This window comes from Mirounga angustirostris, unplaced genomic scaffold, assembly GCF_029215605.1.
Source record: "Mirounga angustirostris isolate CCGP_5_RB_7025 unplaced genomic scaffold, mMirAng1.0.hap1 SCAF_12, whole genome shotgun sequence".
NCBI classification, from domain to species: domain Eukaryota; kingdom Metazoa; phylum Chordata; class Mammalia; order Carnivora; family Phocidae; genus Mirounga; species Mirounga angustirostris.
In genome coordinates, this window is record NW_026991720.1 from 71,178,434 (window position 1) to 71,466,791 (window position 288,358).

The window sequence follows — 288,358 nt, forward strand, 5'->3', positions numbered from 1 at the left end:
TAATTCTGCTGCATTTAGTATTATGGTTAATAAAATTTAAGATTCTTTCAGTTAAATGATTTCTGCATCATTCTAGTAGGCATGGCTTTGTGAAGACACACATTTGGACACAAGTAACACTAAACATAATAGGGCAATTATAGACTAATCATGAAAATATTAATATAGCTTTTAAAAAATACTATATGTAAAGCTGATAGAAAGTTACATAGAAAACTTCCTCAAAGGGGCGCCTGGGTGGCTCAGTTGTTTAAGCGTCTGCCTTCGGCTCAGGTCATGATCCTGGAGTCCCGGGATCGAGTCCCACATCGGGCTCCCTGCTCAGCGGGGAGTCTGCTTCTCCCTCTGACTCTCCCCTTCTCATGCTCTCTATCACTATCTCTCTCAATAGATAAATAAAAATCTTTAAAAAAAAAAAAGAAAACTTCCTCAAGGGAGGGAGAGAAAAATCCCAATAGTATCTAAGATTAGGACAACTTTCTAAATCTCAAAATATATAATTTGAGATAATGAGATAATCTGCACTGCCATTGGCTGAATTTTTGTGTCCGTCTCCCCCCACCAAATTCTTCTGTTGAAATTCAATCCTCAGTCTGTTGGTATCTGGAAGTGGGGCCTTTGGGAGGTGATAAGGTCATGGGGCAGATGTCTCATGAATGGGATTAATGTCCTTATAAAAGAGACCTCAGAGAGCTCCCTTGTCCCTTCTGCCATGTGAAGACAGAGCAAGAAGATTGTAGTCCATGAACCAGGAAGCAGGCCCTTCCCAGATACCAAATCTATTGGCACCTTTATTTTTGACTTCCCAGCCTCCAGAACTGTGAGAAGTAAATTTCTGTTTATAAGCCATCTAGTCTATGGTATTTGGTTTACAGCAGCCTGCATGGACAAAGATACACACCAAGCACTATGTCTCAGTTAAAAATGAAGGTTCCAAAAAAAAAAAAAAAAAAAAAAAAAAAAGGTTCAAATACAGTGTGGTTAAAATGGTGAAGTCATTTTTATTTCAGTACTTGACAAAATACCCCATAAAATTCAAAACTTCTACCGTTATACAAAAATAGGTCTCTACAAGTGATAGTATCTGTCTTCATCACCAGTAGCAAATATATTAGGGCAGAAACATGTAATTCAGTAGCCTTATAAGAAAAGTACAGGACACCTCAAGCTACACATTCAGCAGTATCATAATGCGCAAAAGTTTAATCTTTTCACCCATCCGATAAATACACAAGGTTTATAATTTAATCATTTAAATTAGCATTCCACAAATATACATGTAATTAAATGATTATTGTGCATGAATACATACACAATGCTATTATGTACAAATTCCGGTTTGTTTTCATGTGCTGGCAAGGGATTTGTATACAATCATAAGCTGTGTTCATATTGGTCCCGCTGAATATCCACAATACAAAAGCACAAAAGAACTGATTTACAAAAGGGAATCTGTTTAAAATCACTTTGATTCATAATGTTCCAAAGGATTATCTTCTCATGCCAGCATGAAACTGGGTTGAACCTAAGAGAGAAAGAAGACATGTGAATGATTTTAAATTAAATTGCTACCTATGCCAGACCAATTACTACAGGCGCACCTTGAAGATACTGCAGCTTGGGTTCCAGATCACTGCAATCAAGTGAGTATTGCAATACGGAGTTAAATAAATTTTTCTGTTTTCACAGGCAAATAAAAATAATGTTTACACTATAGTCTATTAAGTGTGCAATATAGCATTATGTCTAAAAATACCTTAATGTACATACCTTAAACTTTATTATTAAAAAGTGCTAATCATCATCTGAGCTTATCTTTTTGCTGTTGGAGGGTCTTGTCTCAATGTTGAAGGCTGCTGACTGATCATGGTGGTGGTGGTTGCTGAAGGTTGAGGTGGTTGTGGCGATTATTTCAAATAAAACAAAAATGAAATTTGCTGCATCGACAAATGAAATTTGCTGCATCGATTGGCTCTTCCTTTTATGAACAATTTCTCTGTAGCATGTGATGCTGTTTGACAGCATTTTACTCAGTGTAGAACTTTTTTTTTTAGTGTAGAACTTTCAAAACTGGACTCAATCCTCTCAAACTCTGCTGCTTTACAACTAAGTTTATGGAGTATTATAAATCCTTTGTTATCAACAATCTTCACAGTATCTTCACTAGGAACAGATTCCATCTCAAGAGACCACTTGTTTTGCTCATCCATAACGAACCCCTCAACCATTAAAAAGTTTCTTCGTAAGATTGCAGCAATTCAGTCACACCCTCAGGCTCCACTTCTAGTTCTGCTACTTCCACCGTATCTGCAGTTACTTCCTCCACTAAGTCTTCAACACCTCAAAGACATGCATGAGGGTTGAGATCAAGGTCTTCCAAACTCCTGTTCATGTTGATATTTTGATCTCTTCCCATGAATCGTAAATGTTCTTACTGGCATCTAGAACGGTGAATCCTTCCAGAAGGTTTTTGGGTTACTCTGCCCAGATCTGTCCGGGGAATCACTATCTATGATAGCTAGAACCTTACAAAATATATTTCGTAAGTACTAAGACTTGAAAATCAAAATTACTCCTTGATCCATGGGCTGCAGAATGGATGTTGTATTAGCAGGCATGTAAACATTAATCCCATTGTACATCAGAGCTCTTGGGTAAGCAGGTGTATTGTCAATGAGCAGTAATATTTTGAAAGGAATCTCTTTTTCCTGAACAGTGGATCTCAACAACGGGTTTAAAATATTTAGTACACCATGTTATAAACAGATGCGGTGTTCTATCTTGATGGAACACAGGCAGAACAGATTGAGCATAATTCCTAAAGGCCCCAGGATTTTTGAACTGGTAAATGAGCACTGGCTTCAACTTAAAGTCACCAGCTGCATCAGCCCCTAGCAGGAGAGTCAGCCTGTCCTTTGAAGCTAGACACTGACTCTTCGTCTCCAGCTATGAAAGCCCTAGACGGCATCTTCTTCCAAAAGAAGGCTGTTCTGTCCACATTAAACATCTGTTATTCAGTGTAGCCACCTTCAGGAATGATCTGAGCCAGATCTTCTGGGTAACTTGGAACTTCTACATTAGCACTTGTTGCTTCACCTCGCATTTTTATGCTATGGAGACTTCTTTCCTTAAAACGCATCAACCAACCTCTGCTAGCTTCAAACTTTCTTCTGCAGCTCCCTCACCACTTTCAGGCTTTACAGAATCGAGGAGAGTTAGGGCCTTGCTCTGGATTAGGCTTTGGCGAAAGGGAATGTTGTGGCTGGTTTGATCTATCCAGACCACTAAAACTTTCTCCTTATCAGCAATAAGGGTGTTTTGCTTTCTTGTGTGTTCACTGGTGTAGCAATTTTTAAAATTATTTATTTATTTATTTTTAAAGGTTTTATTTACTTATTCATTTGACAGAGAGAGAGCACAAGCAGGGGGAGCAGCAAAGGGAGGGGGAGGAGCAGGGAGCCCGATGCGGGACTCAATCCCAGGACCCTGGGATCATGACCTGACCCAAAGGCAGATGCTTAACCGACTTAGCCACCCAGGCGCCCCGGTGTAGCACTTTTAATCTCCTTCAAGAACTTATCTTTTTTATTTATAGTTTGGCTCTTTGGTGCAAGAGACCTACCTTTTGGCCTATCTTGGCTTTTGACTTGCCTTCCTCACTAAGCTTAATCATTTCTAGCTCTTGATTTTAAGTGAGATGTGTGACTTTTCCTTTCAGTCAACTGAATACTTAGAGGGCATTGTAGGGCTACTGACTGGCCTAATTTCAATGTTGCTGTGTCTCAAGGAATAGGGAGGCTCTAGGAGAGGAAAGGAGACATAGGAGTGGCTGGTTGATGGAGCAGTCAGAACACATTATTCATGTTCATGGTACCTCCAAAACAATTACAACAGTAACATCAAAAATCACTGATCACAGGTCTAATGAAAAAGTCTGAAACACTATGAGAGCTACCAAATGTGACAGACATGAAAGTGAGCAAATATTGGATAAATGGAACCAAGATACTTGCTCAAACACAGGGATGCTGCAAACCTTCAATTTGTAAAAAATGCTTATCTGCAAACTGCAATAAAGCAAAGCACAATAAAATGAGGTATGCCTGGGGCGCCTGGGTGGCTCAGTTGGTTGGGCGACTGCCTTCGGCTCGGGTCATGATCCTGGAGTCCTGGGATCGAGTCCCGCATCGGGCTCCCTGCTCGGCGGGGAGTCTGCTTCTCCCTCTGACCCTTGCCCCTCTCATGCTCTCTCTCTCTCATTCTCTCTCTCAAATAAATAAATAAAATCTTTAAAAAAAAAAAAAATGAGGTATGCCTGAAGTGATTTCAAATTAGATTGCTACCTACACCAGACTAACTAGTTCACAAAGGGCAGAAGATTACTATTACCCTCCAATAAAAAATGCCTTTTTTTTTTTTTTAATGAGCCTGGGTAGCTTAGTCAGTCAGGTATCCAACTCTTGATCTCAGCTCAGGTCTCAATCTCAGGGTCTTGAGTTCGAGCCCCGCGTTGGGCTCTGTGCTAGGCCACAGAGCCTATTTAAAAAAAAAAAACAAAAACCTTTTATTTTTCTAAAAAAAGTCTTATTCATACTTGAACTGATTTTTACTTCTTAGATTTACTTATCTGAAAGAGTGCACACATGTGCATCAGTTGAGGGAGGGGCAGAGGGAGTGAATCTTCAAGCAAATGCCCTGCTGAGTGCAGAGCCCAGTGGGGGGCTCGATCTTATGACCCATGAGATCATGACCTGAGCTGAAACCAAGAGTTGGATGCCCAACTGACCGAGTGACCCAGGCGCCCCTGAACGATTTTTAAAAGAGACGTTAAATATATATTTAAAAGTCACTGTGGCTGGATCTGTGGCAAAGTCAGACTAATGTTAAGTTCTCTTAAAAGTGCCCAGCAGGTTGAATGTCCTATACCCTATACCTCCTGCCTCTTGAAAAATCTTTTGGTCTTTAAAATCTGAGTCTTCACTGAACTCTACTTCTGAAATAATACATTATATGTTAATTGAATTTAAATTAAATAAATAAAAATAAAATCAAATCTGAGTCTTGCGAAATCTAGACGCTCAAAACAAAATACAAACCAAGCCATACCAAAGTCCAGCTATGATAATAATAGTTTCCTATGACTACAAGTTGCTTGGGCTAGGTGATTTCTTGTATGAGGCAACAAACTACTAAAAATAACCTGCTACTGGCCCTATCTAGTTTGTGGGGATGGTAGGAAAAAAAAGGTCTTTCACAAAAGTAAAAACAAAATATTGATTTAAAATTAAAGCACATTAAATTAAAATGATTCAAACCCCTGAATCAGGAGTGAATTGAAGGGAGAAGGGGAAAAGAGATTTTCCCACAATGAAGAGGGACTCCATATATCTATTAAGTATGAATTTTTGTGTGTTTCTGAAAAGAGGGAAAAAAGGTCATTCTTATAAAGTCGTCTTTGAATGGAACAGATTTCGTGGATCATGCATAAAAGCCCTGAGTCCTAGTAGGGATAATGGCTGCATTAAATGCTTAAGATATTTGCTTCCTTCTCTCATGTCCCCACCCCTAATTTGCATGCCTCACCACGTATTATAGTTGACCCTTGGACAACACCACGTATTATAGTTGACCCTTGGACAATGCGGAGGTCAGGGACACGGACCCCTTACACAGTCAAAGATCCATGTATAAGTTGGACTCTCCCAAAACTTAACTATTAATAGCCTACTCCTGGCTAAGTAACATACAAGCAATTAACATATTTCTACATTATAATGTTATATTTTACAATAAAGTAAGCTAGAGAAAAGAGAATGTTAAGAAAATCCTAACAGGAAATACACTTCTAGTACTGCATTGTACTTAGTGAAAACTACCTGTACAGAGTGGCCCTGGTGCAGCTGAAGCCTGTATTCGGGAGGCAGCTATACTGGGGAACATGCTCGCCAGCAGACTCCGTAAGCCTCACGGCACGAGACTCTGTACACAGGTGCCTGCTGTGCACTGCATCTAATCAATCTGAGGAGGGGATCTTTTTTTGTGGGAGTGAAATCTGGGTGCTAAGTCGTATCTTGAGTTAAAGTCCCAAGTCTAACCTGGTGACTCAGGAACTAAATTCTGAGATTTGATTTATCTAATGAGGAAGGTCAGGGAATTTCGGAGAGAGAACAGAGAGCTCTGGGTCCATCCAGCACTAACGGGCTGCCCATAGTAATGCACGGTGAAGCCGGGAGTACCTGACTGTACGGTTCCAAGCCGTCTCTGCAGTGCCTCTAGCCGAGTGATATAATCTGTCAGGGCTCTGTCAGGGTCATAATTCTGAAGCTGAGAACATGCTAAGGAACCAGGATTTAAATCAGCTGGAGGGCCTGGGTACCTATGAGATTAAAAATATGAACATGAATCCAAGTCATCCACAAAGCAAGTAACGTAACAACCTGCCTCCACCCTGCCCTCAAAAGGTCAATCTTTAACTTGAGCCATGAACATAGTAACTGATAACTGGCAAGAACAGTCAGAAGTCACATTTGAACATTTCTTTACGTGTGTCTGCTATTGGTCCATAGGTAGCAAAGTATGAGGCTTTGCAGACAAGTAGTTCTTGGTTTGACTATGAACTTCAGTTTTCTTATGTGCAAGGCTGAATGTGGATTAGAGATTCTGAATGTATATAACCCAGGATCAGAAAAGGTTCCCAGTAAATAATAATTACTTATTATAATTATAGTAAGTTATTAATTCTTATGTAACATATAATATATATCTAATATAAACATTATCAATGCCATCCCTATAATATTTTCCAGTGATCTTGCTAAGATTCAGATAATATTTTTACACTGTTAGGGTTAAAAACTAAAACTAGAGAGTAGAAATTGTAACTTTGCAATATTTCTGGTATATGGCCATGCTAAAAATAGACGTACGTAATCTGTTAGCTCTTGTCTGTTGATAATACCTGATGTGTTCTTCCAGCTTCATAACCATGTTTCTTAAATCATTCTTTTCTTCACTCAGTGGCTGATATGTCCTGTCAGGTCAGCATTTTGCCTCAGTAGTCTTTCAGTCAGTTAAGTCTCAGTAAGTACTCAGGAACGCTAAGCTAGGCTTACTCTGTATCCCCCAAATGTTTGAGTTTGTGATGTATATGGGAAAAAACTTCTAATAAACTCAAAGCAGCTACTAAGTCATCATAAAAGCGTCTAGTACAGTGCTTGTTGTAGAAGTCCTCGATAAACACTGTATATGTACAAATGCATCTTGTCATGTAGACTTTAGAGTATTCTTTCATAATCCCCAGAGACTGTCAATTTTAGTTAATACTTTTCCCAATGTCCGACCACAGCATATACTAAAATAACACATGGTCAGTTCGGTTTCCTTTCTTTTTTTTTTTTTTTTAAGAAATTATCATTTTTTAATTATGTTCAGTTAGCCACTGTATAGTAGATCATTAGTTTTTGATGTAGTGTTCATTGATTCATTAGTTGCATATAACACCCAGTGCTCGGTTTCCTATACCCTTGGAAACCAGGTATATATCCAGAAACTATTTTTGATTTTCAGCCTTAGATTATATATATCATATGCAACTAAACATACACCTAGTTATTTTGATGCAAAGGAGTCAAAGCCCTAACACTGTCCTCCTTTGTCTGTTAAGTATTAGTATATGTAACTACTCTAGGCATGTTTATCAAATCCTTACCTATTCTGAAAAGGTACAGGAGACCTAGGATAGTCCAGCTCTGATCTTGAGCGATATGTAGTGTGTCTCGGTTCTCCATATAGCTCCAGCCCACCAGAAGAATGATAAAATGGGTCAGTCTTTTCAGTGCCTAAAGTAATCCAAAATGTACCACATCATTAAAAAAAAAAAAAAAAAAAAAATCAAGCCCTTGAAAAATTTCTACAGAACAGAGATGGGCTAAAAAGACTACAATACTGTACTATACAATACTATCTCCTATTTATAGTCATCTTCAATTATTCTTCCTAAAGAAGAGAAAAAAACAGTAGAACTGTTATTTTCTTTTCCTTTGATTGTAATTATTTCTAATAATCTGGAACTATACCTCAAAGAAAATAAACTACTTACTTGGAATATTTTCTTTTTAAAAGACCTCTTCTTAGTTATAATTAGAGGTGAGGTGAGGGGTGTCTGAGTGTGTATGGTTTGGGGAAAAAGATGATGTGGATAAAAAATATTACATCACACCATCCTACCGACTTTTACTAGAAAAAAACTTGAAATCAAGATTTGCTAACTTATAACACAAAACTTATTATGGTGCAAATTTCAGCTCTTTCTGTGTAAGGATGCATATTTCAAGGCACTTTGCTTAGCGTACCAAACATATTTCCTCCTCCTCTGCTTAGCTACTGGTAGAATACGTAAAGGTGGTTTAATACCAATACATAGCTGCATTAATATAGTTATGCTGTGTGCCTGAAACTCTGTATACTCCCCAGTTTCTGAGCTCATCCATATGCCTAAAATATTGAAGTTCTAGTTTGTTTCCACTTTTAGGTGTAGAGAGAAGGAATTTTAACTGTTACCATTATATACAACCTATTTGTAAGCTCACAAACCTGAATACTGCTAAATTGTGAAAACCTGAAACCATAACTTCCGTATGACTAATAGCAATTCTATCTGGAATCAGAGCCTTAAATGCAGTTGTATGGGGAGTGGGGTCTAGAGCCAGACTGCCAGGGTTCAATGCTGGCTCTGCCACTTCCCACTGGGTAATCTGAGACAAACAACAAATGCTTTCCATGCCTCAGTTTTTCTTCTATAAAGTGAGAATAACAGTAGCCATACTTACATCATAGGATTGGGAGAATACATGAGAATACATGAGAATAATAAAAATTAGCTCTCATTACTCTTTAAAACAGCAAGGTCCCCAGCTCTGTTGGTTATAGGGTTCTCTGGTCTTTGGACAACAGTTTCCAGAACACTATTTGGAAGGCATTACAAATACAGTAATATTAAGAGAATCATAAACACACGAAATCCTATTTTGACTTCACCTGGATTCAGTCCAAAGCCATCCCTGTTAATATTGATAGAACCAGAACTTGTGACTCGTTGCCACCGTCGAACCAAAAATTTCATTCTAAAAAAGATGCCAAGAAAAAGTTTCACAGCACATCTATAATGGAAAGAGTATAATTATACATTTCCCACAAAAATAAAGTCATACATTTGAATATGAACACAGAACAAATTTCAACACAGTCACATGACTGCCTAATCTAAAATTATGCAAATGTCCCCTGGTTTGTGGCAAAATAAACTGGAACAGAACTAACTGGCTTCCCAAGAGGCCCAGAAATCTTAGGACCAGGTTCTGACTTTAGAGGTTTAGGACTCAAAGAGATGAAGAGCAAAAGCAAAAAAGAGAAAAGTGGATGGGCAAAGAAAGGGCAAGAAATAATGAAAGGAGAGAAGAATGGGGCGCCTGGGTGGCTCAGTGGGTTGAGCGTCTGCCTTCAGCTCAGGTCGTGATCCCAGGGTCCTGGGATCGAGTCCCGCATCGCTTCTCTCTCTCCCTGCCCCCTGCTCGTGCTCTCTCTCTCAAATAAATAAATAAAATCTTATAAAAAGAGAGAGAGAGAAAAGAATGGAGACTACAAAGCAAATGAGATGGAACGAGAAAAGACTCTTACCCTGGCAGTGAGACCGAGCTGGGAAAGCTGGAAGAGGAGTGAGGCCATGGGATCGGGGGTGAAAACCAATAAGGCTTTAAAAGGAAGTGGGGAGGCAGTGCAGCAGACCAGCTGTAGCCAGGTGCTGCCTGCCCTACCCTGGCCCAAGGAACTTTCTAAACACCAGTTTTGATTTCTTAATTCCAATCAGTTGCAAAGCTCAGTTTTAGGATGGTGAAAATACAACGAACATATAAGAGGACAAGAAAAAGAGGCAGTTAGAATGAAGTCTTTCAGTGGTGACTAGCTTTCAAGGAGCCTTCCCAAATTCTTCCAATAAAATTAATAATTACCTCCTGTGACCTGTCATTTAGTGTTTTCTAAGTTATGAGCATACTGGTCTTCCCCACTAGGAAGTGAGCTGCCTTTAGGGATTTAGGCAAGGTTTATATTTTTTTCATCATCAGTGCATCTCCCAGCATTTAACCCCGTACAGAGTGTACAAGGTGGTAAAAGGAATGGACGATGAGGAAGGAGAAACTGGGACAACCTGCCAACAATGTGGAATGATAGAGGCAAGGAGGGTCTCAGACTATTAATAAGAGAAAATGTGAGCTTCCTTTGCAGAGCCCACATGGATGAGATGTGGGAGCCCTGGCTGATTGTCCTACCTCTATCACTACTGGCTTTGCAACCTTTCCGGGCCTCAGTTTCCTCATCTGTGAGATGGTATTCTGAACTAGGTGATTTCAGACAGCTTCTAGTTAAAAACTTCTGTTGTATTTTTCAAAGGAAGATAGGTCAAAGAAAAAGGACAAAACCCTTTGAAGACTGTATGAGATGTGACCTGATAGGAAGCTTTAAAAACTAAAAATTCTTTTGAGACTGTCTGGTTCCTACATGAATAAAAGGGAGGGGAAGCATGGAGAAGCCTAGGGGTCTGGGTATGTATCACTCAAATGAGAGGACTGCAGGAGGCCAGGCCCTCAAGGGCGTTTGAGTCCGGGCTCCATTTCAGCCACAAACAGAATGAGTACCAGAGTTCCTAGCTTGGAACTACTACAGGCAGAGTGACAAAAGCACTAGCTCAGTCCAATGCCCTAAAGGCTAATCTGGGGTTCGGACGCAGAGTTAGGCCAGAGCTTTGTGGAGCAGAACCCCAAGAGTGGGTTATTTTAGCAATGAAGAAAATGAAATGTGTAGCCTAGTAAGTAAATTTTCAAAAACATTTTTTTCCCTTTTGTGATCCCTTTTATTTCTACATCTGAGGTAGTTCATGGACTTACTCAGAGTTAAAAAATAAAATAAAACAAAAAAACAATCCAGATTGGATGTGCCAGCTCTGAGTTACCAGCTGCCTGCATCTGGGGAGCCGTTTCCATAGGGTCTCCATGGTACAATGTAAAGTATCCCTGGCTAAAAGGATGAAAGAAAGAAGCCCGCATGTTTTAGTGATGGCAAGTGTCTCATACTGTATGAATACAGAGCACAATAGGCAGAGAAAAGAGAAGATTACAAATCTAAATCCTTTTAGAGTCTATCAAAATGCACTTTCTTTCCAACACTTTACCTTGAAATTGCCATGGACACTCTGACCGCTGACCGAAACCTGGTGAAGCCCTTTGGACGGTTGGTGATCACCTCGAGGTCAGTGAAGGCTGGCTGCCCCCCCATCCGGGCAAGCAGAGCCAGGGTGGCATCTTCACATTCCTGGAACCCACCCAGTAACAGCAGCAGGTATTTCTTCTGATAAATGAGAGCTTTCCGAAAACTTTCTGCCCTCAGGTATTTACCATAAATTCTCTATGTTAAAGAAAGGGAAGAACATAAAGACATTATTAAGAAGCCATTCAAATTGTTCTCTAGGGGAAGATAACCTAGATTTTATTTTAAAAAAAGTTGTAGTAGCAGAATGGCAGATATCCTACTACTGTTTTCTACTTGATCAGCAAAGTTGAAGGTAAAGATAACCTTAAATTTTACACTTCTCCCTCATTTTGGTCAGTGCAATGTGAATACAAACCTTATACTTAGGTTTTTGGTTTATTTCGGATTTTAGTCCCTAGTCATCATATTTACTGCAAATATTTTTGTAATTCCATTATCATCTCGGTTTTTCTTCTAACTGCATAGAGCTACTTTTATTATTAGTGTCACTAATCCATTTAACTTTTTTTTATTTAATGTTTCCAATGTTAATGTTCTCTGTCCCTTTAAGAGTCATAAATTTATGTTCACTCCATAGTTAAAAAATATTCCAAACATTTTTCTGTCTTTTTGTTTTGGATTTTATGTTAACGGATTAAAAGCTTTATTGCAATATTCATTAGAGTCAGTAGAGAGGCTGTTCAGAGGGCTTGCCATCTTACAGAGCGTGGTGATGCTCTGATATTGAAAGTAGTAGAGCTTTTGTTGGCAGTGGAAAAGAGAACTTTCTGTTATCTATTAGGGATGAGATGGGGGAAGTGGGACCATGAGCTCACGGTGCTGCCAAGAGGGCATGCCTTGCCACCAAGGTTTTGTGACCAGCTAGAGACCTGCATTCATGACACACACTCAACAGTGCGACCAGAGAGCCTAAGTGCCACCTACACTTCTTTACTCTGTTCAGTTAAGGTTAGTGAGAGATGAAACAAGGCAAAAGCAGAGGACCAGCTTTGGTACATGTTTCGATGGAAGACGTCTCCTACCTTTATAGCAGCATGCTCAGAATCAGGGCTCAGATTCTGAAGTAAAGCTTCATTTCTTAGTTCAGCTTTCAGTTTGTACACTTCAGCTTCTGCTCTTTTTAAGGATTTCTGAAGAGTCAATTTTTCTCTGTTCCAGACTTCTTTTTCAGAAGCAATGATGTCTTCAATGTTGGCACCACCACTGAATGAAAACCTAGAAGACTGCAGAGACCAGAGACTACTTACATGATTTTTAGGCATAAGTCTCTGAAAAATCTAAATTAAACACATTAAAGGTATCCCCTATGGGAACCTCAGCTTTCCAATCTCAGACTGGGAGAGTTCAAAGCCAATCTCAACTGACAGTAAAGAATATACACTAAATATATGGTCCTTTGCTTAGTAGATTAATTTTAAAACTAAAAATCCCTGTGAGAGCCTAGCCCAAAGGAAAGTGTTTAGATTTTGCAAAGCTATGAAAGAAAACAGTTTAGAGACTTAATAAATGGACCATCTGGGTTCAAATGTAGAGCCTATGCCTGAATCAGCACACTGGGGAAGTGGGGGAAAAACCACCCGGCATGTCCACAGAGAAGTGGATTGCTACAGAAGTTCTGTGGATGTGTTATCATGTATTTGACTGCACAATTGTCTTACGAGTCTTTCCTATCTTTATATTATATTCCTATCTTTATATTACAGAAGCTAGCAATTTATTTTGTAGTTTTTAACTGGAAAAAATTAAATAACTGCTAGAGTGGTTTATTAGACTGAAATATAAAATTTAATGGCATCTTTCACTTGAGTCACAAACACAGTAACTGATAAGAACAGTCAGAATTCACATTTGAACATTTCTTTACATGGATCCACTGATGGTCCATAGGTAGCAAAGTATCTGGCTTTGGTTAAGATAAGCAGTTCTTGGTTTGACTATAGACTTCAGTTTTCTCATGTGCAAGGCTGAATGTGGATTACAGACTCTGAAAGTATAGAACCCAGGATCTGGCCCAGAGAAGGCTCCCAATTATCACTGTCCTCTCGCTAACATTTTCCAATGATCATACTAAGAACCAGATATTTAATATTTTTACGTTAGGGTTAAGAATTGAAACCAGAGAGCAGAAGTTGTAATTCTGCAGTATTTCGAGTGTGGCCATGCTCAAATTAGACGTACATAATCTCTGCCAGCTCCTGTCTGTCGGTACCACCTGATCTGTTCTTCCAGCTTCATAACCGTATTTCTCAGATCATTCTTTTCTTCTGTCAGTTGGCTGATATGTCCTGTCAGCTCAGCATTTTGTCTCAGCAGTCTTTCAGTCAATGAGCCACTAGAAGTACCTGGGGACACTAAACTAGGCTAGAAAGATACAATGGAATTAAGGTCATGGAAGCATAAACAAACGTTTATGAACAATGCACATAAACATGTGAATGGGCACGGAGAACAAGAGATTTCATGAAGAAGTAGTGCTTGAGTTGAGTCTTAAATAACTAAGAAGAATTTCACAGGTAGGAAAGAAGACAGGGACGGGCATGTTAAGTAGAAGGAATAGCGTGTGTAAGGCACAGGGTTTTCTTTGAGAGTATGTTGCTTTTAGGGAGCTACAAGTGGCTTGGTAAGGCTAGAGTAAAGGCTGCCTTCACTTTATAGATAATAGACCTAAATGTAGGCAGTGGAGAACCATAAATGGCCTTGAGGCAAGAGTGCCACAAATAAAATTTATGTGTTAGAAAAATTCCTAGGTAGCAGCATGCAAAGTACAGTAAATTAGGGAAGATATATCCCGGTGTCAGGTGGACACATCAGGAAGTCATTACAATAGTTCAGGTGAGAAATAATAGAAGCCTGAATAAAGGCAATGACTAAGGGCACATGGGATAGATATTTTGGAGGTAAAAGCACAGGACTTAGTCACTGCTACGATACACGAGTGAAGTAAAGTGGTCTATGGTGACTTTCAACTTTCCAAACTGGGCGGTATCAGGACTAGAAATGTGGGTTGGGGACAGAAGAAGAAAAGAACGATGATGCTCAGTTTGGAACGTGCCTGTGAGGCTCCTAAGGGATCACTATGGGGTGCACTTCCTCAAGGAAAGAGTTCCTGTAATTAATGGAAAATACAAACCTGGACCACAGGATAGAGGTATACACTAGAACCACAGGCCACAAGAAGGTAAAGTCCATAAGGGTGAGATTTAAAAAAAAATTTTTTAATTAACATATAATGTATTATTTGTTTCAGAGGTACAGGTCTGTGATTCATCAGTCTTACACAATTCACAGCGCTCACCATAGCACATACCCTCCCCAATGTCCATCACCCAGCCACCCCATTCCTCCCACCACCCCTCCACTCCAGCAACCCTCAGTTTGTTTCCTGAGATTAAGAGTCTCTTATGGTTTGTCTCCCTCTCCAGTTTCGTCTTGTTTCATTTTTCCCTCCCTTCCCCTATGATCCTGTCTTGTTTCTCAAATTCCTCAGATCAGTAAGATTATATGATAATTGTCTCTCTCTGATTGACTTATTTTGTTTAGCATAATACCCTCTAGTTCCATCCACATCATTGCAAATGGCAAGATTTCATTTTTTTGATGGCTGCATAATATTCCATTGTGTGTGTGTGTTCTTTATCCATTCATCTGTTGATGGACATCTAAGCTCTTTCCATTGTTTGGCTATTGTGGACACTGCTGCTATAAACATTGGGGTGCATGTGCCCCTTTGGATCACTACATTTGTATCTTTGGGGTAAATACAAGGGTGAGATTTTTTTTTTTTTAAAGATTTTATTTATTTATTTGAGAGAGAGAGAATGAGAGAGAGAGCACATGAGAGGGGGGAGGGTCAGAGGGAGAAGCAGACTCCCCGCTGAGCAGGGAGCCCGATGCGGGACTCAATCCCGGGACTCCAGGATCATGACCTGAGCCGAAGGTAGTCGCTTAACCAACTGAGCCACTCAGGCACCCAAGGGTGAGATTTTTAACAGATTTGTTCATTGCAGCTCAGAATCCAGGATAGTACCTGGCACGTAACAAGTGCCTGCTATAAGTATTTGTTCAATAGGTAAGTCTACTGAGAACTCAGGCTGTGGGAATGAATGAGCTTTCACAGAGAAAAAAATGGACGAGGACAGGAGGAAGAGGAATTCATGAAGGTGACTGATGAAAGAAATGGAAGAAATAAGAGAATATTGTCACAAAAGGTTAAAAAAGAGAGGGTTTTTAAGATGGGAGAGGTCCAAAGCATCAAATGCTATAAAGAAGTCAAGGAAGACAGGGAATGCAAAGATTCATCAGATTGGTCAACTGTGAAGACACTGGTGGCATTCTGTGGGTGGTTTTGAGAGTGGTGAGAGTAGAAGCCAGGCTATTCTTGCAAGAAACTTGGTTATCACAATATAATAAAGTGTCACTATAATTACTCAATAATGATAATGAAAGTTAATTTCCCCTCAAATTTTTACTATCTTCTATTAGGGAAAGACAAATATTATTATTATTTAAAATAAATGAAAAGATAAAATTAAAACTCTTTAGAAAATACGGTGCCAGTTTCAAATGAGTCCTTTAGCTCCATTAGATCTTTAAAGTTCTTAAAGTCTTACCTCTTCCCCTGGCTGGCCAGTTAATTTCTGTAGTTGTAAAATAATTCCATCAATATTTTCCTGAACCCAAATGAAATCTTCGTCATCTGCTGTTTCAAACTGCAGTCTTCGAGAAAAAGACAAAAAGTCAAAACATACCTTTCTCAATTAGTGGTACTGACTAGCACAAACTTTACAGATGGACACTCTGCTTCACCTACCTTCTCCCTTACATTAAAGGGTTCTCTTTCCAGGGCTCAAGGGAAGGTTTTCAGGTGTATGAGTTTTGTTAAAGAATACCATCTCCTAATGCGAACATGCATTAACTTTGAAATTTCAATTCCCCACCCTTGGCTAACCATTAGCGAGGGGCCGGTTCTGACCAGCTTGTGTAAGAATGCCATTTCCAAAGTCAGAGGGAAAAATCTAACCTATTGGACGCTTTCCGGGCCAGATGCTGTAGTTTTAAAGCCACATGTTGAAGCTTTTGTCTGATGATTTCTAATGCACGATCACAGCCAGCTCCTCCCTCATTCATTTCAATCGGTTTAAGATAGCTTGATTCCTTTGTCTCTCCTTCTAGTTTCTGTTGAAGAACCCAATTTCTAGTTCGATCACTGGTTAAACTCCATGTGGATGGCTAGCAATTTTCGGCAGAAAAAGAAAAAGCAGTAATTATAAATGAACAGCAAATCACATTTTTTCTCAAGGGAACACAATTACAGTTTATACTCCAAATAAACTTCTATGAATTTCCTTTTTAAATCATTTGTTCGTATCTATTTTTATTTTTTTAGAAGATTTTATTTGAGGGCGCCTGGGTGGCTCAGTTGGTTAAGCGACTGCCTTCGGCTCAGGTCATGATCCTGGAGTCCCGGGATCGAGTCCCGCATCGGGCTCCCTGCTCGGCAGGGAGTCTGCTTCTCCCTCTGCCCTCTTCCCTCTCATGCTCTCTCTCTCTATCTCATTCTCTCTCTCTCAAGTAAATAAATAAAATCTTTAAAAAAAAAAAAAAAGACCATTTTATTTGAGAGAGAGAGAGACTGAGAGAATGAGTGGGAGGAGGGGCAGAGGGAGAAGCAGGCTCCCTGCCGAGCAAGGAGCCTGACACGGGACTCCATCCCAGGACCCTGGGATCACAACCTGAGCTGAAGGCAGACGCTTAACCAACTGAGCCACCCAGGCACCCTGTTTTTAACTATTTAAATAATTTAGTCCACTATCAAAATTGTATGTTCAAAGGGCTGTAGTGTTCTTTTAAAAAATATTTTAAAACAGTGTTAATTTACCTCATTAAGATTCTGATAGAGAATTCTTCTACTTTCTCGTTTTTCTTCTCGTTGTAGTTCTTGCTTCTGGAATTCCTGCATAATTCCCTGCAGTCGCTTTCCTTCAAGGTCTAACTTATAAACCTGCTGCCTTTTCTCTTCCAGCTGGCGCTGAAGATCTTCCACTTTGGACTGGAGCTCATGCATTTTTTTCTGTCCCTCAGTGTTGGCCTCTTGTTCTGTCTGCAACGTCTTCTTGTGAACCTGCCTATCCTTTTCCATTTGCTGTCTTGTTTGCAAAGAATCCAGTTTATATTTCTCGGTCTCATTTAACAATTCTACTATGCGACTGTGTTTCTCCTCTAGCTGTTTCTGTAGCTCTTTAAGGAGGTCCTCAGAGGGTAGGGAGGGCCGAGGCTGCCCACTATCATCATTGCTCTGCAAGTGAGCATGCAATTCCCGCTCCCTATCCAGGGTACTACTCATTTCCCGTATTCGAACTTTCTCAGATTCAAGAAGTACCTGAAGCTCTAAGTTTCGACCTCGTTCTTCTGATAACTGGGCATCATGTAGCACTCTTTGCGATTCTATTTTCTCCTGTGATTCATTTAGTAGTTGTTTCTGTTGTTCCAACAGTAGATTTAGCTGGATATTCCTTTGTTTCTGACCCTCAAGTGAAAATTTCAAATCCTTGTAGAAGAAAGTTGAATTTAAGAATTTGTTAATATTAAGAATTCTTTGTAAGTATACTATAATTCTACTTTATTAATACTAAGTTGGTAGTATTTGATAATAGAATTGATTATCCAGTTTATTAACTTAAACTTTCAGTGGTTAAAGCATAATTATTTGGATAGCCAGATGATTTTCATCAAAGACTATGAACAAAAGATAGATAAGCTAAATGATACTTTCTCTCCAAACATTAATCATGCCTACTCAAGGAATATGAAGCAGGGTATATTCCTTCTAGAAATAATGACTTTTAAAAATACAAATATTCCAATATAATGTGACAGGAGCTCCTGAAAAGCCTCATGTTGTTCAATGTCACATATTGAAAATAATAGGGCTTATGGGGAAAAGCAGGGTTAGGGACAAACTACTCAAAACTTACACAAATTTGTAATGATAAAAAATAGTAATCAGTACCCGAGGGGATATCATGTCCTTGCCAGGCAGAGAGCTCACTATGCCTGAAGGCTACCAAGATGGACATTCAAAAAAAAAAAAAAAACCCAACAAAACAAAACAAAATTTAATAGGGCAGAAATGCCAGCTACTTAGTTTTTTAGCATACAGCTAGGGAGCACCATGTGTGGATGGAACAAGAGCTCTGAGCCAGTGGGGCTACCACTAATGTGGGCACTGTGGGTGCAGAGTACAACCCGCCCTGAGCTGTGAGCTGTGCCTCTTTGGAACACAGCCCAGAATGAAGGGACTCATTTTCAGTTTTTAAAAAATGTAACAGTGAGGGCTCCTGCTGCCAGAGAGGTGTCACTGTTCCCCTTCCCTGGGAGAAAACAAGAACCAAGACTACTTTGAGTTAAACTGAAATGGATGCCCTATTTATCAAATTGTATATGCACGAACTCAAATTCCCCAAACACACACCGTAGCAGAACAGTCTGTATGCACCCCTGGATGTAGCCAAACAAAACTGCATCACACCATTAGCATTTCCTAGATAGATAATGTTTAGATAACATAATAGTATTCCATATACAGTGAACAACTTACTGTACCTCATAAAGAGTCTAAGCCTGACATTTCAGAAAGAGGAAAGTCTTGAGACTCTCCCTCTTCTGTTGTTCTGGATATTCCACAGACACGTAAAGACAAAGGTAACAATACCTCAAGTTCTTCTTTATCCCGCTCTTCACTGCGTCCTAGTTTGGCTTTCTCCTTCTCCAAAGCCCACTGGAGCTCTCTGGATTTTTTCTGTTCACTTGCTAATGTGTCATTAAGCAAATGTACTTCATCGGTTTTATCTTTAACTTCCAACCTAAATCAGAGACAATCGAACTTTCATAAAATTACTTTAACCGAGTTTATACTGAGAGAAAGAGAGAGCTTCCACTGAGAAGTGGAGGTATATTATAAACTAGTTAATAGGAAAATATAAGCCATGTAAAGATTAAAGATTTCTGACTGTGGTTTATTTCAAATTAACCGTTTCTAGCAATGCCACTATTAACTATTATTTAGCACTGTAAACTATTTTTACAAAATAACATTAATAAAAATTTTCCTTTGTCTTTTACTGAACATGGGAATAACCACTGTTCAAAATAAAGAATGACTGTCTTTGTAATGTGTCCTTGGCAAGCAGAATATCTCACTATTTATACCAACAATTTATCCTTTTCACAAGCATTGTATTTTAAAACATTTTGTACACTTTAGGTAGATGAACCACAAATTCTATTGAGATCATAAATATCACTTCAAATTACTTGGTGGTAAAATATTAGTCAAAGTTATATATCTTATACAACAATAAGTCTCCAATAGAACTGAACCCACAGTAGAGAATATGCCAATACCTAATCATGAATTTATCATTTGGAAAAATTTGGAGTTTTTCCTTTCCACTGTAATTTTTCCTATAAATAACAAAGTTTCAAGTTATTTACACATTATATATAATGTCATGCTGTTATAAGATCTGCACAATGTCTGTGACAAAATTCCTTCACTTCCTTCACCCAAATAGGTTTATAATAAGGAAGCCTGACATACCTGAAGGTCTCTAATTCCTTTAGGTGCTTATGTTGTGCCTTGAGTGTTGTTTCTAGTTCCAATTTAGTTTGTGCAAGTTCACTCTTCAGTTCAGCAACCACCATTTTCTCAGAACTCAGTTGTTCCTGCAGTTCTGCTGCTCTGTCCTTCACACTGCTGAGCTCCACTTGCATCTCCAGCATCTGAGACTGCTTCTGCTGTATATTATACTCCAAGAGTTCTAAATGGAAAATTATTAATACTTAAATTATGATCTTGCAACTCATATTTGGTTTATAAATATTTTATTGATGAGAACTGATTTTTAATTTAGGAGATTACTACAAAGCAAATGTGAAGAGATCACAGTCCCAAAGTTGGCAATTTATATAAATACGTATCATGAATACTTTCCTCATAGTGCTAATGGTCAAGATTTCAGAACCATAAATACATAAGGATGATAACAGTTTAACAGAATATTTAATCAATGCAAGACATGAACTAAAAGAAACTTCAGGTGTTCACAAATACTATATATAGAAGTGTGTATTTGCTCAAGCAGAATTTCAAGAGCTCCCGCTAAAAAATGCCAAAGGTTTTTGACAGCCACACAAAGCACTTGCAGGACTCTGGCATGTAACCATGACTACAGTGCTGAGCACGGCTTGCTGGTTTTGTTTAGCATTCCTTCGCAGACAGTCCCTAGGAACTTTACTGTCCTAGAAGCTTCGATTGTGGTTTGTTCTTTAAGCACAAACCAAACCCCTGCTATAGGTCTGTTACAATGAAAACAAGTGAAAATATTTAAATCCCTAAGTATAATAAATGAAAAAAGTGTTATGAAATATGCATCAGGAGCCTGCTTTTGCAAAAAATATAAACTTGTATACATATGGCATATTAATAAAGGTCTGCAGATAATAACAGCTGTTATTTTAGGATGCAGGAGATTCCAAGGGAGTAATTTTTACTCTATTCTTTTGTTTCTCCATTCTACCTTGAATGTGTTTTCAACTTAAAAAATTTTATCAAAGTTCATCACTTTATATTACAATTCACTGATGTTAAGAAAAAGGAATAACTTTGGCTTTAGAAGACAATCATGTCAGTTTAAGCTTTTTTTTTTTTTTTTAAGATTTATTTATTTTAGAGAGAGCACAAGCATGAGGGGCAGAGGGAGGAGGGAGAATCCCAAGCAGATTGTGCTGAGCGTGGACTCTATCTCAGGACCCTGAGATCATGACCTGAGACGAAACCAAGAGTTGGATGCACAACCCACTGCGCCACCGAGGCGCCCAAGTTAGTTTAAGCTTTTAAAACTATTTCTTAGAAGAAGCTAAGGATCGAAAAATATAAATATGTATCTATGTATTTTCAATGGGGTTCTATTTAACAATAACAAAGTAAAATAATACTAATCAATTCTCTAAAAATAATCTTCAATTAATCTTACATCTAAATATAAGATATACTTGTGATCTAATTACACCTCTTTTCTCTGAGATATTTTAAAATATTTAAATTTTTTAGTTGTTCAATGACAAATGTGAGACTATGGTGTAACTTTCCCAAAATTTGTAAAAGCATAGGTGTTTCTACCATTATATCAAACAAAACTGAAGACCAGAATGTCTCTTCACTAGATGTGATGAAAATTAGATTGTACTTTAATCCCTACTGATTTCCATCCGGAACTCACAGACAGCCCTACCAAAAAGTGGGGAAAATACAAGAATAAGCATACCACAAAGGCAAAAATCCAGCTAGCCAATAATCATATGACAAAGAATGAAACCACTTCAGTAATTAGAGAAATTACATTAAAATTACACAATTAAAACCACAATAACAATCTACTGCGTGTCCACCAGATTGGCAACAAAGGTCTGACAATGTCAACTATCGACAAGTAAGTGAAGCAACAGGACTCTCATACTCTGCTAGTAAGCATACGAATTGATAGGACCGCTCTGGATTACAAAATAAATGTGAAATGATGTATTCTATGACTCAGCAATTCCACCCCTGGGGGTATATATACCCAGAAAACTCATGCATGTATGCAGCAGCAACAGAGTATAACATAGTATAACAATGTGCAGAACAGCAGTGGTTGTAATAGCTAAAAAATAGAAATAACCCAAAACATTCAACCACAGAATGGATATATAAATTGTGGGAATTCTTTTTTTTTTTAAAGATTTTATTTATTTATTTGAGAGAGAGAGAATGAGAGGGAGGAGGGTCAGAGGGAGAAGCAGACTCCCCGCCGAGCAGGGAGCCCGATGCGGGACTCGATCCTGGGACTCCAGGATCATGACCTGAGCCGAAGGCAGTCGCTCAACCAACTGAGCCACCCAGGCGCCCCTAAATTGTGGGAATTCTATACAGTAACAAAAGCAAATGAACTGGAGATAAATGCAGTAACTTAAAAAAATATTATGGAGAGGTAGAAGAAGCAAGATACAAATATATACAGAATAACAAAGTTCAAAAGCAGGTAAACTTCAAACTTACATGGGTTTAGGAATACACAAATAGGTAGTCAGACTAAAGAATAATCAGGATAATGGTTACCTCTAGGTCGCCACAGTGTAGTGTGTTTGGGAGGAGCTTCTGAGGTACTTGACATGTGTAAAGTTTCCATAAATATTCACTTAAAGATTTGTTATACTGTGTATTTTTGCATTTTGCACTTTTCTCTATGTATATTATAGTTTACAATAAGAAAAGGATTAAAAAAGAAATAGTTACTTTCATTGTAGATTTCTTTTTCTTTTAGGTGGTTATCCTCACAAAGAACTTCAAAACAAAAAAAGATAATGAACTTAATGGGCTTGTTTTAAACAGCCTGATCAAAGCAATACTGTTCATTTTAAATTAAATATATCTGTTTAAAAACCAACTGGACAATCCTTTAATTCCCAGAGTCATTAATGTAGATTATTTCCATTATAGGAGAATGAGAAGAAAACGTGACTAAAAGAAAATGTGTTTTAAATGAATAATAATACAAAAAAGGGAAATAGAGTGAAATATTTCAACCTATTTGCTGCCACCATGTGAGCCTGACGTACAGCATACCTTGGCCTGGTTGATCATTTTCTTGTTCTCTTTTCAGAGCCATTTTCCTACCATTCATTTGAGCATGCAGTGCTTGAATTTCAGATAACAAACTCCTTCTGTCTGCTTTCTGGAGGCATTCCATAGCTGCTTGATATTCAATACTCTGTAATAATGCAAAGCAAAAAATCAAGTGAAGAGAGTTGTAAAGACAGTAATATTAACAATCAGGAAGTCTGAAAAAAAAATGGAACATACATGCTGAAATTTTGTAAAGATCTTAATTTTCTCTTCCTGTTCATTAGGATTTACTTTTTAATTATTAATCTTCATATTTACTTTGAAAATTTTCACACATACAACAAAATAAGACTATAATAAACACTCATGTACAGAGCTTAAGAAATAGCACCTATCAGCTCTATACAACTCCCTTAACACCTCCTCTGCACCACCTGCTTGAGAAATACTTAACACTCAACTTCTAAGTTTGGTGTTATTTTCATGTGCTCTGTATATTATGTCATATACACACATGTATCCTAAGCAAATACAGTACTGTTTTGCATGTTTTAAAACTTTATATAAATGGCATCATACGGTGTATTCACCTTAGTGTAATTTGCCTTTTTCATTTAGTTAATTTTTTTTTAAAGATTTTATTTATTTATTCATAAGAGACAGAGAGAGAGAGGCAGAGGGAGAAGCAGGCTCCCTGCTAAGCAGGGAGCCCGAAGCGGGACTTGATCCCAGGACCCTGGGATCATGACATGAGCCGAAGGCAGACGCCCAACCATCTGAGCTACTCAGCCGCCCTCATTTAATGAATTTAAGTGAATTTCATGTTGGTGAACCATCTGGGTTGACACATACAGCTCTATTTCACAATCATTTTCAATGTTATATAGTATTTCATAGTATGAAGTATACAGTACATTTATCTTTTCATATATTTATCGGATACTTTTTTTGTGCACCTATTTTTATCATTTGTTCATTTTTCCAGTGGTTGTTTTATTCTCACTGGATATTTGGTCAGTAGCTCCTTTCCTTATGCTGTCTTTGTGTGGTTTAAGAATCAGCAATGATGAGGCCTGGGTGGCTCAGTCGGTTAAGTGTCTGACTCTTGATTTCGGTTCAGGTCATGATCGCAGGGTTGTGAGATTGAGCCACTTGTCAGGCTCCGAGCTCAGCATAGAGTCTGCTTGAGATTCTCTCCCTTCCTCTCCCTCTGCTCACACGTGCTTTCTCTCTCTCTCTCAAATAAATAAATATTAAAAAAAAAAGAATCAGGGCAATATTGGCCTTATAGAATGGGTTGGGAAGTGTTCCCTTCTCTTAATTTTAAAAGAGTTTGTGAAGGACTGGTATTAATTTTTTAAACATCTGGTAGAATTCACCAGTGAAGTTATCTGATAATAGGCTTTTCTTTGTTTTATTTTCCCTTCGTTAAAATAACGAGTCACAAGTTATTTTTAATGGTATGCTACCTTTGCATTCCTGGATAAGTGTAAGGTGACTGTGTCTCCAAAAAATATACATGGATTTGGTTTAATATTTTGTTTAGGAATTCTGCATCTATGTTCATGAATAAAACAGGCCCATAAGTTTTCTTTCTTGCATTATCTTTGTCTGACTTTGATAACAGGGTTATATTAGCTTCTTAAAAAAAGCACAAGGCATTCCCCCAGTCATCCAACAATGGGAAGCATATGTTTAAGACTGCAATTAGTGATTCCTTGAATGTATGCTAGACGTCACCTGTAAAACCATTTGAACTTAGTGTAATTCTTGTGGGTAAATTTTTTTAAACTGTTTTTTATTTCATATTTTGACATAATTTCACCTATAGAAAAGCTCCAAAATTTGTGCAAGGAATCCCCATTATTTCATTCATCCAAATTCTCTAAATGTTAACCACATTTGCTTTACCACTCTCTTATCTCCGTGTGTATCTACACACATATACATCATTATTTTTCTTTTCCAAAATGTGTGAAGATAAGTGGCAGACAGATGCTCCTTTACCCCTAAAAACTGTAGTGTATATTTCCTAAAAACAAGAACATTCCCTTACAAACCACAGTACAATTATCAAAAGTAGAAATTAATCTACTACGATACTATTATTTTATGTACAAAACTTATTAGTTCCCATTTGCCCTTCAGCCAGTATTCTCTGATGATCACATCTTACATAACTATAGTACATTATCAAAACTAGGTTTAGATATTGGTACGATTCTATTTAAATCACAAGGCTTACTGAAATTTCATTAGTTTTGACACACATTCATTCATTTTCCTGGTGTATAGTACTACGAAATTTTATCACATGTGTAGGTCTGAGTCACCATGACCATAGTCAGGATACAGAACTGTTTCATCAACACAAAGAAACTCCTTTGTGGGCGCCTGGGTGGCTCAGTTGGTTAAGCAACTGCCTTCGGCTCAGGTCATGATCCTGGAGTCCCTGGATCGAGTCCCGCATCGGGCTCCCTGCTTGGCAGAGAGCCTGCTTCTGCCTCTGACCCGCCCCCCTCTCATGTGCTCTCTCTCTCATTCTGTCTCAAATAAATAAATAAAATCTTTAAAAAAAAAAAAAAAAGAAACTCCTTTGTAGTCACATCCTTTCCCCAGCCATAACCCCTGATAACCACTGATCTGTTCACTATCACTATAATTTTGTCATTTCAAATGTTATATAACATATAAGAAGTTTAGGGTATCAACAGTCCGTTCCTTTCTAACTGCTAAGTAGTATTTCATTGTATGGATGTACTTTAATTTGTTCATCCATTTACTTGTCAAAAGACATTGGGTTGTTTCCAGTTTTGGAGTATTACAAATAAAACTGCTATGTATATTCTTGTACAGATTTTTACGGAGACCTAAGTTTTCATTTCTGATAAATACCTATGAGAGTGTGACTACTAGGTCATACGGTAAGTGTATATTTAACTTTATAAGAAAATGCCAGTTCATTTTCCAGAGTGACTCTCCCATTTTACATTCATATCAGCAACGTATGAGATGCAATTTCTCTGCATCCTCACCAGCACTTGGTATTTCCCTAATTTTTATTTTGGCCATTCTGATAGATACATAGTGGCCTCAATTTGTTTTGGTCTAATATATGCTTGTGAGTAGATTTTAGTTACGCACAAAAGTGAGGTAGTGTACTTCATATCAGGAAGTACATGGTATCTAGTTTGTTCTATTACTGGTGATATTAATTCTGACCACTGGTATCTGTAAGGTTTTCCACTATATAGTTATTGCTTGAGTTATTACTATAATGCTTAATAAAGGGTGATCTAGCTTCATCATTTCTTCTATCTACTCTCTGGCATTCTATTGCAAGAAAGAATTTTTATGCATTTATTTATATTAGTATGAATTCATGAGTTCTTATTTTACTCTTTGGTTTATAATCTGTCACTACCATTATTTAGTATGATGTTCCAATTGTCCTAAATGTGGACGCTGGGAACTCCTTCAAGTTGGCTTCTGTGATCTTTTGACATCTCCCTTTCATTCTCTGAGAAAGTCTTTGTCAGCAAAACAAGATATTCCAGGTTCATCTTGTATGTCCCTCTGCTCCAGCCCAGGAATCAATCATTTCTCTAAGGAGTCCTAGCTCCCTTTAATGGAGAATGTAGTTAAAAATGAAGATCTGGGCACTAAGTGTTGTTAGTAGTCTTTTAACTATGAATTTGATTTTTCTTTTCTTTTTTTTTTTTTTTACTAGTTATAGGACTTTTCAGGTTTTCTATTTCTTCCTGAATGAATTTGTAGAAGTGATTATTTTTCTAGAAATCTGTCCATTTCACCCAAGTTTTTGAATTTATATAAAATTATTCATAATATTCTATTATTTTATATCTGTTATCTTCAGTTATGATCCCATTTTCATTCCTAACTTTTATAAAAATGTGCTTTACCTTTTTCCTTAACCGATTCTCCAGAAAAGTTTATTATCCTTTCAAAGAAGAAACTCTTATGTTTTTATCTTCTCTGTTGTATCAACATACCACATTTCACTAACTTCATTTTTCTTTATTACAGTTGAACTTCATTAATTGTGGATTGCGTATCTACGAATCTGCCTATTCACTAAAATTTATCTGTAACCCCAAATCAACACTTGAGGTGCTCTGACAGTCATTTGTAAACATGCCAAGAGGGGCAAAATACTTAAGCTGCCACCTGAGTGTAGCAGCTGAAGTGGAACTAGGTGCCGTTCTGCTGTTTTCTTTCATCTCTTATACTACAAACGGTCTCCTTTTTGCCATCTATTCAGTGCTGTTTTTTTGAACTTTTATGCTCTTTATTGGTGACTTTGCTGTTTAGAATGGTCCCTAAGCACAGAGATGAAGAACTACCTAGTGTTACTCATCACAAGAAGGCTGTATTTTATGCAGAGACCATATGTGATAAATTTCATTTAGGTGTGAGTTACATAGTACTCTTGGCCATGAGTTCAACGTTAATGAATCAGAAATACCTAGTAAAAAAGGTATCTTTAAACAAACACATACAAAACAGAATTATGTATTGATTGGTTGACAAATGTCATAACCAGGGGTTCACAGGAACCTACCCGTGTATTTTCCCTAGTAGCAGTGGCTCAGCATCCACAGCAACTTCACAGAATCTAACTATGGCAGACAACAAGAACTGACCATAGCTTACTTCTACTTTCTTTGGGCTTACTCTGTTTCTCTTTTCTAACTTCCTAAGTTGGATGAATAGCTCCTTAATTTGCAGTCCTGCTTATTTTCTAACATAAGATAAAACATTTAAGGTAATAATTTTCTTCTAATATTCTTAGTGGCTCCTGTTAAAATTTTAACTTTCAGACCTTCTCCAAAAGTAATCAATAACTCACTTGCTTATTACTATTAAAAAGCATTCTTTGTTTCAAAGTTTTATTTTGATACCTGTTCTTGTATTCTCTGTTCCAAACAGTTTAATAATCCAACTGCATCTCTAGTACCTAGAGCTGTCAGCTCAGTCTGAAATGCAGCTAGTAAAACACTGCGCTCCTTTAAGAAAACTTGCTGAAGAGCAAGCAGGAGTTCACCTCGCCAGTCTGGGGGGCTCTCATGAGACTGGGAACCATCATAAACCTAGCAGAGTATAAAAAAACAAAAGTTAGTTTTCAAATAAGCATGTTTTAAAAAACTCTAAAAATGGTATTTATCTACCAACCAAAATGAATAGTAGAACCCAAAAGTAAAGTATGGATTTGCTTTCAAGTGTGTGGCTTGTTGCATTTAAATGATACATAGTAATTCATGTGTAATTACATCATAAAAGACAACTGAATCTGTAAAGTGCCTTACTATTAATAAAAATTATATAAAACTATTAAGATGCACAATATTGAGTACCTCGGCATCTCTTTGCACTTGCATTTTCGTAATTAAATCCTTAAGAGATGAGATTGTACTGAGATAAGCTCTTCTTTCTTCTAGCCAAGATTCTGACACTTGCTGAACAGAATGGTCCTCTCCATCACTATAGGGAGACTCAGTGAGGGAAAGCACCTGCATGCCTTCATTATGGACAGCTCTCAGTAATCCCTAGAAATGAAAACCCAAAGGCCAGAATTCTGACAACTTCTTCAAAGACAGACATACAAAGAAACAAATTTTAAGTAAGGTAGCTATATCTAGCTAGATTGACGTAGAAGAGCCACTGCAAGAAGAAAACACCAGGCTACCATTACTGGTTGCCTTCTTATGGAGGGGTAAGCCAATCCAGAAGACAGTCTATGACTCTGTGTAGTTCTCACCTATAAGTTCCTTCTATTTATCTAATGGGCTCTTCTTGGATTAATGATTAACCACAAATTTGGCCAAAAAAATAAGAGATAAATTCTAGTTCTTGAGATTGCTTTAATAATTTTAGCACTCAAAAATCCCAGGAATAAAAACTATTTTTAAAAATCTTTAGACAAAAAATTATTAAATATATTGTACTTTATTATCTGCAAAATACAGGAATAACACTAAACAGATCCCCAAGATTCCTTCTTGCTATGTAAGATTCTCCTCAGAGAATGTTATGTTTTCTCTCTGAGGAGAATCTTACTACGTAAGTTCTAATAAACTGCTGTGTTCAATATAGAAACCACACTGGCTAAGTTTCACTAAAAGATATTTTGTCTTTCAGTACCTTTATTTTCTTTGGAAATGAATCTGTTGAACCTTCCCCTTCATCTCCTCGGTCTTCTGATGCTGTGTCAAACCCCTGACTTTGTGTAAGATAAATTCCTTGACCCCAGTCTGATCCAGAATCTAAAATAAAGAAAACCACCACTGACTACTACAAAGAAACAAATACTTTTTAAGTAAGTACTACAAAAAGGTCAGAAATTTATATAACTTACCACTGGAACATATTTCTCTAGTTTGGTAAGCATCAGAATGTGTTAATTCAGGAACTGAGGATCCCTATTTAGAGAAAATAAAAGAATACATAACATTTTTTGCCTTAATAAAAATAAAAATAGGGCCCAATGAATAGTTTTGTTCTTTTATAATGCTGTCAAAAAACAAATGAGAAACTCAATTAAATATGCCACACGTTTTACAATAAATGGAACTATCCATGGTTTAAAAGTCTTCAATTTTTTTCCTAATGGATATTACCATAAAAAGACATTCATGAGTTAAGGAATAATATAGTGTTCCAAATCTGCAGAGGAACTTTGTGGAAAGTCATTATCTGACTACACAATGGAAAGATTTAAAACTGCAATTTTATCATAAGGAAGAGACTACCCAAATTTCTTTTTCTGTTAAAAACAAAGAATTTGGGGGAAAAAACACAACATTGAAAAAACACATATTATGAAAACCAAGTACCTCTTTAGATCTCAGACACTGTATCACTGCCTTCAAGGTACCACATTCCTCCGTCAGTAACTGTACAGCAACATAATGCTCCCTCTTTAAAGTTTCAGTTTCTGAAATATGTCTGGATTCCATATCCAAAATTTCAGCAGCATGTAGTTCTTGCATCTGCTCAACTTTTTCAGTAAACTGACTGATTATTTCAGTGACTTCTTCTGAGGAACACTCACTCTGTAAATCAATTTGGATTCCTGCATTTCTAACAAAAACTTGTGGAGTCTGACTGCTGCTATTGACCTTGAGAGTCCCCTCTGTCTGGGATGCCAGACTTTTACCCACTTTAGTGGGACGTGGCTCTAATATGCACACTTTTCTGTTTTCTTGTACCTCAGTCTTATCTTCTTTTTCTAAGAAGGAGGATAATTTCTCTTTTGCTTCCGTGAGCTGATTCCTAACTTGGCTTAAATCTTTCTGGAGAGATGCCATATTTGTTTCTTTTACCTAGAACATAATGAAGAGAACAGAACATTCAATTAAAATATTAAATATAGAATTTAGGGCAAAGAGGAGAGAATATGCATGCTAATATGTTCCTTTTCCTCAGAATAATAGGAAATATATTTCAGAAACACTCATAGATTCCATATATATTTGTATATATGTATAGTCATAGATTACCATAGAAGTGAAATTATTTTATCAGCCTCTTTTGGTATTCATGGGATATAGAGTTCTCTTTAACATCTGTCTTTCTCCTTGTTCATTAACAGACTAGAGACTAAAAGCATCTTTCTATAAAAGATTCAAGGAAAACTAAGCAAGAACATGCTAGTAAAGAAATTTATATTAACTTTTCATCAAAGCCACAAATTTTTTTTTTCCAGCTTTTTGGTTTGTTTTTATAGAAGAGAATATACTTTGAAATGAAATTAAGATATGTATAAATAAGTGAAATAGGAGGAATGTTACTTATTTTACCAAAAGCTCTTCTTGAAGCTTTTCTGCTTTCTCTTTATAATTGGCAAGTTCTTCTTTGATAGCTGATGATTCAGCTCTAAGAGCCTCAAGTTGACAAAAAAATCCACTTTCTTCACTGGTATGAACAGGCTTAGTACTTGTCTGAACGGCAGTGGAAAACATTTAAAAACACATTATTTTCAAAAAATACAGCCAAGTTCAAAGCACTTATACATTCTTATGAAGCTTTTTCTGGAATGACTGCTTATCAGATAAAAGGGTGTAGAAATGATTCATGTTCTTTCAACAAATAGGAAAACTTTTTTAGGAACTATCATTTTATGTTCTTGAGACAGTAAAAAAAAAAGATTTTCTGGGAATGAAAGATATATCATGTTAGTATATATCCTAAATATTTATAAATTTATAAATATTATAAATTATGAGTGAAAAGACTGTTATTTATATCACTTTCCTCAAAAAATGCCAAGTCTTACTAAGATATTTCTTACAAGTTTTAAATACATTGAAAGTCATGTTAATATTTTAATATGACTACAGGAATTTATACTTCTGGGTAGCTAGGAGAAAAAAGCCTATTAAATGGAAAGAATCATACTTTGTAAAGCAAATTATATATTTATAGAATCTTGATAATGTTAGTTAATTGCCTAGTATTCAGGTAAGACTGTACATTAATACTCAAAATTATAAATATATAAAGGGAGAATTTGAAAATTAAAGTCCTTCTATCTCTACCCTATGCTAAGAAATAAATGCCATTTCAGATCTTTACATAAGTAGACTTATGAGGGTAAAATACAAATTATTTCTAAGAAAGGAAAGAATCTGTTATCAGGTATAAAATCTGCAAAAGCTAATGACTTATCACTGATATGTTACTTCAGTAGAATACTAATATATTTTGATATTTTCTATTACTTAAAAGGAATGCTTAAATAACACGCATGTTAGATAGAACAGGAAAAAAACCCATACAAGTTCCAAAGGACATTTGTTTGCTAAACTTAACATCTCTAACTTCCTTCTGATTGCTCTACTTAATGAGTATGCTAGTGAAATAAATAACACAATTCAGGGTGCCTCGGTGGCTCTGTTGGTTAAGCTACTGCTTTTGGCTCAGGTCATGGTCCCGGAGTCCTGGGATCGAGTCCCACATCGGGCTCCCGGCTCAGCGGGGAGCCTGCTTCTCCCTCTGACCCTCTCCCCTCTCATGCAGTTTCTCTCCCTCTCTAATAAATAAATAAATAAATAAATAAATAAATAAATAAAATCTTAAAAAATAAATAACACGATTCAAAGACCACATTATTTTAGTGATAATAATATGACTGTACAGAAAAGTAGTATTTTTATAAAAACCCTCTATATATGAATTGCTAGATATAAAGAACACCATGTTTAATTTAGTAAATTAGTAATCAGCTTAAGGAACAAAGAAAAAGAGAATTCCTACGGCATTTAAGTGAAAAAAAAAACAAAAAACAAAAAAAAAACAACCTAACCTTGAGAACTTCAAAATCTCCTTCAGGGCTTCTTTTCCTTTCTTTACCTCCCTCGTTTTTCTCCTCCTCCAGTAACTTCTGTAGTTCTAGTAGCTTCTTTTCTTTTTCCAAAGCATTTTTCTCCACAATTTCTACCTGCTTTTTTTCTAAAATCAAACTAGTCTGCATTTCAACCACCTGGCTCTCTAATTCTGATATTCTCAAGGTTAATGCTAATACATCTGGTTCCATCTCATTGTCTGTTACTGGATTTAAGTTCTGTACATTTGTTCTTTCAAGTTCTGATGAAACTGCTTGTTCATCTTGACAGAATTTTGCATATTCCTTAACTGCTTCAAGTTGGACTTGACTCACAAGAGCAGCAGCAACTTTTTCTTCAAGTATATTCTGTAGATTTACAATCTTCCGTTTAAGCATTTCTGTTTCAGACTGGCCTTGCTCTTGCATGTCCTTTATTTGTTTGTAACACTGGGTGAGTTCCAAGTCCTTTGCACTCACAGTGCCCTCAAGTTGTAGCACCTTTGTTTCCAAACTGCTTATTGAACTTCTGCTGTTTTCTTCAAAAGATGTGAGGTAAGTTTGATTTTCTAGGGGTTTAAGGGCATTCTCAGTAAGGTGAACTTTCAGTTCAGGTTTGGTTTTGCTCAGGTCATCTCTGTCCGTATTAACACTTTTCTCTGGTGCACTTTGGATTTTTTCCATATTTTCACGTTCTCTCTTTAAGCTGCATAATTCTTGTGTTAGCTGGTTCATTTTTAAATTGGTTTCTTCAAGGACATTTTTTGTAAAAGCCATTTCTTCGTTAGTGGTTTCTACTTGCTGTTCCAAAGCCAGTTTTTCAGCTATTACCATATCCAACTGATGTTTTAAACTATCTGCTTCTTCTGGGAAAGAGACAGCATCCACTGATGTCTTCTGTTCAATATTTGCCAATTCCTGTTGAAGTTTTTCAATCACTTCATTGAGCTGTTCAATTTCTTCTTCCCTATTTTTCTTCACACGTTCTTGATCACTCATCAAACATTCTATTTGGGTTTCAAGATCCCTTATCAGTTCATTTTTTTCTTCAATAACCTGTTAATGAAAACAAGTAACAGACATAATAAATATGTATTTACATTTTGGGAATTTTATTTTTTATTTTAAGGGCAGAATCTCAAAAGGGTTGATCTCACACACACAAATAATATACTTCTCAGACATGTTAGATTAATTTTAATATAGACCAATAGTCCCCATCATATCAAATAAGGACCTTACTTCTAACTTTGTTCAGAAAGTTTTGGTGATGGGTATTAAAGAGGGCATGTACTGAATGGAGCACTGGGTGTTATACACAAACAATGAATCATGGAACACTACATCAGAAACTAATGATGGTAATGTATGTTGATTAACATAATAAAAAAAAAAAGTTCTGTTAAATCTAAAGTGATGTACACATTAGCAGCTGATTTCCCATAAGTAAAATAGTCAATATCAATACATTCCTATTGAAGAGGATTAAGTATTAAAATAAAAATGGTCCACAACAGTGTTATTATCTTATTCAATTCATATCAAATAGAAGAATTTTTAATAGATTTGGTTAGAATGATATGGTGAAATCTGAGTCACAAGAGATTCTCTGGAAAACATCAAAAATCTTCGACAATATTAGGAGGGAATAAAAAATATATATAGCTTGGTAAGCCAATGTGTCTTCTTTTTTTTTAAGATTTTTAAAATTTATTTGAGAGGGAGAGACAGAGAGAGAGTGTGCCCAAGCACACAAGAGCAGGGGGAGGGAGAAGCAGCAGGGCTCGATCCCAGGACACTGGGATCATGACCTGAGCCGAAAGCAGATGTTTAACTGACTGAGACACCCAGGTGCCACAAGCCAATGTGTCTTTTTTTTTTTTTTTCAAAGATTTTATTTATTTCAGAGAGAGAGAGACACAGTGAGAGCAGGAACACAAGCAGGGGGAGTTGGAGAGGGAGAAGCAGGCTTCCCGCTGAGCAGGGAGCCCAATGCGGGGCTGGATCCCAGGACCCTGGGATCATGACCTGAGCTGAAGGCAGACGCCCAATGACCGAGCCACCCAGGCGCCCCAAGCCAATGTGTCTTAATAAATTAAAATTAATGGGTAAAAGAGAATTAAGGTTTATTCAGTTTTTATACTCAAAGAGAAGCTGAAAAATAACCATTTGCCCTTTAAAATTCTAGCTTATTTCATGTAATAATTTTAAACTGGTGTACCTTATTATCTGTTGTAATTTCAAGTTGATGTTGAAGTTTTGTAATTTGCTCATTTAATCGGTCAATTTCTATTTCTTTTTCCTGCATTATTTGAGCAAATTTTCCAAACAACCCATGTTGGTCCTGAGTAGAGATAGCATCAGATTCCTTTATGGCAAATCCCAGTTTCTCCATTTCATCCTAGGGACAAAAATAACCATCCAGTTGGATAGATCATTACATGTAATTTTCTGAATATTCTTTCAATTAAGTGTTATAAAAGATAAAGTGCCCAAAATGTACAAATAAACAAAATCAGCTATCATACAGTAATTATAAGTCAATAATTCTTAAAATATTTTGATAAAAGTTCTCAAAAATTTTTCATTCATGATGAATTCAAATGTTTATGTTGGGTTAAAAATAAGTTCCTTGCAAACCCATTTGCAGCTAATGTTCCTCTGTTAAGTATTATTCAGCAGCTAGACTCAGCAAATGCTTGATACTAAGACAAAAATTATGAATTATTTATAGGCAAAGTTTTTCTTAATTAATTACCTTAAATAATTTGTTTTCTTGTTCAAGTTCTTGGAGGCGGGTAGTAGATTCCTTTTTCTGTATTTCTAATTGCATATGTAGTTGCTGAACTTCTTCATTCTTATTTTCCAGTTCCTCTCTAAACTGCTCTAACTGTTCTTCTAAGTTTGTAATCTTTGATACCAAAATTATCAAAAGGAAAGAGAAAAAAAATACCTGTTTATACAAATGTTTGTCAAGAGAGAATGCAAAGTACTAAATTAGCCGTATAAAACATATATACTTAAGACATATGAGCCATGAGAATAAAGGGGTTTCTCTAAGCCAGGTATAACTGTGTGGCTCCTAGGTATTTTCAAACTGATCACCCTTAAATCATTCTACTCAAAGCAAAGAGAAGACCTTCAGAGAAGGGATTCAAGGGGCCATTTCTTACCTAAAATATTCTCTGACAGAGCAGAAAAAAGTCAAGGGAGGAAGGGAAAGAGTCCACATTTTAAATCTTATTTCATGTTAAATTTAGTTGCTATCAAAAGGTTCAAGAAAGCTGCAAAATTAAGTCAGTTGTTTTGGCTACCAAGTGAGACTAACTCAAATTAGTCCGTACTAATACTTAACCTAATGAAAGGTTTGGCTGTATGTGCCTCGTTTAAGTAGAAGAAAGGAGAGATAGACACTAAGACTGTGAGATCCTTAGGTCTGAAATACAGAAACTTAAACAGCAAGTTATTAATACCATTTTAGGATAAAATTAGAGAGCACCTATGTGTAGGACAATAGAAATGTAGCTCTTTTCTGAGCACAGATTGCTGTTAATGATAAAGCAATTACTCTGTAATAGTTATATAGAGACTGAAATTAATGCCGAGTTTCAAGAGCTAGTTATCATTATACTTTAAAAGTTGGGCTTGATTAAGGAATAGTCATTTAGCTCAATGCTGAATGGATTTCCAAATGTGTATTTATCTGATGATCAAAACTGCTGCATTAAAAGCAACCTAAAATGCAGGAGCAACATTATTCAGTAGCAGCTGGCTCAGAGGGCAGCCTATAAATCATTTATTACCTTAGAACTTGAAAGGAACCATATGCTGCTTACACCCAGACATGTAATCAGAATTGTATCTTAGCACTAGCAAGGCAAAGCCCCTTAACAGAAATAGTACTGATACTAGTAATAGTAGCCATCATTTATAGACAATTTATTGCTAGGTATTGCATAAGGTGCTTTATATGTATTATTTTTTTAAAACTCTGTATGTAACAACTTATGAGATCTTTACTTGGATTATCCCCATTTTGGAGATGAGGGAGTCACTGAGAACAAAGTACCTTGTCCTGAGGTCACAAGGCTAGTATGTATGTGGTAAGGAGTTTATCTTTGGACCTTTACTTTTTTTTTTTGGTAAGATTTTATTTATTTGAGAGAGAGTGAGCAAGCAAGTGACGGGGAAGGGCAGAGGGAGCGGGAGAGAAAGAATCTCCAACAGTATCCCTGCTGAGTGAGGAGACCGACAACGTGGGGCTTGATCCCGTGACCCTGAGATTGTGACCTGAGCCTAAATCAAGAGCCGGATGCTTAACCGACTGAGCCACCCAAGCACCCCTGGAGCCTCACATTTTTAACTATCATTTATCCTGCTTATAATAAGTAATGTCCAAAACTTACACTTAAATTATTTTCTGTTCACTGGTATTAAATTTAGTAGACACACCTTAGATACACTTAGTAGTTGTTCATATATAATTATCAGGTTGGTTTGCTGAAAACTGCGGTGATTTTATCTTCTTCAAAGTTATCTAATACAGTAGTATTTATACCTATCCCTATCTTTCACAGCTACTTTTGATGAAAAGTATTACTTCAGTATATATGTAGACATTTAGGTTCAAAATTGATGCTCTACCTCAAATGCTATTTGTTTTTTTGGGTACATCTTAATCCTCTTCACCCTCCCCCCACAACCCACCTCCTCTCTGGCAACCACCAGTTTGTTCCGTTTTTTCGTTTATTTGTTTTTACTTTCTTGATACAGGAGTTTATGGTCAAATATTCAATGTGACCTAAAGCCTTGCTATTCAAAGTGCTGTCCCTAGAGCAGCAGAACTGGCATCATCTGGGAACATGTTAGATGCCCAGACTCCGAAGCCCCACGCCAGATCTACTGAATGTGAATCTTCTTTTTAACAAGATCCCCAGGGGATTCATGTGCACATTAAAGTCTGAGAAGCACTGGCCCAAAGCACTAACATTTCTAAGAAGCTGAATTTGAGTCATCACAACAGAGACTTCAATTCCCAAAGATGACACTGTAGGATTCTTCCCTCCTATTCAGCCAGACTCCAATTTCAGTCCCAGGCTGTCCTATTACTGAGTCTACAACAACCAAAACCACAAGAATATTCTTAAAGTTTTAAAATAGAACAGTGGCTCTTTGTTTTAATCTTGTTTAATTTAGCTACCATATGTTATCTAGACTGGATTATATTAATTTGCAACTATTTGTGTTTTCTTTTATCTTTTTTATCTCTTTCAAATGTGTATATGTCTTCTTGGTTAGACATTAGATTCTTTGAAATCTGCTGCTGGTTTTACAACTGGATAGTGGTAGTCAACATGTGTTAAGATCTCAATAAATGCTGAGTGACAGTCTTTAATACTTCTCACCAACAAGGCAAAATATTCCCTAATTCTTTGGCAGTACAGCATTACAGGACTCCAGAATCAGAGAAATCTAGGAGGAATGCTTGCTCAACCACTTACTGTGTGACCATGAACAAGTTATTTAACCTCTCTTAAGACTCAGTTTACTCATCTGTAAAATGGAGGTAACACTAGAGCCTATCCTTAGGGAAACTTTAAGGATTAATGAAATTAGGTTTTTAAAATACCACTTTCTAGCACAGACCTCCACAAAGGTAACTACTACCATTTATTACTGCCATCTATAAGCTAGATTTCATTAGCTCTATAGAGAGTTAAAACCTATTGAAGGCATCTTTTTCTTTTTTTTTTTTAAGATTTTATTTATTTATTTGACAGAGACAGAGATAGCGATAGCAGGAACACAAGCAGGGGGAGTGGGAGAGGGAGAAGCAGGCTTCCCGCTGAGCAGGGAGCCTGATGCGGGGCTCGATCCCAGGACCCCGGGATCATGACCTGAGCCGAAGGCAGGCGTTTAACGACTGAGCCACCCAGGCGCCCCAAGGCATCTTTTTCTTAAAGAAATTCTTCCTTCTATTTCTCTCCACATTAGTCCCCTTCTCTTATCACCCTAAAACTCCTATCTTTAAAGTTTCTTCTCTTTCTATTCATTCTGCATTTCTCAGCCTACAATAAACTTAAAAAAAGTTTTGCACAGGTTAAGGCTATCAGAGTATTAGAAAGTATCTCAAAATATAATGACACACATAGACATCTTATGTTTATACTCCATCAGATATCTGAAAACATTTGCCTAGTGCAGGAGAGAATGCATAAGAAGTTATTTTCATTAAAAAAAAAAAGTTATTTTCATTAAAAGATAGGTTTTAATTCTATGTTCCTCTCTTTCAGTCTTCAGTTACAGATGAGTGGGTTCTGACAGAGTACTTGTCACTGTTATTAAAAACTAGGTAGACTAGGATGAGTTATCATTTTAACCCTTTACTCACTCAACATGTCTGGCTCTATCTTATCTATAAACACTGGTAGTTGGCTGACAGAAGCTGGCTGACCAGTCTCTTTGTAGTTCTGAACAACTATGATTCTGAGTTAAAGATAGACAGCCACTGGATATTTACTTTAAAAAATTAAGGTGTCAGTAATGTTACATTAAATTCAGAAAATAATTAAAATATAAAGTTAATAAAATTAATCAACTATCCATAATCAACTATCATTGTTTTGGGGTCCAGTTTTGAAAGTTTATCTTTCTAGAGAGCAATTTCTCTATTAGTGTAAGGTACTTTAAATGTTAATTCTTTTCAAAACACATAAAAGTGGTTACAGGTAAACAAGTGTTCCCTGCCTGTTGCGGAAAAACCAAAAAAGCAAAATAATCAAGAACCTTTTAGATAAACATTAGTCAGTATAATATGATAGCGAGAAAATAAACCTTCTCATGGAGATGATCATTTCTATTTGTCATTTATATAGATGGCTTTTTTCTGAGCCACAAGTTTTCTGAGCTGGATTTTAGTTGATGTCTAAATCATTCTTATATTTTCCAAAGCACTTATTAACATTTACTTACTCTAAGTTCAATAAATATTTGTTAAAATATATTAAATATCCTGAGAAAATTACATGGAAATAAAAATGTAATTTAAAAAACCTTAAGTATTTTAAATGATTTGATACAGCTAGATAATGCAGAGTACAGTATGTCTTAGAAAAATAGTAGACCAAGATTTAAATTAAGTTTAATTTAAATTAAAACTGGAAATTATTACTGTATTAAAAGTGGATTTTCTTTTTTTTGAGGAGGGAACACAAAAACACAGGAAAACTTTATATAATTACCTCATTGTTAATCTTTTGTTTTAAGAACATGTTTCGTATATTGTAAAATAGCACTATAACCTCCCAGGGCAACATAACTTTAAAAAAAAAACCACCCCAAAAAACAAAACAAAAAAACAAACCCTACAGCAAAGTAGCAATACTTCAAAGCCCATGGTAAAGTAAGAAAAAGAGAGATTGCCTTTTGTCCTAACACAACTCTCTCTCCACTCTCCTCTTCACTCAATTCATATTTACCTTCTTTTTGTCTTTAAAACTTCTTCCTATGTCAAGGCCTTTACATTTGTCTCCTCTACCTGGAACACTCTTCCTCATACCAGCATATTTTTTCAAATCTTTATCGTCTTCAAGGTCAACTTAAGCAATGAGCTAAGAAAATCACCTAAACTTTGGTTTAGACTATAAACTCCATTCTATACAAATGATATTCTCAAGGTGACTTACTTAAAATTATTTAAAATATTTCAAACCACATTTTGTCATTAGAAATAAACCCCTTACCTCTTTTTCCTTTCGGTCTATGGCATCTCGCTCAGCCTGCAACTGTACTTCTAGGGACAATTCTGCTTTAGCTTCTATAGCTCCACACTGTTTTTGGTCCTCTACCTTTAAATATATAAGAATTTTTTAAAAAATTCAGACATTAATTCCTGATAATTCATTTTAATTAGAGAAGTAGCACTTTCATTTCTTTCATTTCTCCAGTTAGCAGCTGATAATCTACATTAGTGAATAATCAAAGTTACACTCAGTTTTGAATGCATTTTTATACAAATTCAAACAGGAATGTTTGACATTCTTAAAATTCATTCCTCAGATAAAACGGAGGCTATCCCCTGAATGGCTCCCTTCCTAACCTTCTTTATCCTGCTCTTCTTTGATTCATTCTTGCTTTCTGCAGTATAATGGGAATAGACTTCACTTCTTCTTAGTCTGGGATAAAGCATCAGCCTCACCTGGTATCCACAGCTTTTTCACACTTGGCTATTATTTTACAATCACAACCTTACTGACTGTTAAAAGGATCATTAATTCTTCTGGTTTATCTAATCTTCCTTTCTCAAGACTAAGGTATGCAAGTAACAGCTGGAGATAAGAATAAACAGATACAGTTATGATGTCACTGAAGACATAAAGGTGTATTTATATTTTGTAATATCAACAAAAAGTCAACAGCAATTTTTTATGTAAAGGAACAGATGTTCATGTAACTAAGAGTAATTTGCATTAAAACACTTGATAAAATTAACCTAAAGAAAATGCCACACCTTTTGAAAAGTGTCTGCACTAATGAGTAAGGCTTGCTCCAGTTCCCTTACTCTGAACTCCAATTTCTCAATTTCTTCGTTCCGTTCTTGGATATCCCTCTGAAGCTGCTCTTTAGACAGCAAAAGCTCACTGCACTTGTCTGTTTTTTCTTTCAGATGATTTGTTAACTGTTCAACCTGGAAATATAATAAGCAAAAACTGTAACTTAAAAAAAATTTCAACAAGCTAATAATAACCTAGCTCTCCTCATTTCAAAAAGTATTTTCAGATGCTAATTTTATTTTTGACAAGGATAGCAATGATCGTCTCCAACTATAGTGACATTTTCTGAGTTCACAAAACAAAGCAGTACAACAAAACAGAAAATAATACTACTTTCATCAATCCTTTATAAAAAGTTATTTCTCTTAAAATGAAGACTTTCCCCAGCTAGGAGGAGAAAAAAAATTACATTTTTGAATCATGTTGAAGTATAAGCTCTAATGGTACAACCACACTAAAACCTAATAAAAATGACACGTTTGCAGAATATTGACTTACACTCTTATGTGAGATAAGATAACCTTAAAAAATCTTTCATGGATTCTGTTTTTCTTACCAAAAATGGTTATAATTGATACATATAATAATGCAATGGTTCTAAACATCACAGAGATGGGAGAGCTTTAATACAGTCACTTAGAAAGCTTTTTCAGCCTATACGTTTCAGCAGCGCAGAAGAGAAAGGAGAATGTGAAGTGATGAGAGGGATCTGTGCACCCTGAAAGTTTCCCTAAGTAATTCTGACATGTGGGGTCTGTTCAAGAGAATGGCTCTGTGATGGAAGAATTCAGGAAGCATTAATAAGATAGCTTATGAAAATCATTCTCATCAAGTGAGGAGAGAAAAAAGAAGTGTGATGGTAAGAAAAAAAGGAATCCTAGCTTATTTCAGTGAGATATTTTAAGGAAATGATCCAAAATGGTACTTATTCTGCAAAACATTAAAACAAATGCAAACTTACCTATAATTACATGTTCAAGGATGTCAGTAACAAAGCCACTGAGGAGAAACTTTGATAGTAATGGGTGGACTAAGATTTGGAAGTACAGTAAAGGAAGAATCGTGGATCACTACATCAAAAACTAATGATGTATTGTATGGTGACTAACATAATAAAATAAAATTAAACAAAAAATAAATAAATAAATAAAAGGAAGACAACAAAGCAGCAAAATAGTAATGTTACAGTTAGATTGTTTTGATCCTGAGAAAATCAGAATCTGGGGAATCAGATTTGGCAAGGTAAGGACAGAACAAATAGATCACATTGTTCCAGGAGAAAATCATCCTTGTTAGTTTCTTAAAGTTTCATGAACGAGGCAGGTCAGTTTTCAAATACAAGAAACCAAATAATAGGAAATGACAAGAAGTTCTAAAGCTTAAATATTCTTTTGAGTTTCAACAAACACATCTATTTTTCAAAAGCTGAAAATATGTTAGGAATAAGACCAGTAACTACAAACTCTGTGGGGATTGATAACTTTTCTACTGCTCTAGTAGATAAGGCTATTCTATATCACATTACTTCAATGAGAATGTAAATAACATTTTACTATGAGTTTATAGACATTTTATGCTTCTTTGGAATTCTTTGAAGAGAAATGAAATCTTGTAAATTGTATAGAAATAAAATAAGTTTTTAAAAAAAATTTAACTATTATTATTTCTGAAAACAATTTTATGTCTTCACTATGTAGTAGGCCAATACTCCTATGAAGTGGGTTCTATTACAATTTCTATTTTAGAAGTGAGTAATCAAATTTTAGAAGTTTTAAAAAAGTGACTTAGCCATTGTCATACACCTGGGTAAATCATACAGCCATGATTCAAACTAGGATGGCCTAATGGCAAGCTCGATCTCTTTATAACCATACAAGCCATCATTAGCAATTTATATAATAAGTCTTCCCTCATTCATGTAGCATTCATTTTAGAGTTCTAGGTTTCTAGATGAGGAAATGGACAATTGGGATGAAAAAGTAGAAGCAGGGAGAGTGGTAATGAGGCTACCAAAATTATCCAGCCAAACAGTGACAGCTAGGATTTAAGGAGATGAATAAAAACGGAAAGAACAGTAAGATGGAAGATGTAGTGCAGCCTGACTCACCAATGGGCTGGAAGTAGGGGTTGGGAAAAAGAGTGGAATCAAGGATGAAGGCTATGTCCTCACAATGAAGAAGGTGAAGATGGTACAATATTTACTGAAATGAAGAAGGAACATGTTTTATTCTTGTCCTTCTCTGGTGGGGGCTAGTTACGAATCAAGAGCTCTCTTTTGAACATGTTAATTTTGAGACACATAAATGGAGATATAGTGAGCATCTGAATATTCAAATCCAGAGTTCAAAAGAGATGTCAGAGCTGGAGGTATAAATGCACAGTCCTTTACATGTAACTACCTGGGAAGAGAATATGGACAGGAAAGAAGAAGGGGGCCCAAGACTAAGTCTTAGGGTACTCCATCATTTATTTGGGTTGAGAAACAAAGATTAGAGAAAGAGACCAATGAAGTAGGTATGTCACAGAAGCTAAAGTGTTTAAGGAAGAGGGCTAAAATGAAAGCCTCTGAATGGCTGTGTATGATGAAGACAGAGAGATGATTATTGGACATAGCCATGAGGCTGATAACCTTCACAAGAATCATTTCAATGAAACAGAGGATATAAAATCCCACTGAGACAGAGGGGTTGAAACTTCATTGCAGGGGATTGAGAAAAGAATGCAAGATGGGGAAGTAAAGAGTGAATACAGACAATTCTTTTGATCTAGGGAATGGGAATAGAAAAATAAGCAGAGAAGTTTATTTAATTGGGTAATACTAGAAGATAAATTTCAATGCAAACAATTTTTAGAGTTTCAAGAACCTTTCACACTGAAGTAATATTTGATTTTCTGGTTTTGAAAATTTATATATGACAGAAAGAATGCCCTTTAAGTTCTTCACAATACATATCTTATTTTACACACAATATACAAATTATTGTAAGGCAGACAACATCACTAAAGTTCTTACCTCTCTAGTTTGATGTTCATTGATAGGCTGGAATCGAGGTACAACCTTAAGTTGCTGTTCTAGTTTCTGTATTTCCTGTTGGAATACATCTCTCTCATGTTCTCTATCAATGGCTTGCTCCTGAAGTATAAATAACAGTGATAGTAACAGATGAAACAATACATATTAAAGCTATTATTTCTGCTACTTCCCTTTAGTTATACATATAGCTTTATTTGAAGACAAACAACTGATGACCACAGAATACCCCAAACCAAAAGGTTTAAAAAGATAACACCTTTTGTATGGTATCTAGCCCATTTGGGCTCTTTGACTAAAATTTACGCATTTAAATATTATTTGAAGCACAACATTTTAAAAAATTCAAGTAATGTTAAATATAGACTGAAATAAAAATATTATCCCAAAAATGAGTTTACTTTTTTGGAACAAAGAGGAATTCCATTGTTAATTTAGTCAATAAAAAAAAATAAGCAAAACAGATTATTTAGTAAATCAATTTCTTTCATCCTAATCTAGGTTTCGTATCTAAAATTATAAAATGTGTCAGAATCTGATTCCCTGATCTATGAGTATATCAGAATATCAGGCCTTAAATGAAACCCCAAAGAAGAAAATCCATGTGAAATTAGAGACTTAATGTCATTTTGGAAGAGAGTAACGACAGCATAACAACTGTCCCAGTCCCCTGTTTCCCAAAGCACACTGTTACTGTGTATATCTTTTGTGGGTGAAATAGTGTTGGCCAGTTAGCTATTAGGATCCTCACCCTGCTTTGGCAGTTGGTTGAAGAAAAGACTTGGACAAGCTTCTTAACTCTGAATTTGGAAAGGCTAACTGGTAGGGTTTATTTGTAATCTGCTTATATCGCCTTTAAAAAGCTGTGATAGGTGAACAATAAAAATTATTAGAGTTTTTATTTGGAATAGTACTTTTCAGTTAATTGTAGAAAACACATACAGATGAAAATGCTAGAATTCAAGAGTCTCTTCATAATTTAAAAGTCACAACCTAGAGTAGCAGCAAGTAAGCATTCCACTGAGAAAATCAATATTCAAGTTGAGAATACTTACATCTAAAAATTTTCTCATTTTTTCTAATTGCTTTTCCAGTGCTTGGTTTTGCTGTCGTAAATCCATAAGCTCAGCATTTTTTTCTTGTTCCAGCTCTATAAACCTACTGACTTGTTCCTCAACATCTATTTCTAGAGCTTTCACTTGTTTTTGAAGGTCATCACGCACTTTTTCAGCTTGGCACTGTACTTCTAGTTTTTCCTTCATTAGTTTTTCTGTCTCCTGTAGTAATTCTGTTTACAAATATAAAAATATTCTAAGTTACATCATAATTAATAATAGCGAAATCACCTATAACTATGCTCAAATTTTACCTTCATGAAATAAGAGATCTGAGTTTTATTTCAAACTCACGTAAAAAAGGAAAATGTTCCTGTGAAAATATCAAAATATCATATTCCTATATAAGTAAGCAAGCTAGTATCAAAAACTTACACTGTATTAACAAAAAGAATCATCTTGTCACTAAAAACAATACTTTGTGAAAATGCCATAGCAAATGACCAAAAAAAAAAAAAAAAATCCACTTTCATTATAAGGAAAAGAACAAAGTCTAATTAAATTTAAGCACAGAAATAACTCACCTCAGGCAAAAATCAAACCAATAAAATCACTTTTATATGCATACACAATACACACGAAGATCAAATACTGTAAATTTTTAACCAAGGCAAGTAAGAGTCACAGAAAAAAAAATATAACTACAATCAGAATTTCCTGTTAGTCTTTCTCCTTATTAGATCCATATTCCTGAGTTAGTCTTGCATGCTCATACATATATGTATCAAGAAAAAACTGACAAGTATGAGAGGCAGTATGGTGTAGTGCTTAAGAGCAGAGACTGTGGACTCAAATCCTAGCTCTGCCGCATATTTCCTATGTGAAACTCAATACGATGTCCTCCAATTTCCATATACGTAAACTGGGGATAGTAACAGTAGTGAGCTCTAACAGTTATTGTGGATCAAATGAGTTAATATACATAAAGAATAGTGCCTAGAGTATGGTAAGCACTATGTAAGTGTTAGCTATTATTAATATTAATAATACAATTATTAAGTATAAATAGCAAAGTAAAACAATCCTCTAATGAAAAAATAAAGGAACACAGCCTGAGAGTCTTTACACTAACCAGTCTGCCAACACTGTGCTCAGGACTAGGAATCTAGAGAAAATAGCTTTTCCTTTTAAAACAATAGTGATTTAGATGTTAATATAAAAGTAAATGAACCAGAGTCTCCTTACTAAATTTCATTGATCCTATTGTTACCATCATCTTATATTTCCTGGTTTAGAAAGAGCATTTTGAAAAGTTATAGGCTACAGGAGTTTAATGTATTTGTTTCTGTAAAAATTGAAATGGTCTTAAGCTCTGTGGAAAAACAGATATAAGATGATGATCACTATGAATCTCAGTTGTTAATTTCAAATATAAATATGTATTTTGTTGTAAGTAAAGTTTTTTGTTAAAGAGAAAAACCGTAAGTATGAAACACAACAGCAAAATTAGAGGTACGTTAGTTGGAAAAGTAGAGGTATGTGATTGAAAATTCAAGGGTCACCCAATATTTGGAGTTGTAAGTTTACCACCCAAAGACTGGCCATGCAACTGTATAAACACACCTGCTCCAGGTGCTGCATCGACTGCAGCATCTACTAGTCCTATAAGAATAGAAAGAAAACACACACATACAGAACAAAGATATAATTTACATGTCTATTTCCTAAAATAGGATAATACGTACACAAAAGAATTAGAAGTAAAACTTGACACCATTGATAACATTTTGATGTCCCAGTATTTCTTGAATATTTTACATGTATGATATATATATGCTTTGCACATTAAAAAGTCCAACTCTAAACCCGTTTTAAACAAATTTGAGCATCAGAAACAACCGTACCATATTACAAAAATGTATGCTATATTTCTAAATTGGTAAAATTCAACCACTGAAACTACACATTTATAAAAGTGAGAGGATATGATCAAAAGGATTTAAAGTTCCACTGTTATAATGACAGGCACTTTTTACTGCCAAAAAAACTAAGATATCACACCTAATTTCTCATTTAAGAAAAGATTAAAGGTTATTTATAAATTGTATATTCTTTGAACTCCTACACAGATTAAACCAGATGTCAGCCTGCTTCTAACAGTCACTGACCTTTTCAAATCTATTCTCTTGCAGGCCGAAATCCACCCCCCTACCTGCTTGCTGGGAGTGCTGGATCAGTGCTTAGTTATTTATTCCAAGTATACATTTTTGCTGCCTTTCTGCTATTAAAAGTACTTAATCTTACATGGTTTAAAAAATATCCTGCCTCATTATATGTAGCTTTCTTTTAAGGGAGAAGTTCAAGAATAAAGGATTATCTTTTCCAGTTAAAATCTGCCAAAGTAAAAAAAGAAAAAAAACAAAACACCCCTGACTCTACATGGTTGGCTAATGAACATTTACCAGAGAGGCAGATTTTCTTGTAATTTTTCAATCCCCATATAAAATACACAAACAAAGGCAATGAAAGAGGAAAAGAGCCACCTTGAACTTTTAAGGAATGTTTCATATACAAAGTCCAAAAATACATACGCTGTTCAACTGGGCCTGCCTCTGCTTTCATAGCTTCTTTCTGTCTGGACAGTAATTCTCTTTCTTCTTGGATCTGCTGTTGCTCTGCTTCCAACTCTTGTAATCTACTACCTGCACATAACAATTCCTGCTCAAGACGATCTATTATATCAGTTTTTTCCTGAATTTGCCTTTCAAAAAGAGTTTTTTCATCTGCATAGCCATCAATGACACCTATAAGATAAAATTAACAGGGAATGGGATTATAACTTATTTCAAATCTTACCATTTGGTGTTATATAAATAATAAAAGGTGTACTGTTAGCAAAACTTCATTCCAACATTTTAAATGTTTTGAATGAATCTGCTGCTGCTGATGGTAGGTACGTTCAAAGCAATCTTTTTCTTGTTAACCTTTGTGCCTAAATCTGAAGTTCCTTTGAACTTTCCATTATTTTGCTATACTAATGTATTGCATCATGTAGGTGTAACTCACTTTATTACACAGATATAAATAGGTTTCTGGAAAGCTTAATATAAATCAGATGCTTCTGAACCAAATCACATTTTAAATATACTAGAGAAAGCTGATATTTTAAGTGATTCTAGAAGGCCAACACCCACAACAGTATGGCAGAATATAAACAGCATGAGGCTTTCGAGGCATAAAGCATGGCATCACCATTTAATGGTGGCCTTGAACAATTTATTAACATCTTTTTTTTTTTTTAAAGATTTATTTATTTATTTTGAGAGAGCGAGAATGAGAGAGAGAGAGAGAGTACGTGAGTGGGGGAGGGTCAGAGGGAGAAGCAGACTCCCCACCGAGCAGGGAGCCCAATGCGGGACTCGATCCCGGGACTCCGGGATCATGACCTGAGCCGAAGGCAGTCGCTTAACCAACTGAGCCACCCAGGCGCCCTTTATTAACATCTCTTAGTGTCAGTCTTTTCATCACTAAATTACAAGACTTGCTTTAGGAAGGTGGGATTATGGTAACAAATCACTATCATTTATTTCTTTTTCTTTTTTAAGATTTCATTTATTTATTTGACAGACACAGTGAAAGAGGGAACACAAGCAGGGGGAGTGGGAGAGGGAGAAGCAGGCTTCCCGCGGAGCAGGGAGCCCAATGCAGGGCTCGATCCCAGAACCTTGGGATCATGACCTGAGCCAAAGGCAGACGCTTAATGACTGAGCCACCCAGGTGCCCACTATCATTTATTTCTATATTTTCCAAAACTTTCAATGCGCTCTGTAATTCTATTAAATTCTTTCTTTCTTTTTTTTTTTTTTACAGATTTTACTTACTTGACAGAGAGAGAGAGAGAGCACAAGTAGGTAGAGCAGCAGAGGGAGAGGGAGAAGCAGACTCCCCGCTAAGCAGAGAGGCCATGTGGGGCTGGATCCCAGAACTCTGGGATCATGACCTGAGCTGAAGGCAGACGCTTAATTAACCGACTGAGCCACCCAGGCGCTCCTCTATTAAATTCTTTCTAATAATTAAAAATATATACAGTTCTTAAAATTGCCTGGAGAAATTCTGAAGATCCACTACAACTACGTTTCAGTGGTCACTCTAAATTAGAGTAGATTGGTAATGTCCAAATCTGGCTTGCATCAAAAATCTCTATTTTTAAACTTGAAATTTTTCCACCCTCAGCTGCCAATGGCAAGTTGCTTACCCTCAGCCTTACTGAGCTCCACAGCCAGCTGTTCTCTGGCCCTGGACTCCTCATGAAGGCGCTCTCGCAGCTCTTCTTGGCACTTAAGGGACTCGGTTACTTCTTGTTTCTGTCGAAATGACTCCCGCATCAACTCTGTCTGTGTAACTTTTGCATGTTCAAGCTAAACAAGGAGGGAAAGCATACATGAAATAAGACAACTGAAGTGTGGGAAGGCCAATGTCATTCCCCACTAAAGCTTAAAAAAAAAAAAAAGATTTTTAAATAAAAATAAAGGCATACTGTTGAACTGTAGCCAGTTAATATTTCTAGTGCATGCTAACATTAATAGGTGGAAAAAGTCATTATACAAGTAGATTAGCTACATACAACTTTACATAAGAGATGTATTCTAATTTTATTAAACAAAAAAAAATGCTTCTTTTGGAAATAAACCACTTCCAACAGTAGCTCTGTATTCTGTCACATAAAGAGAGGTATAAAGTTAATGACACATAGGCTCTGAAAATTCTGAAGAATTTTCTGTAATTGTAGTCTATGAAAAACTTAGTATCTTTTATATTTAACATTTATTATTGATTGTGGACCCCTGCTATACACTATGGGGAACTAATATATGCTTAATGTAGTGGCATCAATTAACAAAATCATAGTGGCACAACCAAATGAAATTATTATAACCCATTTTTAACTAAAAGCTTTATATTTCTGTCCATCTATGAAACATCTACAGGACTCTCTATGAATATTCAATTTATTTTCAAAACCTTAGAATACAGAGGCATTACCCATAATTACTCATAAATACAGCCTCCTTAATATGCTGTTATTGGCATGACTATATTCTTACACAATTTTTAAAGATGACGGTCAAGGACAGACTCAGGCCAAAGCTCTAAGAAAACAGTGATCACTGTTACCAGCTCCAAGAAATTACAGAAAAGCACTGTTCCTGCCTTAGTTTTCTGAGCTTCTGACGGCCAGCATCTCCTTATCTGTTTTTTATTTTTATTTTAAAAGAGAGCATGTGAGCGAGCATGGGGGTGTGGGGAGGCAGAGGGAAAGGGAGAGAAAATCTTAACCAGGCTCTACACCCAGCGCATAGCCTGACGTGGGGCCCCTGAGATCATGACCTGAGCCGAAATCAAGTCGAATGCTTAACCAACTGAGCCACCCAGGCACCCCTGTTTTTTATAGTAAAAAAACATAACCGTAAAGAACTAATTTATATATAGCTACTCTTCTGAATTTACAGTCACAGCCTATATTTTTAAAACATATCAACTGCTTCCACATATGTAGGTATGTCACTTTTTTCTGTATATTATAAAATGGTTGGTAAATACATGAAATCTCTAAGAGTTCAAAGCTCTCACTAAAAAAAACAGGAGTTGTTTTTTTTTTCTTTTTCGAATTTACTGTACAAACACAACAAGGCATTTAGCATTTACAACAAAATAAATACTTGATTTAGTTAAGAAAATTAAGTTTTTGCTTCTAATGTACTACTTCTTGACAAGATCTAAAGCAACCTTAAAGTGCATTTAAATATGTACCATAAAACCAGAAGAAATAACTTCAGTTTTACAAAACAAAACTAAAAAGTTAGAAGAATCAAATTAGTAAAGCTAGCAAACAAATTTCATTTATTATAGCAAATGGCGCTCATACTTTACTGGAATAAAGAGATTCCCTTCAAATGTTCATCTAAATACTCTATACTTTAAAAAGCCTCTTCTAACCCGCTTTGATTTATTCCTAATACGTATAATACCTAATACCTAACAATATGAAATATATAAAAATTTCATATTCAGTATTTCTAAGTAAGTTAAGAAAATTATTACATTAAAAGTAAGTATAAAACATCAATAAACTGTCACTTTAATATAAAAGTTTCAGAGGAGGTAACAAAACTATTCTGAAAACCATCTGGCCTGTTAAATATTAGCTAGTGTATTACAATTAAAGCCATGAAAGTCATAAAAAGTGCTGAATAACTTGTAGTTATACTGAATAACTTGTAGTGAATCATTCAAAACATACTTACATGTTAAATAAACCTGAAATACTAACTATGCTAAATACCCTTAATTTCTGTAAAATACATTTCACATAAAAAGTAGAAAAGAGTATTTCCTCACTGGATCAGTAAGCATATTAAAAATAAGTTCCTTATGAGTTAACAAGAAAATTAAAATTAGAATCCATATTTTCTTTTTCCCTGTCTGGAACTATAGCCAATATACCATATGATTGTAAACATTTCCTAATTGGCTCAATGGACTTAGCTGTTTTAAGTACCACAATGCTCATTCCCTCAAATATAATCATTCCATTTTTACTCAGGATTGGAATCATAAACATATAAAAGCAAGATTGTTAAGGACAAGCAGGATCTTTTTAAACAGCTTGCCTGGCATGGAAAACTGTAATACTATCTCACTCTGCCTTCTGGAATCAAAAACATAGCCAAGTTGGGGCTCTTAGACCAAATTTAGCTCTTCAATATATCAGGATAAATAAGTAGTAACACATGAAACAATAACAAAACAAGATTCTATTCCATTTACCCTTACTAAGGACATCTAAAGTTCATTTCTCATTTATACAGGTTTTTTAACTACATGTCTAAAAAAGTGAAAGTATAAACTAAAAGTATAAGAAACCAAATTTTTTATACTTACTGAATAAGGAGGGGTAGGCAGTGAAATTTTAGAAATAAGCTTTAATATGTGCCCATTTCTTTTATGAATAAAATGAAAAATAGAAGTATTAATAATAACAGAGTTATTTTCATCCAAATGTTCACATAGAGGAAAAGGATGTGGTAAAGGCACACGAGATTCAACCTCATAAATGTCTTCATCTTGTTCTTCCAACCATGAGCCGCTGAGTTTGACAGTTGCCAAATAGGTACGGTAAGAATCCATGCTAGTAGATTCAGCTGCCAACTTCCCTCACTTGCTTTAACAGTTTTCCACTACATTAAAAGTTCTTATCTTAGTTTATCAAGATAGACCACAGCAGTATGCAAATTTCTTTTTAGTACTATCAAATAAGCATCAATTCATACAAATGAACAACAAAAGAAAAAACACACAGATCTATAAAAAAACTACATTTCTACCAGTCTTCATCAGAAACAAAACAAAAAACAAAGACAACAAAAATAAAAGCAGAAAAACTCCTTTTTAACTAGAATAATTAATTCTTTAAAGAATGGAAGAATGAAAATATAAATATCTAAGTAGCCGAGCCATAAAACTGCTTTCGGTATCAAATATATCTATGGAAATAAGTAAGCCTTCCAAACAGAACCTGGCAGGGAAGGTCAAGTTTGAAATCTCCATAGCAGCAGTCTTGAGAAATGTAGTTGCAACATTATTTCCCTTGTTCTTGCTGCTTCACTCAATTCAAAAGTAAAAGCTCTTCTGAACTGAGCTATTCAAATAGCCTCTCACCCTGAGCCAAAGGATTCTAGTCACTGTCCCTGGAGGAAAAGGTCAGAACAGAGGGTGTGGTTTCATGTCTTTACCTATAGGTACTGACAGGTGGAATGTGAATTAATACGCCCACAAAAAAGCCTGCCTAACAGGATCCAAGTTCCACGTCAGAGCTTTGAAAAGGGTATTTAGACAAGTTTATAATGTTTCTAAGATAAGCTAGTATTTTTCCATCCTACTAGAAAATTATTTTAATTTGAAAATGTGAAATCAAGTAGGTTTGAGTCCACATTACCAAAGAGTTCTTAAAGTGTATCAAATAATCATAATTATTTCTGGAAGACTTAGTATTTCCTTTTGATATTTCCTTAAATAATACTCATTCTTTTGAACAGTCACTAGAAGTAAATACAGATAGTTCAGTTATAACCTATTTCCCACAATGAATTGTTTTCAGAGTGAATGTTAAGGGGAAAAAAAAACGCTCTTTAAAAAGCTGCATTATATATAATATGTTTGGTAATTATATATCATTACTTAAGGTATCCTAGGAACTCTGACTAAAACTAAAAAGTGCAAGTTGCATATAATAATCTTCTGGTAGCTCCAGAAATGTTGGCAACAGTGAATAAACTAGACACTCAGAATTTTAAAAGATGAACAACTTACTTTTTAACAGCAAAAGATCCTCAAATAAATGAAAGAGCTTTCATTGTGGTGCCTTTTTTTGGTCCAGTAACTAAATATCCTAAACCCATAAAACTAAAACCTTTTATCTACTATGGAAAAACCCATACTAAGGCAAGCAGGTGATATCAACAAAAATCTGTTTTATAGCCACTTTCACTACACAAAATTGTTTAAAGGAGTCAACACTCAAAGCCTTCATAATAGGCTAATAATTAGGGAAGAGAAAATGCGATTTTCTACATAAAGCCCAGAATCTACAGGTAGATGCTTGGGGTGGAGGTGGGGGGGGGGGGGGACAGCTGCCTATTATAATTCTGGATTAGGCAATGACAAATTTCTGTTTATTGTGTTTATTTTATGTGAGCCCACCAGTTAGTCTATTAATAAGTCTGAATATCTGTACAAAATGGAGGCCTAACCCTATACTGGGTCAGCTAAATATGATTTTTCTGGATCTTTAGCAGATACAAAATCATCCATATCCTAGCTGCTCAGCTTTATGAACTGACAGGATCCATACTAACCATATCATATAGTTCTCAAAATACTCTTTCCTGGCTCCCTGTGGGAGTTACAGTTTATTTTGATAATCTAGTATCCAATTTCTCTTATTTGAAGCAAAAACAAAATTCTGAGAGTAAGAAGTATCTCTTTATAAAGAGAAACATTCAGGTCAAGGTAAGAATTAACTACAAAGAAAAGAAAAACCTAGGGAGGAGAAAAAGACTCAAAAAAGTAGTAGATTAAGATGATTTAGAATGAGGCAAACAGTCCTTATAAAGGACAACAGTATATTAACTGATGGCATATTATATTGATTCATGTTAAAAAAGGTGACCCTAAGTTAAAATAATCCAAATTATATTTTTCCCCCATTTTTGAAAGCATGTAAAACTTGTTTCCATCCATGTAAAACCAAAATCTATAGGAGTAGAGTATATCCACTTACAACTAGGAACATAAGTCAAGGTTAAGAAACTAACCACAAAGAAAAGAGAGTAAAATTAGGGAGAGTAAAAAGGACTCAAAATAGCAGTAAAGATGATTTAAGATAGGGGCAAAGATCTCCCCTGTAAGAGTATAGTAACTGATGGTATATTAATTGATGTTCAGACAGATTACATTAGAATAATTCAAATTGCATTCTATTTTTTTTTAATTTTAGAAAGCAGATAAAACTTTTTACAATCAAAAGCAGTTAAAGCAAAATGACTTCAATATTTAGGAGGATACCCTTTTAATTATCCAGACTAGCTCATTATTCCCAGGTTCCAGATAATAAAGATTTTAGTGCATATTTGAAGGCTATTAATTGGGGTATAAAGCTATGTTTCCCAAACTAAATAGGTTTACTTTAATCATACAATGTCAAGATATTTAATCTTTTCCACCCATAAACATTTCTCTCAAACTGACAAGTCCTGACCAATGCTTATTATATATAATAAGCACACTGGAGGAAATACCTAATGGCAAAATACATTTCAACACTTGGATTACAGTTATGCTTAAAACTTAACAATGACAAAATCTTAAACTACTGTTTCATCCTAAGGAAAAGTCTCCCTTTATGAGAAAATATAGAACATGCAGCTTAGGTTCCATTATTCTCAAAAATGATAATAAACTCATAAGAGTTGTCTATAATAATCATCATTCTGTGGGAGTAAGTTCCTCATTAATTTTTTCCAAGGCCTAAAGGTATCTCTTGATAGTACCTGTGAATTCTGGAAAACTAGTTGCTGAAAGACTACTCTCACGGAACAGAATGAATTCTTTTTCTACCTGATTCAAGAATCAAGAATCTGAAACCATACTCTCAAAGAGAGCTTTTCTGCAGAATCACAAAGAGACTACTGAATACAGACTATGTTAAAGAGATTGCCTTTCTAAGGGCTTGCAGGTAGTCTCTAAGCTCTTTTCCTCATATCATAATGAAAGCTCTCTCAACCAACAGGAAACTGCAGTAGGCTGAATATAAGCCTGATTTTTATGGTAGCCTGTCTGGGCAAATGATAAATACAATTCATCATAATAAGTGTATCATTACATGGATGTGGACATACTCTAGGGCAAATCACTTGTCAAATCAAATACATAAAGTAAAATGCTTCTTCAATAGATATTATGAAATCAGTCTATAAGAAGATACCCTGATACTTAGCAAAGAAAATGCCCACTAGTTCTTTTATTGAAGCATGATGTATCTATAGAACCTAAAGCAAACCAAACCTTAAAACTAAGTACAAGGCTTAATCATACATCTTCTACTAAAATCACACAACATATAAATCGACGTCATTAAAGAAAGAAAGAAACTTGAATATTTGACAATATTTACTTAGACTATGGAGACTTCAATGAAACTCCTCCTTCATCTCCAACATAAACCCACAATAACCTGCAATAATCTCTTTCTCCAATCTTAAACGAGGGAAGGTCTTTCTGATCCAAATGGCACACCTTCCACCTGTGTTCTGGATTCCATCTTAACCTACTCCAAGGACCTGGCCTCCAGAAAGCTCATCCATTCTGACCTACAATATTCAACTTCTCCACTGCTACTCAATGTACACTAGTCCAACCTTTAAAAAAACACCCTCCCCTTCTCAAGCTAGCGTTGTTTTCTTCATGGCTAGTAGGCATAAAATTTGCTGTCTCTATTTCTCCAACTCTCTGAATTTTGAATTTTCCTTTCCAATTTTATGACACTATTCTCATCAAGGTCACTCACATTGAAATAGTCAATGGACACTAAATCCTCAGCAGCTATGATTTTCCATAGTAACTGACAACTTTTAGAAAAATCACTCCTTATCTGGCTTTTATGACACTATTCTCTTGATTTTCCTCTTCTCATTCTCCACGTCTTCTGTAGACATACCTACCTTTATTCTTCTAAATGTCAGCATTCTACCAGCACAAAAAATAGCTCTGTACACACTCTAAAGACGATGGTTTCAAATGTCTTAAAGGGATAACAATTTCCAATCTAGTTCTACCAAAACTCGAGACTCTAGTGAATATCTTTCCTTGATAATGCCTCTATGCATTCTGAATTCAGATTACATAAAACTGAACTCATCACTCACTTCTTTTGCATCCCGTATCTCAGTAAATGAAATACACCAGCAACTCAGTCAATTGAGGATTTACGCTTGGTTTCCTTCCCTCTTCCTCATCCCCTGTATCTGATCAGTCATACCAATTTCTATCAAATTCAGCTTCCTGAAAGGTTTAAAATCACTTCCCCCCTGCCTTAACTTGATCTCTATCACTTTTTACCAGGAATATTCTAAGTGTCTCTTGTTTCCCTGCATTCAGTATCTCTCCTCACCATCTTCCTGCCCATCCATCTATCATACTACTGCCTGAGGGACGTAAAACACAAATTTGGTATTATTTTCTCATCAAAAATATTGCAAAGACTCTCCAAACTTTATAGCATAATACAGTTAAAACTCCTTAACTTAGCCTACATGGGACTTTGACATGTGACCACTGGCTATTCCTGTACTCTCACCTTCTATCAGTTTCCCACCTTCCATCCTATATGTTTATAACACAAAACTATCCACTGTCCTCATACACACCATGCTGGTTTACAGTAATACGCTATGCCTCTTGCCACGAATTTTCTTCTGGACCTACCTACCTAGTCTCTACTCGTCTTTTAAGTCTTTACCTCCTTTCCTCTCATTTTCTCTTGAATTACAGTTTCATCTCCATTCCTCCATCAAACTGCTCTTGTAAGGTTACCAGTGACACCCCAGATTTCAAAATCTATTCCTTAGTCTGTGGATAACATGAGCAGTCAGCAGTAATTGACAAGGTGATTCACTCACTTTCAAAGGACAGTAAAAGCAGCTTAATTAAGAGCACAGACTTTGAAGCCAAAGTACCTGCGTTTGAATTCTAATCCTACCACCTGACTTGTATATCTGGGCAAGTAACTCCTCTAACTGGTTTCTGTGCTTCTGCCCTAGACTCCTCCACCCCCTCAGTTTATTTTTTATTTATTTTTTAAAGATTTTATTTATTTATTTGACAGAGTGAGTGAGAAAGAGAGAGACAGAGCGAGCACGAGCAGGGGAAGAGGCGGAGGGAGGGAGAAGCAGACTCCCCGCTGAGCAGGGAGCCCGACATGGGGCTTGATCCTGGGACTCTGGGATCATGACGTGAGCCAAAGGCAGACGCTTAACCGAATGAGCCACCCAGGCGCCCCGCTGCCCTTCCCCCCATTTATTTTGAAAAGGTGGTCAAAACGATCTTTTGAAAAATGTAAGTTAGGTCAGTTACTCAAAAATCTCTAATGATCCTAAGCTTGAAACAATCTGTATGTCCTCTAAATAAACTGTGCTACATCCATATGATAAAATACTCCTCAGCTATAAAAAGGAACAAACTTTTAATACATGCAAAAAAAAAAAAGATAAATCTTACATGTACTTTAGGACAATGAAGCCAGACCCCGAAGAATACATAATGTGTCATTTCATTTACAACAGTCTGGTAGAGGCAGAATTATAAGGATGGGGGATGGAAAGCAACCAGTGGTTGCCAAAGGCAGGAGGGCTGACAACAAAAGACAGCAGCAGGGTATCTTGGGGGATGGAACAATCCTGTGTCATGTTTGTGGTGGTATATATACACCACCCATCTGTCACAACCAAAAGAACTACCCATACAAAGAGTGAAATTTACCATCTGCGAGTTTTTAGAAAAGGGGGAAACTCAAGATGGAATAAAAACTGTAACAAATGATTGTAACTATATTAAAAGTGAATAACAAAACCACATTAAAGAGGGTGAGGGAGAAGAGTTAACCTACCATACTTTGAAAAACAGTATTTTTGACTGTATAACGCTAAAGACAGAAAGTACTGTACATAAATACTGTACTCTAATAAATTTGTTCTTCACAGGGATATAGGCTAGCAACTTGAAGTTATTTTATGCGTTTTTAGGGCTAAACAAATAAGTAAAAATATGCAGATAATGAGAGCCTGGTTTCTCACTGATGGAGAACAAAGTTACAAAGGAAAGGGGGGAAGGGTAGAATGAATGTTGTGGTACTGGATCAGAATTAGATGTAACGCATGAACTCATGTTTTTACTATCTATACATAGAGATACACAAATAAATGTATGTATTTATAGATATCCCGTATATTTTTAAACTGTCTACTAAGAGGACCTACAAGTCATGACACTTCAGTAACAAAGAGCTCATACAGCATCCAGATCTTGGTTTCTAAATATCATTATCTAATAAGAGGACCCTAATTTCCTTGGAGCAGTGGTAGATTTTAGAGCTGGGGCAGGAATAACGTAAGATGGGTCTGGAGCCTCTGATAGTGCAAATGCTCAAAAAAGTAAGCACTTCAAAAAGGCGCAAGAGCCAACCTGAAAGAGTTCACAATGCCAAAGCTGAAACAAAACCAATTACTGTAGTATTGGAATATAATCCGTTGAAAAACATAAATAGCTATGAGTCTGTACAGATCCTGATTACAAATGAGAGTGAAGAAATAGCTCTTTCAGAGTAATTATAATAGATGAAGGAATGAGGAAAATAGAAAATCACCATCAGAATACCATGGTAATAATTGTACAGGCAAGATCTACCAATGAATGATAAAACTAGTGGGTGAAAGTTTAAGGAGAAACAAGATATTTGCATAATCTCAAAGTACCTCCTTCAAGAAATTTATTAATTATAATGGGAAAAAAAGTAATAGTACAGTGGAGAAATCCAGCAGATACCACAAGAAATCAAGATTAACATTGCCAGTAATAAGACATATGGACATCATGTGCCCTCTGATATGATACACTGAGAAGGGCACATCACTTTTGTGGTATTCTTGTCAAAAACACATAAGCTTCCTGTAATCATGAAAAAATATCAGACAAATCCAAATGGTGGGGCACTCTATAAAATAACTAGCCACTCCTTTTCAAGTGTCAAGGTCATAAAAGACAAAGACTCAGGTACTAAATGAAGAGGAGAAGAGAGCTGACAAAAACATGACAACTAAAGGCAACATGGGACCCTAGAACAGGAAAAGGACCTTAGTGGGAAAAAATGGTGAAATCCAAAGGGTCTGTACTTCAGTTTATAGTATTGTAACAGTTTTACTTTCCAAGTTTTGATAATTATAATACGATTATGCAAGCTGTTAACATTAGGGGAAGTTGAGTGAAACTCTGGACTATTTTACAACTTTTCTCTAAAATTATTTCAAAATAAAAAGTTAAAAAGTTGTACACAATGGCTCCATTTCTCATTAGGAATTAAATCCCAAGTTCTATGTGATCTGGTTTCCAGGTAGCACTTTGACCTCATCTCCCACTTTCCTCACTCTCCTTGCTCCAGCCACACTGGCCTCTTTCTCAGCCACACAAAGAACAAGCACTCAACCACCTCAGGGCCTTCACACTTGTTAGTCCTTTGTCTAAAACATTCTTCCCCTACTTACTTATATGACTGTCTCTCCTAATCTTCCTCAAGAAATATGCTTGAATATTACTTCATCAGAGGGGTCTTCCTTGATTTTCCTATAAACATGTCCCCTTCCCCCATTATGCTCTATCTCCATTTCATTTTTCTTCCCAGCAGATAATCACCACCTGACATACTGTATGTTTACATATTGTTGGTCTCTACAAGAGCAAGGATTTTGTCTATTTTGTTCAATGCTGTACTTCTGGTATGTAAAATAGCAATTATTATATAGTAGGTGCTCAATAAATATGATGAATGAATGATTCATCTCAAGCATCAAGTCTTCCAATAAGCTTTACTTGGGCCCACCTGACTCCAAAGTATGAGATGCTACTCTCTTTCCTAGTCTCAGGGTATGCTGTGCAGAGCTACTTAGCTGAACTTCTCTGTCACTGCAAGCACAAATAGACTATAGCAGTGTCTCTCAGTTCTGTTCTAGTTTTTGTAACAAGTGAAAAAAAAATCAAGGTAAAAGAGAACTATACCATTATGAAGAACCAAATAATGACACATTAAAATAAAAATGGAATATAAGTTATTTCACAGAGGTGATTACACATTGTTTTGTATCAATCTAATGAACTGTTAAAGATATTTATCATGTTCAAGATAATTTTAGTTATTAATGAGAATATTCTGAAGCAGTCAATGGCTTTAAACATCTATCCATGGAAGAGTAGTAGGTGAACTAAATTTGGATTAAAAGAAAGTTTTACAGACTCCTATTCTCGTTACTTTAAAAATACAATTCACCTAAGATATACCTGATTTTTATACCAAAAGGCAACAACCACTTTAACCTTTTATCCAAGATATTGGTAGAACACTTCAAAATTCAGCTAGAATAATGTGAACATGTACTAATAATCTCTAGATGAGTGGTTCTCAAACTTCAGTGTGTACCAGAATCACCTAAGGAACCCGTTTAAACCCAGGTTGCTGGGCTCCATCATTCAGTAGGTCTGGGGTGGGGAGTGAGAATTTAAATTTACAAGTCCTCAGTGATGCTGATGCTGCTGGTTTAGAGACTGCAGTATGAAAACTGTTTAGTGCTCTAGGCAAAGTTTTTGTGACCTGTTCTTTGATACTTAAAATACAGTAAAAGCTAAATAACATATTGCTATATTAGTATTTAACAAATTGAGAATAATTTGGAAAATGCCATGGTCAGGCTCCTGTTGTACCTCAAAACCTGGTCACACAAGCAGATGTGATGAGGTGTGATCTTGGCCTGGGGAAAATGAGTGTTTCAGGTGGATTCCACACACTTATCTGTTGGCAGTATTAATGGATTTTGGGGGAAGTTTCTCTATAGTAGCCTACAGGAATAAGTCAAACCATGGATCACTTCTGATTTATTTACCATTTTCCATGGTGCTTGTCAGAAGACAAATATTATACAGTTGACCCTTGAACAATGCAGGGGTTGGGGTGCTGACCCCATGCACAGTCAAAAATCCACAGAACTGGGCGCCTGGGTGGCTCAGTAGTTAAGCGTCTGCCTTCGGCTCAGGTCATGATCCCAGGGTCCTGGGATCGAGCCCCACATCGAGCTCCCTGCTCGGCAGGAAGCCTGCTTCTCCCTCTCCCACTCTCCCTGCTTGTGTTCCTGCTCTTGCTATCTCTCTCTCTGTCAAATAAATCAATAAAATCTTTAAAAAAAAAAAAAATCCACAGAACTTTTGACTCTCCCAAAACTTAACTACTAATAGCCTACTGTTGACCAGAAGCCTGATGCCATAACAGTCGATTAACACATATTTTATATGTTATATGGATTACGTATTATATACTGTATTCTTACAATAAAGTAAGCTAAAACAAGAAAATGGCATTAAGAAAATCATAAAGAGAAAATGCATTTACAGTACTGTACTGTATATATTGAAAAACATCTGCATATAAATGGAGCGGCATACTTTAGTTGTACTGTTCAAAGGTCAACTACACTGCATTAACTAGACTGTAACTTAACGATGGTATCAAGTAGCAGCAAACAGTATTAACAGCGTTCAAGATCCAGATCAAAGTATTTAATAGTGGCTAAGAAAGGAAAAATACTACTAGTTTTTTCATGGTAGGAAAGAGTACAAATCACAGAAATTAAATACTAATGTAGCTGAAATAAGCAAAAAAAAAAAAAAAAGGCAGGATTATGTTGAGACTCCATACAGAATTATTTACACTACTTTCATAGAATAAAAGGGATAACTAGGATGCATATGCATTCAAACTTTAAAAGTGCTGAAAAGCAACAGCTGAAAATGCCTGAATTGGCCCAGCTCACTCAGTAGAGTAGCATACTGTTAAAGTGGCTTATGTGTAAGCATTCTAAAAGAAAGCCAATCCAGGGCTTATGTTAATTAGAAAAGTAAAAACTTGAAAAAATAGCAAATCTTATAGAAAAATATGTGTTTTCTTATAATAGCTATGGAATTTCATATTATGACATAGCATTCATAGTTGCAATGTTTGAGCTTAAGCTGTCTACCTGAGGCTGAAGAAAAATATGGTAAACATTAAAGTTCTTTGATCCAAGAGTATAATGTCTTAAATTAATAACGCAAATGAAGCTGGTTTTTATTGCTGCCTTTCCTACCAGCACTTAGGATGTTGGCAATGAAAAATAACTCACTGTGGTTTTAGCAAAAGATGAGACTACTATTATTATTTGTGTAGTTATCCTTTCTATTGTGTATTAGTAAATACACAAAGATGTGAGTTTTCAAAAATACTGTACTTCTTTTAGTTCTTTACAACGCTCAAGGAAATCTTTAAGTAACTGAAGCAAAAGCCTTTCAATCATTTTGCACCTGCTGTAAAAGAAAGCTTCAGAGAAATAAGAATTGCCCAAAGACAGCACTTTATCTATGAAAACATTTCTGAAACATATTTAACTGAATATGAATACCTTAGTTTGGCTAGTCAATCAAGGTACAATTCAGAAAATTAACAGTAGGTATATTGTGATATATTCTGCTGGCCAGATAGTGAATTATTGCAATGTGTGGTAATGTGCTCTTAAAGATACAGTCCCCACTCTAGCACAGAAGAGAATTTAAACTGTCTCCCTACAAGGAAGAATGAACCTGGGGAAAACTCGTTGTCTGAAGACTATCCAGAAGACAAATATTTCACTGGACATATATGCTGTTTTGATAATGCCGTCTATGTTAAATGCCAATAGCAAGTTGCCAAGAGGAAAAAAAAATGGATTGATAATGAAAAATTAACTTAATAGTAGGTGGTTAACAAGTGATTTCAAGGGTCACTAACCAAGAGAGGACTCAATCACTAACTTAACCTAAAAGTAATTGAATTTGGCATTAAAACACAAAATATATAACAGTATTTGTCAAATATGGTAAATCCAATAGTCACTGCTATTGCAAAAAGATTCCATAACAGAATAATTTCTTAGAGGAAAAAAAGTAGCATCAATGAAAGCCAGACATTAGAAATAACAAGACATCAAAGACACTCTTTCAACTTCTCAACTTCTGTCTGAAATACAGATGGATTTAGGATACTGTGAATAAAGGTATCAATGAAAATGTTAATAATATTGGCCCTGTAACTGATGACAATGGAGTACTCACTTGATTAACATACAGCTATGATTCTACAGTTGTTTTAAACATTTTTAAAATAAATAAGTGAATTTGCTTCATTTTAAAGCAACAATTATTTAAATTCTACATACAGTAACTTAAGAGACATTTACCATACTAGTGTAAAAATGTTAGAGACAGAGAAAATTGCATTTTAGGTTATAAATGATTATACCCCTTTAAAATTTCTATAAAAACAGTACTTCGATGTAGAAAGTATCCCTCATCTAACCCTACCAAGAGAGAGTAAAGTGAGGTAATCTATTAACATTCATGAAAAGGATGTTTTCTGTGAAGGACTGTAGGTTTGATTTGTTATCATATTACAATAGCAGTGTGTTAGGACATACTAGAGCATATGGTTTAAGATATTCCTTGTATTATTCCTTCAAATAAATAACATATATTATAACGGAATATTTCAGTCAATGATAAAGTTAAAATCTCTTTTGATATAAAAAAAAAGTAATGTGTAAGAGTCTAGGAAATTTTAAAATTAAAACACTGAATTTTAGAACCTGAAGAGTCCGTCAAGACATTAACACTTACCACCTGAAAAGAAACCTGTTGATATCAGTATTGGTTGTTACAAATCCAACCATTTATAAAGAGGAACATGACTAAATTTCTGTGAGACAATAGAGAGAAAACACTTAGTTGTTCACTGGCTTAAAAGAAAACCTACAAATGTAGTACAGATTAGCAACATAAGGAGGTTACCTGACTGCTGGTTTCACTTATAGCTTCTAAGAGTTTCTCAACTGCTGCTTGTAGTCGAGAGCTGATACTCAGCATAAGTTCTTCATTTTCAGGGTCTATTTCAGTTCCAGCAAAACCACTCCTCACAAGCCGTTCTGAGAGATCTGTCCCTTCTTCAGTTACTTTTGACCACATACTACTGTCTTTTCTTGGCATATCACTTCCAGAATAAGAGGGTATAGATTCATCTGTAACTGGAATAACAGTATTTTATTTTTTTTATTTTTTTTATTTTTTTTTAAAGATTTTATTTATTCATTTGAGAGAGAATGAGATAGAGAGAGAGCATGAGAGGGGGGAGGGTCAGAGGGAGAAGCAGACTCCCTGCCGAGCAGGGAGCCCGATGCGGGACTCAATCCTGGGACTCCAGGATCATGACCTGAGCCGAAGGCAGTCGCCCAACCAACTGAGCCACCCAGGCGCCCTGGAATAACAGTATTTTAAAGGCATAAATCTATTATAATAATAGTTACAGTAAAAAAAAGTTACAAAATAAAATCAGTTAAAAGCTGAAATCATTGAACTACAGGTCTTTTGTTAAGGCCTTTTAATAACAACACTGCAATATAACAAATAGGGAAATACAGAATGTAATATTATTTGATAACCAAGCAGGCAGAATGAGAAGGATAATGCTGTGCTAAGAGGGCTTTGCAGAAATTAATACTTGGGTTATTCAGTAATTTTTCTTTGACAAAAACCTTTTTTTTTTTTTTTTTTAAGATTTACTTATTTATTTTAGAGAGAGAGCAAGAGCACACGCACATGCACACAAAGGAGGAAGGGGCAAGGGGAGAGAGGGAGAAAATCTCAAGCAGACTCCCTGCTGAGTGCGGAGCCCTATGCAGGGCTCAATCTCATGACCCGAGCCGAAATCAAGAGTCGGACGCCGAACCAACTGAGAAACCCAGGCACCCCTCTTTGATAAAAACTTTTAAAACAACTTCCAACAGATATTTACTAAGTGCCCACCGTGCAGGATTTACTAAGTAATAGAGACACATAAGTGGTGGGATCTGGTTCCTATGCTCAAGTACTGTATAATGAGAAAATAAATACATCAATGATATGAAAAGAAAAACACTGTGCAATGGGATATTCCAGGTATATGGAAGGATAGAAGAAGTGCTAGATTTTGTCTAGAACAGATCCTCTGATTTTTTTTAAAAGAGTTATTTATTTGGGAGAGAGAGAGAGAGGGCAAGCAAGCAAGCAGGGGGAAGGACAGGTGGGGGAGGGAATCCTTAGACAGGCTCCCTGCTGAGCATGGAGCCCAACGCGGGGCTTGATCCCAGGACCTCAAGATTATGACCTGAGCTGAAACCAAGAGTTGGGAGTCGAATGCTTAACTGACTGAGCCCCCCAGGCGCTCCACAGATCCTCTGATTTCTGAGCACTATACTGGGTAGCATCACAAGCTCAGGCCAGACAGTAAAAGGGACTAAGACCATTTTGCAGCCTGAAATTTTGTAAGAGGTATATTACAAAGAGGTTAATAGACTGATGAGCAGTACTAATTTAACTATGAATGTATGTATCCACACTATTCTGATTTTTTATTTAAAAAAAAACTGAGTTTACATGAGCAGAGAATAAGCTTTGGAAGTGTTTTCTCTAAACTGAAATAAAAGCATAGCTTATTTATTGCTGTCATGGAATACGGTATTCATCTGTGGCAGCATACTACAACCCAACAATGAAATATCCTGAAGAGGAATGACCTATGCTTTTATTACATGTAGTGCTTATTTCTTATCAGTAACTTATCAGAAAGTGAACAAATTAACAGCAAACTTTAATTTCCAAAGAACTCAGAATATTCATTTTGAGGGGCGCCCGGGTGGCTCAGTCATTAAGCATCTGCCTTCGGCTCAGGTCATGATCCCAGGGTCCTGGGATTGAGCCCCACGTCCGGCTCCCTGCTCCGCAGGAAGCCTGCTTCTCCCTCTCCCACTCCCGCTGCTTGTGTTCCCTCTCTCGCTGTGACTCTCTCTGTCAAATAAATAAAATCTTTAAAACAAAAAAAAAGGATATTCATTTTGATCTAGTCATCCAGGAGAAGAGGAGCTATTTATTAAAATGTCTAGCTAAGCTAAAGTAGCTGGTGCCATGTATTTCTCTCAATCTCATGTATTAACAATATCAGGTAAAGATCTGAATGCAGCACATTCAATATTCACTGAGTACCTCCTCTGTACAAGTCACGGCTAGAGAATCCAAAACTGCATTCCAGTTGCAGTAAGTTACTGCAACTGGAATGCAGTTTTTATTACTGCAGCTGTTATTAGTGTAACAGCTAATACAATTTTCACTTTGTATTTTTATTCTCAACACTTAAAAACAGACAGCAACCAGACTAATATTTACTTATATTATTCCATGTATTCAAAACTGAATGTCTTGGTAATAGGGATTAATACTTCGTAAGTATTCATGAGTTCAAAAGGATCTTGGAATTCAAAATGAATTCATATCAAGTATAATACAATGTATATATTACAAAGTTACTAAACAAAATGAATGTAGTCTAGAAAATAAATATTTTTGAAGAAGCTATGGAAGAAATACTAACTTTATAATTGGTGTTTAAACTAAAAATATATGTTATATAGCATCTTTAAAATTAAATGCATTCTAGTGACCTTTTCTTTCTAATAAATACAGACAATTTGACAAACCTGAGGAAAGAGAATAGTTTGATACAATGCGGAGCCAAGGCTTTACGGGGTGAAAGTATGTGGAGAAGTTAGGATGGGGTGGGAGGAGAGCTAAAAGAAGGTAGCTGGAGCTAAAAGAAAGTAGCTGGAAAGGAGGCTGTGAATGGTTTTAACTTTTATAGGAACCTTGGGGTTTTGCTATAAATAATGGGTAGTAAATGATTTTTTGAACAGGAAGATATAAAATCTAGGAATCAGGAAATAAACTGCAGCAATGCAGAAAAAGGGCTGAAGAAGAGACAGGTTAGAAGACTATTTCAATCCAGGCACCTGGGTGGCTCAATCGGTTAAGTGTCTGCCTTCGGCTCAGGTCATGATCCCAGGGTACTGGGATCGAGCCCCGTGTCAGGCTCCCTGCTCAGCAGGGAGTCTGCTTCTCCCTCTCCATCTGTGAGCTCTCTCTCAAATAAATAAATAAATCTTAAAAAAAAAAAAAAAAGAAGAGTATTTCAATAGCCTAGGTGAGAAGTGTTGAAAGGTGGCGGGCTGGGGACAGGTCGGAGAAGACTAAATATATAAGACAAGGGAGAAAGAAAGTAGTAAAAGATGACTCTGGGGTTTAAGCATAAATCATTCTTAGGTGACAGAAGAGTGATTAAGAGAAATACTTTAAAAATCAGGAGAAAGTGTATAGAGCAGGCATGAAAAATGAAGTTGGAAGTGTTAATGGACTAGGTAGAGAAGATGAGTCAACTCTTAGAAATTTCGGTCTGCAGTGCCTTAGAAGTCATTTGTATTAAGGTGAGAGTCGAAATCCTGAAAGTGGATACATTTATTTTATGAGCAGTAAACAATTGCTTTCCTGTTTCAGGAGAGAAGGAGGACAAACATAGTTGGCGCCTCCATAATATAAACTAACAAAAGAACCTGTGTGGAAAAAAAAGTCACAGAAAGACAGAAGATGTTCCAGGAGACAAGAGAACATTTCATAAAAGGCAGAGATGTCAGTAATGTTATTTGTTTAGACACTCAAACAGGACAAGGACTGAGAAGATGCTATCGGATTTGACAACTGGGAAGTCACTGTTGTCCAGAGAGAACAGCTGTGGTACTGTAGGAAGAGAAACCAAAGCTGGTAAAAGTAGGAGTTGGTCTAATCTCTCATTGAGTTGGTCAAGGTTTACCTTGAGTGAGGAGCAAAGTTAAGAAAAATGAACACACTTCCCCCGCCCCCCCATATTATGAAGATATCAACATGCTTTGGGGAAAAAAGAAATCAATGCTGAGGGAAAAGAATTAAAGATACTGTATATTGCGTGAGAACAAATCTCAAGCACAAACTACGAAAGATACATAAAACAAAATGGCTTATAAAAAGCCACTGAAATTTTTTCAAATGTTAATGAAAAAATATATATTAAAGTATCTAGAAAAGGTGAAGATGTCAACTAGCTTAATGTATCTTATTGGTAACATTTTGAAGATACAAACAAAAATAATGTGAATACGTTCCAATGAAGAAATAGAACTTCTATTGTTGCTTATTCCAATGAAATAAAAGAATGAAAAAGACATCAAGGTTACACTGTATTTATAATAACTAGTCTTTGGGGAAAAAACCAGACAAAAACATAAATTGGCAGGGCAATTTCATAAAATGCCAACAGAAATCTCGGAATTGTCAGTTTGGTGAAGAGACTCATGATTTCACATTGGTGAAGCACTCAGATATGTGTCTTAAACACAGCAGATGATGGTTATTCAAAAGTCCTTTAGTCATTTACTTTATGGATTTATACCATGTTCATTCCTTATCTTCCCAGATTAAGCAGGGTAGGTGATTCGACAGAGCATTCCCTAGCCCAATGGCCTTCTGATCTCTAAAGCTCCAAATGGAAACCACTGACTACTTTGCTTCTTATACCTGACAGATGAGTAAAGTGAACTGAAGCCCTGGGAGACTGATCTGCCCAGAGTTGCAGAGAGCTAGAGTAAGAATCAAGAGCCTGGTTAGATTACTAACCCAGCATTCTTTCTATCACATCACACTACTCCAAAAGGACACTGCAGCAGATGAGATTCAGTGCTTGGTCATTGGGGAAAATGAGGAGGGACTAAATGAGATAGAGTGGTCAAGGAGGACCTCTCTGAGGAAGCAGCATTAAAGAGTATTCTAGGAAATAACTACTGTTGGCTATAGACATTTGGCCTTTATCCTAGAAACAATAGGAATATTTAAGATATGCAGTCATTGAGGAGATTGGAAGGTTGGGCTGATGGTCCTAAAGGCAGTTTCCCAGGAGGTATTCACATACTTTAGTTTCCCCTGAAAGTGGAAGGCTTCCCAAGGGGGTCAGTCTAGCAAGAAGCACACTATTGTCAATGGTTAAGTTCGATGTCACCTTCCTTTAGGATTTAAAAAATGTATTAACTTTATTGATTTTCCTATTACAAAAGTAACAGAGGTAAGCATTCTACCACTGAGCCATCACAGTGCAGGCCTCAAAGAACTTTTCTTTCAACATATCCTAGGAGATCTCATTGTTATGAACTACTTTATCTTAGATTTTATTTATTTATTTGAGAGAGAGAGAGAATGAGAGAGAACACATGAGAGGGGGGAGGGTCAGAGGGAGAAGCAGATTCCCCGCCGAGCAGGGAGCCCGATGTGGGACTCGATCCAGGGACTCCAGGATCATGACCTGAGCCGAAGGCAGCCGCCCAACCAACTGAGCCACCCAGGCGCCCTGAACTACTTTAATATTCACTCAAGTTCAACATAATTTCACACTGGCTCAAAATCTCCCTTTAGTTTCATAAACGAGGTTATTCTTATGAGGAGGCACACATTAGCAAATCAATTATTTACTTTAGAGAGTTAACAAATCCACACATGCATAAAATCTAAACAAGTTTGGACTTGAAAGCTGAAAATAGATCACAAGTACTACTACCGACAATAAAAAGTCATATATAAAAACTGAAAAGCAAATGTTTCATAATCAGAATAAGACTGAACTTTTTCTGTCATATTAAATAAGACATAAAAGAAATATTTCAAAAGTTCCTTTAGTTTTTACAATAAGGCTCCATGAAAAAATATGAAGGAACATCAGAAAAAATTCTTATAAATGGAGCAGTGTCAATTTTTTTTAAGCCAATATATTCTTCAAAGTTTATCAGAAAATTCAGTTTTAAATGATAAATTCTATTAATTCAGTATTTCCTCCAAGATACAAAATGTGTATCTAGGTGTCCCCAAATGGTATTAGTGGTCATCCTAATTAGTTTGATAAACACTTCTACAATAAGACCAAGAAAGTATTACTTAATTCTTTTCTATACATCAAGATCTGTATGTAGAAATAAAATAGCCCTTGATTGAGAGCTTAACAGAGAGTGAAGTTAATTTGACAAAATACTTCTATAAAGTTTGAAAAGATGAATTTGAAAGTTTAAAAATTCAGTTATTTTTTCAGCTCTTATTTTATTAAAAGGGTTTTTTTTTCTCCAAAAACTTTTTAAGATTTATTTACTCATTTTAGAGGGAGAGAGAGAGAGAGCACAAGTGGGAGGGGCAGAGGGAGAGGGAGAGAGAAACTCAAAGCAGACTCCATGCTAAGGGTGGAGCTTAATGCAAGGCTCGATCTCATGACCCTAAGATCACAACCTGAGCCAAAACCAAGAGTTGGATGCTCAACCGACTGCACCACCCAGGCACCCCAAGAGGTTTTTAAAATTATCTTTGTACTTAACTGAGGGAGTTTTACTTACAATTCCAAATCAAGCTTTTCTCTGCACTTGGAAACAGACTACTGGCCAACTTGCAATTAGGTAAACCTTCTGTAAGTGGGATAATTTCTTCTCATTTCTCCACTTGAAACTTAAACAGAATGCTCTCAAACACTGCAAATATTGGCATTTTTAGAAGGTTGGCCTCTAACTGGAGAGAAATGCTTGGGTGTGGAATGGTAGTAAAGCAGGGACTTGATCTGTTGATCCAAGAGTCCAGACCCTATCTTTCTCCATCTGACAAACTTTCTCACCTTTTGATTGCCTGATTTCCTCATCAACAAGGAATTAAAAAACAAGAGGGTAGACGTCAGCAGCGTGAAAGCAAGAAATTCAAAGAAGAGCCCAGCCCACACAGCTGGAAGAAGAGAGAATTAGGAAGAGAGCTACGTCATGTCAGGATCTAACCTGTGGATCCACACATATTCTGTCATACTTCAAACCACTTTTCCGAAAGGAAGAAAGGAGCTAGCAGAGGATAGTCTAAAGATCAAGTCTTGGGTTTCTTATCAAGACTTTCTTCTAACCACCTCAACAGATATGTGAAACTGATGCTTGATTCTTAAAAGCTCTTTATTTCTAATCTTTAGGGTGATTTCAGGATGTTGCCAATACCTCATGGATACTGGTAAGTGTCCTGAGAAGTGATGTGGAATTTTTCTTTTATGGTGGAGAAATTAAACAGTCTCTGGTTTATATAGCAAAGTAGTTAAAACCCTGAGTATGTACAACAACAACTCCAAGATACCCACTTGCAACTGCTAAACAATAATGGTGTTTTGAGAATACTGGCTCCAAAGTATTTGTGTCTCAAGATTTTCTTGTTGGAAAAAACTTCAATATTGTCTCTTCTGTATTTTCAACACATAGCAAAACTGCCTTGAACTAAGAAAGATTTATTGACGATAATGATGATAGTCTCAAACTAGTACCTCCTGTGTGTTCCTCATGGATATTTGACTTTATAGGTGCCTCTGCTTCTGATCTCCAAATCAAGCTGGCAGATGACTGGACCTTACTAGATCTGTCTAGAATACCAAGAACATGGCGACCAATTGTTTCTTCAACAGCTGCTGTTGTCTTCACAACTTCTAAGAGAATCTTCAGAAGTCTGTTATTAGCTTTCTGGAGTGCAAACCTGTATAGATAAAGAAACATTTATTAAAATGCTTAATCTTTCTGAAGCAAACACTTAGCTTATGTCCCACAAAAAATCTGACTTGAAAAATATTATACGACCCTCTCTACTGAAATAATATGCAATCGCACTTAAAATGAAGTGCTTTTGTTTTTTATTTAAGAATTACATTATAAAATTTGTTTTCTTCTAAAAAGATTTTGGTCCATCAATAAACTATAACATTTTTTTACAAATGTGCAATACTTTACTGACCTTAAATAAATCCTATAAGTTTTAGGTTAGTAAAGTTTCTAACTTGGAAGAAAATCACATTTAATCTTTTTATGTGTCAAACAATATAACTTAAAAATTCCACCAGAAAAATGCATATTTCTACAACTTCCTGGTGATAATCTAGATAATTAAATTACAAAAACAGGCAGAGACCTATTTTTAAAAAGGTCTGTTGTGCAATATCACTATCTGCCAGCACCAGAGGGAATATCATAGGACATTCTTTATTATATCTGCTCCAGAGACAGAAATTGCTCAAGTTACATAAACCACATTCATTTCAGCCAGAAGGAACTTATTTTCAACCAAATGGAATTAATAGTGCATCTGTCTTTTTAAAAAGATGTCATTTTCATTTGCAAAAAAAAAAAACTAGAAAACAGTGCTAACCACCCACCTAAATATCTCAGCAAAAATAATCACTGTTAACATTTTAAGATCTATTTTTCTAGGCTTCCCCTCCACCTCATAAATATATACATTTTAAAAAACAAAAATGGAATTATCCAGAGCAAAGTTTTTGTAAGTTTTTTTTGTTTTTTGCTTAACACAAACATCTTTTCATGTCAAGAAATATACTCCCATAAATGCTGATTCAGAAGATTATCTGATTAATCTTCTGAATAACTATACAATTCTGTTGTCCTAATAGCTTAATTCAATAAGAGTACTATAGTGGCAAACTTTATATTTAATATAAAATAAGAGACTTTTATGGTAAAGGTCCTCCGCCTTAAGACACAGTTTGCTCTCTCAACTTCACACTGTGGGAGATCACCAACAATCAGGTTAAAGGATATCTGTTTTCACAGGCACATGACATAACTATTTTAAGACAAGGTAATAAACGGACAAGTTTTCCTTCAGTATTTGTCCAGTGAAAGAGAGAGTTCTATTTTTGTACCTAGATCAAGTTCTCTGCTTACATGAGACCAGGACATTAAAAATAAAACTCTAAGTAATTTAGTTAGTAGTAAGTCAGTTAAGGGTTTTATTTAATTTTTTCTTAGGTTTTGTTCAAGCCCCAAACACCTCAGGATTAGGATAATTTGAAAATATTTCTAGGGGCACCTGGGTGGCTCAGTCGTTAAGCGTCTGCCTTCGGCTCAGGTCATGATCCCAGGGTCCTGAGATCGAGCCCTGCATCAGGCTCCCTGCCTCGCAAGAAGCCTACTTCTCCCTCTCCCACTCCCCCTGCTTGTGTTCCCTCTCTCACCGTGTCTCTCTGTCAAATAAAAAAAATAAAATCTTTTAAAAAAATATTTATAAATAAGAGAAATGATTAAAATTAATACGATGGTAAAGAGAAATAAATATGAATACTCATTTATTAGCACTCACTGCAAAAATTCCTAAAAATTAAACACTACATAGTTTTAAAAATATACCAATTAGAGATAAATAATATAAAATAAACAAAATGTTTATTTTATATTGCCATGGTAACTCTAATTTTCATACACTGTCTTTCTTGTTTGAGTTCCATACTGACTGTGTTCCATACTGATGATCCAATGGGGAAGCCAAAATCTTAGGGGCCAAATTCCTCCATGCAAGCTGAGGAAGGAGGTTAGGAGGACACAGAGGGTTGACAGTCACAGAAATTGGAAAAGGAGGAAATTAAGTTAGTAGATATTAATTTAATTTAAAATTAAAGAAATTATTTTCATTTGAACAAAACAAATTTTAAAATATTCTGCTTACAGTCCTTAATATGGGGGTGAATTCTCATTTAATATTTTACATTTTTATATTAACATCTACAAAATCAAGTCAGGGGAAGTTTTGTTAACATCGGATCATTAATTTATTCCTCTATAAAAGTGGGATATGGATTAAAAGTTCTCATCTTATATGCAGTAAATGAATGAAAGAAGCTAACTAGACTATCACACTTCATTTTTTTTCTCATCACAAGCAAGGGGAATGCATGTCCATATACTGAAGAAATACACTCACAAGTGCAATTATGTTTTTTAGGATAAAAAATGACATATGAGCAGAATAAAATTAAGGTTCAATAATCAAATAATGCCTTATCATTTACTGAGATAAGTACATGATCAATATCCAAACAAAAATTACCTTACATAAAAAAGATTTTTATAAATTTGTCTATTTATCAAAAATTGACAGTTCCTTACATACACAGTAAAAAGGACAAATAAATGTACAAGATCAAAATAAGGACAAATAAAGTTTACCACATTGAAACAACTATTTAATTCCCTTTGTACCAAAAAAAAAAAAAAAAAAAAAAAAACACCACCAAACACATTCTGTATACCTTTCATTGGTCAGAATATCAGGAGGCACATCTTCAGGTTTTCTGTCTGACTCCTTTTCTTTAAAGGTCTGTTCTTCAATTTCCTCTTGGTTTTTATCTCCATTCTGCTTAAGTTTGTATAAAGGCAGAGAGGACAAAACAGAAAGAAAACCTGTCATCTTGGAAACAGCATGTCATTCTTCTATACTGTTATGAGGTGAAACAGAAATCTCTGCAGGCAAAAGAGATAATCTTTGAAATAGCATTTAACTACATTTTATCAAGGGATTAGCATTATCAAAAAAGATAAGGCAACCTAACGCAGAGATGAAAAGAACTTTAATGGGTTCTAGCTAATGCAGGCTCTAGTATGACATCAAGTTAGCTGGGCTGCTCCCTGGTGAAAGAGCTGGTGCTGCTATAGCAATGTCCTATGCAAATTACCTTACATAGAAGGACTCCACCTACCTTGCATGTAAACAATCACAAACACATTAAGCTCAACGCCTATAAAAAATACATTGGACACCAACAACAAAGACAAACAGAGCCTACTGCATTGTTGATCCACTGCTCCTAGGTGGGCCAAAGTCCATACTACCTGTGTCTGCGTACTGTTGTTGCGCAGCTCACAACACAGCTTCTCTCTTCCAGCTAGAGACAGCTGCTTTAGTGCTTCCAGCTCCTCTAAAAGCACCCTCTCTCTCTCTGAAACCAGGTTCTCATTATCTATTGAGGATCTCTAAATAAGAAAAAAGGTCATGAGAGAATATTGTTTGCGACAGAAGAAAAAAAAAAGCAGAGATAATTAGCGTATTTCTTTGAACCCCCTGGAACCAAGAGGCCCTTTCTACCTAGGAGTTACATCCCATGATTAGGGGTTAAAAGCATATATAAAGTTCAATGCAAAATATGAAACTTAAAAAAGCTAATTCCGGAATTGGTGAAGCTCAATTAATATTATTTTTATACGACAATTTTGCATTGAAAATTCAGAGGTTTGAATTCACAAAATGCAATGAAGAAAAGCAACATCAATTTTTCCAAATGATATGTTTTATGTTCAACTCTCAATTTTCCTATTATTCTATATTTGAAAGAACATATTTCAAGATTTCTTTTTTTAATCCAAGTTTTCAAAATAAATGGAATAAATTTGTTTTTATAGGAACGTCTATATAAATATCTCTTGCTTTTCTGTAATGATTTTGTGAGTCTATATACAGCAATTGATAAGAATCCAGCTCCCAAATACCAAGGAGTAAGGAAAGGGATAAGAATGTTACATAAATCTGCATTTCTCAAATCAAGAAGAGATGTTTCCCCGGAGGAAGTTCCAGAAACATACTACTTCAGATTCCCATTCATGATTAAAAAGATAGATTATAGATAGATAAAGGTAAACCTTGGAGATGCTAATTGGTGGACTCACAAAACTAGAAATGAATATGGGAAAAATGACTGTCAACTGCATCTCAGCACAAAGAATTTCCAAAACTGTCAAAGTGCTTTTGTTGTGTATGGTCAACGGAATGATTCAAAACATACAAACAACCTTGTAGCCACTTTTCCAATGGCGAAAGGGCAGATAAATAAAATGGCACAGAGGCAAGGCACTCCAAGGGTGGGTCAGGTGTTCCTAACGAGATCTAAGGCTGCTGTGCTGATGGGAGTCCGTTCCTGATGTTAAAGGTTTGTATTTATTCAGATGTTGGCAATAATACTGACTTTTAAAAAAAGGCTACATAAAGAATACTATTATTTTAATTGGGGAGAAAAGGGACTCTAAGTCCCATACCTGGGCTAACTGTCTATTCAGTCTCTTAATCTCTTCTTGTAGCTGTTCCTGGTCTTCTCGCTGTCTCTCCATCTGGCGCATGTGTGCCTGCCGTAACAGTTCTGTTGCCTGCTGATGTTCTTGGTATTGTCGTACAAGTTCCTGCCTCATATCTTCCAACTGTTCTTCATTTAACATTAGTTGTCTAGAAGCATCCATACTTGACACCAAAATCTCATCATGGATCTACAATAGTTAAAAAAAAAAAAAAAAAGACAGCAATCATAAAACATTTCGCGGAAATTTTTCAGTGTCAACATCATTAGGAACTAATATGAAAGCAATTCTAACCCCACAAAGCACCTGATTTTTTATCCCCATTACTAAACTAATAAAGTAAAAAAAAAGAAATTTGTCTTAATTGTAATTCCAAGTCTGGCGTGAAGTTAGTTTATTATCATGACACAGGTTATTTTCTAAAAGCAAAATAGTTGTTTAGCAGTTAGTTTAGAGGCAATCTGATTCTAAGAGAGAAGAAGAAGAAAGACTAAAAATCCTCAGGATGCCTTCTGCTCTTAATGAAGCTATAACTCCATTATTCCTCTTGACATTTTATGACGGGGAGATAATATAAATGGAATATTTATAATTTAAAATTAAAATTAAATTTATAAAACGTGAAAATTTTTACCTATTTAATTTATATTATGCAGTGGTCATCACAGTACTACAGAGAACTGCTTGATAAGAAACAATTTTCACTAATTTTTATTTGGAAATAAAAGCTTTTTTTTTTTTTTTTTTTAAAGATTTTATTTATTTGCGAGAGAGAGAATGAGAGACAGAGAGCATGAGAGGGAGGAGGGTCAGAGGGAGAAGCAGACTCCCCGCTGAGCAGGGAGCCCGATGCGGGACTCGATCCCGGGACTCCAGGATCATGACCTGAGCCGAAGGCAGTCGCTTAACCAACTGAGCCACCCAGGCGCCCTGGAAATAAAAGCTTTATATTCCACTTTCTCAAATTCATAAGAAATCAACTCCTTAATGAAGTTCAGAAGTACTTCAATTCCCAAAGAGCTACTACTTAAACGAACAGTTGCTGGTAAACTAAAGAGGTTTTCACAAATACCTTAGTTTTGCACTTCATGAAGAAGTTGACAATTTTATTTGAATATGCCTCTAAACAAGACATAACCCATCCTGAACATTAATAAAAAATTTGAATTTAGATAATTTTTAAATGTAGGATTTATTACTTTCTGTTAAACACAGTTGTGCTATAGACACAGAACAGATCCTCCATTAATGGATAAGTAAAGAAGAAAAGAATTAGTATATACAGAGTACAATACTTCAAATTATCTTCTTAAACAGGTAGCTATTTCCTTGTGATGTTATTATCATATTAAATGAAGCAAATATTTTATTCATACATACTGCTAAACTACAGGATAATTAATCTTAAATTGACTGAAACAAAATTAATGCAAGTATAACTTACAATGAGATTTTACCATGCACAGTATGTACAAGATTAACAATACTATGAACCAGACTTGTTTTATTTAATAATAATATTAAATCATTTATTCATATATAAGTAATAAAACACAATCATAATGCTAATCCCTAAGTCAAGACTAGATACCTTCCTTCCCCATTAGGGAATATTAATTACTGGTAATATTTTTATAGTGAAGGAAGTCACAATTTCTTATACAAAGAAGCACACTTACAGGGTCTCTGACTATAAATGTTTTATCTCTGGAGAACATTTCTTCTGAAATAGTCAGTTCATGGTCCTTCGATTCTAGTTTATCATCAAGATTATCATTGTTTGAATACAGAACTTCCTTTCCATTTTCTCTTAACTCTTTACTGAGTGGTTTAAATTCTTCTTTAAATTTCATGTCCATTGCTTCAAAAGTTTGACCCTGTGATAGTTTCCTTTTATTTAAATGTTCTTGCTGACAGAAAGCATGTGCTTGTTTTGATGATGTAGTATCCTCTTTTTCCCTAGATATTCTAGATAGTTCAGTTTGTTGAGCAAATGCTATACTCATTGATACAATGACCTAAAAAAATAAACGAAAAGGATTAGATTTATAAATACTGGCAGGAATTTATTTATTTAAAAAAATTTTTTTTAATTTAAATTCAATTAATTAACATATAATGTATTACTGGTTTCAGAGGTACGGGCCTGTGATTCATCAGTATTATATAATATCCAGTGCTCATTAAATCACATGCCCTCTTTAATGTCCATCACCCAGTTACCCCATCCCCTTACCCCCTTACTCTCCAGCAACTCTTAGTTTGTTTCCTATGATTAAGAGTCTCTTATGGTTTGTCTCCCTCTCTGGTTTTGTCTTGTTTTATTTTTTCCTCTCTTCCCCTATGATCCTCTGTTTTGTTTCTTAAACTCCACATGTGAGTGAAACCATATGTAATTGTCTTTCTCTGATTGACTTATTTCGCTTAGCATAATACCATCTAGTTCCATCCACATCATACCAGCAGGAATTTAAAAAGCAAGTTACTAGTCAAAATGGTTTTATTTATTTATTTATTTTTAAGATTTTATTTATTTGAGAAAGAGAGAGAGCACGAGAGAGCAGGGGGTGGGGGGTGGAGGAGTAGAGGGAGAGGGAGAAGCAGACGCCCCACTGAGCAGGGAACCTGACGTGGAGCTTGATCCCAGAACCCTGGGATCATGACCTGAGCTGAAGGCAGACTCTTAACCAACGGAGCCACCCAAACGCCCCTCAAAATGGTTTTAAACTAAAAGAAATCCTACAAAAAGTGACAGAGATAATCTCTATTTTACATGCCTTTAATATTCACTAGTGCTCAAGATCTCAAGACTAGCTTTTACTTTAATTTCCTGTCTTGAACCTGATCTGCTTGTCTCTCAATACTAAGAATGCAATACAGACAAAAAGATTAAAAATATGAAAGAGAAGCAAAGAGATATGAAGGATAGAGTGAGAATGTTCAACCAACATCTAATCACTGTTCTAGGAGGATATATTAGAGAATAACGGAAAGGAACTATTTCATGGGTAATAGGTGAGAATACATTAGGTAGCACTCCTAAGAGTCAAGAAGACCAATGAATCTTGGAAGGACAAATATAGAGAACACCAAAAACAAAAAGTTCTTAAAAGTTCTATTATTGCATAATAAAAAGGTGTATCACCTATGAGGGAACAACAATTAAAATGACAAGGACTTCCTTAGCAGAAACAAGAGGAAGTCAGAAAACAATGAAAGGTTATCTTTAAAGTTCTGACATAAAAATAACCGTCAACCCAGATTTGAATGGTCAATAAAACCATCTTTCAGGAATAAAAGCAAAATAAAAACATGAAATAAAAACAGAGTTTACTCCTAGTAGATTGTAAGTAAAAGAATTTCTAAAGGATGTCCCTCAAAAGGCAGAAAATGATCCTAGAAGGAAGGCATTAGATGCAAAAAGGATTAGAGCATTAAAATTTCTTTTTGTAAATATGAAGATAAATCTAAACACTGATGACGGGTATAAAGCAATAATTCTATCTAAATTGTGGAATAAAAAGATGTAAGACAGACACTTGTAATTCTAGTTAGCATAAGTGAAACCCACTACAGCCTCTCTTTCCCACAACTGAAAACTGAACAAAATACAAAAGGAACTACCAGAGAACTCTGAAAAGTTAACAAAAACAAGCAAACTGCAGAGGGTGTTAAAACTTGAAAAAATTTGTATGAAGAAGGTAAAACAGAACTTATGGCCTGTCCCTAACTGGCTTTTCTATTTTAGTTTAAAAGAAATGCTAAAGGGAGTTTTTCAAGCTGAAGGGAAATAATACCAGAGGAAAACCTGAAGTCTGAATAACAGCAGAATACTCATTCTTTTCAAGTATGCATGGAGCATTCAACCAGAACATACTTAGGGCAATAAATTCAAATAAACTGAAATCATACAAAGTATGTCTGACCACAAAGAAATTAAAAATTATACATTAATTAACAGAAGAGATCTGAAAACCCCTAAAATGTGTAAATTTAACAACACATTTCTAAGTAACTCACAAATCAAAGAGGATGTCACAAAAGAAATCAAATATTCAGACTGAATGAAAATGTGTAGAATGCAGTTTAAAAATTTTTTTTAAAGATTTTATTTATTTACTTGTCAGAAAGAGAGAGAGAGCTCAAACGGGGGGAGTGGCAGGCAGAGGGAGAAGCAGGCTCCCTGCAGAGCAAGGAGCCCGATGTGGGACTCAATCCCAGGACCCTGGAATCATGACCTGAGCTGAAGGCAGACACTTAACTGAGCCACCCAGGCATCCCTAGAATGCAGCTTAAAGGTGTGCTTAAAGGGAAACTTAGAGTAGTAAATGTATGTATCAGGAAAGAGGAAAGGTCTTTTAGGAAATCAGAAAAAGAAAGCAAATTAAACCCAAAGCAAGCAGAAACAAGTAAAAAAATAAAGAAAGCAATCAATGAAAGTAAAACAAAAGGAATTTTTTAAAAACCCAAAAGCTGGACACTTGAAAATATCAATACAAGTGATGAACTTCTAGCCAGAATGAGAGAGAAAAAAGTGAGAAAGTAGAGATAACTTACAAATCCCACAGACATTAAGTGATAAAGCAATAGTATAAACAACTTCACCAACATAAATTCAACAGTTTATATGAAATGGACCAATTCCTTGAGTGACACAAACTAACAAAACTCACTCTAAAAGAAATAGATTCCATGAATAAAACAAAATCTATTAAAGAAATTGGATTCATAGTTTAACAAAGCCTTCTGTCAAGGAAACCTCCAGGCCCTGTTGGTTTCACTAGCAAATTCTACAAAATATTTAAGAATAAAATAATACCGCAGTGCCTGGGTGGCTCAGTTGGTTGAGTGTCTGACTCTTGATTTTGGCTCAGGTCATGATCTCAGGGTCATGAGATTAAGCCCTGCATCAGGCTCCGTGCTCAATGCAGAGTCTGCTTGTCCCTCTCCCTCTGCCCCTCTCCCCCAAAATAAAATAAAATAAAATAAAACCAATTCTACATAAATTCTTCCAGAAAATAGAAGAGGGAATATATTTCAACACTGTACAAGGCCAGCATTATCCTGATATCATAACCAAACATATTACAAGAAAACAAAACTATGGATGATGTTCCTCATGAAAACAGACATAAATATCCTTGACAAAATATTAGCAAACAGAATCCAGCAATATAAAAAGAAGGAGACTGTCTCCAAATGAACATGAACAAACTTGGGGGTGATGGAAATGTTTTATATCTCCATTGTGCGTTGGTTTCATAACTAAAAATCTGTTAAAACTCACCAAATTTTGCACTTACAACTGGTGAATTTCATTATATGTAAAATTATACCTCAGTAAAGATGATAATAACAATAAAAATCTGACCATATGTTAGGTCATAAAGGAAGCTTTTGAAATTCTGAAAAATTTGTATCATGAAGATCACTTTCTTTAGACTAGAAATGAGTAACAATTAAAAGAAACAAATAATTAAAATTAAATTAAAAGGTCTGGAAACTAAAAAACTCAACTAAAGACTCAACTACCTTGTTATTCTCTCCTTCCCATTTCACTATCCTATCTAACAAATCCCACCTGTGATTACAGGTGACTCTGTGGACACTCTGCCTGTGTAAACTGAGCTTAGCTGAAAAGAAAAAAAAAAATCCAACCAAGCTGAATGGTCTTATTTTAAATTTGTAACTATTACCCTTGCATGAGCCCTTCAGGATACCGGGCAAATCTCAATTTCCCTGGTCTTTTCCATTTTTTATTCCTTCTCCTAGACAGCCCTTTCTCCTTAAAGCTTCAATGTCTTCTCTTCCTTTCTCATTCTCAGGTACTGACCTTTCTTCTTAGTTTAGTGAGAAAATAGAAGCAACCAAAAGAGAACTCCCAAGGTCCAAATATCACATCTGAAAACATCCTGAATCATGAACCAAATATTCTCTGCCTTCCTTCTTGTTATTATGGATTAAACTGCCATGCCATCTAACGGCAACCCTCCTGGTTGCATCTCCTCTCCGCTCCTCAAGGACACTGCTCCAACAACTGTTTCTCTCTCTCCTGAATTAGCTATTTTTTTTTCCTTCTCTCCTTAATCATCTCTATTAACAAAGAAATATGATATTTTTCTTCTTAAACAGAAACAAAACAGCAACAACAAAAACCTACTGCTTGACTCCATTATTCCTGAGCTACCACTCTATTTCTCTGCTCCCCTTTCAAGTAAAACTAATTCATCTCTTCATTCTTCCCCTGCACTCTCTCAAATCCAATCAGTTTGTCTGCATCACCCTCATCAAATGTGTTCTTGTGAAAGTCACCCATGATTTCACATTGTAAAATCCAATAATAAATTTGCAGTTCTAATCATTCTTGATGGATCAGAAACCTCTGACACAGTTTAATACATTGTGTTCTTGATACACTTTTATTACTTGGCTACTGTGATGCAGTCTTTTGTTCTTCCCATATTTAACTTACTGCTTTTTCTCCATCTTCTTTGTTCTTCCTCATTTCTCTGATCTCTAAACACTGGCATTATCCAGGCTTAGCCCCCAGACCTCTGCTCTATCTACAGTCACTACATTAGTGTTTTTCAAATTTTTTCACTGCAACCACGGCAAACACATACACACACAACAATAAAAAAATATTTTATATTGTGACCCAAAGTGTACAGAGGTATCCATGTGTTTATTATTATTGTTGTTGTTATTAAATTTTAAGTAGCTCCACACCCAACATGGGGCTTGAACTCCCAACCCAGAGATTAAGAGTCACCCGCTTTCCCAACTGAGCCAGCCAGGCACCCCTATATGTGTGTATATTCATATAACTGAACTTCCCATTACGTTATTATGTTAAAATCCTGGACCTAAACCAATAAATTGATTTTACAACTTAAAGATGAGTTACAACTCAGTTTGAAAAACACTGCCCTACAGGCCACCATATTTTCATGTCTAGTCTTATCCTATTTCCTGAACTCTCTATATATCTAACCACTTCCTCAATATTTATTTTTAAACATTTATGAAGTGTTTGCATTTAATGGGTCTGGATCCTTATGTTGAAGGTCTACCTCTCCTCTCCAAAAACTACTCGTTTGCAGTCTTTTCTGACACTAATAGCAACCCATTCTTCCATTTGCTTATGTCAAATAACCTAGAGTAATATCTTCTCCTGAAGGGCAAGCCCTTGCCCTTTTTCCTTTTTATTTATTTATCTTTTAAAGATTTTATTTATTTATTTGAGAGAGAGAGAATGAGAGACAGAGAGCATGAGAGGGAAGAGGGTCAGAGGGAGAAGCAGACTCCCTGCCGAGCAGAGAGCCCGATGCGGGACTCGATCCCGGGACTCCAGGATCATGACCTGAGCCGAAGGCAGTCGCTTAACCAACTGAGCCACCCAGGCGCCCTTTTCCTTTTTATTTCTTCCTCCTGTATCCAGTTACATCTGCTGAGAAGGTAAATCTGTGCCAGGATTTCACAATATTTCACCAAATGGGTCCCCTGACTGTGGGGGTGGCAGGACTGAATCAAATCGTCTTCTAACTCAGCAGAGCTGGAAGCTGGGCAAGCAGTCTTCACACTCCTACCAATTCTTCCTGGCCACCTCTTTGAAACATTCATTAGACTGACTTTCTCTCTCGCATTCCACTTTCTCAAAAGGTACTCAACCAGGTACCTTCATGATTTACTCTCTCACTTCCTTCAGGGTTCTTCTTTTACCACTTTAAGAGGTCTTCTGTGAGAACCTTATACAAGTAACAGCATGGAATTTCCTAACAGTTCTATTACCCAGGTTTGTTTTCTTTTTACAGTTCTATTACCCAGGTTTGTTTTCTTTTTACAGTACTTAACACCATCTATACGGGGTCTATCTGCACAACCTAGAATATAAAGTGTATGGGAGCAAACACTTCATCTCTTTTTACCTCTGCTATACCCTAATACTTAGAATACTGTCTGGCAATGAAACGTAAATAAATGTCTATTTTCAGTAGTAAGCACACAAATCACAGGTTGAATCTAATATGATCTATATTGGGAATCAGTACTCCTAACTGGGCTTCTTCTATACACCCTGTGCTTTTGAAACAAGGGTTCTCAATCTTTTTCCAACATCCTATCTGAGAGTGAGTATAGGGTAGAGCTTAATCCTATCAGTACTGGTAGTTAATGTCAACAATCTACATTATTCTAAGGATCAAGCTGGGCCACCAAACGTTGTCTCTTGGACCACAGTACCTTGGATGTCTTTGGAACAGTTTTCAATGACCGACACACTTTGGTGCTCTGCTATCTGCTTAGATGACTGATGCCTTACAAAACATATTTATGGGGCGCCTGGGTGGCTCAGATGGTTAAGCATCTGCCTTCAGCTCAGGTCATGATCTCTGGGTCCTGGGATTGAGCCCCCCATTGGGATCCTGGCTCAGTGGGGAGTCTGCTTCTCCCTCTCCCTTTCCTCCTGCTCATCCTTTCTCTCTCTCTGTCTCGAATAAATAAAATCTTAAAAAAAAAAAATATTTATAACATCACCATTATCACAGTAATGACTACTTTAAAAATTTCATTTATGAGTCTTTATTATCTGCTAGGTGGTTTATGTTAGATTAGTTCACTGAATCCTTATAAAAATCACTTATTCCTATCTTTTCCCTCTTTTCACACAGAGAAAATTGACTCAGAAGTTAAGTAACTTTCCTAAGATCATAAATCTAGTAAGCCAGAAGAACACAAATTTAAAGCATGGTATATCCTACACCAAACCGCATGCTCTTAATTGCTATGATGCCCTGCTATCACATTTCACTTGAGAAATTTTTGTAAGAGCTAAGTGCAAGAGAAAATCTGCATTTCTCTAAAGAACCAGATAATGAGAGCTATATAAGCAATGGTGCCTCACTTTTTACTTCGTTCTCTAGGAACCAAACATTCAATATAAATACAGAAGTGATTAAGTTCTACGGCTCGTATATTTCCTTGGGTCTTGACTTCCTCTCCTAATTTATGTTTAACCTAATTCCTTATGTATATCCTGTATACCTTATCAATTCTCCTCCTTTAAAGTGCACATATCCACTGGGATTGTTACACTGGAACAGTTGAAATATTATAAAAAAGCAGAGAAAATCAGAATTCAACTGTTCCAATATAAGAACCCAATCAGGTATATGCATTTTTTTTTTTAAAGATTTTATTTACTTATTTGAGAGAGAGAGAGAGAAACAGCATGAGAGGGGATAGGGTCAGAGGGAGAAGCAGGCTCCCCGCCGAGCCAGGAGCCCGATGCGGGACTCGATCCCGGGACTCTGGGATCATGACCTGAACCGAAGGCAGTCACTTAACCGACTGAGCCACCCAGGCACCCCAGGTATATGCATTTTTTAAAGATTATTTATTTATTTGAGAGAGAGAAAGAGAGTGTTTAAAAAAATATCTCTAGGCATAGCAGCTAAGAGTATCTATAGTTAACATCACAGTGACTTCTCTGGGAAGAGATAGACAAAGAGAATATATAAAAGACTAACCACCTTCTATCTCATTTCCTACCATATTCCCCACCTTTAAGGGAGGCCAAACTCCATTACAAGGTACTACTCACAAGGTAACAAATTTATAAAGACTTGTTATGGCATTCTGAAAAGTTTCTTCTTTTTTTTTTTTTTTAAAGATTTTATTTGTTTGAGAGAGTGCGAGAAAGAGAGAGAGCGCACAAGTGCTCACAAGCATGGGAGGGGCAGAGGGAGAGAGAGAAGCAGACTCCCCACTGAGCAGGGAACCCAATGTGGGACTTCTCCCCAGGACCCTGGGATCATGACCTAAGCTGAAGGCAGACACTTAACCGACTGAGCCACCCAGGCATCCCTGAAAAGTTTCCAATTACTCTTCCATATCAAGAAAAATGTTTATCGTAAAGAAAAGTTCACAGAACATTCCGCTTAAAGGCAACTGGGATTGATACCAGTAACTGACAATTTAAAGATAAGCTATGTAATAAAACTTTTATTTATTTATTTTTTTAAAGATTTTATTTATTTATTTGACAGAGAGAGAGACAGCGAGGGAGGGAACACAAGCAGGGGGCGTGGGAGAGGGAGAAGCAGGCTCCCCATGGAGCAGAGAGCCCGATGCGGGGCTCGATCCCAGGACCCTGGGATCATGACCTGAGCCGAAGGCAGACGCTTAACGACTGAGCCACCCAGGCGCCCCTATGTAATAAAACTTTTAAAAAAGAAAGTGCAGGGGTGCCTGGGTGGCTCAGTCAGTGGAGCATTTGACTCTTGATCTTGGGGTCAGGAGTTCAAGCCCCATGTTGGATACAGAAACTACTAAAACAGTTAAAAAAAAAAAAGTGCACTATCAATAAAATCTATGTTTTTTGAAGGCTTGAAGGGAATATAAACCATAATAACCTAACAAACTATAAACTTACCTTAGCTACTTCTTCTTCTAATCGTTCTTGGTATTGTTTTTCCAGCAACTTAACCATATTTGTTTCCTGTTTCACTCCAAAGTCACCAGAAAACTAAATTAAAAAGCAAAATATAACATACTTGTTTATACTAATTATACACCACTTATTTTTAAACTTCTACCCTCAAATATCCTCAAAAGATCAATGTTTCTTAGAAAACTTCTGAGAAGTTTTAACAAGTTTTGGTTCTGCTCTTAATTAAAAACAATAATTCTCGTGAATAATTCTAGTGTATAATTCTACTAAATAATGTACTTACTACACTGAACTTAATGATGCTAAGTGAGAAATATATTTACATATTTTAATTACTAATATAGTTCTATGGTGTGATAAAGACACTTCTTAAATATAATTAAGTATCTAATTTTAAGAATGTTAACAGTGGCTATCTTTGCTTATGAAATTATAAGCAAATTTTATCTTCCTCTTAATATCTTTTAATACTATCCAATTTTCTACAAATACAAATTACCTTTATAACTAGAAAAAACCATAAAGTTTTAAAAAATGTAAACATATTCTCAGCATCTAAGCATTTCATTGTTTACCAATTATCTGAATATTCCATATAGGATGAGTGTAGAAGAATCAAGATACATGGCCAACATCTCTCCTCTGTATCCAAAACAAGAGAAAGCAATGATCTTTGTTTTCTATAGGAGTTAAGAAATTAAAAATCTACTGAATTAAGATCAGGGTTTTGTAGTTGTAAGTTTCAGAAAAGTGTCCATGAACTGGGAGTATATACAATGTTGAGGACCCGCAGAATGTGGCTTAGCCAGCGGGCCCATACTGTAAAAGATGAGGGGCTTTTATATATCAGATGGCCTGTGCTGAAGGAGGCCTTGTCTATTGTCCCAGCCATAGCATCTTGAATTTTGAGGATTCCTAAATACTATTCTAGAGGTGGTCTGGCTCAACTTCCTATGGTGGCAAGAAAAGTTGTTGGCAAGGGCACTGAAACTAATTTGTTACACAGCTAATGTTATACAAAACAAGACACATTTTAAAATTAGAACATACTTAGGGGGAAAAAAAACCTCTCAATTTTAACTGTGTTAGTCCTATGCTATGAAAATACATTAAATTTCTTTATATGTTCTTCTGGGTCTTTTATATAAGGTATTATCCTCTTATTATGCTTATCTCTCAGCAGCTATTAATTGAATACTATAGACATAAAAATGACAGTAAGAAAAATAAAATCAGTGCACACAACAGTTTAAAGATATAATACCTCTATTGTACCATCAATGTTCTGGTTTAGACAACTTCCAGGATATATTGTTTTCCGGACATCAGATTCAGTAATTACCATTGAATCAATGGAGAAACTAAACATAAATAAAAGAGAGTGAAGGAATTAGAGTTGTGAGTTTTACTGTTAATCCAAATTTACAGCATGCATAAAATGTGTATTAGGGCAGGGGCAACAAAGATGACAGATCAAGAGTTACAGGTATTGTGACTTAAATCGTATTTTTGACTAAATTTTTCCATTTAAAACTAAACTAACACAATTGAATGAGAGAATATTTCAACAGATCACCATTGAATTTTATGCCATTTTATAAAGTGTATTACAAATATATGATGTAGAGCTATTTACAGGTACAGACATTTTTAAAATATCTATGGTATTACTGAGTAGAAGTCTGTAAAATCTCATTTTTATTAAAAAATTATTTATATACAGACACAGAAAAAACTCTGGATGAATGTATGTCAAAAGTAACAATGATTACCTCTAGCGGAACTGGGGAGCAGAGGCAAGAAAAGGAAGATTCTTAATTTATACAGTCACTTCCAGATTTTGTTTTTAATCTATTCATTTGTCTTTTGGTATTCGTGTCTTTATTCTGTATTGTTTTACAAGTATTATTTTTTGAAAAAAAGTTTTCTTAGAATGCTTAACTTGGGTCATAAAAACATGGTAAGATTAATATTTAGCAACCATGGGAAAAAGAATAAAGGGGCAAATTATAATTTTTTCTGGCTAATACAATTTTTCACTTCTATTTTCATGTGCACCCATGCTGCCTTTATTCCACCCCCTCTTGCCCAGCTCCTCCTTTCTCTCTTCTATCCTCTTCTTTCATTCTGTCCCAAATTGGCCAGATACAAGTTATCATCAACCCATTTAATAACTTGCATAATTAACCCCCTACTGACAGACATTTGGTTGTTTCCAAATGTTCACTATTACAAATAATGCTATAATATAAATCCTCATAAATATTTCTTGCACACATTTGTGGATTTTCTCTATGATGATAAATCTTATAAATGTTAGGCTTAATATTTAAAATTTTAACATAATGCCATATTCCAAAAAGTTACATTAATTTTACTCCCATGTATGTTTCTTCTCCTGTGAACTGCCTATTTGTGTTCTAGGTTCATGTTAAAATGATTGTAAAAACTTATCTCCCTTTTGTTTCTTCTCTGCCCTTTCCTGGTTCTTCTGTCTCACAATTTTGTCTGTTTCCTCACTGCTTCTTGCATACACTCTTCTGATCCTTGGTTCCATGTTTTGATTCTTTTTTTCATAGCTTAGAAAGCCTTCCTAATTATTTATCCAGCTGTTAAGACCCAAATCTAATAAAAAATGGTACTTAGTCCACAATGACTCCATTCTATAGCTTTACAGAATTTGGAACTGTTTATCCCAAATTCAAAAAATAATCTGGCTAAAACCAAACTCACTGCTCCCCTCTTATAATTAAGGTCCTACTCCCCACTGGCCTTACTTCTCTATTTATATTAACATACCATTATTCTCCATATTCTCTAGCTCAAACAACACAGGGTCATCTTTGTTTTTCCCCTTCACTTTGTTCTCAACATTCCTTCTATCCCAATATCTGATATTCATCCCTTCATTTCCATTTCCCCTGGAACCACTCCAATAGGCAATTACTACAAAAATGTGCAGTTAAAGATGCCACACAGACATGGGTTTAAATTCCAGCACTTCGGTTCTATCACTATGTTATGTTCCTTAACCTACTACTTCTTAAAAATTATTTTGTAGTAAGTACTATTTCAATGATTAGAAGTCCCTTGAGGGAAAAGGCCACTTTATATAGATCTAAAGCTTCCTCCATGACATCTAGCCAAGGCTTATTTCTGTCACTATTTCATTTATTCCTCACAATCTTGATAGTACTTTTATTGTTCCTAATATTACTTAGATATGTTAAAATAATCTGCCCAAGATCATATAGCCAGTAAAAGGTTAAATCAGGTGTCAAATGCAGATCTGACTCTTAAGCCAACAGTCATTCCAAGAGGCTCTAAGAGACCTTTAAAAGGCTTTTAGTATACCAGCTCCAAATATATGTTAAATGAATGACTCAATTATTTTTTAAACTAGCTCAAATCTATCTTAGAAGAACAGAAAACTCTTTATTCACATATTCTTTATTCAAAAAGTATCATAATTGTATCCAAAAATGTGATGGCGTTTACAAGAAATAACTTTGATTCATCACTATTAGTAGGAGTGAACATGGGTCAGTAAACCTCTTTTTTGGGGGGGGGTAGAAAACTAATGGTCTTAGTGGAAAGGTACTGTCAACACACTTCCACTGACATTACAGAAACTCTGAGAGAGGGTGGTAAGGTGACAAAAGCTCAAATGCAATAATTGCCAAATAAGTCTCCATTTCCAGAAAACTCCCTTTTCTTCATGCTTTAGAGAGAAAGCTGATTATTAGAGACTTCCTGCTATCTACTTATTTTCTTTCATATCAGAAAACCCAAAGTAGTAGTTTCTAAATGTCAGTCCATAAACTATCTGCAACAGAATTATCTTGTTACAAATACAAATGTCCAGGGTCCATCCCAAAGCTACTGAGTCTGACTCTCCAAATGTATAATCCAGTAATCTAATTTTAAGTATTCAGAAACCTCTGGTGTTTCTGATGCATGGCCAAGTTTAAGAGCCACTAATCTCAAATAAGATGAAAGCTTTGTAAGTCTGTGCCAAGGCTGGGTGAATAATTCCAAAGCCTACATACAGACTCCGAATAAAAGAAGGGGAAACAAACTAATACCAAAGAAGTGTGGACATTTAGTATTTTGTCTCAAAGGAAAAAAATCTTTTTTTGGCTTGAGGTTCCATTAATAAGTGCCTATGAAGATATCAATCCTAGAACAGCAGAGCCAGCCAAAGTTAGATTAAATCTCTGAACATTTTATAGAGGTAGTTTAAATATTAAAGCATACTTCCTAAGTTATGAGCTGTTCTCTTATTCATTTAACAAACATTTATTGAGCACCTACCATGCAGAAGGAATTATTACAAGGTGTGGGATACATCAATGACTCAGATGGACAAAAATCCCCACCATTACCAAGCTTTAAGTCTTTCATAAAAGGCAGACAATAAAGCAAACAAAACAAAGTCCCCTACAAATATATATAGACTTTTTTTTTATTTTATACATATACAGCTTTACATATGTAAAACAGACACTATTAAGTAATACAGAAAAAAAATGAAGCAGGAAATTAGTGTACAGAGTTCTAAAGAACAATTTTAATTTAAATTGGGTGATCAGTATAGGCCTCATGAGAACATGATATCTGCATAAAGACCCAAAGCATGCTGGGCATGTAAATATCTGGAGAAAGAGCATTCTAGGTAGAAGAAACGATAATGAAAAGTCTCTGAAGCAGGAGGATTCTGATGGTCTGAAGATCTCAAGGAGAATGTGTGGTGTGAGAATAATGACAGGCAAGTCAGTGGGAGATAAAGTCCAAGTGATAACAAGGAACCATCATGAAGGACTGAGTAAGGCATTGTTAGGACAGAAGAGCACTGGACTAACATGATCAGTCTTAAATTTTAAAAGCAAATTTAAAAATTTTAAAAGCAAAGTTGTGGAAATGAGTTGAGAACAGACTTTAGGAAAGAGGGTAGAAACAGGGAGATCAGTTGTAGTAACCCAGGTGAGAGATGATGGGCAGGGGGCTAGTGAGAAGTGGTCCAGTTTAGATGTATTTTGGAGGCAGAGATAACAGGATTTCTTGATAGACTGGAAGTGAAGTAGGAGAGAAAGAAGAGTCACCTCAGATGGAGATGGCTGCAGAAGGAGCAAATTTCCAGGGAAAGATCCGGAGTTCTATTTTGGACACAGTGAATCTGAGTATTAGACAACTAGGTGGAGAAAGTCCAGCCATGACTGAAATGATCATATCTTATATTTCTTGGGTATGCCCCACATCAAGTAGTAAAGACCAGGCATGTGATAAGTAACAAATACATGCACACTCTCTGATTTAATCCAACAGATTAACAACAACCAGAATCTTTATAAAATAAAGGTGTAAGTAAAATCTCTATAATAGAATGTCTTTGGTTTATAACAGCATTTACTTCAGACATTTCAAAGAATTATCTTCTGTTCTTATTTCTTGATAATGCGGCATGCCGTCTCTTTCAAGCAACTTTGCTTAAGTTACATTTTCTACTGAAAAACAATCATGCTATGATTGTTACTAAGCTATAAATACTGCTGAATGAAACTGTAAATGGATGGGTACCTTGGCTGAACTGTGGATACAGTGACAGCTTGAAGCCTTTCCTGCAAACAGTGGATCTCTGCCCCATAGTTTTCTTCAGTTTCTTTCAATTGTTGCTGCAAAGAGGATATGAGGTTTTCTAATTCTTGAACTTGTCCTTCAAGTTGTTTAATTTTTTCAGAATCTTGCAGAGATAACTTGCTTTCATGACAGACATCTAAGTTATAGGAAGAGAAGAAAATACACATTTCAAGGCAAATTTCTTACTGAGGGGCGCCTGGATGGCTCAGTCGTTAAGTGTCTGCCTTCAGCTCGGGTAGTGATCCCAGGGTCCTGGGACTGAGCCCTGCATCAAGCTCCCTGCTCTGCAGGGAGCCTGCTTCTCCCTCTCCCACTCCCCCTGCTTGTGTTCCCTCTTTCACTGTCTCTTTCTGTCAAATAAATAAATAAAATCTAAAAAAAAAAAAAAAACCCAAAAAACAAACAAAATAAAACCCCATAAATTTCTTACTGAAATAGCACAATCACTTTTTTTGTGTGTGCAGAGATTATTCATCCTTCTTTGAAAAAATAATGCTTTTTTAGTAGTAATAAGTTTCAATTGAGACTCATTTTGACTGATGAAAACAAAAAAAATGAACAGTGCAATTCAAGATCATTTCTTCTTTCTTTTTTTTTTTTTAAAGATTTTATTTATTTATTTGACAGCGAGAGACACAGCAAGAGAGGGAACACAAGCAGGGGGAGTGGGAGAGGGAAAAGCAGGCTCCCCGCAGAGCAAGGAGCCCGATGCGGGGCTTGATCCCAGGACCCTGGGAACATGACCTGAGCCGAAGGCAGATGCTTAACAACTGAGCCACCCAGGCGCCTCTCAAGATCATTTCTTCTATCTTCACGTCTGTAGTGCCCCTAAATGTACCAATAGCATGTCTTTAAACGGAAAACAATTGCGACTCACAGAACAAGTGAAAAGGAGTCAGAGAGGAGTAGTCCAAACCTTCCACACGAGAACGAGCAAACTGAGATGAGAGGAATTATAGTGAAATGCCCAAGACCACTAGGTTGTTTCAAATTTTAAAGTAAAAAATCAAAAGACCAAATATTTGATATAAAAACACTACACCATGGTAGATAATCAAAATTTACCAATGTCTTGCAAATTGGTCATCTGAGAGGCTGATAACTCTGTTTCCTCTTTTGGTAGGTTTCCTTCTGCAAACTCAAGTTTCACATTATCTGTCTGCTGTCCCTGAACCTATTGAAAATAACAGAAAAGGAGTGACATAAATATATGATCCAGCATTTTGAAAACTGTATTAAAGCAGCTTTACACTGTAAATGTTTTCATTCAAAATCACTCAGAATTCTAACACACTGATACAAATATTTTCCCTTCCAACTTATTTTTTGCTTTCTTCTGACAGTGATTCACATTCCCTTCACAGCACTGCAATTATATTAGTAAGTATATTGTTCAGTCATACCCAGAAAGTTCATTTTAATAGAAAAACAGAAACTGCACAGAATTTTGGTATAAAGCTCATATAATATTTATAATGTGACTTGGGCTTTGGAATTTCAACTCATACCCAGTAAATTTTATGTTTATCAATACTTGATAAAGTATTCCACCTGAGTGGTGCCTGAGTGGCTCAGTCGTTAAGCATCTGCCTTCGGCTCAGGTCATGATCCCAGGGTCCTGGGATTGAGCCCCCGCATCAGGCTCCCTGCTGGGCTGGGAGCCTGCTTCTCCCTCTCCCACTCCCCCTGCTTGTGTTCCCTCTCTAGCTGTCTCTTTCTCTCTCTCTGTCCAATAATAAATAAAATATTTATTTATTTATTTATTTATTTATTTATTTATTTAAAGATTTTATTTATTTATTTGAGACAGAGAGAATGAGAGAGAGCACATGGGAGGGGGGAGGGCCAGAGGGAGAAGCAGACTCCCTGACGAGCAGGGAGCCCGATGCGGGACTCGATCCCGGGACTCCAGGATCATGACCTGAGCCGAAGGCAGTCGCTTAACCAACTGAGCCACCCAGGCGCCCCTAAATAAAATATTAAAAAAAAAATCAAGCTTCCTTTAAAAAACAAAAAATTGATAATATAACTTTATGAATCTCTGGCTATAACCTATGTACCTCCAGGAAACTGACAATTGGTATGCTGTTCTTTACACAAAAGTAAGGAAAATAATGAAAACAGATAAATCTCAAGTTGTTTCCTTACTATTAAAATTAGGCAGCAATTTGCCAGATGCATATGTGTATTAATTTAGTTATTCATCAGATACTTAATAATCATCTACTACACGACTAGCACTGTGACAAGGGAAACTAAGACAAAAATCAGTTAAAAAAAATACGGTATCTGCCCTCACAGAATTTATCAACTAGCGGGGGAAATAAAATTAAACAATTAGAGGGGCACCTGGGTGGCTCAGTCGGTTAAGTGTCGGACTCTTATTTTCAGCTCAGGTCATGATCTCAGGATCATGAAATCCAGCACCACGTCAGGCTACGCACTGGATGTGGAGCCTGTTTGGGACTCTCTCTCCCCCTCTGTACCCCTCACCCCCTGCATCATCCCTCTCTCCGTCTCTTAAAAAAAACAAGAAGCACTAAACTATAATTTACTTTAAGGGCAATAACAGAAAGACTGATGTGTGTAATTACAGAGTAAGTCAAACTTGACTTGGGCCTCGATCGTTTTGGGCAATGATTAGGAAAAGCTGTAAGGAAGAAAGAGTAAGCATTTGTGAAAGAACAGCCATCCTATAACTACTGAAAACAATGATCTTGTTGAGAGGGGTTTAATTTGGATAAGGATGGGGGAAGATAACTAGAAATAAGAAAGATCTAGACTACAAAGCACTTTAAAAAGCAAGAGGAGAGTCTGGACTTGCTATACTAGATGAACAAAAGATACCACAAAAAGCAGGTGAGCAACAGGATAAAAGCTATTTCTGATGAAGGCTATTTCAGTTGGTTATTACTTTTATCAAGTCCTCTACCCCATGCCTAACTGCCTGAGTACGTTTCAACAGAGGACCTTGCCTCTTACTTCCCAAAGAAAATAAAGCCCATCAGGTAAATTCTTCACTTTCCAGCCTAACCTTTCTATTCCTTCACTTAATTCATTCAGCAAACATTTATTAAGCCTTTACCATGTGCATAACCAAGCACCACGCTAAGAAGAGGAAATAAAAATAAAGAGAAGACTCTCTCATTCTGAAAGGCTTAAAAGCTAGGAAAAGAGTAAATAAATAATTATAATAACAAGAAAAGTAATAAATGCAAATTTGTATAAGGAGCTATGGGAACAGGGAAAAAAGACGGGGGTCATGGAATATTTAAAATAACAGAAAAAGATAAGTGTAATAAGCATAGGCTTGTACAGATGCTAAGAAAATGGAGGAAGAAATGGCAAAGTCTAGAAAGATAGGTAAAGAGGACACAAAGGAAGTAACATTTGAACCAACTAGATCAAGTAGGAACACACCAAGCAGACTGGAGGTAGATGCACACTGTTCAGCAGAAAAAACAACATGCAATAGGGGTGTGAAAGATCAGGGTGCATTGGGACACTCTAAGTATTTCAGTAGGGCTAAAATGAGGAGGAGGATTGGAAGATGAGGCTAAGAGGTTAGGCAGTGATGTACGGTAGTGCCAAGTGTGATCCCAACCAACCTCGGGGATACCTCTGTGGTTGTAGCTACCTTACTGGGTTAAAAGGTGAATTCACTTTTTCACTTTTTTTTTTTCTGGGGAGAGCTAAAGAAGTTAGTGCAGGTGTTTGTGTTCCAGATTAAGCTTCCCACATTCTGGCACTGGGGAAGGGAGGTGTGTGTCTCATCAAAGCAAATTGTTCCCCACTCACCATCCTAAAAGGAAAGAGGCAAAATGACAAATCACTCACTCACTCACTCACAAATCCGTCACTGTGGATTACTTACTGTAAGCCCTCCTACACTATTTAATAGCTTCAACTGTGTACTGACATAGGAAAAGCAACATTTTTAAAAGAAAGAAAACAAGGAAGTAAGAAAACAGAAAGGAAATCTGACAAGAATTCACTGCTGTTAATGAACTTGAATTTAAGTAAAAACTTGGGGAGAAAAAAAAAAAGGAAATCCCCGCTGACTTTTGCCAAAGAAAGCATAGTGAAGTGTAAGTCAAGAGCTTGCTTACAATGGGTAGAAGAGAGAGAAGAGATGGGAAGTTCCGGCTTCAGTTTATTCTTTCTTTGAAAGAAGATGACAATGAAGGAGAAACAGACCACAAAGGAAGATACAGGATTGAAGACTGGTTATGTTCTAAATAGGAGAGATGTGAGGAATGTGTTAGGGGAAAGGACAGAAACAGAAAAAACAGAGACAAAGGAGCTGAAATCACAGGAGAGAGGGAAGGGACAGGTTATCAATCTTAGAGGAGGTAGAAGGGGATACTAACAAAAGCACAGGAAATAAAATAACCTTGGTTATTAAAAGGAGTAACATCTTCTCAGACAAAAGGAAAATAAATTAGGGTATTCACAGATTTAAAGAAATACATAAGGTCTAGAGGCAGCAGGCTGAGATAATTTATAACTGATAGCTCTGATACTTGCAGAGAAATAAGAGATAAGGCCAACTGCAAAGACAAAAAGGGGAGTAGAAGTAGAATATATGACTTGAGGAGAAGTTGTGAAGTTGGGAAATACTGAAGGGACTATGAGAGGATAAATGACCAGAATTGTCAAGTGATCCACAGGGTCCAGCTAATGTCAGACCATGGTTACGTGGTGTCACTAAACCACATCCACATCTAATTTTCTTAGCAGCCCTCAGTAACCCAAGTATGAGTAGAGAAAAAGGTTCCCTGGAAGCAGGATGAGGGCAGCAGAAAAACAAAAAATCCAAACTGCTAAGATTCCTGGTAAGGAAATGGTATGATGATTCTGAATAGGGTTCAACACTTTGGCTATGAAGGGAAATAGAAAAGTAATTATTGTAGGGAAATGTAGAGTTAAAGAAGGATTCTTTAACCCTCCCTCCTACAAAGTCATCTGTAAGATACTGGGGTAGGCTCATAAGTTTTAGAAAAGGCAAGATAAAGTTTGCTTACTTGCACAGGAAGAGAAAGAGAAAAGGAACGAGGGAAAGGGGGAAGGAAAAATAGGGGAAGACAGAAGGTAAGAAAGAGGGAGGGGAAGAGAAAGAAAAAGACAAGAATTTCAGCTACAGCATCCCTCATCACTGATAGAACTTTCACTCCCTATTAGTTAAATCTTTTAAATCCACCCAATTTAATATAATGACATCAAAAGTATTGCAAATAAATAGACATAGAGATCCTTCTGGATTTTTTTCTACAACATGAAGATTACAACATTTATCTTTGCCAATATATGCTGTTTATCTTCCTGATATAGTTAATAAATCATACTATGCCATCTATACTCTCTGAGTTTTATATGCACACATTTCTAAAACAACTACTTGAAAGAAATTTGACATATATAACACGTTAGCTATGTTCTAAACAACTACACTAATTCCATTTTTCTCTAAAACAGACCCACTACTTTAAAACTGTTAAATGTAGGGGCCCCTGGGTGGCTCAGCTGGTTAAGCAGCTGCCTTCGGCTCAGGTCAGGATCCTGGAGTCCCGGGATCGAGTCCTGCATCGGGCTCCCTGCTCGGCGGGGAGCCTGCTTCTCCCTCTCCCTCTACTGCTCCCCCTGCTTGTGCTCTCTCTCTCTCTGTCAAATAAATAAAATCTTTAAAAAAAAAAAAAAACAAAAAAACTGTTAAATGTAAAATTAAATACAACTGTTTCACCAAGTTTACAATCTGACATTTTATGTTTATTTTATCAGGATTTCCAAAACTCTCTAAAGAGGTAAATAAATATTCAACTTGCAGAAATTCCTTTAGCTCATTGATACTATAAATACGTCACTTTTCCCCCATCTTTATCATGTTCACTTATTTTAGAATTCCTGGTGAAGCTTACAAAACAGCACATAATACAATAAATGAAAACATAATACATTTTCCATTTCACAGACCTTACTTAATCGTGTTTGAAGTACCAAGAGTTTGTTGTATTCTTCTGTTACTTTGTTGAGAAGAGTTTGCATATTTTCTTGCAAGTCTAGATGATAAACAATTATAATAATTTCATTTCATAGTAAAAGTCTGCTTCTTTCAATAAGTATTATTTATCTATTCATAACTTTAGAAAACTGCCTACTAAAAGTAAATTTCATATATTTAGTTACCAAAAAGCTCAATCTCATTAATGTAAAAGACCTGCTACAAAGATAACTTGATGATTTCATATTAAAATATGTTAATGTCTTTTGGTATTCATTAATTTGTATACATTTTGTTCATTATTCATATAAATGGACAGGGGTAGAAGACATTTTACCTCTAAAAAAATTAATTGAGATCATAATTTGTAAAAATAAACTAATACAGGATTCTTATTAAGAAAGATAATGTAGGTCTTCTTATTCTTTAAAAAAAAATCACTGACAAATGTATTTAATAAATACAATAACTTTCAAAGTTTTGGATCTATGGTGTAAAATTAAGGACAGAATTATGAACAACAAAAAACACGGGAGTAGAGGAATAAAGGATAAAGAGACAAGGAAACTTGCAGACATCTTTGGTTCTCTTTATATCACAATTACTGCATTACAAAAATAAAAATCTGTATTAAGTAGAAGATTGCATGAATCCAAAAAGATATTAAGTGATTGAATAATGATTTAAAGTAAAAGTTTATCATTAAATGACTTAAGAAGATAATGTGGTCAGATTTTATTACCTTGAACTTCATATCTATAATCTTGCAATTCTAGTTCTTGATTTTCAGAAGTGTGAACACCAGAACTCTCTCTCTCTTCTACATTTACTTCACATTTTAAAGCAGAAGTATAATGTTCACCAAGGACATTGCAAAAAGTCTATTAACAACAAAATCAGATATTTTACAGAATTAAAATGTTGATGTCTGCCTTTGAAAACCATTAAACATTATTTTCCTAAATGCAAAAGACAGTCAAAATGGCAGAGAAAAATCAGTAAGAAAACACTCTTCCATGCACCCTATCAGTCTGCAAAAGAAACAGTCAAGTCTAAATCTTCCTCTCTTTATATAGGACATGAAATTCTTCTTACAGCAGGAAAATACTGACAATCTTAATTGCACAAAACTATTTTTTCAGCTTCTAATAATGAATATAGCTTGTACTTTAATCTACCATTTTCTAGCTTGGATCCTAGATTGACGTTATCTCTGTAATGTTAACTACCCTTGAAAAAACATCAGAAAACAAGGGCAGAAGTTAAAAAATGATGACCCCTATAAGGGCGCCTGGCTGGCTCAGCTGGTAGAGCATGTGATTCTTGATCTTGGGGTCATGAGGTCAAGCCCCATGTTGGGCATAGAGCTTACTTTGGGGAAAAAAAAAAGTGACTAGAAAGTAGTCTATAAATTCTACAGAAATTATAATATATGGAGATACCTGGGTGGCTCAGTCAGTTAAATGTCTGATTCTGGCAACATCAAAAATTAGTGACAAAACCAGGTTTCATGAAGAATCCCAGAGGACCCCTCTATAAGAACAAGCTGATTCGTATTTCAACTTGAGATTAGTGATCAGGTAAAGACAGTAACAAAAGGAAAGAACATATAATGTCAGCTTATAAATGAACTACTGTGACTTGGGCCCTCTTTCCATTATTTACTGACTATCAACAATAGATATGAAAGGACAATGCCTGAACCCTTTGGCAGAGGTGGAGGTGTAGAATGCTGAGTAGCTGAATGAGGAGAGGCCTTAAGTGTGGTTATATCTCACTTTTTGAGGTTTTTTGCAAAACATTTTTTGAACAATATTATGGGAAATCAGAATCAGGGGCACCTGGGTGGCTGAGTTGGTTAAGTGTCCAACTGTTGGTTTCAGCTCAGGTCATGACCTCAGGGTCATGAGATCGGGCCCTGGGTTGGGTGCCCTGCTCAGTGCAGTCTGCTCAAGATTCTCTCTCTCTCCCCCCCACCCCTGGTCTCTCTCTCACTCTCAAATAAATAAACAAAATCTTAAAAAGAAAAAAAAAAAAGAATCAGTAAAGTAGCTCTACCTGTCCCAACTAATACCACCCTCTTCCCCCTTCAATTTATAAATACAAAAGCCTGGGATAAGCCAAAGCATATATTTTAAATTTTGAACTATTTCAAATATGCAGAAAAAATAACTACCTACCTTAAACAAATAGTAATATTTTGTCATATTATCTCCATGTTTTTTTACAGAAATTGAACATTACATAGAGATTTGAAGCTCTGTTTTAAGTACTGCCTACCCATTTTCTTCACCTTTCTCCTCACCCAAAGGTAATTACTCTAGCATACATGCTATATATGTTTTTCTTTTGAGATTTATTGATATTAATACAGATATCAAACACTGCTAAATGGAGTTCCACTGCATGAAGGTAACACAATTTATTTATTACCTTTATTCATAGTAATCTGAGTTGTTTCCCATTTTTAACTTATAGACACTTCAGCAATGAACAGATCTGGTTGTGCACAAATGCTTGGGCTATGGGATGTATATAACTTCAAAAATAGACCTTGCCAATCTGCTTCTCAAGGTAGTACTTTCCCACTAGCAGTATATAAGAGCTTCTATTTCACCCCATCTTCACAAATATAATTATACCTGGCATAATTAGGGTTTTTAGATTTTGGCAATCTGAACTGTGAAATTGTATCTCACTGGTCTTGTGCAACCTCCCCAAATTAGTAATCAGATACACTTAACCAGTAAGTGGGCAAGGGCAGGAAACAGACCTGTCTGGGGTTCTATTGGTCCACTTTTTTTTTTGGTATTAGGTATACCTTTTGTCTGTTCTACTGCTAAGATAATTTACTTCAATTTCTTTTGTTTCAAAAGATTATCAGGAAACATTTAAATGTTCATTTTAAACTTAAAAATTCAGGAATATTTTCTAAGTGCAGTTCTGAAGTATAGCATTTCTTGTCTAAAAGTACTTTTTAACCACTATCTTACCTGTGTAAAATAAGAACATTCTTCAGACACTGCCTTGTGTAGTTTTCCAATGAGCATTTGTAAAGGCTTCGCTTCACCACCTAATAGAACAGATACCGCATTAAACATTTAATTTGTATACTTAAGTACTATTATCATATTAAACCTGTATCAACTGGAAGCTTCCTTTACAATAAGATTAGTTTTAAATTCTTTATTTCTTTCCAAGTTATTTTCCACTGTTCAATGTTAACTGTTTCAGATAATTTGTAAAATTCTGTTTATATCCTACAAACTGGTATAAAGCAGTGACTTACAAATTTTTTTTTATTACTACCCAACACAAGAAATACATCATACATCATAACCTATTTATACATCCATGGTAAACTGAAACAAGAATTTCACAAATCATTATCTGCCCTTTCTACATGCTATACACTCTGTTGTTTTCTGTTCTCCTATACTCTTTTATTTATTTAAAAAAATGCTGGTCATTACTAACTAACTTCATCAACCATTAGCAGACCAATTAACTTGTAGTTGAAAATCACTGGACAGATTCTATCTGAAGAGGATATCAATAAAAACAACACACACTTAACATCTTATTACATTCAAACCCAAAGAACTCCTTTAGTGAAAAGTATGATATTCTGATTTAAGTCACTCTTTAAATTCTACTCAGTTTAACAGAGCAATTGGACAAACTTATAACAATCTCAGTCTCAAAAACAGATCTGTCACGGGTAAAAGCCTAGAGATGCCTTGAACAGAGGAAGTCTAGTTTATTGAGTGATTAAATAATTATAAAATTTAACTGCAACTAGTCTTCTATTTCAGGTTCCTTATATGTTCCTGCTTGCCACAGTGCCATCTTAGTCTTTTGGCCCACACTGCAGTCTCCCAGGACATCTCATTCTTTTCTCTGGCCTCAAGTGACCTTTTGATTTCTAAATCTTTATCATGAGCCCAAACCTCCCTCTTGTGTTTTGGACTTCTATTTTTAACTACCTTCTAGACAACTCTTTTAATAAAGTCAATAGGTACTTTTAACTCAAAATGTACCAAACTGAATTTATTATTTTTCCCACAGATCTGCTCTGCATCCTCTTTGTGACTACAGTCATTTTCAATCCAATTACCCAAGCTAGAAACTTAGGGATCACCTTCAATTTTGCCCCTTTCCTCCTCATATTAACTGCAGACTACAGCCTACCTCTTTTACCTCTTAAACTTAACTGTTACAAATATTATTATTAGCAGAATTATTGCTGAAGTTGCTTAACTGGTCTTCCCATCACTAATCACCTCCCCCACTTTGCCCCATGGTGTTACCTTAAAATTTTACTGTTACTCCCACTACTTAAAATCCTACAGGTCTTATCACCAAAAGCATAAGGCCTATACAGGCTTCAGTCAGAGTATATAAAGCCCTTTCTGATCAAACTCCTGCCAATCTTTCCAGCTTTATCCCCCACTACTTTCTCACATAACTTGAACTCTCAATTGCCCAAAATGGATACAATCTTTCAAACTTCTATGTTCAAGACTCAGAGCCTTCCCTACCCAACCTCCCTACCCCTGCCTGCGGCCTCACCCCACTCATCCTCCCAGAAAGTATGAAACTTTTCTCCTTTCTTCTTCCATTCTTTCTAGTCATTCTTCTATTACAGAAATTGTCCTATTGCTTTCCCACTTGATTGTAACTTCTGGGGGAAAATGATTCAGTGATTTTAGATTTCTCAAGCACTTAAAAAAATGTGCAATGATTATATGAACAAATGAATCCAGGACTGGGGTATACAGTTCCCTTCCTCTATGGGTTGTAAGACAAGGACAAATTATGGAAAGGTGAGTGGGCTCTAAGTGATACTTATTTGTTTCATAGTACTTACGATTTTTTTTAGAAACCATTTACCCAGGGGTGCCTGGGTGGCTCAGTCAGTTAAGCGTCTACCTTCGGCTCAGGTCATAATCTTGGGGTCCTGGGATCAAGCCCCGCATCAGGCTCTCTCCTCCTCCTTCTCCCTCTGTGCTTTCTCTCAGATAAATAAATAACATCTTTAAAAAAAAAAAAAAAAGAAACCATTTACCTGTTTCTTGCGTTTTTATATTCTGTAGCTCTTGCTGGTGTATTTCCTGAAGTTCCTTTATCTTTTCCTCTTGGGCAGAAATAAGTTCCTCCTTAAGACTACAAAGAGCTTTATCTTTTTCATTTTCCATATATTCACGAACTTGATCCACATGTGTTGAATAAACCAGAGAGAGGCATATACGCTGAGCTTCCATCTGTAGCCTTAAATCATTCTTAAAGTGAATGTATGTACACATTAGAACATTTTTAAATGATTTAAAATTTTAAAATAATTTAACTTCTTTTTTTTACATATACTGACTACAAGGGGAAAATACATGAAATTATAGTTTAAAACTTCTTGTAAGAGAAGTCCAATTTTTTTCTCACTTCATTCTACTGCACTGATCTACCTATCTTTTCCAAGGAAAGTAGCACAATATTGTTATTACCTCAACGTTATGATAAATTTTGATATATGGTATAGCTTAGTGTGGCCTCATCCGTGATTTTCGTTTAAAAATATTTTAAATATAGAGAAATGCAAAGAATAATGTAATAAACACTTACGTACTCATACCCCAATTTAACAAATACAATTATATTGTCTTTTTTTTTTTTTTAAAGCTTTTGCACAGCAAAAGAAACAGTCAACAAAACCAAAAGACAAGCGACAGAATGGGAGAAGATATTTGCAAATGACATATCAGATAAAGGGCTAGTATCCAAAATCTATAAAGAACTTATCAAACTCAACACCCAAAGGACAAATAATCCAGTCAAGAAATGGGCAGAAGACATGAACAGACATTTTTCCAGAGAAGACATCCAAATGGCCAACAGACACATGAAAAAGTGCTCAACGTCACCCGGCATCAGGGAAATCCAAATCAAAACCTCAATGAGATACCACCTCACACCAGTCAGAATGGCTAAAATTAACAAGTCAGGAAACGACAGATGTTGGCGGGGATGCAGAGAAAGGGGAACCCTCCTACACTGTTGGTGGGAATGCAAGCTGGTGCAGCCACTCTGGAAAACAGTATGGAGGTTCCTCAAAAAGTTGTAAATAGAGCTACCATACAGCCCAGCAATTGCACTACTGGGTATTTACCCCAAAGATACAAAGGTAGGGATCCGCAGGGGTATGTGCACCCCAATGTTTATAGCAGCAATGTCCACAATAGCCAAACTATGGAAAGAACCAAGATGTCCATCGACAGATGAATGGATAAAAAAGATGTGGTATATATATACAATGGAATATTATGCAGCCATCAAAAGGAATGAAATCTTGCCATTTGCAACAACGTGGATGGAACTGGAGGGTATTATGCTGAGCGAAATAAGTCAATCAGAGAAAGACATGTATCATATGATTTCACTGATATGAGGAATTCTTAATCTCAGGAAACAAGCTGAGGGTTGCTGGAGTGGTGCGGGGTAGGATGGATGGGTCGCTAGGTGATAGACATTGGGGAGGGTATATGCTATGGTGAGCGCTGTGAATTGGGTAAGACTGAAGAATCACAGACCTGTACCTCTGAAACTAATACATTATATGTTAAAAAAAAAAAAAAGTAGGAAGGGAAAAATGAAGGGGGGGGAAATTGGAGGGGGAGACGAACCGTGAGAGACTATGGACTCTGAGAAACAAACTAAGGGTTCTAGAGGGGAGGGAGGGTGGGGGGACGGGTTAGCCTGGTGATGGGTATTAAAGAGGGCACGTACTGAATGGAACACTGGGTGTTATACGCAAACAATGAATAATGGAACACTACATCAAAAACTAATGATGTGGGGCGCCTGGGTGGCTCAGTCGTTAAGCGTCTGCCTTCGGCTCAGGTCATGATCCCAGGGTCCTGGGATCGAGCCCCGCATCGGGCTCCCTGCTCAGGAGGAGGCCTGCTTCTCCCTCTCCCACTCCCCCTGCTTGTGTTCCCTCTCTTGCTGTGTCTTTCTCTGTCAAATAAATAAATAAAATCTTTAAAAAAACAAAAACAAAAAAACTAATGATGTAATATATGGTGATTAACATAACATAATAAAATTAAAAAAAATAATAAAATTGTACCATTAAAAAAATAAAAATATTTTAAATATAGAGAAATGCAAAGAATAATGTAATAAACACTTATGTACTCATACCCCAATTTAACAAATACAATTATTTTATCTTCTTTTTTTCCATTTCTCTCTACATACATGTTTGGTTTAGAAAGAAAATAAAATTTAATCCACTATGTTCCCATTCCTCCTTCCCCAGAGGCAAACATTATCACAAATTTGCAACAAGTCCACTGCATTTCTTATACTATCACTTTTCAGTACCTATAAACAGTACATTATATTTTATGTTTCTAAGAATTTACATAAATAGTGTAAAATGGTATTTATTTTGCAAATTGTTCTCATTCAAAATACTTCTGAGATCTATCCATGTAGATACAGATTATTTTAACTGTGGTATAGTATCTATGAATACATGAAAATTTGTCAACTTCCTTCTTGGAGATCAACTGGATTATTTCTAATTTTTTGATATTTCAGAAATACTGCACTAAATTCTTACAGATATGTCCCTATTCAAATACACTAGTGTTTCCCTAGTACAGTGGATCTCAAACTTTAGCAGGCATCAGAATAACCTGGAGTGCTTATTAAAACAGACTGCTGGGCCCTTCCCGAAGAGTTTCTGGTTTAGGAAGTCTGGTGTGGGGTCCCCAAATTTGAATTTTCACTGGTTTCAAGTGCTGCTGATACTGCTAGTCAGGGACCATACTGAGAACCAACTAGAAATATAGCTGCTGGGTCATAGGTAATATACATTAAATGTATTAAATTTTACCAAATTATGTTTTATATAATTGTGCTAAACATTGATATTAATAGCATATGTGAGTATTCATCTCCCCACTTTTTATTGTGGGACTCATTTTGCCAATCTGATGGGTATAAAGTATTACCTTACTGTTATATCAATTTATAAGGGTGAAAGTATCCTTCCATTTTCATCAGCCAATTAGGTTGGTCCTAAGAGCAAAGTATTTTTTAGGGAATCAGCATTATCTCTAAGCATATTTAGATTGCTCTGAGATGTTATTACTGTATAAATTATCACTCGATTTCTTCTGTGAGCTTCCCTCTACACACACACACACACACACACACACACACACATTTACTCCCCTCTCCACCGATAAGGGGGTTTGTCCTGGTAGTGACAACTGGGAAGGGACTGTTTACAGGTTTGCCTCCCTTTACTTTATATAAATTAATGTCAAGGAGAAGGCATCTGAACGTCAATGAAAATGTCTTTAGTGGAGAAAATAAAATTCTTACTGAGAAAATCTGACCATTTTGACAGCTTCAAATTCAGGTCCTCTGTCAATAATGTCTTTTTAAAAAATCTAAACAATCTCTGGCATTTTTAGGAGTAATTAAATTAAAACCACATTATGGTTTTGAAGACAATTTCAGATATTTAACAAAACATTAATAGTTACGCAATTTGAATTTTTAAACTCTATGTAGGTTATTAAAATGTAAAATATCTTTACATTTGATACAATATCATAAATGTGAATATACAGACAGTCCCCAATATATGGTGGTTTGACTTAGGGTTTTTTGACTTTACAGTGTTAAATGTAAAGGTGATACATACTCAGTAGAAACTATACTTCAAATTTTTAATTTTCATCTTTTCCTGGGCTACGTATGTGGTACGATACTCTCTCATGATGCTGGGCAGCAGCAGAAGCCACAGCCCCCAGTCAGCCACATGACCACGGGGATGACAAATAATAAATTTACAACCATTCTTCCCATTCAAACATTGTTTTTTGCTTTCAGTATAGTATTCAATAAATTACACGAGATACTTAACACTTTATTATAAAATAGGCTCTGTGTTAGATGATTTTGCCCAACTATAGGCTAATGTAAGTGTTCTGAGCATGTTACTAGGTTAAGCTACGATGTTCAGTAGGTTAAGTGTATTAACTTCATTTTCAACTTAAGATATTTCACTTTACAATAGGTTTATTGTAATGTAACTTCATCCTAAGATCGGAATTTATTAGAAATAAAAAGAGAACATTTTTCCAAAGGCTTCCTACTGTATACAGAATAAAATCTCAACTTCTTACAAAGTCTGTAAGGCTCTCCAAGATCTTGTCTCTTCTTTCTTGTTCAAACTCTTTTTCTTTCACTCTCCTGCTTTCAAACTCAACTAAACACACCTTCATTCAATTTCTCAAGCTCACCTATGTTTTCACAATTGCTCTAATTTGCATGTAGTAGGCTCCCTCTTAGTCTTTTAGATCTCAGTTCAAATGTCAATTCCTCCAAAAGACCTTTCCTGATCATCCTATAGAATGCTGGCACCACCACTACCCATCATTCTCTATCATGTTATCTGTTTTATTTTCTTTATAGGACTTATCACTACTTCTAACTACTCTACTCGTTCCCTTGTCTACTCTCTGCCTCCCTCACTAGAATATATTCCTGCTCTCTTGCTTGTTAGTATAATCCTATACCTGGCTAGAGATTCAATAAATACCTGTTGCATAAATTAAGAAACAAAGTTTTACTTAGCAGCATTATACAAGATACCTAGTGGAATTTTCCAGTTATTTCTAATATCACTATCCAACAAATATAAATTGTCAAGAATGATTTATTGTAACTCATTATATGCATTCTTTAGTTATAGTTAGAATTAATACTTTTTACCCCTTCAGCTTTACACAGTACTCTGAGAAAATTCTAGGACTTAAGTTGAGATTTTTTTTTCAAGGAAATACAGCATTGTAACTACTGAATAAGTAAGTATAAAGTACTGAAAAATTTAAGTGTTAATTTTTAGTTGTGGAACTTGGAAAATGCCAATATAAAACAAAATGCTGAAACCAAGCTTTGAAATTACAACAAAATATTACAAAGTAACTTTTTTAAAGTTCAGATTCTCAACAAAGTTATTGAAACTCTTGCCTTTCCAAAGAAAGTGAAACCATTCCTATGTTTTTATTTCCTTAACAGAATATATAACATAAATTAACTGAAAGAAAGGCAACAGTGTCTAAGAAAAAATAGATAAAAGCAGTGATAGCTGGGATGCCTGGGTGGCTCTGTCAAAGCGTCTGCCTTTGGCTCAGGTCATGATCCCGGGGTCCTAGGATGGAGTCTCGCATTGGGCTCCCTGCTCAGCAGGGAGCCTGTTTCTCCCTCTGCCTGCCACTCCCCCTGCTTGTGTTCACTCGTACTCTCTGACAAATAAATAAATAACATATTAAAAAAAAAAAAGCAATGACAGCTGATAGGCCCAAATGAGAATTACATTATAGGGTTCAATTTTCATTCTATGTGTTTTAGGTAGATGAAAACATTTTTTGTATGAATTGTACATTTTCACTATGCTTTAGCATCTATATAAGTAAGTAAACATACCTGTTCTGATTTAAGTACACTAAGTTCCCACTGAAGTTTATCATTTCTACTTGGTTCAGTTGTCCCAAGTGATGATCCATTTGTCACTAATGGCAAATGATCCAAAAACAACTGTTCTTGCTTGCCTTCTTTTCCAACAGTCTTATTTTCAAAAGGAATTTTATCTTCCTCCATTATTTTTGATTCTTCAACAAAATCTTTATTTATTTTAGAAACTAACTCTCCAGAATCCTTGCCTGTCATAGTCACACCACCATCTTTTAAAGAGACCAACTGAGCATCACAAACATTTACATTTTCTGTCCGTTTATGGTTAATGATGATTTCTAGCTCTCTACATCTCAATAAAACTTGCTCTTTCTCTTGCTTTAAAGACTTCACTTCTTCACTCAGAAAACTAATCTCACCATGTTTCTGTTTTAATTGTTCAGAAAGATCAGACAATCTCTCCGCCAGTTCTAACTTTTCTCGCTTGGTTACCTCAAGTTTTTCCATAAGTTCTGTTGTATCTTTCTCAACAACATCACCGGTTTCCAATGGTTCCCCTATGAAAGTTTTGTCATCATCAAAGACTGAACCTTTCATTTTTACCATAGTTGGATTTATTCTTTGCAGATGATGAAGCTCTTCACTAAGTGTTTTAAGCTTACTTTTATACTCTACTTCTTGTTTGTTTTTGCTGTCTTCTAAGTCAGTTTTTACCTTGAGAAGGCAAGCATAGTCCTCCTGTAACTCCTGATAGTTAACTTCAAAATTTTTTTCAGCAAATGAAAAAGTGTTCCTTTGCCTTTCAATCTCTTCAGTTAGCTCAATACATTGTTTTTTGAGGTCCTTGTTTTCCTCTGTAAGTATTTCTATTTCTTTTTGCCAGTTATAGTCTTGGGATTTGGATTTAATGGAGTCTATGAAAATTAATCTTTCTTCTTGGTTAACAGGCGTATACCTTTTCAACATGTCTTCAAGGGCTTTCTTTTCATCTTTAAGAGTGCTATTCTCTGCTTCAAGTTGTTTAAATTTTTCTTGAAGGTTATCCTCTTTTTCCTTTATTTGTTTCTCCAATAATTCAGTTTTAAGTTGTAATTCTTGAACTTCTTGTTCAAGTGTACCCTTTTCCTTTTCTTCTTGCCTGAGTATTTCAATTTCTTTTTGAAGTTCATTGATTTGAAGAGTCATTTCTTCTGATTTTGAATTCACAAGGGACTGCTGTAAATCTTTTAGCTTTGAAATTTCCAAAATTAATTGATTCTGCTTAGTTATCAAACTGTCTTTTTCAAACTGCATGGTTTCTATCTTTTGACTCATTTCATTCTGTAAGCCATCTATCTGCTGTTTATAGTGAATGCCTAAATTATCTTTTAGTTTCTCAATATTTATTCGATGTTCGATTTCTAAATCTTCTTTCAGTTTGGAAAGTTCTTCTTCATGACTAAACAGAAGCTGTGTCCTCAGCCTCTCTAATTCAGCTTCTTGCGATTCAGCCATTCTGTCTAATACAGCATTCTTTTCCCTTTCTAACATTTCAAGTTTTATCTTGTAATTTGTAACTTCTGCCTCATGTTTTAATTCTAGTTCTTTTCTGGATTCAGATGCAGAAACAATCTCAGCTTTCAAATCTTCCACTGTACTAAGGGATTTGTGTGCTTCACTGAGTTTACTTTCTTGTTCAGCTATTGTCTGTCTAGCTCTCTGAATTTGTTCCCTTGAAAAGCTCAATTCTTCAAAAAGGTCTTCAAGCTGTCTCTGTAGAGCAGACTTTTCTCCTGAAATTATTCCTAGTTCTTCCTTGAGTTTTTCTTTTTGAGAGTTAGTATCTTGCAATTTTACATTCAGTTCATTTATTGCCATATTCATTAACGTTATTTGATCATTAACTGTAATACTTGGATATGATCTTAAAGCATTCTCCATTTCTCCCTTATGTCGTATTTTAAGTTCATCTATCTGTGACATGTGCTGTTTTATTAACTCCTGTTTCATCTGTACTATCTGCTGCCCATACATCTCATCCAGCTCTGCCCGGAGCTGTTCTAACTTTCTTTGTGTTTCTTGTTCCATTCTTTGGAGAATATCAGTTTCAAATTGGCTATCTTTATGATTTTTCTTCTGAAGTTCCTCAACTGTCCCCATTAATTGTTTTATTTCTTCAGAACACTGTCTTTCTTTTTGCTTGGAATTAGTCAGCTCTAATTTCATATTTTTAATCTCTTGGTTCTTTTGTACAACCTGTTCTTGTAATTCTTCTAGTAATTTATCAGCAGCTGTGACTTTATCCATTAGCTCTAGAGTTTTTCTTTCATCTTCTATTATTTTTGTATTTAATTCTTCAATGATTGTATCCTTTTCCCGTATTTCTTTATTTGAGCTTTCTACTTTTTTGTCTTGTTCCTTTAGAAAGAAAAAATGAAAATACATAAAAATGGCATCTTTAGTTCCTGGCAACTTAGACTGCTTAAACTCAATACCAAAAGACTGAGAGAAGTCTGGTTTTGTTTTGTTCATAATTCTACAAAAAGTAACTGCAAGGCTTGCCCCTTAATTTTTCCCAAGTCAATGAGACAAGACTTGTGTACCCAACACTATTTGTGAGCAAACATTACAGCAGTGTTGGTATTCTTGGAAGAAAGAAATTCTAACACGGCTATGGTTAAAAATATTAATTTCAAAATTAGTAGGATTAAAATGTCTAGACCATTACATTTTCATTTTTCTTAATAACTGGTGAACATTCTAAGAACTTAGTATTTTCTGCAGCTATAGTACTGTGTACTCTTTATAATTCCAGAAGAAAGTCTTAAATACATCTCAAGATTCTTTCCATGTGTTCTAGTGACTTGAAGGTGTTAGATGGGCAAGTGCTATGAAAAGACTAAAACAATAAAACAGGTTCCTATGGGTCTGCCTTAACTTCATTCCTGTGGCTAAGTAAATCAGAAATTTGGGAATATCCAACGCATAAGTGGCTAAACCTCAAACAACATGCAAGACAACTATACCATTTATGGCACATCAACTTGATCCTAGACTTTGGGCTTGAACAGAAATTTGAAAGCGGGACAGATATTTTCTTCCAGTTCTGACTTGGGCCTCTATTTTGGAACTGTATGTAAGCCTAAATCGAGGACATAGGCCAAGGCACATCTGTAACAACAATCATTCTTTTTTTTTTTTTTTAAAGATTTTATTTATTTATCTGAGACAGAGAGAATGAGAGAGACAGAGAGCACATGAGAGGGGGGAGGGTCAGAGGGAGAAGCAGACTCCCCGCCGAGCAGGGAGCCCAATGCGGGACTCGATCCCGGGACTCCAGGATCATGACCTGAGCCGAAGGCAGTTGCTTAACCAACTGAGCCACCCAGGCGCCCCACAACAATCATTCTTAAGAGTGTTATAGCATAACAGAGTCAAGCAGAAGCCCTAGAAACCAAGTTTTGACTCTGTTATTTAGTTGCCTAAATAGTTCAGGGCTGAGGTCCCAAGTACAAAGAAAGTACAATCCACTGAGTGGAACAGAATATAAGTAGGTAAGTAAAATCACCTTACTGAGATAGGAGTTCCAGGTTAAGAGGACTTAAAGGCACCTTGGATGAATGTATTCACATATCTAAAGAAAAAATGTCAAAGCCTAGAGAAAGGAAAGCCTGAGGGTTGGCAGTACTCATTTCAGCAGAGTCTGGGGAAGAGAACCAAGGTACCTTAAGACTGAAATTCTGATCCTCTGGGAAAACCATATCTAATGTACAAAGCAATGTAAGGCGTTGTAGCAAACAGAATTTAAGAATTTTAATTCACAAGCATGACTTTCCTACTGTGAGATGATACATCAAGTTATCATAGCCTAATGCTACAGAACACTTGACTCCAATATCTTTTGATCTCACGCTCACTAATAAACAACTTCCTATTATTATTATCTAGCTTTTCAAATTCATTTGCCCATGGAAAGAAAGTAAAATCCAATGAACTTCAAGTATACAGGTCCCTGTGATAATTATTTCTCACTATAAATTAATAATCTTATATTCAAGGTTTAAACATTAGACTCTTCAACTTGAAAAATCTGAGCTTATCTCTGAGATAGCTCAAGTCTCAGTTGATAGAAGATAAAAACCAGACTTCTAAGCCTACAAGTCAAAGGCCAGATTCTGCACTATATAAATTAACTAAGGTAATGAATGTCATTCTGTGAAGCCTCTTGAGCAAAATCCTATCAGCATTTTTCTTGGTATCACATATTCCATCCAATGTCACCATAAGTTATTACCAAGTGCTAAGCCTTCTGACTTTAATTTCTGTACTATGATATGACATTTAAATCAGTTTAATCTCTTAAATCTCAGTGTTTTCATCTGTAAAATAAATGTAGTATTTCTTCTCTCTGTCATGGAATATGTTTGAAGCTAAAAGAAAATAAATATATTAATGTGTTTTATGCTCACTGTGCTATGTACAAATGTAATACATTTAAATACTAGAAAGTATCTATAAGGAATTTGGAACCTATAAAAAAGTAAAATTAGTTCAGGAGAGGTCAACTTCAGTTGAATTATTAAGTAAGTAATTAGTCTTGAAATGTTAACACTGTTATAAAATCTGTAATACTTCTATTACCTGATTTTCGATTGGGGGGAGGAACCCTCATAAAAACACTTAATTCAAAACTGTCCAACATGTGATATAACTGCAAACAACAATTCTTCATTCAACTCTTAAATAATACAATTTCATGGCTCATTTTTCTTAGTACTGTTTATTTCAAAATATACGGTTTTAAACCATTTATTTTGTGTTGCAAAAGACAGCTCTGCGATCGAAGATAAAATCCCTCTATTTTTGGAAACAGACCTGAGGGAGCGGGGAGTAACAGACTTCCTGCCTGTGACCATTCTACCATGGGAAGTTCTGAGGATTAGGGGCAACAAGAATGAGGCTGGAATCAAGTGTAGGTGTCTAGGGAACCACGACAGTTTCAACTATGACCCTAATGCTCTAGTCCCTCAGCTGTGCCTGAGCCTGCCCTACTGACACTTGTGGAACTACTACTCAGGGGGATTCATGCAAAGTAAAAAAAAAAAAAAAAAAGAGAAGTTTATATATATATATATATATATATATCAAGATATAATCTATGAGATATGTTATGTGTGTGTATATATATATATATATATATATATATATATATATATAACAAAGAAGAGACTGAGGATAACAAGTATTCTGCTAACATTCAAATAAACAAAGGTAATTCCCCCATGAAAATGAATTATTTAAATTTTAAATACTTTCAAATAATACTGCCTACTGAATATAATAAATACAACAAAATCCAACTTAAAGGCTCTTCTAACTAAGGCCTAGACTATTTACACTTCCTCCTGTAAAGACTCACTTTCAAAAACTATTTCTAGGTTAAACTATTTTTTGCTACCTAGACATTTTTTAACATGTTTCAGCCTGAATCTTTATATATACTACAACCTCTATCTAAAATGTCCTTTCCTAAGTCAAGCAGAGAAAGTCAATTATCATATGGTTTCACTTATTTGTGGAACATAAGGAATAGCATGGAGGACATTAGGAGAAGGAAGGGAAAAATGAAGGGGGGAAGTCGGAGGGGGAGACAAACCATGAGAGACGATGGACTCTGAAAAACAAACTGAGGGTTCTAGAGGGGAGGGGGGTGGGGGCAAGGGTTAGCCCGGTGATGGGTATTAAGGAGGGTACCTACTGCATGGAGCACTGGGTGTTTTATGAAAACAATGAATCATGGATCACTACATCAAAAACTAATGATGTACTGTATGGTGACAAACAAAACAAAACAAAACAAGAAAAGAAAATATCCTTTCCTATCTATCAGCTCAGATTCATAATATATTTGCTTATTTACCAAATGAATATTGATTAGCTGCTAATGTGCCACACATAATGCCTACTGCTGAGAAAACAAAATATAATTATAGAGAAATTATTCCCAACTTACAGACTGGCCTCAAATATCATCTCCCCCTAAAGCCTACTCTGGAAGGCTTTAGGTAAAAAGGCTTTTGAGTAGTCTGACTTCCCTTATGAAGCCAGACTACTCAAAACACTTTTCACCTACGCTTACCCTTGTTTTGTGCTATCTTGTGTACATGCCCTATTAAACTATGAGGTTGAGCGAAGAAAGGGCACATTTTAGGCATCATTATCTTTTGCAAGGGCCTGGTACAAAATAGGTGTTCTGTAAACATCTATCTAATGATTTTTAAATTATCTTGGTTGTAAAGCATACTGTTTCATAATTTCAGTAGCTTAAATTTGTTTGTTTCCTATTTTCATAAGAGTATGGTCTCTGGAATCAGACTACCTAGGTTTGAAACCTGGTTCTGCCGACTATTACCTGTGTGATTAGGCAATTTACCTCACCTTGCTTTGGCTTGATCTCTTCATCTGTAAAATGGGGGTGATGGCAGAAATCTCCATCTCATAAGGTTATTACAATGATTCAATGAGTTAATATGTGTAAGATGCTTTGAATATTGCCTGGCACCACGTAAACAAAAATAAATGCTAGCTAATAATTTTATTATTATCCAAACAATATTCTTGTCTTGGTTATTTTTCAACTTCTTGCAGAAGAACTTACTAAGTTGTAAAAAGTACCATATTATATGTACAGTCTGTCCTCATTATTCACAGATTCCCTACTTGCAAATCCATCTTCTTGCTAAAATTTATTTGTAACCCCAAAATCAATACTCAGTCATTTGCAGAAATGCACAGAGCAGCAAAAAATTTGAGCTGCTGGATATGCATGCTTCCAAAGCTGACACCAAACAAGGCAACTACACTTGACTTTGTTTTCGCTCATTAGGAGAGCATGGATGGAGAAGAGGATGGAGACAATAGGGGGCAGTGCAGTATAGCACAAGAAATATGGTTCTGGGCCAGCTATATGGGTTTGAATCACAACTCTGACAAGTGTCAGTAGGGCAGGCTCAGGCAAGTCACTTAACACTTGTAAACCTCATTTTCTCTTTTGAAAAATAAAATATAATCTACTAGGATGAGCTGTTTTTAGGATTTAAGATTATAATCTATGAGATATGTTATGTGTGTATGTATGTATATATGTAAATATAGTCCCTAGGATATATGTGTGCATGTATATAAACACATGCATATATATGTATGTATGTACATATAAACAAATATAAACATATGAAATATATACATTTCCCTTTTTTTCCCCATGAGCATATATTGTTAAGTAAGTGTTCCAAGCAACTTTATAAAACATAACTACTATAAATAGAGACTCTATTGTAGTTTTTTCTAATTAAAATCCATAAAATTTCATTTTGTCATGGAAATATTTTCAGAATTTCATAACCACTGCTAAAATGAGTAGAAATACCTTTAGGTGAAAAAAAAAAAAAAAAAAGAATGGAAATTTTGTTTACAAATTTAGATTCTCCTGAGAACTCACTTTAACATGGCTGATCACTACCAAAGGAACTCAGTAATGAATTTTTATTCATTTAAACTATTATTGTGAGACTCCCAATTGCTTTTGAAAGAAGTTGTTTTGCATACTTAAAGAGCTTTTCTTAAACGAAATTTTGTAATTCATATACATAACAAAAAGGATAAACAGTTGTATAAAACACTTCAATTATAAAGCTGTTATACACTGGCTGACTTCCTTAAAATAAACATACCATTTCATATGCTCTAATTTTCTCTTGCAAGAAACTAATTTGCATTTTGAAGTCTTCTTTCTTTTTTTGATAATCTTCTAATAAATGGTCTTGTTCTTCCAGCTGTTGCTGATGAGTGAGGATCTGTTGTTTTGCTTGTAATAAATCTGCAGCTGTGTTACTGTGAGTGCTGTTTCTTAGAGTTTCACTAGCCTGTAACTTGAAAACAGAAAGAAACCTCCAAGTTAAATTCTGAAGAGATTGCACTAAGGAAGAGATATTTTTGGGGTATTGCTCGGCCCACAGTTGCTCTCTGGGAAATCTGCTAGATTCATAGGCTTGAAACTCCAGTAAACATGCTGCCATGGCTTATCAGATGATCGTGGGCACATTATCCAAGCCGAACCAATAAGATTATTTTTCCCATCATAAAGCAGAGAAAATCTAGTGACATAGCTAAGACTAAGGCAGACATACAGAAAGAGACGGGGCCTAAAAGACAGTACTTCCTGGATTCCAAATGACTTTCCAGTTTGTGATTCTATCCCTTTCAGAAGTCTGGTTGTATTTTCACTTGAATTCTGTAAGATAAGCCTGTATTCTTATATTAAATTCCTCCCTTTTAAATTATTTTCTGTACTTGCCATCAGAAACTTTAATACCATTAGATTCTTACGGCTCAGATTAAAGATAAATGGAACACATTCTGTCTAGCTACTATTTTAGAAACTAAAATAAAATCATAGCAGAGTTGGCAAAAGGTAGGATGTGACTACATGTTAATTTCCGCAAAAATCCACCCAATCAGACTTAAAAGATTTTGCAGGCTTTCAATATATAGACAAGGAAGAAGTACAGAGAAAATACATCAAGGAACCACACAAGAACTAAGAGTTAAACTCTTGGTTATCATAACAACAGGCATTCACATATTTCCAACATGATACATAATAAGCAAATCGATTTTAAACAAACTTAAATTTGTTCTGAAAATTAGAGCACTTTAAAAAAATTCATTACTAAAAATCTAATAAATTTTGTTCTATTAGTAATACTTACATGTTGGAACTGAATCTGTAATTTTTGACTTTGTTCTGTCAACTCTAAGAATTCTCTCATTGTCTCATCCTTTTCTCTCCTTGCTTGTTGTAAATTAGCAGTGAGCTGGGTTATGATGCCATCTCTTTGCTTAATGGCAGCTTCAAATTCTTGTAACTAAAAGACATCAGTGAAAATAAAAAGTGCCAGACTTATTTTTTAAACAAAACTGATTATTACTATAGGTAACTATTCTTCAAAAATATAATATTTAAAATGCACTGACAGAATTATGATAATTTGTAAGTAACCTTAACCATTTTTGTCTGTAACTGAAAGATTAGCTTGCAGAAATTGGCTTTACTTCCAAATCAACTTAAAAAAAATTACTAGGTTTAACTTCTCCATTTATCTGCTTCCAGAAGGACAAGTGCCTTTATATTTAGGGATGCCCCAATCTATTCGTAGGCAACATCATCACAGACATATTCAATTCTCACTTGTTTCTGGAGAGGCCGAAACTAAAATGTATTCTGTCCTCCTCATCAATGGCCTTTTTCACCTTGTTTTCATAACTGACTTCCACAAACAACAGATGTCATTCTAACCACAAGCGCTTACTTTTACAAGGACTCGCTGACATTTTTAATGAGTTTAGGTCATCATATTGTGATGTGGTTTGCACCATAATTTTCTCTCAGGCTGATTACAAAAACACCAGAAGTGATTTCTGCCTAGCTATCTCATAAAAGATTAAGCAAAGTTGTTTGCGATATGTGTAAGGACAAATATGATGAGATGACTTAAGTTACTATTTAAAAACCTCATCTTTCAAGACCGTACATACACTATCATTCAAATTTCCTATATTTGTCTCAGTAACAAAACAAAAGCCACATAACATACCTGCTGCAGTCCATCAGTCCCGTAGGTGGCTCTCATTTCTTCTAGTTCTCTGTTCAGCTCTTCAATTTCATGCTGTTTACCAGCCAATTCATTTTCCATCATCTCTAGGTGGGTCTGATTGTACTGTGCTCCATGTTCAGAATAAGAATCATCAGCACCAAATTCTTCTTCCTAAATCAATCCAAGATTTTTAATAATTCATACTAACAACATTTCTCAGGAAGAGGGACTTAAACACTGAATTCCATAGCAAAATCCACTTTAAAATATCACTTATCATCTGAGAGTTTACTGGAATGACAACCTACTTTGTTATTATTGTGATATACACCTTAAAAGCAAAAACAAGATACCGCAAAATCTGTCACAATTGAACTTTTATAACAAAATGTGGCTAATTTTGGTTTGTTAAACATTAAAAGCATTTAGAAATCACACACAGAAAGAAGTACATGCAGGAAAAAGCTCTGTTAGTAAGCCAGATGGTTTTAAATAGTATAAAACATTAGTATCGTGAGTAGTTTTAAATACTGTACCCTTAATAAATTTGTAGGTTTTTCTGTTCTCACCACAAAACTGCAACCATTTACCTGTACAAAAACAATTTCCTGATATATTATGATTTTAGACAGAATTTTATTTAAAGCTAACAATTATATTTCTGCTAACTATATTCGTGCATCTCTTATGCATAGGGAAAATGCCTCATTGGCAAAAATAGACAAAATGATTAAATTTAAATCTATAAAAGACATTATGATCATTTCAAATACCAAAGATTCCCAAAACATTTGAGTGCTAACAATGCAGAAGACATGGTACTATACATTTTTGTTTAAGTGAATTGAAGTTCTAAGTGCAGTTTCTGTTTTGACTTCACAGGGGTAATTATAAACCTCAAGTTACTAAATCCTCTTCTACAAAATCCTGCCTTATAATCATTTAAATAACTGTTTTTTTGATTAAGCTCTATTCATTTTAAAGTAAAATTGTTTACTGGTGCAAATTCACTAAAGGTTGGTAATCAGGTCAAGAAGTATGAGATGAATAGGTGAGGAACAGTCCCCCACCTTTCCCTGGGAGAAATGACAGCCATGTCAACCCTGACTGATGTAGAGATTTTCCATAACATATGTTTGCCTCTCTCTATCACAAACACTTGACGATGGGAGGAAGAAGGATGACAGTCTATGTCTCCTGGGTTGACCTGGTGGGAGATTAATTTCAGACCAATTAATCTATTTAACAAACCCTTCCTTCCCCCAACAGTGCACAAAAAAACTTCACTTCTGCTTACATCTTAATTATTCATAATTCTTCGTTAACAGAATCCAAGATAATAAAGTTTGTACTGTTGGAATACATAGACTAGAATATCCCAGAGTTAGGATACGGACTACATCTTTTAATTTTTTTTATTTTATTTTTTCTGATTAATTGAATGTTTATTTTTTATTGTTATGTTAATCACCATACATTACATCATTAGTTTTAGATGTATGGACTACATCTTTTTAAAAGTGAAGATACTGGGGCGCCTGGCTTGCTCAGTCAGTAGAGCATGCGACTTGATCTCGGGGTCATGAGTTCAAGCCCATCCCACTTTGGGTGTGGAGCCTACTTAAAATTAAAAAAAAAAAAAAAAAAGTGAAGATACTAATTAAGAGTTTTGTAACAGAGTTTGATTCCTTTGTTTTTTTTCCTAAGGATAATTTCTGAAAAATAAAGTTAAAAAAAAATTCATCTTTATGGCAACACAATATTACAATTTGTGAAAACTATCAGAAGACAGGAGTACTAACTCTATTAAGATTATTAATATCAAGTCACTTGAAATAACTTTCCAATTAAATCCTCCTAAATTTCAATTAGCTTTTCTTGATTCTGAAATGAAGCAGTTTGATAAGCATCTATTAAAATTTTTACAGTTATAGTATAATGAAATGGATTTTATGAATATTTTCAAATATATTAAGCAAGGATACACCTTTAAGTGGAGATGATACAAGTCATCAGTTTATAATGACTGTATCTAACACATTATATAGCCAAAGTTCAGCTTAATTTTTCTCTAACTTAATCAAAATTACACTCTTATGTATTGGCTTCTTAAAATACATGACCATTTTCAAGACTTAATTACATGTTATTATAACAAACATAAAAATCATTATTAAAAATTTTTAAATACTATGTAAATAGATAATAAAAAATTATTCACCAGGACTAAACTAATATAAACTATATTCTGAAGTTAGAAGAGAAATACTCAGCAGAATACTAGGATCACTAATAGTTAGCATTATTCTATTTTTTTAATGAAGATAATTACTTTATTGATAGCTAAAGGGTACAGCATTCATCCCTTCTTACATTAATCTTCTAACACTATACCAGGTAAACCTTAATATGAAAGTAAATTAATAACCTGAAACAGGAAGATTAGATTGATAAACTCAGGTGAAGAAAAGCCTTTCTCTTAATGTCCTTTTTTTACTGTGGCATTTGTCAAAGTTATTTAACCATTAGGCTGTACTAATATATTCCTTCTGAATTCACAGATATATTCAATCTGTATAGAGAACATGAAGACGTGGGAAAGTATAAGTAAGGTACATTTTCAATTTTAAAATGTTCTGTAGAGGTAAGTATCATCTCATAAAGATACTGCTATTCAGAAAGAATCAGAGGAAGATAATTTTTATAACCATAAAATGGCCTTTACACCAAAACCTTTTCCTTTCAGTGGATGTTAGTTTAAAAGCATAGAAGACTGCCAAAAAATAAAAAAATAAAAATAAATAAAAGCATAGAAGACTAGCTCACTATTAATATCTTATCCTATTATACTTAATGTGGTACTATTTACATTAAAAATGTTAATAATGGATATCCCTATCAAAATACCATCAACTTTTTTCAAAGAAATGGAACAAATAATCCTAAAATTTGTATGGATATTTTAATAAAATAATCTGATGGTTCAAAACAGTTCATGAAAATTATAGTTCAATGTGCTTCAGTGACTCATGGAATTGGAGCCAAGTAACTAATGAGGTTAAGATCATCCATTTAAAGTCAAAGCTGATTACCAAATACCACACTGTACACCTTAAATATATACAATTTTTAATTGTCAATTGAGCTGAGGCAGGGAGTGAGAAAAAATGAGGTGAGGTTAAAAAAAAAAATCAAAGTTAAAAGACTAAGTTTATATAACTTTATGGCTAAAGGCTATGTCTCCCACTCCAGCTAGTCATTTCATAAATATCATGAATCATACAAATAACTTGGTTAAGAAGCACTAAATAATCACATGAAATCCAAAATGAGAGTATCTGCCCTGCTGTCACTTCATCTTTCCATACTTAACAAAGCATATTTATTTACCTGTCATGTGTCTAGGTTGCCTCCAGCATTTGCAACTTTCTCCAAATAACCCTGCTCAAAGGGTATCAATAAAAATATTTCATGTACATAGAGCATTTTGGATATGAAATGTCCCTTCATGGAAGACTGAACAGATTAGATATAATTTAATTTGTAAGAAGGGCATTTTTTACTCAGTCTGATTCCTCTGGTATACGTAACTGGGTATATTTATACAGAAGAGATCTTACTAGGGGCGCCTGGGTGGCTCAGTCGTTAAGTGGCTGCCTTCGGTTCAGGTCATGATCCCAGGGTCCTGGGATCGAGCCCCGCATCGGGCTCCCTGTTCCGCGGGAAGCCTGCTTCTCCCTCTCCCACTCCCCCGCTTGTGTTCCCTCTCTCGCTGTGTCTCTCTCTGTCAAATAAATAAAATCTTAAAAAAAAAAAGAAGAAGAAGAGGAAGAAGAGATCTTACTAGGTATCATAGGTATCACAGGATATTATCATCTAATTCTTTCTAGGCTTGAATCCATTATTCAATCCAATGAGAATACCAGCCAAAGAAGTCAAGAAAATTAAGTGCATACCATAAAATTTCCAATCTAAGTTCTAAGTAACTAATCAGGATCTGAAATCCTTTTGAGAATAATTTGTTAAAAGAATTCTCATCACACACTTCATTTACTTAGTGTAAAGATAAAGCATATTTCTACTGAAGAGCAGTAAAAAAAACCCCAAACTTTGTTGATTATCTTTTTTATACCAAACACCATACTAAATATTATCAAATATAACCCTCACAACTACACTGTGAAGATCTCACTGTTTTACAGGTGAAAAACTGTATATCAGAGTTGAAGTGATGGGCACAGGTTGATACACCTTGGGGGTGATGAGGCTGAAATTTGAGCACAAAGCTCCAAAGCTCCTGTTCTTTTTTATTACCTTATTTCCCTACATACCAGAAAAATGACAGCGATATTTTAAAAACATACAAGATAATTATGTGGCCTACAATTCAAAACTGTAATTCTGAAATTTTAAAAATGCTCCAATGCAAACAAGAGCAGCCAACATTATTATTAAACTTTGGAAATCTGGCATTTGTAATGAAGTTATAATCTATGTATCTCCTACAAAGGAATTTCCTTTGGCAGGGAGGGTGTGATACTAAGAGGTAATTCCTTAAAATTTCCAATATGAAAATCATAACAGGGTGAGACTTATTCCTCAATTTACAAATTTAGCTAATGATTCTTCTGCCTCCTGAAAAGGTAACTATGGCTTAGAAGTCCCCCTTCATTCTAGCTCAGTCAAACCAGTTTTTTTTAAATAACATAATGTACTATTTGTTTCAGGGGTACAGGTCTGTGATTCATCAGTCTTACACAATTCACAGCGCTCACCATAGCACATAACCTCCCCAATGTCCATCACCCAGCCACCCCATCCCTCCCCACCCCACCCCTCCAGCAACCCTCAGTTTGTTTCCTGAGATTAAGTGTCTCTTATGGTTTGTCTCCCTCTCTGGTTTCATCTTGTTTCATTTTTGCCTCCCTTCACCTATGATCCCGTCTTGTTTCTCAAATTCCATATACAAGTGAGATCATATGACAACTGTCTTTCTCTGATTGACTTATTTCACTCAGCATAATACCCTCTAGTTCCAGCCACGTCGTTGCAAATGGCAAGATTTCGGGGTTTTTTTGATGGCTGCATCGTGTGTGTGTGTACACACCACATCTTCTTTATCCATTCGTTGATGGACATCTTGGGTCTTTCCACAGTTTGGCTATTGTGGACATTGCTGCTATAAACATCAGGGTGCACGTACCCCTTCGGATCACTACATTTGTATCTTTGGAGTAAATACCCAGCAGTGCAATTGCTGGGTTGTACGGTAGCTCTATTTTCAACTTTTTGAGGAACCTCCATACTGTTTTCCAGAGTGGCTGGCAACAGCCTGTGTTCCCACCACCAGTGTTCCCACCACCAGTGTTCCCCTTTCTCCGCATCCTCGCCAACATCTGTCGTTTCCTGACTTGTTAATTTTAGCCATTCTGACTGGTGTGAGGTGGTATCTCATTGAGGTTTTGATTTGGATTTCCCTGATGCCGAGCGATGTTGAGCACTTTTTCATGTGTCTGTTGGCCATTTGAATGTGTTCTTTGAAAAAATGTCTGTTCATGTCTTCTGCCCATTTCTTGACTGGATTATTTGTTCTTTGGGTGTTGAGTTTCATAAGTTCTTAATAGATTTTGGATACTAGCCCTTTATCTGATACGTCATTTGCAAATATCTTCTCCCATTCTGTCGGTTGTCTTTTGATTTTGTTGACTGTTTCCTTTGCTGTGCAAAAGCTTTTTATCTTGATGAAGTCCCAATAGTTCATTTTTGCTCTTGCTTCCTTTGCCTTTGGCGAAGTCAAACCAGTTTTAACATCATTAACAGGAACAGTGAAAGCTTCAAAACTAGCCCAGAGTATCACAGATTCAACCAGCCCCCATATTAGCAATCTTAATGAGACATTTTCAAATATTTCACAATCAATTTTTCTACTGTTTTCCTACGGACACAGAGAATATATGACTTCGTCACAGTATAATTCATCATGAATCCAGGCCCAAAATATATAATATCACAAAGGTTATGATCAAATCAGGTCTATCTGTCATTTCATAAATATCTTTTTTCATTGTAATCTTCTAAGTAACTGTTTTTTCCAATTATAAATCAGTTAATCAATTTAGTTTTTGTGATCTCCAGTAAAAAGAAAAAGTATCAAAGGATAGGTCACATAGTAAAAAGAAGTATCTTTCCTGAAACTTTTGTTTGGAAAAAAAAATACATATGTATGTATAGATATATATTTATTCATGTACACAATCATTCATGTATATAATAAAACATGTATGTGATTACATATGCAAATATGTAGAAATTACACACATATACATGTAGTATAGATTTCTTGTTCAACCATGGTCAACATACTCTAACTTTTAACTGTAGGAATTATATTTAAATATTACTTGTACCTTATTTCAAAACACATCAGATTTACTAGGTATCATAGATAGTTTCAATACATTCTTCTGGACCTCATAATTCCCACCAGTTTTATAGCTTAAAAAAATCTAGGCAAAAAATAACTTATTGTAATAAGACTTTTCAATATTACTGTTTTCAAAAAGAGAACTTGAAATCACAATCTTTTGATGTCCTTACCTTTCAAATCTGTATTAATAAAAATTAAAGTTACTCTCTTATCCCAAAGTGAGAAAATGGCTATATAATTTTAACCAAATTTCAAAGGCATATATGAGATGGTCTGATCTATAGCCACTTGGCTTATAAAAAAATTCACCTTACTGTAAAGAAAAAAAGGCACTTTGTGCAGTCCTGGGGTATCCCAAAGACATAGGGAGTTCAGGCATAAAAACACCTGAAACTTTCAATCAAGAAAGACAAACTATAAGAATTATGGCGTTAGAAAGAGAGAGAGAAGACTTCCGAGTAGGAGGGTCCTGAGCTCACCTCTCCCCACGAACACACCAAGGCTGCAACTACATATACTGCAACTCACTGAGAACGACCTGAAGACTAGCAGAACAGCTCTTCCACAGCTAAAGATATAAAGAAAAAGCCACATCGAAAAGGGTAGGAGGGGCAGAGATGCAATCAGAAACTAAACCTCCCATGCGGCAACCCACAAGCAAGAGAGATATCACAGGTGTGAAGGTCCTCCTTGAGGAGCAAGGGGCTTAAGCCCCACATTGGGCACCCCTCTTCCTGTCGATCTGCACTGGGAATATGAGCCTCCATAAGTATCTGGATTTAAATCAGCTTAACTCTGGGAGAGTGGAGGGCTATAAGAAACCAATACTCCACTCTTAAAAAGGCCAATCAGTGTACACCAGCACCTACTCAGAGACCCAGCCCAGAGGTAGCAGTTTGAAAAGCGCCTGGACTATATTATGTGATGGAGATTTATTAATTTTAGGGCTTGTGCCACAGGGACAAGGATCTGCAAAACTTTCTCTGGGAATGGAAGTGCTGGCAGGCACTATTTTTCTTGCCCTCCTTCAGCCCAGCTGGCTTGACACTGGTGGGCCCCCATTCGGACACTCTTCCTAGCACCACTCACCCTGCCCTGATGTTCCCCTGCAGAATCATTCTAACCAACCCGACTGCCCTGGCAAGGGCCCTTCCGAAGTGACTCCTGCTCTAGGGAGTCCCACCCACCTGCATGCCCATGACCGTGGACACCGAGCCCCCCAGCCAAGTCACACTGCATCCTAACTCCACCCACCAGCATACTTGAAGCAGCTGCAGCCAGTCCTCTTAGCCAGCCACGTTGGGGCCAGCCCTACCCACCAGTGTACCCACAGCAGTTGCAGCCCAGTCACTATGTGCAGATGACATGATACTATATATAAAAACTCTAAAGACTCCACTAAGAAACTTTAGAACTAATAAATGAATTTAGTAAAGTTGCAGGACACAAAATTAATATACAGAAATCTGTTGCATTTCTATACATTAATAATAAACTAGCAGAGAAATTAAGAAAATCCCATTTACAATTTTATCAAAAAAGAATAAAGTATCTAGGAATAAAGTTAACCCAGGAGGTGAAAGACGTGTACTCTGAAAACTATAAGACACTGATGAAAGAAACCAAAGATGACACAAATAAAGGGAAAGATATACCATGTTCATGGGTTGAAAGAATTAATATTGTTAGAATATCCATACTACTCAAAGCAATCTACAAATACAATGCAATCCCTATCAAAATACCAATAGCATTTTTCACAGAACTAGGACAAATAATCTTAAAATTTGTATGGAACCACAAAAGACCCCAAATACCCAAAGTAATCTTGAGAAAGAACAAAGTTGGAGGGAACACAGTCCCAGATTTCAAACCATACTACAAAGCTACTGTAATCAAAACAGTATGGTACTGGCACACAAATGGACACATAAATCAATGGAACAGAACTGAGAGCCTAGGAAAAAACCCATGTTTATATGGTAACTAATCTATGACAAAGGAAGCAAAAATACACAATGGGGAAAAGACCGTTTCTTCAATAAATAGTGCTGAAAACACAGGACAGCTACATGCAAAAGAATGAAACCACTCTTACACCATATACAAAAATAAACTCAAATTGGTTTAAAGACCTGAAGCTATAAAACTCCTAAAAGAAAACATGGGGAGTAAACTCTTATACCTCAGTCTTAGGAATATATTTTTGGATCTGTCTTGTTAGGCAGGGGCAACAAAAGCAAAAATAAACAACTGAAACTACATCAAACTAAAAAACTTTTGCACAATTAAGGGAACCCATCAACAAAACTAAAAGTCAACCTATTAAATGAGAAAAGATATTTGTAAATGACATATCCATTAAAAGGTTAATATTCGGGGCACCCAGGTGGCTCAGTGGGTTGGGCATCTGCCTTCGGCTCAGGTCACGATCTCAGGTCCTGGGATCGAGCCCCAGGTCAGGCTCCCTGCTCCTCCCCCTTGCTCGTGCTCTCTCTCTCTCAAATAAATAAATAAATCTTTAAAAAAAAAAAAAGGTTAATATCCAAAATATATATAAAAAATAAACCTCACAGCAGAGTGTATAATGCCAAGTGAAGTCAGTCAGTTAGAGAAAAACAAATGCAATATGATTTCACTCATATGTAAAATTTAAGAAATAAAACAAATGACCAAGGGGAAAAAAAGAGAGACAGACGAAGAAACAGACTCTTAACTACAGAGAATAAACTGATGGGTACCACAGGGGAGAAGGGTGGGGGGGATGGGTGAAAGAGAGGATAGGGATTAAAGAGTACACTTATCATGATGAGCACTGAGTAATGTTTAGAATTGATGAATCACTATATTATACACCTGAAACCAAATATTAACACTGTATGTTAACTATGTTAAAGTAAAAAACTTAATAAAATTTTTAAAAAATAAAAAAATAAATTTAATAAAAAGAACTCATAGCACTCAACCCCAAAAAAGAAAGAAAGAAAGAAAGAAAAGCAAAGAAAGGAAACAGCCAAACAATCCAATTAAAAAATGAGCAGAGGGCCTGAATAGACATTTTTCCAGAGAAGATATAAACATGACCAACAGGCACATGAAAAGATGCTCATTACCATTCATCATTAGGGAAATGCAAATTAAAACCTCAATGATATATCACCTCATGCTTGTCAGAATGGCTATTTAAAAAAAAACATGAAATAACAAGTGTTGGTGAGAATGTGGGACAAAGGGAACCCTTGTATACTATTAGTGGGAATGTAAATTGGTGCAGCCACTATGAAAAACAGTATGGCAGTCCCTCTAAAAATTAAAAATAGATCTATATGATCCATTAATTCTATTTCTGGGTATTTATCTGAAAAAAATGAAAACATCAATCTGAAAAGATATATTGCACCCCTGTGTTTATTGTAGCTTTATTTACAATATCCAAGACATGGAAGCAACCTAAGTATCAATCAGTAGATGAATGGATAAAGAAGATGTGACATATATATGTGTGTGTGTGTGTGCGCGCATTTGTCTATATATGATGGAAAATTACTCAACCATAAAAACAAATGAAATCTTGCCATTTGTGACAACATGGATAAGTGAAATAAATCAGAAAAAGGGGCACCTAGCTAGCTCAGTAGGTAGAGCATCTGACACTTGATCTTGGGGCCATGAGTTTGAGCCCCACGTTGGCTGTGGAGATCACATAAATAAATAAATAAATATTTTTTAAAAAGTCAGAGAAAGACAAATGCCGTATGATTTCACTTATATGTGGAATCTAAAAAACAAAACAAATGAACAAAACAGAAACAGACTCATAAACGTAGAGCACAGACTAGACTGGTAGTTGCCAGTGGAGAGGGAACGTAGGGCGATGGGTGAAATAGGCATAGGGGAGTAAGAGGTACAAACTTCCAGTTATAAAATAAATAAGTCACAAGGATGTGGAATATCCCACAACATAGGGAATATAGTTAATATAACAATAATTTTGCATGGTAACAGGCGGTAACTACACTTACTGTGGGAGCATTTTGTAACATATATCAATGTCAAATTACTACATTGTACACCTGAAACTAATAGTCTCTATCAACTATACTTCAATTTAAAAATAATGAATAAAAATAATTTTTTAATTATGTTCAGTTAGCCAACATACAGTACATCATTAGTGTTTGATGTAGCGTTCAACAATTCATTAGTTGTTATAACACCCAGAGCTCATCACAACACGTGCCCTCCTTAATTTTTTTAAAAAGACTATAGCCATTATAGAAAGAAAAAAAGCAGTGTTGCTTTCATAAAGAAGCCCCAAATTTAAAGTCACAAGGCCAGATTCTCTGAATTGCAAGTCGTGATTTTATTTTTTTATTTTTATTTTTTTAAAGATTTTTATTTATTTATTTGACAGAGAGAGACAGAGTGAGAGAGGGAACACAAGCAGGGGGAGTGGGAGAGGGAGAAGCAGGTTCCCCGCGGAGCAGGGAGCCCAATGTGGGGCTCGATGTGGGGCTCGATCCCAGGACCCTGAGATCATGACCTGAGCTGAAGGCAGATGCTTAACGACTGAGCCACCGAGGCACCCCTGCAAGTCGTGATTTTAAATTGAGATACTTTCCCTATAGGCAACTTTATGTAATGTAAATCAGGTACCAATTTATTTATTCAACCCTTGTTAATTATCTTCTTGACCAAACTACCAATAAGTATATTCCCAGCTTTTAAGCACATTAAACTTTTGAAGTATCAGAGTTTTTACTCCCATTTGCAATTCAAAACAGTAGTCTGTTCACTTAGAACATGATTTTTTTTTTTTGGTATTAGAAACCTACAATATATCAAAACTTATGGAATACACTGAGTTGCTGAACCATTCAGAACAAGGAATAATTTTCCATATCCTCAAATTCTGGACCAAAGAAATGATAATGATATCTAAAACAATAAGAAAAAGATAACAATATGACATATATTTATTAATAATACATAAAGAAGGTATTTCCTAATGTGGCCAATGCCTACATTAGCTTTTATCACCTAAATTAAAAATCACTATTGCAGCATTAATTTCAACAAATGAATTTATGTAATTATATAGAATTAAAGCATTTGTAAAAAGCATCACTCACAATGTGAAATAGTATATGTATAATGAAATATTTACTGTGTTGAATATGGATACCTTATGATGATAATTAATCCTAAATCTCAATATCATTTTCCTAGAAACTTAAAGGCCTCTAATTAAGGCCCAAGCTATTCAAAAAGATTTAAGACCTTAGTTAATAATCTGAAAAAAATACAGAGAGAAAAACATAACCTTCAGGTTTTCTAGGTCATTTACATTGTATTTTGTTATGCTATACTTCATTATATTTATAAAAATACATAAGCAGGTGAGTTGCGAGAAATAAAGGATTAATGTTTCAAAAATAATACATAAAAAGTTAATCTACATAATATTACTTATTCTTACCTCTGAACTATAATCATCTGCCGTAGTTGAAATCTCACTTTCTGGCTAAAACAAAAATAAAAACCAATTACATTAAAGCCTTCCCCTCCCCCGCCAAACATTGTACTTCATTAACCCATTACTATTAGTAACATATGATAGAAAATTCATATAAAAATATCACTAAAAAACTAGCAAAATTATTCAAGCATTTAAAAAAAAAAACTTTAAGTATGTGGATTTTATTTTATTCATTTTTTTTAAAAGTAAGCTCTGTGCCCAACATGGGGCTTGAACTCACAACCCTGAGATCAAAAGTCACATGCTCTACCAACTGAGCCAACCATACACCCCTAAACCTATAAAATTTTCACTCTATGAATCACAATAGCTAACTAACACACCTGACATTTATCATAAAGCATTTTTCTAAATATAAATGTATCAAGAGGTACTTTCACACAGGGTCTTATATACATTACAAATCATTTGTAAGACAAGCACCAAATAAGATATCATCCCTCTAATTCTTATGTCTCTTTTAAATAAAAGAAAGTCTTAAAATGTCACTCAAAGAGTTCAATTTCTTCAAAAAGAAAAATCATCAGCGTGCCTGGCTCAGTTGGTAGAACATGAGCTTAGAGATTACTTAAAAAAAAAAAAAGGGTAAAAAAACCCACCAAATCTTGATGCTAGAAAAGTAGTAAGAACTTAAAGAAAAATAACAATGCTCATTGTTTTTTTTTTTTTTTAAAGATTTTATTTATTTATTTGAGAGAGAGAGAGAATGAGAGAGAGCGCATGAGAGGGAGAAGCAGACTCTCTGCCGAGCAGGGAGCCCGATGCGGGACTCGATCCAGGGACTCCAGGATCATGACCTGAGCTGAAGGCAGTCGCTTAACGAACTGAGCCACCCAGGCGCCCAACAATCTTCATTGTTACTAACACCTCTGCAGCTTATAAAACACTTACTAAGACATTCCTGTTTTATTCTTACAACCCTGGGATTTGGGTATGAAGTGAGTGGCTTTTCTGAGCTTCCCTTAGTTTAGAACCACTAGAAAGAGGTTCCCTCAGTTCAGAACCACTAGGAAGTTTCCTCAAGGAGGAAACTTAAATTTTCACTGCTTTCACTGTTCACCCACTCATCTAAGAATCTCAATTTACAAGTGAGAAAAGAGACCTAGATATTTCACCTTTTCATTCAACAAATATGAACCATCACTGTCTCCTTTCCCATCTATACTTAAGGAAATTTTATTCATCACTCAATACCAAGTTCTAAGTCTACCTCCTCTCTGATGTAGTAACTGATGCCAGGAACAGAAAGAAGCTTACCCCTATCCTAAAATTCTGTCATAGGGGTTCCTAACTTATATGACCCTCTTTTTTTTTTTTTTTTAAAGATTTTTTATTTATTTGACAGAAAGAGACAAAGCGAGAGAAGGAACACAAGCAGGGGGAGTGGGAGAGGGAGAAGCAGGCCTCCCGTCGAGCAGGGAGCCCGATGCGGGGCTCGATCCCAAGACCCTGAGATCATGACCTGAGCCGAAGGCAGACGCTCAATGACTGAGCCACCCAGGCGCCCCTATATGACCCTCTTTTAAATCTAAAATACTTTCATGACATAAGTCCTCATGGCTGATTCACTTATGCCTTTTAAACAACTATAGATTAAATGTATATTGTGTACTAAAAACTGTGTTACCAAGGATGAAATGGTGAACAAGACACTCTTTGCACTGGAAATGCTAAAACTCTAGTGAGAAGCCCAAACATTGATTTGTTATGCAGAAAAAGATAACAAATACATCTTCAAACCACGTCAAGCACCAGAGTTGCCATTTTACATCATTTAAAAGATCCAGATTTCAACAAACAATTACAAGATACACAAAGAAAAAGGAAAAGTATGGCCCATATAGAAGAAAAACAACAGTCAGTAGAAATGGTCCCTGAGGAAACACAAATACTGGACTTCATATACAAAGACTTTAAATGACCTATTTTAAATAGAGTCAAATAAGTGAATAAAATTAAATCTAAAATACTGAAGAAAACTATAAGGATACTGCCTTACAAAATAAAGAGCATCACTATAAAAGAACCAAAGAGGGGCACCTGGCAGGCTCAGTTGGTGGAGCATGCGACTCTTGATCGCGAGATTGTGAGTTCAAGCCCCATGTGGGGTGTAGAGATTACTTAAAAAAATAAAATAAAGTTTTTAAAAATAATTTTTTAAAGAAGTAAAATAACTGAAATGAATAATTCATTTCAGGGGGCTTAACAGATCTGTGAAGAATCAGCAAACTTTAATATATAGTTCAATTGAAATTATGCAGTCTGAGGAAAAGATTAAAAAAGAATGAAGAGGGGCGCCTGGGTGGCTCAGTCGGTTAAGCATCTGCCTTTGGCTTAGGTCATGATCCCAGGGTACTGGGATCGAGCCCCGCATTGGGCTTCCTGCTCAGCGGGGAGCCTGCTTCTCCTTCTCCCTCTGCCTGCCACTCTGCCTACTTGTGTTCTCTCTCTGTCAAATAAATAAATATTTTTTTTTAATAAATAAAATCTTTAAAAAAAAAGAATGAAGAAAAATGAACAGAGCATGAGAGATCTGTGCAACAGTATCAAACATACTAACATGCATAATAGGAGACCCAGAGGAGGGGACAGAAAGGAGCAGAAAGAATATCTGACAATACAATGCCCGAAAACTTCCCAAATTGGATGAAAAACACTAATCTACATATCCAAGATGCTCAACAAATTCTAAGTAGGAGAATATCAAAAAGATCCACTCTTAGCTAATCTTTAACATCCCAAACCTTTTGAATAAAGCTCAAATCCTATATATTATCTAAATCTTTCTGTTTCCATATAAATATGTCAGGGTACACTCTAAATTATAATTATTACCTGTCTCACACACCACTCTTTCTCCTAAGCATCCCAGCCTTCTCTACTCGTGGTTTTAGTTGGTAGCTCCAACCCATCCACCATCCCAATCCACTTTTAAATTCTCCCTCATCGCCTTATTCTGGAAAATCACACCATTAAAGAGAAGAAGAAAATCAGCCTTTATTTTGGGCCTTCTATGGGCCAGGTGCAATCTCCTGCCTCTCACCTTTACCATCCTCCCATCCCCAACATTCTGTGATGCTTTTAAAACTAAACTTCCTACAGTTTCCAAGTCATATCATAGCTTCATGTTCTTGTGGATGTTGCTTTTTCATCACAGAGGTTGCCTTGCTACTTCTTTGCTGATAGCTTATGCCGATTTAGCATTCCCCCAAATCATGGTACTCTAGGGTACCATATGCATTTTTGTTACCATAGCTGTAATCAGAATACACAGACTACCTTACATCTGCCTTCCCCACTTGACTTTCCTAAAGGGCAGAGAATGTCATATTTACCCTTGTATCCTTGGTGCTGAATCCTTGATGTATTATATTATAGTTGTACTATAAATGTTTATTGAATTAAGCTCACAAAAACTGCACAGGGTAATAATGAGTGTTGTCATTACAACAACTTTCCACTTAGACTTCTAATTTTCAAAAATCTAGATGAATACTTACTTCAACAGAGAAGACCTCATCACGTTTGATTATTGTGGATTCAGGAGTCACGGCTGTTCCTACCCTCTGAGAACTATTTATGTACATTTCATCACTCTGTGAGTGCTCAATATTCAAAGCATGGTATGTTGACACATCATGTTTACTGCTTGAAGTTTTCCTCTTTTTTTTCTGCTTCTTAGAAGGATTCTGCCCATCAGATTGAGCTTTCCTTTGTCGAAACTGGGCAAGCTACAGAAAAAAAGACATTGTCCTTATCATTAGAGATACTTTTTCTTTACCACCACTATGAAAAAAGCAAGTATCTTTGGAATCATTTTCTTTACAAAATCAAACCATCACTAAATAAAGGACAGTTGTTACAGTCCTTAATATAACTACTGAATTGCAAAAAAATTAGGTACTTCTGAATAAATACTATTCAAATATTAAGAAGAACTGAAAATGTCATGTCTAAAGAAAAAAAATTAGCCCAGAGTTAGGTAGAATAGGGAAAACAGGCGCTCTCACTCACAGCTTGGCAAGAGTGTAATCTCTGGGTGTTAGATTATATAAAAATATAAGAGGTCTAAATGCGTTTACCTTGTGAAATTTCTGGGACTTCTACTGATTTGTACTAAATTTAATTAGTCCATGCAAAAGATTTAGTTACACAAACGATCACTGCAGCCTTGTTTCTAATGGGAAAAAAATTTGAAATAATTTAAATGTCAAACAATAGTGCTTCCTATCCCCTAATCACTTGCATATCATCATCAGGATTTTTGCCATGTCCTAATGCCATCTATACTTATCATTAACTTAACATGTTTTCACTAGTGTACTTATCTAAATTTATTTTAAAAGGAGACTTTCTATCCTGGTATAAATTAAAAGCCAGTATCACTTGTGATTTCCTTAAATAAAATAGTAAACAGAAATGAATGTAATGAAAACTAATACTACATTATCAAAATTTTAGCTAGGTATTACTGCTGAAGGTTATAAGAGAAACAGGCAAGTGTTAAAGGAGTATTAAGGATATATGAGCATCAAACAGACTTTTGGCTTACTGTAAACAGATGGTCTAAAAAAAAACCTGGAAAAGTATTAACTTTCTTATGATACTATTCACTATTATTTATTTATTTTTAAAAAGATTTTATTTATTCATTTGAGACACAGAGATAGAGAGAGAGAGAGAGAGAGAGAGAGAGCGCATGAGCGGGGGAGAGGCAGCGGGAGAGGGAGAAGTAGGCTCCCCGCTGAGCCAGAAGCCTGATGTGGGGCTCCATCCCAGGACCCCAGGATCATGCATGACCTGAGCCGAAGGCAGACGAACAACCATCTGAGCCACCCAGGTGCCCCTATTCACTATTAATTAATACTGGATCAGGCTATCACCTAAAATATCCTGTCACCACCTAAATTAAGAAGTATGCATTACATACTTTGGGTAACACTGGATTAACTCAATTAAAATGTTAATGCAAATAATAATATTAAAGATGTTTATATAAAAAGTATATGTGAAAAAATAATAAAGATGTTTATGACACAGTGGTATATATAAAATAATACTGCAAAAGAATATTTTTTTTTAAGATTATTTATTTATTTGACAGAAAGACACAGCGAGAGAGGGAACACAAGCAGGGAGGGTGTGAGAGGGAGAAGCAGGCTTCCCACTGAGCAGGGAGCCCAATGCAGGGCTCGATCCCAGGACCCTGGGATCATGACCTGAGCCAAAGGCAGACGCTTAACAACTGAGCCACTCAGGCGCCCCAAATCTTTTTTTTTTAATAAAAGGAAAATGGTGTGCATCTCTTTCAACAAAGATAAGCAGGGCTCAGGCCCACAGCCTTCAATAATTCTAACTAGCTTGAATTTTAATAACATTATACACATAGGCATATATAAATTCTGGAAGAATATAACCACAACTTTGATATCTCTCTAGACTGGAGATTTCAGGTATTTTTCCTTATGCTCATCTGAAATTTCCTTTTTTATGCAACACATTTTCTAAATTTTATATGAAGCAACTACTAACCATCAATTCTTAAATTTACTTTGAGCTACTTGATCATTGAGAGAACAACAAAAGCATAAGAATAGCTGTAAGCCCCTTTGGGCCTTAAAAATAGGAAATCTACTAAACAGTCAACAAAACCAAAAGACAACCGACAGAATGGGAGAAGATATTTGCAAATGACATATCAGATAAAAGGCTAGTATCCAAAATCTATAAAGAACTTATCAAACTCAACACCCAAAGAACAAAGAATCCAATCAAGAAATGGGCAGAAGACATGAACAGACATTTCTCCAAAGAAGACATCCAAATGGCCAACAGACACATGAAAAAGTGCTCAACATCGCTCGGCATCAGGGAAATCCAAATCAAAACCTCAATGAGATACCACCTCATACCAGTCAGAATGGCTAAAATTAACAAGTCAGGAAACGACAGATGTTGGCGGGGATGCGGAGAAAGGGGAACCCTCCTACACTGTTGGTGGGAATGCACGCTGGTGCATTCTGGAAAACAGTATGGAGGTTCCTCAAAAAGTTGAAAATAGAGCTACCATACGATCCAGCAATTGTACTACTGGGTATTTACCCCCAAAATACAAATGTAGGAATCCGAAGGGGTATGTGCACCCTGATGTTTATAGCAGCAATGTCCACAATAGCCAAACTGTGGAAAGAGCCAAGATGTCCATCAACAGATGAATGGATAAAGAAGAGGTGGTATATATATACAATGTAATATTATGCAGCCATCAAAAGGAATGAGATCTTGCCATTTGCAACGATGTGGATGGAACTGGAGCATATTATGCTGAGCCAAATAAGTCAAACAGAGAAAGACATGTATCATATGACCTCACTGATATGAGGAATTCTTAATCTCAGGAAACAAACTGAGGGGTGCTGGAGTGGGGGGTGGGGTGGGAGGGATGGGGTGACCGGGTGATAGACACTGGGGAGGGTATGTGCTCTGGTAAGCCCTGTGAATTGTGCAAGACTGTTGAATCACAGATCTGTACCTCTGAAACAAATAATGCAATATATGTTAAGAAAAAAAAAAAAGGAGAAGAAGATAGCAGGAGGGGAAGAATGAAGGGGGGAAATCAGAGGGGTAGACGAACCATGAGAGACTATGGACTCTGAAAAACAAACTGAGGGTTCTAGAGGGGAGGGAGGGTGGGAGGATGGGTTAGCCTGGTGATGGGTATTAAAGAGGGCACGTTCTGCATGGAGCACTGGGTGTTATGCACAAACAATGAATCATGGAACACTACATCTAAAACTAATGATGTAATGTATGGTGATTAACATAAAAATAAAAAATTAAAAAAAAAATAAAAATAAAAAAAGGAAATCTACTACCAGCATATTAATTATATAACTATTAATTAGACCAAGCACAAAGATGGCCAGTAAATTTCTTATGATATGAAGTATTAAAACAATCTTAATGATGTTGCTATCATTAACTATCAAAATATGTGACAAATACCAGAACTTATAGAATAACACACAGCATATTTTATACTTATTTTGTCTGTTGCAGATGAAAAAAAGGATACAGCTATGTAGTAGTGATTACTTAATAAAGACATCTAACTCATAAGTCAGAAATATCTAATCAATCACTGACCTTGTAGAATGTAAAAATATATCACATTAAAAATTTTCCCCAGTTATTTAGCAACTAGCCTGTTATCCTACTTCATGTCTGCTTAAGGAACAGATGCAAGACCAGTTGCCTCTATTTGTACATTATTAAGCTGCTGGAATGCATTTAAACTACTTTGGAGGATACTAAATTCATTCTTAAAAATAAACCAACTGAAACACTATTACATATTATCTGAAAATAGAATCAAAAGTCTAGGCACAGCATTTTAAAAAGATCCCACAGAGAGAGAACACAAAACCAAGAAAAACATTAATAATGACATTCTTGATATTTAAGTTCAACTTCAGAAACTTCTTAAAATTCCATGTTGTCTGTGTTAGAAAATATACCCAGAGAGCAGAGAGTATAAAAACAAAGATGAATATTCTGTTTAAAATTCCAACTTGTAGGGTTATATAATTTATATTTAATATTTATTTTATGTACAAATACATAACAAAGGAGAAAACTAAAACTGTATTTTAAAAAGTCTGATTTTTTAAAAAACACCTCTCAGACAGTAGTATCCATTACTAAATGAATGCAAATGAAAAAGTTATTAATAGATATAGAATAAAAAGTAGAATGGTTTTCGGGGTGCCTGACTGGCTCAGTCAGAGGAGCATGTGTCTCTTGATCTTGGGGTGGTGAGTTTGAGCCCCACTTGGGAATAGAGATTACTTAAAATAAATAAATAAGAATTAAAAAGTAGAATGGTTTTCTGGTAGAATGGTGTAGAATTAAAAGTAGAATGGTATTTAGAACAAATCATTTCTAAGAACATAAAATTACCAAGACATTGTTTTAGGCTTTTTACTGATTATACAAAGTCATACTATTTTTTCAGAACAATTAACCAGAAGGTAGACAGCATGAGGGTAAAGACTTTTGTTATGTTCACTGCTATATATTCAAAGTCTGGAACAATACTAAAAAAATACATGTTGAGGGGCGCCTGCGTGGCTCAGTTGGTTAGGCGTCTGCCTTTAGCTGAGGTCATGGTCTCGGGGTCCTGGGGTCGAGCCCCGCATCAGGCTCCCAGCTCGGCAGGGAGCCTGCTTCTCCCTCTCCCTCTGCCCCCACTCGTGCTTTCTCTCTCTCAAATAAGTAAATAAAATCTTTTTTTTAAAAAAATACATGTTAAGTGAAAAAAAGATAACTTATCTTTTTACAGAAAAGTTACCACTAAAAAAAATTATTTTAAGCACTATTTCATAGAACCAGACAATTCAGATGATATAACAGGCATATCTAATTCTATTATCTAGAAAAGTTCCATGGTCTTAGAATTAAAATCAGCAATTAAATGAATCAAAACACAAAATAATCCCTCTTACCATCTCTTCCTCCATCAGGCAAAACAAAACAAAATTAATTCTCAAAAAGAATGCCCCACAATAGCTTTTTAGCAAGAGTTCTGTTTCATAAAAATGTATACAGAACTATACAACTCAGCACCAAAAAAACCAATCTGACTAAAAAATGAACAGAGGTTCTGAATAGACGTTTCTCAAAGAAGACATATAGATGGCTAACAGATGCATAAAAAGCTACTCAACATCACTCATCATCAGGGAAATGCAAATCAAAACCACAGTGAGATATCACTTTACTCCTTCAGAATGGCTAAAATCAAAATCACAAGAAATAACAAGTGTTGCTAAGGATGTGGAGAAAATGGAAACCCTATGCATGGCTGCTGGGAATGCATATTGATGCAGCCACTGTGGGAAACAGTATGGAGATTCCTCAAAAAATTGAAAATAGAATTACCATTTGATCCAGTAGTTCCACTACCAGGTATTTACCCAAAGAAAATGAAAACACTAATTTAAAAAATATATACACCCCCATGTTTACTGCAGCATTATTTACTATAGCTAAGATATGGAAGCAACCTAACAGTTCACTGATAGACAAATGGATAAGGAAGATGTGGTACAATATACAATGCAATATTACACAGCCATAAAAAATGAGATGGCGCCAGTGGCTTAGTTAGGTGGGCATCTGACTTGATTTCTGCTTGGGTTATGGTCTCAGATTGTGGGATCAAGTCCCGTGTCAGGCTCCGTGCTAAGAGTGGAGCCTTCTTGGGATTCTCTCTCTCCTTCTCCTTCTGCCCCTCCCTCCTTCGCTCTCCCTCTCAAAAAAAAAAAAAAAAGAGAGAGAGAGAGAAAGAGCGAGAGCATACCATTTGAGACAATGTGGGTAGACCTGGAGGGCATTATACTGAGTGAAGTAAGTCAGACTAAGAAAGACAAATACTATATAATTTTACTCATATGTGCAATTTAAAAAACAAAACAAACAGAAAATAGAGACAAAAAACCCAGACTCTTAAATACAGAGAAGAAACTATAGAGGGGAGGTGGGTACGGAGATGAATGAAACAGATAAAGGTGAATGAGAATACACTTGTATAGGTATAGAACTGTTGAATCATTATAGTGCGCATCTGAAACTAATACTATGTTAATTATACTTTGATTTTAAAAATAAATAAATATATAATGCCCAGAATAGCTTTTCAGCAAGAGTTCCATTTCATAAAAACGTGGGAGGAGTAAGATCATAAGTCTAATTTCTTACACCTATGTAAGCTATTTTTATTTTAAATTTGAAAAGTGGCAAGCTAGCAGATAAGCAAAAATCAGAAACTCTACTCAATTAGCTAATCATCTGATATTGAAATGATACACTTTAAATTACTGGGAAAACATTTATTCTAAAACATGCTGAAAATTCAGACTACAGCCATCTGTGTTTGTCATTTGGAAGCCAATTATAAAAATGTTAACATATGTAGGCACAGAAATAGTTGCAAGATTTACTGGAAAGATATCATGTCCACATACACTTGTCTTTCAGAACTAATTCAAATCTCAAGCAAATATCTTACTTTGACCAGAACATGAATAAACGACTAAACAAAAATGACTGATAATTTATTCCTTAAGTTCAATATTTATAACCTTATACGTAATCATTCTCAATAAAACAAGGAACTTAAAAAATCCTGTATAAAAACAGGCCAAGTTTTTATAATGGCACTTCAAAAAAACTACTAATTATAACGTTTATCAAATGTTCACTGAGTGTTAACTATGTGCCAGGCACTGTGCTAGACATGAACCAAAATACATGGTCCTACAAGTAGGATCTTTTAGTCAAGGCCAGCCTATTACATCACTGAGTTGTGGGAAGCAAGTAAGATAAAAGTTAGTGTACAATTTCATAATCAAAAGTACTCCTATATATCTTTAAGGAGGTGGTATGGGAGCTTCTCATACCCTGATTTTCTCAAAGGCAGCTTTTTTAAAAATAATTTTCTTTTTTTAATTTAAATTCAATTAGCCAACATATAGTCCATCTTTAGTTTCAGATGTAGAGTTCAATAATTCATCAGTGTGTATAACACCCAGTGCTCATCACATCTCATGCCCTCCTTAATGCCCATCACCCAGTTACCCCATCCCCCCACCCATCTCCCCTCCAGCAACCCTCAGTTTGTTTCCTAGAATTAAAAGTCTCATGGTTTTTCTCCCTCTCTGATGACTTTCAAAGGCAGCTTTCTATAAGAGGTGTGGTGGTGAAGTTTTAGATCTGTGAGGATAATAACTTGGCATAGGACAGGTATTAAGTAGTTTATTTATTTAAAAAATATTTATTGACTGCCTATCACGTATGCAGCACTGTGCTAAAGGCAGTACAGTTAGTAATGAATCAAACAGATACACACCATACTCCTATGAATTGTAATCCAGGTCGGAAGAACAAATTAAACAAATATAGAAAAACACAGAAATACATCATTTCGAGAGAGAAAAAAATGCCTTGAAGATAAAGTATAGGTAGTAAAGAAAGCCTACAATGGAAAGATTTAATTTGGTTGGGGATGTCGGGAGAAGTGAGGAAATACCCTACTGGAAAAAAGAATATGAAGCTGAGATTTGAAGACAAATATGAGTTACTTGTCTAAGATCATAATCAGTTAAGTGGCAAAACAGAGTAAGAACACCGACTCCAAATCCAGTATTTTCCCATTATACCAATTTATGTTCCATGCATTGAGTTCCTTTTTCTCCTTCATTTGTCATTATACTTCAAATCCTAGAACACTAAGTTCAAAGTCATGAATACATGAAATCACCAAACCAACAAATACTTTTTTGACAAAACTGGGGAAAAAACACCCACAACAACAACAATACACACACACACACACCCAAAAGAGAACATTGTAAAATATTTTAAAAATGTTATCTAGTCGCTCCAGTTTCCAAAAACAGCTGTGAGTTGAGCCATTTTCTATGTTTTTTGCTGTAGAAAATTTAAGAAATCCTAATTAATTCTAATTATGGTGACTATTTGTACTTGTCAGTACTGCCTTTAAGCCTTTTTAATATTCCTTAATGAATGCTGCACAAGAATGTTGTACAAACTATTACAACAAAACTCCAGGGGCCTAACTATGAAAACAAAAAGAAGATTACAACAGTTGACCCAAAGACAATTTGTATGTGGGGCAACTGAAAAGCAAGGAAGACAAAAGCAACATTTTAAGGATGCTCTGAAGCATATTTTCCAACAGTATCACGAACTGTTGGAAAATAACAGTGCCAAATAGCCCCCAAAATATCAGATACGGAAAAGACCTCAGAACTTTACATTACTGAGCCATCTGTCTTACTTATATTCTATAATCTCATTCAATGTAGATTTTTTATTAGGTTTTGGAACACCTTCATGTTTAAGAAGAAAAGAGATTCTGCACTCTAAGGAATCATCTTAATTTTGCATATTTTAACACATTTCATCGTATGGCACATAGTAGATGCAAATATTTGTTGAATGAAAACAGTATTTCAAAAAGAATATGGATGACATATAATAGAATCCTGAATCATTATGTCTAAAGAGAGTCTAATAAACTAGCTTTGTGATACTGGACAAGCCATTTGCCCTCAGCAGAATCCAATTTCTTCAACTGCACAATGCAGAGATAGATTAGAAGGACTTCTTAAGATTTCTTTCAGTTTTGGGGCACCTGGGTGGCTCAGTCAATTAAGTGTCCAACTGTTGATTTCAGTTCAGGTCATGATCTCAGGGTCGTGAGATCAAGCCCCGCCTTAGGCTCCATGCTCAACGGGGAATCGCTCAAGATTCTCTCTCTGCATCGACACTGCTAGCACGGTGCACGCACACACACTCTCTCTCTCTCTCAAACAAATGAACGTTAAAAAATAAAAGACTTCTTCCAGTTTTAAGGGCTCTCTTGAAGAACTGTTTTCAATTTTTCTTTGTCCTTTCTCCTCTTCCTACTCTCCATTATAAAGGAGGAAAAGTTAGAATTTTACATTACAAGAGTTGTTGTTGTTTTTTTTCCCTAACTGTTGCTTGAGGGGTGGCTGGGTGGCTCAGTTGGTTAAGCGTCTGGCTCTTGGTTTTCGCTCAGGTCACGATCTCAGGGTTGTGGGATTGAGCCCGGTGTTGGGCTCTGCACACGGTGTGCGACCTGCCTGGGATTTCCTCTTTCCCTCGCCCTCTGCCCCTCCCCCCTCCCTCTTAAAAAACAACAACAACACACAAAAACCATTACTTGAAAATCAATAAACAGTATCTATTACTAAATGACCCCAAATGAAAAAAGACAGATGTGCAATAAAAATTAGAATGATTACTTTATAGTGCTTAGAACAAATCTCTTCTAAGTACTTAAAATAATTAAAATACTATTTTAGGCTCATGTTACTGATTATATGAAGTTAACTTATTTCAGAACAAATAACTAGATAGCAAGCTTCAGGAGGAAAGGGGTTTTTAATCAGAATCAAAGCCTACATAATACTCTAAGTCTAGAAGAGTGCCTGCACATAGGTTCTCAATGAATATTTGTTGAATAAAAAAAGATAATTTTTTTTTTAAGATTTTATTTATCTGAGAGAGAGAGAATGAGAGACAGAGAGCATGACAGGGAGGAGGGTCAGAGGGAGAAGCAGACTCCCTGCCGAGCAGGGAGCCCGATGCGGGACTCAATCCCAGGACTCCAGGATCATGACCTGAGCCAAAGGCAGTCGCTTAACCAACTGAGCCACCCAGGCGCCCTGATAATTTATTTTTTATAAAAAGAGGCACCACCAAACAATAATTCTAGGTATTACTCCTCAGAATTTCAGAACATCTGCATAGTTTCTTTTTAAAAAAATGGGGTGCCTGTCTGGCTCAGTCAGAAGAGCATGTGACTCTTGATCATGGGGTTGTGAGTTCGAGCCCCACACTGGGTGTAGAGATTATTTAAAATAAATAATTTTTCTTAAAAGATGACACATCAGTTCTATGGTTACATTATTGCATAACCATACAATGTAACTGTCAAAAATAATGTTTTCAAAAAAAACTTAATGTGAGAAAATGCTTTCAACATAAAGTCTGGGGAAAAGAAGCCAAAATTGCACAGAGTATGATTCAAGTTAAGTTTAAAAATATACACAGAAACAAAGAATCAACAAACTAATAGTGATTATTTGTGGGTTGAGACTATGAGTGATTGTTTTCTTCTCTGAAAAATCTTCACTGCCTCCTTCCCCTCAGATCTGTAAAGAATATTCTGTAAAGAATATTCGCTAATAAAAATTATCATGGACTTATAAGTTAATATCACCATTTTTTTAAAGGACATAATACACATCTACCACAAATCTCATTCCAAAAAGCAGAGAGAAGGCAGAGCCCCAGGAATATGCTGTCCTGGGACCTCGCCACTTTCATCAGCTTCTCCAGACACGGTTACCAAACCTCATAAGCATAACTGCCAACACTGACAGGTCATTACATCTTCACTGTTCACATGCCATCTACCTGTTTCATTTCACTGTCACCTCAGTTATTAACAAGGAACAGTGAGAATAATGGCACTCTGCCCCAATCTTATCTAGTCTCTCCATATTATGAAGCTTAATCTCCTTAAAAATAAATAAAAGCAGTGTACATCTCTTATAAAGAAGAATCCTTAAACCAAGATATAGCTGTAACAAATACTATCTCTCTCAGCAACATAAATATATGCCAGTTTATCACTTGAGGTTTCATTCACAAGCCACAGGTTATAAACTATTATTCCTTCTGATACATGTATCTTCCTTTTGCAGGAATTCTCAATTTAATAATGGAAGAACTGCTACAGCTGGTCAGTTCAAAGGCCCATCCTGTCAGGTATCCAGTGTCCATCAACAGCTCTAAAGGACATCTGTCAGAGATCATTTATGTGATGTAATGAGGTATATAATAAACACACAAATACCAGTTTGTTTTTCGCTTCATTTCCTCTTCCTATCTCATTCCCTCACACAGTCACTACTCCCCAAGAACTGATAGACCTTGCGATCACAATCTCTGCACAAATCTAAGCCCTTGGCACGTGCTGTGCATCAGAAGATGGACAAAAGCTAACACAGCAGCAATGTTTGTAACAACAAAAAAACTGGAAACAACCCAAATGCTCACTGGTACTGGGGCAAATTCCAATAATGGAATACTATGCAGGAGTGAACACTCTTTACATAACATTGAACATAAAGCAAATCACTAAAGACCGCTTGCAACATGATACCATTAAGTTCAAAAACAGGAAAACCAACAAACTGCTTATGTATATATATGTGATACAGAAAAGCAAAGCAATGATAAATAAAATTCAGAACTGTAGCTACCTGAGGTGTCAAGTGGCTGGGATTAGATTTTCAAATGTATTTGAATTGCTTATTTCTTAAGCTGGGTAGTAAGTATAAAGGTAGTTGTTTTTTTTGTTTTTTTTTTTATCATTTACCCTACCTATACATTTTTTAAGTAGGTTCCACACTGGGTGTGGGGCTTGAACTCATGACCCTGAGATCAAGACTTGAGCTGAGACCAAGAATTAACTGAGCCACCCAGGCATCCCTTACCTATACATTTTATATTTATCCTCTTGTAAGTGAAACATAATTAATTTAGGTATTTCTAAAGTATGCAGAACTTTCTTCTGAGGAAATTAGCCAGTGCTCCTACCATCCATAACACCCGGGTCTCTCCTGCTGCTCTAGTTTGAGAAAAGAGGTGAGTCAATTGGGCGCCTGGGTGGCTCAGTTGGTTGGGCGACTGCCTTCGGCTCGGGTCATGATCCTGGAGTCCCGGGATCGAGTCCTGCATCGGGCTCCCTGCTCGGCGGGGAGTCTGCTTCTCCCTCTGACCCTCCCCCCTCTCATGTCCTCTCTCCTCTCATCCTCTCTCTCAAATAAATAAATAAAATCTTAAAAAAAAAAAAAAGTGAGTCAATTCAATTCTTCTAGAATTAGGGAACAAGGAGGCAAGAAAGATGTCCAGAAAGATAACAGAGGGGAGATGCATCTTACATGCACGATACAATAATCATATAAATCTATAAATATCCCTAAAATCAACCATAAAGTACAATTTACATGATAAACCTACTAGTCATGTTGCAGACTCAAATACTTTTCTCTGCTGTTTTCCTGCTGACATATATCATCCCTACTTCTTCAGCTGCACACAAAGGAAAGTAGCTGGCATATGACAGTTCATGATATACAATCACTCAGTGTTGCAGAATCACACATAGTGATGATGTTACTGGATCAGTAACTCTACTACATATTGAGGATCTTTCAAAAAATAATGAGTCTTGGGGTGCCTGGGTAGCTCAGTTGGTTAAGTGTCCAACTCTTGGTTTTGACTCAGGCTGTGATCTCATGGTTCGTGAGTCTGAGCCCCACGTCGGGCTCTGTGCTCAGCATGCAGTCTGCTTGAACATTCTCTCCCTATGCCCCTACCCCCCACCAAATGAATAAATCTTTAAAAAAAATAGGGGCGCCTGGGTGGCTCAGTTGGTTAAGCGACTGCCTTCGGCTCAGGTCATGATCCTGGAGTCCCTGGATCGAGTCCCGCATCGGGCTCCCTGCTCGACAGGGAGTCTGCTTCTCCCTCTGACCCTCCCCACTCTCATGTGCTCTCTCTCATTCTCTCTCTCTCAAATAAATAAATAAAATCTTTAAAAAAAAAAAAAAATAAAAAAAAAAAAAAAAAAAAAAAAAATAGTGAGTCCAGGGGCGCCTGGGTGGCTCAGTCGGTTGGGCGTCTGACTCTTGATTTCAGCTCAGGTCGTGATTTCAGGGTTGTCGGCTCCCTCTCCCCCACCCCCACCCCTGCACTCACTCACTCTCTCTAAAAAACAAAACAAAAAGTAAGTCCTGGCTCCACCTCAGATATTCTGATTTCGGGATGAAGTGTGACCTAGGATTCAAAATTGTTTGAAGCTTCCCAAGTGCTTCTGTTGTGCTGCAGTTTGGGAACCGCTAGCCTAGATGCTTATTCTATGAATAGACAGGCTTCCACTACTTAAATAAATTTTCTCTCCTCCTTCTTTTCTTAAAGTGTATATAGTGAGAAACAACTTCATTAAATAGAACAGATGTGGGGACTCATAATTTCTGGTCATGTGTAAACTGATGTACACGCAAAGGAAGCTGATCTACAACAAGAGGAGTATCAGATATTGTGAAAGATAACAGATGATGTAGAGAACAGCACTGATTCCAAATGCCTTTTCAGTTTCCCATGAGGCCCAACTATATTTCATTTACCTTCCTTTGAAATCTATCTTTATAATAACCCTCTATCTTCTTTCCTTCACTTAAATAATACTAGGCTTTTGAAAATAAAAAAGCCCAGGCTGCCTGGGTTCAGGTCACCATCCCAGGGTCGTGGGATCAAGCCCCATGTTGCCCATCCCCCCCCCCCACACACACACTCAGGAGGGAGTCTGCTAGAGATTCTCTCTCCTTTCTGTCTCCCTCTGCCTCTCCCCCTGCTCACATACTCTCTCAAATAAATAAATCTTAAAAAAATAAAAGAAAAAAGCCTTACTTGAATTTGGCTATTTGATTTACATTTAGCTGTATTAATCAAATCAATATTTTATAATCTTTTAAAAAATGGTTTAACTGCTTCATCTATATAGCAATAACAGAACTGCCACCGGGTGGCAGCATACCTACTTGACCATGGGATATATTCTTTGGAAAGGAATAACCTCTTCAAAGGTTAAACATATCAAATATATATTCTTTTAACAGTTTTCTGCTACTTTTAGGATAAAATCCATACTATTTTAAAGAGTACATATGGCTTCTCATTATCTGATCCCAGACTATTTCTCCAATCTAGTTTTCTGCTATGTAGCTTGATCCCCTATGCTCCAGCATGAAAAGGATAATGATGATGGTTAATACTTCTTGAACACTTTTCATAGTCTGACAATATTCTAAGTGCTTTATAAGTATTAGCTGAATTCTCATAATAACCCCAAGGCAGGTACTATTATTATTCTCATCTTCCAGATGGGGAGCAGGGGCACAGAGAGGTTAAGTAACTTGCCTCAAGTCACAAAGCTAAAAATGGCAGAGCCATGATTTGATTCCAGATGGTCTCGTCTAGTCTAAGCTCATTACCACTACAATTATACTGCTTTTCACAACAACAACTTTGAAAAATTAGGTAGCATACACCACCTTTTCCTGATTCCCATTCATTCCCTAAACTGGAATCTACATTTCCCTTTCTGACCAATGGCTGCTAAAGCTAATGGTCACTTTTCAAGTCTCCATCACACTTGATTTCTCATTTTTGACTAGTGGTACTCCTCCTTACTTGAAACTCTGTCTTCCCTCAGTTTCACAGACATCATTGTCTTCTAGCTTTGTGAACAGTTTATGTTTCAGTGTTCTTTGCAGATACTTCTTCACCTGCCTTTTAAACATGGGTGCTTCTACAAAAGCAAACAAACAAACACAGGTGCTTCTACAGGATTCAACTCTCAAGTCTGCATTAGTCTTCTTCCTGACTAAACTTCTCACTTCCAGAGTGTTGCTAGTATCTTTAAACCAAATATTTATCTCTAGCATGGGCTTCTGTCTTCAGCTCCAGACACATTCAATTTTACACTGGACCATTCCTCTAGGATGTCCTATAAGGACCTCCAACTCAACATATCCAAAACAAAACTCATTTTCATCTTACTCAAATATTTGTTTCCCTCCAAATATGCCCACATTTCCTATCTCAGATATCCATTTCATTCAAACTCTTCTCTTCCCCCAAATACGTTCATCTTCCTTATCTCAGAGACTAGCACCTACCTCCTTACAGTTGCTCAAGTCAGAAAACTAGAGTCAACTCTTGCCTTAGCCTGTTTGGGCTGCTATAATAAAATATTATAGACTTAGTAGTATATAAAGAAATTTATTTCTCACAGTTCTGGAAGCTAAAGTCTAAGATTAGGGGCCAGAAGATTTAGGATCCGGCGAGAGCCCACTTTCTAGTTCATAGGTGGTCATCTCTTTGCTGTAACCTCACATGATGGAAGAGGCAAGAAATAGTTTTTGGAAGGGAACTAATCACATTCATGAGGGCTCCGCCCTCACGATCTAATTACCTCCCAAAGGCCCCACCTCCTAATACTATGACGTTGGAGGTTAGGATCTCAACATACAAATTTTGGGGAAACACAAACATTCAGACCATAGCATCTTCCTTACCCTTTACAACCAATTACCAAGGCCTCTCAAACCTACCTCCTAAACACTGATCAAAGATCTAAGAGCCTATGTAGGATTGAAGTTAAGAACACAATCTCTTTGGTCAGACAACTAGGTTTAAATCATTGCCCTGCCACTATGACATGCAAATCACTTAACCTCTCCAGTTTTCCCACCTATAAAACAGGGATAGCAACAGTATCCACAGCTCTTAGAACAGTTATAAGGATTAAATGAGGTAATAAATAAAACCCTTAGCATAATGCCTAGCATTAGAAAGTGCTCCAGAACTGGTAGCTACTATTACTATCGAATTCATATTCTTTCTTCCACCGTCAAACTTCCCACTGCCCATGTGAGCGATAAGGTAGGAACAGAAGTGTGGATAAATCAAGAAATATTTAGAAGGTAAAATTAGCAGAATGTGGTAACTGGCTGGATCTGAAAGGTTAAGGAGAGTGTCAGGGAAACCAAATAGAAGGTGAGGTAAAGTGGGCCTGGTTTCACTGGGTAGTGAATGGTGTTAGAATGAGAAGAAAAAGGCTAAGTATGAGACAGATTTTGAATTTTAAAAAACAAACAAACGAATGGGATTGGGTTACAAGCTTGCAGGACCTAGGAAAATAGTCGCACAATACTTCAAAGGATTTTAGTTTTCAACTGAGATGCCTTCTGAATAGGTATAAACTACGACGCCTCTGAAATATGATTGCACATGAGATAGAAAAGAACTCTAGAACATTAAAAAAGTTTAAATCCAAATCCTAAAGGAAAAAAGACTACATATAGACTCTTCTGTCTTAAGATTAAAACCCTGAGGCCTACTGGGGCACCTGGGTGGCTCAACTGGTTAAGTGTCTGCCTGTCTGCCTTTGGCCCAGATCATGATCCCAGAGTCCTCTGACTGGATGGAGCCCTGCAGGGGGCTCCCTGCTCAGCTGGGAGCCTGCTTCTCCCTCTCCCTCTACCCCTCCCCTGCCACTCATGTTCTCTCCAGCTTGCTCTGCTCTTTCTCGCTAATAAATACATACATAAATAAATAAAAACATGAGGCCTATTAAAATTACCTACATTGGATTTTACCCTTTGAATTTTAAAATATATACTCTTCTCAACTAATATATATATATCTCCATCCCAAATTATCTTTTCTTCTCAAACTCTATTATAAAAATTGCTATTGGTTGAAGTGGAAAAGTGAGAGTTCCCTTATTACAGGGAAGTCACTGAGTAAAAATGATCAGACATGTATTTTCATTACAAAAGGAATTTATGCAAACCAAAATTTAAATACTAACTTGATAAATGTAAAAGATTTTACATAAAAATATTTCCAATATTTTTAAGTTGTCTATGAATAGAAAATAGTTTCTATAACTTTTAGCCAAAACCCATTATTTCATATATAAACTTCCAGCAGATACTTGCTAATGCAGTTTTTAAACAGTTTCTATTACTTTTCCCTTTAGAGTATGTACCTATTTGACTTAAGAAATCAACATATACATAACAGTCAACAGACCATAAATGGTGTGGTAATTAACTGGGATCATTGCCCTAAGTACATCGCAATTCCCTGTATCACCCTCATATACTTTCATACGTTAAATTTGATTTTTGATAGAGAACAAGTATTTTTAGTTATAATTGGTCCCTAACCCTATCTATCTTCCCTGGGGAAACAATAAGACAACATCAACTTGAGTAAAAGTGAAACTCCTGAGGAATAAATACAGCTTAATCACAGAGCCCATAATAAATGATTCTTAGTGAATAAGGAATTTTGTAGTGTGTTCAGTATCAAGAGAAGAAAAAAAAGGGGAGAGCAAGAAAGTGATTTTACATCCTGTTTTTCAGAGAACTGTAAACCAGAGAACCTATTCAATCAATACAATTTACAAATTCGAATCTTTATAGATTAGGATTTTGAATAGTAAAGTTTAGTGTAGTTTTTACAAGTCAAAATAATATCTTTGGGGGCTTTAAGAAATGATCCCTTAAAAGTCAAAACAAAAATATGTTATACTAGTGAAATACTGTGTTCACTATGAAAATGACAGGCCTTTTTGTTACTGAACAAGACTAGGTTATTTTGTTACCACAGTGAAAATGGTTTGGTAATGTCCAAGCCAAAAATCCAACAGGTGTCCCTTTGACCAACTGCATGCTCTTGTAAAACAGCTGGTCATGGAATGAAATGACTCAATGGCCCACAGAGAACTCAAACTTCTGTATCATGCTCTAATCAATTCACCTAGAACCTATTATTCAAAGCAAGAGTTTAAATTTTGGAAGAGCCTAGAAGTCTTTAAAAAAAAAAAAGCAAATGGAAGATAATCCTACTGAGATGTATGGTTCTCTCTGTCTACCCCTCTCTCCTATCTGCCTGAGCACATGTATTCTCACTCTCTCCTTGCATATAGAAAAAATACATACAATAGCTAATATTATATAGCAATTGGCAACAACCCAATTAAAAAATGAGCAAAGGACTTAAATAGACATTTCTCTGAAAATAGACAAATGGCCAGAAAGTATATGAAAAGATGCTCAACATCCTCAGTCATTAGGGAATCACAAATCAAAACACAAGGAGATACCACTTTCCACCCACTAGAACAGCTATAATAAAAAAACAGAAAACAACAAGTGTTGGTGAGTATATGGAGAAACTGGAACTGAAACCTTCATACACTGCTGGTGGACATGTAAAATGTTACAGATGCTGTGGAAATCCAGTTTGGCAGTTCCTCAAAAAACACATGATCCAGCAATTCCAAGAGAAATGAAAACAGGTACTCAGATACTTACATGTGAACGTTCACAGTAGCGCTATTCATAATAGCCAAATAGCGGAAACAACTCAAATGCCCATCAAGTGCAGTAAATGTTACATACGATGGAATATTATTCAGCCATAAAAGGGAATGAAGTATGGATGCATGGATGAAAAGAGCCAGACAGTAAGGATCAAATATTATAGGATTCCATTTGTAATAAATATCTGGAATAGGTACACTCATAGAAACAGAAAGCAGACGTGGTAGCTGGGGACTGGGGGAAGGAGGGAATGAAGACTATCTGCTTAATATATAGGTTTTATTCTGGGATGATAAAAATGTTTTGGAACTAAATGGAATCAGTGGTTGCGAAATGTGTATTTACTAAATGTTACTGAATTGTTCATTTTTAGATGATTAATTTTTGTTAGGTGAATTTCATCTCAATTTTAAAAATCATAGCTTCTTTGTATCTCGCACCAGAACTTAAGTTCTCAATCACTATCTCATTTGTTCTCCAAAACACCTCTTGAGATTCATGTCCTGCAACAGGATTATGCCCATAGACAATAAAGCACAGAATTTGTGATAATTTATATAAATGCTTGCTAAGTAAAAGTCCATAGTTGCAGCTGTAGGCGTTCAAAAATGTCAGCTGAATAAGCAAATAAATGTTTCCAAAGTCCTAGTGTCTTTTCTAGTATGCCAAATAGCTGTATTACAAATTCTCACACATATATACCCCAGATGCAAAACAACCTCTATAAATAAACTTTTTAAAATTTTGAAGTTTTGGGGCGCCTCGGTGGCTCAGTCGTTAAGCGTCTGCCTTCGGCTCAGGTCATAGTCCCAGGGTCCTGGGATCGAGCCCCGCATCAGGGTTCCTGCTCAGCGGGAAGCCTGCTTCTCCCTCTCCCACTCCCCCTGCTTGTGTTCCCTCTCTCCCACTCCCCCTGCTTGTGTTCCCTCTCTCGCTGTGTCTCTGTCAAATAAATAAATAAAATTAAAAATTTTTTGAAGTTTTTCCAAATTAAAGTTTTAAAGAGATGCTAACCAATGAAATACGATGACTAATTTCAACTTTAGTGGAATCATAAAAAAATTTAAATAATGTTCCTTATCATTTAATGTTTAACAATTTACCATGAGAAAATTTTCTAGTTCCATATTAGAAATTTACTTACATTTCAATAATTAGTAGCCTATAATAGGTATTTTACAGTCATAGTTTATCTCTTCCTACAAACCTTATATATAAAGGTAAGAGGTATTTTTGTTTAAAAATAATTCCTGCCCAATCTTGTCATATTCTAGCCACTTGGATATATCCTATCTTTTTCACTTCCTCTCTTCCATGTGCTCATTCAACTTTCACTTTCACTGATGGGACACCACAGACCTCTTTGGTAAGTCTCTCTTCATTAGATCTTACCACTCTTTCACCCACTTCCTGCCACTTCTTGGATTTGCTTTAGAAACCTTTCTTCACTATTCACTTTAAAAAGACTATTCTGCCCATACTTTTCTCCATATTATCCCTCTTAAGGCTCATAATCTAAAAAACATGTCTTGTTTTGTTTTTCAACAAAGCCTGAAGGTCATGAATTAATTTTTAAGTCACAATGCACAACGGTTAGAATAAATGATGATGGAAAAAAATGACGATAAAGGTATCAAACTGCTGTATCCACTCTGAAGCTAAGTAAGCTATGACACATAAGGAATAAAAAACTACAAGGTTTTTGGGGTGCCGGGCTGGCTCAGTGGCAGAGCATGCAACTCTTGATCCTGAGGTTGTGAGTTCAAGCCCCACGTAGACCTTACTCAAAACAAAACAAAAACACACACACACACACAAACAACTAGAAAGTTTTAAAGAAACAAGAATGAAGAGCAACTTTCTTAGTGGTGGTGTAGTGTATCTGAAATACGCAAAGAACAATTACGCACCATAAGTAACTTTGTCTATCAGAGTATAAACAGTAATTGAAAAGTCCAGCTATCAATAACCTAATACACAGCTTGCATAGAGTCCTGTCCTTTTTTGCATACAACTGGCACTGCTTTTCAAACTGAAAATGCTCATTAAACAAATAAAAATCATATAATTACTAATTAACTGAATGCAATAGGCAAAATTTTTAATGATTATTCAACAAATAATGCCAAATATATACAATGCTGAATAGCTGGTACAAAACTTTGGTTTTACTGAATTCTGCTACATGAATAGAATGTTAAGTATACCCAATGTGAATTTATAGTAGTAACATTAATTAATACTAAATACCCAACTGTCCTCTAATTTTGTTCACTAATATTACAATACTTCCTTTATATAACAGTGTAAATAATTTCACTTGGAGAAAAATGAAGTCATTTAAAAGTAGTTTAACACAAAGACAGCCTATGTAGTGCCATCCCCATCAGCACCTTGTAAATGGGATTAGCCCAGCTCTGAAAATATTTACTTAATAATGCAGTAATGTCTCACATCTCCATGGGTCAGGCTTCTTGCTATATTAACACTGAGGAAGTAGCTGAGGACTCAACAGCAACCAAAAAACCAACAAGTAGAAAAACTGAACTATCATAAAGCCCACTCACTGGCCTCCACTGGCTCTGATTTTTATAAACCATTCTATCAAACTCACTGAGTTTTGTAGTCACAGCAAATCTCAAACAGCAAATTAGGGAAAGAGGCAGATGAGATGGAGCAAGGCAAGACAAGTATGACCATGGCATTGAGAACAGACAAAAAGGAAAAAAGAATTACAAAACAGAAAAGAAGTCTATGCAAGTCTAATAATACAGGCTCTCCCAACTATGTAATATAAGCAACACTGGAATTAAGAATTAGTTGCAGAACTATACCAAAGTGAGGGCCTTTAGGAAACCTACCTTTTCTGTGCCTCATTTTTTTATTCTCTATAATAACCATACAGTAGGATGAGTTCTTCATCCTGCTGTATTTGATAAGCTTTTACTGTATTTAAAAATGATTTTTAAGCATTTTTTTACTGATCCTAAAAGAAATATTATAGAGAATTTGGAGAATACTAAAGTGTAAAGAAAATTAAAATTGCCAATAACCCAGCACCCAGAGATAGCCATCATTTACATCTTAGTGCATTTTTTCCAGGTGTCTTCATATATATGTACATATACTTTATATGATAACATTTTTATTAACCTGACATTATTTGTGGACATTTTCCCAACTCAAAAAGTCTTTATAGCACTATCTTAATGGCTACATATACCAGAATTTATTCTATCATTGCAGATTTTGGTTGCTATTTTATAAAGCATACTGTACTGCAAACAAGCCATAAAAAATAATCATTTATAAAATCTAGATACAGAAAGGAAATTTTTCAACGATCAGCTTACCAAACACCACGAAAAAAATTAAAAAGTTATGGTTCATAAAATCAGATTATCAAATACAATATTTAAGTTCAATGAACAAATAAGACATTCAGAAAGCCAAGTTTCTAAATAAGTTTTACAAATTATCAGTTTAGGGGCGCCTGGGTGGCTCAGTCGTTAAGCATTTGCCTTTGGCTCAGTTCATGATCCCAGAGTCCTGGGATCGAGCCCCACATCGGGCTCCCTGCTCTGCGGGAAGCCTGCTTCTCCCTCTCCCACTCCCCCTGCTTGCGTTCCGGCTCTTGCTGTCTCTCTCTGTGAAATAAATAAATTAATAAATCTAAAAAAAAAAAAGAAATGATCAGTTTAAGTGATTTCTGATGCCAGCAATAACAGACTTTCAATTAAGAGAATTCTGGATTACTGCTATTAAATTACAATATTCTAGTAAAGTAGTACCTACAAACGACTATAGTCATTCTGCTCATTCATTCATTAAGCAAGTATTTTATATGGTAGGCACCATGATTGGCTGCCTTAACATCAAGAGCCTTCTTTGTAGTCTCAAAAACAAGGTAGCAGTATTTAATGCACTTTTACAAATGAAAAAAATTCACCCCAAATCCTACTGTACCTCCTCTCTCATTGTACTTACTACCCAGTGTCTAGTCTCTCCCACTAAACTGTGAGCAACTTGAGAAAAGAGACTGACACCACCTCTGAATTTCCAACTTTTGGTATAAAACAGTTCAACAAAGGTTTGCTGAATGACTTTACAAATTTTTTAAGTCTTAATCTAAAAGCACACAAGTTTAAACAAATGGAATAATGTATACACTAATTTTAATGATGCAATTTTCATTCTATTTCTCATATTCATATTGGTCTTCATAATCTTAGTGACTGCATAATATTCCATTGCACTTACATGATACGGTTTAGAAAATAATTATTCTAATATTCTCTGAGTGTTGTTTCCAGTGTTTTTAGATTGTACAGCTAATGTTCCAGCAAACATATCTTGCCTTATAAATCTGACAGATTTATTTCTGACTAGAAAAATTGGGCTCAACTCTAGAAGACGATAATCTTCTACAATAAAAGTGAATATCAAAAGAAAAAAATTTTCACCCCAAAGGCAGAGTTTTGAAGGACAGACAAAAACACACATACACACAAAGAAAATAGAATTTTTTTTTGGCCAAATCAATTTAAATAAATCCTCTGATATGATATGTATCATCCAAAGTAAAGAATATTTTGTAGGACTGCTTCATGCATTATCTTTAGGAAACATACTTCTGGGGACAGGCAATACAAACTCTGAATTAAGAAACAAAATGTCTAACTAGAAGATCAATGGTTTCCAAAGGAGGCACACACTTTACCTCCACCTTCTTGGATTCAGAGCTTGCTCAGACCCTCAGGTTACAGAAATATAATCAACTTTGGGCTTCTGAAGAGGTCTTGCTTCCCCTTTTCCACCATTTACAGATTTTAAAGTAATAATCTACCAGGTAATATAAAAGCACTCAAGCTTTGATCTTAGATAGAAGGGACTTATGGGAAAGCCAACTGTACTTCAGAAATATGAAGCTAGTTTATATGCATACTCATCTAAGAAACTTGTGTTGAGCATCTACTGTGGCATCTCTACAGTATGGCCCTTCAATGATTACTGAAATCATGGAGCCCGCCTCCTTTGTTTTATTTGGAGGGAGCAAAGGAGAGGAAGAAAGAAAAACAGTTAACTATATTATAATTTAATCGTGGTCCAAGTATGATTGCTAACAATTATCTCTAATAAGGCAGAATATAATCTATAAAAGGTAACGTCGTCATAACGGAGGAAGGGGGCCTTTGAGACCAGCTAGAAGATATGCTCGAATATGTAATTTTTAAAAGAAGTACGCTATTTAATTTATACCTTGTCTATATCAAATTTTTCACGAAGCCCAGTGAGTAATACCTGCTTATAGTCTTGTACTGTTTGCTTTACAGTTTTTCTTTCACGCAGGCATAAAATAGGGACTCTCTGAGACATATATAACAATTCAATTATTTGAAGCAGGAATTCCATAGATGGCTTAGAATACGGTACCTTTCGTCCCCCGCCGTTCCATTCACAGACTGCACTAACATTCCACACAATACAAAAGCGCATGCCATGACAAAGACCTCCAAACACAAACATATAAAGCTATGCTTCTAAAACGCCCCTAAGGCGAACTTCACAGCTGGCACTTGTGGCACACTCAAGCCACCGCTAAGGCAGCTGTCACAGGCCAATCACATACACAACAGTGCCAGCGTGCCACCAGAGAAAGCTAAGCTGATGATCGGCGTACAAATCCCCCACCAAATAAAGAAAAGCCCTAAATCCCCACCCTGAAAAGCACAATGCCTGCACTACCCAGGAAACTCCCTAAAACAGCGAAAGGCTGGAGATTTAGAACCAATAAATACCAGCTTATAGCTATACGGTAAAGGAAGGGTTTTATTTGAGCATTCACAAGAAAGAAGCCACACCACCCAATCATCACGGAAGTATCATCTGCTAGGTAGTAACACCACCAGGCTTTTTCAATTGGAAAAAGGAGAGTAGAGGGCAAGGGGAAAATTCAGGTCCTGCAGCCCCTCCCTCCCGGGCAGGGAACCGAGCTCCTGCGATCTCCGTTTGCCAGGCCCTCTCCCACCCCTTTCCAGCCACCACCTCCCACCGCGGGCCCAACAGCCTCCGGCTCTCTTACCTTCGCTTTGCCGGCCTCCAGTTTCTTCTGTCTCTCCTCGTCCTCCATGGCCTCTGAAGGGAAAGCTGGGGGAAGACAGGGAGAGGGTCGGGGGTAAAAAGGAAAGGTCGATTCCGATAGAGGTGGGACCGCAAGATCCGCCGCCTAAGGAGCAGGGCCGGGCCTGGCGCTCCCCCCCGCCCGGCGTGGAACCAGTCTCCGCGCTCACTGGCTGACCGTCCTCAGCCGCACGGGCAACGCCGTCACCGCCGCCGCCATCTTCGTCTCCACGTAAACACACGGCAAGGCGGGAGCGGGGGGGGGGGCACGTCGGTCCGCGCAGACGCCGCGAGCCCCGCCGCCCCGGGCAGGTGCGCTCGCGGCCCCGCCCCGCGCGCCGCCCCGCCCCCGCTGGGCCCGCGCGCCTCTGCCCGGGCTACCCCGGCCTGGACCCTGCCTCGGACCCGGGCTCCCGCAGGCGAGAAGCCCACGAGGGTGAGCGCCCTTCCTCGGGGACGAACGCTCCCCAGGTGGTGGCGTGGCTGAGGAGCTCGGAAAGAGGGGGTGTGCCAGGGGTGCCGGCAGGATTCCGCCCACCGTGCAAGGGACTCAGTGGTCGCTTTTAAAACATTGAGATTTTTCAAGTTACAAAAATAATATATTCCTAACGGCGAAGTTGGTGACTGATGAAAAGCCCAAAGGAAAAGACCCACCGGACGTTAGTTTTTCAACCCAGATCGACTCCTCCAGTCGAAGAACTGGGAGATGAGCCAGCAGCTCTCAGTACTTCTTTCGCTCAAAGTCGCTCCCTTTTCCCCACATCGGCCCGGCCAATCTCCGATTCATCCTTCAAGGCCCACCTCACAAGCCGCCCCAAACAGCTTTTCTGATCTCTTTGTTGCCTCCACCGCAGTTAGGAGTATCCGTTCATAACTTAATCCCCTTCCACTCCTCCTTGGATCTCCCTCTTAGCAATGATGTCCTGAAAGGAGGGTAGGCTTTGGAACCTGGGTTGGGGACAAAAGCCAGTATACACTTTCTAGCTTGAATGACCTTGAACAAGTTACCTGTCCTCCCTCAGCTTACCTGGAAGTTTTGAAAGGGCTGTTAATATATGTGAGTCAATATATGTGACTGCCTCTGACGTACTAAAATGTCCTTAATTAATGGTGTTTTTTTTCTCTTCTCGTATTTCCTTTATGTACTCTGTATATTTTAGTAATTTATGCACCACTTCTTAGTTCACCTTATACTCTAGAGTCCTTGATGGCGGTGACTGTCTTGCTTATTTTGGCATTACTAAAAATGACTACCATAGTGCTTTGCACCCAATAAACGTGTTAGATTGAATTAAGCCATTTTAATAATTTTTGTCTCTTCCTTCAATACTACCTTTTTTCTCCCCACTCTCTTACTCTCAAATCCATTTCTGAGGTGAGCTACACATGTTAATGTCTCAGGTTGATTACTCAGGCCGATCATGTTTCTCTGTTTTGAGGTAGGTTGGACTCTAGCAGATGTGAACTAAAATAAGCTATGAGTTCAATCATAGAATTGGTCACGCTAGTGAAAATAAGGTTGAAAAATGAAAAGACTAAAGATCTAAAGTCTACCACTACCTGAAGACTAGGTTTAAATAGCTCTGATTTATAAATTCTTAGATTTTAAAAAGACTTATTTTTTTTTTATTTTTTAAAGATTTTATTTATTTATTTTACAGAGAGAGACACAGCGAGAGAGGGAACACAAGCAGGGGGAGTGGGAGAGGGAGAAGCAGGCTTCCCGCGGAGCAGGAAGCCCGATGCGGGGCTTGATCCCAGGACCTTGGGATCATGACCTGAGCTGAAGGCAGTCGCTTAACGACTGAGCCACCCAGGCGCCCCTAAAAAGACTTTTTATTCTCAAATTCCACAATGCATACATATTTGTGCCAGTTGTAACACCCAAGTATATACTGACCTGTTACCTTAACCTGAATTCGGCAATAGATGAGATTAGACATTTTATCATAGGAATAAAAGAATTGAGCCAGTAAAAGGAGAAGTGATTTATTTAGTCACCCACTAAGCTAAGAGTCAAAGTAGGACTACAACCAGGTGTTCTAATATTGCAGTGATTTAAATACTGCATGGATTAAGGGATTGTGTTTCTAGATTCTGGTTGCCAAAAGGAGGAAGCCCTAAGTTATCTAACAAGGTATTTGTTTGTTAATAGATACTGCTTTCTCAATGACTAAGGAAGTCAGCTGTTTGTTCCATTATGTACTAAAAATGTTCAAAAACCTTCTAAAGCAACAAGATTATTTCAACCTTTCCCTTCACTAAGACAGACCAATCATAGACACCTGTTTTATATATAATAGATGCTCAATAAATGTTGAAAGTTAATTGTGTGTTGACTTCTGTTAGAAAGGCATGTGGCACTTGTGCTCTGATGCCTCCTTATGGCACAAATTCATGTCATGTCATTCATTTATTCCCTGACAAGATACTTGAGCAAAGACTTGAAAGATATGAGAGAATGAGCCATGGGGATAAGCGAGGGTATAGCAAGTCTAAGGGCCCTGAAGCTAGAATATGACTGTCATGTTAAAGAAAAAGCAGGACGTAAAGGTGGCTACAGTACACTGAGGACGGAGAATAGTAGGAGATGAAGTCAGAGAAGTAATAGGAGGCCAGATCCTATAGAGTTTTGAAGGTCATTAGAAGGACTTTGGCTTTCACTCTTAGTTAGACAGGGAGCCATTGGAGAATGTTAAGCAGATAAGTAACATGATCTGGTTTATGTTGTGAAAGGATATCTGCTGCTATGATGACACCTGTGGGGGATCACTCTGGATGCTATTGCAATAACCCAGACAGAGATAATGGGAGTTTGGACCATGGTAGTGGTAGTGAATCAGAGTCTTGCACATGCAACTAATAATACCACAGTAGTTGTATGTTATATGTGAAGTTTGAGACAGAGAGGAGTCAAGGTTGAGTCTAATGTTTTTGGCCTGAGCAATTGGTGGAGTTGCCAGTAACTGAGATGGGGAAGAGCAAATTCGGAGGAGACCAAGAGTTCAATTTTGGACATAAGTTAGAGACACATTTTAGGTATCCAAGAATTGATGTCACATAGACCCTCTGAGTCTGGAGTTCAGGAGACAGGTCCAAGCAAGAAATATAAATTTGAGAATAGCATATAGATGGTATTTTAAGTTAAGGGCTTGGATAAGATCATCTAGGACCATGTTTGTCAAATACAGCAGCCATTTAGCCACATGTGGTTATTGAGCATGTGAAATACATCCGGTCTGAGTTGAGGTATGCTATAAGTGTAACAGTGCATTTCAAAGACTTAGAATTAAAACAAAAGAACTTAAAATATCTCATTAATATTAATGATGAGTGTCCACTGTAAAAAACGACCTTGCATAGTTACCACTGCATCTCCTTTAGACAAAGTCACTCTTTCTGAATTAAAAACAGTCCTGAAGAGCTTCATAAGTCAAAGCCAAGTACAGAAATAGGAGGTTAAGGGCACCTGGGTGGCTCAGTCGGTTAAGCGACTGCCTTCGGCTCAGGCCATGATCCTGGAGTCCCGGGATTGAGTCGCGCATCGGGCTCCCTGCTCGGCGGGGAGCCTGCTTCTCCCTCTGACCCTCTCCTCTCTCATGCTGTTTCTCTCTCGCTCGCTCTCCAATAAATAAATAAATAAAATCTTTAAAAAAAAGAAAGAAAGAAAGAAATAGGAGGTTAAGACTGATCCATCAATCATGGATGGAATGACTGTACTGAAGAGAAATATGTTGATATTTCTACAAAAATTAAGATTCAGAAGCCACGCAGGGCTATGTGAGAGATTTTCTGAAAGTGCTGATTTTCTGTCAGTGAAAATTCTTAAACTCAGAGCAACAATGTTTCCTGACAGAAAAATAAAATAATAATTTAATACCTCATATTAATATATTTTTATATTGATTATATGTTGAAATGCTAATATTCGAGGTATACTGGGTTAAATAATATATATAAGAATTTCACCAGTTTCTTTTTACTTTTTTTGTTAATGTACCTACTAGAAAATTTCAAATTACATATGTGGTTTGCATTTGTGGCTCACATTATTTTCCTATTGAACCTTGCTGCTCTGGGGAGCAAGATTGGATAAAGAAGTGATACAATGACTCCGTCTCAGAGCACTCCAACTCTAAAAGGGAGCGAAGGGGAGAGGAACCAGCAAATGAGAGTACAGAGGCTAGTGCAAGGAAGGAAAATTTTCCCCTACTCTTCAAACGTTCTTCTGGATGGCCTAAGAATTAAATTGACATAAACAGATTAACAGGAGAGAACTGCATTTAATTTTGCATCTATGGGAGCCCCACATACATGAGAGGTTCAAAGACAGAAAGGTAAAATGAGGTACATATGCCATCCTGAGCTAAGGAATTGGATGGGGTCTAGGGCATCAAAGGGGAGGAGGGCAATTTACAAGGCAGTACAAAAGTTGTTAAGTAATCAGATGTTTGCCCTGCCATACAGATAAGTCATTCAGGTGAAATTTATATCTTGTAATAACTCAAATTCTGGGAAAGACCCCCCAATTTAGACTTTTCCAGGTAGTTAAGGGAGGGGCAAAATCTCTCTTAAGCCAGCAGGGTTTTGATTGCCTTCACGGTGATGAACTGTGGTAACTGCTGCTAATAGATTAATTAAAATAAGGCCTGAGAAATGGCCCCTGAATTTAGAAAGGTGAAGGTCACTGGAAGTTTCCATGGAAGTTGTAAATCAATCGTTAACTCTTTCCTACTGAGTGCAAACTCTGCTTCAGTATGCTTCTCAACAAAGAGCCCCTGGAAGTCACTTCCAATGGACCAGAATTGAAAAGGGAAATCTTATCTACTTGTCATTCCTGATTGGAGTTACATTCTAGTGATTCTCTTGTATAACATCTGTACAACTCATAATGAAGCCACACTTCTTTTAGTGTTGACTTAATAGTTAAGAATACTGCACTACACCTGTATGACACTACATCCCAAGATAAAGATTTCTAAAGGTACTTTTTCTACTTTCCATTTAAATACATATCTTCCTCCACCTATGATGGGTTACATTCTGATAAGCCCATCATAAATTGAAAATGCATTTGATACACCTAACCTACCAAACATAATAGCTTAGCCTAGCCTACCTTAAACTTGCTTAGAACACTTCTACTAGCCTACAGCTGGGTGAAATCATCTAACTCAAAGCCCATTTTATAATAAAATGTTGACTATCTCATGTAGTTTATTGAATACAACACTGAAGTGAAAATTTATTGAATAATGTATTGAAATACTGTACTGAAAGAATGGTTGTAAGGGTACAAAATAGCTCTAAGTGTATCAGTTTTTTACCCTCAGAACAGAGTGGCTGACTGGGAGTTGGGGCTTGCTGCTGGGGCCTAGCATTGCGAGCAAGTCCACTGCAGATCACTAATGCAGGAAAAGATCCAAATTCAAAATTCAAAGTACAGTTTCTACTGAATGCATATCACTTCCACGTCACTGTAAAGTCAAAAAATTTTAAGTTGAATCATCTTAAATTGGGGATTGTCTGGAGTGCTAGTTCATATTGGCAAGATAGCAAGCTAGTATATGAGGAGTACCTATTGGGATCAGCAAACAAGAGACTGCTCTAATTACAGCTAAATCATATTTTGAGAGGCTTTCTCCATCCCGCCCCACAGTACAGCCATGCCTTGTTTTATTGCTTTTCACAGATATTACGTGTTTTGCAAATTAATTGAAGGTTTGTGGTAGCCCTATGCTAAGGAAGTCTATCAGCGCCATTTTTCCAACAGCATTTGCTCACTTGTGTCTTTGTGTCACATTTTGGTAATTCTTGCAATATTTCAAACTTTTTCATTAATATTATATTTGTTATGGTGATCTATGATCAGTGATTATGACTTGCCAAAAGCTCAGATGATGGGTAGCATTTTTTAGCAAAAAAGTATTTCCTAATTATGGTATTTTTAGACATAATTCTACTGCACACTTAGCAGAATACAGTACAGTGTAAACACAACTTTTATATACACTGAGAAACTAAAATATATATTTGACTCACTTTATTCTGATATTCGCTTTATTGTGGTGGTCTGGAACTGAACCGGCAATATCTCCAAGGTTGTATTTTGTGATTGCCATTTCCATGTTAATTGATCCTTCACAAATTGGTCAGATAAGACCTAGCAGTCATTTCATTTTAGTAGCCAATATATGTCACTAGACCTCAACCTCACAAAAGCTACAGCAGCAACTGAAGCAATTCTTTAGATTATGTGTTAAAAAAAAAAAAAGATGGTTCTTCTCTGTGAAATTGTTTGGGAGTAAATATAACTCCTAAATTCAGGAGGAGGGACATTATGGTTTATCTTTAACCTTTTCTCTTATGGATTAAATAATTTTTCTTTAGCTCTTTCTTATATGGTCTATTTAAAATATATTTGATCACTTTAGTTGCCATTCACTGGATCTTTGCCAAATTCTAATAACTCACTTAAGTTAATCAAGTGATTTTCATTAAATATTTAAACTATGTGTTTCACCATAGCAGGTTATCTTGTGTTTTCCTATGTGCTTAACTCCTATTTCTGTCACACATATTTTAATGACAATACTACATGATTGATTTATTAACCTCATTTTCATTTAAATGCAGACATATTTTTCCCTTATAATTCTGGTTTTGTTTTAACATGTGGCTTTCTGGAGTTTTTGCCTGAGTCAAGTATCAATATGCAATTCAATTATGTCCTTGTCCACAAATCTTTAAAATGTACATAGACTTTTAGAATTTTAATCCATTCTTTAAGGCACCTCACCTACTGCTGTATTTTGTTATGAAACCATTTAAAAATGAGTCAGATTTAAAATGAGTCAGATTCCCTCAAATATCTCATCAATGACTCTTTCCAAACAGGTATCTATCTTTCTCATTTTTCAAAAGTATTCATTGTGAAACTAAATACCAAGGATTTTACTGATTGCTTCTTTCAATTCTTCCAAGGCTAGAATAATACACTGAGAATGCAGATACAAGATCATATGATAATAAACTGTTATCTTATTCTAACCTGGACCAAAATTATTCAGACAAAACTTTCATCTATAATTTTTTTGCTAAACCAGATAGTAATTATCGACCTTATTGTTTCACCATTTTGTCCATCTTCATGTCTTTGTTTCTTCCCTTATTAGAAGACATTACCAGCTACCATTTCCACTGAATATTTCTCACCCTCACTTGCCATTCAAATTGCCTAAAACAATGCTCAAAATCCTCCCTCCAATAGCAACATTTCCAAACTTCTCTATATCAGTTACTGACCTTCTTCCAGTCTCCTCAACCTAAAATTTTGGAGACATCTTGTATTCTTCTCTACCTCATCTATCATATCTATTAGGAACAGGTCCCATTGTGCAGTCTTTTAATTCCTTCTAAGCTTTTCCTTTTCCACTGTCAACATGATAGACTAGACCCTCATTATCCATATTTTGAAAACTTCAGAAGACTCTAAGCTGGTACTTTGGCTTCATTTCTCCCTATTACATACTGTTCCCCATAACTGTCAGATTAGCGTTCTAAGATGCAACTTTCACAAAGTCATTCCATTATAAAATGACTCCTTACTGCCTAAATCCATTATTCAAAGCCTTCCATAACTTGCCCCAGTTCTACTATGACTCCTAACTCCAATTCCTCTCCCTCACCAACTCCCCATTCTAGTCAGAAAGGTGCTCAAGGGGCTCCTTATCACATTTCCTGCAATGCCAGAAATCCATACACAATGTTATAGGCTTCATAAGACAAATATTTATAGGAATACAATTTTGCTTATTTTGCAAATAAGGTGACTAGGCCCTTGTAATTAAATTAAATTAAAGAAAAAGACATTAAATGCTAAAACCAAAAATGGCTATTTTTACTTATTAATAGAGATGAAGGGTATATAATAAAGAAAATAGGAGGAAGCATAGTGATGTATCTTCCACATTTTATAAAATAAGAAACAAAGGCCTGAGAGGCTAAATAATTTGCCCAACTTTTCATGGTTGGGTAGGAAAAGTCCTACCATGTCCTGGCCCCGGTTCCCTGATCTAAGTGTTACTCCATTTTGCTAACCTGCTTCTCCAAACAAAATCAGTACCTGCTTACAGAATGTACTAAATAAAACTTAGGACATTTTTAGTTAATGTTTTAGGTTTCAAAAGATTATTCATGGCTTATGAAACTAGTACTTGTTTATTTATTTTTATTTTTTAATTTTTTTAAAGATTTTATTTATTTATTTGATATAGAGACAGCGAGAGAGGGAACACAAGCAGGAGGAGCAGAGGAGGGAGAAGCAGGCTTCCCGCGGAACAGGGAGCCCAATGCGGGGCTCGATCCCAGGACCCTGGGATCATGACCTGAGCCAAAGGCAGACGCTTAATGACTGAGCCACCCAGGCGCCCCAAAACTAGTACTTGTTTAAAGCGGCCTAATGAACTAATGATGTGTTAGAAAAATCTAAGGTGTAACTATTATCAAGATGGAATTATAAGCCAGTAATCCAAAAGATTGCAATAGATTACTGATTACTGAATAGATAATTGATTACTGAATAGAATACATACCTCTGAATAGAATACATAATTTCAGATCTTCAAGGATTTTCATATTGCCAAGCAGACAAAGAATATAAACTATATATGAGTTTCCAAAAGAGTTGTATCAAGGGCCCATGTGGTTTTTAGAGTCAGGATACATTTAAACATGAAAGAAAATTTTAAATAATTAATCTTTCAGTTTCTCTTCTGTTTCAGCCAAGAGTCTGTGAAATGCTGCATACCCACTATGCTTATGATGTCCTTCTTTAGGCAAACTGCTCTGAGTTGCTATGGCTTGTGTCGGATTTGAGTGAAACCAGACTGTTTATCCTATGTTACTAATGTTTGAACCTCTGGGAAGACTGGGCACAAAGGAGGCTGAGCTCCTGTGAGTTAGTGTGGCATAAAATTCTAACCAATTTTAGCACTCCATTTTGAATGGTGGTATATGGACCCAATCACATTCTCTCCCTCTGTAAAGTAAAATGCCTTGTGAACTAAGAGAATTTAGGCATGATTCCAGTTTTCCATGAGACCTGTCATGTCATACTTCCCAGTCTTGGAAGTTCCCGGAGTAACTCTATGACTCAGAAATAATGTCCTGGACTACCTTATATCCCAGGATATCCATGTACAAAAACTCCCATTGCCAAAGATGATCTGAGTATAACTTCTCTTCTCATTTTTAAAGAACCTAATCAACCTATTCAACTATATGCCATTAAAAAATGGGCAAAATAATTTAAAATACTTGAACCCTTTCTATATCTCCAGAATTAATATGTATTTTCAGATTAATTTTTTCTTTTTAAAAAAAGATTTATTTATTTGGGGGGGAGGGGCAGAGGGAGAGGAAGAGAGAGAATCTTAAGCATGCTCCACGTCCAGCATGGAGCCCGATGCAGGACTCAATCTCATGACCCTGAGATTATGACCTGAGCCAAAATCAAGAGTTAGACCCCTAACTGACTGAGCCACCCAGGCACCCCTTCACATTAATTTCTATCCCCTCATCATTCATCCAAGAAACCAGGAACAGAACTCACCATTGTGAAGGTATGTAAGGTAATTCTGGATGTGTTCATATAGCCCTGTGTATATGTCTGTGTGTGTGTGTCTCTGTATATGTGTGTTGCAGTCTATAACACTTTACTAGAGAGTCTCTTGGAATAAGTTACCAGCCAACAATCACCAAAAACTTCTTTTTCTTTTTTTTTTAAGAATTTATTTTTAAGTAATCTCTATACCCAACATGGGCTCAAACTCAGAACCCCGAGATCACGAGTCACAAGCTCCACCAACTGAGCCAGCAGGGTGCCTCACAAACTTCTTTTTCTAATCTAATGACTAGAATACCACTTGGAACTCTCTAGCAATGATTTACTAAAAACTACCTAAAGGTTTAAAAATAATTAATGTATTAGAAAGAGTTGAATCTGACATCAATATTGATAAACTGAGGTATGACAATACCACTTTTTGAAAGAAAATATCCTGTTTCTAATTTAAAATACAAAGCCTCAAAGTCTACAGATAAAATTGACTTAGAGTTATAAACTTTGCTGATTTTCCTTTATAAGAGTAATTTTAACTTTTTTTTAAAAAAGATTTTATTTATTTATTTGACAGAGAGAGAGAGAGGTAGCGAGAGCAGGAACACAAGCTGGGGGAGTGGGAGAGGGAGAAGCAGGCTTCTCCCAGAGCAGGGAGCCCGATGTGGGGCTGGATCCCAGGACCCTGGAATCATGAACTGAGCCGAAGGCAGATGCTTAATGACTGAGCCACCCAGGCACCCCAAGAGTAATTTTAACTTTTATCTTTAAACATTTCTGTAGTAGTTTCAAATTTTTTTTATATTTTGTTAATGTCCAGATTACATTTGCTGATTTTTTGCTGATTTTTTTAAGTGTGTCACTTAAAGCCATTGTTTCCTTGTTGATTTTCTGCTTAGATGATCTGTCCATTGATGTAAGTGGGGTGTTAAACTACCATTATTGTATTATTATCAGTGAATTCCTTTATGTTTCTTACTGTTTTATATATTTGGGTACTCCCATGCTGGGGCATAAATATTTATCACTGTTAGATATTCTTGTTGCACAGTCCCCTTTATTATGATATAGTGCCTTTCGTCATCTCTTCTCACAGTCTTTGGTTTAAAATTGTTTGTCTGATATAAATATTGTTATTCCAGCTTTCTTTTGATGTCCACATTTGCTGATTTCTTGATTTTATACCCTCTACTACAGTGGTTCTCAAACTTTAATGTGCATATGAATTATATTGTTACTGTGCATATGAATTATATCGAATGTTTATTAGAAATGTAAATTTCTAGGTCAGAAGATCTGAGCCAGACCTAAGAGACCCAGTAATCTGCATATTTAACAGGCAGCCCACTGTGACAGTGACGCAGGTAGTCTGAGGACAAGACTAATGCTGTATACTGAATGTTTACCCCCCCACCCCAAATCCGTATGTAGAAATTTTACCCTTGTTGTTATGGTATTAGAAGGTAGAGCCTTTTGTAGGTGATTAGATCTCAATAGTGGAGCCCTCATGAATGGGAGTAGTGCCGTTATAAAAGACATCCTGGAAAGTTCCCTCCTTGTTTCTTCCCATGTGAGGATACAATGAGAAGTTGGCAGTCTGCAACCCAGAAGAAAGTTCTCACCAGAACCCAGCCACGCTGGCACCCTGATCTCAGCCTTCAGAACTGTGAGAAATAAATTTCTCTTGTTTATAAACCACCCAGTTTATGGTATTTTGTTAGTACAACCCAAACAGAGACAGCTTCTATTATATAAATAATGCCAAATATGTACCAACACAGATATGAAATTACCATTTCTTTTTTTACCATCTGAATTATAGCTTTTGCTATAGAATTTAAATTTGGGGAAATGTGCATATGATATAATTTTAATATGGGAAGATCATCTTTAAATAATCTAGGTTTGAAAAACAGACAAATATATTAACAATTCACAGAAAAAGAAATGTAAACAGTACTTTAATGTATGGAAAAATGCTGGACCTAGCTCATAATCAGACAAATGCAAATTAAAAATGTACTCAGATACCATTTCAAACATACCAAGTGGGTAAAGCACATCCTCATCAGTGAAAATCTAATAAAGGCGATGTTCAAAGAATGTATTTTATAATTCAAAAGGCATTTATTTTGGCTGTTAGAGGAGATCACCAGCAAACATTTCCAGTTCCCAACCGTTATATATAAAAACAGTATATTTAGCATGATGACTTAGCATTGGTTATAAAGTCTTTGATTAAGCATGCTGCCAATCAATATCTGATTTTCATTTTACTTATAAGGATACTTGTGACCTGAATAGCTCTAAAGAAGCCTAATAATATAAGATATACAACTCACTTGTATAAATGTATTTTTAAGCATGTTATGCTCTATATATTGGTACAAGTAATGATTTCCCAAAATTTGTCCTCATTTCTCGTATGCATGTCTGATTAGTTTTGCAATGCGGAATATTGATTCACATATCAATGAAATTCAAACCTGCCTAGATTGACCAATGGAGTCAATAATAATAATAAAAAAACCGCTTAGGCGTGAAGACATAAAATTGGAAATGGATCACACACTCTATTATCAGCATTGCTGTACTTTTCACGATTGCTTTTCTTCCAATTACCTGTTGTTAATAAAAACATGTATTGGTTTTCAATAAATTTGTTGTGATAATTTCTGTCCCATATATTTTAATCCAAATTATTATAGCAATCATATAGGAGCTCCTAGGAACTAGAGAAAGTAGTGGAAACAACAAATCTATAGAGCCTATATATAGTTTTGATTCCCCCTGTTTAATTTCATGTTTCATCTTCGATAATTTATGGAAGTTGTATCTGCATAATACAACCTAAAGAAGAATTAATGTAATAATCTAGAAGACTTGAACAGAGTAAATGACTGAATCATTCAGCTAATGGCTTCAATTCTCCACTTTTTTTTTTTTTTAACTAAAACTCAAGAGAACTTTTCACATGTTCTGTAGTACAATCCCCATCTTTTGCTTCCTTTCCCTATTTCTCTTTCATCTCTCAAATCAAACCTTTCTAATGTGCCCTTTGGAACTTACCAAGTATAGTCAGCAAAATCCCAAATATCTGAAACCTCTTATCTTTCCTTTCACTTCTTGATCTCCTGAAACTCACTCTCCCTTACTGCACTGCTTTCCCTGCAATCCTCTTAAGTGGGAGCTGTTCTTCCCTAAGACCCTTTGTACTACTGGGGCTAGAGGGGGGGGCGGGGAGCAGGCTTTCATCCCCACAGCTCTACCCAAACTGCTCTTGTTGAGGTCACCAATGGCCAACAGGTTGGCAAATCCACTGTTCAGGTCTGGTTCCTTCTTATTTTTCTGACCTCTAAATGTTGCAGTGCCCAAGGTCAGTCCTCAGATCTTTCCTCTATTTCCACTCACTACTTTGGCGATCTCACTTGGTGCCGCTGCTTAAAATACCACCTATATGCTGCCTACTTATAGTGCCAGCTTGGACTCTCTCTTGAACTCCAACTTCAAATATCTAATTACTTATTTGATAATTCTACTTGAATATGCAATACACATTTAGATATGTCCAAAACCTGCTGTTCCAATAGCTTTCCATCTCCCAGTGAATGGTCACACTACTTTAGGAGTTCCTCAGACCAATAATGTTGGAGTCACTCTTGTCCCATCTTTTTCTCTTATGACTCTTATTCAGTCCAATGTAAATTGTGTTCAAATATACCCATAATCCTGCCACTTGCCCCCACTTCCACAAGTATCACCCTGGTCCAAGCCACCATGATCACTCACCTTGACTTTTGCTCAGGTCATAAAACTAGCATCTCTGTTTCTCCCCTTGCCTCCTCACAGGATATTCTCTACACAGTAGCCAGACTGATCCTTATAAAATATAAGTCACATCATGTCATTCCTCTGCTCAAACCCTTCAATTGCATTCCATATCATTCAGAGTAAAACCCCAAGTCTTCAAAAAGCCTATCAGATATGGTCTCTGATTTCATCTACCCTCTCCGCCTTACTTAATCTGATCCTGTCACTGGTCTTCTTGGTCTTTCTTAAAAAAATCAAGCATTATCTAACTCAGGGTCTTCAAACTTGATACTGCCAATGCCTGAAATGTTCTTTCTGCAGGTAGCCAGACAGCTCACTTTCTAATAACCTTCAGGTCTCTGCACAATTATCATCTTACCAGAGAAGGCCTTTCCTGAACCCCCTGTAAGAATGTCCTCCTCCATTCCTTGCCTGGCTTCATTTATTTTCATAGGACTGCCATCACCTGGTATCAATTACTTTATGTCTCTCTCCCATCTTATGCCAGAAATGTCCCCAAAACAGTGATTTTGTTTACTTTGTTCATCGCTATACTTCCAAAGTCTGGCACATGATGGGTGCTCAATAAGTATTTATTGAAAAAAATGAATATTTTACTTCTCTCTTTCTCTCTCTTTTGCTTTAATATTTACTTAAATATTAACTAAATCTTTCTGTAGTAAAACTACTCACCACTCTTTGATAGTTCTCCAAATCAATTAAGATTCTACTCTAATGATGGTAAATAATCATTTTTGGTATTTCTACCTTAAGCAGTGCTGTCCTACAGAACTTTCCACAGTGACTGAAAAAATATTCTATATCTGCATTAATATGGTAGCCATACAGTTATTGCATGTAGTTACTGCATACTTCAAATGTGGCTAGTGCAACTGATGGACTGAATATTTTTTATTTTAATTTAAATAGCCATGTGTAGCTAGTGGCTATTTTATTGGGTAGTACAGTTTTGGACAATACCATTTTTTAGTATTCCAATTCACATTTCATAATTTTATGTTTTCATTTTTCTTTTTAAAACAATTTCCTTATTTTAATTCAAGATTACTTTTGTTTGCTTCACAATTCTCATTAAAATTTTTTTCACTGGTTTCTTTAAAATTTAAACTTAGATTTACCCTGGAATTTTTTGTGCATTTCAAACAATAACATAAATAAGATAAATATGATAACCAGCACTTTTTAATAAAAATAATGAAACCTAAGTTTCATCGTAAAATTTAAAATTATGAAATTCATTTTAGCAGATGCTGTTTGGCTACTCAAAAGCCATTCCCAACCTGATCCTCCTTTGTAGCCTCCCATGATAGAAGCTAGAAAGACAAGTACTTTCCTAGCCCCCCTTGCAACAAGGACTGGCCATGTGACCAGATATGACCCATGAGATGCAAGTAGACATTTACTAGGAAAGTATCTTAGAAAGTTTTTGGTATTCTGACTAAAAAGGAACAGGCAATGCAATACCACTCAGCAATAAAAGGTCCAATCTCTTAATATATGTAACATAGGAGAATCTCAAAAATATTATGTTGAGTGAAAAAATGCAGATAAGTGTATATATTGTGTGGTTTCATTTTTATGAAATTCAAGAAGGCAAAACTAAGCTTTACTGATAGAAGTATGGTTGCCTCCGGGTTGGTGAGGTAACTGGCTGGAAAGAAGCACGAGGGACCTTTCAAGGGTGACAGAAATATTCTCTGTGTTGATTTATGTGATGATCACATTTATGTATTGGGTATACATTTGTCAACACTCATTGATTGGTATGTTTAAGATAGTTCATTTTCCTACACATAAATTATAGTACAATTTAAAAAAAAGGAAAAAGAAAGCACCAGAGGTGGCTCATGTGTTCTTTGGTCATCACCCTTTCTTCCTGGACATGATTCCTGGAGCTGCCATAGTCATTTCATTTTGCCTGTGCTCAAGAGAGAGAATTGCAGATATTTGCCCTAACTTTGCAAAGCCACTGAACCACTACAATAATTGTTCACCTCTAGACTCCTGATGTCAGAAAAATAAAGTCCTATTTGTTCTACCTACCATAGTTGGGTTAATCAATGAAATGAAAAATACATTTTACTTAGACTTTTGAATGAACCTAGTGATGTAATAATTTCATATTATGTGACTTGTTTACAGTCCACATCTCACCCAATGAGGTTCTACAATGACCCTAAATGGTTTATCATCATAGAAGCATTGACATGAGAAAATAGGCATACCAAGGAAATTTGCCTCATTCAAGGAAATTTACCTCATTACTGATTAAATATTAGTAATGATAAACTAGAATGTACATTTACAAAACTTAAGCACTGGTTTTTAAAATAAATAAGAGAACAAGTAAGAATAAAGAACAAGATGTTACACAACATTCTTCTGTTTTAGAATTTCAGTTTCTAAAAGGGAACAAAACTACAGTTGATAAAATAGGAAGATATTATGCAGGCTGAAAAGGTTCAAACTGCCCACCATAAAAATAATTGTGACAGATAATATTGTTGTTTGTCTCCCAAATACCTATCAGTCATGTTCTAAATGCTTTATGTGCATCATCTCAACATAATTCTAACAACTCTATGAGGAACATATCATCTCTATTTTGGTATGAGGAGATTGAGCTGCAGAGAGGTTAAGCAATTTTCCCAAGGTTGTGGGGCCGATAAAAAGCAGACTCGGGACTTGATCTTGGGTCTTTCAGATGGTAAAATTTAGTATCCTTAACCATGACTATGTTTACTTTCTTCCTGCCACCAAGGACAATGCATCACAATTTTATTAGGTTTCAAGCAGAATATTTTTATTTTTATTTTTTGTCTAACTCATATATGAAAAGGACCATGACAATTTCTGATCCTCATTAGGGTGTTCTTATAACTATAAATTCAAAAACTGATTTCCTTCTAAAAATTAAAAGGCAATCTTACTTTGAACTAAAGAAAGATATTGTGGCTATTAATCATGGTTGTTGTAGACCACATGCAATTCTGACACATTCCATAATCTGTCCTCATTTTAACATTTATATGATGGTAAAACTTTGCATAAGATATTAAAATAATGATCAGTTATAATCTGTTAAGAAGAATAATTACAACGTCTCAAAGAATTGGAAAGATAATGATATGTAATGACTACAGTGAAACTTTCTAAAGGTGACTAGAATATTTTCAGTTTTGCAATTTCATCTTTGTAACCTTTAAAAGGCAGTAGTGGCAATAATTGCAAAACCATCCATTAAAACTGGTCAGTGATAAAATGGTTTCAAAATATTAAATAACCTTCTTCCAAATAAGGAAAAAAATCAATGACTTTTGAGAAAACATTTAATAAAATCATATAAATAGGGACTAGCATCTCCCCCTCACCCACACAGTTGTTGAAAGCATCTGGAAAATCCTCACAAAAATAGTTTAACTGATTATACTTCTTGGTCGAGTCATGAAGATTTACTATCATGCTAAGCTCCTTCAATCTCAGAAAACAGAAACAGCATTTACAATCTGCTTTTCTGCAGGGTTGGAGAATGTGAAGAGATGAAATAAAGAACTGCTGTTCTGTGAAATTATTTTTAATTTCTTATATCATAAATATAGGTGCATAATTAGTGGTCAAGCCTCAATTATCTACTTCATATAAACATCCAAGTTTTTTAACTCTCATACTTGTCCACACTGAACCTCCAGCAATTTGTCAATTACAGTTCAGCTTTTCTGCTCTCAGCACTGGTTTCTCCAGCCAGTTCCATCCCTGAGTCTTTGCTCTAGTCATGACTTCCCTGTATTTACTCATCTCTCCAGTCTTGGGAGAAGTTACCTGCCCTATGTCCTCCCCTCTCACGGATGAAAGAAGAATTGTTGATTTTCTCAGCCTGTTCAGCTTTTCACTTGTTAGAACAGACTTCCAAGCTCCCATGATGTAGAGAGCTGGATACCAGAAGTCCTATCTAGAAATTCTGAATTAGAGAGGTCCTGAACCTATAGACACCAGGAATAACTGAGGTTAGGAGTGAAGAGCCCAATTGATACAAGATTTAGCAAACCTCTCTGCCCCCATTTCCCTTCTTGGTTTCCAGAATTTTGGAGGCTAGACATATACTTCCATATGGGATTTGCAAAAATCCTGAGGAAATGGATAAATCCAAGGGAAAGTAATTGGAGGCTCTCTAAGTCAATAGCCCTGTCAAATCTCCCTTAGAGGAGCCCACTCATCAATAAGCCCTGGCCAATATATATACACATACAAACAATCAAGAATTACCAGATACTTGAAGTAAACTGTTAACATTTAAAATGGAAGCCAAAATAAACAAGGAACTTAGAGAAAACAGCAAGAGTATAGAGAGTGAAAAAAAAATTTTAAGAGACAGTATACAGAGGGGAAAAAATTTTTAAGCACATGTAATGAATATCCCCAGAGAGAAAGAGACGGTATTGTTTGTGTACATGAGGCAAAAATAGAAGGCTATAAAAAAGTAATATTTAGTGACTAAGAATAAGCTCTTGGAAAATAAAAAGAATGGTGAAAATGAAATTTTCAATAGAAGAGTTGGAAACTGATCTTTAGAAAATTTCTCAGAAAACAAGTCAGAGAAGGAGATACATGAGAAAAAATAAGAAAATAAGAGGTCTAACATCCAACTAGTAGGAATTTTAGAAAGTGATAACAGAGAAAATGGAGGAGATAGATATGAAAAAAAAAGATACAAGAGAACTGATTCTCAGAAAGAAAGAGTATGACATTCTACTTTGAAAGAGCCCACAGATTGCCTAGCATAATGTATGCAAGTACTCGACCAGGGCAGTCACTGAGAAATTCTAGAACTCTGGGGATAAAGAGATCTTGTATCCTCATCTCCCTTGCCCTTCTTCCTTCTTTGCCCTTGCTTGAGAAAGCCACAACTCTGGTTAAATCCAACTCTAAGCTCACTCTTTGTACCCAACCCTCCTCAATAAGACTACAGAAAAACCGTGCTGAATGGTTTTGCTTTAAATTAATGACCCTAACCCCTAGTGGGCTCTCAATGCTACATTACTCATGATATATTTCCATGATTCATTCTCTTACTGACTACTTCATGCCATCTCCTCTCTTATTGAACTCCAATCCTCTTCCAGCATCCTCACTTTCAGCTAACAACCTCCCCTTTCTTTTGCTGAGAAAAATTTGGAAACAATTAAAAGAAAGGTCTTCCACATACACATACCACTACAACATCCTCCTACCTGCATCATGAGATCAGTGTTCTACTTACTCTCATTAGTTTTGATGACCTCTCTAAGCAACCTTCTCTTTGCATTAGATTTTTGTCCTTCCTTACCTACTCAAGGAGATTGCTCTAGCCATTCTTCCCTTTCTCTCCTGAATCATCAAATTTTCTCCTTCTACAGCATCATTTTTCATTAGAATACAGTCTTTCTCTTTCTATGTGTATATACAAAACCGACCTTCTCTTAACTTTACTTCTCCAGCCATTGCTCTATTTTTTTCCTTCTCTATTCTCTATTATTTCCTTCTCAACACTCCCACTATCTCCCGTTTCTCTCTGCCTACTTCTCTTGGGCCCACTCTAACCTCTTTTTCATTTCTATTATGCCATTGAAACTCTCTTCCAGAAGTTTCTGATGATCTCCAGGATGAGAAGTCTAAGATCAACTCCTGGGCCTCATCTTCTTTGATCTACCAACAGGATTTGACACACACATGATCACTCTCTCCTCCTTGGGATACTTCTTCACTTGACTTGCAGGGATGTATGACATTCACCTAGTTTTCCTCTTAACTTTCTGACTGCTCCTTCTCTGTCTTTTCTACCAATTCCTTTTCATCTCAACCCCCACCTGTTGGAGTGCCTCAGAGCTCAGTCCTTGACTTTTGTATCAACTAAGTGCAAAGTGATCCCTAAGTGATCTCATCCAGGCACATGACTTTAAATACCATCAGTATACTGAAGATTCTTATGTTTACATCTCAGCTTGGATTTCTCCCCAAGACTCTCTATTTGCTATCTTCACTTGGTATCTCAAATTCAATATGACCAAAACTGAGCTACTGATATATACCCTCCAATCTGTTCCTCCCACAGGCTTTCCTACCTCACTTAAGGGCAACTCCTTTTTTCTAGTTTTGCAGTTAAAAACGTTAGAGTCATGCTTGACTCCTCTCTTTCACATTCCACATCTCATAAGTCAGCAAATACTGTTAGCTCTACATTTAAAATATACCCAGGATTTGACCATTTTTTATATCTCTACTACTACTGCTCTATTCTAGTCCAAGCCACTACTACTTCTCATCTGAATTACTGCAATAGCATTCTAAGTGCTTGTCCTACTCTGCCCTTAGGCCATTATTTACCCAGCTACGGAAAGTCAGAGCAGTCACATTTCTGCTCAGAACTCTCCAACAGCATATAATTTTTTTTGGAATAAAAAGCTAAGTTCTTGAGTTAATACCTATTCTTTTCAAATTATTCCAAAAAATAGAAAAGGAATGAAAACTTCCAAATTCATTCTATGAGGCCAGCATTACCCTGATACCAAAACCACATAAAGACACCAATAAAAAAGAAAACTACAGGCCAATGTCCCTGAGGAACATAGATGCAAAAATTCTCAATAAAATACTAGCAAACTGAATCCAACAATACATTAAAAAAACAAGTGGGATTGGGGCGCCTGGGTGGCTCAGTTGGTTAAGTGACTGCCTTCGGCTCAGGTCATGATCCTGGAGTCCCAAGATCGAGTCCCGCATCGGGCTCCCTGCTCGGTGGGGGGTCTGCTTCTCCCTCTGACCCTCCCCCATCTCATGCTCTCTCTATCTCATTCTCTCTCTCTCAAATAAATAAATAAAATCTTTAAAAACAAACAAACAAACAAACAAACAAAAAAAACAAGTGGGATTTATTCAAGTTCAAGTGGGATTTATTCCTAGATTGTGAAAGTGGTTTAATATTCACAAATCAGGGCGCCTGGGTGGCTCAGTTGGTTAAGCGACTGTCTTTGGCTCAGGTCATGATCCTGGAGTCCCGGGATCGAGTCCTGCATCGGGCTCCCTGCTCAGCGGGGAGTCTGCTTCTCCCTCTAACCCTCCTCCCTCTCATGCTCTCTGTCTCTCGTTCTCTCTCTCTCAAATAAATAAATAAAATCTTAAAAAAAAATATTCACAAATCAATCAATGTGATACACCACATTAATAAAAGAAAGGATAAGAACCATATAATCATTTCAACAGACAGAGAAAAAGCAAATGATGAAGTTCAACATCCATTCATGATAAAAACCCTCAACAAAGTAGACTTAGTGGGAACATACCTCAACATAATAAAAGCCATACATGAAACCCACAGCTAATACCATCCTCACTGGGGAAAAAACCGAGAACTTTTTCTCTATGGTTAGGAATAAGAGAAGGATGTCCACTCTCACTACTTTTATTCAACATAGTACTGGAAGTCCTAGCCACAGCAATCAGACAACAAAAGAAATAAAAGGCATCCAAATTGGCAAGGAAGAAGTAAAACTTTCACTATTTGCAGATGACATGATACTATACACAGAAAACCTGAAAGACTCCACTGAAAAAATGCTAGAATTGAAACACAAATTCAGTAAAGTCACAGGATACAAAATAAACATATAGAAATCTGTTGCATTTCTATATACCAATAATGAAGCAGCAGAAAGAGAAATTAAGGAATCAATCCCATTCACAATTCTACCAAAAACAATAAGATACCTAGGAATAAACCTAACCAAATGGGTGAAAGACCTGTACTCTAAAAACTATAAAATACTGATGAAAGAAATTGAAGATGACACAAAGAAATGGAAAGACAATCTGTGCTCATGGATTGGAAAAACAAATATTGTTAAAATGTCTATATTACCTTAAGCAATCTACACATTTAATGTAATTCCTTTTAAAATACCAACAACATTTTTCACAGAGCTAGAACAAACAACCCTAAAATTTGTATGGAACCACAAAAGACCCTGAATAGCCAAAGCAACCTTGAAAAAGAAAAACAAAGCTGAAGGCATCACAATTTCGACTTCAAGTTATATTACAAAGCTGTAGTAATCAAACAGTATGGTTCTGGCACAAAAATAGACACATAGATCAATAGAAGAGAATAGAAAACCCAGAAATGAACCCACAGTTATATAGTCAATTAATCTTTGACAAAGGAGGAAGAATATCCAATGGGAAAGAGAATGTCTCTTCAACAAATGGTTTTAAGATAACTGGACAACAACATAAAAAAAAAAGAAATTGGACCACTTTCTTAGACCATACACAAAAATAAATTCAAAAAGGATGAAAGACCTAAATGTGAGATAGGAGTCCATCAAAATCCTAGAGGAGAACACAGGCAGCAGCCTCTGTGACCTTGGCCACAGCAACATCTTACTAGACACATCTCTGGAGGCCAGGGAAACAAAGGCAAAAATGAACTATTGGGACTTCATCAAGATAAAAAGCTTTTGCACAGCTTAGGAAACAGTCGACAAAACCAAAAGACAACCGACAGAATGGGAGAAGATAATTGCAAATGTCTTATCAGATAAAGGGCTAGTATCCAAAATCTATAAAGAACTTATCAAACTCAACATCCAAAGAACAAATAATCCAATCAAGAAATGAACAGAAGACATGAACAGACATTTCTCCAAAGAAGACATATAAATGGCCAACAGACACATGAAAAAAAATGTTCAACATCACTTGGCATCAGGGAAATAAAAATCAAAGCCACAGTGAGATACCACCTCACATTGGTCAGAATGGCTAAAATTAACAAGTCAGGAAACAACAAATGTTGGTGAGGATGCCAAGAAAGAGGAACCTTCTTACATTGCTGGTGGGAATGCAAGCTGGTGCAGCCACTCTGGAAAACAGTATGGAGGTTCCTCAAAAAAGTTGAAAATACAGCTCCCCAGTGACCCAGTAATTGCACTACTAGTTATCTATCCCAAAGATACAAATGTAGTGATCCGAAGGGGCACCTGCACCCCAATGTTTATAGCAGCAATGTCCACAATACCCAAACTATGGAAAGAGCCCAGATGTCCATGGACAGATAAATGGATAAAGAAGACATAGCATATATATATATATATATATACACATATATACACAATGGAATACTACTCAGCCATCAAAAAATGAAATCTTGCCATTTGCATCGATGTGGATAGAACTAGAGGGTATTATGCTAAGCGAAATAAGTCAATCAGAGAAAGACAATTATATGATCTCAGTCATATGTGGAATTTAAGAAACAAAACAGGATTAAAAGGGAAGAGAGGAAAAATTAAACGACAAAATCAGAGAGGGAGACAAATCATAAGAGACTCTTACTCAGGGCGCCTGGGTGGCTCAGGTGGTTAAGCGACTGCCTTCGGCTCAGGTCATGATCCCGGAGTCCCTGGATTGAGTCCTGCATCGGGCTCCGTGCTTGGCGGGGGGTCTGCTTCTCCCTCTGACCATCCCCCCTCTCATGTGCTCTCTCTCATTCTCTCTCTCACAAATAAATAAATAAAATCTTTTAAAAAAAAAGAAGAGACTCTTACTCACAGGAAACAAACTGAGGGTTTCTGGAGGGGAGGGGAGTGGGGGAGATGGGGTAACTGGGTGATTAAGGAGGGCATGTAATGTAATGAGCACTGGGTATTATATAAGACTGATGAATCACTGACCTCTACCTCTCAAACTAATAATACATTGTATGTTAATTGAATTTAAATTTAAAAAATTGTTTTAAAAGGTGCTATCAATGATAACTACACTAAAATGAGAAAAAAAAAACCCCAAGAAATAGAAGACATAGGCTACAGGAAATAATAGATTCAACACAAGGGGAGAGACAAAGGAAAAAAATAGGATAATACTTAGTAAAATTCTAGGCTCTCACCATGCAGAATGTCTGGAGAGGGATCTACCAGACAGAGGCAGAATGAGCTTGACTCCAGGAGATCAAACCAGAACCTGGTTTGTTGCTCATAAAGCTCACCTGGTATGTTGGCTTATAAGGAAAGGACTTCTGTACTTTTGAAGAGTTCATGAAACAATTATAACAGGAAATATAAAACTAAACACTATGTGGCTTAGTTATGAACAATATTTGTATAGTAATACGTAAAATAATGGTCAAATGATTTGACCAAAAATTGAAGATGCATAAAAAGGAATGGCTCAATCAGTTGATCTCAAGGTTGTGAGTTCGAGCCCCATGCTGGGTGGAAAAATTACTTAAAAATAAAATCTTGGGGCGCCTGGGTGGCTCAGTTGGTTGGGCGACTGCCTTTGGCTCAGGTCACGATCCTGGAGTCCCGGGATCGAGTTCCGCATCAGGCTTCCTGCTTGGCAGGGAGTCTGCTTCTCCCCCTGACCCTCCTCCCTCTCATGCTCTCTGTCTCTCATTCTCTGTCTCGCAAATAAATAAAATCTTAAATAAATAAATAAATAAATAAATAAAAAATAAAATCTTGTTTCTGTTCTTTTTTAAAAAAGGAATGTGGGTAAGTAACATACAGGAACTGAATCCAGATTTTTCATAATAAAAAGGTTATATATAAACACCTAAAATGGAATGAAACAGTATAAGCATATTATTTAGAATTATGAATAGAAATAATTAAAGAAAGAGATCAAAGAGTTGAAAGAAGTTGCCTGTGAGCCTGGCTTAAGAGAGACAGAACAAAACAGGACCCTCAAAGTCTACTAGTCTTCATTTAAGCCTTGTAGTAGTATTTGACTTTTTAGGTTATATAAATGCAATTTCAATACAAGTAAAGAATTAAGGTCGGCTTCCACCATGGCGTACCATGGCCAGGGCCAAAAAGTGCAGAAGGTGATGGTTCAGCCCATCAACCTCATCTTCAGATACTTCCAAAATAGATCTTGAATTCAGGTGTGGCTTTAGGAGCAAGTGAACATGCGAATAGAGGGCTTTATCAATGGTCTTGATGAGTACATGAACCTCGTATTAGATGATGCCGAAGAGATTCATTCTAAAACAAAGTCAAGAAAACAACTGGGTCAGATCATGCTAAAAGGAGGTAATATTACCCTGCTCCAAAGTGTCTCCAACTAGAAATGATCAAGGAAGTGAGAAATTCTTGAAAAGGTAGTTTGTTTTTTTAGATGTCCTTTGTTGGGAGTGTAGTTCTAAAACATTGTTTTGATTACCTTTACTAAGTTATTACCAGAGGATAATAAATGCTGTGAGATTGTTTTTATTAAAAAAAAAAAAAAGAACTGGGCACCTGGGTGGCTCAGTTGGTTAAGCGACTGCCTTTGGCTCAGGTCATGATCCTGGAGTCCCTGGATCGAGTCCCACATCGGGCTCCCTGCTCGGCGGGGAGCCTGCTTCTCCCTCTGACCCTCCCCCCTCTCATGTGCTCTCTCTCTCTCTCATTCTCTCTGTCTCAAATAAATAAATAAAAAATCTTTAAAAAAAAAAAAGAACTAAAATTTAAGAAGTTCAAATAAAATGAAAAAATAGTATTATAGAAATGTCATTTAGAGTTATGGAGGTAATAAAAAGAACTGACTACAAATAGGTAAAAGACAGGGGCACCTGACTGGCTCAGTCAGTAGAGCACGTGACTCTCGAATTTGGGGTTGTAAATTTAAGGCCCATGTTGGGTGCAGAGATTTAAAAAATGGTAAAAGACAATGGTTACCACTGAAAAGTTGGATTGGGGGCTGACTTGTTATGACCATAAGCTTGATTGCTTTTACAACAAAAATAAATAAAACCATACAATACATCATTAGTTTTTGATGTGGTGACTGGTGACTAACATAACATGAGAAAATAAAAAAAAAAAAAACGAAAAAAAACCACCAAAAACCAAACCACAGTATGGGTTGGTCCATCAGGTATCTGTGAGAACAGGGTAATACTCAATAGCAATTGTGAATTAGCCTGTTTTTATTAAGGTCACTTATGCAAACAAAAAGAAACTACTGCTATTTTGAGAAAATGGACATGTTTCCTCTTTAATGTGATGATGTTACAGTGATTTGTTATTTTAAAAACCCAATCTAGTATCTTAATATAAAGGAAAGGTGCATGTTGGTTTTAATAGGAGTTACCCAAGTACTAAATTTCAAATTCAAAATTGTCCACTTGAATCAGAATGACCTTCCTAGAAGAATTAATCCTCTTGGGATTTTGTTCTAATCTTATTTTAGGAGCAGATTTTCTCTAATACCAAGTGGAGTTATTTGAGTTGTGACACAGAAATAGCAACGAAACAGTAATGATAAGTATTCGATCAGAACTTTGTGCACCATGGGGGGCTGCATGGAACCCACTCATTAATTACATTGAGTTTACCCAGGGGAAACTGTTTTTATTTTTTAAGATACTTAGACAAAAATTTCACAACATCCCTCAATAACTCATATGTTTTAAAATTTTCTTTTAAAATGTTTTTATTACATATTTTAATACATACTGAAAATAGTAACACATGCATAAGAGATATAATGTGGTGATATAATGAGCAACAGTCAACCCACCACTCAATATAAGAACTGGAACACTAGCAATGCTATAGTAGTAACCCCCTAGATGCTCCTTTCCCCATCCCATCCTCATTGTTAAAATACCTTTCTCTAGGGCACCTGGGTGGCTCAGTCGTTAAGCGTCTGCCGTCGGCTCAGGTCATGATCCCAGGGTCCTGGGATGGAGCCCCGCATTGGGCTCCCTGCTCTGCGGGAAGCCTGCTTCTCCCTCTCCCTCTCCCTCTCCCCCTGCTTGTGTTCCCTCTCTCGCTGTGTCTCTCTCTGTCAAATAAATAAATAAAATCTTTAAAAATAAAATAAAATAAAATACCTTTCTCTATAACTAACTTCAATACTTCCTGTTATGATTTAAATTAATTTCCTCTGGCTCTGTTCTCTGGAGATGAATTATCTATGAAACATCTTTGCTTTCACTTACAAAATAAATGAGCATGGGATTTAGAGTTGATAGATCTGGTTTCAAGTTCAGCTCTGACATAACCTTACTAACTGTGTAACTGTAGACAAGTTATCTAACTCTTCTGAGCCACAATTTCCTCATTTGTAAAGCATTCATTACGTATATCTATTTTATAGAAAATAAATCATTATGATCTTATCTTAGAATCTTTTTGCAAAGTGTGAAAAAAAGTAATCACATGTCTGGCTAACTTCTTCATTTGGTAATCTTTGTTTCAAAAACAATTAAACATAATTTAAAAAGAAATAATTCATCCTGTTTTTTTCTGGATATTTTAATAACTGAATCCAATCCATTCCAATCCAATCAATGGATGATTTTTGGTTGGCTCTGCAGATACTGGTTGTCAAGGTGCCTAATGTCCTGTTTCTTAATGAATTCAATGACTTTCAAAAGACTAACATAAAGATGAAGAAAACAGCAGAAATTGCACATGAGAAATTCATTGGATATTAATTAAGTCTAGATCTTGTGGTTAGCTGGGACAGCATCATAGATACACAGAAAAAGGGGCAATGACTTGAGAAACATTATATTTTCATCATTCATTTTTTAAAATCATTTTTCTGCTTTAAGAAATAATGTAACCAGCTGTTAAAATAAAGCAGTCCAGAATGTTACCAGTTAGCCTGTCACCATGGTAGCAGCATCTGGGGAACATGTAAAATACATTATTTTAGAAATCCTGAGGTTGACTCCTACATTTGTATGAGCAGACTTGTTTATCTGAAGAGATAACAAATCCATTCTCTTTATACTTCTGAATTGCATGAAATGGTATCTTCTCAAGAGAAGATAACTAGTGTGTGAAATTCCAGGCCTAAGATGGCCAACATCAAATAGTTGCAGAAGTGAAATCAGTGCCAAAAAGACAATAGTATAAAGAATTGACCCTTTATACTTAAAACTACTTAATGTTTAGTATCACAATGATGCTGATGCTAGAAATGGTGACAGTAACAGTGCTGATGATGAAAAGGCAATTGTGAGAGAATCAGGACAGAAGATTTAATATTAGTGTTAAATACAATCATTTTAGTACACTTTTGCCCATTCTTTCTTTTTAAAAGATTTTTATTTATTTATTTGACAGAGGAGACTGTGAGAGAGGGAACACAAGCAAGGGGAGTGGGAGAGGGAAAAGCAGGCGGAGCAGGGAGCCCAATGTTGGGCTAGATCCCAGGACCTGGGATCATGACCTGAGCTGAAGGCAGGCACTTAACGACTGAGCCACCCAGGCTCCCCAGTACATTTCTGCCCATTCTTCTTAAAGAGCAGTGCTACTTCATTGTCATGTGATGTGCATCCTAATTGTAGTCCTAAGTGGTGACTAATATGTTGTGTTGAAATACATGACAGAGTTACATAATTAGGTTAATTTTAAAGGACTCTTATGAAGAAGTGTTTTTGCCACCTTGTTTTCACTGTCATCTGAGGATAGAGCTACAATTACAGCATTTGTGTGAAATATGAAATATCCAGTGAAGTGACAGTTTGTTCCTTACTTGATGCCAAAAGACAGGTTTGACTGATTTTATGTTTCATTGACTTGGCTAGTTGTTTGACCAAATTGTTTTCTTTGGTATTTTTTTTTTAAAGAGTATTTAAAAAAAATTTTTTTTTTAAGATTTTATTTATTGAGAGAGAGAATGAGATAGAGAGAGCACGAGAGGGAGGAGGGTCAGAGGGAGAAGCAGATTCCCTGCCGAGCAGGGAGCCCGATGTGGGACTCGATCCTGGGACTCCAGGATCATGACCTGAGCCGAAGGCAGCTGCCCAACCAACTGAGCCACCCAGGCGCCCTCTTTGGTATTTTTTAGACACAATTTAAATGGGATAACCAGCTGTGTCGAATTTTGTCTTTAAAACTGCTTGTTCAGCTACTTCTATAATGAGGTTTCAACATGAGGTTGCCCACTGAACTATCTGTCCCAATCCCTGTAATATTATCAGAAAAATACATGCAGTGGTATTTTCAACAATGAGGTTGCCCACTGAACTATCTGGCCCAATCCCTGTAATATTATCAGAAAAATACACGCAGTGGTATTAACTTTCAGTTAAGCATGAATTTTGAATGACAAAATAAACTTTGGATGACAAAAAGATGGTTGAGAATTCTTGAGACTCTTTTCTTAATAAAGGTGACTTGAATTTTTTTTAATTTTTTAAATTATAATTCATATTATTGCTATGAAATTTTATAGGACAGATTGCTCTAATCATAATTCATCAATTCTTCATAAAAATACATTTTTACCTATTTACATCACAAAAATTTAGAAGTGACAATCTGAGCTGGTGCCAATGCATACTTAGTCTCTTTCTTATGGAACAATTACCTGGTACTCATAGGAACCTCACCAAGGGAGAAGAGTTTTTATATTCATATTCCATAAGGCTCCTACCTCCAAAAGTATGCACTTAGATTTTTCTGTACCATTTCTACTATTTTTATAAGTTTATAAAACTTTTTTCACTTTATGAATAATACAGTATTTGGTCTTTTGGTCAAGAAGTTTTATAGCACAACTAAATATATCTAACAAGGGCTTTTTTTCCCTCCAAATTATTTTAAGATGTACTTCCAGAATAACTGTTAGTAAATTTGAGGGCTAATTTGTGTCTTAGAACATTGTGATACCTATTATTACAATATAGATTTTTAAAAAGTCACAGTCCAATTGTCTATTTGTGTTATATATCATGACAGTTTTGTATATTCCATACAATATTTCCTCTTTTGTTATCATTATTATGGGCAATAACTCTATTACTTTTAATAATAGCATTATCATTAGAAATACGAAGATTTAACAGTTTTCATGGTTTTGGAAAATATAATTCAAAATTCTCTCTTGTAACATGATGGTAGTCTTCCTGCTTATCAACAAAGTATGAAATGGTTACTATATTCTGTCAGCTTGCTATCTCTTACTTTGTATTTTATTATTTCCCAAATGCTAGAGTTTCCTGACATTTATAACATGTAAAAAAATATATTGATGCTTTATTTCTTTTGGAGTATAAATATGAAGTGGGTCTTAGTCAAAAACATTGTTTCCTTCTCATATATTGCTGTTAGGAGTGAAAATTGGTACAATGTTCATGGAGGGCAACTTGGTTCTATTTGTCAAAATTAAAAACGCTCATACTCTTTGACCCAATAATTTAAACTCCTAGGTTTTTATTCTGTAATCTTGCATATGTACAACACAAAATATATGCAAATGAAATTTTTTTTTTGCAGCCTATTTGTAATAGTAAATGATGGGAAACAGTAAATGTTATTAAGGACTGTTCAGTTGAATTATGGTGCGTTTGTACAGTGGATTACTATACAGACTATAAAAATAATGACTTTTATATATACTGATTTTGAACAATCTATTTTTTTTTAAGATTTTATTTATTTGAGAGAGAGAGAGAGACAGAATGCACCTGAGTGGGGAGAGGGGCAGAGGGGGAGAGAAAGAAAAAGGGAGAGAATCTCAAGCAGACTCTGCCCTGAGCATGGAGCCTGAGGCAGGGCACGATCTCACGACCCCGAGATCATGACCTGGGCCGAAACCAAGACTTGGATGCTTAACTGACTGAGCCACCCAGGTGCCCCTGGAACAATCTTTAAGAATGAAAACTCAAGGAACAGAGAAAAGTATATGGTATACTACCTTTAGAGTGAAGGAAGAGGAAGAGAGAGAGGGAACTTATACATGTATGTTGGCAAATGCATGAATTATTGTTGGATGAATCTCCAAGAGATTGGGTACAATGTTTGCCTCCAGAGAGGGGAACTGGGTAACTAAGGAAAAGGAGAGATTTAGGTTTATATTGAGTATTCTTTTGTATCTTTATATCATGTGTGTACACTTTTCTTTACATATACATACATGTACACCCAAATATTTCTAAAAACTAAAAGAAATATAGCCTCATGTCCCAGAAGAAATACACTGTCTGATATTACTTTTCATTTCCTCTTTCCCCTTCCATCACTTGAAGAGGACTGAAGGTCTTTTGTTAGTTGACAAAGAACAGACATTTCTACCTTTAAAACTAGCCTGTGCAATCATTGCCAAGTAATTAGAGAGCGGTTGAACCTCTTACCCTTAACATTTTAAAAGTGTATGGCTTTATAAATATGCCAATGTAGCTGGGTCTCTGCAATCTAAAGAGAAGTGGAGACCTGATAGTTATAAAGGCAGAGAAGAATCCCCGCTGGAGGCTGGAATTGTTTGTGGTCCGAACTTAGTAACTGCCAAATTGCTTCAGTGTACTAATGTACACAGTCTCAGAATGATATTCTAGCATCAGACTATAACTGAATCTCTGAAGATGGTTGAGTTTGCACCATATAAAATATATTCAATGTTACAGAATGTGTACCACATATGTAGAACATTTTTAGACATTAGTGGCAGTAGGTTTGAAGACTTACTTCAATTTTAAAAGTTTTTAAACCTTAAAACAATAAAATAACATATCCACAAGGAAAAAAGGGTTAAAATTTAAATACAGAAAAAGAATTATAAAGATTGTCTAACAGTTTATAAAATGCTATCTTGCTTATAGGTAAAGATTGTCTCAGATCTTATATTTTGTGGTCATTCCATTGACTGCCAGAGAGAAACAAGAAAAGTAATTTCCTTAAAAGAAATCTCAAGGACATTGGGGGGAAAAAATCACACTGTCACATGCATTCTCATAACACAAGGACAAATACATGCAGATCAGATCAGTGCGAACTGACTCATATTTTCCCTTTACTATCCCCAGGAATTCATAATCGGTTTCTCTTCTAACGATGTTTAAATGACTGTATAGTCATACATATGGACTGGTACTTGATCCCCTAGAATGAATAATAATACATACCCCCAGGAGAAAGATGTCTTTGTTTCCTGGATCTTGGAGTTGTACAACATATGGTCTGACAGATTTTAAGCTCCAAGTATCTATTTTTAGACATAATAGTTCTTTACCCTTATCTTTTAATAAAAGAAAAAGTATTTGTTGAGCCGAGACTTGCTTTCACAATAGCACTTCAGCTAGCTTTGTCAGGTTAGAAAGTTTGGTGAGATGAATAATTTAGTCTGTAGGAGTAATATGTCTAGAAAAGAAATTTAAGTAGGGGTTAGATAATACAGGTAATTAATTAAATGAACTTAGGATATCTGATTCATAATGACTAATTTAAATATGTATTAAAAATACATCAAGATCATAAATCATGATTGTGATACTCTTGAGCAATACAGAACACATACTCCATTATATAATAGAAAAAAATGTTTTATGTGCTTTAAAACATTTAAAAATTCTTTTTTCTTTTTTATCTTTTGCTAATGTTCACAGAGAATCACAGTTCCTGGTCAAAACAGAGAACAATCAAACTAAGATTTATATTTAATGTCAAGAAAAATGAATATATTTTAGAACGTATGTTTAATTAGACAAATGTTTGATTTGAAAAAGCACTTTTCTGAGAATAGGTGTAGACATTATGATAAGAATTGCTTCTTCAGATTGTCAGAGTAATTAAGTGGGTAAGGGGTACTGTGTCATGATACTGTCCTCGACATTGGGAAAATCATATGTATAGCAGATTCTCCAGGGCCAAAGAAGAGAGTAACTCCTGCCGTCTCACTGATGGCTGGGAAGTCATCAATTTTATCAAAAGAAACGGATGTCATTAAAATCTGCCTTCATATTCATTCCTCTCCTTTGGGAAATCTTAAGAACAGCCTCCGTGACGTTGGAAAAGCAGACCTCTTAGTTAAGGGAGTGCCTAGGTATATTCATGCAGTCCTCAATTTACAGATGAGTTGGGTTCCAAAACTTTGGTACTCAAGTGGAATTTTCAACTAAGACAACGTTATAGGTGGTGCTAATCTTCTAAGAATGCAGTAGGCCCCCCTTACCTGTGGTTTCACTTTCTGTGGTTTCAATTTCCTGCAGTCAACCACAGTCCGGAGGCAGATGATCCTCCTTCTGACGAATCAGCAGGAAGTCAACAGTAGCCAAACACTATGTCATGATGCCTACGTCATTCCTCTCACTTCTCATCATGTACGCATTTTATCATCTCACATCATCACAAGAAGAAGGGTGAGTACAGTACAGTAAGATATTTTGAGAGAGAGACCACATTTACATAACTTTTGTTATAGTATATGTCATAACTGCTTTTATTATTATTTTTTTAAAGATTTTATTTATTTATTTGACAGAGAGAGACACAGCGAGAGAGGGGACACAAGCAGGGGGAGAGGGAGAGGGAGAAGCAGGCTCCCCACTGAGCAAGGAGCCCAATGTGGGCCTCGATCCCAGGACACTGGGATCATGACCTGAGCCAAAGGCGGACGCTTAATGACTGAGCCACCCAGGCGCCCAATTGTTGTTACTCTCTACTGTGACTAATTTATAAATTAAACTTTATCATAGGTAAGTACGTATAGGAAAAAACAATAGTACATATAGGGTTCAGGGCTATCCATGGTTGCAGGCATCCACTGGAGGTGTTGGAACATATCCCCCGAGGATACGGGGGGACTACTGTAATCCACAAAATGAAGTGTTATAAGAAATAGTAGTAGAAAAAAAAAACAGTAAAAACCAAAACCATTGTAAAACAAGTATCAAAGCAAAAAACAACAAACTGATGAAAAAAACACTTATGATGGGGTGCCTGGGTGGCTCAGTTAGTTAAGCGTCTGATTCTTGATTTTGGCTCAGGGTCATGAGATTGAGCCCCACATCAGATTCCATGCTGGGTATGGAACCTGCTTAAGATTCTCTCTCTCCGGGGTGCCTGGGTGGCTCAGTTGGTTAAGCGACTGCCTTCGGCTCAGGTCATGATCCTGGAGTCCCGGGATCGAGTCCCACATCGGGCTCCCTGCTCAGCAGGGAGTCTGCTTCTCCCTCTGACCCTCCCCCCTCTCATGCTCTCTCTATCTCATTCTCTCAAATAAATAAATAAAATCTTAAAAAAAAAAAAAAGATTCTCTCTCTCCTCCCTCTGCCCTTCCCCCACCTCTCTCTCTCAAAAAAAAATAAAAAACATTTGTGTTAAATGTTGGTTTTTGACTGAAAGGCTTTATTAGAGGACAACAAAGAAAATACAGATTTTTGTGGAAATTGTGACGAGTTTTTTTAGCACTTTCATGGACTCTAAAGGTTGTTTCCCTTTTCACACCAAAACTACACTTTAAAAAATGTCACTTCCCTTTATTCTGGTATTAGTCTTTTCTTTTTTTTTTTTTTTTAAGATTTAATTATTCATTTGAGACAGAGAGATACAGAGAGAGAGAGCATGAACAGGGGGAGGAGCAGAGGGAGAGGGAGAAGCAGACTCCCTGCTGAGCTGGCAGCCTGATGCGGACCCAATCCCAGGACCCGATCCCAGCATCCGATCCCAGGACCCTGAGGTCATGACCTGAGCTGAAGACAGACACTTAACTATTTGAGCCACCCAGGCACCCTACTCTGGTATTAGTCTTATGCTTAGGTGTGATCACAGTCATAGTGAGGGAGGTTTGTAAAAATGGATCAAGAGAGAGAAGACTCTGGAATTAGCTAAATACAAGTTCAAAGAGGAAGAAAGGAAAGGAGGTTAAAGATGAAATGTCTCTGGGAAACTAAGGTATCACCAACAGAGGTACATGTAGTCAAATAAAGAGAAACATCTGGCTTGACATACATATGGCTGAGAGATGTTAGGTCAGATAATTAATTTCCTATCCATGTCCATCACCAAAGAGACACTCTTTACTCAGGACAACTTTGTTACCGAGGTTTGAGCAGGGAATGGCGGGAAGGACAGAAGAAGTGGGAGGGCATCAGAGTAAACACCTGCTGTTTTGCCTCCCCAGCAACTGTTTTGCCTTCGTTTACTCTCCATGTTCCTTTGGGGTAGGAGCTTAATCACACGGAATAACAACAGCCTTTAATTGCTGGAACTGGGAGTCCAGGCCACAGTGGGATTAAGCCCTGAGCTGCTGAGCTGCTGAGCTGCTAGCCTTGAATTTTCCCTGGCTGGGAACAGAATCCAGAGTGGGGCCTTAACTAGCAAGGGAAAATTAAGCAACTCCAGTGTCTGAAGTATAGTAGTTCTCAATTCTGGCTATACATTAGAATCATCTGCCGAGGATTTTTTTAAAAAAGATTTTATAATTTATTTGTCAGAGAGAGAGGGAGAGCATAAGCAGAGGGAGTGGAAGGCAGAGGACGAATTAGGCTCCCCGCTGAGAAAGGAGCCTGATGTGGAACTCGATCCCAGGACCCTAGGATCATGACCTGAACCACCCAGGCATCCCTCATCTGCTGAGGATTTAAAAAACAAAAACAAAAAACTAGACCAGTATCTGGGCCCCATGTCAAACCAATTAAATCAGAATCCCTAGAGGTGGAGAGTTGGGCTTCAGTGTGTGTAAAAAGCTCCCTGGGTGATGTGCAGCTAGGCCTGAGAACAGCAGGATATGACAGTGACAGAGTGAAAGGATCAAGTGTCCAGCTGCTGGGAAAAAGTGAAGAGGGAAGCTCTACTGGCAGCTCTGAGTAGGGAACACGCAAGGTCAGTCGGCTAACCTAGTGTCAAAATGGGATCTGGAGGACTCAGAGGGCAGCAGAGGGACACCAGCCATCTGAGCAGACAGTGGAGTTAGGAGTGCAGTGAGGAAGGCTGGAGGGCAGTAGGCAAGGCTTCCTGTTCCTTGTTATTTGGTTCAGGGGCAGCCTGAAATTCTCTCCTCAGTAATCATTTGACAAGCAGCCCCATCTCCATCTCTTCTTCCCAGTGTCTACACAACGACAGTCATCCACCACCTCTGTACAAGGAGAGCAAACCTCCCACTCAACAGAATTACAGAATTTTAGAGCTGGAAGGGACCTTCGATATTATCTGGTTTAACATTTTTCTTTTGGACTGTGAATATCTCCACAGACCTGTTAAAGGCAAGGAGTGTTTCTTTTTCTTTTTTTTTTTTTTTTTAAGATTTTATTTATTTATTTGAGAGAGAGAGAATGAGAGAGAGAGAACACCTGAGAGGGGATAGGGTCAGAGGACGAAGCAGACTCCCTGCCGAGCAGGAAGCCCGATGCGGGACTCGATCCAGGGACTCCAGGATCATGACCTGAGCCGAAGGCAGTCGCTTAACCAACTGAGCCACCCAGGCGCCCGCAAGGAGTGTTTCTTATGCTTCATTGTTTCTCTAGTGCCCACAGGATAGATGGATAAATATTAAATGACCAACTGAATGAATAAATTTTCAGATGAGGAAGCTGAGTTGCATAGTCAGTAAATTAGTCAGTTCATTCATTCACTTAATACCAGTACAAACAGAAAGCTTTAGATATCCATAAGGATGAATGTACAGCACAGTGACTATAGTTAATAATCCTGTATTGTATATCTGAAATTTGTGGAGAACAGATCTTAAGTATTCTTAGCACACCATAAAATAATGGTAACTATGTGAGATGATGGATGTGTTAATCTGTTTGTAAGGATTTGTGGTAATCATTTCACAATGTATAGGTATATCAATCATCATGTTGTACAACTTAAATATTATACAACTTTTATTTGCCAATTATACCTCAATAAAGCTGAGAAAAATAAAACTAGCAAAAGTTGCAATATACTCATAATTTTTGCTTTAATTTAACATAATGTGTTTTTTCTTATAATGGATATTTGGTATTTCATAAACAAAAATAAATGCTTGCAACTGGAAAGAAACATAAGAAACTGCATATTTCTGATGCTCTTAGAAATACAAGTAAATTTAATCCAACCAACACTTTGATGTACTTATTAGTAAAGGCATAGTATTAGGTGCTATAAAAATTAGTGGAGGTTAATTATTAAGGGCCCAGGCTCTGGATTCAAAGTGCCTGGGTTGGATTTCTGGTTCCTACTTTTTGGCTGTGTGATATTTATTTATTTGTTTAACCTCTTCATCCCTCCCTTTTCTCAACTGTAAAATGGGAATAATAAAATATGCCTTGCAGGGATGACAGTACTTTGTGCAAAATAAATACTCACTAAATATTATTAGCATTATTTAATATTATCTGCTGTTTTGAACCCCCACTACGGAGAAGAGTGGGACCTGCTACCTACATGGGACTTTATTTTGCTGAGCTTCATGCTGGGTTTGGGTGTGCCAATGGGAGCTAGGGCTGAAGCACCTCTGAATTTAGGTCAAATAATGCGGAGAGGAGTTTGAAGTCAGAACGACAGGCCAAAAGGAAGAAAATGTGAGCCAGTGGGTCTAACAAAGGATCTGAGAGTTGTTTTTCTGTGTAGTGTGGTAGGTCATCTCCATGACAAAACCTGCAGTGAAGTCCACTTTGCTCACTAATGTTTTCAGGTGATATGGTTTACTTTGGCAGAACTCAAAGTGGTTCTGGGTCTAGCAGGGAGGATGTATATGGTGCAGTCGGAGGATGGGAGAACAGTTGGCATCTGGGTTCCACAAAGAAGAATGAGACTCAGTCTGTGCCCTTAAGAAATCACGGTATCATGCAGAGATTGATATGTATGCACCATATTAATTTAAACACAAGGTAGAATAAATTTGGTGTTATACTGATTGCACAAAGCACTACAGAGATATGGAAATGGGAGAGATTTACTCCAAATGGGGGTTTGGAAAAGCTTCAGGGAGAGATGGTATCACACTTTCTAGGTTAAGAGACTGTTATGGACTGAATGTGTTTCCCCCAAAATGTATACATTGAAATCCTAACATCCAATGTGATGATATTAGGCAAGGGGCCTTGGGAGGTAATGAGGTTATGGGGCTGAAGCCCTTGTGAAGGGGATTAATGCCCTTATGAAAGAAACCACAAAGAGCTCTCCTACTCCTTTCTGCTATGTGAGGACACATTGAGAAGACAGTCAACTACCAGGAAGTGGGACTTCACTGAACACCAAATCTGTCACCACCTTGATCTGGACTCCCCAGTTTCCAGAACTGTGACAAATACATGTCTGTTGTTTAAACAACTTAGCCCATGGCATTTATGTTATAACAGTCCTAACAAACCGAGGCTAAGAGTGCCTAACAAGTGGATATGGTGAGCAGAGGAGTGAACAAAGGATCGGAGGCAAAGAAGTGCAGTGCTGTGCTTAGGAAACTGTGAGACTACCTGGTATTAGAAAACGATGCCAAAAACCCACTTCCATCTCTAGACATTTTGCTATGTAAACTACCACTGTTATGTGCAGCTAAATACAATCCTGATAGAGTGCTCAGTAAATATGTGCTAAATGAATAAACAGAGGAGTGAGAAGAGGATTGGACTGGGAGATCTCACCTCCAATTCTGGCTCACCAACTGTAGTAGTAGACAGAGATGTTTTCGTCTGCCCAACTTACCTTTCTTCATTCTTTTTTTAAGATTTTATTTATGTTTGAGAGAGAAAGCGAGCACATGAGTGGAGGTGGGGAGAAAAGTAAGAAAGACTAAGTATAAACTCAAATACAGTATAGGCCGGGAGTTAAGAACACAGGCTCTGGAAGCAACAACCTGGGTTGAAATCCTGGTTCCCCACACATGTCAGCTTTATGTTCCTGAAAAAGTCACTTAACCCTCCTAAGCCTCAGTTTCCTCATCTGTAAAATTATACCTACCTCATAGGTTGAAAAAAGGAAAGAGTTTTATGTATAGGAATATTCTGGAAGAATATAAACAAAATGTAAATAGTGATTATTTCTAGGTGATGGAATTATGGGTGAATTTGTTTGCCCTCTTTTTCTAATTTCTATAGAAAAATATTTCTATTTTTATAGTTTCTACAGTGAATTAAAACACTATTTTCTGAGTGTCAGCATAGCATCACAGTTATGATCACACACTCTAGAGTCGGACTTCTTAGGTTCCAGTTACTTATTAGCTGTGTGAGCTTGGGCAGGTTACTTAGCCTCTATTTCAGTTTCGTCATTCATAAAATGGAGATCATATTATTTCCATCATAGACGTAAATGGATTAATACAGGTGACGTGATTAGACCAGTATCTGCCAGATAGTGTTATATGATGTTTTCAGATATTATTAACATTTTTCTCTTTTATGTCCTTTTCCTCCAAATGCCTATTCTTTGGATGCTTTAAGTCAAGAAACTAGGTTACAGGTATACAGTAGCTCACTGTAGTTTAATGCAGGTGTCCGCAGACTATGACCAGCGGCCAGGTGCTCTATGAGCTAACAGTCTTTACATTTTTAAAGGATTGTGAAAAAAGAAAGAAAGAAAAAAGAAGAATGTGCAAAAGAGATAGTAAATACTTTAGGCTTTGTGGACTACATACCCTCTGGCCCTTTATAGAAAAAGTTTGTTGGCTGTTGGCTTAATTTGTCTCCCCTTTCAAATATGTTTAGGATTTAAAACCACCATGCTATAAACACCAAGGACTAAATTTCTAAGGGTGGAATTTGAAGAAATACTGTAATTAGGAAGGGAGATAGTTTTGCACAAGGAAGATTCTATTCTATTTCGTGAATATTTGCTCCTCTGCTTTGTGGTAAGATCACTTTTTTCTTTTTTTTTTTTTTTAAAGATTATTTATTTATTTATTTATTTGACAGAGAGATAGTGAGAGCAGGAACACAAGCAGGGGGAGTGGGAGAGGGAGAAGCAGGCTTCCCGCGGAGCAGGGGCCCCCATGCGGGGCTCGATCCCAGGACCCTGAGATCATGACCCGAGCCGAAGGCAGACGCTTAACGACTGAGCCACCCAGGTGCCCCACTTTTTTCTACCAGTGATTAAGAATGGCTTCACAGTAATTGAAAGCATGGTACTATAGGATCAAACAACCCAAAAGGTACTTAAACTCACCAGGCTGAATGGGATCTCAAATGATTATTGTGTTTCTCTCAGCCAACTCTGTCATGCTGTTGGTGGCAGTCTAACTACTGTGGGAATCTGGGATCATATCAGGTCTGGAATCAGCAAATTTGCCAGACTAAGTACTCAGTTCCTTGCCGTAGCCCTTGTGGTAATGAGTGTGGGAGTGGGAAGGCTGACTCAAGGATCTCTCTAGACCCCAGTCAGGCATATTTCAGAGAAAGAAAGTTGCCACTAGTCAAATCTTTAGATTTCAAAAGAAATTCAAGGTTGTTAAAAAGCAATTGTTTTTGAAAAGGGGGGAAATTAAGCTAAGTTGTTTGTTGGGGTTTTTTTTTTGGTTGTTTGCAAACAGAAAGAGTGTTAACCTGTGATTATCAGGGTAACTTTATCTACTGTTTTACTCAGCAGTAAGCAATTTGTAGCCTTTCCATGTGTTTTCATAAGCACACAAGATAACCTCAAGCAAGAGAATGGGAGAAGAGACATGATGTTCCTCTGAGGACTTCAAACTACACTGGTAGGAAGCTGGTAGGTCTGTCTAGGAAGTTGCTGTGGGGTGGGGGTTGCATTTGTCTATTGAGTCCAGGAGTCTGGGTATTGCTGTAGAGGGTGGAGGGTGGGGAACTAGAGAGCTACTTCCTTTCTGACCTTAACTGGGTCTGCTGAGATTCAAACATGAGTGGTCAACCAAGGGGCTGTGGTGTGCCAAAAGCCTATCTGCATGAAAAACTAAGGATACTTCCTGGGCAGAGCGGGTCAGGCAGACACTTTTGACATAGTGAAAAAAAACCCTTAATTATAAAAGGGCAGAGGTGCTTCTGAATATAGCATAGATTCTGTACTCCGACTTGACTTTCATCTCACCGCCAGAGTGTCTTAAGTCCTACTTGGGGAGGGAGGGCGCCAGAGTCCCTACTTTCCCCTGCAACAGACTTTTGGATGAAAAAAAGAGGGAGGAGATGCTCCAATACAGACTTGGCAACTTTTTCTTTTCTCAAGTAAAGGCATTTAAAAACACATATGCCATCTAATATTACCATGGTTTCAGAAAAGAAAATTGTAAAAGGGATATATAACAAAACAAATTTAACTTAAAAATTTGATTACTTTAGACTTTATAAAAAAACTTTGAAAGACAACTTTAGAACAGCTTCTAGTGAGACAGGGCAGGGACTGGACTTGGGTCTCCTCAAACCTGACCGTGAAATCTAGCTTTCCTGGACAGCTGAAACCCTATGCCTCTTGAGTAGTATATCTTGCAGGAATGTGGAAGCAGGATGATTACCTCATGGAGGGACTGAACTATGAAGACAAGAAAGACTGAACCAAACTAGTCTGCACCCAGGTGGACCCCCCGCCCTGACTTTTCACCAACTATTCCCCTCATTATAATACTAAAACCTACACACATGGGTGGAGATTTAACATGCTAAATAAATAGACTTGTGACATGTGAAGAAGCATAAATTTTAAGTGTGCAGGCACCAAGAAATCCCTGACTCTATATGTCTCGACATCACTCCTTTCTCTTTTTAGTCCCTTTAAAAAACTTTCCCTGGCCTATATTAGGGGACTCAGTCTGAAGAACTCCTTTCTTTGTGCTGTCTCCCTTGTGCTCCAGAATAAGCCCCAATAAAAGCCTTGCCTGGAACTTTCTTTTGGCCTCCAGTCAATTCCTACTGTTTAGAGAGCCCAAAGACCAAGTGAGTGACACTAGGAAAAACACCCCTCCACCATGTTGCAACTACTTATCCCTTTTGTTCTCTGTTTCTTCATCATTGCTTACTCCCTGCCTCTGGTCTTCTACCACACACAGCCCTCCAATGTTTCCAACCACACTTCTTCTTAATTATATCAGCTTAGTAGGGCATGGATCAGCTATGGTCTTGGGCAGGTCAGATGAGGGGAAGCATGCAGAGCAGCAGACACTCAGGCTGAGTGAGACCTATCAAGGGAAATAAGGTCAAGGAGGGCAGGGGCTTTGGCTTGTTTTCCGCTATATCCCCGATTCTGAAAACAAGGTCTGGAATATACAGGTGTTTAACAAATGTTCACCGAACCAATGAATAAAATACAGGCAAGGTATATATAGGTTATACTGTAATACACCACTAATGACAGTGAGGTAGTAGTCACTGCCTTACTGGAGGTAATGACGACATTTCACAAATCATTAAATATTAAACCTCTTTGCAGAAATAGGAGAAGGAAAAAAATTGCTAATACACCATGCTAATCCAACCATCATTATACCTTTGCTGCTATTCTTCTCAGTGTTTTATAATATGCATTTAAAATTTATTTGTAATCAGAAAATTTTGGATAGGAAATACAGCACTTATTTTCAAAAGAACCAATCTCCTTTACCCACACATATCACTAAAAACAAACTTAAGTGATGTTGCCTAAGTAAGTCTGAACTAACCTTTGGTAATCTATATCAGTGCATGTGGTATAAATCATAGAAGACTTACTGGTTAAGGAGGTATAACACATGTATTCTCTTGCTGACTTCTATTGTAAGGGTTTCAATGTCTTATCGGCAAAATGAGAGGATTCATAATGAGGGATTCATAATCTCAAAGGTCTTCTTAAGTCTGAAATTCAGTGATTCCTAGAATAGATTTTATTGTTTAACATTGATTGTAAAGTAGCTTATAAATATAATATTTATATATTTATGCATGTCAGTTTATATATTTATATATGACAGTAAATATAAACTCAGATATAAGAGCTCCTTCCATGCAGAAATAGATTTTAGAAATTCACATAAAGACCACTTCTAACATTTCAGGACTACTTTTTACCTGGAGGGACAGCAGTGAGTAATTTCACTTACCAGAAAGGCTGATTATTGGTAATTTAAAGTTCCAAAGGTAAATCTTTACCCTTATAAGCCAATAAAACAGAAAATTAATTCAAAACAAAGTGACAACATACCAGCTAGCTCCTAGTCTAAGGGACAGAGTGAAGATAAAACATTAATTGGTGCAGAAATGAGATAAAGAAAAATTTATGATATGCTCCTACATGGAGTAGGGTAAAGCAGGACATTCTTCCTTGCAGTAGAATTCAGGATCAACCCTCTCCCCCACTTTTTGTTTTTCTCAAGACCAAATCACTTCCTCTGGAAAATAACCTGGCAGTTTGAGGATTATTTCATTAATTTAGATATAATCTTTCTTCTGGAGAATTCAGCGGAATTGCTTTGAACTGAAGTTTAATCTCCATTGCTACCACCCCCAGTCAAGTGAGAATGACAGGACCAGGAAGATTTAAATAAACAACGCCTTCAAGGGTGACAAAAATGCTTCTGCTGTGGAGATTTAAGTTTCTGTTGAAACTTTAAATAGCCTAGTCTCGTCACAATTTCAGAAGCAGCATAAATAATTCGTGCTGCAAGCTGTTAAATCGAAGTATATCAACACTGCTTCCTAGCCTGAATGCTGAAGCTGAATTAGCACTAGCGGCCACACTCCAGGATTTCCAAGGTAGCTCAGGAAAGAAAGAGAATCTGGGACTCTTCAGGAGCCCCAGATTGCACGCGTCTTCCGACACCAAACGCCAAGGTGTTTACCAGCATATGTTAACGATATTAATAAGCATAATTACCCTACCAGGTTGCAAAATTCATGTATATAATAGCGACTTTCCTACCGCACGTCGCCAGCAGGCACTCGATCTCTGCAGCCACCCTCGGCCACAGGTCCGGGCTTCGGGGAAGCCCATGGTCCCGCCTCCCTCCAAAACCAGCCCGAGGCCGCCTGTTCCCCGAGTTCACCACGGTCTCTTGCCGCCCCCTGCTGGGCTCTTCGCGTCAGGCTTGCAGAGGGCTGCCGCGCGGCCGCCGGGGGGGCGCAAAGAAGGCGACGTCACCTCTACGCGACCGGAAGTTAGTCTTGTTCATTTCCGCCTCTACGTCCCGCCCCAGGCCGTAGAGGCGGAAGTAAAGCCATCTACCGAATATTAATACAGTCCAGGTTGAGGTCTGTGGCTGGCTGCGCTTATGCTCTTTCTTTTTAGAAGTGGGTCTGGGTGATTTTGATGTATGGTGGAGTCCCCTTCCCGCGCAGCCCTTGGCGAGTCGGTTTTGGGGAGGAAGGGGGAGCGGGAGAACCCATGGAATGGAACCCGTGTAATTACTATATTAACTTAAGTGAGCTAATACAAACTTGTGACAGAGTTCTGCCTTTTTCCCGATTTTCTAATTTTAGGAATAATCCTTACCTTTTAAGTTGTGGGGTTGAAGTAAGACAGTGTATGTGAAGCACTTAGCTCCGGTTTTACAAACAATGCGTGATTACGCCACCTTTTCCCATTAATACTCGGGCGTGTTCTTGCCGTTTTCCTCTCGGTATCTCTGAGAGATGCTTAGTACATAAGAGGTGACGCTTTTCACAAGGACGTTATGCAGTGTTAGCTGGGATCGATTTCTTTATTCTGTATCACGAAGTGCTGACAATATTTCGTCCTCCACCCCCCTGCCTTTTTTTTTCTTTTTTTCTTTTTTTGCCATTTTTAGGGACAGCTGTTTTCCAGCTCTTCAGGAGAAATGCAACATCCTCTCTAAGACAGATTAGGTAAGAAATGGATTGCTGTAAAGATCTCCAAACTTCCCTTGTTTTATCAAAAGAGGACCAACTGGAATGTAGTACCCTGGGACAGTGATTAGCCATCTCCATTAAAAGTCCCTTTATCAAGCGAATTGTGCAGCAGAGAACAAGGAAATCCTCTTTTATTCCCCAGGCCTTACAAGTTATGAGTACAGAGGTTTTCAGTGTATTTGTTAATTTTGGAATTTAGTCCTTGGAATAATGGTTTTGGTTAATTAAAGAGTGAATGGAAAGATTTAAATAAATTAGGGAATATTATTTTTGAAATCTGTAGATTGAGACAGTTGATACTTTTTGCATTAGGCTGCTTATGTACATATTACCTTGCTAGATGTTATAGGAATGTTTTGAATGTTGATCAGGTGCTTAACTTTTTTTGTATTGAAAACTGAAGAACTGATAAAGGTCACATATTTCCCAGTACTTTTTGTACCCCTAAGCCAATTTAATTTGTTAATTGATCTGGTTGCAAAATAACATGTTTATTAAATAGTATCACAGTATTTCAGGAACAGTACATGGCCCCCATTAATCTCTCAGAGAAAACTCTTACTGCCTTTTTACTTTCTTTTTTTTTTTTTTTAAGATTTTTATCTATTCAGCTGAGAGAGAATGAGATAGAGAGAGAGCATGAGAGGGGGGAGGGTCAGAGGGAGAAGCAGACTCCCCGCCGAGCAGGGAGCCCGATGCGGGACTCGATCCCGGGACTCCAGGATCATGACCTGAGCCGAAGGCAGTCGCCCAACCAACTGAGCCACCCAGGCGCCCCTTACCTTCTTTTTATATATTAATGTCCCCCCCCTTATATAAGTGATATTATTTTATCTGTACTGTTATGTGGTTTGCCACTTAGAATATCTTGGATATCTTTCCATTGTGTTAGATATGCCTCTTTTTATTTTTTTTAATTTTTATTTTTGTAAAGATTTTATTTATTTATTTGACAGAGAAAGACAGCGAGAGAGGGAACACAAGCAGGAGGAGTGGGAGAGGGAGAAGCAGGCTTCCCGCGGAGCAGGGAGCCCGATTCGGGGCTCAATCCCAGGACCCTGGGACCATGACCTGAGCCGAAGGCAGACGCTTAACGACTGAGCCACCCAGGCGCCCCAGATATGCCTCTTTTTAAAAAAATCAGGTTGTATAGTATTAATATTACATAGATGTATCACAATTTATGAATCATTCTGTTGGTGGGTTTCTTTTCTGTTATAGCAAATGATGTTAGGATAGTCATCCTTTTTAATAACAAATGTGTATTGTCCTTTTATTTCTTTTGGATAATTTTAAAGAAGTGAAAATGCTGGTTAAAGGATATGGTGGATGGTGCCAAATTCCCTTCCAACAGTGGTATTTGAGAATTTCCTGCATTTCCTCACATGCTCATCAACAGACCGCAAGCAAGAGAGAGCAGGAGGAGAGGGGAGGGGCAGTAGGAGAAGGAGAAGGAGACTCCCCACTGAGCAGGGAGCCTGACACAGGGCTTGATCCCAGGACCCTGGGATTGTGACCTGAGCCGAAGGCAGACGCTTAACTGACTGAGCCACCCTCATGCCCCTGGTTTTAGATTTTTTAGTAATAAGTGATAAATGATTCACTTCAGCAGTATTTGTTAAGTTAAAGATTTGTGGGAAGGTAGTATTTGAATGAGACCTTGTACTATGGATAGATATGGGAGGATGGGCCTTTCTGAAAGAATAGCTTCCACAAAGGCAAGAAGACAAAAATGGGCAAGAATGTTTAGAATTTGAGGTTTGAGAGGCAATAATGCCTCGTGTTGTGAGGTTGTAGAATAGAGCAGATAGCTAGGAAGGTAGTTGGAATGGTGTGGTGAGAGTTTTGAAGGTGAGTGTGAAGATTTTGCTTTCTAGGGGAGAGCAATAGAGGTCTTTAATCAGGGAATAAGGGATATAATCACTTCTTTGTTTTATAGGTATACTATGGTGGCAGTTTTTCATGACTGATGTTAGAGAAGCAGGTTAGGTGGCTGTTATAGTCTGGGTGAGGGAGAACAGCAAAGAGTAGAGATGCTAACGAAGATACTGAAGAAGCTGAATCTACATGATGTAATGACTTTGGGGTTGAGGAAGAGGAAGAAAGTAATCACTTAGATTTTTATCATGAGTGACTATTATGATCAAGTGGTAGTGATTCTATTCATCAGAAGAGAGCTAGTTTGGGGGCTGGGAAAGATGTTCAGTTTGGTTTTAGACATGTTAATTCATGTGGAAGATATTTCCGCAGCGAGTGAATTATACATAAGACATAGATTCAGGAGAAACCTTAATAGATTTATGACTCCTTTGTTAAGAAATTTGGCATATATTTTCACTCTTAGTCTGTTATTAGTACAATTCCTTTTGAACTTTCTGTGGCTTGCTCAGCCTGTTTGTCATGGTGCTAATCATCTCAAGAGTTTGTTGTCTGGAGTAGTTGTCTTCAGACTTTTGATTGTGTACACTCTCAGTAAAAAAGGTTTTATACATGTACCTCCAATGTATATTTACTTACTAATTATATACATGTTTTACAGTACTATTATATTGTACATTTAAAACACATAAAATGGAATTTTTAAAAGGCTAAGACAGATACAAATTAGAGTGTCACTGCTTGCTTCCTATATCCCATTGGATCATCTTTCACCCCTATTCCCAAAGCACAGGTCTTACCTACCACTGTCAGTGTTATGTACCGTTATCCAGTAGAGGTCACCCTTGCGTATCTGGAGGAGAGAACAGATTGTTGAGCTGTGCAAGTAGAGCCTTCATTCTGTAGTTCGAATGAGGATCTTATTTTTCAGTTTCTAAATTCAGCATTTTTGGAAGAAGATGTGGTTAAAGAGTAGTATGTGGAATTATGGAGCGATACAGAATAGTGAACTCAGGGTATGGGGCAATCTAAAATGTGCTGCTGTTTGATGTTTATTTTGTGAGTGTCTTGCATTTTTGTTTGAATATTATTTGATTCTATAGTTTGGGAATCTTTTTTTAATTCTTTGAAGATCTGTAGATTACCTGGGGTATCGGAGAGTTCCCTGCCTGTAGGCATACTCTTAAATTCTTGTTATATTGGTGTAATTAAGGGATGGGTGGCTGGCTCAGTCGGTGGAGCGTGCGACTCTTGATCTTGAGGTTGGGAGTTCGAGACCCATGTTGGGTGTAGAGATTACTTAAAAATAAAATCTTAGAAAAAAATAGTGTAGGGCAGACACAGAGAGGCTTTCTTTGATACTGATCTTGAAAGCAGTATCTCAAGCCCAGAGATATTAGTGGTGAGTTGGAACCATCTATTTCTATTTTTTAAGATTTTATTCATTTATTTGTCAGAGAGAGAGCACAAGCAGGGGGAGCTGCAGGCAGAGGGAGAGGCAGGCTCCGATTCAGCCACCCAAACGCCCCTATTTTATGTTTAATTGGAGAGGTGAGAAGGGAAATGCTTCCTTTAAGTGATAAGAGCCCATGGTTAGAAATTAAGAACTAAGTTTGTCACAGCTATATAGTCTAAAGAGGAAAAAGTACAATTAAAAAATATATGTGTTTTATGACTCAGACCACAATTAAAGAACATAAATCATCTGACAAATTGAATAACAGAAGAAAATTTTTCTGTTGCTTTCCTGATAAAGTATTTCCTATAAATGCAGATACTTATTTTAGTAGGTACCTATGGTTATTATCATATATAAATTCATACATTTTGGGCCCCGTTTCTAAATGATTAGGAAAATGAGTTATTGAGGTTTTAGTCACTTGCCTGAAGTTATGTGTTGTGAAACAGATGCAGAGAGCCCTGGGTTCATCTTTTATAATGTGGCAGGGTAGAGGAGGATGGTCAAAGTAACTCTTCATTGTTTATGTGCTCTCAGCACAGTTCCACGGTGTGGATTAAATAGCGCAACTAGATCATTTTGAAGATAAAAATTGGTTTGGGGTAGCTGGGTTACAACCCAGGGGGTAATAGGGTAAACTGAAGGACATGGAGATTGAGATTGGGAACTGTTGACCAGAGGTCTATATAAAGCTAAGAATTAAGACTAATGATAGCATGGGTTTAAAGAGAACCATGAGTCTAGAAAAAGGTGTTTAAGGTGGAAATTAGATAGTCTGAAAGTGTTGATTTTCAAGGCTATATTTAGAGTTTGAGGAACCAGGAAAAGGGAATAGGGGCAAAGTAGTCTGGTAGCTAAGGCAGAGGCAAGGCCAGAGATCTGGGAAGTTGGAAGACAAGGCAGAATTGAAAGCATTGGTTAGTAGGAATAAGCCAGATGTTTGAAAACTAGGAGGATAAAGCAGAAGTAGGGAGGTTCAACTGGTTTTGGGTAGCAAACATAGGCAAGTCCAAATATAAAGAGCAAGATAAAGGTGGGAATAGCTGTGGATCAGTGATGATGCTTATAATGTTTTTCTTCACATTAAGAATGGAAGCAGCCCCAGGCCCACAGATAATCAGAAGCAGTGAACTAGAGAGTGGGAGTGTGGTGGTTGAATTGTTACTGCAGCACCTGGAGAGCTGGAGCTATACATATTTTCTTACAGAAATGACCATGATGCTTATAGGACCTTAATATGGTTTTTAGCTGTTTAACACATGCATTTGTATAATATTATGTATGTTGTTTTACACAGCGTTCCAAAAGGTTTGGGATACCTGACCATTATGGCACCAAGAAACTTCTTGTCTATGAGAAGTAACTTTCTCTTTGGTTCAAGATGTTGGATGATCCGATTTTCAGCAGAAATCCTCCTTAAAACAGTTTCATTTAGGCTTTTTAGAGTGAAGTGTGGTAATGCAGACAGGGAGTCTTTGGAGAATGAAGAATTACTGAATAACTTACTTACAATGGGAGTAGACATTGACATGGCGAAAAAACGACAGCCTGGAGTTTTTAATAGGACGGGAACTAAAGAGCAGGACCTGAAGATGTTCCTTCTGTCCAAAGGAGCTAGCAAAGAAGTGATTGCTAGCATTATATCAAGATATCCACGAGCCATAACACGCACACCTGAAAGTCTTTCAGAACGGTGGGATCTGTGGAGAAGAATTATGACATCAGACCTTGAAATTATAAATATTTTGCAACGTTCTCCCGAATCTTTTTTTCGGTCCAATAATAACCTAAACTTAGAGAATAATATAAAGTTCCTGTATTCATTTGGATTGACCCATAAATGCCTTTGTCGATTATTGACCAGTGCTCCACGTACCTTCTCCAACAGTCTAGATCTGAATAAACAGATGATTGAATTTTTGCAAGAAGTCTGTTTGTCTTTGGGTCACAATAAGCCCAGAGATTTTGTTAGGAAGATAATTTTAAAAAACCCTTTCATCTTAATTCAGAGTACCAAACGGGTAAAAACTAACATTGAGTTTTTACAGTCAACTTTCAACTTGAATGGTGAGAAGCTGCTTGTTCTGCTCTCTGGTCCAGGAGCTAAAATTCTAGACCTTTCCAATGACTATGTCAACAGAAACTACACAAATATCGAAGAGAAGCTGTTTTTTCTTGGGTGTACTAAAGAAGAGATACACAAGTTTATTTTACGCTATCCAGATGTGATATTCTTGGGAGAGAAAAAGTTTAATGATAAAATAGACTGCCTCATAGAAGAAAAATTTAGCATATCACAAATAATTGAAAATCCTCGGATTTTGGATTCAAGCATAAATACTTTAAAAAATCGAATCAAAGAATTGGTAAATGCTGGCTATAACTTCAGTACATCAAACATCGCTCTTTTATCTTGGAGTCAAAAAAGATACAATGCTAAGTTGAAAAAGTTAAACATTGAATAGAACATTGTTCTGGGAAATTAAAAAGTGTCAGTCTTAACAATGTAGTGATACTTCATTTTGAATTTGGGCCTTTCAAAAAGGAGAATTTTGGTTTCTTAACCATATATACATAGATAGTGATCCTTTGGATATTTTATTTTAAAGGTTTGTAAAAACTCATGGTCAGTATGTTCCAGTATAGTCTTCCCAGCCAGCTACCTTTTCTCTAGTTTGAATTAATACAACATCCGGTTATATGCTACAGGCTGTGACTGTCATATGAATAGTAGTTCCTGAGTGCCAGAGTGGAACAATATATAGAAAGAAAGTACAAAATAAGTTTTTATGGTTTCTGTTCAGATTAAAAAATCAACAGATTCATTTGGACAGTTCTGTTTCCTCTTGGGGTCTTGAATTGCAATTGATTTTTCCTGTTACAGCCACATATCTAATTGTGGTTCATCTTCAAAATAGAATGGCAGTAAAAATCTGACAAACCAAAAAGGAGGGCTTTTCATCTCAAGTTCTGCATTCTTCATTTAAACCATTAGTATGTTCCTCTTTCCCTCCAAGGTAGGCTCAGTTTACTGTGGGTATATCCTGATTTCTTTAAAGGCAATGGCAACTATGATGGGCAGAAAAATGGCCACCCAAAGATGTCAGTGTCTTAATTCCCAGAATCTGAGTGTGTTCTGTTACACTGGAAGAGGATTTTGCAGATGTAATTAAGTCAAGGACCTTATGACAGGGAGATTATCCCAGATTATCTGTGTGGGCCCAGTGTTATCATATGGGTCCTTAAAATGGAAGAGGGATGCGATGTAAGGACTTGACCCTATTTACTGGCTTTGAAGGAGGAAGGGACCATGAACCGAGGAATGCAGGTAGCCTCTAAGAAAATGGGAAAGGCAAGGAAACATTCTCCCCCTGGTGCCCCCAGAACGGAACACAGCCCTGCTGGGACCTTGAATTTAGCCCACTGAAACTTGTCAAACTTCTGACCTACAGAACCATAAGAGAATAAATTTGTGTTGTTTTAAGCCACTGAATATGTGACAATTTGTTACAGCAGCAAATAGGTGAATATAGCAACTAAATAGTGATTAGTTGCATTATAGGTGGAGGAGTCACAATATATGGTTTAGTATATCTGTGTTTTTCCTCTTTTTTTTTTTTAATTACCTGTTTTATCTGCATACCTTTCTGGAATGACTAGCAAGTTGTTTGTAAAGACTTCTAAATGTCTGTGTAAAAAAATGAAATGTAAGTAATAAAATCTAAATAAAGGAATATTTTTACTTAGTGTAGTTTAAAGAAATGGTTATAGTTTCTGTATTTTTTTTTTTAAAGATTTTATTTATTGACAGAGAGACAGCGAAAGAAGGAACACAAGCAGGAGGAGTGGGAGAGGGAGAAGTAAGCTTCCCACTGAGCAGGGAGCCCAATGTGGGGCTTGATCCTAAATGATTCCTCAAAAAAACTTTCTCCTGCCACTGATAGAAACAAAATGCCTGTTTTTTCAAGGCCATTTGATGTCAGTGATACTTAAACTTATTGCCAGTACACTATTTGATGGCAAGCATGGCATGGTTAAGAAAACATTGGCTTTAGAGAGACACTTCTTTGGAGTGATGTATCTGGGCATCATTCCTGACCAGCTCTGTGTGTGTAAATATTTCAATTTCACTGAACTTGTATTCTCATCTGTAAGATTAAAAATTGACCTTGTCGCGCGCCTGGGTGGCTCAGTTGGTTAAGCGACTGCCTTCGGCTCAGGTCATGATCCTGGAGTCCTGGGATCGAGTCCCGCGTCGGGCTCCCTGCTCGGCAGGGAGTCTGCTTCTCCCTCTGACCCTCCCCCCTCTCATGTGCTCTCTCTCATTCTCTCTCTTTCAAATAAATAAATAAAATCTTAAAAAAAAAAAATTGACCTTGTCCATTTGCAGTAAATTCCCATTGTCCTCCCCCTTCCCTAGCCCTAAGCAACCAATGATCTATTTTTTATCTCTCTAAATTTGTTTATTCTGGACATTTCAAATAAATGGAGTCATACAATATGTGTTTTATTTTGTGACTGTCTTCTTTCACTTAGCATAATTTCAAGTTTTGTCCATGTAGCACATATCAGTATGGTGGTATTATTGGGAGTAAATATTATTACTGTTAACCAAGTATTAGTTCCCTACATGTTCTGAATTTTATGGGAGTATTTTCTGAGTCATTTCTTTGGAATCTAACAAGTTTGTAAGGAACTTGAGGGAGGTGGGTAGCAGAGGAGATAAAAGATTATTTGGCATCACAACTGGACAGCTACATGCAAAAGAATGAAAGTGGGCCACTTTCTTACACCATATACAAAAATAAACTCAAAATAGATTAAAGACCTAAATGTGAGATCTGAAACCATTAACTCTTGGAAGAAAACATAAGCAGTAATCTCTTGGGTATCAGCCTCAGCAACATATTTATGCATATGTCTCTTCAGGCAAGGAGAACAAAAGCAAAAATATTGGGACTACACCCAAATAAAAAGCTTTTGCACAGCAAAGGAAACTATCAAAAAAACAAAAAGGCAACCTCGTGAATGGGAGAGAGATTTGCAAGTGATATATCTGGTAAGGGGTTAATATTCAAAACATATAAAGAACTTAATACAACTCAACACCCAAAAAATAAAACAATCCGATTAAAAAATGGGCACACCACCTGAATAGACATTTTTCCAAAAAGACCTACCGATAGCCAACAGATAACATGAAAAGATGCTCAACATCACTAATCATTAGAGAAATGCAAATTAAAGCCACAATGAGATATCACCTTACACCAGTCAGAATGGCTGGTATCAAAAAGACAAGTGTTGGTGAGGACATGGAGAAAAGGGAATCCTCGTGCATTGTTGGTGGGAATATAAATTGGTGTAACCACTGTGGAAAACAGTATGGAGGTTCCTCAGAAAATTAGAGATATAGTCAGTAATATTCTATAACATTGTATGGTGACCATAGTTACCACAGTGAACATTGAGTAATGTATAAACTTGTTGAATCCTTGTTGTACATCTGAAACAAATATAACATTGTATGTTAATTATACTTCAATTAAAACAGTGTTGATGGAGAGGAAAAGGGTTATTTGTCATGAGGATTATACCTATATATGCTGATATACTACCTCTAGGATCAGCATATCTGTTGAGTTGGGGTGGATGGGGGAGCAAGTGTAATTTTAAGTGTTAGCTTTACATTCAGAAATTATTGACAATCCCTTCTCCAGTATTTGCTGTATTCTCTTCATGTTTATGGTAAATAAAATATAAAGGAACATAAAAAAAGATGGGACCCCAGGCATATAGAGAGAGGTGTTTGTGTATATATATATATATCATATACGCTGATCCTTAACGGCCATTATTATACGTGAGATGGCAGTAGGTGATAAAGCAGCAACAGCTGTAGCCAATGAGAAGTGGGATGCACAGCAGTACAACATAGCATATCTTTGGAAGGTTGGGGAGGGACAACTTTGTAGCAACAAATGGATAATGCCTGTCAGGCAAGATTAACATGTCATACTTTTAAGGTTTGAGTCTGAGGGAGAGTCAATTCTTCTTTTAAAATGTTATAAATTATAAAAATTATATGAATTTTAAAAATTACAAAATTTTACAAAATTTTAAGTAATATTTTTTCATGAGTAAAAATAAAATCCATGTTTATAATGGGAAAAAATGGAAAAGAAGTGAATCACAAAAAAGAAGAACTATAATCTTATCTCCCAGAGATAATTGATTAGCATTTTGGTGACTTTTCTTGTGTGTGTTTTTTTTTTTTTCCCCCAGAATATATCCAGGAGTAGGTATGTGGCATATATATTCGAATTGAGATAAAACTACACTTTTTTTTTTAAGATTTTATTTATTTATTTGACAGAGACACAGCAAGAGAAGGAACACAAGCAGGGGGAGTGGGAGAGGGAGAAGCAGGCTTCCCGCTGAGCAGGGAGCCCGATGCGGGGCTCGATCCCAGGACCCCCGGATCATGACGTGAGCCGAAGGCAGACACTTAATGACTAAGCCACCCAGGCGCCCCTGAACTACGTATTTTTTTTTAAAAGATTTTATTTATTTATTGACAGACACAATGAGAGGGAACACAAACAGGGGGAATGGGAGAGGGAGAAGCAGTCTTCCCGCAGCGCAGGGAGCCCAATGCGGGGCTCGATCCCAGGCTCCTGGGATCATGACCTGAGCCAAAGGCAGATGCTTAACGACTCAGCCACCCAGGCACCCCTCAAACTATGTATTTTATAAATTGCTTTTTAAAAAACCTAATAGATCCTGAATGTATTATTTTTTAGTAATCAATTAATTACAGAGTCAAGTATTTCACCTGTAACAAATTTTAACATTTGCAAGAAATTCTGTCATTTGGATAAACCAGAATTTCTCTAGTCAATCTCTCACTATTAAACAGAGTGAGTAAATTTTAGTATATTACTAAGTTTTTGAAAAGGCCCAAATTAGTTCAGTATTCCATAGCATTATACATATTTTTTTAACCACTGGTATACTTCATAAGTTGAAATTTTGCTCTAAAAAATGTGAATGTTAAGACTGCTGCATTTTGCTGTTCTCCAAATGTCAGATGTATCTGCAAAACTTCCTTTTTTAAATGGAAAGTATTTGTGCATTCTAAATTAATGGTGTAAACGTGAAGACTTTCAAATAACTGCAGGAATTAGGACAACAGCAAAGATTAAAGAAGCATTAGTTTCTTCATGAACTTAGAAGGAATAGAAATCAGTAGTATTTATAACAGTTCATCATTATTAAACCAATTATTTCTCCCCTTAAATCATACACTTCCTAAGGTCTGGTAGGTACATGGTCTGTGGTTAAAGATCCAATAGTATGGCTTTCATATGATAAACTAGATTATTGGCTCCTTCCCTGTGCACCATAACACTCCACACATTACACTGATAGTATGATTTAGTGGAGATCTGTTGATGGCAGAATTCTAGCCATAGTCTTTAATAGGCAGTTGTTACACAGTCCAGGAAAAACTTGGCACAAGCAAGGTAGGATAGCAGGACTGTTTATTAGAGAGATTTTGGGAAGAGATCAAAGCAGAAGGCTGGTTGCCCAACACTGGGGAGGGAAGAGTTGAGCTGTGACTCATACTCATCATGGTCCTCTAGGGATCATCTCTGGAGGCACAAGGTCTGGGGTTTGATTGGCCACCTGGTGCTTGGGAGATGGGTGCCCTAAATTAGCCAAGAGGTCCTTGGACTGAGGCTGTTCATTCATTCCTTAGTTTATGCCCTGTGGACTCAGGAACCTATAACAGGACAGCTGCAGTAGGATCAGTTTTGGGGTGTTGAGGAAGGCACTCATGGTAAATGTTATATCAAGCCATCTGTATCTTCTTGCTCATTTTCATGTTTCTGGTATCCCCCTAATGATGGTCTTGCATCTTCACTTTCTTCTGGTCTCTTCAAGATAGTTGATGTCTACCCTTTTGATTTCACACTTTTTCCCTCCATTCACAAAGGTTTTAAATACAAGGAAAAAAACAAATTGTGTATAGAATTTCTTTTTTAGCCTTTTGACTAATTTCTGAGTGGAATGTGGTAGAGAGAAGATATTTGGTAGAGTCCCATTTTCTGTCTCAGTTTCACTATTAATCAGACAGATATTTGGAATTTGTTTTTCCTTAATAGCAATATTGTGTGAAGATTAATGAACTTATGTTCATGAACTACTTTGTGTTAATTGTGAAAAATTTTAATATGATTGTATGATAGTTCTTCCATATCCATTTTTAATATCCCATTGCCACTTTCACAGCTGTCAAGATACCTTCAATTTATGCCTACAATCATTATCTTCTTTTTATTTTACAATGGAAATGAATTTATTCTCTGAGAATACAGAATCATTATAAAAGCCTTCAAACAGTACACTGAAACAAAGTCCCAGCTAGCCTATTTATCATGCACTTGAGGAAATATCCTTTTATTCTTAGTTCACAAAGAGGTTTGTTTATTTTTTAAAATCAGAGATGAATGACAATTTTTGAAAAAAATTTAAAAATCAACTCTTCAATCCATTAATGAATGACATCAGTTGATTTCTTCATGTTACCCTTTGTTTTATGGAAATAAAACCTATGCCATATTTAATTTACTGATATTTGACTTAGGAATTTTCATTAGTATTCACAAGGGAAGTGGTCTACACGTTTCCTGTCCCTCTCACCTTGTTATTATGAAAGTTTTCATGGGTAGTTTCTTTGTGTTTTAGGGGGAGGGAGGTTAACACTTTGTCAGGCTTTTGGATCAGGATTGTGCCAGCCTCATAAATTAATTTGGAAGCTTATTACTATTTTTTGCCTATGCTTTGGGACCATTTGCAAATGGTGGGCACTACCTATCCCTTAAAGATTGGCAGAACTTGCCTGTAAAATCAGCTAGGACTGGTATCTTGTTCGTGATAGATCCTTGACAACAATGGAAAATTTCTGTGAAGGCTTATCTAAAGGCTTTTGACCATTATCTTTTTAGTAGATATCAGTATAAAGTTCTTGCTTGTCCTGGTTAATGCATTTTGCTTTGAATTCTTTTTTTTTTTTTTAAAGATTTTATTTATTTGAGATAGAGAGCAAGAGCACAAGCAGGGGGAGAGGCAGAGGGAGAGGGAGAAGCAGGCTCCCAGATGAGCAGGGATTCTGATATGGGGGCTTGATCCTAGAGCCCTGAGATCATGACCTGAGCCGAAGGCAGACGCTTAATAGACTGAGCCACCCAGGCGCCCCCATTTTGGTTTGAATTCTACATTGATAGTAACATTGTCTGCTTTATGTCTATACAAAGACTTTGTACATACATGTTCTTAACCAAAACCTGGAAGCAACCCAATATCCATCAACAGGTGAATGGAAAAATAAATTGTGATATATTCATGCAGTGAGCTACTACTCAGCAACATGCAAAAAAATGAACTATTAATACATGTAACAACCTGGGTGGATCTTAGTTATGCAGAATGAAAGAAGCCAGAGAGGCCCCTGGGTGGCTCAGTCGGTTGAGTGTCCAACCCTTGATCTCATCTGCGGTCTGGATCTCAGGGTTGTGAGTTTAAGCCCCACATTAAAAAAAAAAAAAAAAAGGAAGCCAGACACAAACACACACAAATGTACAATATGTATGATTACATTTATGTAAAATTGTAGAAAATGTTCACTAATCTGTAGTGACAGAAAGTAAGTCCTTTGTTGTCTGGGATGGTGGTAGCGTGGAGTGGGGAAAACCACGAAGGAGGCATTACCAAGGGGCAGAGACTTTTGGGGGGTGATGTATTTTTTTTTCATTTATAGTGATGGTTCTAAATCAGTATGTATCAAACTGTATATTTTAAGTGTGTGCAGCTTAGTATACTTCAATTATTCCTCAGTAAAGTTGAATGATTTATCCATTCAACATTGACTTAAAGTGCAATCTTTATCTGATACTAAATTCCTGTGTTCCTATGACCAAATGTATTTGACTTTATATTTCTATATTGATATCAAGAATCGGGGTGCCTGGCTGCCTCAGTCAGCAGAGCCTATGACTGTTGATCTTGGGGTCATGAGTTTGAGCCCCACGTTGGGCATAAAGATTACTTAAAAACAAACAAAAAACCTCCTAAAACAAACAAAAGAATTAAACAGCATCTCTTTTTGGTGAAGGTATTGAGAGACCTGGGAAGACACCTGGAAAAAAAATATGGATGGATTCATTCTCATACACCAGGATAAACTCCAAGCGGAGCAGTAATGAGTCCTGTATTGCTCAACCCCTGCCTTGGCCTTCCACCTCATGACCGATACTCAGGTTGGGCAATGGCACATGTAGGCTCTGGCACTAATACCAGCATCTTTTTTTTTGAATTGAAGTATAGTTGACACACAATGCTATATTAGTTTCAGTTATACAACATAATGATTCGACTGCTCATTACAAGTGTAGCTTCCATCTATCATACAATACAAGCATCTTTTTATTCTAGAGGGCTTCTTGGCTCTTCCCCACCCCCACCCGGGCTAGAATTTATCAAGAGGGCAGCTGCCCTCTGTTTTTTCTTGCTCTTCCATGGGTACAGATAAAGTTAGACTTCAGCTTTTTTCCACAAGAGCCAGGCTTCTGATGAAGTCCTATGCCCCCTGGAGAACTGCTGTGTTTCTTTGATTACTAACCTGATTGCATGTACTCTCTTGGCAGCCATACACAGCACAAATGCACCCAAGTGAGAGGCATTCCTTCCTTTTTGCTTTCCTGCAGTTGGGGAATACTGATTGTCAGTGGCACTTTGAATATTTACTAAAGTGTCTATAGCAAAATTAGTGCACTTAGATCAGCATTATCCTGCTCTGCACATTTAAATGTATCTCTCAGATCTGCTCAGCTTCCTCAGCATGCCTGTGTATCCTGACCAAAGCCACAGGACTGCACTTCATGGAAGGACAGTACACACGGCAGCAGCTTACTGATTTAGCTAAATGTGATCAACGATTCACAGAATGAAAGTTTGACTTAGTGTGTATGATGAATAACTGATAAACAATTAAAAAATCGGAGGGGGAGATGACCATGAGAGACTATGGACTCTGAGAAACAAACTGAGGGTTCTAGAGGGGAGGGGGGTGGGGGGATGGGTTAGCCCGGTGATGGGTATTAAAGAGGGCACATTCTGCATGGAGCACTGGGTGTTATATGCAAACGATGAATCATGGAACACTACATCAAAAACTAATGATGTAATGTATGGTGATTAACATAATAAAAAAATAGGATCAAAGGCAGGCCAGATAAGGAATAAAGTCACAAAGAATTAACATGTAAAAAAAATTGTATAAGTTACATAGTTAAGTAATAAGTCAAAGTAATTAATGGTAAAAGAATTATCATTTGGTCCTAATCACCCTGTGTTTACTTGTGCACAGAACTTCATGAATTGCCGGGGGAACTGTAGATAGAGGTTGGCTACACGGTTTCCTAAAGTCAGCTAGGTGTAAGTCTGGCTGATAATTCAAACTGAGTAAAGAATCCTTTAAAAACCAAAAAAGAGGGTGCCTGGGTGGCTCAGTTGGTTAAGCGACTGCCTTCGGCTCAGGTCATGGTCCTGGAGTCCCGGGATCGAGTCCCACATCGGGCTCCCTGCTCGGCAGGGAGTCTGCTTCTCCCTCTGACCCTCCTCCCTCTCGTGCTCTCTGCCTCTCATTCTCTCTCTCTCAAATAAATAAATAAATAAATCTAAAAACAAACAAACAAACAAAAAAACAAAAAAGAGTTGGTAGGGTACCATTTTATCTGGAGGTTCTGTCAGCCTCAAGATGGAAGAAAATAAACCGATAACTCTTGTATACAGTTTTTTCCCCCTCATCGTTTACTGTCTAAAGAATGCAAGAGCAGTTTCACTTGAATGGTTATTCATTCCTTTTAAACACATACCACTGTTTAATTGTCTCAGACAGTTCTGAAATGATATACTTAGGGTACTTTTGGCATTCCTACTTAGGTTTGAAACTGTCTTGTCTGTTACACAACCTTAGTGCTTAAAAATATTCTGTAGCAATATTTTTGCACTTATTCAGTTACTACTGCCAGATCTTCCCCTTGACTTAAATTTTATCTGTAAAGCAATTTTTGTTATGTGTCTGGACACAAACCCCAGCATAAGACAGCATGGTCTCCACATCACTGCAGTTGATCCAATTACTTTGTTAACTTTTCATTCATATGGGGGCTTGAGGAGGATTTTATAAAAAATTAAGATCTTGGAAAAGATGGCGGAGGAATAGGGGACCCTATTTCAACTGGTCCCTGGAATTGAGCTGGATATCCACCAGACCACTCTGAGCACCCACGAAATTAGCCTGAGATGTAAGAAAATAGATCTGGATCTCTACAAACAGAGTATTGTGGGCGGTTGGTTTTGAGATATGAAGCAGGGAGCTGTGATTCCGCAGGCAGATATCAGAGGATAAACAGCAGCGGGAGGGAGCCTGGCCGTGGGGATCCTACACTGCCGGTGAGCGACAGCCTCACTTGTTGGGGACGGGGCACAGACTCGCAGACCGGTAGCAGCAGGGAAAGCACTTTAGGGCAGCTCCCAGGGCGGAAACCCGGAGTGGCGGGGTCCCGTGTGTGAACTGGGAGCTGCTGGCGGTTTTAGAAGCACAAAGGGCAGAAACGTGCCCCGACCTGGAGGCAGGAGTGGGGCCGCTGCGGAGGGGCGCACAATCCAGGACGCTGCAGTTTATAGCAGCACGGACAGAAATGGAGACAGTGTGGCCTGGAGAGCTCACTGAAGAACAGACTGAGGTCTCTCTACTCTGAAGCAGAGGGTTAGAAATGGTCTCTTCTGCTCTGACTCTCAGAAGAGATGCAGAAAGCCGCCAGGGAAAGTCACCAGAGAACAAAAGTCCCCCAAAATTGAGTCCCACTGAGCTCATCCCCCACTACAGGGGAGCAAGGCAGCTCCGCCCAAACAGGGTTGCCTGAGTAACAGTGGGGCAGGCCCATCCCCCAGAAGACAGGCTGGGAAAACAAGAGGCCAGCTACCCTAAGGTCCCAAGAAAACAGGTGCATCTTGCTTGGGTTCTGGTCAATAATTTGGACTCTATACATTCCCTTAACCACCCATCAACAGAATGACTAGGAGGAGGAACCCCCAAAATAGAAAAGACTCAGAGATTATGACTTACGCCGCAGATTTACAAATGGATGCAGATATAACGAAGATGTTGGAGATGGAATTCAGGCTAGCAATTGTGAAGACAATAGCTAGAATGGAGAAATCGATTAATGGCAACATAGAGTCTCTAAGGGCAGAAATGAAAGCTGAATTGGTAGAACTTAAAAATGCTATCAATGAGATCCAATCTAATCTAGATAATCTAACAGGTAAGGGTAAGTGAGTCAGGGAAAAACAACTCAGAATCCATGAAAATAGAATCAGAGAAATAAGTGACACCATGAAGTGTTCCAATGTCAGAATAATTGGAATCCCGGAGGGAGTGGAGAGAGAGACAGAGGACTAGAATGTGTATTTGAGCAAATCGTAGCTGAGAACTTCCCTAATCTGGGGAATGAAACATTCACGTCCTAGAGGCAGAGAGGACCCCTCTCAAGATCAAGGAAAACAGGCCAACACCCCGGCATATAATAGTAAAACTCACAAATCTTAGAACCAAGGAAACCATCTTAAGGGCAGTTAGGGGGAAGAAATTTCTTATGTACAGAGGGAGGAACATCAGAATAATGTCAGACGTATCCACAGAGACGTGGCAAGCCAGAAAGGCCTGGCAAGACATATTCAGGGTACTAAATGAGAAGAACATGCAGCCAAGAATACTTTATCTGGCAAGGCTTTCATTTAGAATGGATGGAGAGATGCAGAGCTTCCACGACCGGCAGAAACTGGAAGAATATGTGACCACTAAGCTGGCCCTGCAAGAAATGTTAAGGGGGGTTCTATAAAAGGAGAAAGACCCCAAGAGTGATATACAACAGAAATTTACAGGGACAATCTATAAAAACAATGTCTTCACAGGCAACATGATGACAATTAATTCATACCTTTCAATAATCACTCTCAACGTGAATGGCCTAAATGCTCCCATAAAACGGCACAGGTTGCAGATTGGATAAAAAGACAGGACCCATCCATATGCTGTCTACAAGAGACTCATTTTGAACTTAAAGATACATCCAGATTAAAAGTGAATGGATGGAGATCCATCTTCCATGCCAGCGGACCTCAAAAGAAAGCTGGGGTAGCAATTCTTGTATCAGGAAAATTAGATTTTAAACTAAAGTCTGTAGTTAGAGACACAGAAGAGCATTATATCATTCTTAAAGGGTCTCTCCAACAAGAAGATCTAACAATTGTAAATATCTATGCCCCCAACATGGGAGCAGCCATCTACATAAGCCAACTGTTAACCAAAATAAAGAGTCATATTGATAACAATACGTCAATTGTAAGGAGACCTCAATGCTCCACTCTCAGCAATGGACAGATCATCTAAGCAGAAAATCAACAAGGAAACAAGAGCTTTGAATGATACATCGGACCAGATGGACCTCATAGATATTTACAGAACATTCCACCCTAAAACAACAGAATACTCATTCTTCTTGAGTGCATATGGAACTTTCTCCGGAAGAGACCACATACTGGGTCACAAATCAGGTCTCAACTGATACCAACTGAGATTATTCCCTGCCTATTCTCAGACCACAATGCTTTAAAACTGGAACTCAATCACAAGAAAAAATTCGGCAGAAATTCAAACACTTGGAAGCTAAAGACCACTCTGCTCAAGAATGTTTGGGTCAACCAGGAAATCAAAGAAGAACTTAAACAATTCATGGAAGAAATTGACAACGTGAATAGGCCAATAACCAGTAAGGAGATTGAAGCAGTGATCAAAAACCTCCCAGAAAACAAGAGTCCAGGGCCTGATGGATTCCCTGGGGAATTCTACCAAACACACAAAGAAGAAATAATACCTATTCTACTGAAGCTGTTTCAAAAAATAGAAACAGAAGGAAAACTTCCAAACTCATCCTATGAGGCCAGCATTACCTTAATGCCCAAACCAGGCAAACACCCCATCAAAAAGGAGAATTTCAGACCGATATCCCTGATGAATATGGATTCCAAAATCCTCAACAAAATCCTAGCTAATAGGATCCAACAATACATTAAAAAGATCATCCACCACGACCAAGTGGGATTTATCCCCAGGATGCAAGGGTGGTTCAACATTTGCAAATCAATCAATGTGATAGAACACATTAATAAGAGGAGGGAGAAGAACCATATGGTCCTCTCAATTGATGCAGAAAAAGCACTTGACAAAATACAACATCCTTTCCTGATTAAAACTCTTCAGAGTATAGGGATAGAGGGAACATTCCCCAAGTTCATAAAATCCATCTATGAAAAACCCACAGCGAATATCATCCTCAATAGGGAAAAGCTGAGAGCCTTTCCCTTAAGATCACGAACATGTCAAGGATGCCCATTCTCGCCACTATTGTTCAACATAGCACTAGAAGTCCTAGCAACAGCAATCAGACAACAAAAAGAAATAAAAGGTATTCAAATTGGGAAAGAAGAAGTCAAACTCTCTCTTTTCGCAGATGACATGATACTTTATGTGGAAAACCCAAAAGACACCACCCCCAAATTACTAGAACTCATACAGCAATTCAGTAATGTGGCAGGACAGAAAATCAAAGCACAGAAATCAGTTGCTTTCTTATACACTAACAACGCACTGTAGAAAGAGAGATTAGAGAAACGATTCCATTTACAACATCACTAAAAACCATAAGATACCTCGTAATAAACCTAACCAAAGAGGTAAAGGATCTATACTCTAGGAACTACAGAACACTCATGAAAGAAATTGAAGAAGACACAAAAAGATGGAAAAATATTCCATGCTCATGGATCGGAAGAATAAACATGTTTTGTTTTTTTTTTTAAGGATTTTTTTTTTTAAATTTTGTTTATTTATTCATTAGAGACCAAGAGAGAGAGGCAGAGGGAGAAGCAGGCTCCCAAGGAGCAGGGAGCCCGATGCGGGACTCGATCCCAGGACCCTGAGATCATGACCTGAGCCGAAGGCAGACGCTTAGCCATCTGAGCCACCCAGGCACCCAGAATAAACATGGTTAAAATGTCTATGTTACCCAGAGCAATCTATACTTTCAATGCCATCCCAATCAAAATTCCAATGACATTTTTCAAAGTGCTGGAACAAACAATCCTAAAATTTGTATGGAATCAGAGAAGACCCTGAATCGCCAAGGAAATGTTGAAAAAGAAAAACAAAGCTGGGGGCATCACGTTGCCCGATTTCAAGCTATATTACAAAGCTGTGATCACCAAGACAGCATGGTACTGGCACAAAAACAGACATATAGACCAATGGAACAGAATAGAGAACCCAGATATGGACCCTCAACTCTATGGTCAAATAATCTTTGACAAAGCAGGAAAAAACATGCAATGGAAAAAAGACAGTCTCTTCAATAAATGGTGCTGGGAAAGTTGGACAGCCACATGCAGAAGAATGAAACTCGACCATTCTCTAACGCCATTCACAAAGATAAACTCTAAGTGGATGAAAGACCTCAATGTGAGACAGGAATCCATCAAAATCCTAGAGGAGAACATAGCCAGTAACCCCTTTGACATCGCCCACAGCAACTTCTTTCAAGATACATCTCCCAAAGCTAGTGAAACAAAAGCAAAAATGAACTTTTGGGACTTCATCAAGATAAAAAGCTTCTGCACAGCAAAGGAAACAGTCAACAAAACAAAGAGGCAACCCACAGAATGAGAGAAGATATTTGTAAATGACACTACAGATAAAGGGCTGGTATCCAAGATCTATAAAGAACTTCTCAAACTCAAAAAACAAATAATCAAGTCAAAAAGTGGGCAGAAGAGATGAACAGACACTTCTCTGAAGAAGACATACAAATGGCTAACAGACCATGAAAAAATGTTCATCGTCATGAGCCATCAGGGAAATCCAAATCAAAACCACATTGAGATACCACCTTATACCAGTGAGAATGGCAAAAATGGACAGGGAAAGAAACAACAGATGTTGGAGAGGTTGTGGAGAAAGGGGAACCCTCTTACACTGTTGGTGGGAATGCAAGTTGGTACAGCCACTTTGGAAAACAGTGTGGAGCTTCCTCAAAAAATTAAAAATAGAGCTACCCTATGACCCAGTAATTGCACTACTGGGTATTTACCCCAAAGACACAGATATAGTGAAAAGGAGGGCCACATGCACCCCAATGTTCATAGCAGCAATGTCCGGAATAGCCAAACTGTGGAAAGAGCCGAGATGCCCTTCACACATGAATGGATAAAGAAGATGTGGTCCATATATACAATGGAATATTACTCAGCCATCAGAAAAGATGAATACCCAACTTTTACATCAACATGGATGGGACTGGAGGAGATTATGCTAAGTGAAACAAGTCAAGCAGAGAAAGTCAATTATCATATGGTTTCACTTATTTGTGGAACATAAGGAATAACATGGAGAACATTAGGAGAAGGAAGGGAAAAATGAAGAGGGGTGGAAATCGGAGGGAGAGATGAACCATGAGGGACTATGGACTCTGAGAAACAAACAGGGTTTTGGAGAGGAGCGGGGAGGGGGATTGGTTAGCCAAGTGATGGGTATTAAGGAGGGCATTACTGCATGGAGCACTGGGTGTTATACGAAAACAATGGATCATGGATTACCACATCAAAAACTAATGATGCGGGTGCCTGGGTGGCTCAGTCGTTAAGCGTCTGCCTTTGGCTCAGGTCATGATCCCAGGGTCCTGGGATTGAGTCCCACATCGGGCTCTCTGCTCGGCAGGAAGCCTGCTTCTCCCTCTCCCACTCCCCCTGCTTGTGTTCCTGCTCTCGCTATCTCTCTCTCTGTCAAATAAATAAATAAAATCTTTAAAACAAAACAAAACAAAACAAAAACTAATGATGCATTGTATGGTGACTAACATAATAAAATTGAAAAAAAAAATCTTAATGATGTCATCTGAAGTGAGGAAATCAGAATTTGTTGGGAGAATAGTTATATATCATATTTTTTTTATTCTTATGTTAATCCCCATACATTACATCATTAGTTTTAGATGAAGTGTTCCATGATTCATTGTGCATAACACCCAGTGCTCCATGCAGAACGTGCCCTCCTCAATACCCACCACCAGGCTAACCCATCCTCCCACCCCCCTCCCCTCCAGAACCCTGCTTGTTCTTCAGAGTCCATCGTCTCTCATGGTTCATCTACCCCTCCGATTTCCCCCGCTTCATTCTTCCCCTCCCGCTACCTTCTTCTTCTTTTTTTTTTCTTAACATATATTGCATTATTTGTTTAAGAGGTACAGATCTGAGATTCAACAGTCTTGCACAATTCACAGCGCTTACCAGAGCACATACCCTCCCCAGTGTCTATCACCCAGTCACCCCATCCCTCCCACCCCACCCCCCACTCCAACAACACTCAGTTTGTTTCCTGCGATTAAGAATTCCTCATATCAGTGAGATCATATGATACATGTCTTTCTCTGTTTGACTTATTTCACTCAACATAACACCCTCCAGTTCCATCCACATCGTTGCAAATGGCAAGATCTCATTCCTTTTGATGACTGCATAATATTCCATTGTATATATATACCACATCTTCTTTATCCATTCATCTGTCGATAGACATCTTGGCTCCTTCCACAGTTTGGCTATTGTGGACATTGCTGCTATAAACATCGGGGTGCACGTACCCCTTCAGATCCCTACTTTTGTATCTTTGGGGTAAATACCCAGTAGTACAATTGCTGGATCATATGGTAGCTCTATTTTCAACTTTTTGAGGAACCTCCATACAGTTTTCCAGAGTGGCTGCACCAGCTTGCATTCCCACCAACAGTGTAGGAGGGTTCCCCTTTCTCCGCATCCCCGCCAACATCTGTCGTTTCCTGACTTGTTCATTTTAGCCAGAGAATAGTTATATATCAAATAGGCAAATTATGACCTGTCCTTGGTTTCTTTATTGGAAGACATTGCAAATATGAATGCATGTGCTCTTGGGTCCCCTACGGCATCTAATACAGCAGCTTTAATGACCTTGTCCATTTAACTATGATTGGTTGGACAATTCTAGATCTGAGAATCAGTATGTAAGGGAGAATGACAGAATTGGAAATACATATAAAATACCTTTGGTATAAAGCACCATGTGTACAGTGCATGTACCAGAGGTTATGATAGCCACAAAAGAGGTTGAAACCTCTATAGATAAAGGATGTCTTGTCATGTCTTTACTGTCTGCATCATGCCTTCATTGAGTTGAATTCTGGCTCACATTCTACCTGACATCTGAATACTTGAGAACAAACTCTAGAACAGAATGGTCATTAGATAGAGAAGGTCCCTTCTCCTTCCCCTGCCTCTGCCCATCCACTCAACATGAAATTAGTACCTACTCCGGTAAGTTTTGCTTTGTTCTCCTTGACTTTCTTCCCTAGAGTCAATGAGCAAAGGAGTCACCTTGGTAATGGCTTGTTTGACCAACTAGATCCTTCAGAAAACCTAAGTTCACTCCTCTCTCATTTCCCAATCAAAATATTTATATAATCACCACAGTTTGAGTCACTGCTAAAATTGAGCCCACAGAGGGCCTAGGGGACTAGTTTGATAGTTTATTGGTTTATAAAGAAAACATTTTTTCCTGATTGCAAAATAATCATATAATTTCACAACATTGGAAAATACAGAAAAACACATACAAAAAGTACCTATAATCCCAATACCCCAGAAATAGCACTTGTTAACATATTGGTGTATAACTTTCTAGTCTTTTTTCCTTATGTATATATTATGTGTGAAAAAGAAATATATTTTCTAGCTAAAATTAATAATTTATTCAACACATATTTGTTGAATACCAACTATGCACTCTTATGTTTGATAACTGGATTATTATATAGTAACTGTTTTGAACCCATTTTTATAAATATGCTATGAGCACTTTCACACATCACATACCATTTATGACCTGTTTTTAGATAAATTTGAGACTTGACAACACTGGTCCACTGTGGTTAAGGGAATGTGCCATTTGAGAACTATAGGGAAGAGCTTATTAGGTCACCATGTGGTATTATGCTCAGAGCTTGGTCAGGGAATCCTATCTTGTTTCCACTCAGCATGATAGAAGTTCCTGGAATGGTTATCAAGAACAGGAAAACAAGGAGTACTCGGGGAGTTGTAACTTGAGACTCATCTCCAAATCATACATTGAATTAATACTCTGATTAAAAAAAAAACTGGATCTCCTGGCCAATGTTGGCCCATTTAGAAACAGAAGATATTAGAATGCTTCTGGATCACATATTTTAATCTAATTTTCACAAAGATAATTCAAATTTGAAGCTTTTTTCTAGTATCAATCAACTTTAATTCTGACATATTCTTCTCTAGGCAATTCCAGATCCATTTTTTTAAACCTCTAACCAATCCCTACTCTTAAACATTCTACACAGCGCCTTTAAAATAATTTTCTTTACCAAAACTGGGTCTATACTGGTAAGCTGAGCAGACGTGGTCCCTCCTATCACAGCACTTACAGTCTAGCAGAGGAAGAGAGACAAACAGTTAAATATACAAAGAAATACGTCGCTGTAAGTTGAGAAAATAGTTTCTAGGATGGAGATTAAAGGGCACAAACCCTGGCTGATCAGGAACCTCTTAGGGAACTAATGTATAAACTAAGACTAGTAGGATGAGAAGGAGGTCTGCCAAAAAAAACAGGCCTGCCAAAGAGCCAGGCAGAACATTCTTTACACAGGTCCAGGGGGATGTAAGCTTAGTATGTCTGAAGGATGTCACATGCTGCTGGAGAACAGTGAGTGCCTACTGAGTGGCTTTAGAAGAGGTGATAGTGATGGGCAGGGATGTTTGGGGCTGGAATCATATCATATGCAGGCCATGATAGCAAGCCTGGACTTTAAGGAAAATGAAAACCCTGCTGGGAGATAATAAGCAAGTAAAAAATATAATGAGATTTATATCCAAAAAAGATCTATAATTTGTGAGGAAAATCAATTAGAATGGGACAACTGAGGAAGCATGAAGATCAATAAAGATACCATTGTAGTAGTTCAGGCAAGAAATGATAGTGACTTGGGTTAAGGTGATGATAGATTCGGGAGATGTTGATGGATACACTATAGCAGCACTGTTCAATAAAAATATAATGTGAGCCACAAATACAAGCCAAATATATATTTAAAAATTTCTCATAACCAAAGATACTTGCAAATGATATATCCAATAAGGGGTTAGTATCCAAATATATAAAGAACTTATACAACTCAATGCCAAAAAACCAAATAATCCAATTAAAAAGACACGGACAGGGGCTCCTGGCTGGCTGATTCAGTTAAGCGGCTGACTCTTGGTTTTGGCCCAGGTCATGATCTCATGGGTCATGAGAGAGAGCCCCGAGTGAGGCTCTGTGCTCAGCAGGGAGTCTGCTTGAGATTCTCACTCTCCCTCTCCCCCTCCTCACCCCTGCACACATGCCCTCTCTCTAAAACAAATAAAATAAATCTTAAAAAAAAGCTTATTAAAAAGACATGAACAGACATGTCTTCAAAGACATACAGATAGCCAACATGAGAAGACGTTCAACATCACTAATCATCAGAGAAATGCAAATCAAAACCACAATCAGGTATCACCTCACACCTGTCAGAATGGCTAAAATAAAAAACACAAGAAACAATAAGTGTTGGCAAGGATGTGGAGAAAAAGGAACCCTCACACACTGTAGATAGGAATGTAAACTGGTGCAGCCACTGTGGAAAATAGTATGATGGTTCCTCAAAAAATTAAAATTAGGAACACCATATGATCCAGTAATTGCACTACTGGGTATTTACCCAAAGAATATGAAAACACTAAATTTGAAAAGATATATGCACCCCTATGTTTATGGCAGCATTATTTACAATAGCCAAATTATGAAAATAGCCCATGTCCATCAATAGATGAATGGATAGAGTTATATTCCAGCCATAAAAAAATTAGATCTTTCCCTTTGCAACAACATGGATAGACCTTGAGAGTATAATGTTAAGTGAAATAAGTCAGTCAGAGAAAGACAAATACCATATAATTTCACTCATATGTGGAATTTAAGAAACAAAACAAATGAACAAAGAAAAAAGAGACAAGCCAAAAAGCAGACTCTTGGTTACCACAGACAGGTGGGTAGGGGGATGGGTGAAATAGGTGAAGAGAATTAAGAGTACACTTATCATGATAAACACTGAGTAATGTATAGAACCGTCAAATCACTGTACTGTACACCTGAAACTAATATAACACCAATGGCATGGAGCTCGTTCCCCTATGGTTTCTTCTAGGAGTTTCGTAGTTTCAGGTCTTATATTTAAGTCTTTAATCCCTTTTAGTTAATTTGTGTGAGTTGTATAAGATAGGGTCCATTTTCATTATTATTTTGTGATTATCCAGATTTTCCACCATCATTTATTAAAGAGACTATCCTTTACCCATTGAGTACTCTTGGCTCCCTTGTCAAATATTGGTTCATCGTATTTGTATAGGTTTATTTCTGAGCTCTTTATTCTGTCAGTCTATGTGTCTCTTTTTATGGCAATACCATTCTGTTTTATTACTATAGCTTTGTAAAGTATTACTTCCAGCTTTGTTATTCTTGCTCAGGATTGCTTTGGCTATTTGGGGTCTTTTGTGGTTCCATACAGATTTTAGGATTTTTTTTTTCTATTTCTGTGAAAAATGCCATTGGCATTTTGATAGGAATTGTGTTGGATTTATAGATGACTTTGGGTAGTATGGGCATTTTAACAATATTAATTCTTCTGATTTGTGAACATGGAATATCTTTCCATTTATTTGTGTCTTTTTCAGTTTCTTTCACCAAAGTCTTATACAGGCATACCTTGGAGATATGGTGGTTTTAAGTTCCAGACCACCACGATAAAGTGAATATCACAATAAAGCAAATCAAATGAGATTTTTGGTTTCCCAGTGCATATAAAAGTTATATTTATACTATACTGTAGTCTATTCAGTGTGCAACAGCATTATGTCTAAAAAAGTATATGCCTTAATTAAAAAATACTTTATTACTAAGAAATGCTAACTATCATTTGAGTTTTTAGTGAGTCATGATTACTGATCACAAATCACCATAATGAATATAACAAAAAATATTGCCAGAATTACCAAAATGTGACACAGAGATATGAAGTGAAAAAATGCTATTATAAAAATGGCACCAATAGACTTGCTTAATGCAGGGTTGCCATAAACCCACTATTTGTAAAAAATGTAATATCTGTAAAACACAATAAAGTAAAGATAATAAAATGAGGTATGCTTGTGATTTTCAGTGTACAGGTCTTTCACCTACTTGGTTAAATTTATTCCTAAGTTTTTTATTGTTTTTTGATGCTATTATGAATGAGATTGGTTTTTTTATTTCTTTTTCAGATATTTTGTTGTTAGTGTATAGAAATGCAACTGATTTTTGTGTGTTGAGTTTGCATCTTGCAAGTTAACTGAATTTGTTAGATTTTGGCATATATTATTTTTATCACTTTTATTTTCTGGATATTTGTCAAGAATGGTGAAAGATCTGAGATTTTATCCTATATGCAAGGTAATATGGTAGCCTGCCACAGTTTCATGGATGCTGGCATAAGACATGAGACTCCTAGACCAGAGACAAAAGACTATTTATTACTTATAGCATTAACAGCAGTCCAAGAATTGGTATTTCTGCCAATTCCCTGGGCCCCACTTCCCCCATGGCAATGTGAAGAGGGCCAGGTGATATTTCCCCATACAGTAAGTTGCATTACAGGAAAGAAACCCTGAGCTTAGGAAACCTGAAAAAATTTTGAATTATTTATTTATTTTTAAAAATTCAAATATAATTAACATATAGTGTTATACTAGTTTCAAGTGTACAATATAATGATTCAACAACTGTATACATTGTGTACAATTGTATACATCAGTGCTCATCATGATAAGTATACTCTTAGTCCCCTTCACCTATTTCATCCATTCTCCTACCCACCTCCCCTCTGGTAACCATCAGTCTGTTCTCTCTAGTTAAGAGTCTGTTTTTTGGTTTGTCCCTTTTTTCTTTGTTTGTTTGTTTTGTTTCTTAAATTCCATATATGAATAAAGTCATATGGTATTTGTCTTTCTCTGACTGACTTATTTCAGTTAGCATTATACCCTGAAGGTCCATCCATGTTGTTGCAAATGGCAAGATATCTTTTTTTAATGTCTGAGTAATAGTCCATTGTATATACATACCACATCTTCTTTATCCATTTATCTAAATTTTTATTTTGAAGCTCCAAAGGGAGATACTATCTTTATATTCCAAGATCTGTTCCAAGATCTTTCCAAGGCTGTTCACTATACAGACATCCTTGGATAGATAGTCCAGAACAAAGGAAGTTAGTGCCTTAGCTTGCAAGATGTGTAGAAATGTGAGAGACCCATGAAGAATTATTTTCCAACAATATCCATTCTTTGTTTCTACACCATCTTGGCTTCTAGAGATTTTCTCTAAGAATATGCCACTCTACTGGCCACTCTGATTAATCTGAACAGAGATTAGAACCAAATCCATTCACTTTGTCTCATATAAACATGTACTTATCAACAGCACTCTAAGCAGCAGTTGAGGCAAACTGCAATATTGACCTCAACCGTGACCCTCATATGTTTCTAGATTCCACTAGCTGAACAACTGTCATAAACTCATAAGGTCTACCTTAGAAAACTAGATGGCTTTACTAGTCATTAGAGAAATGCAAATCAAAACCACAATGAGATACCATCTCACACCCATTAAGGATGGCTACTATCAAAAAGCCGGAAAATGACAAGTGTTGATTAGAATGTGGAGAAATTGGAACCCTTGTGCACTGTTGTCAGAGTGTAAAATGGTGCCAGTATTATGGAAAACAGTATGGTGATTCCTCAAAAAATTAAAAATAAATTACCATATGATCCAGCTATTCTACTATATATATGTCCAAAAGAATTGAAAGCAGGACTTTGAAGAGATATTTGCACACCACATTTATAGCAGTGTTATTCATAATAGCGAAGAGGTGGAGACAACCCAAATGTTCATTGATGGAGGAATGCATAAACAAAATGTGGCATATATTCCGCTTTAAAAAAGAAGAACATCCTGTCATACACTACAACATGGATGAACCTTGAGAACAATATGTTAAGTGAAATAAGCCAGTCACAAAAGACAAATATTACATAATTCTACTTATATGAGGCATTAAAGTAGTCAAATTTATAGCAACAGAAAGTAGAAATGGTAGTTTCCAGGGGCTGGGGGGGGGGGGGGAGGGAGAAATAGGGAGTTGTTTAATGGGTATAGGGTTTCAGTTTGCAGGATGAAACAGTCCTAAAGATCTATTGCACAACAACACGAACATACCTAACACTACTGAATTGTACACTGAAAAATGGTTAAGATGGTAAAAAAGTATGTGTGTGTATGTGTGTGTGTTTTACCACAATTAAAAAAAGCCTCAAACCAGGTAACTTTCTCCTTTACTTTAGTTTCTATATTGACTTACCCATCACCCAACTTCAACAATTATCAGCTCATGATAAGATTAACAATTTATTCCTCTTTAATCTATACCCCTACCTACTCCTGCATCCTTGACTATTTTGAAAACATATAATTTCATCCGTAAATCTGAGTATATCCAAAAGATAAGGATTTCTAAAATTTTTTTTTTAATTTTATTGTTATGTTAGTCACCATACATCATTAGTTTTTGATGTAGTGATCCACGATCCATTGTTTTCGTATAACACCCAGTGCTCCATGCAGTATGTGCCCTCCTTAATACCCATCACCGGACTAACCAATCCCCCCTCCCCCCTCCCCTCTAAAACCCTGTTTGTTTCTCAGGTCCATAGTCTCTCATGGTTCATCTCTCCCTCCAATTCCCCCCACCCATTTTTCCCTTCCTTCTCCTAATGTCCTCCATGTTATTCCTTATGTTCCACAAATAAGTGAAACCATATGATAATTGACTTTCTGTGCTTGACTTATTTCACTTAGCATAATCTCCTCCAGTCCCATCCATGTTGATGTAAAAGTTGGGTATTCATCTTTTCTGATGGCTGAGTAATATTCCATTGTATATATGGACCACATCTTCTTTATCCATTCATCTGTTGAAGGGCATCTTGGCTCTTTCCACAGTTTGGCTATTGCGGACATTGCTGCTATGAACATTGGGGTGCATATGGCCCTTCTGTTCACTACATCTGTGTCTTTGGGGTAAATACCCAGTAGTGCAATTACTGGGTCATAGGGTAGCTCTATTTTTAATTTTTTGAGGAAGCTCCACACTGTTTTCCAAAGTGGCTGTACCAACTTGCATTCCCACCAACAGTGTAAGAGGGTTCCCCTTTCTCCACAACCTCTCCAACATCTGTTGTTTCTTTCCCTGTCCATTTTTGCCATTCTCACTGGTATAAGGTGGTATCTCAATGTGGTTTTGATTTGGATTTCCCTGATGGCTAATGACGATGAACATTTTTTCATGTGTCTGTTAGCCATTTGTATGTCTTCTTCAGAGAAGTGTCTGTTCATCTCTTCGGCCCACTTTTTGACTTGATTATTTGTTTTTTGAGTTTGAGAAGTTCTTTATAGATCTTGGATACCAGCCCTTTATCTGTAGTGTCAATGCAAATAAAGGATTTCTAAAAATTTTTATTATTAATTTTATCAATCTATCTATCATCACAAAACCATCATCACACCTGAAAAAAATTAATGATTTCTGGTTGCTGTGCCTAACTGTGGTCTTTTTTCCTTACCCTACTTAAAATTTATATTGATTCTATATCTTGATATATTTCTTCAGTTTGGGAAATAATCAGACATTATCTATTCAAATTTTCTTTCTGCCCTCTTCAGTCCCTCCTTTCTTGTGCAACCCTAATTACAAGATAGATCTTCTCACTGTATCATTTATATCTCTTGCTTGGTTCACAGCACACCTATTATGTAAAACAAAAACAAAAACAAAAACAGAAAAACCTGAGTCTTAGAGTTCCTCTGAAATATATTTGGGAGGATAATTTATTGTCAAAATTTTTTATTTTTTCCACCATCCCCAGAAGCTATTAGGTTCTGAATGTGGGCTTTCTAGCTTCAGGGTGCCATAAACAGCCTTTATAAGGAAGGTCTGAAAAAAGAACATGGATGAAAATGGGAGTTTCTTGCCACTTGGAATAAAACCTCACCACTCAAGTTTTTGTTTTGGGATACAGATGTAGGAGGAGAGTGGCAGTGGGGCCATGAAGGTGGCAGGGGGTTGTTGAGGAGGGCAGAGGGTACCGAACTGACAAGAGCGTGGATTAGCTTTCAGAGATTGGGGTGGGGTGCCAATCTAGGTGACAGCTTTATGAATACTGGGAACCTGTCTCCCTTGTCCCCATAGTGAGGTCTTCAGATGGGGAGGTAAAATGGGGCATGTTGATGCTGTGATGGTGAGGATTTATGACTCTTAAATACTGACTTAAGGGCACCTGGCTCAGTTGTAGAGCATGCTGCTCTTGATCTCAGGGTCATGGGTTTAAGCTCTATGGGGGTGTAGAACTTACTTAATAATAATTTTTAAAAGCTGACTTAAGAGATCTCTGGCGGAGAAGAATGGCATGGCCCATCTTTGGACGGATTGGCGGGCTTAAGCAAGAAGCATTTCATGTACGACCATTATGGCCTGAGGCTCAGGAGAGATTTACCCTCTTCTTAGGGTACCACCCTGCCCCTCATTCTGGGAGAGTTGAGGAGGAAAAGGCAGTCACCCAAATGTGAGCTGGAATATCTTGATACCTCTGGCTGGTGGGGGCTGAGCAAGATTTTCTTCCAAGTGAAGCATATCCATTAATGTGATCTATCTTGCTCTTGAATGTTATAGAACAAATTCATACCTTGTTTTGTTCTCCAAAACTTATTGTTATCATCCAGCCATACTTTTGTCTTTCTCAACTTAATCTAAATTAAAAAAAAAAAAAGACGTGGAAAGTAAATTTAGGAGCACTCTTTTATCCTCTGACTCCCTTTGCTAGCAGCTCTACCAATCTTTAGGAAACTTCAAAAGGACAAATAGGAATAAAGGAAAAAAAATAAAGACTGCTATTCTGAAGTGCAGTAGACCAGGAGGAAGAAAGAAACCTTGATAGGAGCAACAGGTAGTAGCAATTAAAGGTGAATTAGACAGAATAATGCTCACAGCAAAAGGAAGGAATGATGTTGCACAGGCTAGATCAAAGAGTGGGGCCTGAGGTGTATGCTGGCAAGAGACTTTTGTCCCTCTTTACCTATTAGACCATCCCACACATTTACCCCTTACCCCCAGTCTCTGTCTTTACCTCCTGTATGTGATTCATCTACTGTGCTGGAACCCTGACTCCAAATAATAGTGGCCAGCACTGGTGGCTTGTAATTAGGGCAAGGAAGTCCAAGTCCTATTGCCCAACAGGAAGGAGGTCTGCAAGAGGAATTAGAGGGTGTTGTTACTGAAGCTGCATCACAGGCACGAAACATGGAACTCCCCATGAATTTTCTCATTGAAATATTATGCATACTTAGTTCTATGGTATTATTTAGCACAGGTGCATTTTGGTACTGCTTAGCTGTTAACACAACTATACAGTGAGTTAAACAGGTTTTTATGGCCTTTCCTAAGAACCTAACCATTGAGTATACCATTGTTTCTATGGTAAAATGCTGTTAAAATCCCACAATAGACTGACAAAAGAAACTTTGGATACAATCTGTTTGCAAATTGGATTGGCCTGGCTGGGTTGAAGAGGCTCACCTTGCTTCTCAGCTTTAATGTCTATCCTTTTTTTTTTTTTAAGTTTTTATTTAAATTCCAGTTAGCTAACATACACTGTAATATTAGTTTCAGGTGTACAATTTAGCGATTCAACACTTCCATAAACACCCAGTGCTCACCTCACAAGTACCCTCCTTAATACCCATCACCTATTTAACCCATCCACCCAGCCACCTCCCTTCTGGTTCTCTATAGTTAAGAGTCTGTTTCTTGGTTTAAATTATATTCCATATATACTTAAGTCACTCGCTTTTTTATATCTTTTAAGTCTATATCTTTCATTTTTGTACCTCTTCTGATTTGCTTTCTTAGAGTGAACCTACACTTTATCTTTTTTATTATTATATTAATCGCCATACATTACATCGTTAGTTTCTGATGTAGTGTTCCATGATTCATTGTTTGCGTGTAACACCCAGTGCTCCATGCAGAACGTGCCCTCTTTAATACCCATCACCAGGCTAACCCATCCCCCCACCCCCCTCCCCTCTGGAACCCTCAGTTTGTTTTTCAGAGTCCATCATCTCTCATAGTTTGTCTCCCCCTTCGATTTCCACCCCCTTCATTCTTCCCCTCCTGCTATCTTCTTCTTCTTCTTTTTTTTTAACATATAATGTATTATTTGTTTCAGAGGTTCAGGTCTGTGATTCAACAGTCCTGCACAATTCACAGCGCTCACCATAGCACATACCCTCCCCAGTGTCTATCACCCAGCCACCCATCCCTCTCACCCCCCACCACTCCAGCTATCCTTGTACAAAGAAGCAAAGTCCTTTATAGTGACAGACAAGCCACCTACACTGAATTTAAAGAAAGATAAAGATTGGTTCCTTGTAGGAGAGCCTGTCTGATTTAAGACAGGCCATACTTAATGAAATGTGGCATTAAATGGGCCTGCTTTAAATGAAACCATTTGTGCAAAGTTCTGTAATATTATCGAACCATCTGTGTTTACTTTTGTCTGAAAGCAAACGTTTCATTTTTATTTTGGGTCAAAAATGGCAATGGCTTATTGTGATAAAGGGTGTGAGTATCATCAAGTAAAAAGTAAATCAAAATGGGGGTTTTATTTTTTTACTGGTTGCCATTTTCGATGGAGAATAAATATGTCGAGTCAAAAGTGAGGTAAAGAGGAGGTGGTTGACAGTTTAGTCATGGTTTATGTAACACTTGTTTTTCTTTTACATGAACACATTATACCATCCATCAGGACAAATTAATATGTCTTGGGCCTTTAAAAACTATAAAAAAATAATTTTAATGGTTCCAATAACAGCTCCAGCTGAATGCTGGAAAACAGATACTCCAAACTGTCAAATAGCATATGTATTCCTTGGCTCTGTTATAACTGCAAGTAAATGCTGCTTTTGTATGAAGTTTCCTTGACTGCCAGCGGAAGAACTGTAACACATTTATTGCGAATGAAACTGGAATGGGAATGAGACATGTTACAACAGAACAGTACCTAATTCCTTCTTGCCACTTGGACTGAATTAAAATAATAAGTCATTAGGACAATAAAGGGTTCTTGGTTAAATGAAGGAATAATTTAATTAAAGAGATTTTTTTTTTAAATGGCAGGTTCATACATATATCACCTGTGATACAGAGATTTTATTTTAAGATTATGATTTTTCTTATGTGGGGTAATAGATTTAGATCCCATATAAATGTGTGTTAAATGGAGAAAAAGCATCAGACAAACTTTAGAGACAAATTCAAATGTGGTATGGAAAGTGTTTACATAAAAGGGCAGTTCCTACTTGCTGTTTACTGCAGCTAAGGGGCTTCAGGATGCTGTCCTGTGTTTGAAAGGGGTGAATCATGCCATTATTTATTGCAGTTAATTGCTAATGTTTGTGGAAAGCACAGTATGTTGCAAAGCAGGACTGAGTAATCCAAGATGACCTTTTGTGCTATCAAAGCTTTATCAATTAGAAGCCCCTGATTGTAAATTCAGAGAACACCCAGTGAGTGCCATCAAAGAAAAATTACACTTGGCTTCTTACGCAATCCATTTTTGCAGGAGGCTCCTTTTCCTTCAAACTGAATTCTGTCTAGGGTACGGTTTCCAAATCCACAAAGTGAAGCATATTCAAAATGTTTTCCAGCTTCAAGGAGTATTGTGGTTTTTACAAGCAATAGCAGGAATTACAGAAAAACAGTGGTTATATTTTCCTGATAAATGCCTTTCTTCTTGAGGCCCCTGCACTGGCTTGGCTGCCTCACTTCCTGGTCACTCTTTCCCTCATCTGTTATATTTTGTTTATTCTGGGCTTGTGTGACCTTTTGAAAACTTTGTTAAATGTTTCCAATTGTTAATTAAAGCCCTTATTTTACTAATACTTTTCATTGTGAGTCAGTCTTAAAATATTCGTTCTCATTCACTGATCTCCAGACAGGATTGTTCAGTTCTTACTCTCCTTCATGTTGCCGCAGCTTTGGACATTGTTTAATGCCTCCTTCCTGAAATGCTCTGCTTTCGTGTGTCCTATGACTACATTGTCCTGGCTCTTGTTCTGTTTACTTTGCCCTTTTCCTTCTTTTTATTACTGACTTACCTTTTTTATATTCTCTAATTTGGTCATTACCCAAGGCTAAGGCCTCAGCTTTCTTTTCCTCCTCTGCTCTCTTGGCAAGCTCATCTGCTCCCAACTATTATCCAGGCTCCAGGTCTGCATTTCTAACTGCTGTTGAACATCTCTACCATCTACATCAAAAACAACAAAAATCACATTCCAATCTTCCTCTGCCCAGATTCAGGATCTTAAATTGTTACCTGACCTTACCAATTTCTCTTGGGGCATTGCCGGAACTGAGTCCCCATGCTGGCACTAAGTTGTCATTCTCCTTTCTCCCACATCCCCCCCAGCGTGGGCTAGTCTACAAGACTGCACTTCTGGTTTGGCTTCTATTATAAGTGCTGAGGAGTTTATGGAGCAGTCAAGTAGTTCTGGTCTCTGCTGAGCTCCCTTCCGTGAGGCTGTGGTCAGTTACGGGCTGGGTAGGTGGCTCTGCTGACCTGGTTGGGGCCCACTCACATGTTTCGAGGTCTGCTGGCTATAGGTTGGTCTTTTATCTTCTTCTCTGTCTGCTCGAAAGGCAGCCCAGGTTTGTTCTCAGGGCAGAGGCAGGGCTGCAAGATTGTAGGCCTCCGACAACTCAGCTGAACTAGAGGGAGAGGCCTGGTGGTCCATTCAAGGCAACAGGAAATGGAGTAAGGGAAATGGACCCAATAGAAGAGCCTGTATGGAAGGCAGGGCAGATGCTGACAGGAGTGATCAAGCTGCAGAGACTAACACTGCAGTGGTAGTCTCCAGTGAGGAAGCAGAGCAAGTCAAGAGTGTGTGCACAGAGGTGGTAGCTGACAGAGCATGGCACCCTCAGTGTGGACTGAATATACCGATGGCATAATTAACGGTCTTCCTGTGCCCACAGCCTTCTCAGTCTGACTGTGCAGCTTTTTCCATGCAGAGGTGGAGACTATTCCCCCACCCCTTGAATCTGGGCTTGCCTGTGGCTTGCTTTGGTCCATACAAGGTAGATAAAACCATCAGGTCTCGGCACCTACATCTTGATAGTCTTGGTGGCCTTCCCTTTCATGAGTCCCACTGAAAGGTGAATTGCTTTTGCTGAATTAGTTAAGTGGTCAGTCAAGATGGAATGTTCACTCATTTGATCAGGCCTACAGCAATATTGCTCTGGAAAAAAAAATGGCAGATCTCCTGGAAATGACTATAGACAGAAGCAAAACAAAGATTTTTTTTAAAGCCTCAGATTGAATCTGTTAATTATAACGGTGTCCTCCTAACTCCTCTCAATTGGGAGCTCTTTTAGTTCGTCAAATGAGCCATGTTTTTCCTGCTTCAGGGTCTCTTCCTCATGGCAGGCTCCTTTTATATTTTCTGTTAAAATGTCTTCTCTTCATAATATATTCCCTAAACACCTTATTTAAAGTTGGTTTCACTGTTTTAATTTTCTTTTTTCTATTTTTAGTTCTTTGTTTTTATAATTCATTGTAATTGATAATTATTTTGTGTACTTTTTTTTCTCTATAGTTAAACTGTAAGATCCATGAGGATCTAGTGTCTGACACATATTAGGGACTTAATAAATATTTGTTGAATTAATCAATAACTTGGAGGGAGACATCTTGGGGCAGGGGATAAGCTGGGTCAGGGCATGGTCAGAGCTCAAGGTCAGGCTATCTGAAAACCCCAAGATTAGTGGTCCGCAGTCAAAATACAGTATCCAAAGGAGAGTGATGACTCAGGTTCAGTCTGGACTATTGTCTAAGGGGTCTCATTTGGTGAGTTAAGAAAAGGCAGTAGGAGTCTGTGGGGCAATGGGTAGTCTTACTCATATTCATATGGGCTACTCATACACAGACCTTGTATCCTAGTTGTCCTACTTGGAACTACCTTAAGTTGTTATTGGTCCTCAGTCAGTGTCCAGGGGAATAGGCTAGAAGGCCTGGAAAAGGCTAGGCATGTTGCTGTCAGCCATCTCCCTTCCATTAGGGCAAGAAGGGGCCTGAGTTTAGGACGTGGGTTTAATTCAGTTATTGTCATTCTAAGAAAAAGAAGCTCTCAAGTTACTTCAAATAAGGTGGAAGGAGGTAAGCAAAACAGAAATTTCAGCTGAGTGGGCAGGCCTCACAGGAGTCTGGGACACCTAAGCCTCAAGAGAAAGCAGAAATCACACTACCACTGAGTCTCAATGAAGCTGAAACAAAATCTCAGGTGGCTCTTTTGATCTCAGTACTAGGAGTTCACAGATCTTTAGACCAGGTCTCTGCCTTTAATATAACTCAGCAATTCTCTGTGCCTCTCCCTTTTCCCATTTCTAACTTGTCCTTTTCTTCAACAGTTTGAGTCTGAGTCAGACTCACCCGTGGAGCTTTAAAAATTATCTTAGTCAGTTTGGATTGCTCTAACAAAGCAAACAAAATGCATGGCTCCTAAACAACAGAAATTTATTTCTCAAAGTTCTGGAGGCTTGAAGCCCAAGATCAGGGTGCCAGCATGACCAAGTTCTGGCAAGGACTCTTTTCTGGCTTTTTATAAGGGCATAATCCCATTCATGAGGGCTCTGCTCTGATGACTTAATCACCTCCCAAAGTCCTCACCTTCTAAAACCATCACCTTGAGGGTTAATATTTCAAAATATAAATCTTGGGGGGAGACAAACATTTAATCTGTAGCAAATATATACATCTAATCCTATCCCTGTAGATTCTGACTTAGAACTTAAGCTGAATAACAATAGGGTTTTATTTGTTTTCCTCTCAGTTGTATTCTGTGCCTAGAACAGTGCTTGGCACATAGTAGATGTTCAAAAAATATGTGTTGAGTAAACAACAGTCTGTGGGATGGAACCCAGATGACTGAGTTTTTAAGTTTCTCAAGTTATCTAGATGTGTGGTCAGGTTGACAACTACCATAGTATACTTGGTTTCTTTTAGCTACCTTACAGATTCATCTTCCGAATGTCATCTTGTTCATGGCTTCTGCTCTATTTCATGGCCTGTTGCTCTGCATCATTTCAGATTCATATCTCTATTATATTATATATTTCTATATTTCATACTAACAGCCTATTTCTCTGTATTTTTCAATTCAAGTTTCTATTAGCAAGAATGACTGGTCTAGCTTATTTCTGTTTGAACAGATTTCCCACATCAGAGCCCTGCACAGTTAACTTGCAGATTGGATGCCCTTGCTTCTCTCTAGCCTAATGATTTATAGCCAAGAAGGAGGGAAGTAGAAAGAACAGAACTACATAGTATAAAATACAGCAGCCTAACAGGCTGTGGGTGTGGCAGGTAATAGGACTCATTTGTCTAGTACAGAAGGCTTAGTTATACCTCCATATTTTTACTAATTATAATTAATTGATTAAATATCTTTGAGTGCATTATGTGCAGGTGTTGAGTGCCTTACATGTCAGGTGCAGGAAACAGTAAGCAAGAAATACATGTAATCTTCCCTCATTGAGCTTATTCTGTAGTAGGAAAGATAGGCAGTTAATAAAGCCATTAAAATAAGAGGTCATATAGAAGAAAAATGGGTAAGTTGGACCCCATAAAAACTGAAATCTTTTGCTTTTCAAAAGACACTATTAAGAAAGTGAAAAGGTAAGCCTTGGCCTGGGAGAAAATATTTTCAAAACATGTATTTAATAAAGGACTATATCAGAATATAGAGAGAACATTATAACTCAATAATAAAGAGTCAACCCAATACAAAAGTGGGAAAATATTTGAACAGATACTTTACTAACAAAGGTATATGAATGTCACACAAGTATATGAAAGATGTTCAACATCATTAGTCATTAGAGAAATGCATATAAAAACCACAGTGTGATACCACTATGCAGCCACTTGAATGGCTAAAATTAGAATGACTGACCATACCAAGTGTTATCAAGAAGACAGAGCAATTGGAACGCTCAAATATTGGTGGGAATGCAAACTACAGTCACTTTGGAAAGCAATCTGGCAGTTTCTTATAAAGTTAAACACATACTTACCATATGGCCCAGCAATCCTACTTGGAGGTCTTTGCCTAAGAAAAATGAAAATATATGTCCAGACAAAGACTTGTAAGTAAATATTCATAGCATCTTTATTCCTAATGTCTCCAAACTTGAAGCAAACATTTTAGAAACAGGTTAATAAATAAACTGGTACATCCATGCAAAGGAATGCTGCACAGCAATTAAAAAAAAAAAGGAATGAACTACTCTTACATGCAACAAGGATGAATTTCAGAAGCATTCTGTTAAGTGAAAGAAGCCAGCCACGAATGGCTGCCTATGTGTGCATGTATGATTCTATTTATGTGATATTACGGAAAAGACAAAACTACAGTGACAGAGCAGATCGGTGTTAATCTGAAGCAGAGGTGGTGGGGCGAAGGATTAACAACGGAACTTCTTGGCAGATAGATCTATATTTTGATTGTGGTGGTTGTTACACAATTGATATATTTATCAAAATGTATTATACACTTAAATTGGCTAATTTAATTGGATACAAATTATACCTAAACTAAGCTGAGTTTTAAAAAAGAAAAATGAAGTGCGATACATGCTTGGATTGAGAGAAGCAGGGCTGCTCTGGAAGCACAATATAGGTCAACTCACAATCCAGCAGAGTCTGAGGGGGCTTTTCATGGGATGAACCATTAGCTCTCAGCATGAGTAGGAACAGGCCAAGTGCACAGTTAGGTGGAAGGGAAGGGGGTTTGACAGAGTCAGCAGCAGAGGCTCAGAGGCAAGAGAAAACAAGTAACTTTGGAAATGTTAGTGAAGGAGGAGGGAGGAAAAATGAATGTGGAGAGGTAGGCAGGGCAAAATAAAGACTTTTATTTAAAGTCATGTTAAGTTTGGATTTTATCCTAAGAGTGACTGAAGGGTTTTAAGCCCTTATTATGGAGTTATAGGATGTTATTTCTGATTTGTAAGAATATCCCTGGCTGCTGTATGAAGAATGGGTTGGATGGAAAAACCTTGACTAAGAGGGTATCAGATGACAGTGCCAGGAATTGGGGGAGTTGTCAAGGGGATGGACAGAGGTGGGTGGATTTCAGAAATACTTAGGAAGCAGAATTTCCTGTGGGAGTTGAGGGTGAAGGAAGAATCATCAAGAATGGCTTCTAGGTTTCTATATGGGTAACTGGGTATTCGGTGGTGCCATTCACTGACATAAAGAATAAAGAAGCCAGAAAAGGTTTGGGGGCAATGTGATGACTTTGGTTTTGTACATGTTATTTTGAGGTGCCTGGGAAGCCTTCATGTTGTGTTTAGAGGTGGTTGGATATATAGATCTGTTGCTTAGGAGACAGATCTCAGCAGCAGAAATAAATTTATGTCATTTCCATGTAGGTAGCAATTGAAATCATGCAACTGATGGCTGAGGAGTTGAATGAGTAGGATGAGGAAAATAGAGGCCCACAGCAGAACCCCAAGAAATTCCAATGCTTAATGAAGAGGTAGGAGGAAAATTAGGAGAGCACTGTTTTACTAGGAAGCTACTAGAAGGAGTGACTGGTCAACAATATCAAATCAATTGCTTCATTAAAGAATATGGTGACTTTTAAGGTTCTTGATTAATATGTATAGTAGAATTTTTGAGAGATGCACTTACAGTAAAAGATGAATCACTGTTATACAACCATTAAAAAGAAAAAGAAAGTTATTGGTTTGATGGCCTGCGAAAAGGCAGTGCATTTCTTACACAGATGGAAGAACTCAGAGTTTTCTATCATTTTCTTTTGTCCTTCCCCCTTTTAGAACACTAAACATTAAAGAGCATCCAGAAATCCACTTATATACATTCTGGGTGGAGAAGCTTGCACCAGATATTCTCTTATTTACAAATCCATGAGCAAGAACATACTTTTTGCAATGTTTGCTTAATAAGTACTATCCACCTTAATTCCCCTGTTCCTTTTGGTCTGTTTCATTCCCTGGGTGGGTGTGACTAGCTTGAAGAGATCAATGGGAAAAGGTTTTTGATCCCCCTACCTTAAGCAAGGAGTGTTAGTCGAGCGGACAAGAGAATCTGTTGCACAGAGAAACTGTTATTTATTTATTTATTTATTTATTTATTATTTTTTTAAAGATTTTATTTATTTATTTGAGAGAGAGCATGAGCAGGGGGAAGAGACAGAGGGAGAGGGAGAAACAGACTCCCTGGTGAGCAGGGAGCCTGATGCAGGACTCGATCCCAAGACCCTGAGATCATGACCTGAGCCGAAGGCAGACGCTTACCAACTGAACCACCCAGGCGTCCCGAGAAACTGTTTTTAAAGTGAGTTTCAGTTACGTTCAAATTGATCTTACTACCATGGTCAGCTTTAGTGGTCCATGGGAGAATGCTGGAACAAAAGTCTCCACTTTCCCAGATGCTATCTTTCTCTTCCCTTTTTTCTAATTGCCTTCTCCCCAAAAAGGAAGATGTAGAAAGCTTTTGAAGAGCTAGAATTATATTAGAATTATCACTAAAGATGCAATAGGAGAATATTAAGGAACCACTTGAAGGTCATGGTTACAAGAGCTCAAATAGAAGAGCCTGGGAAATGGCTGTAGGGCCCTTACTTAATCATGGTTCCAAATCAGTGACAATTTCTGTTGTCATTATTCTGTTCAGGTAAGAGGGGGAAGACTTCCAAGCTATCAGTGCCTGTTATCAATTTATTGTTTCTGAGCTCCAAATTTACTTTTCAATATATGCTTGGGATAATAGATTGGACTCTTAAACATTTCTTGTCCCAGTGAGCACAGTATTAAGCTTTGTCAGGAGAGCTTGCCTAAGGGACACTGCAGGAAGACAAGAACTTCTCTTCCTGGTTCCATGTGCTACATTGTGCTTTTCTTTGCTCCTGCTTTGAGGTCTGCCAACGTTGTGTGTTTATGGGCCATCTACCGGTGCTCTATCCCAAATAGACCCCAGAATGTGTAGTCCCCTGGTGACCTTGTGGCCTGGGCTGGGCCCAGTGACTATCTTGCTTCAACCCTCCCAAAGTGGACACTGGTGTGCTCAGGTCTAATGCTGGCAGTGGAACCTGATTTCTTCTGTGTGTTTTCCTTGCTTGCTTGGACTCCAGAAGGTTGTTTCCTATAACTGTCTCACTATAGACACCATGTGTTCCAGGCCTTGTACCAGCAGTAATGCCCTGATTTCCTCTGTATGCTCACCCAGAGCTTTGACTCGCCCACTCCGTAGAGGGTTATTTCTTGCTGTGCAGTGACTCTGGCCTGGCCAGTTTGGCAAACTGCTCCACTGTCCAGTGGGCTACAGCCATACCTTCTCCAATGAAGTTTTTTACCCCAGCCCTGGGGAGGAGGCTCTCTGTAAAATTTCTTCTTTCTTATGTACTCTCCACCAACCATAATGTTCTCTTCATACTTCTCTTACATCTTTATAGTTACTTCTCTATCATAGTTAAATGATTTTTTAACGCTAAACTTCTCCTATTCAAATTATTGTGTGGTTTCTATCTTCTAATTACACCCAGACTGACACACTATCTTTTCTTTAATCCATTACACATACATTTCCCAGATTATTTAGTCTTCCAACAGCTCCACTCTTATTTAAAACACAAATCAGCACTGCCCCCCACCCCAAATAAAACAACAACAACAATCCTTGGGTGATTTGGCATTGCCTGGCATTCAAGACCTTCCATGATTTGACCCCTGCCTGCCTTTACAATCTTATTTCCTACTCTTTCTAGAATAATCAAGGCAAGCAGCACTGTGCAGTACAGAAAGTCCACTCAGTAGTTTTGACTTTTAGCTCTACTACTTATTACTAAGCAGACAAGGGCATGTCCTTAGATTCCACTGAATCTCAGTTTACTCTCAAAATATGCAGAAGTGCTTTGTAAGCTGTAAAATAGAAGGAAATGGATTATTTTTAGAAAGTGAACTGGAGAAAGAAAACCTCCAAACTGGTGAGAAATTCAACCTATTCAAAAGTCAAACCCCTTGGGAGAGGTATTCCTATTCCATGAGATTTTGATGAAGGGTCATAGGGCCTTAAGTATAAGAGAAAAAATGAGGGACCCAACTACTTGTATAGAAAAGAGACAGATTTCTCTGGTTGCTCATGGATTGGACTTATCTTTTTTGGGCATAAGGCCAGCCTGTGGATGTTTTTATCAGCAGGTGGTTCTTCTGAATTCCTCATTATCTTGGATACATAACGCTGGAGGAAAAAAGCCAATTCCAGGAGAACTTGAAACATGAATATGAAAGGCATTTAAAAATTTATGTGAAAAAACATCCTTAAGGAAGAAATATAGGGTTCCTTCTTTTATAGCCTGAAGAGAAAGTTGAGTTCAACAGAGGATAAAAATGAAGAGAGGTAGCCATTCCAGTCTTGCTTAGACAAAACCTTCATTATCTAACCTTTCTACGGCTCTTTGTATTTTCCAAAGACCTTCACAAATGCATTTTCCCCATGTGTAACAAGCCTCTGATCAAAGCAGGTTACTATTCATCTTTCCATTTTTTAGATGAGAAAAAAAGAGTTCCAGAGAAGTGAAGTCACCTTCACAAGTCCCAGGGTGAGTCAAAGGTAGAATGAGGTTTTGAACCTTTGCCACAGAGTTCTTGGCTTAATTGCTCTGCAACGTGTTGTTTCCTGTCTTGAGTAAAGCTCTACAAATTGGTTAAAAAAGATTCTTAATCTAAGAAGCCAAGTCTAGAATTCTAACTAGAGGATCCTCTGTGGGAAGTCTTGGGGTTTTATTAAAACTGAGATTCCTCTGGGCCACTGTACTTAGAGGGCAGTGGAGAAGAGCAGATGTGGTTCATAGACTTGAAAGAAGGAAGTACTAGACTTTAGATGAGGTACTCCTTCAGGTCTCCTGGGAACCAGAGTTATACCTCTTTAGAGAAGAAATCTGAAAGTGATGCTTATAGGATTGGCATCTGAGAAAGTGGTTTAGCTCAGTGGTTGAGATTTGTGTCCAGTTCTCATGTACCCAGTCTGCTCTTCATGCATTTGAATTCTTTTTTTCCCCATGGGAGAAACTGGCCGGTTCTCCAATTTGTGGAATTCTAATTTAGGTTATATATGTCTTTGCAGTGTGAATCTATTTCAGATTTGATGTAAGATCACTGACTAGTACATTGCCAAATACCCTATAGGTACCTCAATAAATATATATTAATGTTAATCATGAGAACCATCTTTTTCAATATTTACATTTGCAATATATACTCTATCAATACTGCAACAGGGAAAACTTACAGGATAATTACATTTTGCATTTATAAATCCAGTGATTTATTTCCTAAAATCTCAATTTTGGCAGAGACATGATTATGGTATTTTTTCCCCCTCAACCTTAAGGTTATTGGCAAATGTTAGTCCTATTTTACAGATGAAGAGTGTAAAAAGGAAAAGGGAATGATTGGCAAAAAGCCTCATAGTGAACTGAAGAGAAGTAGAGAATGAAAATTTAAGTCTTTGTTTCCAAATTTCACTAAAAACACTCTTATTCTGAGGACTAAGAAGTTATGATGAGGCATGGTTAGTTCACATGCATGGAACTATCCCCCTGACTAAAATTTAATTTTGAAAAATGAATTTTTCTTTTGACTCTACATGCAGATTATATAGCCTCTATTGGCAGCTGGAGGCTCTTTATTTCCCCCACTGAATTTAACCTGTGATTGTTTACTCCTCATGATTCAGGCAGTAGTATTACCTATTTCTATTATTGCTATTTTTTCTTTTTTAAGAAAATTTTTATTTCAATTCAATTTAATTAACATATAGTGTATTATTATTTTCACAGGTAGAATTTAGGGATTCATCAGTTGCATATAACACCCAGTGCTCATTACATCAAGTGCCCTCCTTAATGCCTATCACCCAGTTACCCCATCCCCCACCCACCTCTTCTCCAGCAACCTTCAGCTTGTTTCCTATGATTAAGAGTCTCTTATTGTTTGTCTCCCTGTTTTTGTCTTATTTTCCCTTCCCTTCCCCTATGTTCATCTTTTTTGTTTCTTAAATTCCACATACAAATGAAATCAGATGATATTTGTCTCTCTCTGACTGACTTATTTTGCTTAGGATAATACTCTCTAGTTCCATCCACGTCATTGCACATGGCAAGATTTCATTCTTTTGGATGGCTGAGTAATATTCCATTGTGTATACATATATATATACCATATCTTCTTTATCCATTTATCTGTCCATGGACATCTGGGCTCTTTCCATACTTTGGCTATGGTGGACATCGCTGCTATAAATATTGGGGTGCATGTGCCCCTTTGAATCACTGTTTGTAGCCTCTGGATAGATACCTAGCAGTGCAATTCCTGGGTCATAGGGTAGCTCTATTTTTAACTTTTTGAGGAACCTCCATACTAGCTTCCAGAGTGGCTGCACCAGTTTGCATTCCCACCAACAGTGTAAGAGGGATTCCCCTTTCTCTGCATCCTCGCCAACATCTGTCGTTTCCTGACTTGTTAATTTTAGCTGTTCTGACCAGTGTGAGGTGGTATCTCATTGTGGTTTTGATTTGTATTTCCCTAATGCCAAGTGATGTTGAACATTTTTTCACATGTCTGTTGGCGTTTTGTATGTCTTCTTTGGAGAAATATCTGTTCATGCCTTCTGCCCATTTCTTGACTGGATTTTTTGTTTTTTGGGTGTTGAGTTTGATAAATTCTTTATAGATTTTGGATACTAGCCCTTTATCTGATAAGACATTTGCAAATATCTTCTCCCATTCTTTAGGTTGCCTTTTAGTTTTGTTGACTGTTTCCTTTGCTGTGCAAAAGCTTTTTATCTTGATGAAGTCCCTATAGTTCATTTTTGCTTCTGTTTCTCTTGCTTTGAAGATGTGGCTAGCAAGAAGTTGCTGCTGCCAAGGTCAAAGAGGTTGCTGCCTGTGTTCTCCTCTAGGATTTTGATGGATTCCTGTCTCTCATTTGGGCCTTTTATCCATTTTGAGTTTATTTTAGTGTATAGTGTAAGAAAGTGGTCTGGTTTCATTCTTCTGCATGTGGCTGTCCAATTTTCTCAAGACCATTTGCTGAAGAGACTGTCTTTTTTCCATTGGATATTCTTTCCTGTCTTGTTGAAAATTAGTTGAGCATCTATTTTTTTTTTCAAATCAACCCTATCAATATAGAAATTTATCCAATATTTTGCTTTTTAATATATAGATTCATATTATAAAAATAGTAGTTGAAGTTAGAATATCTGTTAGTACTTCCCTTAATCAAAGTGGAAAATGGCTTTAGTAGATTAGTTATTTTAGAAAGAAAATCAGTAGATAATTTAGAAATGTAAATATTAGTAGATATTTTAGAAACTACCTAGTTTTAGTAAAATTTTATATATTTTTATATTTTATATAAAATATATATTATAAACATATATTTATAATTTATATATTTTTATATCTTATAAAAATATAGGTATTTTATATTTATTTTTATATTTATTATATTTTAGTAAATATCAATAGATATTTTAGAAATAGTTTTTTTTTTTTTTAAGTAACCTCTACACCCAACGTAGGGCTCAAACTCACAACCCCAAGATCAAGAGTCGTATGCTCTACTGACTGAGCCAGTCAGGCACCCCCTACCTAGTTATTTTTATAACTTCATGTATGAATAAAACGAGTAAGTGGTATCTATATTTAAAAATAAAAGAAATGCATTTTGCAGCATTTTTTCCTGTTAAAATCCTGTAGAACATCTTACAGTAGGGGTGCCTGGGTGGCTCAGTCATTAAGTGTCTGCCTTCAGCTCAGGTCATGATCCCAGGATCCTGGGATCAAGTCCCACATCGGGCTCCCTGCTCTGCGGGAGGCCTGCTTCTCCCTCCCCCACTCCCCCTGCTTGTGTTCCCTGTCTCGCTGTGTATCTCTCTGTCAAATAAATAAATAAAATCTTAAAAAAAAAAAAAGAGCATCTTACAGTATTACATATTTTTATCATTTGTTTTAAACAGCATTTCTTAACAGGTAATTTATAATTCACCTGCATCAGAGTCACCTGAGATATTTACTAAAACTCAGAGCCCAAGGTCTAACCCCATATCTACTGAATGTGACTCTTAACACTGGGGTCCAGAAATCTGCATTTTGAATATAATTTTTAGGTGACTAGTACAAACTGGAGGTAACTCAGCATTGATTGCTTCAGTGTGAGAGGAAAGGCACATGGGTACCGAATCAAGGGAGATGAGCAAGGACATGAAGGGCACGATATGCTGTGGCATTTAGATCTTACCCTGGAGGTAATAGAGATTTAAGATAGGCAGCAACAAAAATTAACTGGATTCATTTGTGTTACTTTTATAAATTATTTGGGGAGTTAATCTCACTATCAAGAAAGATGGGTGAGGTTAAACAGACATAGGATTGTATTCTTATATAAAATTATTTTGAAGGATATCAGATATATATGATTTATTCCTCACTATCCTGGTATTAATGGTTCCAAATTTTTTACTTGTGAATGACAAGCCATATGAACTATTATTTCCTCTTGTGATTCATGTAAAAATTAATGTATGGAAAAAGAAACTCAAGGATCAAACTGATTATATTGATAATATACATTTATAAGTACAAAACCATTGGTAACTATAAATGCCATCATTATGCTAATAAAATGGGAAACATTCCTGAAGCATCTGGCTCAAGGCTGGTATACTTTTTTTTTTTTTTAAGATCTATATTTATTTGAGAGAGAGAGAGAGATAACAAAAGAGAGAGAGAGAGAGCACGAGCAGGGGAGAGAGGGAGAAGCAGGCTCCCACTTGAGCATGGAGACTGACCTGGGGCTCAATCCCAGGACCCTGGGATCAGGACCTGATCCAAAGGCAGACACTTAACTGACTGAGCCACCCAGGTGCCCCAAGGCTGGTAGACTTTTTATAGAGTCCATTTGTGTAGCAATCTGTACTGGCTTGAGTATATTTGCCATTGTAAGTTATCTGCCTCCTGCATTAGTAAAAATTGTGGTAGTTAGGTTAGTCTGCTGAAATAAACAATGCAAAATGTGGCTCAACACGATAAAAGATGATTTCTCACTCATGTCACAGCTAATGCAGGGTGTCAGGCATAGATTGGGGCTTTGCTCCATGCAGGGATCCAGGCCTTTTTCAGTCTTCATCTTTCAATCTTTCCATCTTCAAAGGCCTTGAAATGTGGTCTGCGTCTAGCATTCAGACAATGTGTGGAAAGAGTGTGGAGAGGCTGCACATGCTCTTAACCACCTCACTGGAGGTGACACACATCATCCCCTCCCCCAAATTCCCCTGGTGAGAACCAGTCATGATTCCATTGAGCTGCATGCATCTGGGAGCTGTGGTCTGATCCTTCATTGGGAAAGAAGATAACAGAGCCAGTTTCTGCCACAATAGACTATCCTCCTAGATCATTCAATATCAGAGATATATACTAGTGAGTAGGAACTGCTCAAATAAATAGGCTAAAATACTATAGATATTTCCCAACTTATGTATATTCCTTATAGTCAGGCATTCATTGAGGGCAACTACCTTTTTTTAGATGGCCCAGGGAAGTCTTTATCAAACTTTCTGGATTGTACTTCAATAAGAAATATACTTTACATGCCGACTCATTACCAGTATATAGGTACCAAATCAAAAATTTCATGCCTGTTGTTAAACAATAATTACCCTTACTATATGTGGTATACTCTGGTATTTGCTATACTGTTTTCTACAGTTTCATTCTGTTCTTGTCTGCCTCAACACTAGGCTCCTCTGTAATCTTGGGAGGCTCCATTCTATCTCTAGCAGTCTCTACTCTTGGGAGATGCCCAGAGGAGTTTGAGTCTAGGTTTCCTGGTATGTAGATGATTCTCACTGCAGTCTTTTAGACACCCCAAAGGCCATTATCACTTGTGATCATCTCTTTCCCCTTACAGCTAAGGTTTTGGATTTCTCAAATAAACATACAAGATATTCAATGAAATTTGAATTTCAGACAATGAATAATTTCCTGGCATAATGATGTCTCATGCAATATTTGGGACATACTTACATTACAAAAATTATTTGCTGAAATTTAAATTAACTGGGTGTCCTATATTTTATCTGGCAATCCTGCTTACAGTGAATGAGACAATGCAGTGGGATTTCTTTTTAGCTGCTATTTATTTCTCTTGGTTGCTGATAATAAGGAAATCAGGCAGGCATTAGATACTTGCTTTAGGGATAGGAGGGGAGAGGCTGTGAGTTTGGGGCCTGTTTCGTAGTGAGGCAGGAAGAAGAGAGAAATTGTAGTCAAAGTCAGTGGAAGGTAACAGAGAAATGGGTAGCTGGGGATGGGATGACACTGACCTGGAAGAGAGAAGGGACTGGCAAGGAAATAAGTGTATGCCAAGAGTGTTCCTATAGTCTTGTAGTGGCAGGAGGTCCTGGACCCCCAACGCCTTTATCCCTTTATCCATAACTCTTGAGATCCTATCCATCTTCCTGAATTTCCCTTATTGCCACCTGGGCTTTGTTGGAGGCTCTCTCTCAGGTGACAAACCACCAACAGGAACTTGGAGCTTATAAGGATGGGGTATCTCTAACACAATAAGAAGGTGCCTTAGCAAGTGTTGGAGAAGGAGAGGGAGAATTTATTCTTTGAATCCTTAGTTGAAATCATGGATGACTTTCCCATATGAATGTGGTCTCAAATGGTGGCATTTTCTATGGAAACCATTCTGTAAGAAATTCTCTGGAAAGCTTACTAAAATGCAGATTTCTGGGCCCCATGCAAATATTTGGACTTGGTATGTCTAGGACGTGGATTCCACACATATAATGTATACATACATACATAATTTTTAAGTTTTTATTTAAATTCCAGTTAGTTAACATACAGTGTAATATTAGTTTCATGTGTACAATATAGTGATTCATCAATTCCATTTGACACCTGATGCTCATCACAAGAAGTGTGCTCCTTAATCCCCTCCATATTTATTTTTTACAAGCTCCTGGAACATCAGTTTGGAAAACGTTGTAATGAAGTACAGTATAGCATGGTCTAGTGTAGTCTAGCATAGTTTAGTATTATATAAAAATATATAGTTATGAAAAAATGCTCAACATCACTATTAGGGAAATACAAATCAAAACCACAATGAGATACCACCTCACACTGGTCAGAATGGCTAAAATGAACAGCTCGGGAAACAACAGATGATGGTGAGGATGCAGAGAAAGGGGAACCCTCTTACACTGTTGGTGGGAATGCAAACTGGTGCAGCCACTCTGGAAGCTAGTATGGAGGCTCCTCAAAAAGTTAAAAATAGAGCTACCCTATGACCCAGGAATTGCACTGCTAGGTATCTATCCAGAGGCTACAAACAGTGATTCAAAGGGGTACATGCACCCCAATATTTATAGCAGCGATGTCCACCATAGCCAAAGTATGGAAGAGCCCAGATGTCCATGGACAGATAAGTGGATAAAGAAGATGTGGTATGTGTATGTATATATATATATATATATATATACACAATGGAATATTACTCAGCCATCCAAAAGAATGAAATCTTGCCATGTGTGATGATGTGGATGGAACTAGAGGGTATTATGCTAAGCGAAGTAAGTCAGAGAAAGACAAATATCATATGATTTCACTCATATGTGGAATTTAAGAAACAAAAAAGATGAACATAGGGGAAGGGAAGGGAAAATAAGACAAAAGCAGACAGGGACACAAGCCATAAGAGACTCTTAATCATAGGAAACAAACTGAGGGCTGCTGGAGGAGAGGTGGGTGGGGGATGGGGTAACTGGGTGATGGGCATTAGGCGGGCACTTGATGTAATGAGCACTGGGTGTTATATGCACCTGGTGAATCACTAAATTCTAACTCTGAAACTAATAATACACTATAAATAAAATTTTTTTAAAATATAGTATAATAAATTACAATACTATAGATCTACTATAAATTTAGTTATCATTTGTAAGTTTTCTGCAGATCTTTTATTTTAATGTATTCCTTTTATTAATTTTATTTTTAAAGATTTTATTTATTTATTTTAGAGAGAGAGAGCACACGGCAGAGAGAGGGGGGAGAAAATCTCAAGCTGACTCCACACTGAATGCAGAGCCTGAAGTGCAGGACTTGATCCCACGACCTGGAGATTATGACCTGAGGTGAAACGAAGAGTTGGACGCTCAACTGACTGAGCCAGCCAGGTGCCCCATAATGTATATATATATATTTTTTAATGAATGCTTTCACAGTTTCAAGCTACATACTACTTAGCAAAGGACTTTTGGAAGAGGGCCCCTTTCCAAATTGGAGACATGGCTAATACAAGTGCCATCTAGTGGCCAAAGTAGTTTTCACTAGGTTTTGTTAAAAAATAGTTAAAATACTAGGGAATTTGATTTTCTATGTTACCAGCTTGAGGGACTAGCTCTGGGACATAATGTTACTTGTTATTGTAAATTCTCAGCTACACTTAAATTACTGCAGCACAGATAGTTCTGCTTTCCCCATTTCTGAAGCAGGCAGCTGGGATAGGAGGTTTGGACCACAAAGCTGCTCTGCTTATTCCCTGAGGTCACTTAGTAAGGGGTTGGAGAGTATTTGATAAAAATCATTCATTCATTATTTAATCATTCATTCAACATTGAGCCAACATTTATTTATTTTTTGTTTATTCAGTGCCAACCAGGTTTAAGGCACTGTGCTAGGCAGTAAAAGATTAATCAGACTGGATTTTTATTCTTTTAAGGGCTTATTATTTAATGAGGCTAGTTTTGTGAGATTTAGAAAGGTGAAACAGACATTGTCCTAACCTTAAGGAACTTCTGGTCAACAGAGGAAACAGGAAACTCCCAGTACCGCTCTAGGTGCAGTCTTATTAACGGAGATGAGACACGCACCCACAAGACAGGGAGTAATGGCAGGCAGTGGCTGAACCGAGTGCCCCAGGGCTCCATCCATTAGTGCTACAATGAGGCAGAAAGTGTCTCACCTCAGCACTCTATGCCTTCTTGACTTAGTTCTGCATGTTTTGGAAACAATAGACAATGGCTGATGTAGAGGAGCAACAAATTAGCTGTTTTTCACATCCATGGTTATTGATTGCAACACAGCAGCTTTATAGAAAAGAAGGGGGAAAAAAAAAAAGCAGGCCCTGTCACTCTAGTTGGCATTCAAATCACTAATTTGTCTTAAAACTTTTATATAGATTTCAGCTAGCTTATGTAGCTAATAAATTCAAATGAAAAAATTATCATGGCTATTTTTTGGTTAATTTTGATGATGAAAAAAAAATGACACCACAAGTTGAATATACAAAGAAAAGCTTGTATTTGAATTTAGCTATGGTGAATTAACAGCAACCCCCCCCCAAGTCACTTCCCTTATAGCATTGTTAAATTGTGTAGTGTTTTCTAGGGCCTCCCTCTCCCCACCATTTTCCTCCTTCAGGATCATGATTAATTTTATTGACTTAATCTCAAACTGATTTTTTACAGTAAATCCTTTCAGACATTCAGAGACAGATTTCATTTTAGTGGTTTAAATTTGAACAGTTTTTCAGTGCTTTGCTAGGTTGCTGTTCTGAGTGCTTAGATGGAAGAAGGAACTTAAAAAATGATTTATAAAGCAGGTAATATCTGTGACATTCATATTACCTACTAAAGTCTGCAAAGGGAAAATTGATCTTGCTTTTTTTTTCCTTTAAAAAAATTCCCAAACCACTACTCAATTAAAATCTCTAACCCAACACCCCAATTGTAATGTTTATTAATGATATAGAACTACATAATCTAATGCTGTCTTTAAAAATAGATGTAAGAAAACACTTTAGTGATTTATGTTATAATAAAATTTGGTATATTTATATATTGATAAAATATCTTTTTTTTTTTTGCATTGCCTAGACATGCCATTAACATCGACTAACATGAAGGCAACCTTTGGTTACTTAAAAAGCACTTTTGTAGTAAGGTAAGTAGTATTGATTAATGTGAGTGGGACTTATGCAAATTTCATGGCCCCTTAAATAATTTTTGTGAGTCTTACATAATAAAATAAAATTTAAAAAATATATATATTTAAAAGTAAAAAAAAAAGCAGCTTTGAGTTACAAGCCATTATTTCTTTTTCTTATTAACATATAATGTATTGTTTCAGGGGTACAGGTCTGTGATTCAACAGTCTTACACAATTCACAGCGCTCACCATAGCACATACCCTCCCCAATGTCCATCACCCAGCCACCCCATCCCTCCCACCCCCCACCACAGCAACCCTCAGTTTGTTTCCTGAGATTAAGAGTCTCTTATGGTTTGTCTCCCTCTCTGGTTTCATACAAGCCATTATTTCTGAGATATCTGTTGAGAATGGGCTATGGCAGATCCTCTTTTCTGGGCAAAGGAAATGGTACACAGATGCTCCTGCTAGGCATAGCACTGGTCACAGCTGCTCTGCCCTGGCAGGGTAAGATTATCTTTGTGATTCTCCAACTTCCCTTTTTTGCCAAAAAACCTGACATAAACTAGCAAGCTGATAGGTAATGGTTTGACACACCTCCTTTAATAAAGATGCTCTCTTCCTTCCTTCCTTTCTTCCTTCCTTCCTTCCTTCCTTCCTTCCCTCCCTCCTTCCCTCCCTTCCTTCCCTCCCTCCTTCCCTCCCTTCCTTCCCTCCCTCCTTCCTTTCCTTCCTCCCTTCCCTCCCTCCTTCCTTCCCTCCCTCCTTCCTTTCCTTCCTCCCTTCCTCCCTTCCTTCCTTCCTCCCTCTCTTCCTTCCTTCCTTCCTTCCACAAATATTTATGAAGCACCCACTATATATCAAGTACTGTTCTAGGTGCTGGGGTTTCAACAGTGGACAAAATAGCCACCATCCTGGCCCACAGGCCCAAGCTTACATTCTAATGGGTAGATATAGACAATAAACCAAAGAGATAAAACATAACGTGCAGATGAGATAAGTGCTGTGGAGAAACATAAAGGAGGAAAAGGGTAGAGGGAGTTTCCAGGATGAAGGAGGGAAATTCAAATTTAAATAAACTAGCCAGAGAAGACCTCACTGAGAACAAAGACAAGGGCGGCCAAGGAGTGAGCCACGTAAGTATATCCAGGGGAAGAGTGTCCTAGGCAGAGGAAACTGCAAGTGCCACGTAGGAGAGTGCTTGATGTGTTCGCTGAACAAGGAGGCCAGTAAGACAGGAGCAGTAATGCAGTAGAGGATATAAGGGATGAGGTCAGAGAGATAATGGGGCCAGATCTAAGTCTGTGAGTCATTGTGAGGACTTTGGTGTTTACTGTGAGGGAGAAGGGGAGCTACTGGAGGGTTCTGAGCAGAGAAATAACACTATTTGATTTATGTTTTAAAACAATGACAAGGGCTCCTTCAGTGAAGTAGGAATCAAGGTCATCAACTGGGAGTGAGGATAAAGGGGAAGGTGCTGGAAGAGATTATGATGCAGTTGCCTAGAAGAGTGGGGCAGTGATTTGATTAGGGAAATACAGTGTGATTATCCAGGCAGCATAGAAGGCCCACTTGGGGTTAGTGGTCATGAATTTAAAGTGAGATCGGTCAGCGACGTGGAGCAGGCAGAGTAGGATTTAATGAGGGTTGAGGTTTTGCCAAGTGAATAAGAGAAGGGAGGGTGGGGAAAGGGAGTTGAGGGTCATGCAGGGGAGTGATCTAGTGATTGACTCCAGAATTCAGGCTGTGTAAGGAGAAAAGTGAGTACCTGAGGGCCAAGGATGATGAAAAGGTGGGAGGGTCACTGGACTGAAAGTGTCATGCTGCAGGATTGCTAGGCATGGGGCAGAGTGAGCTGGTCAGAGAACGGTATGCCTGAACTTACGATCATGGGACAAAAAGTGGTTTCATGTATGGTGTGTCGAGAAGGTTATCTTTCTCAAATGTGGAATGAAAGCACCAAAGAAAAATGTTCACTACAATTGGGTCCCTCTGAGCCATGCCATTCTTTCTAGATTTCCCCCCCAAATATGTGAGCTTTTAGAGCACTAGCAGAAGATATCTACAATGGCTGACTTAGAAGTTTACGTACTCAGTTTGTAGATTTCATTAGGAAAAGAAATTACAACCTAGTAGAATCTATCTTTCCAAGATTATTTGCTTTATCCTAGCCAAAAACCTAAACATACTGAAAATTAAAGAGGACTGAAATCAAGGAGACAAAATAGCCAGAGTTCAGTTGGAAATATTCAATGAACAAATGAAAATCACAATTTATATTTTCCATTGTTCTAGGCACTGGCTGTATAGCAGCAAAAACACTTGTGAATGATAGCACAGTAATGGTTACAGTAAAATCAAGACACAAGATCTCTAAATACTTGCCACTGGAACACTCATCTCATTGATAAAATCATGCTTTTTCTCTGTTGCTTTTGAAGAGAGACTCTTAGACTCTAAGCACATAAAACTTGAAAGAAGTGTAAACATAAATTATTTAGTGCTTTTTATTAAATACAGATTAAAATGCCAACATTTGGAATTTCATAACATACAAGTGGTAGTTAGGCTGCTTGAGTCAAAACTGCATCAGGATGCATTAAGGATCCTCTAAGTGAAGTTGGAATGAGGATTTGAAGACATCTGCATTTTTTGTTTATTGTTATTTCCCTTAAGACTTTCTAGGTACAGATGATGTAAAAAAAAATGATACTTCAAGCCCTGCAGGTGGTTAAATAGCAAGTTAATTAACTATGCAATTATTTTGAAGAAAGAAATTAAAAGTGACTTTAATACAAACTTAAAGGGAGAGCCCACAACAAATACAGACATTGTTTTATAGTTTCCAAAATTCAAACACTTTTGTTATAGGCTGAAATGTAAATAGAAACATATATATATATATTTAAACTGAGTATGTGAGAAAATTAAACTGGCTTAAACAACTACTGTAAATCTGTGTATTTTAACAGAGTTTAGATATTCCATTTACTGTGGTTTGAGAAATTAAACAAGGACACATGTCTGGAATTTTTTTTTTTTTTGATTTTTTAAATTTATTTATTTGAGAGAGAGAGAATGAGAGACAGAGAGCATGAGAGGGAGGAGGGTCAGAGGGAGAAGCAGACTCCCTGCCGAGCAGGGAGCCCGATGCGGGACTCGATCCCGGGACTCCAGGATCATGACCTGAGCCGAAGGCAGTCGCTTAACCAACTGAGCCACCCAGGCGCCCCCATGTCTGGAATCTTTATGCCCTCTTCCTTATCAGTATTAGAAGTATATGACCTTAATTTATCTTAAAAATAATATAAAAACACATTTGTTTTGGGGTACCTGGGTGGCTCAGTCAGTTGAGTGGCTGCCTTTGGCTCAGGTCATGATGCTAGGGTCCTGGGATCAAGTCCCACATCGGACTCCATGCTCAGCGGGGAGTCTGCTTCTTCTTCTCCCTCTGCCTGCCACTCCCCTTGCTTATGCTCTTTCTCTCTCTGTCAAATAAATAAATAAAGTCTTTTAAAAAAAAGCACATTTGTTTGGGTTTTCTCAAAATTACAAATCACAATGTTCTGGTTTTTCTCCCATTGCTCAAACTCTGGAGAAATTTACATGATTTTTATTTTCAATCTATATAGGAATCTTTGGTCCTAGAGCTTTATCAAGTTAAGAAGGTGTGATGCTTTGTAAAGAGCCAAAGTAGCTGACTCATTAATTGAAAACATTTCTGTGAGCAAAAGTCACAAAGAAGGTTTGTTACTAAAAAGCCAGTATTAGTTACATTTTGAAAGGGACACAGCAACCTAATCAACCAATTACATATGAGAGCCCCCTCAATATTTAAAAGCTCCAAGAATTCTCAATTAATACATAATAAAAAAAGCTGGATGAAAAATAACCCTACACTAGGGCACCTGGCTGGCTCAGTCAATACAGCATGTGACTCTTGATCTTGGGGTTGTGAGTTCAAGTCCCATGTTGGGCATAGAACTTATTTAAAGAAAAGAAAAACCCTAAACTCATAATAAAACTGACAGCTGTGGTGAAGGTGTATGACATTACCACTAGTTAAATCAATTACTGATCACTAAACACTTGTTAGATTTGGTTGAGGTCTGCATGAAAAATAGATCTCAAGGAGTCTGTATTTCAAGTGATCTCAAGGAGCTTATAATTTCTTAGAGGAGGTAAGACTAACACACATCCTAGAAGACAGAATACAACATTTGATGAATGAGCTTAGGGAAGGGTCACTACCACTACTTTCCTTTCTAAAAAATCCACCCCCGCCCCGCCCCCAGAGACTTCATTGCTTTTGTACTTGGTATTACTCATCTAGCAATTATTACACTCTTAGCTGCCTTAGGAAATACTTATCAATTTGGGGGTGGTGGTGACTGTCTAGCATCTGAGTTATCCTCCCAGATTTTGGAGAATTCTTACCATAGGAGTTTTGGTAGGAGGAAGGCTGAAAAAGCCAGAAAATCACTTTCCCAGCCTCCTTTGCAGCTACAGTGTAGGCCCATGACTTATGCTCAACCAATCAATATCATAAAATATAACAGCTTTATAGAGCTATAATTCATACACCATTCAATTCACCCTCTTAAAGTATACAGTTCAATTGTTCTTGGTATATTTGTGTAACCATCTCCACAATCAATTTAAGAATATTCCTATCATCTCAAAAAGAAACAGCCACTTTCCATTTCTTCAAACCTCCTTAATCCTAGGCAACTCTACTTTTAGTCCATGTGGATTTGCCTATTCTGGACATTGCATATAAATGGAATCATGTAATAATTGGTCTTTTAAAATTGCCTTCTTTTACTTAGCATAATGTTTTCAAGTTTCATTCATATTGTCACATGTCTCAAAATTCCATTCCTTTATTTTTTTGCTGAGTAATATCCCATTGTATGGATATACCATATTTTATTTATTCATCAGTTGATGGACATTTGGGTGGTTTCCAGTTTTTAGTTATTATGAATAATGTGGCTATGAACATTTGTGTACAAGCTTTTAAATGGTCATATGTTTTAATCTCTTGGGTATATAACTTGTGGCTGCACCATTTTACATTCCACCATCCATGTATGAGCATTCCAGCTTTTCCACATCTTTGCTAACACTTATTATTATCTGTCTTTTTTATTACAGCCATCCTAACAGGTGAGTTTGTGGTTTTGATTTGCTTTTCCATGACAGCTAATGATGCCAATCATCTTTTGATGTTTTATTAGGCATTTGTATATGTTCTTTGGAGATATGTCTATTCAGATTCTTTGGCCACTTAAAAATTGGGTTATTTGTCTTTTTATTATTGAGTTGTAAGTGTTCTTTATATATTCTAGATCCAAGTCCTTTGTCAGATATGTGATTTACAATATTTTTCTCTGTTGCTATGGTTTTCTTTTTTCTTTTCTTTTTTTTAAGGTTTTATTTATTTGCCAGAAAGGGAGAGAGAGAGAGCACAAGCAGGGGGAGCAGCAGGCAGAGGGAGAAGCAGGCTCCCTGCTGAGCAAGGAGCCTGATGTGGGGCTCAACCCTGGGATCGTGACCTGAGCCAAAAGCAGACACTTAACCAACTAAGCCACCCAGACGTCCATCTTTTTTACTTTTTTTAATGGTGTCCTTTGAAGCACAAAAGTTTTTAGTTTTGGTGAAATCCAATTTATCTAATTTTGTTGTTGTTGCTTGTACCTCAGGTATCACATCTAAGAAATCATTGCCTAATCCAAAGTCAGAAGATTTACTCCCGTATTTTCTTCTAAGAGTCTTATAATTTTAACTCTTACATTTAGGCCTATGACCCATTTAAAATTAATTTTTGTATATGATGTGAGGTAGGGGTCCAACTTTATTCTTTTGCATATGAATATCCAGTTGTCCCTCCCAGCACCATCTGTTGAAAGGTTTTTCATTCCACATTATTTGCCTTGGCACACTTATCAAAATCAGTTTACTATAAATGTGAAGATTTATTTCTAGACTATCAAGTCTAGCCCATTGATTCACACATACATCCTATGCCAGTACCATCTTGTCTTGATTCTGTAGCTTCGAAGTAAACTTTGAAATTGGGAATCATGAGTCCTTCAATGTTCTTTTTCAAAATTGTTTTGGCTATTCTGGGTTCCTTTAATTTCCCTATGAATTTTAGTATCAGCTTGTCAATTTCTGCAAAGAAGCCAGGTTGGATTTAGATAGAGACTTTGTTGAATCTATGTATCATTGTGGGTACTAAAGCCATCTTAAGTCTTCCAGTCCATGAACATTGATGTATTTTCATTTAACTGAAGTCTTCTTTAAATTCCTTCAACAATATTACATAGTTTTCACAGAAGTGTAGAAGTTTTGCATTCCTTTTATTAAAATTTTCAAGATTTTATTTATTTATTTGAGAGAGAATGAGAGACAGAGAGCACGAGAGGGGAGAGGGTCAGAGGGAGAAGCAGACCCCCCGCTGAGCAGGGAGCCCGTTGTGGGACTCGATCCCGGGACTCCAGGATCATGACCTGAGCCAAAGGCAGTCGTTTAACCAACTGAGCCACCCAGGCGCCCCCTTTTATTAAATTTATTCTTAAGTATTTGTTTGCTAATAATGTAAATGGAATTGTTTCCTTAATTCCATTTTTGGTTTGCTCATTACTACTGTATAGAAATACATGCAATCTACTGAACTTATGTATTAGTTTTAATAGTTTTTTATTGGATTCCTTCAGATCTTATCATGGGTATCATTTTTCTAATGTACAAAAATATTGAATCAACATGATGTACACCTGAAACTAATAGGATATTATATGTCAATTATACTTTGATTAAAAAAAGATTAAGAGAAAAGCTTTTATCTGGACTAGCTACCATAATGTAATGGATATAGTAGGTACTAGATATATGTTGGTGAAATGGAATCATACATTTTAGTGAAGACAAAAGGCTTTATGGAAATGAGAGTTGAGCTATGACTGAAGGATGAATAGGAATGAGATGGACAGTAGTGGGGAAATCTTAGTGGTGTAAGATGTAAGTTTTATTACTTAGGTTTTAAAAAATCAACTGTGTGGAAATTTATTCTCTCACAGTTCTGGGAGCCAAAAGCTTGAAATCAAGGTGTTGGTGGGGTTATGCTCCCTCCAAAGCTTTTAAAGGGGGATCCTTCCTGGCCTTTTCTAGCTTCTAGTAACCCCAGGTGTTCCTTGGCTTGCAATTGCAGTACTTCTGTCTCTGATTCCATTGTCTCCTGGTGTTCTGTGTGTCTCGGTCTCCATATGGCATTTTCCTCTTCCTATAAGGACACGAGTCATCTTGGATTAGGACTTATCCTAGTGACCTTATCTGAAAGAGTGAGTTACAAAGGTGGAGAAATCATATGGCTTTTGGCTTAATAAACTGGAAGGGTGTCCTACCAGGTACTAGAGCTTGGTACTATAGCCGGCATTGGAAAAGAGAAATGGGAGAGAAAGGACCATGATTAGTATTTATGGTGGAACAGAAATTGTTTGGTCAGAGAGCAAAATCTCAGCATGTTGGAACAGAACGGACTGAGCAAACCTCTCTGTTTATAGATAAGGCAGCTGAGGTTCAGAAAGAAACCTGGGGACTTCTGAGTATTAATGAAAAAATATCTGAATTATATGATAGTGCAATGGATTTGTTTTCCCTTTTCCTCAGACTTAGGGGAATTTCATGACACTATTTCTTCTCCCTAAGAGAGTATTGGATTGTAGACAACCCAAGAATTACTATCTGCTTCTTTTATTGAAGATGTTGCTGATCAGAGAGTCGAGTATTATCTCTTTCTGGGGTAAGAGTTTCCTTCTCAGACAACTTCTAGAACCAATTTGGCTGTGTTTTGCAAATAGGGATAGATAAATGGAGACCCATGTTGTTGCTTCCCTAGGGTGATCATTAACCAAACAGCTGGCTGACAAGCCTGTGGCTATGGAAACCAAACTTACTGAGGAAAGATGGATTATCAAAATAAGCCTATTTTCTTTTCAAGTTGATTTGCTGGAATGACACCTTGGCCCTTTGAATTAGGTATTGCAGAAAAATCAGATTGGATCATTTAATCTCAGTCAATACCTTATCATAGTTTTCCTTAAATGTCCTGTCCTTTGTGACCTTTTCAGTTCTGCTGAAGACAATAGTGAATACTGCATTTTCCTACACATGTAAACTCATGATATCCTTCCGTTTTCACATGTGGAAACTCAGAATTGCTGAGATGGAGAAAAAATAGTCTGTAGTGCTGGGCACACCTTTGCTGCAGGGACTCAGGAGGATGAAAGGAACAGTAGCTGGGAGTTCAATGTATCAGTATCTATCTATACACAAATACCAGTTTTCTTCTCCAAAATACGTATTTTTTCTTCATTGAGGTTTAAAGGAGATATGATAGTTCTCATGTGCCACCAACTCATATGTATGTTATCTGTAAGTTACCCCCCCCCACACACAGAGATATATACACACATACACACAGGTGCCAGAATTCCTTAACCACACCTGAAAACTCCATATGCAGGGACAATAGATACTAGGGTTGAAAGGCAAGGGGAGAATGTATATGACAGAAACATAGAAGGGCTTATTAACAAAATTCTTGGGGTAACTTGAGCTATTTTTTTCTGACCTTATTTTTTGTTTCCCAAAAGAAAGTTGTACAGTTTTATATTATTATTCTAGATAGAATTAAAAGCTTGAGGCAGCCTATTTAGAAATCTCTCTTATCGTATTAAACTGAATAGCAAGTAAATAATTTCAATCATAACTTGCAGCCAATAAAAACCTTCCATAACCTGGCAGAATCAAAACCTTTGAAGGCTTCAACTATGGAATTCTATGGAATATTAAGACCCAGTTCAGACTTTAGAAGGAAATTCTGTTGGTGGCACGATGAGAAAACAATTCAAGGCCTTTCAAAACCATAAACTGAGGCATGATTTTATGTTTCAGTTGTGGATGGAGAATTTGTCTTCAATTCTTGTTCTAAATTGAGATAACTCTCAGAACCTAACCTGAAACTGACTTGCACAGGATGTTTAGAAACAGGAGATACCTAAGACGAAAGAAAGGAGATTAGAACAAAGGGCACCAATAAGAGACCCAAAGAAACTAGAGTGGGGTAATCAACAATAGCCATACACACAAAAGATTTATAGGAACTTCCAGGATGGAGGAACAGAAGAATCATAAGCTCAGCACATTGCTCGGATACACCTAGATAATACCCACATCAGTGTAAATAACCCAGAAAACAACCTGATGACTAGCAGAACAGAATCTCCACAGCTAAATGTAGAGCAGATGCCACATCAAAGAAGGTAGGAAGGGCAGAGACATGGTCAAGAGCTAAACTGAACCACAGGACTGTCTGTAGGAGGGAAGGATGAAGTGGGCACAGAGAGGGGAGAGAAACAGACCCTCACATCGGGCACCCAGGCATGGGGAACCAGCACAAGGAAGGCAAATCCCTATAACATTTGGCTTTGAAAATGAGAGGGGCCTAATTTCCTGAGTTCTTACAATCAGTGGGGCTTAACACCTGGAACCCTAAAAATCAGCAGGCTCAGCTCTAGGAGAGCTGGAGAGTAAGAGGAAATGGAGTCCCTGCCCTTTAAGGAGATGGCACAACAAATAGTCCCACTGAAATACAGCATAGGAGCAACAGCTTGAAAAATGCCTGGGGTATACAGGAGGGAGATTTGTTTACTAATCTCAGAGTGTTGCTGGAGGGGCAGGGATCATTTGGAGATTTCTCCAGGAACAAAGGAGCTGGCAGGTGCCATTTGCCTCCTCCATCCCCCAGCCTAGACACATGGACACTTGTGGGAACCAGTGCTGCACACTCACTACCTAACTTGCTAACAGTGTACCCTGCCCCTGCATTCTTTTGTGGACATGCCCCTCCAGCCAGGCATTGGTTCCATATATCCTCCCACAGAAGACCCATGCAAACCTTGCTAACATTGTGTGTACTGCCCCCACATTCTCCTGTGGACCTGACTCCTCCAATATGCCCTTGACCAGAATCCATCCAAAGAGGTGTCACAAGCCTGGCAATGTGGAAGTACCTCCAACAGAGATCATTGCCACTCCAAAGTGACTCCTGTCCTGGGGAGAGTGGAAGATAACACCACATACCAGTCTGACTGTAGCCTCAGCAGTGGGCTGGGGGCAGATATCTGGCATGACTGCAGGCTCTGCCCACCAATGGAAGCTTCTCTGGAGACAACACAGGTAAGGCACACTGCAGTTTGGTGCTACTGCATCTCTGGAAAATGCCTGGTCTGAACTCCACTCAAGCCCAAGACAGCTCCAGACTGGCCCATTAGTAACACAGGGACCAAACCCTGCCCACAAATGGCAAAGAGAGTCATTGCAAATGACAGGATTGAAGGCTAACACAGTTCAGCCACAGTAGTAGGGTGCACACAACACACATAGGAGGTACCCCTGAAGTTCTGGGTTCTGGTGAACAGGGGACATTGCCCTGCAGGGCACTACAGGAACTCTTCTTCATAAGATCACTACCTTCAAGAGCAGAAGACATAGCTGACTTTCCTAACATGTAGAAACAGACACAGAGATTTAGACAAAATGACGAGACAGTGGAATATATCCCAGATGAAAAAACAGGACAAAAATCACACCTAGAGAGCTAAATGAAAGGAGATAAGCAACAGGCCTGATAGACCTTTTTTTTTTTTTTTTTAAATTTTATTATGTTATGTTAGTCACCATACAATACATCACTGGTTTTTGATGTGGTGATCCATGATCCAAGGTTTTCGTATAACACCCAGTGCTCCATGCAGTAATGCCCTCCTTAATACCCATACTGGGCTAACCAATCCCTCCTCCCCCATTCCCTCTAAACCCTGTTTGTTTCTGAGTCCATAGTCTCTCATGGTTCATCTCTCCCTCCAATTCCCCCTCTCCATTTTTCCTTTCCTTCTCCTAATGTTCTCCATGTTATTCCTTATGTTCCACAAATAAGTGAAACCATATGATAATTGACTTTCTGTGCTTGACTTATTTCACTTAGCATAATCTCCTCCAGTCCCATCCATGTTGATGTAAAAGTTGGGTATTCATCCTTTCTGATGGCTGAGTAATATTCCATGGTATATATGGACCACATCTTCTTTATCCATTCATCTGTTGAAGGGCATCTTGGCTCTTTCCACAGTTTGGCTATTGCGGACATTGCTGCTATGAACATTGGGGTGCATGTGGCCCTTCTGTTCACTACATCTGTGTCTTTGGGGTAAATACCCAGTAGTGCAATTGCTGGGTCATAGGGTAGCTCTATTTTTAGATTTTTGAGGCACCTCCACACTGTTTTCCAAAGTGGCTATACCAACTTGCATTCCCACCAACAGTGTAAGAGGGCTCCCCTTTCTCCACAACCTCTCCAACATTTGTTGTTTCTTTCCCTGTCCATTTTTGCCATTCTCACTGGTGTAAGGTGGTATCTCAATGTGGTTTTGATTTGGATTTCCCTGATGGCTAATGATGATGAACATTTTTTCATGTGTCTGTTAGCCATTTGTATGTCTTCTTCAGAGAAGTGTCTGTTCATCTCTTCTGCCCACTTTTTGACTTGATTATTTGTTTTCTGGGTGTTGAGTTTGAGAAGTTCTTTATAGATCTTGGATACCAGCCCTTTATCTGTAGTGTCATTTGCAAATATCTTCTCCCATTCTGTGGGTTGCCTCTTTGTTTTGTTGACTGTTTCCTTTGCTGTGCAGAAGCGTTTTATCTTGATGAAGTCCCAAAGTTCATTTTTGCTTTTGTTTCACTAGCTTTTGGAGATGTATCTTGAAAGAAGTCGCTGTGGGCAATGTCAAAGAGGTTACTGCCTATGTTCTCCTCTAGGATTTTGATGGATTCCTGTCTCACATTGAGGTCTTTCATCCACTTAGAGTTTATCTTTGTGAATGGCGTTAGAGAATGGTCGAGTTTCATTCTTCTGCATGTGGCTGTCCAACTTTCCCAGCACCATTTATTGAAGGGACTGTCTTTTTTCCATTGCATGTTTTTTCCTGCTTTGTCAAAGATTATTTGACCACAGAGTTGAGGGTCCATATCTGGGTTCTCTATTCTGTTCCATTGGTCCATATGTCTGTTTTGTGCCAGTACCATGCTGTCTTGGTGATCACAGCTTTGTAATATAGCTTGAAATCGGGCAACGTGATGCCCCCAGCTTTGTTTTTCTTTTTCAACATTTCCTTGGCGATTCGGGGTCTTCTCTGATTCCATACAAATTTTAGGATTGTTTGTTCCAGCACTTTGAAAAATGTCATTGGAATTTTGATCGGGATGGCATTGAAGGTATAGATTGCTCTGGGTAGCATAGACATTTTAACCATGTTTATTCTTCTGATCCATGAGCATGGAATATTTTTCCATCTTTTTGTGTCTTCTTCAATTTCTTTCATGAGTGTTCTGTAGTTCCTAGAGTATAGATCCTTTACCTCTTTGGTTAGGTTTATTCCGAGGTATCTTATGGTTTTTGGTGCTGTTGTAAATGGAATCGTTTCTCTAATCTCTCTTTCTACAGTTGCGTTGTTAGTGTATAAGAAAGCAACTGATTTCTGGCATTGATTCTGTATCCTGCCACATTACTGAATTGCTGTATGAGTTCTAGTAATTTGGGGGTGGAGTCTTTTGGGTTTTCCACATAAAGTATCATGTCATCTGCGAAAAGAGAGTTCGACTTCTTCTTTGCCAATTTGAATACCTTTTATTTCTTTTTGTTGTCTGATTGCTGTTGCTAGGACTTCTAGTGCTATGTTGAACAACAGTGGCGAGAGTGGGCATCCTTCACATGTTCGTGATCTTAAGGGAAAGGCTCTCAGCTTTTCCCCATTGAGGATGATATTCACTGTGGGTTTTTCATAGATGGATTTTATGAACCTGAGGAATGTTCCCTCTATCCCTATACTCTGAAGAGTTTTAATCAGGAAAGGATGTTGTATTTTGTCAAGTGCTTTTTCTGCATCAATTGAGAGGACCATATCGTTCTTCTCCCTCCTCTTATTACTGTGTTCTATCACATTGATTGATTTGCGAATGTTGAACCACCCTTGCATCCCGGAGATAAATCCCACTTGGTCGTGGTGGATGATCCTTTTAATGTATTGTTGGATCCTATTAGCTAGGATTTTGTTGAGGATTTTGGAATCCATATTCATCAGGGATATCAGTCTGAAATTCTCCTTTTTGATGGGGTCTTTGCCTGGTTTGGGCATTAAGGTAATGCTGGCCTCATAGAATGAGTTTGGAAGTTTTCCTTCTGTTTCTATTTTTTGAATCAGCTTCAGTAGAATAGGTATTATTTCTTCTTTGTGTGTTTGGTAGAATTCCCCAGGGAATCCATCAGGCCCTGGACTCTTGTTTTCTGGGAGGTTTTTGATCACTGCTTCAAACTCCTTACTGGTTATTGGCCTATTCAGGTTGTCAATTTCTTCCTGTTTCAGTCTTGGCAGCTTATAGGTTTCCAGGAAGGCCTCCATTTCATCCAGATTGCTCAGTTTATTGACCTATAGTTGTTGATAATAATTTCTAATAATTGTTTCTATTTCCTTGGTGTTAGTCGTGATCTCTCCCCTTTCATTCATAATTTTATTAATTTGGGTCCTTTCTCTTTTCTTTTGGGTAAGTCTGGCCAGTGGTTTATCGATCTTATTAATTCTTTCAAAGAACCAACGTCTAGTTTCATTGATCTGATCTACTGTGTTTCTGGTTTCTAATTCATTCATCTCTGCTCTAAACTTAATTATTTCTCTTCTAGTGCGTGGCTTAGGCGTTGTTTGTTGCTTTTTCTCTAGTTCTTTAAGGTGTAGAGTTAGTTGGTGAATTCGGGATTTTTCTGTTTTTTTGAGTGAGGCTTGGATGGCTATGTATTTCCCCTTTAGGACCACCTTTGCCGTATCCCATAGGTTTTGGACGGATGTGTTTTCGTTCTCATTGATTTCCATGAATTGTTTAAGTTCTTCTTTGATTTCCTGGTTGACCCAAACATTCTTGAGCAGAGTGGTCTTTAGCTTCCAAGTGTTTGAATTTCTGCCAAATTTTTTCTTGTGATTGAGTTCCAGTTTTAGAGCATTGTGGTCTGAGAATAGGCAGGGAATAATCTCAGTCTTTTGGTATCGGTTGAGACCTGATTTGTGACCCAGTATGTGGTCTATTCTGGAGAAAGTTCCATGTGCACTCGAGAAGAATGAGTATTCTGTTGTTCTAGGGTGGAATGTTCTGTAAATATCTGTGAGGTCCATCTGGTCTGATGTATCATTCAAAGCTCTTGTTTCCTTGTTGATTTTCTGCTTAGATGATCTGTCCATTGCTGAGAGTGGAGTATTGAGGTCTCCTTACAATTGACGTATTGTTATCAATATGACTCTTTATTTTGGTTAACAGTTGGCTTATGTGGATGGCTGCTCCCATGTTGGGAGCATAGATATTTACAATTGTTAGATCTTCTTGTTGGACAGACCGTTTAAGAATGCTATAGTGTCCTTCTGTGTCTTTAATTACAGACTTTTGCTTAAAATCTAATTTGTCTGATATAAGAATTGCTACCCCAGCTTTCTTTTGATGTCCGCTGGCATGGAAGATGGATCTCCATCCCTTCACTTTCAGTCTGGATGTATCTTTAAGTTCAAAATGAGTCTCTTGTAGACAGCATCTGGATGGGTCCTGTCTTTTTATCCGATCTGCAACCCTGTGCCGTTTTATGGGAGCATTTAGGCCATTCACGTTGAGAGTGATTATTGAAAGATATGAATTAATTGTCATCATGTTGCCTGTGAAGACGTTTTTATAGATTGTCCCGGTAAGTTCTGTTGTATATCACTCTTGGGGTTTTTCTCCTTTTATAGAACCCCCCTTAATATTTCTTGCAGGGCCAGCTTAGTGGTCACATATTCTTACAGTTTCTGCCGGTCGTGGAAGATCTGCATCTCTCCATCCATTCTAAATGACAGCCTTGCCAGATAAAGTATTCTTGGCTGCATGTTCTTCTCATTTAGTATCCTGAATATGTCTTGCCAGGCCTTTCTGGCTTGCCAGGTCTCTGTGGATAGGTCTGACGTTGTTCTGATGTTCCTCCCTCTGTACGTAAGGAATCTCTTCCCCCTAACTGCCCTTAAGATGGTTTCCTTGGTCCTAAGATTTGTAAGTTTTACCCTACATGCCGGGGTGTTGGCCTGTTTTCCTTGATCTTGGGAGGGGTCCCCTCTGCCTCTAGGACACGAATGTTTGTTTCATTCCCCAGATTAGGGAAGTTCTCAGCTACGATTTGCTCAAATACATCTTCTAGTCCTCTCTCTCTCCACTCCCCCCGGGATTCCAATTATTCTGACATTGGAACGCTTCATGGTGTCACTTATTTCTCTGATTCTATATTCCTGGATTCTGAGTTGTTTTTCCTGGCCTCCTCTTTTCCCTTGTTATCTATTATACTGTCTTCCAGGTAGCTTATTCTCTCTGCTGCCTCACTTACCCTAGCTGTTAGATTATCTACATTGGATTGGATCTCATTGATAGCATTTTTAAGTTCTGCCAATTCACCTTTCATTTCTGCCCTTAGAGACTCTATGTTGCCATTAATCGATTTCTCCATTCTAGCCATTGTCTTCACAATTGCTAGCCTGAATTCCATCTCCGACATCTTAGTTATATCTGCATTCATTTGTAAATCTGCAGCATAAGTCATAATCTCTGAGTCTTTTCTATTTTGGGGGCTCCTCCTCCTAGTCATTCTGTTGATGGGTGCTTGAGGGAATGTATAGAGTCCAAATTATTGACCAGAACCCAAGCAAGATGCACCTGTTTTCTTGGGACCTTAGGGTAGCTGGCCTCTTGTTTTCCCAGCCTGTCTTCTGCGGGATGGACCTGCCACGCTGTTACTCAGGCAACCCGGTTCGGGGCCGGGGGGGTGGGGGGGTTGGGCTGTGGCGGGGGATGGGCTCAGCAGGAATCAGGTTTTAGGGCTTTTGTTCTCTGGCGCCTTTCCCTGGCGGCTTTCCATGTCTCTTCCGTGAATCAGAGCAGAAGAGACCATTTCCAACCCTCTGCCTCAGAGCAGAGAGACCGCAGTCTGTTCTTCAGTGAGCTCTCCAGGCCACACTGTCTCCGTTTCTGTCCGTGCTGCTATAAACTGCAGGGCCTGGGTTGTGCCCCCCTCTGCAGCGCCCCCAGTCCTGCCTCCAGGTCAGGGCTTGTCTCTGCCTTTTGTGCTTCTAAAACCGCCAGCTGCTCCCAGTTCGCGCACGGGTGACCCCACCACTCAGGGATTCCATCCCAGGGGCTGCAGTTCACAGGGGCGACCCCGCTGCTTCGGGTTTCTGTCCGGGGGCTGCAGTTCACCGGCACAACTATGCTGCTCTGGGTTTCCCCCCCGGGGCCTGCCCTAGAGTCCTTTCCCCGCTGCTACCGGTCTGCGAGTCTGTGCCTGTCCGCAGTGCGTGAGGTTGTCGCTCACCGGCGGTGTAGGATCCCCATGGCCAGGCACCCTCCTGCTGCCGTTTATCCTCCGATATCTGCCTGCAGAATCATGGCTCTCTGCTTTGTACCTCAAAACCAACCACCTGCAATATTGTTTGTAGAGATCCAGATCTTCTTACATCTCAGGCTGGTTTTGTGGGTGCTCAGAGTGATCTGGTGGATATCCAGCTCAATTCCGGGGACCAGTTGAAATAGGGTCCCCTACTCCTCTGCCATCTTTTCCCCCCTTCCTGATAGACCATTTAAAGTAATGGTCATAAAGATAATCACTGGACTTGAGAAAAGAGTGAAGGACCTCAGTGAGAGCCTTAAAGAGACAAAACATAAAGAACCAATTAGAGATGAAGAACTCAGTAACAAAATTAAAAATACATGAGATGGAATAAATAGTAGACTAGAGGAGCAGAAGGACAGACCAGTGACCTGGAGGACGGAGTAATGAAAAGCAATCAAGCTGAACAGGAGAGGGAAAAATGAAAATAGATTTAGGGAACTCAGTGACTCCATCAAGCATAATCACATTCACATTATAGGGATCCCAGAAGGAGAAGAGAGAGAAAAGGAGGCAGAAAGTGTATTTGAAGAAATAATAGCTGAAAACTTCCCGAATCTGGGGAAGGAAACCAAAATCTAGATCCAGGAGACACAGGGAGGCCCCAACAAAATCAATTCAAGGAGGTCCACACTAAGACACATAGTAACTAAAATGGCAAAAAGAAGTCAAGGAGAGGGGTGCCTGGGTGGCTCAGGCATTAAGCATCTGCCTTCAGCTAAGGTCATGATCCCAGGATCCTGGGATCGAGCCCCGCATTGGGCTCCCTGCTCAGCGGGAAACCAGCTTCTCCCTCTCCTATTCCCCCTGCTTGTGTTCCTTCTCTCGCTGTGTATCTCTCTGTCAAATAAATAAATAAAATCTTAAAAAAAAAAAACAGTCAAAGAGAATTTTAAAAGCATCAAGAGAAAAGAAAACAGTTACATACAGAGGATACCCCATAAGGCTATCAGCTGATTTTTCAGCAGAAACTTTGCAGGCCAGAAGAGTATGGCATGATATATTGAAAATGTTGAAAGGAAAAAAACCTGCAGACAAGAATGCTCTAACCAGCAAGGCTATCATTCAGAATAGAAAGAGAGATAGAGTTTCCCAGACAAACAAAAGTGAAAGAAATTCATGACCACTAAACCAGCCCAGCAAGAAATCCTAAAAGGGACTCTTTCAATGGAAAGGAAAGACCGTAAGTAGGAGTAAGAAAAGTAGGAAGCATAAAAGCAGTAAAATTAAGTGTATCTATAAAAATAAGTCCAGGGATTCACAAAAATGAAAGGATGTAAAATATGATACCATATACCTAAAGTGTGGGGGCAGAAAAGTAAAGAAAGAGTTCAAACCTAAGTGACTATCAGCTTAACATAGACTGCTAAATGCCTAAGATGTTATATAGAAACCTAATGGTAAACACAAATCAAAAACCAGTAATAGATACGTGAAAAATAAAGAAATCCAAGTATATTGCTAAAGAAACCCAACAAACCAGAAGAGAAGAGAGCAAGAGAAGAGAGGAACAAAGAACTACAAACATAATCATAAAACAACAAAATGGTAGTAAGTACATACCTATCAACAATTACTTTGAATTTAAATGGATTAAATGCTCCAATCAAAGACATAGGGTGAAGGAATGGATACAAAAGAAAGACCCATCTATATGCTTCCTATAAGAGACTCATTTCAGACCTAAAGATACATGCAGATTGAAAGTGAAAGAATGGAAAAGTATTTATCAGACAAATGGAAGTGAAAAGAAAGCTGGGTAGCAATACTTATATTGGACAAAATAGACTTTAAAACAAAGATTATAACAAGAGACAAAGAAGGACACTATATAATCATAAATGGAACAATCCAACAAGAAGATACGACAATTGTAAATATATGATGAGCACTGGGTATTGTACACAACTGGTGAATTATTGAACACCATGTCTGAAACTAATGATGTACTATATGTCGGCTAATTGAATTTAAATTAAAAAAAATCTGTGCCTCCAACATGGGAGCATTCAAATACACAAATCAGCTAATAACAAACATAAAGGAAATAATCCATAGTAATATAATAATAGTAGGAAACCTTAACACCCAACTTACATGGATAGATCATCCAAACAGAAAATCAATAAGGAAACAGTAGCTTCAAATGACACATTGGACCAGATGGATCTAAGAGATACATTCACAACATTCCATCCTAAAACAGCAGAATGCATATCTTTTTTAGTGCACCTGGAACATTCTCCAGAATACATCATGTGTATTAGTCCACAAAACAAGTTTCAACAAATTCAAAAGGACTGAAGTCATACCATGCATCTTTTCCAACCACAATACTATGAATCTAGAAATCAACCACAAGAAAAAATTGGGAAAGACCACAAATACAATAGAACAGATCAATGAAACCAGGAGCTGGGTCTTTGAAAATATCAACAAAATTGATAAACCTCTAGCTAGACTTATCAAGAAAAAAAGAGAAAGGAATCAAACAAAGTCACAAATCAGAGAGAGGAAATAACAACTAACACCACAGAAACACAAACAATTATAAGAGAATATAATGAAAAAATATGTGCCAACAAATTGGACAACCTAGAGGAAATGGATAAATTCCTAGAAACATAATCTACCAAAACTGAAGCAGGAAGAAATAGAAAATTTGAACAGACCAATTACCAGCAAGGAAATGGAATCAGTAATCAAAAAACTCTCAACAAACAAAAGTGCAGAACCAGATGGCTTCATAGGGGAATTCTATCAAACATTTTTTAAAAAGATTTTATTTATTTATTTGACAGAGAGAGAGACAGGGAGAGAGGGAACACAAGCAGGGGCCGTGGAAGAGGGAGAAGCAGGCTCCCCACGGAGCAGAGAGCCCGATGCGGGGCTCAATCCCAGGACCCTGAGATCATGACCTGAGCCTAAGGCAGATGCTTAACGACTGAGCCACCCAGGTGCCCCCTATCAAACATTTAAAGAAGAGTTAATACCTATTTTTCTTAAACTATTCCAAAAAATAGGAGGAAAACTTCCTAATTCATTCTATGAGGTCAGCATTACCCTGATACCAAAACCACATAAAGACACCACCCAAAAAGAGAACTACAGGCCATTATCTCTGGTGAACCCAGATGCAAAAATCCTCAACAAAGTACTAGCAAACTGAATCCAATAATACATTAAAAAAATCATTCACCATGATCAAGTGGAATTTATTCCTGGGTTCCAAGGGTAGTTCAATATTCGCAAACCAATCAATGTGATATATCACATCAATAAGAAAAAGATAACCATATGATAATCTCAATAGATACAGAAAAAGCATTTGAGAAAGTACAACATCCATTCACGATAAAAACCCTCAATAAAATAGGTTTAGAGGAAACCTACCTCAATGTAATAAAGGCCATATATGGAAAAACCCACAAATAACATACTCAGTGGTGAAGAACTAAGAGCTTTTTCCCTAAGGCCAGGAACAAGGTAAAGATGTCCACTCTCACCACTTTTATTCAACATAGTACTGGAAGTCCTAGCCACAGCATCAGACAAGAAGAATAAATAAGAGGCATCCAAATTGGCAAGGAAGAATGAAAACTTTCACTATTTGCAGATGACATGATACTATATACAGAAAACCCTAAAGGCTCCACCAAAAAATTACTAGAACTGATAAATGAATTCAGTAAGGATACAAAATTAATATAGAGAAATCCATTGCATTTCTATATACTAATAATGAAGTAGCAGAAAGAGAAATTAAGAAAACAATCCCAGTTACAATTGTACTAAAAGTAATAAAATACCTAGAAATAAACTTAACCAAGAAGGTGAAAGACTAGTACTCTGAAAACTATAAAGTACTGATGAAGATATTCAAGACAATGCAAAGAAATGGAAAGACATTAGATGCTCACGGGTTGGAAGAATAAATATTGTTAAAATGCTCATACTACTCAAAGCAATCTACAGATTTAATGCAATCCCAATAAACCAACAGCATTTTTCACAGAAGTGGAACAAATAATCCTAAAATTAGTGTGGAACCACAAAAGACCCCAAATAGCTAAAGCAATCTTGGAAAAGAGGAACATAACTGGAAGTATCACAATCGCAGATTTCAAGATATACTACAAAGCTGTAGTAATCACAACAGTATGGTAGTGGCACAAAAAAAGATATATAGATCAATGGAACAGAATAGAGAGCCCAGAAATAAACATGATTATATGGTCAATTAATCTATGACAAAGGAGGCAAGAATATGCAATGGGAAAAAGTCTCTTTTACAAATGGTGCTGGGAAAACTTGACAGCTAAATGCAAAAAGAATGAAACTGGATTACTTTCTATGTCAAACACAGAAATAAAGACAAAATGGATTCAAGATCTAAACATGAGACATGAAACCATAAAATTCTTGAAAAGAGTACTTGCAGTAATCTCTCTGACATCAGTCATAGCAACATTTTTCTAAATATGTCTCCGGAGGCAAGGGAAATAAAATAAAAATCCAAACTACTAAGACTACATCAAAATAAAACACTTCTGCACAGTGAAGGAAATAATTAACAAAATAAAAGACAACTGACTGAATGGGAAAAGATATTCGCAAATGACATATTCAATAAAGGTTTAGTATCCAAAATCTATAAAAAACTTATACAACTCTACACCAAAAAACCCCAACAATCCAATTAAAAAATGGGCAGAAGACATTCCTCCAAAGACCTATAGATGGTCAACAGACACATGAAAAGATGTTCAACATCACTTATCATCAGGAAAATGCAAATCAAAACTACAATGAGATATCACCTAACACTTGTCAGAATGGCTAAAATCCAAAACACAGGAAACAAGTGTTGGTGAGGATGTGGAGAAAAAGCAACCCTCATGCACTATTGGTGGGAATATAAACTGGTGCAGCCACCATGGGAAATAGTATGGAGGTTCCTCAAAAAATTAAAAATAGAAATACCGGGCGCCTGAGTGGCTCAGTTGGTTAAGTGACTGCCTTCAGCTCAGGTCATGATCCTGGAGTCCCGGGATCGAGTCCCGCATCAGCAGGAAGTCTGCTTCTCCCTCTGACGCTCCCCCATCTCATGCTCTCTCTGTCTCTATCTCATTCTCTCTCTCAAATAAATAAATAAAATCTTTAAAAAAAAAATAGAAATACCATATGATCCAGTAATTCTACTACTGAGTACCCCAAATATATGAAAACACTAATTTGAAAAGACATGTACACTCTATATTTATTATTTATAATAGCCAAGATATGTCCATCAATAGATGAATGGATAAAGAAAAAGTAATTTTACACACACACACAGGAATATTCCTCAGCGATAAAAGAGAATGAAATCTTGCCATTTGCAATAACATGTATAGATCTCTAGAGAATATAATGCTAAGTGAAATAAGTCAGTCAGAGAAAGACAAATATCATGATTTCACTCATATGTGGAATTTAAGAAAGAAAATAAATGAACAAAGATAAGATAAACACACAAACAAAGACTCTTAACTATAGAGAACAAACAGATGGTTGCCAGAAGGTAGGTGGGTGGGGGGATGGGTGAAACAGGTGATGGGGATTAAGAGTATAGTTATCATGATAAGCACTGGGTAATGTTTAGAATTGATGAATCACTATATTATACATAGGAAACTAATATAGCACTGTATGTTAACTACACTGGAATTAAAATTAAAAAAATATTCACAGTAAAGTGGTCACACCCTGTTTTAGAGCAAGACTTCTGCTAAGCTATTTTATTTTTTTGAAGATTTTATTTATTTGACAAAGAGAGACACAGTGAGAGAGGGAACACAAGCACGGGGAATGGGAGAGGGAGAAGCAGGCTTCCTGCCAAGCAGGGAGCCCGATGTGGGGCTCGATCCCAGGACCGTGGGATCATGACCTGAGCCGAAGGCAGACGCTTAATGACTGAGCCACCCAGGTGCCCCTCTGTTAAGGTATTTTAAAGAGAGTCTTAATATGGTACTGGAACAAAAACAGACTCAGAGATCAATGGAACAGAGAACCCAGAAATTGACCTCAACTCTATGGTCAACTAATCTTCGACAAAGCAGGAAGAATGTCCAATGGAAAAAAGAGAGTCTCTTCAACAAATGGTGTTGGGAAAACCGGACAGCAACATGCAGAAGACTGAAACTGGACCACTTTCTTACACTACACACAAAAATAAATTCAAAATGGATGAAAGACCTAAATATGAGACAGGAATTCATCAGAATCCTAGAGGAGAACACAGGCAGCAACCTCTTTGACCTTGGCTATAGCAACTTCTTGTTAGACACGTCTCTGGAGGCAAGGGAAACAATAGTAAAAATGAATTATTGGGGGTGCCTGGGTGGCTCAGTTGGTTAAGCATCTGACTTCAGCTCAGGTCATGATTTCAGGGGCCCGAGATTGAGCCCCGTGTAGGGTCCCATACTCAGTGGGGAGTCTGCTTGTCTCTCTTCCTCTCCCTCTGCCCCTCCCCCTGTTCATGCTCTCTCTCTGTCAAACAAATAAATAAATCTTTTTAAAAAAGAACCATTGGGACTTCATCAGGATAAAAAGCTTTTGCACAGCAAAGGAAACAATCAACAAAACTAGAAGGCAACCTATGGAATGGGAGAAGATATTCACAAATGACATATCAGATAAAGTATATTATAGTATACTATAAAAAAGTATAGTATAGTATAGTATAGATAGTATAGTATGTAGTATAGTATCCAAAATCTATAAAGAACTTATCAAACTCAACACCCAAAAAACAAAAAACAAAATCCAATCAAGAAATGGGCAGAAGGCATGAACAGACATTTCTCCAAAGAAGACATACAAAAGGCCAAAAGACACATGAAAAAATGTTCATCACTTGGCATCAGGGAAATACAAATCAAAACCACAGTGAGATAACACCTCATCATAATGGTCAGAATGGCTAAAATTAATAACTCAGGAAACAACAGATTTGGTGAGGATGTGGATAAAGAGGAACCCTCTCACACCATTGGTGGGAATATTAACTCGTGCAGTCACTCTGGAAGACAGTATGGAGGTTCCTCAAAAAGTTAAAAATAGAGGTACCCTACAACCCAGCAACTGCACTACTAGGTATGTATCCAGAGGATACAAACATAGTGATTCAAAGGGGCACATGCACCCCAATGTTTATATCAGCAATGTCCACCACAGCCAACGTATGGAAAAAGCCCAGATGTCCATGGACAGATAAATGGATAAAGAAGATACATATATATATATATACATATATATATATATATACACATAAAGATATATATATATACACACACACACAATGGAATATTACTCAGCCATCCAAAAGAATGAAATCTTGCCATTTGCAATGACATAGGTGGAACTAGAGAGTATTATCCTGAGCGAAATAAGTCAGAGAAAGACAAATACCATATGATTTCATTCATATGTGGAATTTAAGATACAAAACAAATGAACATAGGGGGAGGAAAGGAAAAATAAAATAAGATGAAAACAGAGGGAGGCAAATCATAAGACTTTTAACTATAAGGAACAAACTAAGGGTTGCTGCGGGGGGGAGGTGGGAGGGGGGATGCGGTAACTGGGTGATGGGCATTAAGGAGGGTACTTGATGTAATGAGCACTGTGGGTTATATGCAATTGATGAATCACTGAATTCTACCCCTGAAACTAATAATACACTCTATGTTAACTAAATTGAATTTAAATTAAAAAAATGGACTCTTTTCAGTTTTTAAAATTAACTCCAAAGAAAGACCCATGGCCTCCATTGATAACCCATTAAATTAATAACTCTTTCTCCCAGGATTTAGGTTCATCTATTGTTATAGCCAAGTCAAACTTGTTATGAGTTTAGATGAACTAGCTTGACATACTCCCCTGGGGTGTAGGCATTCTTATATGTAATGATTACATTAGGTATGGACTTTTAGAAGATGATAATTCCTTTATCCTTAATTTTTATACTCCTTAATCATCTTGATTGCTTTCCTCTAAACCCTTCAAAGTTCCCTGAATACTGAAAATATGAGCTTGGTTTTGTCTATGATTATTTCAGGGTCAGACTTCTCATTTTGGACTCTGTGGGAAATGTGAAAACACTGAAGTAGTTTTCCACTTTTTTCCCTTGTAAAATATGCCATGGGTGATTTCACATGTATAACAGAATATCAAAATGGACATTTCTGCCAAGATCCAAAGATATAATTAATGCTGCATTCTAAGGGTGACTGGACATTTAAGGTTCACGTTGTCTCTAACATTTTCATGTTAACAAATAGCTCACAAAGATAGTGCTTGATGTGTGCTACATATTTGAGCAAAAATTGTTCTTCATATAAATTAAGTTGTCTGATAATATTCTTTCATAGCACTCTGTATTTCCTTTCATAATAGGAACATGGTTTTCTACTACAGATATTGGTGGGGTTATTTATATCTCACACTAGATTGTAAATTCCAATGAGAGCAAGAGCCATGTCCATTTTGCTCACCTTTGAGTCACCAGCATTTTGGAGAGTGCCTGGCAACTAGCAGATGTTCAGTAAATGTTTGCTGAATGGATAATTGAATAAATATTGTCCTCTTAGACGTACAGTATGACTTGGGAAAGGTAGTACATATTGTTATCTGGGAGGAGGGCCCGCTTGTCTTACCAATCAGTCTGCCTGCAAGAGGACCCTTATATTTGCTATGGGCTATTACTCAAAGCATTTACTATAACTCTGTGTCAAGAATCTGCTTTCAAGATATGGTACATGAAGAAAAAGAACACTGCCTAGTGTATAATAGATATTTGTAAATGAGAGACAATTTTAAAGGGGGGGGGAGTTATTTATAAGATTAATAAACTGGACCCTTTGGTGGTCACAGACAAAATTATATTTATATCTTATGTACATTTTTATGTTTTGATTTAAAACACCGATCTTACAAGCATAAGTATGGTACCATAAATTTTTCCCTCATGTAACATAATCTCATAACCATCATTTAATGGCTATTTCTGTGAGTAGATGATCCATAAGACAATTAATCATACTCCTATTGTTGAACACAAAGTTGCTTTTAATTTTCCCAGTGTTGTAAATACAGGGAGCAACAGCTCTATGCCTATAGCTTTTACCATCCTTTTGGTATTTTTCTAGGAAGGTTTTCCTAGGGTAGTATAACAGACTGCTGGCTTAGGGAATGAGGAGTTAAACTGATTTTTTAACATGGATGTTTTCAGAAATCTGGAGCTGAGTCTGTACTATGTCCACTGAGAATCCTGCTGCAAGTGAAGTCCCAAAGCAGGAGTCCCTGTGATATCAAGCTCCCACCAGGCACCTACCCCAAAGCAAAGAGTCTTTGCCACTATAAGGAAAGAAAGTTAAACAGTCTGGGTTGTTGATTTTCTTTCACTTCTATTAACATGTTATTTTGGGATATATTTTTTTTTAAATATAAGCATTATTTTTAGAACAGTTTATAGATTTATAGAAAAATTATGAAGATACTACAGAAAGTTTCTATATACCCCATGCCAAGTTTGCATAATTATTAACATCTGACATTAGTATGGTACATTTATGTTATATTGGTATATTATTAGATTTGTCTACTTTTTTCAAAATTAAAATTATAAGGCCTTTATTCCAACAAAGCAGCATTCAAGTAATCCTAAAGTTAAAGAAAGGAAAATAGAAAGGAACAAAGGAAGACAGATGCTTCTTGAGAAGACCAGGAAAATAGTCCTGCCTTTATTTCTACTTAAAAAAAAAAAAAAATCAATGTGTAAGATAATATACAAGATGGCAGATTTGGAAGCATTCTATTTTTAAGAGCGTTCCATTAGCAATTGCTTACTGTATTTTTCATTGTTATTGTTGAGAAATGACTAGTGCGTTTTCCAAAATATTACTGTTCTTAATTCAAATCAAAACCACACTTACATCAGTTAGAATGGCAAAAATTGACAAGGCAAGAAACAACAAATGTTGGAGAGGTTGTGGAGAAAGGGGAGCCCTCTTACACTGTTGGTGGGAATGCAAGTTGGTACAGCCACTTTGGAAAACAGTGTGGAGGTGCCTCAAAAAATTAAAAATAGAGCTACCCTATGACCCAGCAATTGTACTACTGGGTATTTACCCCAAAGACACAGATATAGTGAACAGAAGGGCCATATGCACCCCAATGTTCATAGTAGCAATGTCTGCAATAGCCAAACTGTGGAAAGAGCCGAGATGCCCTTCAACAGATGAATGGATAAAGAAGATGTGGTCCATATATACAATGGAATATTACTCAGCCATCAGAAAGGATGAATACCCAACTATTACATCAACGTGGATGGGACTGGAGGAGATTATGCTAAGTGAAATAAGTCAAGCAGAGAAAGTCAATTATCATATGATTTCACTTATTTGTGAAGCATAAGGAATAGCATGGAGGACATTAGGAGAAGGAAGGGAAAAATGAAGGTGGGGGAATCAGAGGGAGAGATGAACCATGAGAGACTATGGACTCTGAGAAACAATCTGAGGGTTTTAGAGGGGAGGGGGTTGGGGGTATGGGTTAGCCGATGATGGGTATTAAGGAGGGCACGTATTGCATGGAGCACTGGGTGTTATACAAAAACAATGAATCATGGATCACTACATCAAAAACTAATGATGTATTGTATGGTGACTAACATAACATAATAAAAAAAAACCCAGAAAACAAAAATCTTACTGTTCTTTTCTTCTGGTATTTTTACTCTATTCTGCTAAAATCTTCTATTTTAGTAAACTCGTTTTGAATTAAAAATATTTTAAAATAACACTGTAATCTCCCCCCCACCCCATTATAATCTTTAGAACTTTGTCAAACTGTCTTGCAATCCTTCTTGGGTTATCCTTTTCTACCTTATAAGTAGTTTCCTATCACCTCTCCCAAGAACAATCTGCTGGCTGAAGAATGCTGTTCAGGACTCCTGTCCGAAAAAAGTCAAGATGAAAGTTGCCTTTCTCATTTTCCCTTTTCACTTTCATGGTTACTCGTTTTTCTCTTTGGTTTCTTCAATCTCTAAGTGTGGTCTGTAGTCCCTAGGATGGACCCCCAATGATCTCTTCCTCCAGGTGTTCATGGCCTAGTATAATTCCCTCCCATTAAGTAACCTGCTTCTAACCAATAGAATATGGCAATATTGAGAGGATGTCATTTCTGTGATTAAGTTAGAAAAGACTCTGACTTTCTAGTAGACTTTGTCTCTCTTGCTGGCTTTGGATAAAATAAATGGTGAAAAGGCCCACATGAAAAGGAACTGAGGGTTGCCTCTGGTCAACAGTCAGTAATTGAGGCCCTCGGTACAACAATATTCAAGGAACCGAATCCTGCCAATAACCATGTAACACACTCATGTAATCTTTCCCCAACTGGGCCATTAGTTGAAACTCCAGCCCTGACCAAGATCTTGATTACAGCGTCATGAAAGACCATGAAGCAGAGGACCCAGCTAATTAGTGTCTGGATTCCTGACTCATAGGAAACTGTGTTGTCAGCTGCTAAATTTGAAGGCATTTTTTTTATATAGTAATAGATAACTAAATGAACCAATGTTCCCTCTATTCCAAAGAATATGATGAATCACAAACAAGTCACCCTTGAATATATATTTCTCAAGGCAATAGGAATGATAATTAAAAAATTTAGGCACTATGAACCCTCAATATAAAGATTTTTAGCGAATTCTTAAAGTAGTGAGAGATCTCAGAGATGATCTGGTTAATGTTTCTTTAGGAGTCTTCCACAGAAAACAGAACTCCTGAGTTTTTCTTTAAAACTGGGTTCACTCCTAGCCTTCTTTATTTCATGAAAGGCCTCTCTTGGCACTCAGCTGATAAGCCTGAAAGACCAGGAATTTAGGAGTCAGCCTTGATTTCCTCCTCTTGTACCCACCCCTTCACCAGTATAATCAATCATCGCCAGGCTTATTAATTCTGTCTCCAAAACATGCCTTAAATTGGTCTACTTTTCCTTTTTCCATTGCCATCACACTGGTTTTATTTTTCTCATCTGTCACTTGGAACTGCTACCATAGCTTTTGTGGTAGGTGGTATAATGCTTCTCTTCCTATCCCCCCAAAGATGTGTACCCTTTAATCCCCAGAATCTGTGAATATGTTACCTTACATGGCAAAAGGGACTTGGCCAATGTGATTAAGGGTATGGACCTTCAGCTGGTGAGATTATCCTGCATTATCTGGATGGGCCCTACCTAATTCACATGTGTCCTTAAAAGCGAAGATTATTTTTTGGTTGAGTCACAGACATGCACTGAAAGAAAGAGGAGACATATGAAGTATGAGAAAGACTCAGCCCACTGTTGCTGGCTTTGGAGAGGAACGCTACCACACACCAAGGAACGTGGGTGGCTTCTAGAAGCTGAGAATGGCCTAAGCTTACAGCCAACAAGAAAACAGGGACCTCAGTTCTACAATCTGAGAGAACAGAGTTCTGCCAACAACTCAAATGAGCAAGTAATTGATTCACCTCTAGAGCCTCTGGAAAGGAATGGAGTCCTGCTGATTTTAGCTCAGCGAGACCCATGTCAGACATTAGACCTTCAGAACTGTAGGATAATAAGTTTCTATTGTTTCAGCCACCAAGTTTCTGAATAATTTAGTTCAGCAGCAGTTGAAAACTAATACAGCTTCTTATTCTTCCTAAGTATTTTCTTGGCTTTCCACACCGTTCCTCACAGGACAGCCAGAGTGACCCTTTAAAAAACCAATTCCATCTATTCCATCTATCAAGACTTCCTAGTTTAAATTTCTTTCCATTCTACTTAGAATAAAATCCAATCTCTTCTTTGTGGCCCTGGAGCCCTGCATGATCTGGCCCCTGCCAATCTCTCCAGTCCCCCTCAAGAAGTCGTTCCTGCTCTTGCGCCTCCCTGGCCTTTTTATTCTCTGAGCTTGTTATCAGTTTCACACCCTGGGGTTTTCACAGATGCTGGTATTTTGCCTGGAATGCCTTCCTCTGTTCTTCACATGCCCTTCTCATGCTTCAAATGTTAACTTAAGTGACAATAATTATATGAGGATCTCATAAATTATATTAGTATCACTTAAGATACTATGATATCTTGATATATTATTATATTAGAGAGGCCTTTTTTCATCGTCTTATCTAAATATGCCCCCTTGTCATTATTTTATATTAAAAAACCTATTTATTTCCTTCACAGCACTTTTTTCAACTTGGAATCATATATCTGTTTATTTGTTGCTTATTTTGTCTATCTATGCTTATTCTTGTATCCCAAATATCCAGTGCACTGGATATCTGGCATATAGTAGATGCTCAATAAATAGCTTTTTTTTTTTTTTGATTGACTAAATGGCTATTACTTCCATATGTTTGTAGACATTTTTTCCAGGGAAATGGTGTTATGGTAAATTAAGCTTTGGAAATTTGAAATTAAAGTTAAAAAGATTTTTTTTTACTGCAGGACTTTTCTGAGGTTTTACTTTGCTAATGTATTATCCATTGCTAATGGATCACAAGTCTCTAAATGGGGGCTATTGTTTATAGCTTTCCTCCTACTTATTTGACCTGGAACTTCTTTTTTGAAGGGGGTACCTCTTAGGACTGTTCTGTGATATGTAATTTGGTGAATGACAATATAGTTCAAGTTTCTTGTTTTCTACACAAGGACACCATGGCCCAGGAAGATTCAATGACTTGTCTAGGGTTATACTGTGAGTTTTTGTAGCAGTCAGGTCTTTCACGAAAGTCTAAACACTTAAGAATGTCTATAGCATCTTTAAATGATTAGCTGAACCAATAGAGAAAGTTACGTTTAGAGTAAAATTACAGATGAGAGTTTAGAGCAGACTGTATCAAGGAATTTGGCCTCCTTTGGAAATTGCCATTTTTGATAAAAATACCACAACAGAGAAAAAGTTATTCAGACCCCATCATTTAAAAATGCTACCACACCCCCTACCCATGCCCAGATCAAAACAAAAATTTATATAATTTAGTTTGCCCCAACTGCTTGGGATATAAAGGAATCATGCAAGAGGCATACAGCAAAGTCTGGCTTTTATTTACTTACCTGATTGCTATGTTATTGTATAAATTCTTGTGTGGATATTCTGAGTGTCTGCAAGTAAAATCTGTAGGTTCACTCTCAACATAGGGAATCGTGTGTGATTAAGTACCTGGCTTTGGAGTCCTACAGCTGTAGGCTAGAAACCTTTCTCCATCCCTTACCACCTGCGTGACATTTAGCACATCATACCAAACCTCTCCAAGTCTCTGTTTTGTTATCTGCAAATAGGAGTAACAGTAATACCACCTCATAGGGTTATGGAGATGAGATGATGCATGTAAAGAGCTTGGCACATTGTCTGGCACCAGCAAACCCTTGTAAATGTTAGTATTTTTAGGGGAAAGGCATTAGGTGCGCTACTGATAAGTGTTTGAGGGATTGGTGAAAATACTGAGATGGGTTCCAAGGTTGCTCAATGAGGTCCATTGATTGATTCAGGATTTTCTTGTTAAGACTGTGCTGGATTTGCAAAGCATGCCTTCTGCCTTGGTCTTGAAAAATAGCAACTAAGAAAAAATAGAGTCCACCTAAAATTTCTATCTAGTTCGCTTCTTGACCACTTAGGATTTTGCCTGTGGATCTGGAGTAAGATTGTCTGACCTAATGCAGCATAAACACACATCAGCCATGAGTTAATGACAAGCAGCATAATTAACACCTTGTATTACTAAGGGGTTTACATGGTATGCTTGGCAAAACAACCATTCGTTTGACATTTTGAGGCTGTTTTTTCAGCTGTGTGAGGGCAGATGTATAGTACCTTTACTAGGGCTAGAGAAGTTCTCCTAAGGCATGGTCTTTCTAGGATCTGTTGAATGCTCAGGGTGTTTAGTGATGTCTCTCTATTTTGGCAGGTTGAAACTTGAACATTTCCAAATCCTGTGGGAACTCTGCTAGTCGTTCAGCCCACAGCTCCCCTGTAGTTGTTCTTTCCCTGGCTTTTAGAGTCTTGTCTGTGCATCAAAGACTCAAGGAGGCCCCTGCGTAGACTTCTGGAACTTCTATTTATTCCTTTCTAGCACCTTTCTCAACTTGGAATTATGTATTTGTGCAAATTACATAACCCCTTTCTCTCCAGTATCGTGCCCCATGAATTCCAGCTGCCTCCATGGCCCTGAATTCTGACCTGTTTCCTCAGCACCGTACCCTGACATCTGTAAAGCACTTCCAGGCTCAACTTGTTTGTTTCCCTTCTCTCAGGGATCAGATTTTGCCTGTTGGCCAACATCTGAAAACAGTTATTTCCTATGTCTTGTCAAGTTTTATAGTTGTTTAAGAGGATAGGTTTCTCTGTTGTGGCCAGAAGTGGAAGTCCTTCCCCACTTTTAGTTATGATTACTTTACCATAGGGCCTCTACCTTGAAGAATCCCCACCCACCTTTCCCCAGTACTGTAGTGGTGGGGAATTTGCTCTTACACCATACGTTCTTGTGAAGTTTCTCTCACACTGAGGCCTTGAGTAGGACACGTGGGGATGGATCAGAGAATCAGCCTATCATCAGGGAACAAAACAAAATAAACTATCAGGAACTGAAACAATATTTGCAGCTGTATGCTTGATATACCTAGCACACAGCTACAAGTACTGAGATTCTAGACCATACACATGATAGCATTTTGGCCTATGTGATGGGTTCATTTCTGAACTCATTTCTAATCAAACTTGATTTTATTGGTTATTTATATTGGTTATGCTGGTTTTAATTGGAATCACTGGAATCTATGCTCATTTCCATGATCTTAAGCTAGAAAGAACTGAATTTATCACAAAAGGACCTGGCTTTCCTATATTGGAAAAATCCTTCCAGGCACAGGGTCATGCAAGAACTCTTATTTTCTTTAGTCATATAAGCACATTAATTATGATGAAATGAGCTAATTTCTGGCTGGGAGGAGAAAAGATGGCTGAGGAGTAGGGGACCCTATTTCAACCAGGCCCTGAATTGAGCTGGATATGCCAATTTCTTCAATATAATTTGAAGTGAGAAATAATCACATATTGGTATCTTTCATAAAGAAGTACCAACGAGAATGGGCTCTTTCTTCCTATAATATAACTAGGTGAAGAAAAATATAATAAAATATGATTTAAAGGGCTCAGAGGCTTTCAGTCATCTTTTTGCTTAATATATAAAAGATAATATAAAAACTGAAAAAAATTCAAGAAAAATCATTAGTTTGTTTTTCTTCTTCATAGGTGATAGGGACCCACTGGTGAGAAGATGTTCATTAGTAAGTTTTTGTACAAAGAATGTTTGCTGGCATCGGTGAAGAATGTTTATCTTTGCTTGCAAATGATAGTGCCTGTATCATGAATAACTATGAGGAGAACACAAAAGGAAAACTTCCAAATTTAAATTTGCACATTTATTGCAGTTCCATATTTCAAGTGTCTAATGCCTATTAATTCAGATGCCATGATTTTCTTTTCTTCTCCATGATCATTTTTACTTGGATAACTTTGGAAAAGCTTTTGAAAGAAGATGAAACCTCTTTGTTTTATGACTGGTCTGTGGATTTACTGACTCTAGGCTTCTTCAGGGCCTTGAACTTTGAGAATTTCCTATCCATTTGTAACTTCAAAAATCTTTAAAAAACAAACTACTTTGATATTTCCTTTTTATTCTTTTGAGTGTGTAACTTTATTATGCTAATTGTCTGTATAGTAATATTGTACAATCATCTTATGAAGACGACAGAGTGGTTGATATTATCCTGCTTCTACAGCGGAGAAATCAGAGGTATAGAAGGATTTTGTGATTCCCCCCAGTGTCACTCACTGACAATTAAGTGTTACAGCCAGAACTGGGACTAAAGACTAGAGTCTAGCAGGATAAGCACTGGTTGAAC

General features: G+C 37.1%; 2 protein-coding genes and 1 pseudogene across 18 annotated transcripts; 2 read left to right on the forward strand and 1 right to left on the reverse strand.

The window, feature by feature from the left end:
• Positions 1-981: 981 nt before the first annotated feature.
• Positions 982-199,986, reverse strand: AKAP9 (A-kinase anchoring protein 9). 16 transcript variants are annotated; one of them, XM_064575277.1, is made up of 53 exons: positions 199,859-199,986; positions 158,041-158,105; positions 133,878-134,108; positions 130,318-130,362; positions 118,948-119,001; positions 118,412-118,582; positions 117,527-117,682; positions 116,489-116,686; positions 108,789-111,173; positions 103,354-103,567; positions 101,279-101,358; positions 99,028-99,166; positions 98,258-98,343; positions 93,353-93,461; positions 92,228-92,423; positions 87,915-88,011; positions 86,633-86,725; positions 77,880-78,218; positions 76,165-76,389; positions 74,968-75,108; positions 74,388-74,494; positions 71,619-71,824; positions 64,199-64,431; positions 49,224-49,386; positions 47,560-47,772; positions 46,592-46,630; positions 44,969-45,201; positions 43,896-44,015; positions 40,840-41,016; positions 40,073-40,177; positions 35,089-35,241; positions 34,552-34,731; positions 32,313-33,386; positions 30,808-30,948; positions 29,842-30,330; positions 29,364-29,427; positions 29,150-29,271; positions 28,363-28,554; positions 27,910-28,098; positions 22,988-23,132; positions 22,658-22,705; positions 19,922-20,141; positions 19,034-19,184; positions 17,201-17,869; positions 16,343-16,551; positions 15,933-16,038; positions 13,501-13,683; positions 12,345-12,545; positions 11,225-11,457; positions 9,037-9,158; positions 7,709-7,838; positions 6,237-6,376; positions 982-1,525 (listed from the first exon to the last, which is right to left on the reverse strand). In XM_064575277.1, the coding sequence occupies exons 1-53, from the start codon at positions 199,878-199,880 to the stop codon at positions 1,491-1,493; spliced, it is 11,838 nt and encodes a 3,945-aa protein (XP_064431347.1). In that variant the 5' UTR covers positions 199,881-199,986; the 3' UTR covers positions 982-1,490. The 16 variants fall into 16 exon arrangements, with proteins under 16 accessions (XP_064431347.1, XP_064431348.1, XP_064431354.1 ...); XM_064575278.1 differs by having other exon boundaries at positions 74,388-74,491; positions 199,859-199,981; XM_064575284.1 differs by having other exon boundaries at positions 30,217-30,330; positions 199,859-199,981.
• LOC123835591 (small nuclear ribonucleoprotein E-like) lies at positions 182,351-182,657 on the forward strand (annotated as a pseudogene).
• A 1,308-nt stretch (positions 199,987-201,294) lies between the features above and the next one.
• On the forward strand, positions 201,295-209,829 carry MTERF1 (mitochondrial transcription termination factor 1). 2 transcript variants are annotated; one of them, XM_045864749.3, is made up of 3 exons: positions 201,295-201,373; positions 201,910-201,967; positions 206,626-209,829. In XM_045864749.3, the coding sequence occupies exon 3, from the start codon at positions 206,657-206,659 to the stop codon at positions 207,791-207,793; it is 1,137 nt and encodes a 378-aa protein (XP_045720705.1). In that variant the 5' UTR covers positions 201,295-201,373; positions 201,910-201,967; positions 206,626-206,656; the 3' UTR covers positions 207,794-209,829. The 2 variants fall into 2 exon arrangements, with proteins under 2 accessions (XP_045720705.1, XP_064431365.1); XM_064575295.1 differs by lacking the exon at positions 201,295-201,373 and having other exon boundaries at positions 201,546-201,967.
• The last annotated feature ends 78,529 nt before the right edge of the window (positions 209,830-288,358 follow it).

Coding starts and splice junctions, on each gene's coding strand:
- MTERF1 (XM_045864749.3), top strand. CDS start 206,657: ATGGCACCAAGAAACTTCTTGTCTATGAGAAGTAACTTTCTCTTTGGT.
- AKAP9 (XM_064575277.1), bottom strand. CDS start 199,880: ATGTGTTATACCTCCTTAACCA. Junction 158,106..199,858: donor GTGTTATACCTCCTTAACCA/GTAAGTCTTCTA, acceptor GTCTTCCCCCAG/CTTTCCCTTCAGAGGCCATG. Junction 40,178..40,839: donor GTGCAGACACTTTTCAAAAG/GTGTGGCATTTT, acceptor ATATATTTAAAG/GTAGAGGACCAAAAACAGTG.